The 226,579-nt window shown below is 46.6% G+C and overlaps 4 protein-coding genes and 3 long non-coding RNA genes across 29 annotated transcripts; 2 read left to right on the top strand and 5 right to left on the bottom strand.

Annotated features, from left to right (window-relative positions):
- Positions 1-18,888: 18,888 nt before the first annotated feature.
- On the top strand, positions 18,889-84,750 carry Eva1c (eva-1 homolog C). Of its 4 annotated transcripts, none has more exons than XM_040750514.1 (8): positions 18,889-20,095; positions 49,256-49,452; positions 52,453-52,576; positions 62,217-62,366; positions 72,640-72,783; positions 75,655-75,732; positions 77,938-78,027; positions 84,174-84,750. In XM_040750514.1, exons 1-8 carry the CDS (start codon positions 19,936-19,938, stop codon positions 84,545-84,547), a joined length of 1,317 nt encoding a protein of 438 aa, XP_040606448.1. In that variant the 5' UTR covers positions 18,889-19,935; the 3' UTR covers positions 84,548-84,750. The 4 variants fall into 4 exon arrangements, with proteins under 4 accessions (XP_040606448.1, XP_040606447.1, XP_040606446.1 ...); XM_040750513.1 differs by having other exon boundaries at positions 18,890-20,095; positions 52,456-52,576; positions 62,214-62,366; XM_040750512.1 differs by having other exon boundaries at positions 19,288-20,095; positions 62,214-62,366.
- On the bottom strand, positions 72,943-74,914 carry LOC121141900. Its single transcript, XR_005878841.1, has 2 exons — positions 74,779-74,914; positions 72,943-74,269 (listed from the first exon to the last, which is right to left on the bottom strand). It is a non-coding gene; the product is annotated as an uncharacterized LOC121141900 (long non-coding RNA).
- LOC110341605 lies at positions 77,528-103,017 on the bottom strand. Of its 3 annotated transcripts, none has more exons than XR_002383574.2 (7): positions 102,059-103,017; positions 90,680-90,783; positions 85,593-85,736; positions 85,273-85,454; positions 84,643-84,725; positions 79,111-79,168; positions 77,528-78,318 (listed from the first exon to the last, which is right to left on the bottom strand). It is a non-coding gene; the product is annotated as an uncharacterized LOC110341605 (long non-coding RNA). The 3 variants fall into 3 exon arrangements; XR_005878839.1 differs by lacking the exon at positions 102,059-103,017 and adding an exon at positions 90,965-91,400; XR_005878840.1 differs by lacking the exons at positions 85,273-85,454; positions 85,593-85,736; positions 102,059-103,017 and adding an exon at positions 90,965-91,398.
- An 18-nt stretch (positions 103,018-103,035) lies between these two features.
- On the top strand, positions 103,036-105,828 carry LOC110341606. Its single transcript, XR_002383575.2, has 2 exons — positions 103,036-103,513; positions 105,101-105,828. It is a non-coding gene; the product is annotated as an uncharacterized LOC110341606 (long non-coding RNA).
- Positions 105,829-109,544: 3,716 nt separating this feature from the next.
- Cfap298 (cilia and flagella associated protein 298) lies at positions 109,545-118,826 on the bottom strand. Its single transcript, XM_005073821.4, has 7 exons — positions 118,524-118,826; positions 116,115-116,282; positions 114,798-114,865; positions 111,237-111,395; positions 110,764-110,895; positions 110,146-110,241; positions 109,545-109,824 (listed from the first exon to the last, which is right to left on the bottom strand). Exons 1-7 carry the CDS (start codon positions 118,660-118,662, stop codon positions 109,714-109,716), a joined length of 873 nt encoding a protein of 290 aa, XP_005073878.1. The 5' UTR covers positions 118,663-118,826; the 3' UTR covers positions 109,545-109,713.
- Positions 118,827-119,925: 1,099 nt separating this feature from the next.
- On the bottom strand, positions 119,926-192,871 carry Synj1 (synaptojanin 1). Of its 18 annotated transcripts, none has more exons than XM_040750509.1 (33): positions 192,747-192,871; positions 191,748-191,893; positions 177,136-177,222; positions 174,751-175,018; positions 172,426-172,651; positions 171,679-171,762; positions 165,736-165,797; positions 164,764-164,860; positions 163,826-163,995; positions 162,838-162,919; positions 160,291-160,443; positions 157,865-158,030; positions 155,672-155,695; positions 152,842-153,033; positions 151,166-151,250; positions 145,674-145,814; positions 145,390-145,582; positions 144,982-145,140; positions 142,174-142,330; positions 141,569-141,686; positions 141,261-141,476; positions 139,047-139,125; positions 136,491-136,653; positions 133,677-133,886; positions 132,611-132,745; positions 131,919-131,957; positions 129,903-129,950; positions 128,842-128,880; positions 128,629-128,699; positions 127,088-127,196; positions 126,666-126,883; positions 124,335-124,358; positions 122,538-122,675 (listed from the first exon to the last, which is right to left on the bottom strand). In XM_040750509.1, the coding sequence occupies exons 1-32, from the start codon at positions 192,854-192,856 to the stop codon at positions 124,338-124,340; spliced, it is 4,068 nt and encodes a 1,355-aa protein (XP_040606443.1). In that variant the 5' UTR covers positions 192,857-192,871; the 3' UTR covers positions 122,538-122,675; positions 124,335-124,337. The 18 variants fall into 18 exon arrangements, with proteins under 18 accessions (XP_012971632.2, XP_005073874.1, XP_040606437.1 ...); XM_021229457.2 differs by having other exon boundaries at positions 124,335-124,355; XM_013116187.3 differs by having other exon boundaries at positions 157,865-158,021.
- Positions 192,872-197,652: 4,781 nt separating this feature from the next.
- Positions 197,653-226,021, bottom strand: Paxbp1 (PAX3 and PAX7 binding protein 1). Its single transcript, XM_040750502.1, is given in 19 exon segments — positions 197,653-198,557; positions 199,978-200,132; positions 202,143-202,289; positions 205,161-205,227; positions 205,837-205,913; positions 206,450-206,571; positions 207,070-207,214; positions 208,112-208,311; positions 209,602-209,717; positions 209,803-209,902; positions 212,976-213,099; positions 216,391-216,580; positions 217,089-217,306; positions 218,321-218,424; positions 218,878-219,099; positions 220,109-220,285; positions 223,964-224,092; positions 225,577-225,775; positions 225,777-226,021. Coding segments are annotated over 19 exon segments (2,760 nt in total). The 5' UTR covers positions 225,927-226,021; the 3' UTR covers positions 197,653-198,439.
- Between the last annotated feature and the right edge of the window lie 558 nt (positions 226,022-226,579).

Genomic DNA, 226,579 nt, shown 5'->3' with positions numbered 1-226,579 from the left:
AGTCAGGAGGACCCACACGAAAAAGCAGCAGCAGAAGAAAGAGTCAAAAACCCTGAGTTCAGTTTATGTGACACTGGGAGAAATTATCATCTCTCTGTACTGGAGTATGTTATAAGGAATTAGAGAGAGGGGCTGGTAAGACGACCTCAGTTCAATCCCCAGAACCCGCATGGTGGAAGGAGAGACTGTCTCCCACATATATGCATGCCGTCGCAAGTGCAAAAGACACACACGAACATATAGATAAACACACACGCAACACAATCACACCACACACACACAGAGTATTTTTTTAAACCACAAGCATTAGAGCGACTAAGGAACACTGCAGAATACCCAGCACGCTAGCGTTAGCTAAAGATGTCCTGGGTGGCAGTAATGACTCAGAATTACAGAGGGATGTTTAAGACGGGCTCAGAGCTATCCTCTCCATCACTAATGCCAGGTCTGTGTCTAATACCTACCTCACCAGTCAATAGAGCTAGATTTCCATGACAAGCCCTGTCATTTGTCCCTGTGTTAATAATTTTCCTGTGACAGTGACTGTTAAGAGAAGCTTTCCTTGAGAGGAGCCTTCCCGCCCGCCTGGTTCCAGATCCGCATCAGTCCCAAATAAACACACAGGAGGCTATATTAATTATGAAGCTGTTGGCCTTGCTTGTCTCTTACTGGCTAGCTCTGCTTTAAGTAATTACCCCATAACTGTTAATCTAAGTATGTCTCTTACCGGAGAATAGTTCCGGGCTCCTACCCCTTGGCATTACATGTTGACTCTCCTGTGTTTCTCCTTCCCAGAATCCTCCTGGACTCCTAGCCCCACCTATCTAGATTCCTATTGGCCAGCAGTAATTTATTGACATATACACAGGACTTCCCCAACATCTCCTCTTTTCTGTTTAAACAAAAAGAAAGGTCTTAACTTTAACATAGTCAAATTGTATATGACAGAACAGTTATCAAGTAAGAACACAGTTACAACATTTTGTCTATTAACATTTAGCAAGATCTAAAGAAAATATCATCCATCCCATCCTTGTGAGTCCAAAGTCCTATATGTAGCTTATCTTTTATCATAACTACAGAAAACTATAATTATAACTATCTGTCTTCAACTCCATCAAAGACCACAGAAGGATAATATATAAACACTAGGATTGACAGAGGTATCTTACTGCCTGGACAGTCACCCGAAGTTCCCCTGTAACGTTGGGGCATCCATCTTCAGCCCATAGGCCACAATGTGTCTGGAACACTTCTCAGCAAAGCAGGAAATTTCAAACTGTCCATCTGCATTGGCAGTCTGTCAGTCATTTTTCTGTGTCCTGCAGAATGTCCCGTAGACTCTTTCATGAAGCAGGAACCCTGTAAGACTGAGTTCAGCAGTCACTTTCCTGTGGGTCCTGCATGTCCAGATTATACAACAACAGTCAAACAGTCTAGGCAAGAGCAGTTTCTTGCCCAAATGGCTAATCTTGCCATGTTGAAAGCAAACTCCATAACAAGTTTCTTCGATGCCCATCTTCCTCTCAGACATAATTGGTGCTGCCAGGAGCAGACATTTCTCATTGTCAAGAAAAACCCTAGACCATTTTAAATGCCATTTTCTGAAGGTCTTTGAAAGGTTTGAAGACTATCTATCTCAAATATATTTCTGTATATCTAGAAAACCTAACTTACCTAACTATAAATTCTATTATAAGTAACTATCTATAGTCTGTATTCAATTATGTATTATGTTTTAAAAGAACAGTATAAGCACAATACTTAATCAAGAGGAGAAATATACACATCACAAAATTGACCTTGATTTTGTCTCAATAAATGAAAAACAATAACCATACCATAATTCCCCTTTTTACCATTAAAAAAGAGATTGGTTGTGATCATTAACCAATTATAAACAATCCCATTTAAGTGAAAACAAAGATTTATAAACAAGATGGGAATTGGGACGTTGCTCATTCCAAACTGCTTCCTGCTGGAAAGGGGCGCTGTTCACACCATGGGGATCATGACAAAACTCAGAAACCTGTATAAGTCCGTATTTTCGTGGTCTGTAAAGCTCCATCATCTTAGCTGTCCCAATTGTTGAAACACCTGATCCACTGCTTCCGGGGGGTCTTGGTTCGTCAAACCACAGAAGCCTGGAAGGATTCCTCATGACTGAATGCCTGGCAGAAAGGAGGGAAGGATTTCTTTTGGCTAAGAGCTTCAAACACTGTCAATCCGTTGTGTGTGGGAGGGAGGGTTCAGTATCTGGGGCAGCCCATGGAGGTGGGGGTTTCCTGTACAACTTTTGCATACACTGGAAGATCAGGAAATGGAAAGCATGGACCACACCCAGAAGTGGATGTCACCTTCAAGGCCTGCTCCCAGCAACTCACTTCTGCTAGCTAAGCTACAATCTCAAAGGTTCTACCTCCCCGGATAGGGCCAGCAGCTGAGGACCAAACACTCAGATACATGAAGAGGGTGTATTTCATACTCAAACAACAACAGTTTGTAAGGTTCCTCTAGTCTGTTGAAGGCTGAGAGCATCACTGCTCTAGGACATTCCAGGTTGGAATCCTCTTCGGAGCCTTTGAAACGTCAGCCTGACCTTTAGTGGCTGAAACTTTCCCTTCGCTTGGTCTCTTCTTGTCCATTCTTTTACCGTCCTCTGGTTTTTTGTTTGTCTGTTTCTCGTTTGTTTATTTGGAGGGAGGTTTTTTTTTGTCTTTATCACCTATTGGTAACATACAATATCCTTTGTTAATGTGCACTAAACATAATGACACAAGTCTAAGGCTCCATTTCCATTGCCTAGAACACATATAGGAGCAATAAATTCAATAAATACCTATACAGGTATAAATACGAATGAAATGTGTGAATCTGACTTGCAGGTAAAAGGAGATGCTCAGTCAGAACTCATGGCAAGTTCACACTAAACTCTGTTTATCACAGATGCAGGATGTGAGAATTAGAGCCTCATCATCCACGGGAGGGAGTTTTCGCGGCATTGTCATTATTGTTATTGAAGTGTAGGGACCCAAACCCAGAGGCTCAAGCACGTTGGTCCTCTACTCATGGATCCATGCCCATAGCTCTGAGGTGAATTTCTCATGATAGTTTGAATTGCATTCTTCCACCTTGATAAAAGCTTCTTGGCAGAGTTAGATTCTAGAAATCAGAAATCAGAGGTGTGGCATTCCTTTCTCCACTCTAATTCAAGGTCTTTCAGTTGATGTGTGTTGATACCTATTTTAGTGTAATATGTTCTGAGATCAAGGCAGTTCAATTACCTGCACGATAGGCAAAGAGGATGCTGTGTTATTTCAAAGACAGTGTCCACGAACTCTAGTGAAGAACACAGTATCCCTGGGCCAGAGGGGAAGCAAGCATCTGGATCCTCAGTTCAAGTCCACAAAAGACCATCGCCCACCAGCAGTAGCCATGGGCATTGCTTTTTCTAATCAACCAAAATAGATTCAAGAAAGTATAACACAGTCCACTTACCCCACCCAAGGGTCACTAACGATGTAACACATCTGATAAATTCGGTGAAAATAAACAGCTTATACCAAGAATCCAAGATGAGAAGTTAAGAGGTCACACAGCAATTAAATGAATTATCTGAGCAATGAAGGCTTCGTGGTCATAAACCCCAGGTTAATTTTATCATAGATATTTTACTGAAATAATCATTTAAAAAAAGAGAGAAAGCAGAAACATCAAGTTTGTTGATTTTTTTCCTTCTCTGAGGAAAATGAATCATAGAAAATATTCCTGTTATCCCATATACACTGAAGTAGCTGTGTGAAGTTGGTATTGATTTTAAAAGCATAGTACTGTAGGTGAAATCTGTCTTCTGGGATTCCCCCCAGCCTGCTGTCTACCTCATGTTTGCTTTCTGCTGCTGTGATAAAACATTCTAAACAAGAGCAGCAGGGAAACAAGGGTTTATGTGACTCACATTTCCAGGTCACAGTCCATCACTGAAGGAAGCAAAGGCAAGGACTCAAATGAGAACTTGAAGCAGAAACCATGGAGGAATGCTGTTTCCTGGCTCCACCACAGGCTCATGCTTACTTAGTTTTCCTGTGTAGCCCAGGGCCACCTTCCTAGAGATGGTGCCACCCACAGCAGGCTGGGCCATCCTCCATCAATTAATAATGAAGACAACCGCCCACAGACCTTCCTTCCAGGCCCAATCTGATCTAGGCAATTTCCCAATTGAGATTCTCCTCTCAGATGACCCGAGGCAGTGTCAAGCTGACAACTGAAGGTTACCAGGACACTGCTCACCCACCCAACTCTGCCCACAGACACACTGCATTTTCCTGATGCCCCAGTCACCTGTAGTCCCAAGGGACACAGCTTTCCCAGCACTGTTCTCCCTGGAGAATGTCTGCCATTGATTGCTCTTATGCATGTAGAGCGAGTGGGGGGTTTTAGTACTGTGTCACTGAGGGAGGTATAGGTAGGAATGAAGAACCAGGCCATAGGCAAAGAAGAAAAATAACTTCAGAACATTGATCTCAATCTGCCTGAGTTCTGGCCACATGCTACATTTTACAATCTTGAGACGCACACATTTTTAAAGATGGACTTTCAAATCCACTCAGAAAGTACATAAGTATCCTACTAAATCCGTGTTTCTGAGGGCCATGTCCTTAGTCAGCACTTAATGTGTTAAGGGCGTTGTCGTAGACAGGTATGTGCAGAAATGCTAGGTCATAGGGCTCATGGCCAGAACCTTTGAATGCCAAAACACAGCACAAAAGCTACAGTGAACTCAGAAATTAAAATACCAACTGCTAAACTCCACAGCTGCTATATAAACTGTGCTGGCATCTTAATCATTAGACAGAAATCCTAAAAGCATGAGAAACACATAAATAACAGTGTTTTAAAATTAATAGACTGTAAGAGAATTTGTCTACCCACAGAGAATACATGTTGTTTTTATATGAACAAGGAATGGTCATAAAAGCGGACCACTTTAGGCCACAGAGGAGGCTTCATAAATTCTGAAATAGCCACATGGTAACAGGCCATGTTCTCTGACCATCACCAGTAAAACTGGATCTTGATAATACAAGGTTTTCCCATTAGTCTTAGGTGAGGGATACAATTTCTACTAAGCATAAGCAAAATCGTGAGAGTTGGAACACACACACACACACACACACAAATGGAACTTTAGGTGGTGACATCTGCTGGACAGAGTGTACAGGAACGCTTTCTGCTTTGAAACACATCCATCAGAAGGCAGGGAAGACGGGACATAAGTGAACTAGTGATGAAGGGTTAAGTCAGAAGTGCGGGAAAAGCACACATGGAAATGAGAAGTAAAAAGAATACACGAGCGGGAAACAAACATCTTAGAAATGTTCAACTTTCGGGGAAGCTGGTTGCTTCTCTTTTTATAATAAATGTACAAACCTGCGGCAAGGTTACTTAGGAGAATAAAATGAAAGCATATACAAAAACCACAGGAGTAAAAGAAGAAATTAGCATACAGAAAACAGGTATTTACAAAGTATTATTATGTTTGTATGGGTGTGGATGTTTTGTCTGTCTGTATGTCAGTAGAACAACATGAGCAATCTGGGTTCCTACAGAAGCTAGAAGCAGCCTCAGCACCCCTGGAACTAGGGTTATAGATGCTTGTGAGACATTATGTGGGGGCTGGGAACTGAACCCTGGTCCTCTGCATGAGCAGCCGGTGCTGAAGAGTGTTTAAAACCACTGAGCCATCGCTCCAAAGCCAGTAAGTAATACAGGGAATAACACTCTTAAATAAATAACGACTTAACACTCTTAAAGCTAGAAGAAATGCATGGGCCCACAGAAAAGACAGAAGTCCCAAAGCTCACCCCAAACCAGACTAGAACAATTGGAAACATAAGCAGTCATTAAAACGATAAAATAAACCTTCCATGTGACACTGGTGACTTTTCAAAGTTCCAGCCATCTTTAGTGAAACCCACAATCCCACGTTCCCTCCGCTTGTTCCCCAAAAGCAGACAAGAAAGAAAGCATCTCAACATATTTTATGAGGCTAACACAGCCCTGAATACAAAACCAGAAGAGGGCTGGGATGGAGACCAGTTGTAGACATTTACACAGCAAGTGTTAGGACCCGAGTTTAATTCCCAGAAAACAACTATGAAACCAGCTAAGGCCGATTGCTTGGAGAGGAAAGTCACCAATAGTCTTACCCAGCTGTGAGCCCATGGACTGCCTTAATGACCAGCATGCCATGCGCCATGGGCACAGTAACGGCTCGTGTATTATGAGGGTAACCCATCACCTTCTGGTCGGGTTGAAGGTCTGCTTCACTCTCATGCCTTGTACTAGAACTTGACTAGAATCTAATTAAGAACCCGAGGCTGGGGAGCTCTTAGGCCCAAGGGCCATTTTGCTAAGTGGACACAATATCAGAACCTCTCAACTTATATCTCTATACCCACAGGTTAGTACAGCTCTCAGACCTTACCAGAGAAGTTTCTTCGTTCAGTGGGCAACAGTTAGGGCAGACACTCACTATTAGTCAACACACAGAGCGTACCTGTGGAGCTCAGTTGTAAATGGGATAACTTCATCATGCTCCCTTCCCTAAGGCTGAGGGACCATCAAAGAAGAGGGGCAGATTAAGAGGCAGAGGATGGGGAGGACCAAAGGGAAGCAGTACCTTCTGGGCGAGACAGGACCTCTGCCATCATCAACTCCCAGCAACAATGGTTCCCTGCCCAAGAGCGCCAGTTAACACTCTAGCGCGGAGTTGGGCTTCACGACACCCATACACACACACACACACACACACACACACACACACACACACACACACACACCTGAGAAACTATTGACATCTGATGGCTGCTTGGAAGATTTACTTTTTGTTCAGGGTGTGGCCCTTGATAGATCAGCCACATTCCAGCGAATAGCCCCACATTCACTGAACCCACGTTCATACGGGCAGCGCAGACTGAACTTAATGAGTTACTTAAAGAGGGAGAGCGAGAGGAAAAGAGAGGGGTAGTGGCAAATGCTCTAATACCAGCACTGGGAGTTAGAGGCAAGTGGGTATCTCTGAGTTAGAGGCCATCCTGGTCTACATAGTGAGTTCCAGGCTGGCTGAGTTTATTAGTGAGGCCCTATCTAGAACAAACAAACAGACAAAAAACCCAGAGGACATGAAGTTAGGAGGGGCTAAGGGCAGGGGTGGATCTAGGAGAAGTTAGGGAGAGGAGTGGGGGGTAATTTATCAAAATACACTGTATGCATTATGAAAGAATTAATCAAAACATTATATACATTTTTAAAAACCAGCTAAAGGAAATTCAAAGTAGGGAAATGATGTTCTTACTTCAATTACAGACATAGATTTATATGAATAAAACATTAGCTGAGTCCAATACTGTCTTTAGAAACAGAAGAATGATTTAATATCTTGTTTATATAATTTACCACATTAATGGATTAAAGAAAAACAACTATCTTGAGAGGCAATAAAAATGAGCCTTCAAAAAACTATTTGTGGTTGTTTTTAAAATTCACATAGAACTGGGGGCTAAAGGAACTTCCTTAGTTTGGATGTGATTACATATTCCCAAACATATAGCAATCATCATGAATGAAAATACTTTGAGTTATGACTGAGAAAAGCAGAAAAGTTAAAACTCTTCCCTGTCTATGCTATTGTCTAGTACTAGCACTCCTGACTAATGAGATTTAACACAAAGACATAAGGGACAAGAGCATGATCAGCTCCCAAATTTTAAGAGAAACACAAACCAACGACTCAGCTAAGTTGTCACATGTTAGGGTAAGTTTCCAGAATTAGTAGTAATGAAATTCAACATATACAAATCTATAGTAACGACTGCTGATTTAAAAGTGTAGTAGGAGGCTGGGGAGAGGCCAGGTGATGGAGAGCATGCGCTGCTCTTGCAGAGGACCCAAGTTCAGTTCTCAGCACCCATCTCAGGCTCCTGCAACTCCAGCTCCAGGGATCTGTCGCCCTCTTTTGTCCACCGTTGGTACTGTACTCATGTGCTTAGACACACACACACACACACACACACACACACACACACACACACACAAATGTAGAAATAATAGAAATGGAGGCTGGACACATGCTCAGTGGTTAGTGCTGCTCTTCCAGAGGTTCTCAGTTCAATACCCAATACCCACCATCATCTGTAACTCCAGTCTCATGCAAAAATAAAAATATTTTAAAAGTATAATAGAAAGCAAGATTGCATTTACAAAAGATGAAAGCTATAACTTACAAATTGACTCTACACTTATGAAGACTCCTTAGCACTCATAAACAGAAAATTGTATAAGAAACTCAGATTAGATAGACATAACCATGCTCACAGAAAATGTCTTCACATTATAAGCTCATAATTTCTTTCTAAATACAGCTATGAAGCTGAAATTATCCCTACCAAAATTGGGAAACAAACACATTGATTAACCTTATATGGAAAAAATAATGGTTTATGAATGGCTAAGTCAACTTCAAAAAAGCAAAAGACATCTTGCCTTATCATGCAAGAAGACATACATACCTTGGCATCATCGAGTGGTGAACAACAGAGAAATAGTTCAATAGAACAGAATGCAGATATGATGTCATGGAAATGTAGGCTCATGGCTTGGAAAACATGCTGTGTACTCTGGGATTAAAAAAACGAACTCAACATCTGGAGGGTGGCAAGGGCCACATTTCTCACTGCAGTTAGACCCACTGAGCTGCAGAGTGAGTATAGTGGCTGGGAAGCCATTGGCTCCCATAAGCTCACAGAGACTGGCACCGTTGGAGGTGTGGCCTTGTTGGGTGGAAATGTGTCATGGGGGGCCGGGCTTTGAGGCCTTCTACGCTCAGGCCACACTGAGGATCAAGATGTAGAACTCTCAGCTCCTTCTCCAGCACCGTGTCTGCCCGTAGGCCGCCACGTCGTGCCGTGATGATGATGGACTAAACGTCCAAAACTGTAAGCAAGCCACCCCCAATTAAATGATGACCATGCGTTCATCTCAACATAGCAAGAGATGTAAACACAGAAATAAATACAGACATGTCTCCTGCCTAGGTTCACGACTACATGCATGTTTTCTTTTTGTTTGGAAGACCTAGAAGCAGTGACATCCTAGCAGCCAATCATGGTCTCTGTTTTTACACTTTTGCATTCATTTATCTATTGTATGTACACGTGGAGGTATACACACATCACGGCTTAGGTGTGGAAGCCAGAGGACAGCTTGTAGGAATCATTTGTTCAGGTAGAAATGATATGTGGTAAATTGCACACAATGACCATATACAAACTAATGAGTTTGGGCATGAAACCCCCATCCCCACCAAGGTATCAGACATATCCATCACCTCCCAGTTTTCCTGTGTCCCTGGAGGGTGCTTAGGGCTGTGAGAGTTTTAGGGACTATCTTGTATAACAGCAACTTTCTATCAGTCGTATAACAAACTCCCATTTCTTTCTCTGCCTGTGAGCCAGGCTCACCAAGCAGCTCATACTTGAAACCCAGTGTGTATCGTAGGCTGACATCAAATTCATGGCAATTCTCCTGACTCAGCTCCTGTGTGCTAGCGTGTGTCACGACAGCCAGGCGTGAACTTAGTCTTGGTTTTGTGAGCTTTACTATTTAAATACTGCATGCAAGTATAATCCTAATACAATATCTGTCCCTTATTACACTCGGCATCAGGAATTGAAATTCGGATTGCGAAGTGCTATCCCTCCTTTTGGGCTCATGATAACAGCATCATTTACAATAACCGGCTTATGGAAGTCAATGTCCAGCTATAAAGACAATATGATAGATGCAGTCAGTGGAATATCATGCCAGATTTGACGACAGAGAGGACCCTGGAGGACTTTATGTCGATAGATGATAAAGACAGCACTCAAAATCGGCTGGAAGAGGTTGGAGACTGCAAAACGCAGCCATAAATTCCTCCCACCAGGGCGGCATATCTCTCTGTGTTTTAACCTTGGGGTTCCTCTCGGGGCGTGGCAACGTCTTTTCACTTGGAGGGAAGCAGCCTGGACTTGTGGGTCTCCAGGGGTACCTCAGCACCAGTCTCGACTGCCAGCGTCTCATTTGGCTTCTCTCGGTGCCCCTGGGTTGTTTATTTAAATTACTATGGTCCCGCGTATTTACATCATTTTCTGTGTTTACTTTGGTCTTTACCGTTCCGCTCCCTTTTTGTGCACTGGAATTTTAACGGCGTCGAGTTTTGTCTTGCTGTACCGGAGAAAGACATCTAAATCCAACTGTAACTGTGTTTTCAGATGGTGTTTGGGGGAAGGTGCGGGAAGGTTGATAGAACTGGTGGGCAGGTCAGTAGAAGAGCTCTGCAGACGGGGGGGGGGACTGGGCTGAGCAGGCCAGCAAACACCACAAGCTGGTTAGGGACAAGAGCCACGGCAACCCAGGTGGAAAGAGCGTTAGTTGTAGCATGGCGTTGAGACGGAACACGGTCAGAGTAGGGCAGCATCCAGAAGGCCAGCTTATACGTCGCTGAAACAAAACCCTATAAAGAGGTTTGCCTAGCTGGCTGTTTTGGAGACTGTCAGTCCAAGCAGCATGGCACAGATTCTGAGGGGCCTCCTAGACGGCAGGACACCACACAGGTAGCCCCGTGCAAGGGGCGCATGTAAGGTGAGAGCTCACACGCCGAGCCTGGCTGGCGAGAGAATCAGCCCGGGAAAGGCTCACACAGCATCTGTGGGACTAGACAAGGTCTTGGTAACGTTTGCATTATTTTGATGTGTGATTCCCCATCTGAGCACCACAGGGCCCAGAACCCAGGAAGAAATACAAATTTGTCTGGAAATATTGGTACCTATGCAAAGAGACGCTGCAGCTCTTGGCGTCTCTCCGTTCCCCTACACACCGCTAGTTCGAGCTGGCTGTCTCAACACCCTGGACTGCTTTCCTTTCCTGGGCTCACCAACCTGGGCTTCAGTGGTGGCTGTGATTGGAAAGGAAGGAGGAAGCAGACGGAAGTCAACATGGAACAGGAAATAGGAGGGTGGCATTGCCCCACAGGGCCGCAGCCGTGACACACCCAACAGGTACACACACCCCGTTAGTAAACAACTCGGTAACTTAAGAATAAAATAAATACCTTTCTCCTTCCAATTAATTATACGCTACTTCCTTTCAAACTGCTGCTCAGTTATTGTAACACAAATACTCAGTAAGCTCTGAGGATCTGTTTAATAAGCATAAAAAGGTTCAGTTTGCTGTTGGGTGTCTGTGTGTTTGGCTAGGGGCGCCAAGAAGAATTGTCAGAAATACAAAGCATACTGGGAACTGGGAAATTGGGAAACCTCCTGCTCTGTGCTCTTAACCGGCCAGAGATCACTGTTGTTTGACTCAGAGTTGTCTTTGCTGGGTTCTGACTGGCTTTGTTCTGAATAGTTTTAAATCTTCCATTGAAAGGGATCACTTATAATTGATTTTCTTTGGTACACCCAGTTCCATTGCAGGATTAGTCGCAATGATCAAAATGTACAAACCCAGTCTGCCAGTGAGGGATGAGCGGGAACACGGTGTGGTAGCCGATCCATGGGCTGTTTTTCAGATCACCTGTGTCATGGCTGTTTTCCACCTTAGAAACAGGAAATTCTGAAGACATTGCAACCGGCGGGGTCCAAAAAGTATCATCTTAAATTCGTAGAGACAGAACGTATTTACCAGAGGATGGGGCCAGGGGAGTGTGGAGCTATTATTTAATCACTTACCATGCTTTGAGTGTGAACGTGTCCCGCTGGCTCATTTGGATATTCAGCCTCCATTTTGGTGGCGCCGTCTCGGGATGCTATGGAACCCTTCCTGTTGGTGGGTCTTCCTGGCTGGAAGTGGGCCAGGACTGGAGAGTTACAGGCAGGCTCAGATTCCTGCTAAACTCTGTTTGTCCATCCCCAAAGATGTGAGCAAGCTGCTAGCCACGTGCCCTTGTCAGGACAGCCTGCACCGTGGATGGGGCCACGCCTTCTCCGTGAATCTGTGCGCTAAGACAAAGCTTTCTCCCCCCCCCCCTCGGAGCCACTTCTTGTCAGATGTCTGGTCACCAGGATGAGGAAGGCGGCTGAGACCACAGCTCTAGACGTGGGGGAAATGAAGGGCTGCGGGGGCGGACAGCACTGCACATGCTCCGTGTGCTTGGACCTAGCGAAGCATGCGCGCCAAAGCCGGGACGGATAATTTTACGTTATGTGTTTTGCCGTCTTGTATATTTGTAAAAATTCACGGGCCACTGTAAGCATCTGTAAGACAGAGAATGGATACTCCCACCTACAGAGAGTCCCACTGTGGTTCATTGCCGTCTTCAGGTTTTCAAGTCCCCCAAACCTAAAAATAATATAACACACATGGCATCTTCCTTTTTTAAAAAGGCGCATTTATCTTTAGTTCATGTGTTTCCCTGAATGGATGGGTGTACACCATGAGTGTGCCTGGTGCACTCAGAGACCAGAGGAGAGTGTTGGATGAGAGTGTCAGATGCCCAGGGACTGGAGCTTCTAACCACTGAGCCACCTCTCCAGCCCCTAAACCTTTAAAACGGTGTTTTAGTTTAACGTGTGTGTATCTGTATGTTGGAATATGTAAGTGTGAGTTCGGGGCAGGCACTCGCATCTCCAGGGAAAGGTGATGGATCCCCTGGACTGTAGTTAGAGGTGGTTACGAACCTCCTGACATAGGTGCTAGGAATTGAACTTGGGTCCTCTGCAAGAACAGTCTGTGTTCTTTACTGCTGAGCCATCCCTCCAGCTCCACAAATGGATTCTTACAATTTTTGAAAAGACGAGTCTGCTGTAGTCCAGGCTGGCCTCAGACACTTTGTACTTGAGGGTGACTTTTAACTTCTGTTGTTCCAAATTCACCTCCCAGCTGCTGGGTTACAGACACATGCAAATACTCCTGATTGTTTAGACAGTGCTGGGTATTGAATCCATACACGGGCAGGCACGGACTCTACCAACTGAACTACAACCTCAGCCCCAAACAGACTTTTCATGTTGTGCACTTAGAGACGTAAGGGCCAATGGCACCAGAGAAGCATCACTGGTGGTGGTCTCTCAGCAGAGCTGGGGCTGCACCGAGGGTCTCCAGAGTGGCTGTTGGAGAGTCAGTGGGTGCTACGCTTTGGGACACCATTCGTTTGGCGCTAGACAGACTGTAGGTACAGATATCAGTCACTGCATACATGTTCTTCCTTTTTCTCTCTTCATTTTACATGTCTGGGGGTTTTGTCTGCATGTATGTCTATGCACTAGGTGCATCCTGGTGCCCAGGGAGGTCAGAAGATCAGATCCCTTGGGAGTAGAATTAGAGATGTTTGTGAACTGTTGTGTGAATGCTGGGAACTGAACCCAGGTTCTCTGACAAAACAGCCAGAGTGCTCTTAACTGCTGATTTATCTCTCCAGGCCCACACATATGTTCTATTATTATTATTATTATTATGGTTTTTCGAGACAGAGTTTCTCTGTATTGTTTTGGAGGCTGTCCTGGAACTGGCTCTGTAGACCAGGCTGGTCTCGAACTCACAGAGCTCCACCTGCCTCTGCCTCCCGAGTGCTGGGATTAAAGGAGTGCCCTGTGACACATATGTTCTTTAAGACCTCCTTCAGTAGGCTTTTGGACTAAGCATCGTCTACACAGATTTTCTAGTACATTCTAGCTTCTGTAGCCCCCACTAGTCAGGACCTCTGCTATTGACGCGGCTCTGAGGTACAGCTCTAAAACAATCCGCTATTTGTCGCTTTCTAAAAATAGGCCCTTTTAGGCCTGGAGGATATGTGACCTCCCCTCTTGGACCGAAAGGTTGGTTTCTCTGAGGTTGACTTGAGACTGCTTCACAGAACGGCCACAGCCCATCTTCACTGAAAACCCGAAGTCTTGGTAGCCCTAGTGAAAAGGCACGGTTAGAACTGAAATCTAAGTTCACGGCCCTCAAACATTGTCTAAAACATACTTGGAAGCTGGGTGTTGGTGGCACACACCTTTAATTCCAGCACTCAGGAGGCAGAGGTAGGTGGAGCTCTGTGAGTTCGAGGCCAGCCTGGTCTACAGGGCGAGTTCCAGGGCAGCCTCCAAAGCCAAAGAGAAACTCTGTCTCGAAAAACCAAAAAACAAAACATGCTTAGATATGTGTGGAGGTGAGAGGCCAAGACTTCTAGGGAGAAGAGAAACAGGGCTACTATTTAGAGCTAGCAAAATGCACAGAGGTTAAAAAGGCAAAAGAAGAAAAGGAAGTGAGACATTCAGTTTACAGTGTCCCTCAGGGGAGCCTCTCCCACAAAAGATGATGTCGTGAATATAAAGAATCATCTCAGTGGCTCAGAGGTTAAGAGCACTGACTGCTCTTCCAGAGGTCCTGAGTTCAATTCCCAGCAAACACATGGTGGCTCACAACAATCTGTAATGAGATCTGGCGCCCTCTTCTGGCATGTGCAGACATACATGGAGTCAGGATGTTGTATTCATGATAAATAAATCGTAAAAAAAAAAAAAAAGAAGCATCTCATATTTACGCAGGGTGAGCAGAGCTTGTCCCACACAGCATACAGAGGGGGTGTTGTTACATCGGCATCTAGTCCTGATGACTATGCCTTCAATCCCGTGCAGAAAGCAGAGAGGGAAATCTAGAAGTGGGGCTAGGCTATGAGCTCTCAAAGCCCGCCCCTAGTGAAGTACTCCTCAGGCAAGGCTCCACTCCCTATATAACCTCCTCACACAGCGCCGCCTACTGGGCACCAAGGGTTCAAGGTGCGTGAATTGGCGGCATCCCGTACCCGAACCACCAAGAACAATCTTCTCTGTGGCTGAGTTTGACGTTGCAAACATCTACAAGGTCCCCTCACGCCTGAGCCACGCACCCCTCTCCACCCGGCTTTTGATTTCCGTCGTGTTTGGAGGTAAGGAAATGGGACAAGGTAGAATTTCCTTTCGGTTAGAGGTGCAAAGGTCCTGGGGGCGGCGGGGGTGTAGAGGAAGATGGGTGAGCTTAAATTTCTTCCGAGGGCGAACCTGGGTATCTAGGGAACCTAAGAGTGGGGAGAGTCTTGTGCAGGCCCAGACTGTGGCCCCTTCTTCTAAGGCAGTCGCTCACAGGCCACCCCAAGGGACTGGAGCGGAGAGCAGAGCCATTAACCGACAGTCGGGTCTGACCTCACCGGCGCCTTTTGACCCGTCTGGGAATCACGGAAGACTGCCTTCCCTGTCAAGTGAAGAGCCGCTGAACGCTGGTGCCTTTGGGACCTGCTGGGGCTACCCTGTAACAGACGCCCACCGCTCTCACGAGAAAAGTGACCGAGTGGGTAACAGCTCAGCCGCCAGGGCTCACATGGTGACGTGAGTCCTGGGGACTCACCCACGTTGTCCTCTGACTTCCATATATATGCACACACATACAAACAAGCAAGTAAATGATTTTAATTTTCCTGCAAGCCAAAAATCTTCTCTTAAAGAATTACTTTACTTTTAAAACAAATCCTGTGTGTGTGTTTGTTCCTGTGCAGGTGCTCACAGAGCCCAGAAAGAGGGTGTCGGATGCTTTGGCAGTCACTGGTCGTGAGTGCTGTGAACCGAACTCGGGCCCTCTGCAAGAGCCGTACGTGCTGTTGACTGCCTCCAGCCTCTTGAGAAATTCCTAAAGGAGGCAAGTTGGGAATGACATATTCCATTGTAAGAGAAAAGGCTAAGGGGCTATGCGAAGGAAGCCAGGGAGTCCCCTTCAGTCCCCTCCCTATGCCTCAACCGCCAGTTCCCACCGCATATCCTCCCTCCTGGTAAAGTCTTTCCAAGGCTGAGGAGGTAGTGCAGCTGATAAAGTACCTCTGGTAAATATGAAGACAGAGTCCCATCCCAGCAGCAGGGGATGAGACAGGAGGATCCCTGGGCTCACTGAGCAGCCAGGGGAATCATGAGCTGCAAGGTAATGCCAGAGCTTGTCTCAAAAATTAGAAATGTACATGGTACCCGAGGAACCACATTCAGGCTGATCTCTGGCCTCCCCATGTGTGCGCATGCACACGCACACACACACACCACACACTCACACAAACACACTCACACACACCACACACTCACACCACACATACTCACACACACACACCAGACACACACACTCACACCACACATACTCACACACACCACACACACATGCACACACTCACACACTCATACATACCACTCACATACACACCACACATACTCACACACACCACTCACACACACACCACAGACTCACACACGCACACACCCTCCTCAAACACACACAGTCCTTCCAACTCTTCTACTGCTCTCCTTCCCTCTGGGCTCTCTGTGCTTTCTTCATGACCGTCTGTCTACAGCCACTGTTACTGAATGTTCCTACAAACAGCTTCATTGAGCGACAGTTCACATACCATTAACTCACTTGTTTAAAATGTATAATCCAATGGCTTAGGGCATATTACATTATTAAGTTTCTAAAGCTACGGTGCACTTACACAAATAAAAAATTTTCCGTTTTAACTGTTTTCTATTGTACAACCCAGTGCCTGTAATTATGTGGTTACCGCAGATTCCAGAACTTAAAAAAAATCACCCCAGACAGAAGTTCGAGAACTCATTAAGCAATAACTCCTGACCCACCCTGCTCTGGCTGGCTCCGGCTCTACTCTGTGTTCTGCCCTGTGACCCTGCTGACTAAACACCTCCTGTAAGCCGACTCACGCATACTCCTTTTGTCTGGTTAATTTCTCTTAGCATGTCTTCAGGGTGCATCCATGTTGCAGCATGTGCCGGGCCCTCTCTCCTTCTTATCGCCAGATGATATTCTGCGTTTTGTTACCCCTCCAAGAGGCTCCCCTCCCCCTTTTATCCAAGACACGATATCGCTATGTGCGTAAGCTGACTCAAACTTGCAGTCCCCCTGCCTCAGCCTCCTGAGTGCTGGGATTGCAAGTGTGCACCATCATATCCAGCTGGACCAACTGCTGATGCCCCCAGTTTTTTTTTGTACTCATCGTCACAGAGTTCCTTTTCACCCCACAGTGTTGGGGAACAACCCAGGGACTTGAGCAGTCTAAGCAAATGCCACTGAGCTGACCCTTGGCCTTATCCAGAGGGACATCTGTACCAACACACGCCAGCCCACGCCACCTCTCTGCTCACAACCCTTTGTCAGCTGGACGTAAAGACGCCCCTTGTGGTCTGAGATGATTCTGTCCGTAAAGCATCTGAGCTTGAACCCCGGAACCCACATGATAAAAATCATGCTAGGAACCCTAGCCGAGTGATAAAGACAAGGAGATCCCGGTGCTCACAGGCCAGCCAACCTAGCCTTCTTGGGGAGTTCCAGGCTGGTGGGAGGCCCTGTCTCTAAAAGAAGAACAAATAGATGATGTATGACCCCCAAAGTTGTCCGCTGTCCTCCTCATGTCTGCACACATGTGTACCCGTTAAGCAAGGGCTTCAGATAGACAGGCAAGGGCGTAGCCAGGCCTTTAGAACCTGAGCTGGGTCTATCAGAGTCTCCAAAGTGCCAGACGCCCCTTTTCTCTATTCTAGACACCCCAGACTTTCCATCCTTCTCCAGGGATCAGCTCGGCTTCTTCCAGATTTCATCCTTTCTGACCCTCTTTCTTCCTTTAATATTTCTATTGTTATTTATTTACGTGTACATGTGTATGTATGCATATGAGTGAGACAGACAGAGGGATTTGGAATTACTGGAGTTTCAGAGAGTTGTGAGGGGCCAGATGTGGGTGCTGAGAGTCAAACTCAGGTCCTCTGCAAGAACAGTGTGTGCTCTTAACCCCTGAGCCGTCTCTCCAGCCGAAGTCCCTCTTTCTAAAACGTTCACACGCTTCCAGATGCCCAGGTCCTGCTAGCTCATATGTAGAAGCCAACTCGGGCTATGTTTCTCGTCTGTCTAATCACAGCGAGTTTCTCTGACGTCACACTCCCCACACCCTGGTCCTCCCATCACTCTGTCGTGTGAGCGCTTCAGCCCCAGTAGTCCCTGTGAGTTGAGAAACCTTACCTATTCTCCCAGCCTCAGTTTCCCCAGTGTAGGATATTCACGTTGAACTTACGTCCCACGACTAATGAGGTTGTGCTTTTAAAAAAGGTTTAGTGTGTATGTGTGAGTGTGTGTGAGTGTGTGATGAGTGAGGGCACCTGTGGAGGCCAGGGCTTGGTTCCCCTGGAGCAGAGAGATTCAGGTTGGTTGCAAGCTTCTGGCACTGGGATCTCTTAGACTCTGAGCCATCACTCCAGGCCCAGGCTGTGCTTTTGTTGTTGTTGTTGTTGTTTTTTGAGACAGGGTTTCTCTGTATTGTTTTGGAGGCTTGCTTTGTAGACAGGCTGGCCTCGAACTCACAGAGATCTGCCTGCCTCTGCCTCCCGAGTGCTGGGATTAAAGGCGTGCATCACCAACGCCCGGCCTGTGCTTTTTTTTTTTTTAAGTAGATTTTTTTTAAAGTTCGGTCTTGCAGACTGGCTCCCTCTATACAAACACCGATATTTAGCATTTTCTTCCCATCCTCAGGATCTCAGTTTGGTCGGCCTAGCCCCTGCCTCTTTGGATCTTAGTGGCCACCTCCGAGACAGTGCCACAGGGAGGCAGAGCGTCTGTCTGTCCACATGCTCTGTTGATCCGGCCTTGGCACTCCGTGCTCTGCTCCGGGAGTCGGGGCGGAGCTGTGAGCCTGGCCCCGCCCTTGGGCCTCGTTATCTACGTTTCTGCGTCAGGCGCTGGGTGAACTTGGCAAGCCCTCCTGGAGGCGGATGGGGAACACGTTGTGCCCTGCGCCCGCCCGCTGGGCCCTCCTCCTTCCCGCCGGCGCCGCAGGGCCTGGACGCCAGCGCTGTCCCTAGGTCTGGGGTCTTTGGAACCCGAGTACCTCGCACCTGGACCGCAGCTCCGAACTCCCACGCTTTGTCCCCAGCGTTGTCACTGATAGCTACAGGCGTGTGGACACCGCGCGTAGTCAAGCGGGTCATATAGATGCCCGTGCCCCATTTTAAAACAAAGCTCAATTATAAGCGCGCAGCGGCCTGTTTATCCCAGCCCAGCCTCAGATCCCCGAGGGCTGCCGTCAGATAGCACCCAGAGGAAGTTCCATCCCGACAGAAAGAGCCGGGTCCGGACCCAAGTGACCCGTTTGAGACCCTCGGCTCGTTCAGGTGCCGACAGCAAGAGCCTAGGCAGGCAGATGTGGAGAGTGGGGGGCGGAGGACTCAGTCTCCCATTCGGTGCAATGGGACGTACTGCGTGCTGGGTAACCAGACTGTACTTCGCGCGCTGACGGTGGGTGGCAGGGGTAGCAATGCCTCCGCCTCCGGGAACCCCATCTTCCCACGGTCCCCACTCCCCCCTGGCCAGGGCTGCACGCGCTGCGCTGCTTCTAAAGTGCGTCACGGACCGCACCGGCCGCGCAGCTCCACCGGCCTGGGTGAGGCTGGCTCCGGGCCAGCGCAGGCTGGGCCAGCAACGCCTGGGCCATCACCCCGCCTAGACACCCGGGCGTAGAAAGCGCTCAAGTTGCGCAGCACCGGGATCGCAGCCGGGGACACTCCGCTAGGGGCTCGGCGCCCCCCGGTCGGCCTCTGCAACCCCCGGGGGCACGAGGTGACAGCCCCCTCAGTTCCTTAGGCGCGCGGAGCCCCAGAGATTTCTTCAGGATCAACTACGCGGCGGCCTCCCCCGGCTCCTTGCCCCGCCCCGGGTCTCCGCCCCCTCCCCTTGGCTAGGGACCTGGACCCGGCGGCGACCGCCTAAGAAGCTCGGGCAGCCCGGACCGGGAGGCGGCTGGGGGCCGCGGAGCCGCTGGTCACCGACTCTCCCCGCCATGTGACTCGGTCCTCCTGCCCGCGACCCCAGTGCCAGCGCCCGCGCCCTGCCGCGCTGAGCATCATGCTCCTGCCGGGACACCCGCGCCCGCCGCCCGCGCCCCAACCCGCGCAGAATCCCGGCCTCCGCAGGCAGGTAGAGCCTCCCGGGCAGCTCCTGAGTCTCTTCTACTGCACGGTCCTGGTGTGCTCCAAAGAGACCTCGGCGCTCACCGATTTCTCTGGTAAGAGCTCCCTTGCTTGCCTGGAGCCCGCGTTCCCCTCGCTGTTGTCCAGGTGAGGCGTGGTCCGGGGGCTGACTCTGCACGGGGCACGACCTGGTTGGATTAAAGTTAAAGTGTGTGCACTCCCTAGCAATTTTCTTGCCTGGTGGGAGCCCTTGGTGTTTAGGTGATGGTATCGGGGGAACCATCTTTTCCTGACGATATTTCGAGTTGTTCGCGGTGTTCGGGACACCAGCAGCCCAGCCCCGACCTTCATGTGTTCTCTGGAGGATTCCTAAATTGAGAGCCGTACCACGCCCAGCGCTGGAAGACAACCGTGTTCTGGGCGAACAGAACAGTTGAGCTTGGCTGGCCACCCACACGATTAAGGGTGCGTCCCAGCTAGACTCCAGGGTACCCATGTAAGGAGACTAGACCAGGGCACGCTGGACCTGAAGTCCAAGGCGGACGGTCCCTAGGGAAGGAGCCTGGGAAGATGGGAGGTCTGGTAGAGATGCCTTGGGAGACGACGGCAGAAAATACTCAAAGGCATGACTTTACAGCCAAAGGTGCCAGCACGCCCCACGCGCCAAGCGCCCAACACACCTACACTTCCTACACACACACCCTGACTTCCTCCTGCCAAGTCAAAGGTCGATGCTTTTCTTTGGCGAACTCCTATCCAACCTCGGCAAAAGATCTCAGCAAGCTGTGGGGCGGCAGGTGGCAGGTGTGGCGGTGATGGCTTTTAGGAGGTGACAAATGTCTTTACAGCTGTAACAGCCCCATCTGGGCTCCATCTGCCCTACAGCTTTCTCCATCACTCCAGGACGCATCTCTGCGACTCTCTCTCCCCTTTCTCTCAGCACCTTCTGCCCAGCCCAGGCTGGGCACAGACTCTTAACAAGCCCCTTGCTACAGGGTTTTTGTTGTTTCCTTTTCAGTATAATCGTGGTAAACAGTCTCCCCTCCGTTCTGCCTGTGCGGCAGCCTACCAGGCAAAGAAACTGGGAGAGCAGACTTGAGCTGGGTTCCTGGTTTGCTTACAGAGAATGTCATTCATTGTGAGCTGAGAGCCCTGAGGTCAGAGGTTCTTTGCTTAGAATATTTAATATCAAGGCAGTGTTCCTGCCTGGCCAAGGAAGCCAAGATACGCCTGTTTGGCAAGCAAACCAAGGCCCTTAAAAACAAGGCAGCCACAGAGAATCAAAACTCTGGTAAATGTGCGGGGGAAATTCGTCGAGCTTTCTCGTTTGTTTGTTTGGCTTGTTTTGAACTTTCAAGTACTATTGACATTTTTCTTTTTTCTGCAACAGAACTTTCTTGACTTCCAGAAACTTTCTGTATCTGCTCATTTCAGCTATAGTGAGCAGCTCTGAGTTTTCAGCCACTGTCTTGCCCTGATTATTGGAAGGAAAGAATTAAAAGCTGGAAAGAAAGCTCCACCCCACTTTGGTGACATCACTGTAACTGAACAAATATTGCTTTAGGCGAATTGCAATGAAACTCCCCCCAGCCCCCAGATTACAGACTTTTAGAGTCTGTTTCAACTGTGTAGGTTATCACACACGTCTGGAAATTAACTGTGCATAGCAACGACGTACAGAAGACCTAAGCTGTAAACAGGGAGGCGACATCCTGTGGAGAGCAGGTGTGTGCATGATGGTTCTTGACTAACAAGATTGATGGATGGCTTTCCCTGCTGCCTTCCTCCAGATCCGGGGCTTCTAACTCCCAGAGCCAGCAGCAGGTGGTGGCATTGCCAAATCTCCTCATCCTCCCTCTTTGCTGTCTAGGGACTGGAAAGGAACACATGGTCCCGTCTTCCCAAGTTATAGGCACTCTCAGGTGTAAACCCAAGTTCTAAATATGTGGGATGGGAGAAACTCCAAAAGGTCTCAGAGAGAAAGGAAAGGTGAAGCCTTCCAGTGTTGAGAGGTTAGCATTAAGTTGAAGCAAACCCTCCAATCACATAATAGAGGGAAAAAAAACCCGGCTCCCAAATGGACAGTTTGAGCACCCAAATGAGTGTGTTGGCCTCACTGATTGATTTCCTGTGGCCGCAAAGGGTACCGCCTGCTTTCCTGGGGACAGGCAGGCCTGTTCGCTTTTATGAGTTTGGCAAGTGTGTAGGAGAGCAGAAATAGTGGGCTCTCCCCTGTGGAGCTGTACCACAAAAGCCCGGGGCCAGGGAGCTTGTTGGACAATGCAGACACTTGTTTTCTACAGAAGAGAAACATCAAAAAGGTGTGGAGGAGAGAGGGAGTTCAGGACCCCCTGGCCTTGTGAAGAAGACCAGAGGGTAGGTCCATGTGAAAGAAAGTCCCAGAATGCCGTGGGCCCCCGTGGGAGGGCCCCTGTCGGAGTCTTACAGTGCAGAACATCCCTGCAATCTGAGAACATTACTTAATGTCCCCCCCTGGCCCCCACACGCAGTGCTTTCCCAGGCTATTGCCCGAGGCCTTCAGCTGGTGCCATTTTTCCTGGGTCATTGATTTTTTTTTCTTTTTTCTTTTTGGCATGGAGATTCTAGCATTAGATCGCTTAATAATCCGGAGGCTGCATGGTGCCCCCCTCCTCCCCCTGCGCGTATGACTTGGGCTAATCGTCCCCAAGCCTGCTGAGGTCCAGGCTCCCTGATACTCTCTTCCCTCTGAAGACTGTGGGCTTCCAGGCTGTGGTGGCCACTGAAAAGCTACCAACACTGCGTTAAAAATGTATCCCGGGGCAGACACCATGGCTCAGTGGGTAAAGGCACTCGTCACCAAGCCTGATGACCCGAGTTCGTATCCAGACCCACACAGTTGAAGGAGAGCACACAGGCAGAAGCAGGCAGAGCTCTGAGTTCAAGGCCAGCCTGGACTACAGAGAAGAGTTCCCGGACAGCCAGTCTACACAAAGAAACTGTCTTGCAAAACAAAAACAAACAAGGAACAGTGGCTGTTCTTCCACAGGGCGAGGATCAGTTTCCAGCACCTGTATGTTGCAAGTCCCCTTCCAGGGCATCCAATGTACTCTTCTAGTCTCTAGCATCAGACATACATGTGGTACGTGTACATACAAGCAAGCAAACACATATACACATAACTTTTTAAAATTCTTTTTAAAGCTCTTAAATGTTCCCTCTCCCTCCCCTCCTCCCACACCCCCCACCATCCCCCCCAGCCTCCCACCCTATCCCTACTTCCTTCCACATAGAGGATATCCAGAGCCTGTCATTTCACTCAGGGCAGGGTCCAGGCCCTCCCCCTAAGAGTCCAGGCAGAGAGAGCATGGACACACAATGTCCGTTTGTATGCCAGGGATAAACACTGATCCACTGCTCAGGACCCCATAGGTTGCCCAGGCCTCCTCACTGACTCTCACATTCAGGGAGTCTGGATCAGTCCCATGCTGGCCTCCCAGCTGTTGGTCTGGGGTCCAAGAGCTCCCCCTTGTTCAGGTCAGCTGTCTCTATTGGTTTTGCCAGCCCATTCTTTACCCCTTTGCTCATCACTCCTCTCTCTCTGTCACTGGGTTCCGTAGATTCAGTTCAGTGTTTAACTGTGGGTGTTTGCCTCTGCTTCCGGCAGTCACTGGATGAAGGTTCTAGGATGGCATATAGGGTAGACGTCAAGTTCATTATCAGGAATGGGCATTCAAGGTGGTCTCTCCACTATTGCTTATCTTGCCCCCATCTGCATTTTATGATGCCTCAGTTATATTGCCCTTTAACCCGGGGGTTATTGTCACTTAAAAAGTCATGCTACCGCACGAAAAGCCAGCTTATGCCAGAAGACAAGCAAACTGAATGCTTGAAGTGCTGTGGCTGTTGCGGAAGAGCAAGGGTCTCGAGCTGCCTGTCTGTCTCCCTGGAAAGCAGCCGCATCTGAGAGATGCCAGCACCTCCGGCCCCTTCTGCGGCAAAGAGGTGTCTCAGCTCACAAGTGTGCCGTTATTGATGGCTGTGGTCTCCCGGGTGCTGGACAGGAAAGGGCAGCCCAGCAGCAGTTCCCCCGGGAAAAGACAGCAAGAGGAAAGGGATTAATTGAGTTCAGTGATTGATTTCAGCCCTGAAGCAGCCCCCGGGTGAGTATTAGTCTCATTTACAGACAAGAACTTGGCCTTGGGTAGGCTCAAAATACCCCAGCTAGTAGAACAAGAGCTACCCCAACATTGAGCTGGGGCTAGCCCAGGGGACTTGGCCTTTGATGGTGTTAAGGAACAGGACAACACTTTGCCTAGCCTTTCTAGATAATTCCTGGAGTGACCACTGCTGTCTCAGTGTCTACTGAGGAAACACAGCTTCCCATCATAGTGGTTAAGAAGAGGCTGTAGCTATGGGGGATGCATGTGATGGTTCTGGTCACCTCTCGGTATCTCCCGAGGAGTGATTCAAGGACCCCCGTGGGCCTCCCGAGTGCTGGGATGAAGGGCCTGCCCCACCACTGCCCAGTCAAATGCTCCTTTCTATAACGCCATATCGTCTGCATATAAACTACACAGCTTCTCTTGCGGACTTTCAGCCATTGTGTACCATCCCCCAAACAGCCCAAGCTCTACTCAGATAGCATTTATATTTCTAAGAGCATGGTCACAAGAAAAATGAATCTGTACCCATACAGAACAGGCACAAGCTGTGTGTGTGTGTGTGTGTGTGTGTGTGTGTGTGTGTGTGTGTTTGAGGAAGATTCTCATGTTGCTAACTTGCCTCCAACTTGATATGTAGCTAGCTGAGGATGTATGTCTTTGAACTCCTCATGTTCTATCTTTGCCTCCTGAGTGCCAGGATCCCCAGGAAACACCACCAGAATCAGCTTCAGGTGTGCACGTGTATAATCAAAGGTCAAAGGTCATGCGTTGTGGCGCATGCCATTAGTCCTAGCACTCAGAAGCAGAGACAGGCAGAACTCTTTGAGTTTGAAGTCAACCTGGTCTACGTAGTGAGTTCTAGGCCAGCCAGAGCTCTATTACAAATAAACAAGCAAATGTCTGACCTGCCGTGGGTTTGGATCCTTCAGTATTTCCCATGCACATATGGAGGGCAGGTCGTATTTGCTGCTCCATCCTGGAAAAATGACTTTTTTTTTGTTTATAATTGGCATTTACGTTGACAGTTGAACAGTGGATAACTTACAGATAAATATCCACATATTTGAGGTATGTTCTCAAAATGTTTTGATTGATAGGTGATGATTATGAAATGATTTCCCGCCCCCATCCTGTACTTAGTACGTTAGCGTCCTTGAAAAGGCGCCAGTTGAGGGCTAACAAGACATCTGCCCCCTGGCCCACCGCCCATCCCTTACTGCTTGCTTTGCCTGATTCTTCCCAGCAGTCTGGGTTTGAACCCAGAACTCATCTGGTTTCAGAAGTCCACACACTTATCATTTCGCTAAGGAATGGTTCAAGAAAGTAGGACTTTTGGGAGTGGCCGTGACTGTCTAAATGAGGCTGGTGTGTTTGTGTCCTTTGGTAAGGACATCATTTGCTTAAGAGCATAGATCATGGAATCGCTAAGATTGTTAAGGTTGTAGCACTACAAGGAGATGCTCCAGATGGGAGACACTGGCCCAGGGATCCTCCCCTCAGAAGGGGAGCCAGTTGCTGGTCCCTGGATGCAGCCATCTCCGGTTAAAACGCTGGCCTAGCCCAGGCAGTGGCCTAGCTCCCCTCTTGGCTTCCCTCAGCACAGGTGAGTTAACAGCACCATTGTTTATCAGATGAGAAGAAACCAGAAACCTCTATTTTGGATGCTGTTTCTAAGAGTTTCGTGTTCACGGCTCATTTACTCCTCATGGCTTTCAGTTTAAAATGAAGTTTATGTGTTAAGAGAAGCTTTTTCTTTTGCTAGCCGCTTTGGTTTATCCCCCGCCAGTCGCCTGGGCTCTGCCGCGCCAGCCTGGTTCTAGATCCGCATGAGTCCCAAATAAACACACAGGAGGCTATATTAATTATGAAGCTGTTGGCCTTGTTTGTCTCTTACTGGCTAGCTCTGCCTTAAGTAATTACCCCATAATTGTTAATCTAAGTATGTTTCTTACCGGAGAATAGTTCCCGGCGTCCTACCCCCATGGCGTCACATGTTGACTCTCTTGTGTTTCTCCTACCCAGAATCCTCCTGGATTCCTAGCCCCACCTATCTAGATTCCTATTGGCCAGACAGTGCTTTATTAGCATAAGAGTGATTAGGGATTTTAATCTAGGCAGTTTTCTAATATCAAGGGAAGAAAATAATGTAAATAAATTGCAAGTGGTTTAGAGTAATTACACCTTTGTGATGGTCATTGCTTATTTGCCTAATCTTTCCCAGGACTTACACATATTTCTTATTCCATGTCCTACCTGGAAAAAAATAAATACATAAATATTCACTATGGAGAAACACCAGCAACAGGTCACTCAAGCTTCATATGAACACACATGCACACTTTAATTTAAAAAGGATTCATATAAGTAGAGTTCTGCCGATTATGACTGTACAACTGAAAACATTATACAAGCATTACACAGCAGTAGCAACAGATCTCTTAAAAAAGAAATGAAAGAGGTATTTTTAAAAAAGAAATAAAAGAGTGACAAAATAACAAAGTCCACCATGAAAAAGAATGTCCAAGTGAAGGAAATCTACATGTAGCTAACGACATGGAGACTGCTTTGACTGAAATGAACATCTTTGTATTCAGGCCAGTGAGTAGATTAGACACAGCCAAAGACAGAAACAGTGGTGTGGAATACCAGAGAAATGATTCAGGAGAAAGGAGAAAGGCTTAGAAAAATCCATAGAAGATGGTAAGGAAATATACAGGTGATGCTGCAACGATAAACGGCACACTTACTGAAAGTAAAAGTATTTATTGTAGAAATTACCCACAAGAGACAAGTAACCCAGATGAGCCCAGTAGTTTTCCCCCGCCGAACTGGAAGCCTGAAAAGAGAGAGAGAGAGAGACTTCCGCTGTTCAGTCTTTTATACCTCCCCCCCCCCAACATCCCTAGCCATGCCCAAAAGTGGGCCTGGCTAGTGACGTAGTTCACCGCCTACGTACGTATACATCTTTAGTCATGCCTAAAGTGGGTGTGGTTAGCGGTGTGGTAAACCGCACTTTTATTACCTCATCTGTGTGCGCCTGTAATAAGTCACATGGTTAATGGTGCAGCACTGTTTCCTCCTACATATAGGCATACAGGATGGAAAGGAAACTTAACACACAGAGAGAGAGAGAGAGACAGACAGACAGACAGACAGACAGACAGACACAGACACAGAGACAGAGGTAAATTCTTCAGAGACAGAAAAATGAGAAAGAGGCAACATTCATCGTAGAATCACAGAGTTGGTTTTCAAGAGTTGTGGAAAGATTCTCTTTCAAGCATCTCAAGCAAGGTGATTCACAGACACATCAAACCTTTAAAATACTAAAGACAAGCAAACTGAGGGAAAATCTTATCCACAAAGTCTCTCCATCAACAGCACTGGGAGGCAGACTCAGGGAGATAAATCATTTTTTTTTTTATTTCTGAGGAAATGAAAGTCCAAACAGCCCTCAGCCAAGAGCTATGGATGTGTCAAACTATTTACAAGGATGAGTATGAAGGGAAGATACCTATACCAGTAATAAACCTTCACTGAAAGAACTACGACAGGCCATTCTTCCTGGAGGACTTGAAGTCTGGAATGCCTGAGAAAGAAAACACGATAACTTCCAACTCACTTCCCTCACACTTTGTCTCCACACTTGAGAGTGGCGTCTTGGTTACTGTGCCAGTGCTGAGAGGAGACACCATAGCCAAGGCAACCTATAGAAGGAAGCATTTGATTGGGGGCTCGCTCAGTTTCAGAGGGCTGGTCCATTATCATCGCGGTGGGGAGCATCGTGGCCCATTACCATCGCGGTGGGGAGCATCGTGGCCCATTACCATCGCGGTGGGGAGCATCGTGGCCCATTATCATCGCGGTGGGGAGCATCGTGGCCCATTATCATCACGGTGGGGAGCATCGTGGCCCATTACCATCGCGGTGGGGAGCATCGTGGCCCATTACCATCGCGGTGGGGAGCATCGTGGCCCATTATCATCGCGGTGGGGAGCATCGTGGCCCATTACCATCGCGGTGGGGAGCATCGTGGCAGGCAGCCGTGGCATGGTGCTTGAGAGCTTTCCATCCACAGGCAGCAGGCAGAAGGAGAGGGAGAGGGAGGCAGTGGGAGGGGGAGGGAGAGGAGGGAAGGGGAGATGGAGGGAGGGAGGGCATGTGCTTTTGATACCTCAAAGCCCACCTCACATTGTATATATATGTGGCTCTTCCAACAAGACCACACTTCCTAATCCTTCTCAAATAGTTTGTCACCTGGGGACTAAACATGTAAATGTGTGAGCCCACGGGGGCTGTTTTCATTCAAACCACAAGTGTCGTCTCTCCTCCTCCTCCTCTTCTTTGTCCTTCCTTTTCTTCTTCCCCGACAAAGTCCCACAAAATAGATCTGTTGGTCCGGAGCTCACTGTGCAGACTAGCCTGGCCTCCCGGAAATCTGCCTGCCTCAGTCTCCCAAGTCCTGGGGGTAAAACCCGGCCCCGCCATGCTGATCTGCGTATCTTTGTCTTAAGAGTGACGTTCTTTTCGGTGTCTTGTTTTCCTCCAAGTCCTGGACGTCATGCACGGCAGGCAGGTACCTTGCCACTGGGTTGTCCCCAGCCCAGATACCTTGTTCTTTTGTCTGAGTTCATACAGCGCGCTCTTGATCAGCTCGAGCTCCTCCACTGCCTACCAGCCTGAGACACCCCCATATCCTCCCCAGACGAGCCTCAGTCCCAAGGACATTCTGTGGGAGAGGAGGAGGCTTCCAAAGCCTCTCAGGTATCAGATGCTAGGTCCGATCAATGGCCACTGTGATGAGCTCCTCTAGTCTTGGTTTTAGTGGATTCATGGACATTCGAATCATAAGCGAGGACTCTGAAGGATACACAATAGAATTGCCAGGCCATAGACTCTAATAATCAAGCACAGATCTAGAACCAAGTGTTTATCATTGTGCCTACAGAGCTGGCAGATGACCATGTGCAGATTTTACGTTTTCATATGTGTCTGACTCACACTTCCTCTTAGAGGACTCAGGCCCCAACACTGAACTTTCTCTGCACTAACAAGTTAGACGTGTGCTTGGGCTGGTAGTTTCAACTCAATGGACAAGTTTTCCAAACACAGAGCAACGTAAGTCCAGGCAACCAGGCGGCATTGAAATTCACAACTCCCCGGGCTGCTGAATCTGAACCGTGTTTGCGAATGGTCTGATTTCATGAGTGCCTCGAATGTCCCATGAATACAAATAGCCTCATTTGGGGTTAGAGGAACAGGGAGGTAGACATGGAAGAAAGATCTCCAAAACAAATCTTGAATTCGGATGAGTATAATGGAGTGTAATCCCTTTTCGGGTCTGTCAGCATTCCTTTGATGATTACAAATGAGTCCCCTTCCCCCGGCAATGTGGAGAATAATCTGGATAAAATAACCCTTTTTGTCTGCAAAGGCCTGGGAGATGCTTACCCGTGACAGCTGTCAGAGTAGTGTTTCAGCGTCTAAGGGCGCTCACACCGTGCCACAGGCCCAGCTCCTTTCTTTCTCTTTACTTCGGAAACTTTTCGTGTTTGGCCACTTCTACAGTTCTCAGGCTTGAAATCATAAATCATTATACTGTCCTAAGGAACAAGAGACCCTGTCACTGAGCCCCCCACCCCCTCCCCACTCTTGCCAGTTGGACAGAAGACAAGTGGAATGAGAATGAATGATCTTATCTGGAAAGCTAATTTGTACAGCCACTGAGGGATCTACTATAAGAAACATAGATAATGTGGCAGCCCCTTCCCTTAGAAAAAAAAGAGGGGGGGGGACACATGCAAGTCCAGGCTCCTGTGTCTCTTCTGGTCTCTCTGGTTGTGAAAACGCCAGGGACGGCCACTGGTAACACTGCTTTCCGTTCTCTGAGGCTTAGATGACTAAACACTTCCTCCAAAGCGTATGATCAAAGTGACTCTTGGGCATGTCGGGCTGGAGCCGAAGCCCCCTCCCCAGCCTTGGAAGGAGGACAGGTGCCCTGCATCTTGTAGACTCTCTGATCTGTTTTTCCACTTCCATGGGCGAGTTCAGGCCCCCCCCGTTCCGATTTCGCCTTTTAGTTGAGTCAGCGCCCCACCGTTAATATGGTTCTTCCAGGTGGTTTAAATGAGAAATGTCTCCCATACGTTCATGTCTCTGAGCACCTGGTTCCAGTCGGTGGCGCTTGGGGAGGTTTAGGAAGCGCCGCCGCTGCCTAGCTAGAGGAAGTGCGTCACGGGGGCGGGCTTTGAGAGTCTATAACCTTGTCTCACTTCCAGTTCCTGCTCTGCTTCGAGTTGTGGCTGCAGATGTGAACCCCCAACCTCACGCTGCTGCCGCCACGTCTCCCTGCCGTAACGGAGTCTTATCTCTCTGGGGCCTGAAGTCACACTGAACGGTTTCTTCCATAAGTTGCGTTTGGTGATAGTGTCTCACCACAGCAGCAGGGAAAGCAACCAGTACACCCCTTAAAAGCATAAACCAATCTCATGAGGCTGAAGGGCTCCCCTTGTCCAGCGCCTACCTACCTGGGGAGAGTGTGGCTCCCTGGAAGGGTGAATGGAAACCAGGATGATTTTGATCTAAGTAACATTTGGCAATGTCTGGAGGCTACAATTCTGAAGGGTGCTGGCGGAACTGAGCCTGGACACCTGAGGATGCTGCTAATCGTCTTCCAGCGCACGAGGCGGCAAACGCCAGTCCCCTTGCTGAGGAGGAAGAACCTGGAGCAGGCCAGCAGAGGTGTCCCTGTCCCATTCCCACCCTGCTGGGGCTTGGAGAAATGCAAACACTTCAATTGTCCTCACACGGTAACTTACTTGTGTGTGCTCTGCATGAGAAGGTTGGAGGAGAGTTCATGCGATCTTTCTGCCGCGTGGGTCCTGGGGATTGAACTCAAGTACTCAGCAGACAGAGGTTCAGGCGCCTCTGTCTGCTGAGTAATTTTTCCAGCCCTTGAAACACTGGAACCAAGGGTTCCAAGACACTGACAGCTCACGTCCTAAAGCCCAGCTTGTCTTCTCAGACCAGGGTACTCTTCATTTCCTCCAAAGTGTGTGTGCGCGTGCGTGTGTGCGTGCGTGCGTGTGTGTGTGTGTGTGTGTGTGTGTGTGTGTGTGTGTGTGTGTGTGTGTGATGCAAACCCCTCTGTTAAGGTGCTTCTCCACTCTGTCCGGGGGTTTTACCTCCCCTCCATGCCCTTGCCTCTAAGGGACTGGCTTGTGAGTTTGGGCTCTTTTCCCTCATTTGAGCTCAGCCGTTTTCTGCCAGCTGGAACCAGTCACAGTGCTGCCCTGGAGAGGCGTCCAGGCTTGATGTCTCTGCTCTCTTGAAGCATGAGCAGGGACGAGCTTACAACACCCCTCGGTTATCTCGAAATCTCACAAACAATGGCATGCATGCAGGGTTCAGTCTGACCTGAATCTTACAAGGGAAGAGGGAGAGGAAGTCTTATAGACCAAATGCTTTCCCTGGAATCTCCTTGTGGGATCCCTCCCCCATTCCCAGCAGCCATCCCCCTGTCCCTCTGCTGGTCACCTCACCCAGCTCTGCACACCCACACGCAGACAGCCCTGGCACTCACCCAGACACATCGCTTTTAAGCAGCAGTGTCTTCCTCTGCTGCCTGTCACACACTCCCTAGGACACATGTGGACCTCGTGTGGCCTGGAGCTGAGTGAGGTCCCCGCCCCGAGGAGAGGTGAGCCCACCACCACCTCCCACCCAGAGGCTGCAAGACCTCAGGATGCTTCCCACTTCCAGACCATGCTCGCTCCTGTCACCTCGTTGGTAGACAAGTCACAACGCTACTCAAAGCGTTTCCTCCTCTCAGATGCGGAAAATCTGCTATTGTTTCCAGGAGAGCGAGTAGGGGCACTGGCAGGAATGGGTGTGCAGTATTTAAGCAGCTTCGTGACTCAGTCCATCTGAATTTCCAAGCATTTAAAGACCTTTGTCCAAAAAGAAAAAAAAAGGCCTATTGTATGGTTCTTGGCACAGAAGAAAATAGCAAGAACTCTGCTTCAGATGTGATTTTCAAGCGGGTGACGTAAGACCTCTGTCTAACGGTGAGGGCTTTGCTCATTTTCTCGTTCCTGCTCATTCAGGGGCCCTGAAGCTTAAGCTTTCAGAGCCAACTCGTGTTGACGCTGAAGCATCTCTTCTTGTGATTCCCTTTTAATAAAAAAGGCATCCTGTCCTTAGGCGAAGATTAGGGTGCCTTTTCGACGAGTGTGGCTTACTGAATAAAAAGAAAAACACATTTGAGTGCTATCCAGTATATATTTTATATATCGTATGCAGTGTAGTTCCTTCTCAGCTACCTCCTCAGACCCCGGACTCGCGGGTACTCACGCGCCCTCTGTAAGGTGCCACAGGGTTAGCATGTTCCCTGCCTACGCGTGCTCCCACGCATTTCCAGATTACTTAATATAGAGTACAATGGAACGCCATGCAAACAGCCGACACGCCGTATTATTTATGAGCTAATGACAAGAAAATCAGCCTGTAATGTGCAGTACAGACCCTGTTTTCCCTCAAGTGTTTTCAGCGCACAGTTGGTTGAGCCCACGGGTGTGGGATCCATGGTTACAGAGGTCGGCTGCAATTGTCCTCAGAGTGTGTCTTGTACAGATTTACTCTATTCCCCCTCTGTGCCGTTTGAGAAGGCAAACTCAGACTACACTGAGCTTCCCTGGCGCCTCATGTATTCAGGGCTCACTTCTGGGTACAGATGTCATAAAAACCAGCAAGGAAAACTCAGTGCCAAACGACCCTTCCTTCCTTTTCTTCCCTGGATTTGAATAGCGAATGGTGATTTTTCTTTTAACAACACAGACACATTTTATGAGTGCATCTGTGGCCTCCCTCTGTTTGGTCTTTTCCTGCTATTAGCTGTTATGTACAAAGAATGGAACATCACACTCAACCCCTGGGTCCTTCTGAACCACGATGACCCGGTGGCGCTCGGGCTGGGGCATCTTGTCACAGTGTGGCCAACAATCTGTCCTCGGAATGGGGGGAGTCTGTCTACACATTTCAGTTCCCCGTCCAGTGCCACACATCCCTAGCAAAACAACTTGCTTATATCCCCGGAGAAGGGTTTTGTTTAGTTTCTACAATAGGAAATGTGACATGGCGTAGTACAGAGAACCCATCACACAGCAAGGGCCGCTCTGGACCGACTCTCACATAAAATAAGGCCATGGACAAGATGCGCGCGTTTCTGCAAACAGACGCACACAACCCTCCTGGCCCAGGTTATACGCCCGGCCGTTAGAAATGCCTCGCTTCCTTACTCCCATGTGAGCAGACGGAAAAACGAGAGAGGAGCCTGTGTCTCTAGAACGTGTCAGCAGTATTCTCACAACCCAGCAACGTTCCCTGGGATTCCTGGGGCCTTGTGGAACTTTCTGGAATGTGACTCATCACTGCCAAGGAACCCGGTGAAAGCTCGCTCTGCACCCGCATCCCCTCACTACCACGTGTTTTTCTCTCTCTGAGAAGGTAAATTCTTAGGCAGGGCTCGGGCAGGCCAATGTACTAATTGATGGCCTTACTTTAAAGAATGTTAAGTGTTTGTGACTCAGTCTCACAGGGACGAAACTGCAGTGCTGGATGGTAGGTTGCCCATCGGTATGATTGCTGCTGTTACTATTATTATTATCATCATTATTATTCCAGCAAGTGGTGAGAATCGAGCCTTGGCTGACTCTCTCTGCGCCTGAGTGGACCGTGAGCAAGAGCGAGTCGTTAGGGGAGGGCTGAGAGCCACAGGGGAATTCCACAGAACAGCCAAAGCCTGGGCTTATTTCATCACCAACTGAACATTTCACCAGAGCTGAACTTCAGGAGAGCTGTCGCCAAGGAAACCACACGTTACAATGGAGCTGGCCAATACAATACAGCCTGCATATGGGAAATCAAACATTATAAGCAGCCACTTTAGGCGCAGGAAAAAGGGACGTGAGGTGAACGTCCACAGCGAATGTCATTTAACTCCGTATACGCATGGTGCTGTCATTTCAACATGAATTGTGCACCTGTTCTCGTACATGCCTATTCACAGGGCACACACGTGGGGGTCAGAGGGTAACCTCGATGGTGGCCCTTGCTTCCTACGGGGTCTCTCTAGTTGTTTGTGGCTCTGAACACCGGGCTAGTTGGCTCGTGAGCTCCTAGGAATTCTGTGTCTGTACTATAGGACTTCTCCCCACAGGACGGCTGGGGTCACAGGCATGTGCTACCACTCTGACTTTTACATGGCTTCTGGGGACCCAAACTCTGGTCTCTATGCTTCCCCGGCATTGAGCCATCGCTCTGGCTCCAGACCCGGTGTCTCTTTAGTCTAATTTTAAGCAAGAATGGTCTTTATCTTTCTTCGCCCTGGCTTTTGCCAGTGTCCCCTGGAGTCCCACGTAGTGATAGCTACTGATTCCCTATCACCCTGAAGGGAACAGTGTTTGATGAGGGTTGTAGGCCCAAGAAGCATCCCCAGCTATTTGGCCTCAGATTCTCACTTGTCTGGAACAGTCTTGATTTAGAATAGGTAAGATTTAAAGAAGTCAAGATGTGAAGAAAGTTCCAGAACCTGAAGCTTTGGGCTGGGGGAGAGAGGGCAAAGGAGTCAGCCTTTGATTCTGTGGCTCTGCTCAGGGCTGTACCGTACCCACAGAGTTCTCTGCTTACTGTAAATGACTTATTACTTAATTTGGTCATTATGCACGCTTGTATATGTGGCGGCCAGAGGCCAACTTTGGACACTGTTCCTCAAGAGACGTCCACTTTGTTTTTTGAGACAGTTTCTTTCACTGGGACCCAAGGCTTGCCAATTTAGTTTTTAGGATGCCTGGCCACAGAGCCTTCTGCCTCTGCTTCCCCAATGCTGGATGGAATTGTACCCACACGCCGCTTGACTGGCTACTCCAGTGTTTCATGTGGGTTCTAGAGAACAAACTCAGGTCCTCATGCTTGAGTGACAAGCCCTTCAGCCTCAGCCAGCTCCTCATCCTGCTCTGCCCAAATCCTGAACCCCCAAATCACCAAGAGGCCCATCTCGATGCAAAAGCAAAGAGTCTTTTATTGTAGGTGTTTAACGAGCTAACCCCACTAGCTCAGGCCCTTCACCCCGGCCACCATGGCAGATGGCTGGAGAAAGACCCCAAGATCCTCGAGGCAGGGATCTTAAAGGGTAGCCAGCATAAGGGGAGTGTCTAGGGGTAGGAAACAGTCTCAGGGTTGGTGTACTTCCAGGTTTGGGTGACCCGCCCTGTGTTGATTGGTCAACTGGTTGTTATGGCCCATAGGCCCTCCCAGGGTGGTTGCTATGTTCTGCAGGTCACTGTTGTGCACTGTCTGTAAAGCATACCCAGAGCCGTAAAGCACAGCACAGCCAGCTAACTTCTGATTGGTTCCTTGCCACCAGGAGGGCATCTGACCTTAGTGACCAGGACAGGAACGGCAAGGTCATGCAAGCACATGTTAGCCTGTCATGGCCGGTCACGTCAATCCCTCACTTTAAATGTCTCCAGTCCCCATCAGAACACAGCAGCTCCCTCTTTCTAAGCCTGGACTCACCTCACAGCCCCACCCACCTTATCCTCCGAGAATGATGGCTTCCTTCCGGTTTAGCCCCAGGGAAGTTAAGGCGCAGTCCAAATGGGCACATCTGGTAAATGGGCTTGTTACCACCTATTGCTCAGCCCCAGGTCAAATGCGGGCTCATGGCTTCCAAGAGCCCTTGAACTTGCCGACAGGAGGCGAAGAGGGTCACGCACAGTGCAGACTGACTTTGAAGAGTAACTGACAGACCTCAGCTCTCCTCTGTGTGCGGAGCCACGTGCCGGCACAGGCTGAGGAAGGTGCTGTTTGATTCTGCACACGTGCCATCTCAGGCCTCCTGCTGGCCCCGAGAGGCAGTGGAGGAGGACACGGGGCCGTGAGCCATCCATCTCCTTCTCTGCACATTGCTGTGGTGTGTCAGCCTGTAGCTGTCTTCCGCAGCTCACCGGAGTGTGTTTCTCTCCTCTTGGTGCTTCCTCGTCTTACTTCACCTGGGTCCCAGGTGCTCCTGGGAAAACACTGGCTGTTGCAAGATTGTGACCACAACAGATCAGGGCTCCTGGCCTCAGGCTGTCCTTTGCTTGACTCTCCCACACACCTGTGAAGAGAGCCATGGGGGGCGGGTAGCAGCAACAAAGAGGAACCTTCCACAGAGCTGAGGTGGGCAGGGAAGCCGTCAGGCACTGAACCCTGCCTCTACAAAGAGCCATGGGCTCCTAAGCCCCGGGACAGCAGAGTACGGCCTTATTTGGAGATGGAGCCTTGGCAAAGGTGATCAAGTTAGAATGAGGTCACCGGCTGTGCCTTCCTCACGACTGATGCCCTCACACAAGGGGAAACTTGGACACAGACACACATGCCGTGGGAAGGTTGGAATTATAGTACCATGAACCAAGAGCCTTCCAGTAGGTGGAAGAGAGGCCCAGAACTGACCCTTCCCTAGAGCCTTCAAAAGAACTGTGGTCCCAAAACACTGTCTTGGACTTCTGGTCTTTGGAAGTGAGAAAGAATTGGTTCCTAATGTCCTAAGCCACCCTGTTTCTGGTACCTCTTTACAGCAGTCATCTGGAGGGGGGATTTAAAACTGCAGAGGTCTGAGCACTTGCATATAGCTGCTCATTCTATCTCCGACCCACTAAGATACATGCCGTTCTTATTTGATTACCGACATCTGTGGGGGGAAGCTTGAACAGTTTGGTTGCGGTCACGTGATTCTGGTCAGCTTGGTAATGCTCCCTTATCTGCCTCTGCTGTCATCTTATTCCTCCACATTCCTCCTGTCACCCCTGCCCCCTGCACTTTCCTTCGCCGGAGCCTTCTTTACGGTCATCACTTTTGCCTTCCTAAGTGTCCCTACCCAAGTGCTCACAGTAGCCATCCCCAGGCTCAGCCATCACTAACATACCGGTGACGTGTGGACCCCTGTTTCATCATCCATCTCAGGGCTTGTGACCTGGGACCCCATGGAACATCCCACAGCCTCAGCCTAGGCAGCAAAGAATCGCAAAGCAGATGATATCACCAGCTTAAACTGGCAGCCACCCTGTCTGAAGTCTCTCTCTCTCTCTCTCTCTCTCTCTCTCTCTCTCTCTCTCTCTCTCTCTCTCTCTCTCTCTCTCTCTCTCATGCCCAGGTCCTCACCATCCCCTCCTGATTCTAGAGCTGAATTGCTATCTTTACACTCAGGAACAGCCATGGGACACAGTGCAAAATTAAAATGTAAACTCCACACTCCTAAACCAGAGAAAAGGGACTATTTGTATTTTATTTTGTCATAGACACACACACACACAGTTTCACTATGTAGACCAGGCTGGCCTTGAACCTACAGAAATCCACCTGCCTCTTCCTGGAGCTCACCGAGTAGATTAGGCTGGCTGGTCAGAGAGCCCCAGGGATACACCCGTCTCTGACACCCCAGTGCTGGGAACACATGTGCATGCTGTCCTGCCTGGCTTCTTTATGTGGGCTCTGAGGCTCGCACTCAAGCACTCACGTTTGTGAGACAAGCACTTTGCTCACCAAGCTGTCCCTTCAGTCTTCAATAAAGTTTCCTCCCTTTCAGCTTGATGGACTTGTGCATGGACATGGCCCCTACTCCGCTTTCTGTCTCTCTTCCTCTGCTGAGCGCTGGAGATAGCCCTGAGCATGCCATTGAAACAGTCATTTTTAAGGGCAGTGAGAGGTGATCAGTGATTCCTATTCAGAAATCCTGCTCCTGGGCCTAAGTGAGAGCCCTTTCAAGCTGGGCAGAGGCTGGACCAGATGCCAGAATTCATCAGAAGCCTTGTCTACGTGAGGCTCCTTGGACCTGCAGTCTCTGTCGGTCACTCCACTGTTTGTCTGATAGGAAGGCAGCATGGCCTTGTTGACACCATCTGGGAATTGGGCATCAGAAAGGTCAAAGTTGCCGCCTCTCTTCCTATGTCCAGAAAACCCCTGGGAAAATTGAGTGAGTGGGCAAGTTTGCCAATGCCAAATCCACAAACAGTGGGGCTCCCTGGGATGTGCATCGGCAAACAGGTCTGGTGTCCAACTTATCCAGCCTGAAGGTGCCCAGGAACCAAGACTTGAAACCGAATCCCCCGCCCGACGGTGGTGGACAGAGCCGACGTGGCAGGGGTATTGGTCGCTCACACAGCTAGGCAACAGGTGGAGAACAGTAGCGTAGATGAGGTCAGCCAAGGGAGCTGGGCTCCAAGCGAGATGAGGGACGTATAGGGCTCCGGGGCCACTCCCTGCCCCAGAGCTGGCTGCTGGAGGAGGTTAAGCCAGCTCCGGTGTGTGTGTGTGCCAGGGAATCAATTAAGGATGAATACAGAGCTCGAGGCCAGCCCGGCCTAATTACTGTGCAGGCGCCCGTATTTCTTTTCATTTGCTGACTACCCGTCCAGCCTCCCGGTGTCTATGAAACACAAGGGGGAGGGTGGGGGGAGGAATGCAGTGGGTTTTACCCAGGTTCTAGGATGAAGCCAAAGAACCAAAGGCTGGATGGTCTGCCCAAGCCTTCCCTTGAGCCCAGCGGTGGCTGTGTTAGACAGAGCCAACAGTCTAAGTTGTACTGAGGTCCCATCTTCCAGATGACATGGCTAGATCAGATTCAAGCCTTAGGGGTCATGGGCTTTGGGTTCTGTGATCTGCTTAGGAACGCCACCTGTTAGGTCAGGAGCTCCAGGAACCTGCCCTGCTGTCTGCATCTACATAGTATCCTCAGAGTAGCTCTCCAAGGCTGTTAATCCTGCTGTCTAAATGCCGTCACCCCCAACGTGCAAAGAGGAAAAAGAAATGCCTTCACTTACATGAGACGTGAGATTACTGTACAGTTTCCCAATTAACTGGATGAAGCACTAAGTACATGCCCTTAAGTCTTCCTTTCTGCCTTGATCGTCTTACCCATGCTGAGGGTGGGCAGAAGGGAGCTCTCAGAACTGAGGGCTGTTTAAGGGAGTGAGTGGGTGTGGAGACTGCATCTTCCTGTCCCCGTGTCTGGGTATTAGGGCCCTGCGGGTTCTGCTGATTGGTCGGTGACCCTGAGCCTGGTTTCTGAGAGCCTTTTGTTGAACACAGGGAAAGTAAGGCAGATTTGGCCAAGCCCAAGCAGAAAATGATCAAGGTAGATTTCATATCTGAGTTTTAAGTGCTGGTAAAAGTTGCATTAAGTTATCAAGTGCTCTGCAAACCCGGCTTCCCCCGCCAAGCGGCTCTGTAGTTTGGGGATTACTCTGCATCCTGAAGAAAAGAAAAAGTGTTTTGTTTAGATGCTGGGGGGAACTCAGGGATTGATCCAGTTTCTCTTAAACTAATCTAACCCAGATGGTGCTCACTGAATAACTTTCTGGGGTTGGTACCTGGTCACAAAACAAAGTGTTCATTTTCTAGGGACTGAAGCCTTTGGTTGGAGTGGCACAGATGGCCTCCTACCAGACCTGTTTGGAATCAAATAGTGAGTGTAATCTAAAGATGTTCATTTCAGACTAACAGAACAGGCAGGGCAATTGTTTGGGGCAATAATTTAATTGATTGATTCGTATCCTCTCCCCTGCAACTCATAGCCTTTCAGCTGGATTCATGGTTCCTGTGTCTTTGGGTTCAAATGATACTAGGTTGAAGAGACAAAACAAAAACAAAACAGCAACAAACCTGTGTGCACACTGAGCATGTTTGGCACCTCCTAAGTAACACAGTGAAAAGCCACATATAAGGCATTTTAGTTATGCATTATAGTCGGTGTCCCGAGGGATCAAGAGATGGGTTCACATAGATACACTGCATGGCTTACACGAAGACGGGTTCACATAGAACACAGCATGGCTTACATGAAGACATTATGTGTTTTTGTTTGTCGGTTTGGCTGTGGAGACAGGGTTTTGCTATGTCCTTCTAACTCACCGGCTTTAAACTCACGCTGGGGCTCTGACCATAGAAGCTATGGCCAGTCTTCCCCTCTCTCCACAGTCGCCTGCGGTTTTGTGTGAGGAGCCTGAGGTCTGAAGACTTTGGTATATGCAGACCTTTCTGGAACCATTCTCCTGTACACACCAGACATACATGCAGCATGCTGTAGAGAGAAATCTGCTAGTACTGAGGCTCACGAGGACTCACAGCCTGCCCTCACACAGCTCTGAGACTCACAGCCTGCCGCTCACACAGCTCTGAGGACTCACAGCCTGCCACTCACACAGCTCTGAGACTCACAGCCTGCTGCTCACCCAGCTCTGGCCCTGCTAGTCTTCCTCACCTGCTCCCTCACTCTCATTCAGAAGTAATTTACACACACACACACACACACACACACACACACACACACACACACGCACACTTCTAGGTACTACAGATACAGCCATAGATAAAACAAAAGCATTCCAAAGGGGGAAAAACTGACCGTATGTCCCCAGTAGTAATTACAGCAGAGCTGTGGCGGCGGCTAACACTGACCACGTGCAGTAGTAATTATGGCAGAGTTGGGGAGGTACTAACATAAGGGTCTGAACTCTACACAGGTGAACACAGTCACATTTTGCACAGCGACGTCAGTCAACAATGGCCCGCTGGTATGACTTGGTTCTGTAACCTTCTAACACAGCCTAGGTGTGTATAAGTATACTCTGTGATGTCTGGGTAACTCCAAAATTGCCAAATGGCATAACTCTCAGGATGTGTCCCTGCTTGTGGAGAGGCTTTACTTTAAAGAAGATTTGACTTGTGTGTATGTGTGGAGGGTAGGGTGGGTGTATGCACATCTGGCGCCGGGGCCTGAGGGGTTCGAAGAGGGCACCGGAGCCCCTGGGGCTGGGCCAGAGGCAGTGTGGGGCCACCCTGCTGGGTGCTGGGAACGGAACTCGAATCCTCTACGTGCTCTTAAGATGAGCCGCCTCTCCAGCCTGCATCCCGATTTTAAAGCGATGCATAATCGTGTATGTGTGGGTGTCCACGAAGAGGACATCTGGTTGAGACACATGTGACTGTATAGCGGGAAGTCTAGGGCTCAGTAAGTCAGGGTCCAGAGAGACGGAAGGAGAAAACGATGGAAGGATAAGAACCTTCACATCTGGGGAAGCGCGTGAAGGAGGTCGGTGCAGCTGAATGAGGCACGGCGCCCCCTCGGCGATGCGAATCACGCGTGGCTTACGGCAGGAAAGCCACAGAATGAAGAGTTCCCAGCATGTGAAAGCCAGTGATTGCTGGGGTTATTTTTTCCATATTGAGACATTTGGGAATACTTGATCTTGAGTGCGATTGAATAGCATATGGGGAAAGTTTATGTTTTATGCCTTTGGCAATAGGATTGTTTGGCTTTAAGACAACCAAGCAGTTTTATTGTCAAAGGGAATAGTTGTGTTGAGGAAGGGTGCCTGAGGACTGGACATCAGGCATTTGCAAAGCTCCTCTCTCTCTCTCTCTCTCTGTCTCTCTCTGTCTCTCTCTGTCTCTCTCTCTCTGTCTCTCTCTGTCTCTCTCTGTCTCTCTCTGTCTCTCTCTCTGTCTCTCTCTCTCTCTCTGTGTGTGTGTGTGTGTGTGTGCATCTTCTCAGCATACTAAAACTGGAGGCAAATGACCCACGTCATTGTTCCCTTGCGAAGCTGAACCTCTCCTCGTCCCCAAGACGCTGTAGTCCTGAGTCCATCCTAAGCCTGAAAGCAGTCCGTCTAGGGTGTTGGTTGCTCCTCCCCTCTTTGGGTCCCTCTTGATAGCAAATCTCTTTTTGCTTTCCGTCTCTGATGACATTCCCCAAGCTCGGCTACCAGCCTCTGAACACTGTAGTCTGATCAGGCGTCTAACCTCTTAATCCCTCCAGATAGTAATTAAGTTTCCACCCGAACCCATGGGTGACACACACCTACAAACCCTGTATAAACCATAGCCCTCATGCTCTCCCCAGGGAATGAAGTGGACACCCTCAGTCACTGAATATGATGCTCTGCCCAGCCTTCTTACCACCTGCATGCAGCTGTGAGGGAAACTCTGCCTGCTTTTGGGGGGGGGTGGGGACTTCTAACACCCATAAGAACGCCAACTCAGGGCTCTAGACACATCCAACAAACATGAAAGAAAACCACCTTTTTCAGTCATTCGGGGACACCTCAGGCGTGTGGGGGTGGAGGGTGTGGTCTCTTATCAGAAGCATTCAGTTGAGGAGGGTGCCACTTCAATTGTTTTCTTAAAGAGGAGGGCAAGGCTAGGACAATTGAATTCCATTCTCTTTCCCGAACAGTTGTGAAATTGTCCTCTGGTGATTCGGGGACTTCAGCACCTGGGTGTGGGGCCGATGGCTGATGGATTTTGCACACAGAGTGACTCGGGCAGCCTTAGCCCTGGGAAAACTCAGGAGAATCTCTGGCCTCAAAAGAGATAGAGGGAAGAAGAATTGATAGCCTGTTTGGTCTCTTCCAATATATTATGCGTGTGAGGCTCATTTTTCATTGTTAGTTTGCACAATCTGGAGTCACCTGGTGTCCTTGTTAGGCCTTCTGTTGCTGTGATGAAACATCCAGAACGAGCTGGGGAGGAAACTTACACTCACTTCCACATTGGAGTCCGTCATGGAGGACGTCTGGGCAGGAACTCAAGCAGGGCAGGCACCTGGAGGCAGGAGCTGATGCAGAGGCCGCGGAGGGAGCTGCTTACTGACCTGCTCTTCGTGGCTTGCTCAGCCTGCTTTCTTACAGATCCCAGGACCACCAGCCCAGGGATGGCCCCGCCCACAATAGGCTGGTCCCTCCCGCATGAATCACTAGTTAAGAACATGCCCTACAGCTGGATCTCATGGAGGTGTTTTTCTCAGCTGAGGCTCCCTCCTCTCAGATGACAAAGCCAGCCAGCACACCTGGGAGGAGAGTCCTAGTGAGGGACTGTCTGGTCAGGTCCCTCTGTGAGCTTGTGTGGGGTTTGTCTTGATGACATTAACTACTGGGGAAGATCCAGCTGAGAGTGGGGGCCCTGGACTAGAGGAGTAGAGACAAGCTGCTGAGTGCCTACGCAGGCTTTATGCAGACTGTAGATGCCAGGTGACCCGCGGCTTCGCGCTCCTGCTTCCTGTCTCTGCAGGTAAGGGACAGCAACCTGGAACCGCAAGCTGAAATAAATCCTTTCTCCCCAAGGCGGTGGCTGCTTCTTCTTCTTCTTCTTCTTCTTCTTCTTCTTCTTCTTCTTCTTCTTCTTCTTCTTCTTCTTCTTCTTCTTCTTCTTCTTCTTCTTCTTCTTCTTCTTCTTCCTCTTCCTCCTCCTCCTCCTCCTCCTCTTCCTCTTCCCCTTCTCCTCCTCCACTTCCTCCTCCTCTTCCTCTTCTCCTCCTCCTCTTTCTTTTTAAAAATTAGATTAATTTTTTACCATAGCAACAGAAAGGAAAGCCCAACAGTTAGGAGCATTTAGACGTAAAGGCTGCTGGCGAGAAGGGGGAAGTAGGAAGCAGAGGGAGAACAGAGGGAGGGCGTCTGACTCAGCAGCGGCCACGGTGACTCTGAACCGTGAGAGCAGCCAGTGGGCTGGCTGCTTATCTCTGAGTTGTCCGAAGACCAGAGGGGTAAGCAGAGATGCATGGGGAGAGAGGCTGTTCTGCATCCCACCAATGGGAACGCCATCTTAATTAGTGTTCTTCAAGACGGATGCTAACAGTGACACCTCAGAGTTGTACGGCAGCTTATGGTAAATACTGGATGCGTATGCCCACTGTATCACTTGATTCTCACAACAAATCCTGGGGCATCAGTCTTGAGAGGTGAGCATCTGTGGTGGTTTGAAAGGAAACGGCCCCCAAAGGGCGAGGCTCTAATGAGAGGTGTGGCCTTGTTGGAGCAGCTGTGTCACTGCAGGGTGGGCTTTGAGGTCACACGTATGCTCAAGATACAGGAAGTGTCTCAGTCCACTTCCTGTTACCTTATGATCAGGATGTAGCCAGCACCACGTCTCTCTGCATGCCGCCACGCTCCCCGCCATGACGATAATGGACTGAACCTCTGAACTGTAAGCCAGCCCCCAATTAGATGTTTTCCCTCATAAGAGTTGCCGTGGTCGTGGTGTCTCTTCACAGCAATAGGAGCCTTAGCTAAGACAGCCTCAGAGTCGAGCACCAATTGAACCTTGGACTTGCCCTAATCCTCTGCCTGCCTCCCACCTTCACTGGCTTGTTCCCGAGCATCCTGCAGCCTTATGGGACTCTGCAACCATGCCGGTTAGACGTGAGATTTCCTTCTCACCCTATGTAACACCTGCTGCTGTCGAGGGACACTTGTGTTTCTCTAGAAACCAGCCATTTTTCACGGTTCTGGTCTCTGGTCGCTGCACTGTTTGTATTGTGGTGAGTTTCGCTGTCAGTGTGATGAGCGTGCTCTCGAGAATGGCTTTCCGTAATTTAGTCCCGACTTCTTCAAACCCCCGCTTGAAACATTGTATCGCATTTATTTCCTTGTGGGTGAGGGGCACACAGGGGCTGGGGCACTTACGTGGGCCTCAGAGGACAGCGCGGAAGAGTTGGTAGTCGCCACCGCGTGGGCCCTGGGCACGGAACTGGGGTCGTTAGGCGTTAGGGTGGGCATGTTTACTGCCTGAGCCATCTTATCTCTTTCCTCTGCATCTTTCCAAAGATGGAAGGCAGCTCCCAGCTCCCACTGCTCTTTAGGGACCCATTCTTCCGCAAGCTCCTCATCTTTATTTATAAAAGGAAAACATAAAAATGCATCATCTAGTCTCCTCTGAGCTCTCCCCAGGCCCAGCCGTTTGATGTTCTTTTGAGGAAGATGTGGGCTGGGAAGATCCTGGAGTTCTGACAATTGAGTGTGGCCACTTGCCAGGGAAGAGAACATGGGCATAACCACAGGATGTGTCCCGGCACCTGAGCTGACAGGAAGGTCTTTACCCACCTCACGATTGCCCAGCAGTTTGACCAGCACAGTGTCTCAGGTAACACTGGACTTTGAGACAGATTTCCAAGAAGCACATGCAGCCTGCTCATGCTGGGCTTTGTGCCTCACACACATAAACCCAAGCTTTGGGTAACTGAGGCAGGAGAATTGCCATGAATTCCAGGTCAGCCCGGGCAATGTGGTAGATTATGGGGCAGGCTGCTGGGACACGGTGTAAGAGGCCCTGTCACAACACAAAAAAAATAATCAAATAAAATGATCAAAACAAGCAGTCATTCATTTCGGCAGCCCGCTGTGATGGGCACTTGCATCAGGAATTCAACATCTGTGTGGCCAGCCTGGGCTACTTGAGGAATTGTCTCAAGAACCAAAACTGAACAGTTGGCTTCGGTCTTATCCCGAGATGGTAAACAGGGTTAGATTGTGAAATTCCTGCCTAAGCATCTGACTCATCCAGTATGGCCCAGAGAGAGCTCACAACCAACGGTGGGGGTCGGGGGGAGGGGTTACGGATGCTTAGACAACACTGTCTTTGGAACCAGCAGGGCGTTGGGGGCTAGGAGTGGCGACCAGCACACTGGAAAGAGTGGGCTCGCCCCCACCCCAGAGAAGCGATGCCCTCAGGGACAGCCTTGGCAGCTGCTGCCCTACTACGCTTTCTTTTGAGGTGTGCTTGGTGCACAGGAGATCCCCAGAATAGTACAGAAACATCATCTTCTGTTTCTCTTCTGTGGCTGCTCAAGGATATTTCTTTTTCTATTAGCATTGCATTTCTCCAGTGTGTGTGTGTGTGTGTGTGTGTGTGTGTACCTGTGTAAGCATGTACCTGTGTGGGTGTGCATGTACCTGTGTGTGTGTGTGTGTACCTCTGTGTGTATGTGTGGTACCTGTGTGTGTGTGTGTACCTGTGTAAGCATGTACCTGTGTGTGTGCACATGTACCTGTGTATGTGTGTGTGTACCTGTGTGGGTGTGCATGTACCTGTGTGTGTGTGTGTGTACCTGTGTGTGTGTGGTACCTGTGTGTGTGTATATGTGTGTGCATACCTGTGTGTGTGCATACCTGTGTGTGTGTACCTGCATGTGTACCTCTGTGTGTGTACCTCTGTATGTGTGTGTGTGTACTTGTGTGTGTACCTCTGTGTGTGTGTGTGTGTGTGTACCTGTGTGGGTGCATTTTTGCTTTGGCCTTTGTGGAAATCAGAGGACAAGCTGTGGAATTGGTTTTCTCCTTCCACTATGTGGGTCCCAGGACTTGAACTCAGGTTGTCAGGGTTGGTGGCAAGTACCTGTGCACACTGAGCCCTATTCTTGTCCCTTCTGGGACATTTCATCGCTCTGCTCTCAAAGGACTTCTCCGCTCACGGGTGTGATTGCCCTCTGAGCTTCCGTCCTTCTCGGCAGGATCTCAACTGCCTGGATTATATCCCTCTCCTGCGCTCATTTCCTTTACTGTATCAACACTGGGACCCACGCGCCCTCATTTCAAGCAGTCTCTTGTCAATATTCCCTTTAAAATTTGTTGGCCACAACTCATAGTGAGAAATATAACTTACACATGATCTAGAACTCATTTGATATACATTGATATATACAAATACATACATGCATAGGCTTCTCCTGACTTTAATCCAAACATATTTTTTTAAAAAAATGTTTCCTTAAAAACGGTTCTTGAATCTATAATTCTGTGTCTCATGTGAACCAGGTCATCCCGACAGTCACGTGTAGAGACCAAATTGGCACAAACTCAGGGTCTCAAAACAGCAGAGGAGCTGAAAGCTACCTCAACCAGGGTGGTAGTGTGAATTCAATTGGTCCCTATAAGAGCACCCAGTGGCACTATTAGGAGGTGTGGCTTTGTTGGAGAGGGTGTGGCCTTGTTGAAGGAAGTGTGTCACTGTGGAGGCAGGCTTTGAGTCTCATGCACAAACCACTCCCAGTGAGACAGACCACTTCCTGTTGCCTTCAAGTCAAGATGTAGGATTCTCCAGCGCTGTGTCTGCCTGCACGCCACCATGTCCCGCCATGATGACAATGGACTGAACGTCTGAAACTGTGAGCCACCCCAATGAAATGCTTTCCTCTGTAAGAGTCGCCATGGTGTCTCCTCACAGCAACAGAAACCCTACCTGACACAGGCAGTAAGTGCATGCGTGATTCCCAGAACCCACATGAAGAAATTCTGAGCAGGCGTGGTAGAGACCCCTTGTAATTCCAGTGACGGAGAGATGGAGACAGGCAGATCGCCTGGACATCTCACTAGACTAGCTAACTTGGAGAGCTGTGGGCCATGGAGGCCCTTTTCTCAGTGAAAAAAAAAAAAGGACAGCACCCAAGAGGAGATTTCTGACCTCCATGTACATGTGAGCACACATGCATACATGTACATGCATTCATACACATGCATGTACATACACACACACACAGAAGACAGCAGAGGTTGATTTCTGGCCTCCATGTACATGTGAGCACACATGCATACATGTACATGCACTCATACACATGCATGTACACACACATACACAGAAAGAGAGAGAGAAGACAACAGAGGTTGATTTCTGGCCTCCATGTACATGTGAGCACACATACATGCACTCATACATGTGCGTTGCATATGCACACACACACAGAGGGAGGGAGAGAGAGACAGAGAGAGAGGGAGAGAGAGAGAGAGAGAGAGAGAGAGAGAGAAACAGAGAGAACATGCGCACATACGCCTCTGTGAGTTTCTTTATTGCTGTGGCCACCGATCAACTCAAGGAAGAAGAGTTTATTTGGGCTCATGGCTTGAAGGCAGCCTTCCTCAGAGCACTCATGTATGAAGGGGGTGACTCTAGGCCAAACTACCTCACTTCTTTGCCTGTGAGCTTCCAGAAAGCCCAGGTACCTTCCGTCAGGAATTATACTTCTGAGGGATTTTGAAACCGGGACGGGACTCACATAGGCGTGGATCGTCTGTGTGGGAATCAAACACTTCTGGGACTGCCCTCCTTCCCCTAACGTCTGCCCAGCGCATCCCACACACACCTCAACAAAAAGTCCCTGACTCTGCTCCCGGCAGCCCTGCTGTTGACCTCATGAGGTGTGAGAAGGAGGAAGAGAAATATACATTCTGGCCAGAACTTACTTCCTCATTTCTGAGAACTGGCCCATGCTCTAGACCTGCCAGCCTACGGGTCCTCAGACCTTCTCAGAGCCCTGGTCCAGCCTGGCTCTTATAACTGCTTGAGAAGTATTGGGGAGGCTGGGGTGCAGAGACCGGCATGTGGCTCCTGGGACGATTTCCAGACGGGGTGGCTGTGTACGTCAGAAATGCTACTCCTGTAGTCCCAGAGGTCTGACGTCCAGGCATAAGCAGAGCCCTCTAAGGCCTTCCCTGCACCCCTCGGTTTCCACTGGTGGCTTGCTGGCCTTGGTGGTCTTCACATCACTGTCTTCTGTCTTCTTTCTTTTTTCCTGGTGGGGATGCTAATCACACGGCATTGAGGAGTCTCCCCAGTTCAGTATGCCTTCCCTTCAACTAATTCTGCCTGCACTCCTGTTTTCAAACGAAGTAACTTCATGAGGCACAATAGGAATCTGAAGACACACTCACTACTCAGTCCACAACAAAGATCCGCCTTAGCGCCCTCCCCCACCACCTTGGTCACCCCTCCCCCCACCTTAAGCCCCCTCCCCCAGCATCTTCCAGGCAAGCCTTACCCTATGCAGGGAGCCCTCCCCGCTGCTTCCCTCTCTGGGGTGAGGCAGGCCCAGGAGTGGCTTCCTGAAGTTGGATTGGCACCTCTTACTTCAGGAAGTCCCGGAGACCAGAAAAGTCAATTCTTCCTCGGAACGGGTGTCCACATGCCCAGGGACACCCACTCAGCAGAGTCCCTGCTTTGCAGAAGCTCTCCCGGATTCCTTGGGCTCATGGCCAATCCCTTAGTGTGCTGCCTGGAGGGATGGAGCACCAGGCGATCAGGGACCAAGGAACCTGGTTCACACAGGAAAGCCAGCATCTGGCCCCACTGCCCCCGTGACCTCACTGGTCACCTGCCTCAGATCTGCCTCAGAAGCTGCACCCCTCACCTTCCTAACCCAGCTGGCCCTGCCTCAGGGATGCCAGCATCTCCTTGCTCCAGAATCTAAGCAGGAATGGGAAGGGGGGGCTTCCTGGCGCTCCCGTAACCCAGCTGAATATTTTCCAGGTTACTTAACCAAACTCCTGCAAAACCACACCGCCTATGCCTGTGACGGGGACTATTTGAATCTACAGTGCCCTCGGCATTCTACAATAAGTGTCCAGTCGGCATTTTATGGGCAAGATTACCAAATGTGTAGTTCCCAGGAGCCCACCTCCCAGAGGGAAGACAACTTGACCTGTGTGGCGCCCACCACTTTGCAGGTATTGCCTTTCGTGGACGTGATAAAAATCACGAAGTACTTTTTCCCTCTCTTTCCTCTCTCTCCCTTTCCCTCTCTTCCCCGCTCTTTTTCCGTGTTCATTTACGTGTGGTTCTGTGGTCCATTCAAAGCAAAATCCTGTGAAAACCCCCAATTGCTGTGGCATCACTAATTTTTATCGGTGAGTATTTCTTGCCTCTCAAAGGTCTCTGCCACGCGGTACAAACGGAACCGCTAAGAGATGAAGCATTCATTCCCTCAGTACTCTTCCATGTGGAGTGAGCCACAGGCACACTCCGCTGTGGTGAAGCAGAGCAGCTGTGTTGGACTGATAAATGCCCCAGGGGGAACCCTGTGACTCTGATGCCAGCCATGGCAGTCACGGTGGACTTCTTAGACCAGAGCCCGAGAGACTTAGCAACTGTTGTCTTCCATGTCCCGTGGCTTTGTTCCCTGCCTGTAGACAACCATCGTGTTCTCATTAGAGATATTTTGGGTGGTATTGGCAACTTCTGAATAGTACAACTTCTTCCTCCCCCCTCCTCTTCCTCCCCTCCTCCTCTTCCTCTTCTCTTCCTCTTCCTCTCTCTTCCTCTTTCCTCCCCACTCTCCTCCCCCCTACCTTCTTCTCTCTCCTTGGGCACACTTGGGGAAAGTTGGCACATACAGAGGTCAAATCACTGGTGGGTTTAGACTGAGGTTGTCAGTTATACACGCAGGCTTTTCCATTACTGGGGATTGGCTGAACCTAGGGCCTCCTGCATGCCGGGCAAGCAGCATGCCACTGGGCAAGCTATAGTCTCAGCCCTTTTCACTTTTGAGACGGTGTCTTCCTCAGTTTCCCTGGCTAGCTTTGGGCTTGCTTTGCAGCCCAGGTAGACATGAACCTTCCGTCCTGCTGTCTGTGTGCAGAGGCTGGGATTACGGGCCTGCGCCACTATAGCCAACCCTATCCAAGCAATCTATAATCTGTCATGTCAGCTACCTGGCCAACATTACCATATCGCTGGCCTGTGCTTTATGGTGACTTTTAACGCCTCTCACGTTCCTTACACCAAGTGGCTGTCATCAAGGTAGATGTCGGTTTGATTATGATCAGCATAGAATATGTAGATGAAGGTAAATTTTTCAGAGGGACTAAGGAGACTTCCGTACATTATTTTTGTGCCCACAGAGAAGCAAAACTATTAGATGGTGCAAAGATTTTTCTGTTCTTCATGTTACGTTTTCTGGAGGGTGGTTTGAGACAGGGATTCCCTGTGGCTTTGGAGGCTGCTGTCCTGAGATCACACTACTTTTCTTTCAGTCTAAAAAAACTATAGCGTGTGGGTAGTCATGTCATTAGTAAACAGCACAAAAGAATGCATTGGGCTGAATCCCCTTGACATGGCTTCCACCCTGTGATGAGCAACAACATGTCTCTTTGGAAGTCAAGCGTAGTGTCTTTGAGTACCCGCCCTGCCTCAGTTTCTCCCTTCGGGGGCCCCCCCTCTAAGAGTCATACTCCTGCTGGTCACCTGACTTCCTCCTCACCCAATCCAGGTGCCCAGGCTCTCCACTGCCCTCCAGGGCGCATAAAAAGTGTGCTGGCCTGCGGGCACCCAGAGGGCGGATCTATCTGGTGAAAGAATGGCCTGCCTGCTCCAGCCTGGTGCCCTGAGGGAAGAGGAAGTTCCACTTAGACTGTCATGTCAGCATCTGAGAACACAATTCTGATGCTGCTCAGAGGGTTAGCTCGCCAGAAGCATCCCTACACATGGCCCTGTCACTCAGCAGACAGGAGGTCCCTTCCCCTGGGACTTCACGCCACACTGGCTGCTGAGTCAGTCTGTGTCCTGAGGGGCAGTAGTATTTATGGTAGGAATGGGTTAACATCTGCCAAGGTAACTACCATGGCTCCTGTCTGCATTCTGCTGTTAGTAACATGGTTTGAGCCTGCCCTGAGGAGGTGATGGGAGGGCCTTAGAGTAACACCCAGAGGCTGTGTGGTTTACCAAGACCATTAGCCATGCCAGTGTGTGCCGTCATCTGAGAGCTGGGCTACGGGTGTAAAGGTTCCCCTGGGAATTCTTTCTGAGTGACAGATCCACATGGCAGGGTAGGTGACATGGTAGGACCAACATCCTTCATGGAAATAAATATTCCCTGAGCTGTTATAAGAGCACGGTAACTCAGAATAAAATAAAAGATCTGCATGGCAGGCAGTCCTAAAGTAAGAGTAGACTCTTGGGAACTTTCTCTCTTTTGGTCTCTGTCTCTCTTTCATCAGAACCAAGGCCAGCACCTGAGTTTACTCTGTGTAGAGTTTTCTCTGCCAGCCATAGGCCAGAGTGGTGTTCCACAAGCTTCCAGAGAGAGAGAGAGGGAGGGAGAGAGAGAGACAGAGAGAGAGAGAGAGAGACAGAGACAGAGACAGAGATAGAGACAGAGAGACAGAGACAGACAGACAGACAGACAGACAGACAGACAGTAATCACCAAGCAGCAAAGTCATAGGCCCATGCCCCCCGAGGTTGTCAAGTGTGGAAGTCAGCTTTAAATTATTTCATTTGGTAGAGAAAGTGTGGGTGTTTGAAGTCTTTCCCAAGTTCCTGGGGCCTGTGTGGGGCCATTCCTAAAGGTAAGGAGGTGTGGCCATAATTCCTGGCCATTGTGGCTCTCTCAGTTCTAAAGCTTGAAGCGCCCTCCAGCTGACCAATCAAAGGTGTCTTGATATCACTCATGTGCCCTAGAGCCTCTGAGGGATGGACCTTCTTAAGATGAGCTGTAGTGCCACTGCAGCTGGTTGACAGCAGCTCTCCCGTGGGCCTGGCTTTCTGGACCACAGTTCTTTCTTCTAAAAGTTATAGGGAGCCGCCTTCCATCCATAGCTGTTTCCATCCCAGATGCAACTCAGGCCAGACAGGGACGCCTCATGCCCCCAGAGTCCAGAACAACCAGGGCTTGGGGTCCAGAAGACACCGTGCGGTTTGCAAGCCTCTGCTTTTCTACCCTCCTTCCAGAAGGTGCTGGACGAGTGCCAGAACCAGCGGGCCTGCCACCTCCTGGTCAATAGCCGCGTCTTCGGACCTGACCTTTGTCCGGGAAGCAGTAAATACCTCCTGGTCTCCTTTAAATGCCAACCTAGTAAGTAACTTCCGAGGGTGGTGGGGGGGGACAGTGTGTTTGGGATTGGCCCCTAGTTTCAGGGACACAAGTCCATGGTGTTCACCTAACCTCAAATCCCTCAATAGAAACATCAGAGAGACGCATGTGTGTGCTCCTACATACAAATCCACACTCGTAGAAACCTTTCTCCACTGCACTGATGTTAAAAGTACCCACAGGGGGAGGAAATGCAAGGGGCGTCCCTCAAAGCAAGGGACAAATCCTGCTTTCCAAAGGGGGTCGCATTATGAGGCGTGGCCTCCCCCCAGGCTCAGCAGCATAGGCAGGCACCACCTCCCTAGTGTATGAACTCTTGTGGACCAGGGTGTGCTGAGCAATCTCCTCCATCCTGGTCCCTGTGCTTCCTCCGCTGACGTTTACCATCCATCCCTAATGCACACTGGCGCAAGCCCTAAGTGAGCCCTCTCCAAGGAACAGGCCTCATTTCTAGGCACCCGGGAAGCGCCTGCAACAGACTGCAGGGGATCGGGCACAACGGACATCCTTTTTCTTAGTTTGTCTTAAAACAGCACAGAAAGTAATGGCGTTTTCAGGCGTCGTTTTGGTTGATCCTATCCCAATTCTTCCCTCCCCATCCCTTGTCCCCCTCTCCCTTTCCACCCCCATCGGTCCCCTTGCCACCGTCATGTCACCTGGCTTCTGTCACTCATTTTCCTTCACTTCCTGAACCCCCCCACCTGTACACACACCCATGTACACACACCCATGTACACAAACCATGTACACAAACCCATGTACACACCCATGTACACAACCCATGTACACAATCCATGTATACACACCCATGTACACACACCCATGTACACACACCCATGTACACACACCCATGTACACACACCCATGTACACAAACCATGTACACACACCCATGTACACACACCCATGTACACACACCCATGTACACACACCCATGTACACAAACCATGTACACAAACCATGTACACAAACCATGTACACACACCCATGTACACACACCATGTACACAACCCATGTACACACACCCATGTACACAATCCATGTACACACACCCATGTACACACACCCATGTACACACCCATGTACACACACCATGTACACAACCCATGTACACACACCCATGTACACAATCCATGTACACACACCCATGTACACACACCCATGTACACACCCATGTACACATACCATGTACACAACCCATGTACACACACCCATGTACACAATCCATGTACACACACCCATGTACACACACCCATGTACACAAACCATGTACACACACCCATGTACACACACCCATGTACACACACCATGTACACAACCCATGTACACACACCCATGTACACACACCATGTACACAACCCATGTACACACACCCATGTACACAATCCATGTATACACACCCATGTACACACACCCATGTACACAACCCATGTACACACACCCATGTACACACACCCATGTACACACCCATGTACACATACCATGTACACAACCCATGTACACACACCCATGTACACAATCCATGTATACACACCCATGTACACACACCCATGTACACACACCCATGTACACACACCCATGTACACACCCATGTACACATACCATGTACACAACCCATGTACACACACCCATGTACACAATCCATGTATACACACCCATGTACACACACCCATGTACACACACCCATGTACACACACCCATGTACACAAACCATGTACACAAACCATGTACACACACCCATGTACACACACCATGTACACAACCCATGTACACAATCCATGTATACACACCCATGTACACACACCCATGTACACACACCCATGTACACACCCATGTACACATACCATGTACACAACCCATGTACACACACCCATGTACACAATCCATGTACACACACCCATGTACACACACCCATGTACACACACCCATGTACACACACCCATGTACACACACCCATGTACACAAACCATGTACACAAACCATGTACACACACCATGTACACACACCCATGTACACACACCATGTACACACACCCATGTACACACACCATGTACACACACCCATGTACACACACCCATGTACACACACCCATGTACACAATCCATGTATACACACCCATGTACACACACCCATGTACACACACCCATGTACACACACCCATGTACACACACCCATGTACACATACCCATGTACACAACCCATGCACACATACCCACGTACACACCCATGTACACACACCCATGTATACACACACACACAGAAATTAGCAGCTAGGGTTCTTGCACGCAGTGTTTGTCTCTCCAGCAGGCTTGCTCGAACAACTCGTTGAAAAGAAATTATAGCACTAGTACGTGGTCGCATGTCAGGATTTAATAGTTTTTACAACTTCCTCTGCCACCGCAACTCAACTGTTTTTCTTTCTGCATTTTGTGCTCTTGTCGGTTCTTGGACACTGGTAGTCTGGTGCTGGGGGTGAGGACATGGGACCCCAGGGGACACCCCTCTGCCCCACTGCATGTTGGGGAGGCAGTCCCCAGACCTCAGAGTTTTCTCCAACACCCTCCCCAGAGACAGCAGACACACGATAGAATTGCCCCTCGGTACTGCACCTGCCTCACACACACACACAAACGTAAATAGCCCAAAACAGGCCTAAACATTGAAGAGCAGCCGAACATCCCTCTATGCCCCCTCCCCCTCCCCCACCACATCCCAACAACCCCTGCCTGGGCCAACGGATCAGGACCCTGGCTTGGGGGTCTCTGCGTTCTTCACGGGCCTCCTGCCGCTGACACTGAAAAGCATGCCTGTGACTGTGCCCTTAGTGCCATTGGATTCGCTCTCTTTCTCTCGAGCCCCCCCCCCATGATGAAAGCAAACACTCCTTTCAGAATCAGTTGTTCAGACTGTAGCAACTGGAGGTGGTGAGAGCCTGACTACCGTGGCCTGGAGACAGAGGAAATGGGCATGCCCCCTCCCCGTTCTCCACCAACCTGGTCAACCTTTTCTAGTCCTAATCGCCTGAAAGTCCCATCTCTAAACACCAAAGTTAGGGAGAATTTCCACCCTCTTGACACTTACTGGTGGGGACTGGACAGCATGGGTTTGGAGGGGACAAACCAAGGCCGTGTTCACACAGGGTGGTGTGGTGTAGGCAAAGCCCTCCCTGGCTGCCCCAGGGAGAAATGGTGGAGAGCAGATGAGGCATCGAGTTGCTGTGTGACCCCCGTCCTAAGCAGTCAGAGTTGCGGCATTTTGGAAGGCGGAAGGGAGGTTTTCCTCTCGCTGACCCCTCCAATTGATCGTTTGACTACCAGGGGAAGCTATGATGTGTTTGTAGCTTAGGTGTGTTAAGTGCATTCAATCTAGTTTTTTTTTTTTTTAATTCATGTGAAAACCCGTATTTCCAACGAGACAGCTTTGCAACTCACCGTGGGTTTAATTGGACGTAGCTCTCTGCAGGTCAAGGACTCTGTGTGTACTGTTAGGAGAAAAGGGGAAACCCAGCAGGGCCCCGTACGCGGCAGAGATTCTCAGCTGCAGTCATGGCTGCTGCATCTCAGCAGAGTCCCGACTCCGCTCTCTCAGCAGAGGTGTTGTTGGTGACACCCTTGGGCAGCTCAGAGCGCTACCCCAGCTCCTACCGAGCTCTGCTCCTCCTAGAAAGCAACAGTTACGTTAGGAGTTCCCTCTCCTTTAGAACCCCCCAAAACACGCTCTTAGGTGACAGCACATTTTCAGGGAATCTAGGACTCAGCACAGCACAGCAGGAAGCAATGCGGTACACATCTGTGGTGGGGAGGGGGTCTGGAGGCCTTACACATGGTGTCCTGTCGTCTTAGGTGGGTTTTGCTGGCACTGGGTGGACGAGCTTTTGTTACTCAAAGAGAGATGGCTAGTACTCATTCCACGGTGTGCTTTAAAATATTATAATAACTTAGGTTGGAGAAATAGGTCAGCAATTAAGAGTGCTGGCTGCTCTTCTAGAGGACCTGGGTTCAATTGCCAGCACCCACATGGAGAGTCACAACTGTCTGTAAGTCCAGTACCACGGGATCCTCCTCTGGCCTCTGCGGGCACCAAGGACATATGTGGAACTCATACATACGTGCAGGTAAAACACTCACACATGCTGCTCATACATACATGCAGGCAAAGCACTCACGTACATTAAGTAAGCAAATAAACACTTTGTAATAATTTAAAATGCTGATTTAAGGAGAGAGAGAGAGACAGAGACAGAGACAGAGAGACAGAGACAGAGAGACAGAAAGAGAGAGCTAGTCCTGTTCTTACATGTTTCTAAATCTGGGTATGCTGACACAGACCCAAGATTTCAACACCTGGGAAGTTGAGGCAGAAAGATCTTCAGTTTGAGGCTAGCCTGGTCTACAGAGTAATTATCTCAAGCTATAGAGACCAAACTAACAAAAGAGTTCAAGTTTGCTGAGAAGTCTAGTTGACCCGGCTCCTGCCACCCCTGTTTGGAGGCGCTCTGCCCCAATAGGCATTCTGAACACGTAGGTGTTCTCCTGATTGCAAAGGCCACTGGTGTTTCTTTTGAGTCTGGTTTTATGCTGTTGTCACCTTGGGTCTTTGAAGTCGGGGGAACTGTCAGCGTTGATGAGACAGAGCATCTATTCAGACACAACACCAGGATTACAGACTTGGGTGGCCGAAAAACACAAGCACCCCAAAGTCACAAGCAGATTCAGCCATCTTTTTATGTAGAAAATGGCAACCTTTTCCTTGAATCTACCTGCAAGGGTCTTTTAAATAATTACTGCAACACCGGGTTCCTTTGTCCTGCTTCACCGGCTCTCCTGTATGTCAAATGACCAGAAGGGGCAAGGATCTTGTGAGCATTGACAGCCTGGCTTCTGCTCCATTGCATTTTGATCTCTCTCACAGGAGTGCCCAAGCCTTTAAGACTGCCGCATGACATTGTCATCTACAAAGGAAGTTGTGATTTTCTGTCGGCTGCATTCATAACTACCTATATCTGGCCCATAGCCCTAGAACGTTCATATATATATGCATATGCATATATAATAGATATAGATAGATATACATATAATCATCTGACCTTATCCAAAGGGAACATATTCCAAGAGGGCCTGTGGCTCCCTAAAGCCACAGGTACCATCAAACCCTAGCTATCCTATGACTTTTATATAGTTACACACCCATGATAAGGTTTAATTTGGGCACATAGTAAGAGATCTATAACAACAATAATAAAACAGAAGTTATAACCATGGTTATAATAAAATTGCCATCGTAATTAATATTCTTGTACTTTGGGCTGTCAGGAAGTAAAATCAGGGTTATTCGAGATGAATCCTTCGACAATGGCTCTGATAACTAAGACAGTGAACCAGGTGACTGACTAACAGGCTTCTGGCATACACAGGGTGCATCTGTAGGGCAAAGGAAGGCTCACGTCTGTGTGGACAGAACCCAGTTGCCGAAGAGAATGACACACTACTCAGAATAGGGACAGCTTAGAATTTAGGGATTGTTGACTTCTGGAATTTTCTATTTACTGTTCTCAAGCTGTGACTGGCTGTGGATTACCTAAAATCACAGAAACTGACCTGCAGGGGGAGCGTGGTTGACTATATTAAAAACCAGCGCCAGGGCTCACCGCTGCAGCCGGTGGGCATCCTGAGATCTGAGGTGTCTTCCTGCCTGTGCGCCCAGGCCGTGTCTTTCGGGTTTTTGGTGAAGACCCGTGGGAGCTCCCAAGTCATGGGAAGGTGGGGTTCATCGCTGGGTTTCTTCCCTTTCATGTTTTAACGAATTGTCGGTTCTGCCAAGGGTCACCCAGCTGTCCTAGCTCTGGTGTGTGTTGCATGTACTTTTCTGGAAGACTTACGGTGGGAGCTTCCAAACCACTTGGATTCCAACCCACAGTAAGAAAAACACTGTACGCGTTGGCCCAACGTGACGTACACTCACGTGAAGACCGCTGGAGGATGATCTTTGGAAGTCACAGCCCTGTTTATTCTCATGGAATTCCCTTTTATGCCTTTGATGATTTCTAGTCGTTCTTTTTTGTCTTCCTCTTCTTTTCTTCCTGGAGAGAAGGAAGAGATGGGACTCACTATGTAGCCAGACTGGCCTCAAACTGCCTGGGGCTGCCAGGGGGCTAGGGCTGTAGCTGTGTGCCACGACTCCCAGCTGGTCTGTATTTTTTAAATTTGCTGGTCACAATTCACTAACCTGGTTTCAAAGTCTCGGACCACATTTGAGAGAACCCAGCCTTGAGGCATATCAGGACACGGAATCAGGCAGTGTGGGAGATGAATGTGAGCTCAGGAAGTTAAAAGCAAGACTTTTCTTGGGAAAGCTGGTTCCCTCCAGCCAACCAGCCCAAGTCAGCCCAGGCCAGCCCAGGCCAGCCCAGGCCAGTCAAGGGAGCTTGCCATTAACTCTTGCTGCCTGGGCTTTGAGGAAGCTTCAAAAAGACAGCACATCAAAAGACTGCTTTGCGTGAAGTCCATTACTACACTTAATTTTCTTAGAACAGGACCACGTGGAGGGGAGCCCTCGGTACCAATTATCTCTAGTTCTAAAGTATGCTGAGGTATAATTAATAAGGCACGAAATCCTCCCACTTCAAGTGAACAGTTCTACAGCCTTTAGTAAGCCGACAGAGCCGTGTTCTCTCAACCACTGTCCAGCCTCTGAACATTCCTGTCTTCTGTTAGAGTTCCCTCCATCTTCTCCTGACCACACTCCCAATCTCAGTCAATCACCCATCCACATTCACCTGTAAACACTTGCCTTTTCTTGATGTCTCACATGTGGCCATGCAACGTAATGGCAGTTTTGTTCGGTGACACGCCAGATCCATGACAGTAGCCCTGAGAAGATTATAACCGAACTGAAAATACCAGTCATTTAACATTTGTACCGCACGTGTCCTGCGTTGCTCAGTGCTAAGTACACAGATACTTGGCATTGTGTTACAGTAGGCTTGGTCTTCAGGATGGCAGCATGCTATGCTGGCTTGCAGCCCAGGGCCTGGAGGCTGCACCATGCAGCACACGTGTGTAGATCTGTGAGTATAGCTCAGTCGTAGAGTGCACCTAGCATTCAAGAGGCCTTGGGATTACCCCTAGCACCACAGCAAACAACCCAAACGAGTAACGTAGGCATGCAATAGAGTGTACCATCTAGACTCACGCATGTGCTCTCCACAGCGTTCACTCAAGGACGCATTCTCAGAGCATATCCCACTATTGATATATGACATATATAATATACAGCTATACATAGGCATAGTTGTTCCTTTTTTTGTGTATGGTATTCATCCCAAGATCCTAGTGGATGTTCCAAACCAAAAAAGATGCATTCTTTTTTTATTTTTTAAAGATTTAACTTAAAAAAAATGACGTGTGTGTGTGTGTGTGTGTGTGTGTGTGTGTGTGTGTGTGTGTGTGTGTGTGTTGCGGGCAGGTGTGCTCTTGTGAATACAGTTGTACATGGAAGCCAGAGGTGTCGGATACCCCTGGAGAAATTGTGGATTGCCTGATGTGGCTGCTGGGAACCGGACGTGGGTCCTCTGTGTTCTTTACTTCAGATCCACATCCCCAGCCCGGCTATGTCTCTTCTCATACACGCGTGTTTACGGCCAAGCTTAGTCTATAAGTTAGACAATAATAAAGTAGAATAGCAGTATCAATAACTCTAATAAAAGTTGCATGCATGCAGTCTCCTGCAATTTTCTATTCAATGCTTTTAAATTGTGATTGATGGTAGATAACTCAAGTCCCGGAGAGGAACCTTGGATAAAAGGGAGAGGTGGTATAAGTAGGTTCACATGCTACCGTCTCCTGAGTCTGATTTGTCAGAAATTAATACTTTTCAAAAGAGATGCACGCCTTTAATCCCAGTGCTCGGGAGGCAGGTGAATATCTGTGAGTTCCAGGCCAGCCTGGTCTACAAAGGGAGTTCCAGACCAGCCAGGGCTATCTGTTTCCAAAAAGAAAGATATCTCTCCCTCCCTACCTCACTCACTCCCTCCCCCTTTCTCTGTCTCTCTCTCTCTCTGTCTCATAAACTTTGAATCAGCAATATGGTCAGTGGGTGAAGGCAGTTGCTGTCAAGCCTGATGACCCAGATTCAATTCCTGGTATTGCTGGAGTTTCTTTCTAACCTGGTCCGGCAGTTGATTTGCCCCAAATAAGCACACATAAACTGTTGGCCGCTAGTTAGGGCTTCTTACTGGCTAGCCCTCTTTTAATTATTAACCCATAACTAATTAAGTATTTCTACATGGCCTTATCTTACCAGAGAATGCCTGGCACATCCTATCTTCCCGGTCTTTACATGGTGTTTCCTCCCGGTGTCTCTCTCCAGCATTCTCCTCGTCTCCTAGCTCTGCCTGTCTTCCTGCCTCTACTGGCCAGTCAGTGATTTATTCATTAACCAATAAGAGAATCACATATACAGAAGGACGTCCCCCATCACCCTGGAACTCACATTGTGGAAAGAGAGAACGGTCACTCAGCTGGCCATAATGCATTGTGAAACTCATTCCCACGCACAATAAAACAAGTTTAAGTTGGATGGCTCTATTTTTTTTATACAAAGACTTTTTACCTTGGCAGTTGGTGAAAATATCAACCCTGTATAACATTTGTTTTTTTTTTTTGTTTGTTTGTTTGTTTTTTTGGGTTTTTCGAGACAGGGTTTCTCTGTGGCTTTGGAGGCTGTCCTGGAACTAGCTCTGTAGACCAGGCTGGTCTCGAACTCACAGAGATCCGCCTGCCTCTGCCTCCCAAGTGCTGGGATTAAAGGTGTGCGCCACCGACGCCCGGCACTGTATAACATTTGTAAAGAGAGATTTCATTGTGGTAGCACAGAGATCTTCCTGCCTCAGCCTCCTGAGTCGGGATTACAAGAAGGAACCACCACGCCCAGCTCCCCCAAACCCATGCTTTTGAGAACAGGGTCTCACATATCAAGTGGCTTGGAACTTGCTAGATAGCTGGGGGGGGTCTGGGAGTTATCTTGAGCTTCCTGTACTCCCAACTTCCCCTCCCCCAGGCTGAGATTACAGGCATGAGCCGTCTGGACTGATGTGTGTGCTGTTGGGGGTTCCATGCCAGGCTTCATGTATGCTAGGCAAGCAAACACTGAACTCCATGCTCCCCAGCCCCATTCTGCATTCTTTGTAAACAAAGTATACCAGACTCAGGTAGGCAGGGAGGTGGTTATGGAGGTGGTGGCAAGGGCTTGTGCTGTATGAGCCAGCATTTACCAGGGAGCTTCCTCCTATTAATGAATCTTTGCTCTAAAATGGAGCAAGGAAAACTTCCCAGGACCTGATTGCCTCTGTCCCCTGCCTTAAGCCTCCCCCCAACTCCCCCCTTCACATAAGTGTGACTCCAGGAGTCTTTGACCCATTCCCTGCTTGCTTCCAGCCTGCTTTCTGCAAGGGGTCTCCCTCCCCAACCCTCAGGGCCCAAAGCACCAGGCAGTCGGGGCCATCCTGCCATGCCCTTCTTGGGGTGCAGGCCCACAGAGGCTGAGCAGCTGTGACTTAGACGGTCCCCAGCCATTCCTTCTGAGCCCGGCCAATCTGTCACTGGTTTCTGCTTCTTCTACAGATGAATTGAAGAACAAGACCGTGTGTGAAGACCAGGAGCTGAAACTGCACTGCCATGAGTCCAAGTTCCTCAACATCTACTCGGCCACCTACGGCCGGAGGACACAGCAAAGAGACGTCTGTCCCTCGGAAGCAGAGCTGCTGCCCCCCTTTGGTAGGTGGCTTTTGGGGGGTGGGGCTATAATTAGCCTATCGTCTGAGTGGATTTTGGTCCTGGGTGAGCAGTGAAATGTGGTTGGTACCTCGGGAGAGGGGAAGTAAAGGACGGGGATCCCTCTCCCCCAGCCACCTCTCTGCCCCATAGTCCTGTTCTGTTGATGGTTCAGCCATGCTCCATGGAGGTAAGGAGTGAGCATTCGCTGTATGCGGGGCCCTGGTCTAGGCATTGGGTGCTCGTCAGTGACCAACGATCTACCCAGCCATTGGGCACCCTTCCAGCAGTGCATGAGGAGAAGACGGGAAAGGGACAGATACAGCAGGCTTCCATATGCACGGCCTCTGCCTTTGCGGGTTCACCCAAGCATGCATTGGAAGTGCTTGAGGGGGAGCGGGGGAGCTCCTATATTGAACACGTGTGAGGTTGTTGCCTTTGTTACCAGGAGCGTCCGCGGTGCTGCCCATCAGCCACATACACCCTAAGATAGCTGTGAACAAGGCCCCACACATTTCTAGATGCCAATGCCACATCACGATGTCAAAAGATTGTTTATAATACCTTCTATAATATAAACATAAACATTGGTTATGCTATCATCTTCCCAGGAGCACATGCCTTGAAGGGCCTTGTGATGTCTTCCAAGGTTCATGCACCAAAATTTCACTCCTGATGGGAGGTATTAAAGTGATAGATACTTAATGCCACTGAAGCATTTGGAGGTATGAACTTTGGAGGTGATGAGAGGCAGATAAGGTTGATTATCGGTGCGGAGGCCCCATGAGTGAATCCTTTGAAAGGACAGGGTGAGACCAGAGAGGAGACAGCTGCAGACTTTGTCCTGTCTCCTGTTATGTGGTACCATGTGCTGCCTGAGGCTTCGCCAGGAAGGTTATCATCAAATACAGACTCTTGACCTTGGACCAGAGCCATGAGCCAAAATAAGTCTGCTTTCTTTATAATGTTACTCAGCTCAGGTATCTTATTGTAGTGAAACAAACCCTAGAAAACGAATACTGACAGTTTGCTCTGGGAGTGTATGAGGTTATTAGTATATCTCTATCCTAGAATGTGGAAGCGACTTTGAAACTGAATAATGGGAAGAGGTCAGAAGAGTTTGGAGGAATAGGTTGGGAAAAATTTGTTTTGCCATAAGGCAAATATCATTGGCAAATTCTGACGAGGGCGAAGAAGAAGCCAGTGAGTTAGAGTTAGATGGAAGTGGGGAGCCTCTTAGAAAACGGGGAGGGGGTTATTCTTTTTTTTTTTTTTTTTTTTTTGGTTTTTCGAGACAGGGTTTCTCTATTGTATCGGAGGCTGTTGGTCCAGCCTGGCCTCGAACTCACAGAGATCCGCCTGCCTCTGCCTCCCGAATGCTGGGATTAAAGGCTGCGCCACCAACGCCCGGCTGGGGGTTATTCTTATATGATGGCAGCAAACAGCCCTGCTGCGTGGAGTCCATGCCCTAAACTCTTGTGGGACACCACGTGTAAAGATGATGGACTCATTTATTGGGTGTCTCAGTTAGGGGTTCAGCTGCGGTGAAGAGACACCACGACCATGGCATCTCTTACAAAGGGAAACGTCTAATCAGGGTGGCTCACAGTTCCAGAGGTTTAGTCCATTATCCTTACGATGGGGTGTGGTGATGTGCAGGCAGACGATGGAGAGGAGCTGAGACTTCTACGTCCTTATCTGCAGGCAACAGGAAAGTAACCTGTAACGCTAGGTGCAGCTTGAGCATAGGAGAACTCAAATCCCGCCTTCACAGTGACACACTTCCTCCAACAAGGCCACACCTCCTAAGAGTGCCGCTCCCTTTGGGAGCCGTTTTCTTTTAAACCGCCACACTGGGTAGATGAGATTTCAAATCCACAAAGAGTCTCACTGCCGCATGGCCGTTACTGGCTGCGTTTGGTCAGATTTACAGTAAAACTCAAGACCTAAGGGAAAGATTTGAAAAACTCTCAGTCTGGCCAAGGAGGAAGCAAAGGAATAGAATGTAAGGGTGTGGCTATGAAAGTACTTACTGGAGAGATTAGTGTGGACAGAAGCCAGTTTCTGTGATCAGAGCTACTGGAAAAAGGCCCACAGTCAAACAGGCCTGGGTGTAGTTTCTGTGGGTGCTAGCCCTTGGCATCAAGGCTAGAAGGCAGTCCTTGTGGTAGTATTGTGATTTCCTCTGAGGTCTCAAAGGGGAGTCTTGAGAAGCCTGGCAGGAGTTGACCATGGGTTGGAGCACCTGTGGAATGAGGTGAGGCATAGTGCGGTTGATATTGGTGGATGCAGAGGGCTGGTGGACACCTGCGGAGGCTCTCGGGCTCTTGTGTTTGGAACAAGGAATGAGATGTGGATAGCAGCAAGCAAAACGAGAGGATTTACTAGGGAAGAATGCACTCTCGAGAAAGGAAGCCAGAAGGAGCCTTAACTGTCCAAGCCATGTGGACTTTCACACCCCACCATTGAGGGCTCTTCGTTAATTTGCACAGTGCAGGCTTTCTCACAAACCGTTGTCAGAGGTAGCCTATAAAAAGCCACAGTTCACGTCAGACTTCCTGGAGTGCCTGCAGGCAACTGTAGCAGGCCTTCTCTCGTCGTCACAGCCCAAAGGCTTTCGTGTGCAGGTCTGGATTCACACGGGCTCCATTCTGTGTTTCTTCCCTTACACCATTTCTCTTTGAAACATGCTTTACATTTGTTTATTTGTTTATTTATTGTTTACACGTGCATGCATGAGAGTCAGAGGGCGACTTGGGGGAGTTGACTCTCTCCTTCTACCATGTAGGTCCCAAGGATCAACTCAGGCCACTAGGCTTTGGTGACAAGTGTCTTTGCTCCCCCTGCTACCCCAACATCATTTCTTAACGTGGGTGAAGGGTTCCCTGTCTCTCAGGCTTCCTAAATCTAATGTGTGTGCTTTAGGAACCCACAAGTGTCCCAGCTGTTCCTTTGAGTGCACAAAGATTCAGCCAAGTGGGCAGAGCCATCTGTGTTCCCCAGGTGGCTGTCAACACTGGGTGGGAGTCAGGCTTACATGGGAAAAGTAACCAACCAAGTGACAAGTTAGACACAGGTTTCCCCGGAGAGCTGGGGGAACCCTCAGGACGGCCCACTGGGGTAACACCATCGATAACCTGCAGATACAGGAAGACCTGTGCGGTGAAGACCCTGCCCTTGCATAGCGTTCCGGAGGGAAGAGTTTAAGCTCTGCACAAGGCAGCCTGCTGACCCTGTCCCCTCAGAGGCTGCTCTGAGCAGGGTCCCCAGAACACACAGTGATGAAGATGAAGCTCTTCGCTGCACTGATGACCCCCCCCCCCGTCAACGCGCTGTGCTCTGCAGTGGGAAGGGCTCACACGGGAAAGTCAAGGCTCTTGAGACCAAACGAGGAAATCTCAAGTCCACACGCGTTCCCCGGCTCAGAACCACGCGTGCAAAGACCCAGGCCTCTGGTTGGAGGGATGGCTTGGTGGGTAAAGTGCTTGCTAGGCAAGCATGAGGACTTGAGTTCTAATCACATAAAAAAATCTAATCACATCATTAAAAAGGTCAAGTGCGGGGTGCACTCCCGTAACCCCGTTGCGAGAAGGCAGACACAGGAAGGTACTTGGGCCTTTTGGGCCGGTCAATCTAGCTAATTGATGAGATCTAGAGTTAGTGTGGGGGCCTCTGTCAACAAATAAATAAATAAATGGACACACAAAATGGTGACCTCTGGTCTCTATGCAGACACACACACATGTACGCACGCGCGCGCGCACACACACACACACACACACACACACACACACACACACACACACACACCTGTAAAGCTACAAACTGGAGCTGGAGAGATTGCCCAGGGGCTAAGAGCACTGACTACTCTTGCAGAGATCCAGGTTTGGCTCCCAGCTCCCGCATGGTGGCTCATGACTGCGTAGGACTCCGCTCCAGAGGAGCACACACCATCTTCTGTCCGCCATGTGCTTTTCTGGTGCTCATGCACGTATGAATGTGAATACATCCGTAAATTAAAAATAGGTGAGTCTATAGAAGATGCAAACCTTTGCAGGCCAACACATTTCTTTGTCCTACTGGATGCTAAGAAGCCTTTGCTCTTTGGACAGCTAAGCTGTATCAAGGTTACTGACTACACCCAGCGAGAACTCCTCATAAATTCATCACTTTGTCCCTTCGGAGTAAATATACTTTAATGTCACCCAACTGACAAAGGACACTTCATGTCTCCCCAGGTGGCCCACATCCCCTCTCTGACCCTAGGGTCTCCCCCTGGTGGCAGCAATTTGGCTTCTTGGCTCCCAGCCTTCTCTGGGCATTTCTCATCTGGACCACAGGTCCCCTTCTTTCTCCACTGAGCAGCACCTGGAAATCTTCACTGAAGTTAAACAGACCATACTCCCTCTGTGTAAAATCCTGCACCCTGCCCATTGTAACCAGATTAGAAGCCGCTGTGGTCCTGTTTCTGCCCCCTTCCCTCATGACCCATACAGCATTCTGTGTCCCTTCAGACTCCCAAGCCTGTGCACAACTTCCTCTTTTGACTTGGGCTGTTCTGTCACCACACCTTAGTGTGGTCAGCTCTGTCATACTCGTTAGAAGTCACCTGGAATGCCATACTGGACAGGTTTCCCTACCACCTGGCAGAGCAGAGCCTCGTTGTTGCCAACTCCGTCTTCATGGCGGAAACCTCCATGCCACGAATGGGGGGCTCATCCTCCCAAAGGTTCAGCTCCGCAGCGGCTGTGTCTGAGGTATCAGAGTGGTGCCTGTCTCAGGATGGGTGCCCTGTGAATCCTTGGTGGCAAACGAATCAGAGCCCCTTGAGCTCATGGCGGAGTGCTCGTTCTTGACTCTGGGTTGTAGGCTGGGATGCGGGCCTGGTGAGGTCGCAGCCTCTGAGCTCTCCAGAGGTGCTGCTGCAAATCCAGGTTGTTGTTGTTTTTAAGTAAAATGTTCCAACTTTTAAAGCCCTGAACAAGCCAAAGAAAACATGCCTACAGGTCACATCCAGGCCACAGGCTGCCAGTGTATATGTGTATGTGTGTGATCTCCAGTCACTGTTCCAGCCATTCCTGCGGCCCAGGCACATGGCTTTGAAGAAGGGAAAGGCACATTTGGCCTTCACCCTAGCCCTGGCATGGGCTCAGATGAGTGAGCACATGAGAACGGAGGGCTGGTTCTCATCAGGGAGCTCTGAAGGGAGCCCTGTGGTTGGTGTCCCAGAGCATCTGGCTTTCGGGATTGATTTGTGTATTTTCCTATGCATATGAGCTGACGCCTGGGGAGTTCACATGCTTTAGATTCAGCACACCCCTCTGGAAGCCCATGCCTTGGTGGATATGAGATGGCCTGTCAGGCACATAGTGGCCAAGGACCATTCCGGCTGCCACAACAACTCAGCATGGTTTCAGCATTCAAAGGCTGGGAGGAAGGTATTTCTCGAAGTTTCTGAAACAATATCATTGCCTTTGGCACAAACACAATAACAACATCAAACAGTAATAATAATAATAAGATTCAACTATAAATTTCACCCATCAAATGACAGGATATTTATTTTCTGAATTTCTTCTAAGCCCTGATGTCTAAGAATAAATTTTGTAATTATCTTTTGGCCTCTTTTCATTTAGCTTTATAGCAGTGGTCTTTGACCGTGTGGCCAGGAAGACCCCAACACTGCCCACCATCTTGCTTGGATGATTCCCAACTGGGAGGGTTTTGTTGTTTCTGAGTTTCAGAATACATTTTGTAGACAGCGTGCTGGTAGACTTTTACAGGCTAGTTCTTTGGGATAAATTCCCACATGTTTTATATCAAAAGAGGGTGGGGTCTGTTTATATCATCGGAGCACTTCCTGACTTACATGTATAAGCTTATCAATAAGTACATACAAGCACATATGTACCAATTTGCATAAATAAACAGTGAGGTACAATTTTGGATTGCTCTGTAACCTTGGCTGTCCGGTGTTTGATTTTCCTAAAGGTCTCCAACCTAACCCTTCTAACTAGTCCTGTAATATTGCTCTAATTTGCCTTCCTTGGATGATGGATGATGGTGAACATGTCTCCATGCTTTGCACGGGCACACATTTTTCCTAGCCTTTCTCCCCCTTTCCTCCCTGCTGGAGTCTTGATCGATCGATCGATTGATTGATTGGCTGACCGAGTTCATAAATTGTTTCAAGTTCCTAGTCGAGCAGAGAATAACCCACACTCTAATATTTCTGAACTTGCAGCTTGGGTTTGCTACATGTGGCTGGCTACTGGTTTCTTGAAGTGACATTGTATTTGTCATTTGAAATTTTCATGCATGTATACGTTGTGTTTTGATCTTATCCAACCCCGACTACCTCCGTTCAACTCCCGCTAGACCTCCATCCTATCTCCCTCCCAACTTTCCTCTTTCTTTTAAACATACTATTACTAATAGCCCCCGAGTTCCGTTAGTGCTGATCACTCCTCATTCTGTCTGTGTTGTGTGTAGAACTGTTTCGAGAGGAGCTGACTGAGGGACTCTGAGCGGCCTTCCCCATGGTGGATGTCACTACATGTGTGTGCCACCCTTGAAGTCACAGGAGTGATGCCACTGTGCTGTGATGAGCAGTCCCACAGCCCGGGTGTCAATGAGACACGCTGTCTTACTGAGCACAGGCTATGAGAGTGCTTATACCGTGACTGTGTTCCGGAACCACAGAGAGCACAGTGTCCCCCCCCCCATCCCATCTGAAAGGCAGAAGGCCAGGCCAAGCATGGGAAGGCAGGTAGTGACATCACCTGTGTTGGTTGTACATCACAGCCTTGTCTAGGGCAGGACTACTGACAGCTATCTGTGTTTCCTGCAGGTAGATAGTTGTATTCATACAGCACAGCATAGAGAATGTTATCCAGGCAGCTTCATACCCAGATCAACGGCTGGGGCAGGCCAGGCACCTGGGGGGACACCTAGCCTGCTGTTCAGGGTTCAGCTGGGACAGTCGCACTGGAGCTTCTGTTGACTTTGGGGTACAAGGGTACTTGATGCTGGGATTTCCATCAAAACGCCAGAAATTTTCTCCAAAATTCTCTTCAGGATCCTCCTAACTCTTGCCCCCTCCCCTGTCGAAGAGCCGCCAATTCAGCCACGCATTCCTAAGTATCAACCTGTATGTTCACCTCCTTTTGCTGTGTAATAAAACACTCCACATTTTAATGGGCTCTGATAAAACACGTATCACCTTGCGGCTTCTGCGGGACAGGAATTCAGGGGCAGCCCAGAGCTGAGGCTCTCCACTTGGGTGTAAGGAGGTCTCCCGAGGTTACAATCTGCTTCAAGGTGGCCAACCGATACGGTGGGAAGTTGGCACTGGTTGCTGTAATAGGCTTCAGTTCCTCTCCTGGCAGGCCTGGGGTGTCTTCAGGAAGTGGCAGCCGGCTTCTGCTGGGAATGGGGTCATTTATTCCTCCTCTGCCATACTGCCTGGCCTAGTGCGTGCGGGAAGAGGGTATTCATGGACATAAATCCCTGGAGATATCTGCGGCTGTAAACCATCTTGAATACTGTCTGGTGCCCCACTAAAACTCACACACTGAAATCCTTGCTTCCAGGACCTGAGGATCTGCCTTAACTGAGGGAGAGGACCTTTAGAGGGGAGATTAAGTTGACGTGGGGTCATTTGAGTGGGCCCTGACCCGATCAGATCTGTGCCTCTGTAATGAGAGGAAGTCAGGAGACAGGCATGTGCAGTGTAAGACAGACAAGCCAGCCAGAGGCCCCAGGGAGCCAGCCTTGCTGACACCTCAGTCGAACTTGCAGAACTGTCCAGAAACAGCTTCCAGGGTTGAGTCTGAGAGGCACGGCTGCTGCCCTAGCAAGCGAGTATCAAAGAAGATGATTACAATTAATAAAGTGACAACAAAAGGTGGACGTCTCACAACCCTATGGGCCCAGCAAGTAAGGCCTGCGTTCTTTGCACTGAGGGTGGCCCAGCCAGAGGCATTTCTGAAAGGTCTCGCGGCGAGCCAGGGCTGTTACTGCGAAAGTTCATCTGGGAGAGGGGAAATGAAAGGCATGAGTTCAAGAGGCCGTGGCTGGTCCTGTGCGCACCAGTCAGAGCGGCCCTTCCCTGGGGCCAGGAGGGAGCCTTCCCAGAGAACCGGGCACCAGGGCGTGCCTCCACCACGGCGGTGTGTCATTTCCTGCTATGGTCACATTTTCTGGGTGGGCTCCAGGGATTCTGCTATTTCCTCAATAAGAGAATGAGAAACCACACAATGGGCCTCAAAGGCTGGGCTGAGGCTGTCCCAAGGCCAAGTGTGGGCAGGCCTGGGCTTTTCAGCCAAGATCAAGGTGCCAGGAACTCTCCACTGCCAAGACAGGGCCACTTAAGAGCAGCCAGCCCAATTATCTGAATAAACACTGGCTTGCAAGAGTGATTAACTTCAGTCACGGTGCTCAACAATTGCCAAAAAGTAAGAATTGAAATGGTCGAATATCTTGTTATCACATGTATCGGGGGAGAGGGAGCTTGGCAAGCAAAACCTGTGTGGGCAGGAAATCGCCACCTTTAAAGAAACAACACAATCCTGGGGATGGTTCAGGGCTCAGCCTCAATAAGGGCACAGCCAGCCCCGAGTCAGCCCTGAATTGCCTGGGTCAGCTTCCTGAAGTCACGGCTAAGATAAACTTTCTGGCGGTAAGACCAAAATCTTTGAGGCAAGGTAAGTTCTCTCACTAGCGTATGGTGTGCTCTCAGAGTGTGTCAGAGGCGCCCCCACATCTTAGGTGCTTTCCTCTATCGGTCTTTAAGACTGCCCAGGCTGGACTGAGGATGCAGCCCGGTCGGGAGAGCGGCCAGGCATGCACCAGCATTGCAGGAACTGGGCATGGCGATGCATGTCTACAGCGCAGGTCCTTGGGGGGGGTGGAGGGGGATGGTCAGGCATTTATTTCTCCGTAGCTCTAAGACAGCATAAGCTTTCTAGAACATTCCTTTCCATCAGCAGCACACAGTGGTACCATTTCCCTAAGTAATCGCTTGTCACGGTGTGTCACCGAGGTCGTGTCCTGGCACTCTTTGATGGAGAAATCCATGACAAGAATTCCCATGGAAAGTCCCCTATTTGCATAGGAATATTCTAGCTCTAAGCATGGCATTGCTTATTGTGTTAGAAAATGGCGCGGGGAGCATCTAAGGGTCCCGTGGGTCAGAGGTCAGCCTCGGGTGTTGTTCCTCGAAAGCCGGCTAGCTTGTTTCTTGAGGCGGGGTCTCTCCCTGGCCTGGAGCTCACTAAGTGTTGGGCAAGGCTGGGTGAGCAGAGAGGGACTCCCCTGCCTCCTCCCCCCAGGGCTTGCATGCTTTACCCTTGGAGGCCAGAAGGGGGCAGCAGATTCCCCCGGGTTTACAGGCAGCTGTGAGCCGTTCCGTGTGGGTGCTGGGGACAGTTCAGACGCCCTGGAGGAGCAGCCAGTGCTTTCAGCAGCTGAGCCGCCTCAGCCCCAACACACGAGCTTGTGTGGGGGACACCGAAACGGAGCCTAGCTAATGCGCCCATGCTACCGATGGAGGGGATAACAGCACTGTGCCTGCCTGCCCGCTCAGTCTTCCGTCCGTTTCTCAGTTGCTCGGCCGGGTCCTGCAGTGAGCTGGGGAGTGGGAGTAAGACGATGAACAAGACAGATGTATGTGGGGCTGGAGAGATGGCTCAGTGGTTAAGAGCACTGCCTGCTCTCCCAGAGGTCCTGAGTTCAATTCCCAGCAACCACATGGGGGCTCACAACCATCTGTAATGAGGTCTGGTGCCCTCTCCTGGGGCACATGCACTGTATGTATAATAAATAATTAAAAAAAGAGACGTATTTGCACATGGACCCTGTGCATTTAGAAGAAAGCCTTAAGCTAGGCAAATATTTCAAAGCCTAGGGGCCATGAGGTAAATAGGAGCCTCACTACAGGCTGCGGAGACCAGGGCAAGGCAAACATCCAGGCTTTGACAAAGAGGACATCACAATTTCAAGGTCGTGATGACAAGTCCTTAGGCCAAGCTCAGGGCTTCCCGAGGGCTGATGGCCAAGCTGGTGCAAAGCATCTTGGGTGATCAGCAGAGAACAGAGAAACGGCCTTTGTGTGACCGGAAGTTCATCTCAGCACATGTGCGTGTGCGCGCGCGCGTGTGTGTGTGTGTGTGTGTGTGTGTGTGTGTGTGTGTGTGTGTGTGTGTAGCAAGTGCTATAAGCTGCATGGTGACAGGTGCAGACCAGCCTGACGCTCCCCCTGCCCCTTCCCTTCCAGACTGCCTGTCTTACACGGCTTTGCAAGTCCTGTCCAGGCGGTGCTACGGGAAGCAGAGATGTAAGGTCCTCGTGGATAATTACCACTTCGGGAGCCCCTGTCTTCCAGGAGTGAAAAAATACCTCACTGTTGCCTACGCCTGTGGTAAGAATAAACCCTCAACCAGCTCCATGAACACATGCCTGTTAGGGAAGTGGTAGCCGCGTCCCGCAGGAGTGTGTGACCCTTGAATCGCGCACAGTAGGTGGCGCGTGGCCTGGCACATAGTAGGCGGTACGTGGCCTATAAGCACGACCGAAAGGATGGAAGAGTGGGGAGAGGTGTATTGCCTGAAGCATGTAAGGAGTACTCTGGAGTCACTCCAGCCTTGGAAAGCGCCGTGGGGGCGGTCTACGGAACTGAGCATGCTCAGTTCCGGAAAGACGGTTGAAACATTCCTAGGTTTAGTTCAATCATGGGGTAGACATTTGAAGGGTGAAAATGGTGGACAGCAGCAACGCCAGCTTTGGGGAGGCTGGGGATTCAAGGGCTGGTCTGGGCTACATAGAAATCCCTGTCTCAAAACAACAATAATGATGATGACGGACAGGAATACTTTTGGTGGTACCCAACATCTCTGTCCCGGAACTGTTTTAGCTGAAGTCAAAGGAACACACCTTTAGGGTCCTTAACATAGGCGCTAAGGGTGCCGTCCTGCTTGCCTGCCGTTGGAAGATCCCCACAGCTCAGCTGGTTACTGCTGAGTCGCCTCACACACCTTTCCTCTCGGTTATCCTGGTTCATGGCATTCACGTCAGATAAGCAATGGGGTTTTCTTCGGTTGAAAACTGTCTGGGGAGCACGTCAGGTCATCAGGTTGGCAGAGGACGAGCAAGTAAGTGGGGACAACTTTGAGGCCACTGAGGATGAACGAAGCCAGCAGCGATTTCTATCTTGGTTCTCAGGGAGCCCTTAAATGTCCTGGTGTTGTGCGAGTCCACACAAGTATCTTTTGGCTCCTCTTCAGGCTTCCAGTACCGTCTGGAGACCCTAACTGACCCTACCCCAGCAGCCATTTGTCCATCCTCTCTGAGCTTCTCTCTGCAGTTCCGAATCTCCACAGCCTCTGCCATTCACGCAGAAGCCTTGTCTCAATGCTTCTGGCATTCACAGAGAGCCAGGAGCCCAGAGACAGACTGAGAAAGAAATGACCCTTCTGGTAGGGAAAGTCAGCACACCCAGGGTTTTACTGCTGCCAGGGGATCGGGGAGAGTGTTCTTGGGACCCAGAGACAAGCAAGAGGCTAGTGGATTCGACCACACTTGTGGTGCTGCTGCTGTGTTCCTGGGGTCAGTGCTGCGCTCTGCAGCTGGCCGAGATTGTCTCCCCCAGCATCTCCCTGTGCCTCTCCAGAAACGGACACAGAGGCGCCAGGGTCTCCTGGATCGAGTGGTTCACGGCTTGGGGCTGTTGTCTGCTTGTTGGTCCTGAGGTGTCTCCAGAAGGATTGAGTTAAGCACCCAGAGAAGGAAATGGGGTTTCTCATAGCTGGAGATGACTACAGGGTCTCTGTGAAAGCAGTGCTGCGGATCTTGCCTGGTTTCTGTTGGCTTCACCTCTACTTCCTGTTGCCACTTCTCCCGGATATCATCTGGCCGGAGGGAAAAATGAAAATAAGCAATTTTCTGCAGCTAGAAAACTTGGCATCCTCTCCCTTCTCCCAGTTGGCAGCAGTGTGTTTTGCCTTTATAACTCCACTCTCTGTCTGTCTGTCTGTCTCTCTGTCTCTCTCTCTGTGTCTCTGTGTCTCTCTGTCTCTCTCTGTCTGTCTCTCTCTGTCTCTGTCTCCCTCCCTCCCTCCCTCCCTCCCTCCCTCCCTCCCTCTTCTGTCCCTCTGCCTCTCTCCCTGAATCTCAAGATAGTCCTGAACCCCCTACATAGCCGAGGATGACCTTGAACTTCTGATCCTTCTCCCAGAACCGTCCTTTCTTATATCTCGTCTACCATGTGACCCGGGTTGCTAGGCTCCTCCAGGTTTCTGACGAAGTGAGGAGAAAGTTCAGAGCGAAGGCAGAGGAGCAGGAGGGGTTTGATGGGGTCCTTACTGGTCACTTTGCTTTCGGGTATCTCGGATAGGTTTGGGTTCCCCTCAGCACCTACCTGAGGCATTCTTCCACCTACTGAGAGAGAGACACCTGGGTGGACTCCAGCACACTGCAGGCTGCGCAGCTGTCCCCACATTTCCGTGACCCCCTCCTGAAGTTTCCCACACTCTACACCCTGTCCACCTTAAGCAACCACCAGTCAACTTCTGCCCCAGATTTATCTTTTCTAGGCAGTTCATAGGAGCAGAGTTACGCAATGGATGGGTTCTGGTGACTGGCTTCTCGCACGGAGTAAGCTGTTTTCAGATTCACCCTTGTGTTCTTTTTATTACTAACATTTTCCGTTAGACGAGCACACTGTAGTTTATTTATTTTCTGCGTTTGTTTTGCTTGAGATGGGGGTCTTGCTGTGTAGCCCAAGCTAGCTTCAAACTTGAAGCCCTGCTCCCTCAGCTTTCCTGTCTCTAGGATCCGTTAAAGAGAGTATTTGTTTTCGTTAAATATATGTGCATATGTTTGTGCAGAGGGTGTGTGCGTGTAGGTGCCTGCAGAGACCAGAAAAGGGAGGTGGGTCCCTGGCTGCACTTACAGGCAGTGGTAAAACCACCCCCTGTGGTGCTGAGGACAAACTTGGGTCCCCTGCAACAGTAGATGCACTGTTAACCTCTGGGTCATCACTATAATGCCAGCTCCTCAGGAAAAAATACTGCAAATACATGCCTAAGATTTCATATTATGTCTTGGGCATTTGGTGGTCTCATATGTGCTATTTGTGTCAGTGTGTCAGTGTGTGTATGTGAGAGAGAGAGAGAGAGAAAGTGATCTGAAAAGTATTTTGCAAGTCTTTATCTACATTGTACCTTGAACATATATTAAATGCAAATGTGTTTTAATGTACCAGGTATTTAAAATGCTTCCTTTTGGTTTTTAGTTCCCAAGAACATACTCACAGCGATCGACCCAGCCATTGCTAATTTAAACCCTTCCCTGACGAAAGACGATGAATACGGTAATCTTTATGGCTTTTCCCAGCGTTTCCTTATAAGTGAAGTTAAGCAGCCGGTGAGGACAGCCAGGCACAGAGCTGGAGTGAAAGACCAGAGGTATCGGCTGCTCTGCTGATACCAATGGGGCGTGGCCGGCGCTCACACACAGCAGCCAGTGTTAGGCTTCAACAAAGAATTAAAATCACAAGTAGAATAAGTTTACCCCTACTCTCTCCCACTCCTCTTTTTCTTTCTGAAATAAAATGAAAATAAAATCACCTTGAACAGCAGATCATCTTAGAAACAGCTCAGGTTCTTGGTGATACCAGGAGCTTGCTGCAAAGCTGGGGCCGGAGCCAGCTGACCATGCCAGCCCCCAAAGGTCTTTGCTTCCCACCGAACTTACACAGATCGGGACAGAGCTATTTGATTTTGTTTTTTAACATTTGTTTACTTATGAGTGTGTATGTAAGTGCGTATGGACGCATGTGAGTATGGAGGTCAGAGGACAACTTTCAGGGGTCATCTCTCTCCCTCCACTCTGTGAGTCCCGGGGAGTGAAGTCACGCCATCAGGCTTAACAGCAAATACCCAACGAACCATCCCTGCCAGCCTGGATGTTTGTTTGTTTGGTTTTGGTTTTTTGAGAGAGGGTTTCTCTGTGTAGCCTTGGTTGTCCTGGAACCCACTCTGTAAACCAGGCTGGTCTTGAACTCATCTGAATTTTTTAATGACATATAGAACAAATTTAACCCGTTGAGTTCCTGGCAGTCCCATAGAATACATTATGATGCTATCTTTGGGTAGCAAGGGTTTTGCCTTGTGTTATTCTATTTTACTTATTATGCCTGCTCCCCGTTATGAAAGTAAAGTATAGGGGTCTATCTGTATCTTAGGGATTGATTCTAGAACTTTCCATACATGCACAAATCAGCAGGTGTTCAAGTTCCTTAAATATAACAGCCCGGTGTTTGCACAGAGCCCACACAACCCTCCTGTGGGCTTTAATCCCTTGATTGCCTATGATCCTTATCACAATGTCAATGCCATGTTGTGCTGCATTGTTTAAGAAATAATGACAAAAAGAAATCTGTACACGTTCACATTTCTTCTAAGTATCCTTTTTCTCGTCTGTGGCTGAATTCGTGGACGTGGTCCTCTCTGCCACAGAGGACTGGCCCTGTGGTTTGCTTCCTGCTAAAGAAAACACAACGCCAAGACACAGAACCCACCCTTAGCCCAAAGCTAGAGGTGACGGCTGGGAACATCTCTGCATTGTGGCTCCCTGCCACCCGTCTACCAGGCTCTGGATCTCAGCGCCCTTCCCTTCTCTGTCTCCCGCGGCTCCCGCCTGATCCTGCGGGGCCACCATCCCTCTGTAGTGCATCTGCCCCGTGTGATAGTCCCAGGACTCCCTGAGCTCCAATACTGGCCCATCAGCACTGGCCCATGCAGGCGGTTCCCTCGTGTCCAAAAGCAGGTCAGACAGACAGGCAGACAGACAGACAGACAGACACACACACACACACACACACACACACACACACACGCACGCGCGCGCGCTTCCTCCCAAGGCTTGTCATATCTCTGGCCCACAGAACAGACAGCCGTTCCAGGATGACATGAGGCATCATTCACTCGGCCTTCTAAAGGCACGATGGATGCCATTACCTTTGGCCTGGGATAGTGTGTTCTGTTCTGGAGGGGGTAATTGACACTCAGAAATGTTTTGGAGCCCTTTAACCACTTGACATTTTCAAAGACGGCTTCTGCATGAGCTGCTTGTCACTCAAACAAAACACCCAAAAGAAAGTAACATAAGAAAGGAAGGCTTTATGTTGGCTTTAGGAAAGGATGAAGTCCGTCATGGCTTCAGGACAGTGAGACAGTCCAGAACCAGAGGACACTCGGGAGCGGGGCCAGGTTACAGACCTCAAGGCCTGCCCCTGTGACCCGCTTCCTCCCGTGAGGATACATAACCTCTCTAAAGGTTCTGCAGCCTCCCAAACTGCAATGCCAGCCGGGACCACGTCTTCCCACACTCATGGGACATGTCACACAGAGGCCTCCACGCTAAGTGTCCCCAGTCTCCCACAGTTCAGCCAGAAGCCCAGTGGTTTGATGTCTGTGACTTTTAACTCTTCTGGCAGCCCTGGATGCAGGTCAACAGGGCTTATAGGACAGGCACACCCTGTATTGCTCTGACCGATGGCCTTTGCATTTTGCAGGTTTAAAATTCGACCCGAGTGGATCAAGGGTTGTAAGGAAAGATGGCGTTATCGTCAGCAACTCTCTGGCTGCGTTTGCTTACATTCGAGGTGGGTGAATGAATGGGAGCTTTTTGGGGGTGTGGAAGGGTTTGCTCGCCGCCTTCTCCCTGGCAGATACTCTGATGACGAAGGGACAGTGGCTTTCCGTTGTACCTGCGGTGTGGTGACATCCAGAAGCACAGGGCTGGGCTTCAAATAACAGCTGCAGCCACAAAACCAAGGGACCCGAAAGCATGCGGTTGAGTTGCTGAGGGCTTGGTTCCAAAGGAATTTCCCCCGTGAAGAGTAGAAATGCATCCCCCAGATTTGAGGATTAGGGTCATTGAATTCTACGCGCAACTGGAAGAAAAACAAAGCAGATCACGTTAAGAAGCAGAGCAGGTCCTGCCATGGGATGACACGGCCATCTCAGGAGGCCTGAGAATCACTATGGTTGCCAGGGCTTCCTTGTTAACACCCTCTGGGCTGAAGGCTCGCAGCAGGCCTGGCCATGTGCAGCCCTGTATGAGGAGGAATGCACACTCCTTGCTACCTCCCTGCATGTCCTGGGACAGACACTGGCTCCCTGCTCAAGGAAGGCTCTGGCGATCCACTTACACCACATTTTGCAATGCAAGACCCAGGACTCCCTAAGTAGAAGCAGGTATATTTTGGCTTATGGTTCTGGAGGTCAAGTTCAAGGCCAGGTGGCTCCCTTGGTTTGGGCTGTGGTAAGGGTGGGGCGTCATGAGTGATCACATTTTGCCCTCGAGGAGAGCAATCCCCTTTGGTGGACAGACCTAGTGACCTGAAGGCTTCCTGTAGACCCCACCTCCTAGAGGTTCCAAGGCCACCATGGGAACCAAACGTTTACAAATAGGCCCTAGGGGAACATTCATCAAAACTGTATAGAGGTCAGAAACTCTGAGGCCTTCTGTAAAAGGCCCAGTAACCGAATGAGTGAGTGTCTACTCAGGCCTGCTGGGGCTGGGGTTCTGCGGGGTAGAGCTTCCTCACAGGGAAATCAAGGCTTAGAGAAATGCCTCGGCACAGGAGCTAGTGAGCCTGGCCCCAGCCCCCCCATCAGTGCCCTGTTTCTCCTCCCAGGACTGCCCCCGTGGGCTTGCCACACACGCAGCGTGGTTTATTCACCTCTGTCTTTTCTTACGACTTCCGTCAGCATGCATGTGCTGGGGGCTGGTGGCGGTGACTGGAAGAGACAAAGGAGACAAGGAAAAAGGAGAGTTCACTTTCCTAAAACTGCCAGTCCTATCAGATGAGGACCCGCTGGGGAACTCGATTAACCTTAACTAGCTCAAGATAGTTCGGTCTACACAGTCCTATTAGGGCCTTGGGCAATCAGTATGCATTTGGGGAACGTGATCAGCCCAGAGCAACAGCTCTGAGGGATACGGTTCTGATCCTGAATTCTACACTTAAAGGAGCCAAGGGTCAAAGGAGTTGGGCCATTTGCCAAGGGGACCATGGACAGCGGCTGGGTCCAGCTTCACGCTGGGGGCGGGCAAGGCTGTCAATCAGAAGAGCTTTGTTGTCGGGCTTTGGAGGGCTGGGATCTCTTACCCAGTGCTATGCAAATATCATTCCCGCCATCCTTTCATGTGCTCGTCCTGCTACATCTTGGATGACGTGTTTGCCTGTCTAAGCTCCTTAAAGAGCAACGACTGACATCTGTCATATCTCCGTGTCTAGGACAGCTCTGGGGCAGACCAGGACACACTGAGTAGTCAACAAATGGCTAAATAAAAAACCCTGAGCCAATGCTATGGCCACCTTATACTCTTTGATCATCTATAACTTACAGGGTTTACCTATGGATCTGGAAAGATGGCTCAGTGATTAAGACTATTCCAATGCTATGGCCACCTTATACTCTTTGATCATCTATAACTTACAGGGTTTACCTATGGATCTGGAAAGATGGCTCAGTGATTAAGACTATTCCAATGCTATGGCCACCTTATACTCTTTGATCATCTACAGGGTTTACCTATGGATCTGGAAAGATGGCTCAGTGATTAAGACTATTCCAATGCTATGGCCACCTTATACTCTTTGATCATCTACAGGGTTTACCTATGGATCTGGAAAGATGGCTCAGTGATTAAGACTATTCCAATGCTATGGCCACCTTATACTCTTTGATCATCTACAGGGTTTACCTATGGATCTGGAAAGATGGCTCAGTGATTAAGACTATTCCAATGCTATGGCCACCTTATACTCTTTGATCATCTATAACTTACAGGGTTTACCTATGGATCTGGAAAGATGGCTCAGTGATTAAGACTATTTGCTGCTCTTGCAAGCTCATGTCCAGAGGTATACATACTATTGCCTGCAATTCTAGTTCAGGGGACCTGACACCTTCTGTGGGTTCTACACACACTTGGTGTACATTCACACAGATGTAAAATGTGTCTGGGGGTGCATGCATGCCACGGCATGCATGTGAATGTCAGAGGACAGCTTTGTGCACTTGGTTCTCTCCTACTGTTTACGTAGGTTTGGGGATCCAATCCAGACTGTCAGGTTTATGTGGCGAAAGCCTGTATCCACTGAGCCATCCTGCTGACAGTCCTACAACCCAGAATGATGCTCCAGCCTTTTAACAGGAGGACTGGATGGGACGTTGTTTGATTTTATTGAGAGATGTTTTAATATGCTCATCTTAGCAAGTCACAGCCAAGGCTAGGTGTGGATCCAAAAAAGCCTTGCATCAGGGCTAGGAACCAGAGGCTGCACACAGGCTCCTGGAATTGTTTGATAGTGAGGTTGAGGCCACTAGCTAGAACAGCTGGGGAACCAAGAGCTTGATCAGGGAAGATCCCCACAAACTGAGAGGAAACACGAGGGTGTTTCCTAATCAGGCCGCCAGGTAGCTTTGACATATGAATGTAGTCCTATAGATGGGGACAAGCAGACAGGCAACCACAGCCACATTAGCGTCTTATTGGCGTCTGGCTTTGTGTGTTTACCTCATCTGGGCCTTTTGTGACTCAGTATTCAGTCACTGTCCTTGCTGTTTGGGATTGTGGTGTGGATATTCGTGTTCAGCTTCAGGCAAACCTGCCGAGAACTTTGGGGGTGTCTTTGGGATCTAGGAGCAGGGCCAGGGCAACCTCATTGGTTGTAAGAAAGGAATTCTAGGGCATCAGAAGAGCTTTGTGAAGAAGTGATTTCATCACATATCCCAAGGTCGGTTACATGACCCCTCAGGGAGGACGATCAGAGAGAGCGCGCTGTCACACGGTGTGGGCTCTGAAGTGCTCCCTGGGTCTCCAACTCTGACACAAAGTCCCATGCCATCCCTGAGTGCTGTCAGTCCAGTCTGCAAACGCCTCAAGCTTCTTCCTCCTGCAGGACTCTGGCCACAGTCCCGCAAGAGATGGACCCTGGCTGGAGGCCTGCGGTGGCTTATCTGGGTGTGACTAAATTTGAACTGGAACTTGTGTTGGCCCCAGACCAGTATCTAACGAGCAAAGGGGGCCTAAAGATTCCGAGGCTCCCGGGATCATCCCCTGTAGCCTGTGATGAACTGGGACTAAATATAGAACACCAACAAAAGCACTGTGAAGATTCTATTTGACCACAACAAAAAAGAGATGCCAGAAGAGGGGGTCTCATCGCTGAAGCGGTCCAGCTGGTTCTGGAAAATGGAGGAAACGCCCTCTCTGCAACACCTGGGGCAGTAGGCAGAGCTCTGGTCCATGCCAGGTCCCAGCCAATGGCGGCTTTGGCAAGTGACTAGGCTACAGCATCGGGAGTCAGGCCAGCTCATCTCTGCTGTGCCATCTGCCTTCAGTCTGCTGACAGTGGTGACAGTCACATCGCAGGAAGTTCCATTCCCACGGGACTGCCGAGAGGCGCACATCTTCATCGGCCCCATCCTTGGCCACTGGATCTCAGTGACGCCGATGTGAACTTGGGATGCTGTGGTGAGAGGAACCCCTGAATCCCAGGAGTAGAACCCAGACCCTGCCACCTGGAAAGGAAGGAGGCTGGAGATGGTGACTTCGTGGTAGCGTGTGATGTGCCCTAAGGACTGACTCGCTCAATTCGATGAAATTCTCTTGAAATGGGGCTGGGGTGTGGCTCAGTGGTAGAGTACCAGCCCACATGCGTGGTGTCCTAAAGTTCAGACTTCATTGTGGAAAAAAAAGGCCTTAAGAATAAATAAAGGATTAGCCGGGCCTTTAAACCAAGCACTCGGGAGGCAGAGGCAGGAGGATCTCTGTGAGTTCAAGGCCAGCCTGGTCTACAGAGCAAGTTCCAGGACAGCCTCCAAAGCAATACAGAGAAACCCTGTCTCGAAAAAACAGCAACAACAACAAAAACAAAAAATAAAAAAAAGAAAAAAGAAGAAGAAATAAAGGATTATATCCACAAAAGGATATTAATGTTACCTAAGTAAACAGGAAGTGCATCGTAAGTGACTTCCAAACTCTAGAAGTGACAGAGATAACTGTTTTGTCATATGCAACTTTACAGTGTTAAAGTTAAAACTTCCTTTTTAATTAGACAGAAAAGGGGAAATGATGTGTTGCTTTTATTGGTCGGTGAATAAAGCTGTTTTGGCCTCTGGCAGGCAGAATATAGGTAGGCAAGAAATCCAAACAGAGATACAGGGAGAAAGAAGGCGGAGTTAGGGAGACACCATGGGGCCACTGGAGGAGAAAGATGCCGGAGCCAGGCCACGTAGTAATACATACATGAATAGAAATGGGATAATTTAAATGCAGAGCTGGCTGTAATAAGCCTGAACCATTAGCCAAACAATTATAATTTTAAGAAAAGAATAAATAAGTAGAGTAACAGGTCAACTTTGTGGCGGAGCAAGACCTTGACCTGCGTCCATGGAGCCTGAGACCTGGTCACCACTACATCTTTGCTTGGACAGGAGGGCAGGGGGTCTGTGAGTGACCTTGGCTCCTCAGAAACTTTCATAGGAGTACGTTTCTGCCTGGAGCTGGCTCTGTCCGACCCACAAGTGGCTAGAAAAGGGATTAAGGCTCTCCCCCTCTCAAACCTCGCGTCAGGCATCAACTCCAACACATAAAATCATGAGGGACACTCAAGCTGCATCTAAGCCATGTCAGGAGGCAAAGGTGGCTTTGGGAGAGGTGGGGCAGGCTCTGATCTGCAGGGGGCAGGAGGGAAGGTCTGACCTGATGCCCTCCCTGGTCTCTGCAGGGGGCAGGAGGGAAGGTCTGACCTGAACCTGATGCCCTCCCTGGTTTCGGCATCTTTCCAATTCAGTGACTTAGCTACGAGTGTCAGTGTCTCCAGGGAGGCCATCTGCCACCGCCACTCCCAGAAGCGAAAGCAGCCCTTCTCCCTGCCACAAAGGACACATGTCTCTATGAGACCAAACCCTTTATATGCTTCGACTCTTCAACACTGAACTGATAGCATGACAGACACGGTCTGTTGTCCCTTCCCCAGCCAAAATAGATGCTGTTTCCGACATCTGGGTCTTAAAGGGAGTGGAGAGTGAGTGTGAGGCACGGGTAGGGTCACAAAGTGTGGCACACATGGGTGGAGCCACTCTGGGGACAGCTTGGGCTGTGGGAAGGAAGCTGGCTGACTGGCTGGGGAGGCGTGGCTTCCAGGGAGATAAAGTGTCCCAGTTCCCCTCTCCGTTAGATCTCAGCTGTGAGATCCCTCGCTGCCAGGGAGTCTTAGCAGCCCTGGAGTTTTGACACTCCAGTCTGGGGAAGGATGGCACCTGTGAAGACAGCTGTCTTCATTGTTTTCCTGAAATAAAAGGGGGGGGGGACTCTGAGCAGTTTCGATGTACTGAGAAATTCTGGGGACACCAAAGCCCATCCCAGAAGGAGTGCGGGGTCCAGTCTTTCCTGAAGAGGCTGCGGCCTCTGTAGCCTTCCCTCTGGGCCGCAGCTTGAACAGTCATAAAAGTGTTCAGCCCATGGCCCCAGCTCAGGTCTATAAATAAAGTTTTACTGGGTCACGTTCGGGGCCAGTGCTTTACATATTGTCGGTGGCTGCTTGAATCTGAAATGTTCCCCACAAGGCCGTATTTTGGATGTTTGCTCCCCCGCAGAAGTGCCGTTTTGGGACGAGCCCTGGGCCCTGCCCCACGTTACCGCATGAGCCCGTTGCCTTTTCTGACACGATGGGTGGCGAGTCTTCAAAATGAACCCTTTCGGATTCTCACATGTCCCTTCTTCTCACAGCCCACCCGGAGAGAGCCGCCCTGCTGTTCGTGTCTAGTGTCTGCATTGGCCTGGTCCTCACACTGTGTACCCTGGTCATCAGAGTGTCCTGTACCAAGGACCTCCAGGAGCTGAGGCAGGGCAGGGAGCATCTGGTGCTAGGAAGCGACAAGGCTGAGGAGGACAGCGAGGAGGACGTGGAAGAGGAGTCCTCAGACTCCGAGTTCCCCGTGGAACTGTCCAGGCTTTGCAGGACTTCGTATCCAGCCTACAGCTCCATAGAGGCCGCTGAGTTGGCAGAAAGAATTGAGCGCAGGGAGCAAATCATTCAAGAGATATGGATGAACAGTGGCCTGGACCCCTCGATTCCGAGGAGCATGGGCCATTTCTACTGACGACCAGACGCATCTGGGGGAGACCACACTTTGTGAAGAGGGAAGGACCCAGGGTGCCCCGCCTCCCTACCCCTCGGGTTCTGGTTCACTTGTACCTTCTGTGAAGGAGAGTCTGTTGTGTCCTCCGAGACGGGTGAAGCCGGGTCAAAGGGACGCCGCGCACTGTTTACAGCACACCCTAGAATAAATTAGGAGGAAGGAGACTTGGTGTCTTGCACTTGCTTGAATTTGTGTCTCTGTGTTCATAATTCTACACGTAATTGAGATTCACATCCACCCAGCACTCACAACACCAGGTGCTGGTTCATACATGTTCGAGAGACAGTATGAGGATGAGTTAACCAGGGACCCACAGGTATTCACTAAAATATAGGATGATGGGAGTGGCGGAATGGCTGTGGGTAAAAGGTGACTGAGGCCAAGGCTGACGACCTGAGTTCAATCCCCAGAACCTACAGTCAGGAAGGAGAAAACCAACTCCTGCAAGTTGTTCTCTGATCTCCTTACATGTGCCATGATAGGCATGTATACTACAGGCATACACACACACACACACACACACTCACACACACACACACACACCCCACACACACTCACACACCCTACATGCACACACACACACACACAGTAAATAAAAACATAACAAAACTTTAATTATACTGATAGGGAGGAAAACAGGAGCCAACCAGGTATTTTATAACTGATACATTAACTAATTAATTTACCTTTGAGGCAGAATCACTCTGTGTATCCCAGGTTGGCTTTGACTTTGTGATCCAAGATCTGACTGCCTCAGCCTCTGGAGTTCTTTGAGGACAGTGAAGTTACAGTCATGTGCTTCCATGCCTGGCCCACAAATGACTTTAAATCTCAACGCTATTTGTTTAGAGCGGAGACTCAGGGTTTTCTTAAAGGAAAGACAAGAACCTGCTCAGGCACTGGGGGCCATGATTATCTTTGCCCCCTCTGTGCCTGAAAGAGGCCATGTGTGATGGCTTCGTTCAGATCACATGTCCTGGTGGACACTGAGGCTTGTGTTGCTTACTTTTGTACTGAATAGTCTCTCACAGCTCACTTTTTTTTTTGAGACAGGGTCCCACAGGTAGCTCAGGCTGGTTTCAAACTCATGGCAGTCTTCCTGTCTAATGATTGCTAGGGGTACAGGTGTGAGTCAGGACAACGCATTCACCTGATTTAAAACAAAACAAAACAAAAAACAACCATCTTGAGAACTTGGGAGATACCACAGTCCGTAGGGAGCTTACCCTGCAAGCTTTGATTTGAATTTGATGTCCAGAACACACATAAGAAAATCATGGGGCTGGAGAGATGGCTCAGCCATTAAAAGTTAGGCTCACAACCAAAAATGTAAGAAAATCAGAGTGCTCCTCCCTTCCCACCGCCAGCCTAATGTGGTGGCAAGTTCTAGGCTAATGAGAGACACCAGATTTAAAGGGGGGGGGTGAGTAAAGAGTGACACCCAAGGCTGACACTTTAACAATATAAAAGCCACCGTTAGCTCAAGGGCTACACAAATCTATGCAAGAGGCAGGATTTAACTCATGACCTGGTTTTGTTCCATACAGTAAAAGTTTGCGGACTCCCAGGTCTCAATTTAATTCCATTGTGCTCCTGGTGGTAAAAACCAGCGACCTGAGTCACCTATGGCATGTATAGGGAGCAAGTGGGGACAACGTTCGCATCATTGCAAAGCTTGGGTACTGCCAGCTGGGAGCAGGGGCCTGGAGCCCGTGAAGGGGAGGACAGGGGTACTTAGGGACAGAAGAGGCCACATGGCAGCAGAAAGCTGGGGAAAGCTGAGGACGTCAAACTCTCTCCACCATCGCCCGCTCTCGGGAGAACCAACCCGTTTTCAAGGCTTGGAATTGCATCAGTCTGCTACGGGATAGTCTTTTTGTACACTGTGAAAATGTGTCTCTGCCAAGGTACTTTCTGATTGGTTTAATAAAGAACCAAACAGCCAATAGCTAGGCAGGAGAGGCTAGGTGGGACTTCCAGGGAGAGAGAGGAACTCTGGGGAAGAATCGGAGAGGCAGGGAATTCACCAACAAGACACAGGGCTAGCTGGACATACGGTATGGAAGAGAGGTAAGGAGCCATGTGGTAGAATATAGAAGAATATAAATGGCTTGATTTAAGTTATAAGAGCTGGTTGGGGATAAGTCTAAGCTAAGGCCAAGCTTTTATAAACAATAAGAAGCCTCTGTGTCATTATTTGGAAGCTGGTGGTCCAAAGAAAGTCTGACGGACATCAATCCATTCAAGGAACCAACCATGCTAAAACCACAGCAGCAGCCTTCCTCTGCTTTCCCCAGGCTCGGCTCAGATGCTGCTTCCTGGCATGCTGCATGACCTACTGGGAGCTGCCACCCGACTCCTTCCTGCTCGTGCCAGATCCCCGGAAACTGACATCAGCCGGACCAGATTCTAACCCAGCCCTGACCACTGTCTCTGACCCCTGGTCTTCCAGCTATTGTTCTCACTTGCTTGCAGGTTGGTGTCGAGTGATCCAGCTGTGCCTCAGTTTCCCCCTCTGTAATAGTGTCTCCCTCCTGATGATGTTGAGAAGGAAGGGTTTTTTTGTTGTTGTTTTTTGTTTGTTTGTTTGTTTTTTCCGCAGCAGAGGAACAGGGTATACACTTCCTCCTGAGAGAGCATCAATTGACAAGGTTCAAGATGAGCCGTTTACGCTATGGGGGTGGGGGATGGTTAGAGAACACAGAGACAGCACACGCACAAGTCACTGAGGGGAAGGATACCATCGAGAGTTTGAGGAACAGGAAGAGCTTTGTCTGCAGAACTTGAGGCACGTGGGAAGGGGCTGAACGGCCTCGGGTCCTGTGGCAGAGCCCACTGTAAACTTCCCCACAAATGAACTTCGGAGGCCAATCCCAGGTTTGGCAAGTGTGGCAGTGTGAATGAAAACGGCCCCCATAGGTTCACAGGGAGGGGGACTATTAGGAGGCGTGGCCTAGATGGAGGGAGTGTGGCTTTGGGGTTGGGCTTTGAGATTCTCAGATGTTTCAGCCTGGCCAGTGTGTCGTCCTGTTGCCTGCGGATCAAGACGTAGAACTCTCAGCTCCCTCTCCAGCACCGTGCAGGCCTGCATGCTGCCATGCTTCCTGCCACGATAATAATGCATTAAACCCCCAAACTGTAATCCAACTCCAACTAAATGGTTTCCTTTATAAGAGTTGCCATGGTAACAGCATCTCCTTGCAGCTACAGAAGCCCCAACTAAGATAGCAAAGTAGTTATAACCCGGGCCTATGGCTGCCTGAGTTTACGAAGCTCATGTAAACCTGACCGTTGGAGTTGGCATAAGTCCACCCCAGGACTGTACCAGTAACCATGGAGATGAAGTCCCAAATACTCCAAGTACATGCCAGGAGTGACCCAGGTCCACAGCTGTAAAGTAGGCAAAGAGCCCGGTGCCTACCAAGTACACAAGAGAGAGCTGGGAAGCCAACTCCACAAGAGAGAGAGAGCTGGGAAGCCAACTCCACAAGAGAGAGCTGGGAAGCCAACTCCACAAGAGAGAGAGAGAGCTGGGAAGCCAACTCCACGAGAGAGAGAGAGCTGGGAAATCAACTCCACAAGAGAGAGAGAGAGAGCTGGGAAGTCAACTCCACAAGAGAGAGAGAGCTGGGAAGTCAACTCCACGAGAGAGAGAGAGAGAGCTGGGAAGTCAACTCCACAAGAGAGAGAGAGCTGGGAAGCCAACTCCACAAGAGAGAGAGAGAGCTGGGAAGTCAACTCCACAAGAGAGAGCTGGGAAGCCAACTCCACAAGAGAGAGAGAGAGCTGGGAAGCCAACTCCACAAGAGAGAGAGAGCTGGGAAGTCAACTCCACAAGAGAGAGAGAGAGCTGGGAAGCCAACTCCACAAGAGAGAGAGAGCTGGGAAGTCAACTCCACAAGAGAGAGCTGGGAAGTCAACTCCACAAGAGAGAGAGAGAGAGCTGGGAAGCCAACTCCACGAGAGAGAGAGAGCTGGGAAGTCAACTCCACAAGAGAGAGCTGGGAAGCCAACTCCACAAGAGAGAGAGAGAGCTGGGAAGCCAACTCCACAAGAGAGAGAGAGCTGGGAAGTCAACTCCACAAGAGAGAGAGAGAGCTGGGAAGCCAACTCCACAAGAGAGAGAGAGAGCTGGGAAGTCAACTCCACAAGAGAGAGAGAGCTGGGAAGCCAACTCCACAAGAGAGAGAGAGAGCTGGGAAGCCAACTCCACAAGAGAGAGAGAGCTGGGAAGTCAACTCCACAAGAGAGAGAGAGAGCTGGGAAGCCAACTCCACAAGAGAGAGAGAGCTGGGAAGCCAACTCCACAAGAGAGATCATGCTGGGAAGCCAACTACACAAGAGAGAGCTGGGAAGTCAACTAAGGATCCCGGGAGACACTGTCTCCCTTTTTTAAATCAACAGGCACATTTTCTGAACAGGATGCAATCCTAGGCTTCCTGGAGAAAGCACAAGAAACACATCTAAGCGCCTGTGTCGGCCATGTGGGGCTGTGATACGTACGTGCTGTGAGGCCCCCGGCCACAAGGTGATCTAAATCCGACTTTAGCGCATCGGTAGGACGTGGGTGTGGCTCAGCGGGAGAGAACTTTGTCTATCATTGTAAGGCCCTAGGTCCAGTCTCTGTAGTTCTTTGATGATGGCGGTGGTGCTGATGACAGTGACGACAGAACATTGGTCAGGGCTGGGGCTATCCAGTGGCGGTACTTGCCTAGTATGCATGAGGACTTGGGTTTAAACCCAAGTGAGTGCCAGAAAAAAAAAGTTGGGGCTGTAGAGCTAGCTTAGTTGGTAGACTGCTCACCCAAAGCCCAAGGTCACATTCCCAGCACCACATAAACTGGGTGTAATCCTGTCCCTCAGGAGGGAGGTGTCAGGACGGAGGCCACAGCTCCTAACTACACAGCAGTGTCGGAGGGTACCAATAGCTCCCCTGGGTAAAGCCATTCTGCTGTGTTAACTTAGACACAGACACCTGCCCATGGGCCACAGACGGCTCTCCAGCCTCAGCAACCGAGGGCGTGTGGTCAGGCATAAAATCCACAAAAGCACCCTTCGCGGGAGCACACTCTCCTGGCACCTGGCACGGTGATGCCACAGCCTCACCTACCTGGAAACTGCTCCCCGCAGAGCCATGGCCTCAGGAATTCGGTCCCTTCTCCTGTCCCAGCCATGTACTCTCTGCAGCCTTGGCTTCGGTTTAAATGACTTATCCTGTGGCAGCTGCTATGAACATTTTCTGGGCCACCGCTGTTGCTGTCACCTCCCTTCCTCTGTCCCCTGAGAAGACTGTGAAAACCTACAAGAACCTGGGGACAGGCCATAGAGACACACCATCTTCTGGGGATGAAAGAATGTTCTGGTAGCTTAAAATACCCAGAGCCAGATGGTGAGCTTGACCTCAGACACAGGCCTCTGACTATTTACTAATTTATTTTAAACTTGACGGACAATTTTAAGGAGTTTAAAAGAAAAACCGCAGGGAAGGCAAGCTGTGACTCTCTCTCTCTCTCTCTCTCTCTCTCTCTCTCTCTCTCTCTCTCTCTCTCTCTCTCTCTCTCTCTCTCTCTCGGCTGTTGAAGAGAGATTCAGAGGAGAGAGAACTCGCCGTTAGTAAGTAAGCAGCCACGTGGCAGAAGCTGGGCTTGGGGTGTAACTCGATAGAAAAACAGTGAGAAAGCCCAGAGTGTCCCAGAAAGCATGGCTAGGCTTTGGCGGGTATCTGAAAGAAGGAAAAAGAGACAGGATGAAGAGAAAGAAGAACGTACACTCTTCTGAATAAACAAGGAAAGTGAGTGGGCTTCGTGGCCCAGCTGCGTGGCTGTGGCTCCGGGGATAGTCATCCTGGCTAGTTTTAGGAAATAAACCAGTACACAAATATTATACTATCAATGTCGCTCTCAGACATGCTGGGAAGAGAAGGGAGGCTTATCAGAGAGGTCAGGGAGAATGAGAGGAGATGGGGAGGTTGGTATTAGTGGGAGCAGAACAAGCCGCAGGCTATGTCTCAAACGGCTAAAGGCTGCCCGGTGTTTGCACCGTGAGGCTGTCGTATTGGAGAAGGAAGTGTCTTGGTACTGCATCCATACGTACCATAGCTGCTGCTTCTGTCCTGTCGGGTAGAAACATTTCTTCTGCGGTCCAGGCTTCCAGAACGTGTAATCCCCCTGACAGAAGCCAGCACCATCATACCTGCCCTGGGGGGTTATTTAATAATTAATAGTAATAATAAAGATTGCCAGTCACTATTTGCTGAATCTTGACATCCTCAAAATTGCCGAATTGCTGCTCAATTCTGTGGGGGGAAACTGACGGTGACATTCTCAGAGAGAACTGTCTCGGGAATCTTGCCAGCGCTTTAAGACACTCTATTCTCACCTGTGCGAAGCCCATCAGGTCCTGACAAACTCTTTCTAGCAGAGACCCCTTTTTTAAAAAGGCCCAATCTTTTCTTGAAGGCTGCTCACAGCCTAATCACATTGCTTTCAAATTGCTTCAGCAGAAAATCCAATTGAGAATTTATCTGGAGGTAGAAATGCCGTCTTCCTGCTTTTAAGGGAACCACGTGTGCTATCAGGACTTAGACCTGGCAGAACAAAGACAGGAAGGCTGGTCACTTCCGATTGCACGGTACCCACGAAGTCACCGTGCTTTCCCTCCTCCGCACTCCTGACTCCACGAACTGCTTTCAAGAAAAGGAAAATAGAGGCTGTCATTTCCTTTTGTCTCAAAGACAGTCCGGCCCGGGAAAGATGAAGGCAGGTGAAAGGGGACGGCGTTCAGATGACTAAGCACGGATCTGACCTGGAAAAACCTGTGTCCCTTCTGCGATAGGAAGGGAGGGAGGGAGGGAGTCCAATTAGGGGCTTGTGTGAACAAATGTCATTACCTCACTGAAAGGAAAATGCTCTCTCCGCACTAACAATGAACTTGAGAGAAAATGTGTTCACTAATCTAGGAAGAATTTGCAAACCCGGTGAGTTGCCTCCCTACTCGAGCTCCCCAACTTCCTTCCTTGGAACTTGACCTCTGACCCAGTGCTGCGGGACCCTGGGAAATCAGGTGGGTGTTGGTCAGCTGAGGATGAGTCACGTGAGCCGACCAATTTTCCTCTGGGATCTCCTTTCTATCACCCAGTTTGTACACAGAGTGTCTCTCTCTCTCTCTCCCCCCCCCCCTTTAGTTAAGAAGTTATTCATCAAGTATTTGGTGTGTGCATGTGGAGGTCGGAGGTCAACTTGCAGGAGTCAGGTGTCTTCTTCCGTCAAGTGGGGCCTGGGGATTATCAACTGTCCATACCCACGGAGCCATCTCACTGGCCCTGGGGTAACTTATTAGATGTATTGGGAAGAAACAATTACAAAGTTCACTGTGTTGTGCTTCTATAGGAGGCAGAAGTAGAGGATGAAGTAATAATACACAGATCACGACCATTATGGGATAGCTCCCGAGTGGGTGCAGCCCAGGGCCTGTGCACAGGTTTCTGCCCCCTGGGGATGGATGAACTCCCTAGGGGCCCTTCTTAGCTGGCTCTTCCCATGATTCTCTGGGTTCTGGCGGGGCCACAGTTCCACTTGTCGCTCCTAGTATCTTGGAGTTGCTAGCCCTGGATCCCTTCATTATTCCATCGCCATGGTTCACGGGTGCCCTGAAGCACGCATTTTGCCAGGCTCTGTTCCAAATGAAATCAACCCCTCTCCAGCAGAACCAGCAGGGCTGCTTCTGTCTAGAGCAGAAGTTCTCTTCATGTCCAGGAGCAGAGACGGGCACCTCTCCCCGAGTGGCACTGTCCTGGGAGAGAGTCCTGGAGGGCTGGGAAGGCCGCCCTAGGCCTTTTCACTCCTGTGCTTCCCACGGAGCCAGCCCGAGGACGATGAAGGCCGCAGGAGCATAGCCCAAGGCCTGGAAGAGCTTGGGGGAAGGTTGGGGGTGAGGGGTGGGAGAGTCCCGGTCTCTCAGCTGTAATCATCCAATGTAGGATTTCTAGGACATGGAGCTATAAGGTTTCCAGTAGGATGAAACTATAGCCCTAGGCTGGGCCTGGGGGAGAGGGAATCCCGTCTTCCTGGTTGCAGCTGCCCAGGGTACAGCTCTAGTGACCCATGCCACAGGTTGGCCCTGTCCCTACTGAGACCACTGGGGGTTTTGTTGTTATTATTGTTGGTTTTGCTTTCTGTTTTTCTTGGAAATGTTTTTTTCCATTTACTATACACCCTCAGGGCAATTTCCAGTGACTTTTAAGTGATGTTTTGTGGTTTTGCATACATAGTTTTCAACACAAATAGTTGCTTCAGAGTCGGAGGGTGTGGGGAGCCCCCAAAGGCAGGGCCTATGCCATTCTGTGGAGCCCAGCACTGCCTACACTGACCTACTACAGAGGTAATGTGATACACCTTTGCAGTGTGTGTGTGTGTGTGTGTGTGTGTGTGTGTGTGTGTGTGTGTGTGTGTTTGCAACAGTGCCTGAACTCAGAATAGCTAAAGGTAATTTTGTTGTTGTTTTTTAATTTTTAAAAAGGCTATTTTATCGTATATCTAGGAGTCTTTTGCTTGCATGTGAAAGACCCCGGCCCAGCGCAAGCAGCTGAGGCTTATGGAAAACTCCTTTCCCCCACAGCTCAGCCATTTTTTATCAGGAGGGAGCTCAGCTCAAGGTCTTCGCAGCTGAATAGTCACTACTATCTCTGTCCAGATAGGGGCACAGGTGTCTATGGTCTGCATAGCCAGCCCAGAAAGATTGGGCAGGCACAGAAACCCTTTGTTCTTCAGATAGGGCCAAGGCCGAGAATTGAGTTCTGGGAGAAACCTTAATTGCCCTCGTTCTGAGCCCCAGCCTCATTTAAATTACCCAATCAGGGTCCCGTAACTAGGCTTCTCGCTTCTGTACTGCGCTTTTTGCTATAAAAGAACCCCTGAGTCCCCAGCTCGGGGCTCTCAGTTCCCGAGACTGAGATGCCCCGGGTACCCGTGTATTATCAATAAAGCCTCTTGCTGTTTGCATCCAAGGTCGTGGTCTCGGTGTTCCTTGGGTTCATGTCCCCCTCCCCGTGAAAGTCCCCCGCCTGGGGTCTTTCATTTGGTGCATTGGCCGGGAATTGAGACCCCGCCCAGGGACCACCGACCCACTTCTGGGAGGTAAGAATTGTCCGGACTAAATTTCTGTTGTTTCTGTTGTCTGCTGTCTGTCTGTCTATGCCTGTTGTTTTATTGCGCCTGCGTCTGTAATATACAGCTGTATACATCTGTATCTGGTGGCACCGACCGCAGCTCTAGGACACGATCTGCCTCGTCTGTTTGGGGCCCCGTCTGTTTGGGGCAGATGTCCATCTGCCCCGTCTGGAGTTCTTAGGGAACTCGTCTGTTTGGGGCCCCGTCTGTTTGGGGCAGATGTCCATCTGCCCCGTCTGGAGTTCTTAGGGAACTCGTCTGTTTGGGGCAGGTCTGTATCTGGAGCTGGAGTTCTTAGGGACTCGGTTGTTTGGGGTAGATGCCTAGGAATCTGCCCCGTCTGTTTGGGGAAGTCCCGCTGGCCGAGGGAGTTTCCATCCTGATAGGGGACAAGGACGGGAGCACAAGGCCCCCGTCCCCGATCTGAATTTGCTTTTGACTTTCGTCAAAGCCGCGCAGCGAAAATCTGTTTGTTTTTGTTTCTTATCTGTTCGTCCGTCTGAATGTCGTTTGTCATCGCTCTCGAGATGCTCGTAACCGGACTGTCAATGTGCGCAAGAAGCAAAGATCACCTTTTGCTCTTCTGAATGGCCAACTTTTGATGTTGGCTGGCCACGAGATGGCACCTTTAACCCTCAAATTATTTTCCAGGTGAAAGAGAAAGTCATGGATCCTGGACCCCAGGGCCACCCGGACCAAGTACCCTATATAGTTACCTGGGAAGTGCCGGTCTATGACCCTCCCTCCCCCTCCTCTTCCCTAACCCCCGCCGCCGCCGCTGCGGCACCGCTCGGGCTGCGGCCCATTTCCGGTTCGCGTTCAGCGTCCCGGCCGCTGCGCGAAGGGCGCCCTGAATGTGACGGCGGCGCGACCGGCGACAATGCGAGGGGAGCTGTGTCTGCCTCCCTGCGGCCCGCGATGGACCGGGTCAGAGAGCGGCCACCACGCCCCTCGGCCCCGCTCCCCGGCAGACGCTCAGGCCCTTCCGGGCGGCGCCGTAGCCTCAGCCCGCTCCGGATTAAACCGCCCTGCCTCCGGACGGGCCATGATGGCCAGTTGCAGTACTGGCCGTTCTCTGCCTCAGATCTTTATAACTGGAAAAATAATAACCCCTCCTTTTCAGCAGACCCCGTGAGACTGACTGATCTATTAGAATCGGTTCTCACTGCCCAACAGCTTTTTGCAAGTCCTCCTAACTTCGGAGGAGAGACAGCGGGTCCTTCTTGAAGCCCGGAAAATTTGTTCCTGGGGCAAATGGACAACCTACGCAGCTTCCAAATGAAATTGATGCTGCCCAGACTGGGACTTCACCACTGAGGCAGGTAGGACCCATCTAATGTCTTTAATGCCAGTTGCTTGTAGCGAGTCTCCGAGAGACGGATAAGCAATCTATAAATTTGGCCCAGGTAAGACAGATAGTTCAGAAGGCAGAGGAATCGCCAGCCGCATTTTTTTGAAAGACTTAAGGAAGCTTACAGAATGTATAACCCATATGACAGGGGTATACACTACCAGATGTATTGAGGGAGACAGAACGCATTTTTTTAATAAAAAAGAAGCTCAGAGAGAGAGAGAGAAAAGATGGAAACAGAATGTCAGAGACAGGATAGCAAGGGACAAGAAGCGTAACAGAGAAATGACTAAACTGTTGGCCACAGTAGTCGCAGAGACAGGATAGGTAGAGAGAGGGACGAAGGGGGCCTCACTTAGAAAGAAGGACCTTTCAGAGACCCAAACCCCCTGCCGGTCCCCCTGGAACACTCCCCTGTTGCCAGTCAAGAAGCCAGGAATCAATGACTATAGGCCGGTCCAGGACCTCCGGGAAGTCAATAAGCGGGTTGAGGACATACACCCCATGGTCCCCAATCCCTATAACCTCCTGGGTGGACTGCCACCTGACTATGTTTGATACTCAGTCCTGGATTTGAAGGATGCCTTCTTCTGCCTGCGGTTACACAAAGACAGTCAGCCACTGTTTGCCTTTGAATGGCAGGATGCAGACCTGGGAATCTTGGGACAACTTTGACTGAGGGGAGAGCCAGGAGAAAGCCTTCATGGACATCAAGAAGGCTCTGCTCAGCTCCCCAGCTCTGGGGTTACCTGATCTGACTGAACCCTTTGACAAATTGACGTTGGGGCAGCCTTTGACTATCTATGCTCAGGCAGCCACCGGGCCGCTGGCTCACCAATGCCAGGATGACCCATTACCAGACTCTGTTGCTGGACAAGGACCGAATTCACTCCGGGGCTCCGGTGACCCTAGACCCCGCCTCGCTACTCCCCCTCCCGGGGAAGCAGAGACTCATAACTGCTTGCAGGTCCTGGCTGAGGTCCATGGGACCAGAGCTGACCTCACGGATCAACCCCTTCCCAACCCCGACCATGTCTGGTTCACGGACGGAAGCAGCTTCGTACATCAAGGGGAGCGGAGAGCCGGTGCTGCATTGACAACTGAGTCAGAAACAATTTGGGCCGAGGCCTTGCCGCCAGGAACATCAGCCCAACGAGCAGAACTGATTGCCTTGACACAGGCCCTGAGACTGGCAGAAGGTAAGAAACTCACTGTCTACACAGACAGCCGCTATGCTTTTGCCACCGCTCACATCCATGGTGAAATTTATAGGCGAAGGGGGCTATTGACCTCAGAGGGCAAAGACATTAAAAACAAAAAGGAAATCCTGGCCCTCTTAGAGGCTCTGCACTTGCCAACCGCCCTCAGTATTATACATTGCCCAGGGCATCAGAAAGGTGACAGTCCAGTAGCCCGGGGAAACCGGAGGGCAGACCTGGCCGCCCGGGAGGCTGCCCTGGCTTTGGAAAGCAGCAGTCACCTCCTCCAGGCAGCTGTAGTCCCTGTAACTAATGAGGCTTCCGAGAAGACCTCCCCGTCATGGGACTATAAGATAAAAGACATCAAGGCCATGAAAAGACTGGGGACGACCCGAGTACATGATGGTCTCTGGACCTATCAAGGAAAAACTGTCCTTCCCCGCCTAATGACTAGATATCTGGTTAACAGCCTACACAAACTCACTCATTTGAGCTCCAGGAAAATGAGAGAACTGTTAGCCCGGGAAGAAAATACCCGCCACCTGTTGGGAATAGAAGAAATAATAAAACAAGTGACTGAGCAATGTGACGCCTGCGCCCACGTCAATATGACCAGGCTAAAGCTACCCAAGGGGACCCGAGCTCGGGGGCACTGGCCTGGGGTGCACTGGGAAATAGATTTCACAGATCTCCTGGTTTTTGTTAACACCAAGCACGAGACAACAAAGGTGGTCACCAAGAAACTTCTTGAAGAAATCTTCCCCCGTTACGGAATGCCACAGGTATTGGGGACAGACAACGGGCCTGCCTTTGTTTCTCAGGTAAGTCAGTCTGTGGCCACCTTGTTGGGGATTAATTGGAGATTACATTGTGCTTACTGACCCCAAAGCTCAGGACAGGTAGAACAAATAAATAGAACCATTAAGGAGACTATAACTAAATTATCGCTTGTAGCTGGCACTAAAGACTGGGTCCTCTTGCTCCCCCTTGCCCTCTATCGTGCCCGGAATACACCGAGCCCCCATGGCTTCACCCCTTTTGAGATTTTACATGGAACCACCATTCCCTTTGTTCAGTTCTTTGACCAAGATATTTCTGACTATGCCAATTCCTCCTCTCTTCAAGCTCACCTGCAGGCACTCCAGCTGGTCCAGCAGGAAGTCTGGAAGCCTCTGGCCCAAGCCTACCGAGAACAGCGTTTGGGTCCGGCGCCACCAGGCTAAGAACCTTGAACCCCGCTGGAAGGGACCATATACGGTCCTGTTAACCACCCCTACTGCTCTCAAGGTGGACGGGATTGCTGCTTGGATACATGCCTGGCACGTAAAAGCTGCCTTCCCTGAGGATCTGGACCCAGGATGAAAGGCTCAGCGCACTCAAAATCCTCTAAAAATAAAACTTACCCGCTCCTCTCCCTCCTGCTAATAGCCCTCCTCATAAAATCAGACACTGGTGTGGCCTCCAGTCCCCATACCGTTTATAAATTAACCTGGGAGGTTCTCTCCCAGATGGGGGAGGTCATTTATGCTGTCACGGAACCACATGCACTTGGGACATGGTGGCCTACTCTATGGCCTGAATTTTGTGATTTGGTAGCAGGGTTGAACACTTGGGACATTCCCCATTGCCACCCAAAGGCATGCACCAGTGGTTCCCACCTGTACAGAAGTCGACGTACATTCATATTCGTGGACTCCAGAGAAACCACCCCCGGGTGTGTTAGTCGCAGAGCCAGAGAGCAGCTAAATTCACTGGACTTCTATGTCTGCCCCCGAGATGGACATGCCTGGCAACAGGCCCAGAAATGTGGGGGATATGACTACTTTTTCTGTGCAGCTTGGGGGTGCGAGACTACAGGGGACGAATATTGGAGGCCATCCTCATCCTGGGATAAAATACAGGTACGCAGAGGCTGGGACAAAGGACAATCTGGAATGATAGGTAGGCCTCTTGCCATTTCCTTCACTGCGCAGGGAAAGCAAGCCCCAGACTGGCAGACTGGGTATACTTGGGGTTTGCGTTGGTATCTGTACGGGCCAGACAAGGGGGTAATCTTTACAATCAGATGTAAGGTGGCTCCTGTCAATTCACAGGCAATAGGCCCTAATCAGGTCCTTGCTGATCAAAAGCAGCCTAGCCTACTCTGCCCAAGGCTGATACCAGGCCCATGACCCTGCCTAAAACCACAGCCGCTCCCGCGCCTACAGAAAGCACTCCCAAACCCCCCTCCTCGGGTCCCCCCCTTGAAGGCACGGGAGATAGAATATTAGCCCTAATTAAAGGGACATATGCCACTCTGAATTTAACTCGCCCAGATAAGGCTAAGAAATGCTGGCTTTGTCTGACTCCGCAACCTCCCTATTATGAAGGCTTAGCGGTTATGGGCGAATATACAAATCAGGCCACAGCCGAGGCTCTTTGTGGGACAGCCATGCAACATAAATTAACCATCTCAGAAGTGTCTGGAAAGGGACTATATATAGGTAAAGTCCCCGCCACGCATCAAGGACTATGCAATGCCACTGAGCCTTTGCCCCAAAGTGGCCACTACTTGATAGCCCCCAATGGGACATATTGGGCATGCAACACTGGATTAACCCCTTGTGTCTCCACCACGGTACTTAATACCACCACTGACTATTGTGTTCTGATCGAATTATGGCCTAAGGTAATTTACCACCCCTCTGATTATGACTGACCTGATAAAGAACTGGCCGCAGTAAGAGGGAACCTATCTCCATCACCACTGCCATCCTACTAGGGGGATTAACCATGGGAGGCATAGCGGCAGGAATAGGAACCGGTACTGTCGCACTGCAGGAAACTAAACAGTTCCAACTCCTACAACAAGTAATGTGTGCAGATGTTCGGTCTTTAGAGGAATCTGTCGCTGCCCTGGCAGAAGTAGCCCTCCAAAATAGAAGGGGACTAGACCTCTTATTTTTACAGCAGGGGGGGAATTTGTGCGGCCCTTAAAGAAGAATGCTGCTTTTACGCAGACCATAACGGAGTGGTAAGAGACAACCTGGCCAAGATAAAAAAAAAAAAAAAAGGCTATCGGTTGTACAATCACTGGTCTTGACTCAGCAATACCAGCAGCTAAAGCAAAGGGATTTCGAGATGGCAGAAACCTCTGAATGAAAGATTTCATTCAGTTACAAGAGCAATGGGGGAATGAAAGACCCCGGCCCAGCGCAAGCAGCTGAGGCTTATGGAAAACTCCTTTCCCCCACAGCTCAGCCATTTTTTATCAGGAGGGAGCTCAGCTCAAGGTCTTCGCAGCTGAATAGTCACTACTATCTCTGTCCAGATAGGGGCACAGGTGTCTATGGTCTGCATAGCCAGCCCAGAAAGATTGGGCAGGCACAGAAACCCTTTGTTCTTCAGATAGGGCCAAGGCCGAGAATTGAGTTCTGGGAGAAACCTTAATTGCCCTCGTTCTGAGCCCCAGCCTCATTTAAATTACCCAATCAGGGTCCCGTAACTAGGCTTCTCGCTTCTGTACTGCGCTTTTTGCTATAAAAGAACCCCTGAGTCCCCAGCTCGGGGCTCTCAGTTCCCGAGACTGAGATGCCCCGGGTACCCGTGTATTATCAATAAAGCCTCTTGCTGTTTGCATCCAAGGTCGTGGTCTCGGTGTTCCTTGGGTTCGTGTCCCCCTCCCCGTGAAAGTCCCCCGCCTGGGGTCTTTCACATGTATGTCTATGTACCTGTGCCTGTGGAGGTCAGAAGGGGGTGTTGAGTGTCCCGGATCTGGAGCTACGAGTGGCTGTGAGCCACCACGTGGGTGTGAGGGCCCAAACACAGGAGCTGTGGAAGAGCAGCCAGTGCTCTTTACCACTTACCCATCTCTCTAGTCCTTTTTTTTTTTTTCAGACAGGCGCTCACTGCGTAGGTCTGACTGGCCTTGCGTCATAGAGACCTGCTTGCCTCTGCCACCTGGATCAAAGGTGTGAGCCGCCATGTCCGCCTGATTTTCTTGAGTGGGACTCGGGGCTTGAACACAGAGCCTTTTACACGTTTAGCAAGTGTTCTGCTGTGTTAACATTCCAGCCCCGATCACAGCCAATTCTTTGCTTACCAAGTACTTTTGAAACCCATGCATCCCCATGGCCCTGTTTTCCATCAACTTTTAATTTTTTTTTTTTTTATGCCTAGTACTTGGGCATTGTAGGAAGAGATCTAGGACTCTGCCATTAGCCACATGGCTCACTAGAGGCACATACAGATGTAGTAATAAAAGGGCAGTTTACCGCGCTGCTAACCACACCCGCTTTGGGCGTGACTAGAGACACATAAGGATGTAGGTGTTGAACTACGACGATAGCCAGGCCCACATTTGGGCGTGGCTAGAGGCGTGTACGGAGGTGGGGATAAAAGACTGCAGCAGAACTGAGATTGCTCTTTTTCGGCTTCCGGTTTGGTAGCAGAAAGACCTGACCCATCATGCCCGGTTTCTCTTGTGAGTAATTTCTACAATAAACAGTTACCTACACCCTCGACAAGTGTGCCGTTTATCGTTACAGCAACAGGGCTTCATGTGCTAACTCTGGTGAGCACTAACCCTACCGATGAACTCTTGGGTTAATGGTTCTTTCCCAACTCCTCCCTCCACACTTCAGACCTAGAGCAGGCTGCCGCTTCCTCTCCCCTTCATCCCTTGTCCACGTCAGTGTATCTCCTTGTTAGTCGCTGTTCATTCTGCTGATCACCAAGTTCTGTTCCTGTCAGGCAATGTGCTGAGGACCTAGACAGAGGGGGCACCGCAGGCAGGGTGCTGTAGGGACAGTAACACAGAGGGAGTCTGACTTCAGTTGCTGGTTGGAGGGAAAGAAGCTAGAAAAAAAAAAAAGACCATTCCACCTGGTCTCTGTGTTACCAGAACACCTCAGCATCACCCGGTCTCCATCTACTCCATTCTGATGACTCAGCATCACTCAGTCTCCATCTACTCCATTCTGATGACCTCAACATCACCTGTCTCCATCTACTCCATTCTGATGACCTCAACATCACCTGTCTCCATCTACTCCATTCTGATGACCCAGCATCACCTGTCTCCATCTACTCCATTCTGATGACCCAGCATCACCTGTCTCCATCTACTCCATTCTGATGACCTCAACATCACCTGTCTCCATCTACTCCATTCTGATGACCCAGCATCACCTGTCTCCATCTACTCCATTCTGATGACTCAGCATCACCTGTCTCCATCTACTCCATTCTGATGACTCAACATCACCTGTCTCCATCTACTCCATTCTGATGACTCAGCATCACCTGTCTCCATCTACTCCATTCTGATGACCCAGCATCACCTGTCTCCATCTACTCCATTCTGATGACCCAGCATCACCTGTCTCCATCTACTCCATTCTGATGACCTCAACATCACCTGTCTCCATCTACTCCATTCTGATGACCTCAACATCACCTGTCTCCATCTACTCCATTCTGATGACCTCAGCATCACCTGTCTCCATCTACTCCATTCTGATGACTCAGCATCACCTGTCTCCATCTACTCCATTCTGATGACTCAGCATCACCTGTCTCCATCTACTCCATTCTGATGACTCAGCATCACCTGTCTCCATCTACTCCATTCTGATGACTCAGCATCACCTGTCTCCATCTACTCCATTCTGATGACCCAGCATCACCCGGTCTCCATCTCGCCCTCACCCCAACCTCCCCAGCACCCCATCTCAGCATCGCTTATTCAGAATTGCCTGGTCTGTCTGTCACTTACCCACCGCAGCAACACCACGGGCAATAGCCCACCCCAAGTGGCTCCGTTCTGGATCCGCTTGTGTAGAGAAGGAAAGTCGTGGTCCTCCTTGGAGGTCGGAGTTGGCAGTGCTGTGAAGTTCTGTTCTCAGAACCGGGGCGTCGGGCTGAACACGGTTAGGATGGCAGGCAGCCTGCCCTCCGCACTGCCTTTAAACTTTCACATGGGAGCAGCGTTGACCAATCACTTCAGAGCAGAATCAATGAGAACACACGGGAGAAGGAGGCGAGGAGAGCGAGGGTTGCTGGTGTGCCTGCATTTCCGTCAGGAGGTGCGGCTGAGACGTCAGGCTACCCTGGGACTGTGGGACCCCTCTGTGATTTGAGAGCTGGCCCCCAGTCCCAGCACCTGACTCCTCCGTTTCACACTTTGGAAATCTGCGAGTCAGACAGCCAGCGTACCCTCAGCTCTCAGGAGCTCAAGAAGTCTGAGACTGAGCCTATGGTAGGGCTGTGGAAGCCACTTTGGAAGAGCACGGCTAGGGCTGGACAATGGCCGAGGCTGGCTGGGGAGAAGGGTAGGCGGGACCCAAGATGAGCTCCTCAGACACGGCTGCTCCTGGTTCGTTCTCCTGGCCTCTGGGTTCCTGTGGCTACAGCTGCTCCTGATTGGTTTGTTCTCTTGGCCGCTGGGTTCCTGTGGCTACAGCTGCTCCTGGTTTGTTCTCCTGGCCTCTGAGCTCCTGTCTTTTGCCCCCCTCCATGCCCGCCTCCCCAGCTGTGCGAGCAGACACCAGGGCCGTCTAGCTTATGGAGTCACGCCGGAAGAGGATGCAGCAAAAAGACAGCACACGGGCTTCTGGGACATGCCGAGGAGGGAACGGGCTCTGGAAGCGTCAAGCTCAGCCATCTCTGTGGGTTTGACTTTCTGTTCTCAGACTTCCCCTGGCCAAGCCCCACCTAGCCCTTGGTGGAGGCCACGTGCAGCCCCTTCCCGGGGCTTTCCAACCCTGGTTCCGGATGCCTGCTCAGATGGACTCCACAGCTCGTACCAGAGCCTCCAAGACTCCAGAGCACACGCTTGTGGTCCCAGCTGCTCGGGAGCTGAAGCAGGGGCAGACATCACATGGGTCCACCACAAGTTTGGAACCAACTGGGTAACATGGTTAGACATCATACAGGAAGATGCTGAGAGATACTTTGGGGCGTGGGTCCCACATCTTCAGCATTAGCCTTGGGTTGCCCCTGAACAGCAGCTGGAGCCCTGCCTGCCGCTCACCTGGGCTTCCAGGAGCCCAGCGCCACCTGCCCCTTATGTGGGCTTACTCTGCAGAGGGGTGTTTGACCCTGAGCAGCATCTTACAGGCCCTCCACTCCCGGCCACCTGCCACCCCCTCCCTGCCTCTGTCCCAGGTGGCTCCTCTGGGGACTGTGAACCGCACAGCTGCCTCTGGGCCCCTGAAGTTACAGGAAAGAGGTGAGTTCCTGTGACTTTCCTGTGGGCCGGGAATGAAGGTTCAGCGAAGTAAGCAAGGCTGTCTTTGGCAGGTGCTCCGTGCTCCACAGGGACAAGGCAGGCATCATTCTGCACACAGTCCGCCTGGCGGGAGTTGACATGTGTCAGCAGGGTCCTGGGAGCTTGGGTGGGAGCTGCATGTAAATGAGCTGTAGCTTGTAAGTCAGCCCTGAAGGTGACAAGGGAGAGACAGTGGTGAGCGTGCACATGGGAGATGAGCTGTCGCTGGAGAGTGAGGCCGTTGGTCCGTTGGTGGCACGGGAGGACCGGGGGGGGGAGCAGAGCAGCAACTCCAGGCACATGGACTGACTGCTGAGTAGAGCCGCTGTTTACCCACCTGCTAGCCAGACAAGCAGAGCAGGCATGCTCGCAGACACCTTGGCTCAGGGGTGCCAGACAGCCCTCTGCCCAAGCCCTTAGAGGGCAGTAAGGACTCGGCGGTGGGGGGATGGGCACCTCCCGGTCTGCCCAGAATGTGACCCTGGAAGATGCCTTGGTTTCATTTCTGATGCTGTGATAAGAACAGCTTAGAAGATAAAGGGGCTCCTTAGCTCACAATTCTAGGTCTGCCATAGCAGGGGTCAGGCACCTCCACAGCCAAGGAACAGGGAGAAATCTGCATGCATGGTTGTACGCTCCATCGGCTGAGTGGCCAAGGACATGTAGAGCTGCCAAAGTCTCCTTGGGCCGCACGGCTCAGTCCTGGTGCTAACTGCTCCTGTCTCACTCCTAAAGTGAGTTTGGAATTGGGGTGGGATCTCTCACATGTAAAGGGAAGCCTTCCCGCCAGCCTGTTTCCAGAGCCGCATCAGTCCCAAATAAACACACAGGAGGCTATATTAATTATGAAGCTGTTGGGCTTGCTTGTTTCTTACTGGCTAGCTCTGACTTAAGTATTTATCCCATAATTGTTAATCTAAGTATTTCTCTTACCGGAGAAATTTCCGGGCTTCCTACCCCATGGCAGTTACATCTCGACTTCCCGTGTTTCTCCTTCCCAGTGTCCTCCTAGACTCCTAGTCCCACCTATCTTGATTCCCTATTGGCCAGCAGTGCTTTATTAACATATACACAGGACTTCCCCAACACTCACGCCCTTGTACACTCCTGCATTTTGAACTTGATCCAGGGCACAGTGTAGACTCCATGTGAAGACAATTACTAGGGAATGTGGTCCCGGACCTGGCAGGTTTCGGTGGGACCTGGGGAGCACTTTCCCAGGCTATCACGGCCCCACTAGGGGACTGGGCTTCAAAGGTCGCTGGGGTGGGGGGCTTTTCTACAACCCCAGCTCTGAAGTGCTGAGGCTGAGGACCAGTCTTGGGAAGTCCCTGGTGTCTGGTCACCCTGACCCTTGCCAACCCCTGCCCGATCAAGCTTGAACAGGGAGACCCACAAGGACGTTGATGTCACATCGCAATAAATGGCCCCGGGCTCCAAATCACATTTTCCTTAAATCCATTTCCCTAAGAAATGCTATAGCATTTACCCCTTCCATTTTATAAGACATGGTGAATAACGCCATTCATTCTAAATCCCTCCTTTCAGCCACTCTTAATATTCTTTTAAAAGAAAGAAAGGAAAAGAAAAACCACTGTGGGGACCAAAACCTCACACACTTGGACTAAACCCAGAGGTGAACATTTATTTCAGCAAAATTCATTCAAGGTCTTGAAAGTCAAGTGTGAGATGTGACATACGCCTTGTCAGCGAGCATAATGCCCTTTTCTGTGCTTGGACGGCTGAAGATGATATGCTACGGTGACATGTTTGGTGTCCTAGGAATGTGACTCCAGAGAGATCAAGGGGAGTGTGCATGTGGGCTGTAGGGCCTCCTGGCCCGCTAGACCCTCCCAAGATGGCTGCCTTGGGCACTGGAAAGCTGCCCATCTGCTCCCACCTTATCACACCGAGGCTTTCCCGAAGCGAACCGCGGATTCCCGCCGACATCTTCTGGTCGGTACAGGGTGTGCTATACATGGCCCTTTCCAAGCGTGGCTGTCATTTGTCAGCTCCCCATAATCCCAGCCTCAGGTGGTGTCTGGATGTCTTGCTGTGGCGTGAGAGGGATCCGTCAGCACCTTCAAATTCTGGCCCTTCTCGTTGTCACGGAGACAGCGCCATCTGTTCCTCCCAGAGGGGATTTTGCCAGAGCTTCGTGAACAGGGCTTTCTTCCTCTCGTTGACTTTTCGTCAAGGTCCTGGAGCGATGGGGGTGAGGTCTAGATAGTAAACGCTACTCAGCTATTCATCCAATAAAACTGTTTCCACCCGAATAACTCCTTGGGTCATTTTTAAATGTGAGCTGTTTCTTATTGTTGCTGTTTTAAAGGTTCTTTATTTTGAGTACCACTCATATGTCCTCCGTCCCCATCCTCCGTCCCCATGTTCCCCCGTCCGTGTCCCCCCCTCCGGCTTTGGGCTGCCATACATGCTAGCCACGTGCTCTACCTCTGCTACAGTGCTAGTCTGTGGTGGTTGGTGTTGTCAGTAAAACCTACAGTCGTCTGAAAGGCGGGCCTCTGAGATTGTTCCTGGGTACAGGGCTTGACTGTGCTAATTAAGGTGGGGAGACACACCCACCGAGGGTGGCGCCATTCCCCAGGCAGGAGATCCTGGGCTGTGTAAACCGGGATGCATCGATTGCTCTTTCTCCGTTGAGTTGCTTATGTCGGAGTATTTTACCACATCTCTTGGTGTCGATGGTTCGGCTGTGCTTAGAGTAATGCCATCGCGACAGAACTGCCAGGTGAGAAACTGATCCTGGAGTGGTGAGCCCTCCCAGTGGTCAGCCTGACAACATGGCGCTGTGGAGAGGGCGTTTCCCAAGAGCTGCACTCTTCCCAAGTGTCCCTCTCTAGTCTTTCAGTGCTTGAGAACAACGTGGCAGGAACGGCCCATCTTCGTTTTCTGGAATCCTGCACAATTCTATCCAACCTGGCTTTGCTCCTTGCTAGGCTTGTCAGGGGTGGGCATAGCGAATGTCTGTCAGGGGTGGGCATAGCACATGTCTGTCAGGGGTGGGCATAGCGCATGTCAGGGGTGGGCTGCTTGCTATTCCAGGTAGGCTGGGTTTGTGTTCGCCCAGGTCAGCTCAAGACCACAGCTGGAGCTTCTGCCATTACGTATGTATCCTAGGCATTAGGAACTAGAAAAGAGGAAGCAACCATTTCAAATGCCTTGAAAATCTAAAAGCGTGTGTGTGCATGCATGCATGTGTCCATGCACTTGTGCATGAATGTGCACATGTGTAACATACATGTGCAGGTGCCCATGGAGGCCAGAGGTACCAGACATCCCTGGAATTGGAGTCCCGGTGATTGTGAGCTACTAGACATAAGTGTCGGGAATCAATCTCCCTGAGCCCTCCCTCTGCCACAAGGAAGGGTGCTAGAATCTCACCTCACTGTCTCTGGAAGGGCGGCTGCTTAGGCTCTGGATGAGGGGTCACGGGCTGAGACTCAAGTCATACGCCCTAAGCATGTGGCCTTAACTACAAGCTGGATGGCACATTTCCTGTAGCACAGTGGCCAAGGGACAAGGTGACCTTGTGACAGAACCCAGACTATATAGGTGCTAGCTGTCTTTTTTTTTTTTTTTTTTTTTTTTTGGTTTTACGAGACAGGGTTTCTCTGTATTGTTTTGGAGGCTGTGGGTCCAGCCTGACCTGGAACTCACAGAGATCCGCCTGCCTCTGCCTCCTGAGTGCTGGGATTAAAGGCGTGCACCACCAACGCCTGGCCGTGCTAGCTGTCTTAGGGTTTCAATTGCTGTGAGGAGACGCTATGGCAACCCTTATAAAGAAAACATTTAATTGCGGTGGCTCTCTTACTGTTTCAGAGGTTCAGTCCATTACGATCGTGGCAGGAAGCTGCCGGCAGATGTGGTGCTGGAGTAGTAACTGAGAATCCTACATCTCGCAGGCAACAGGAAGTTGACTGAGACATTGTACAGTATCCTGAGCGTAGGAAACCTCAAAGCTGGTCCCCAGTGACACACTTCCTCCAACAAGGCCACGCCTACTCCAGCAATGTCACACTTCCTAATAGTATGGTGACTGCCAGTGAGCCCCTCTGTGGGTGGCTATGGCGGGGCCACACACCTCTGGGGACTTCAGTGGGCTGCACCCCTGAGCATCTGGCTCTCAGCGGAGTGTGAAGCAGACAGGATGAGAGCGCACTGTGCCCAGTACCCCCGGGGGAGGGGGGGTGGGATGCTACCCCCGGGGAGGGATGCCAGGGACCCTGCATCAGCTGGCTATTCCCTCAGAGCGAGAAGTGGGGCTCAGGGGGGTGAGTTCCCCTGTTTGTGTGTCGCTGTCTGGACCAGGGACAGCACCCACATCTGGAGGCACTGACGTGGGTTCCTAGAGAGTTCTGCTGCGGCCACACGCCTTGACTCACTCTCCATGTAATTCTGAGCATGAATCTTCTACGCCAGATAAAATGGAGGCTCTAAGGACTAATGTCATCCAAGGCCAAAACATTTTAGGAAGAAACTTGAAATTATAATCAAAGTAAGGGGGAAACAAACAGTTTTCCTTTCTACAGAATTTGATCAGTCAAGCCAGCAGAAGCATAGGGCACGGGCAGCCACATCTGGCTTTAGGAAGCAGCACATCAGGGGCAGCTCTGAGTAGCTTGGTGATGGCAGGTGAGGAGGGCAGGAGGCCAGTGCCTCTGGGAGAAACATCAGGTTTGGGGCTCAGTTCAGGGCTCCTCCCAGAAGCCCAGGTCTCCCAGCTGGGGCCGGGGACGTCTGGCAGATGATGCTGTGTGAGCCGCTGCGTTCAGATGATGCTGTGTGAGCCGCTGTGTTCTGGTGATGCTGTGTGAGCCGCTGTGTTCTGGTGATGCAGCCAGGCAGGATAACAAGTGGTCAGTTCTCTCCGCAGATGAGGGATGCTGGCTCCATTGGCTCTCACAGCTCCTTCTGAAGATGTGGTAGGAAGCTTGGGCACTCAGGTGGGAGGGGCAGGGAACAGGAAGGCCAGGGCAGGGGACAGTAGTATGTTTCCTCTCCCTCCCAGGGAGCACGGAGAGTTTCCTCTTAACTGGGCCAGCATCCTGGAGGCCAAGGCCAAGGGTGAGTGTGTCTCTGGGACTCGTCCAGCTACAGAAGTCTGGGGTGGACTTCGTCTGTGGGTAGGGCCACGGTTGGGGGTGGGGTCAGTGGCTTAGGGAGGTGAGTTTAACAAAGGACCAGTGAACTGTATGTTCTGCAGGTGGTCACTGCGCCAACCCTGGTACCGTCAGTGCCGAGGGGGTGAACGGCAGCCCAGGGAGAGCGGCTCGCAGAGCCACGAGCTGGCCTGGCTGTGGGAGGAGAAGCACTCTTCCCCTGCCCGCTTTGGTGAAGGAGACCTCAAAGGTTAACTACAGCATCAAGATGTAGGTTAGCCTAGCCGGCCACCCCCCTGCATTCCAGGTGGCCTCTCCTACTGGCAGAAAAGACGGGGGTGGGGGGTGGGGGGTGGAGCACGGGCACCAACCATGAGTCAAGCTTAACCTTGGGCACTGGCACAGTCACATCTGTAAGTGGGTTCCCCAGACAAGCGGCTCTCAACTTTCCTAGGGCTGTGACCCCTTAATACACTTCTTCATGCTGAGGTAACCCCAACCATAAAATTATTTCATTGCTACTTCATACCTGCATTTTTGCTACTGTTATGAACAGTAATGTAAGCATCTGACATGCAGGGCATCTGGCACGTGACCCCTGTGAGGGCCAGGACCCACAAGTTCAAAGTCCCTGCCCTAGTGCCTTAAAGAGACTCCATCCCCACGGATCTCAAAGACAAGCCTGCAGCTGGCGGCCTCTAGTGGCCACCGCGGAATTCACCGTGCTATGGAAACCCAGGTCCTCTCCAACACAGGAAAACACACGACAAGAGAACTGAGCAGGACTCAGCTGCAAGTAATTCTATAAACCTCTGGTACACCTTCAGAGAAAACACTAGACGCCACACAGTTGTCCTAGAATAATTTGCACATTTTCTTTTGAGTATGTATTTATTAAGTTCTAAAACAATGACTTATTTCAAAAATTCAAACGAAAAGAAACCAGGAAAATAGAAACCTCCATGTCCTTCATAGTATTATAATTATTTTGCTCAGGGAAGGCTGGCTAGTGGCTCTGATGGCTTCATTAAGTGGCAGGCCTCATCTGGGCCGCCACTTTATGTCCTTTACCCCATGAAAATGCCTTTTCAACGCGGTGTTATCGGCCCATGGGGAGTTTAAGCAGGAGTCATCGTCATTTTCTTCCAGTTTCTGGAAACAGGCATGCTTTTCTCAGAACAGCATTTCAGGACAGTGGTTCATGTAGACCGAGGAAACAGTCAGGTCCTGCCACACCCCCAACACCAGCAGGAGCCTCCAGCGTCTAAAGCTGGCAACAGCCTTGGAGAGCCTGGGAAGCCCATCCCTAATATTGTGTGGTCCTTGAAGGACCCGGCCCGTGGTGAGCCTGGGATACAGGCTGTGGCCCTGGCTTTACTGCGCTCCCCCCAGACCTGCCGTCCGTCCGTCCCCCTGGCTCTAACGTGCATCCCCCGCCCCAGCTCTGCCGCCCCCCAGTCACCCAGCGGTTACCTTGAGCTCCTCCTGTCTTCTATGGTAGAACAGCATCAGCTGCTTGTGCTCCTCGCTGCTAATGATCGGTTCCCGGGCTGGTGCCCCCTGCCCCCTCTGAAAATGCAAAAGCAGAGTAAACCGGGGACTGAGGGATCCTTGCAGGGGACACGAGAAGGAACAGGCGCTTGTTTTATAACCGTCTCTGCCGACACAGGAGACAGCAAGCTGATGGGCCACAGCGGGGTCAGGGGAAGCACTGCCGGGGCCCAGGACCTGTACGGGGTGCCACCTCTCAAGTGACCTCAGGTGCACCTTGGGAGACAGACACAAGTCTACAGGCCTTGTTCCCACAATTACACAGGCGGGTGGCTCCCGCTCCCCCAACTCTCCTCAGCACAGAACGCCGGCAGCTGGAAGCGCCCTATAATCCGTCCTGGCTGAAGTTTTCATCGCTAGGAACGTTTTTTGCCTGTGGACCTGCTTTTTTGGTTGATATGATACAAAAAGGAAATTTCTACTTTAAATTGGGGCCAATAAGGGCTAAAAGTAGACAGGTTTTAAAATCGTCCGGGTTTTCTGCGAACTTCATCAAACCCAAGGTGGACAAACTCTCTTGCAGCAGGAGTGCTCACCCACCTGCTGGATCTTGACGATGATTTTGGTCTTCTCATTTCTCCCCACATAGTCGGAAAGCTTCTTCGTTCTTCTCAGCTCCTTGGCGGCCCACCACAGCTGCGCCTCTGACTCCTGAATGACTTCCAGCGCTGCCTGGGGTCAATCGTGCAACCACAGAACTGTAGGAGGCCACACCCATCCCCTCCCCAACCCCCAGTACCCGGAGCCTGGCTGCAGGGAGGCCACACGCACCCCCCCAGCACCCGGAGCCTGGCTGCAGGGAGGCCACACGCACCCCCCAGCACCCGGAGCCTGGCTGCAGGGAGGCCACACGCACCCCCCCCGCACCCGGAGCCTGGCTGCAGGGAGGCCACACGCACCCCCCCAGCACCCGGAGCCTGGCTGCAGGGAGGCCACACGCACCCCCCCCCCCAGCACCCGGAGCCTGGCTGCAGGGAGGCCCTGCCCTGCTCTCCCCACCCCTCTGTGCACACCTGAGTCCCTGACAGATCTTCTTTATTTTCAAACTCCATGCGGATGGGGTCGTACGGTGGCAGCCCCATGGGATAGACGATCATCACTGCACCTCGAAGCTGGTCCAGGGCATCTTTCACCATCTCCATGGTAACAAAGACTCCAGCTTCCACTTGTTTCTGAAATTGGCCCAGGCATCACTATCAAGCCAGTAAACATGGCAGGTTCCCATACAAACCCTCAGAGGCTCTGTCAGCACAGCCACAGGAGGGACCAGAGAGCTGCTGCTCTCCAGGTGGCTCATGTCCACCTTGGGGCTAAGCTGAGGACACCGGGCCCCAGGCCAGGCCCCTCTGAGTGGCGCCAGCGAGGTCTGCTCAGGGCAGACTCACACCCAGCAGCATAGCCGGGAGGAGGGAATGGAGGAGATGGAGAAGGCTGCCTCACACAGGTACAGTTCTGGGCAGTGGCACCAGAAATCCACAACCAGAGCCCACCAAGTGCTAGAAAATGGATCCAGGGTCTGCAGTGGATACGATACGGACTGAGTTGGAGGGACGTCAGCCAGGAGGCTCTGAAGAGAACAGAGAGGAGAGCCACGTAAAGACTGTATCTAACAGTTGGGTGTTGGTGGCGCACACCTTTAATCCCAGCACTCGGGAGGCAGAGGCAGGTGGATCTCTGTGAGTTCGAGACCAGCCAGGACTACCAAGCGAGTTCCAGGACAACCTCCAAAACAATACAGAGAAACCCTGTTTCGAAAAAACAACAACAACAAAAAGTCTATCTAATGTTTGTTCCCAGAAGCCCTTGGGATCACTAAGTGCCAGGAATGTCCTTTGTAACTATCAGAGAAGGCCTGTGGCACATGAGCTTTGCATGGGTTGTGTTGTGTGTGTGCCTGGTGCCTGCAGGGGACAGAGGCCCCTGGATCCTCTGGAGCTGGAGTTAAAGACTCTGAGCAGCCAGGTGGGTGCTGGAGTCAGACCTGGGCTCCGGAGCAGCAGGCGCTTTTACCCGTCAGCCACCTCTGCAGTTCCAGCAATCTGTCCCTGAGTCAGATCTTCATGCGTAACGCAGGCTGCTGGTGACTTGGGGATCCCGACCCCAGCACCCTGTGCACAGCTTCCTGTCTCCCGTCTGCCAGCAGCTCCTTTCGTTACAGCCGGGTCTGCACCAACAGTGTTAGGGCATGGCGGCACGGGAAACAGTCCATGCTAGCCAACGCCGACGGGCTGGAGTCGTTGGCAGTGAGGCCTAGTGGAAGGTGATTAGTCACAGAGCGTGACAGCTGCAAGGGACAGTTGGCACAGGACCCTGGTTATTTCTCCTCTGGGTTGTCATAAAGTAAGGTGATCCTACATGTGACAAAGATTGGGGACTTCACTGTAGGCTAAACAGATAGGATCACTTTATCTTGGACTTCTGGCCTCTACGCCGCTTTTCTTTATCAAGTGCCCAGTCATAGCAACAAAACAGACTAAAGAACGATAGTTTCTAGAAAAGGGCTGGCGGTGCCAGAAGACCAAAACACAACTAGAAGGTCGGAACAGCCAGAATCGACCTCACCTGTAACCTCCAGGGAGGACGGAGCAAATACAGACTGACCAGCCAGGAGGCCAGATCATGCCTATCTAACGAGAGCCTCGTGAAAGCCCTGGGCTTCGAGGCGAAACTGCGGGGGCTGAGCCAGGCGACCCCTGGGCTGCACGGGGATGGCCCTGGGCCCTGACCCTCCTTTCCCACGTCACGCCTTTTCTTTAGTGGGCTGTCAGAGTCCCTCCTAAGCTGCAGGTAGGGCTGCGGGTGCTCAGTGAGTTCCGGGGATTCAAATGAACCTGGGGTGGGGCACAGGAAGCCCCAGTCAGAGGGTGCGTGGGCAGAAGTGTGGACAACTTGGGGACCCCACGTGAAGCCAACTCTGACGTCTTGTTGGTGACCTTTGGCCATTAGTTGGGGGATCTGAACTGAGTGTTGACAGGCGTGGCTCCCAACTCATGGGCTAAGTGGGTGCTAACTGGGTCAGAGCTGAACTAAGCGTGTGATTCCCTGCTTTAAACAACACGGGGGCAGCGTGTGAAATGAGAGCAGGCGAGCTCAGGAGCAGAGGGTACAGGACCAGACACAGGCACATGCGTGACAGACAGGAAGCGCTGAGGTGACATAGGATTACACAGGCCTATGCAGCCGTGTGGCGGAGACACTGGTTCTGTGATAGGAACCTCCAGGGGACACTGACCCTGAGGTACGGAGTGCAGACAGAAGGGTGAGGGTAGCAGAATTCAGTTCTAGAACCCCGGGTTTCCAAGCTGGAGAGGCCCGTGGTCTGGGGGGAACTGCAGAGAGGGAAGTGCCATGCGGACAGGGAAAGACAGTGCTCAGAGAGGAAGCGCAGAGGCTCGGCTAACCAGGCCCCGAGGCCAGGGCTCGTCTCTCTTTACGGAGGCTCTCTGGTCAGACACAGCTCACAGACAACGATGAACTCGGGTCATGGTGCAACCTCAGGACATCACACACAACAGGCAGCTTTCTGGGGCTCCTCGGAGATGGCAGGAGGCAGAGGTGCATGCCTGTAATCCTAGCTCAGGAGACTGAGGCAGGAGGACCGCCATGAGCTCAAGGTCTGTTTGGGCTACGTAGTTGAGTATTAGGCTGGCCGAGGCTACACAGGAAAAGTCTTAGAAATTTAGAATATAGTGAATTAATAAAAAAGGTCAGCTCAGAGACTGAGGGATGTTTAGAAGCGCCCTCTGTGGGGTGAGTTTGGGAGGGTGGGAGGATAAGCAGGGATGCCAAGACGAGCAAATGTGGGAGACAGCCGCTGCTGTCCATGCAGACAAGCGTGCAAGAGAAAATAGCAGAGGTTTTACGCGAGTGTGTGCATGCATGCATGTGCATGTGTGCAGTGTGCGTGTGTGCAGTGTGCGTGCGTGTGTGCGTGTGGTGTGCTACAGCACACGTGCCGGAGGACAATTTGTGGGAGTCAGTTCTCTCCTACTACCAGGTGGGTGCTGAAATCAAGCTCAGGTCTTTCGATCTCAGGTCGCCAGGCTTAGCAGCAGGCACCTTTAGCCACAGAGCCAGCCCCCGGTACTTAATAATCCCCGAATTCTCTTCATTCAGGGGCGCATATCCGCCTTCCATGGCATTGTTCTCCTTCTGTGAACAGGTTTGTGTAAGCGCTGGAGATGATTACAGGACAGGCTGCTTCATAGTGAGCGTCTCTACCAATCCTGCATCTGTGGCTACACTAAACTCCCTGCTTAGCCTCCTGAGCTCTTCAGAAAACAAGAAAAGTCAGGACGGGCGAAGTCTACACTCTCGCAGACAACAGAAACTTTGCACAGCAGGAACTGGCAGGACTTTGGGTAACTGTCATCATCATGAAAAGGGAAAGCCAGGGCCCTCCTCAAATACACTTATTTGCTTTGCCACTGGAAGGCAGAGAAAGAAAAGAAAGGAAAAAAACAAACAAAAGAGCAACAGAAAGGTGGGGGGAGAGCAGAGGGGACGAGATGTGGGTGGCGGCTGACTGCCACCCCTTCAGAGACAGGAGAGCGCCCATCCTGCTGAGGGCTGACCTTAGACACTATCGCTTTGGCTTCTTCTACCGTCTTCTTCAGAACCTGCTTCATCTTCTCATTTGGAGCTATTGAGAAACAAAAGGACAGGAGACAGCGGTCAAACACACAGTCTTTTTAAAAATCCTGCTGAGCCAGGAGACTGAGTGTGGGAGTCTGGGATTGACAAAGGGACATGAGGGGATGTGGGAAGCCGGGCAGAGGTCCCTCGCCGGGGACAGGTCTACACAGGCTCTTGAGCAATTTGGTGAAGGCTGCAAAAACAGGCCGGAGAAGTCACTGAGAGGACAGCGCCAGCAACCAAGGAAAGGCATGCTAGGCCTCTCAGGCTACAAAGCTGTGACTCCGTGTCACAGTGCTCAAAAGCAGACACAGGCGGCGGCGACTGGAATGACTGAAGGCAACAGAACTTAACACATGTACACATGCCTGCGTGTTTAGAGCCAGGATCTCTCTGTGTACCTAGGCTGGCACATGCATGTACACATGCCTGCATGTTTGTTTAGAGTCAGGGTCTCTGTGTACCCAGGCTGGCACATGCATGTACATATGCACGCTCGTTTGTTTAGAGTCAGGTCTCTCTGTGTACCCAGGCTGGCACATGCATGTACGCATGCCTACGCATTTGAGTCAGGGTCTCTCTGTGTACCCAGGCTGGCACATGCATGTATGTATGCACGCACGTTTGTTTAGAGTCCGGGTCTCTGTGTACCCAGGCTGGCCTGGATGCCCGATCTTCTTGCCTTACACTCCCGAGTGCTAGGATTACATGTGTGTGCCCGCCTGACCCACACACCTTTACGTTACCTGACAACTGTCCAAATGTGCCACACGACAGCAAATCCTAACTCCCAAGCTTAAAACAAAGCACAGTGGAGACAGAGTCCCTGAAGTTAGGAGGCTGGTACAGTCCTCGTCCATTTCTGACCCACAGAACCGTCAGTCTGCATGGCTTGTCTACCCACGAAGGGGACAGCTGAGCCGGTACAAGCGGGCCTCTAGAGGGGCCTCTGCTTGGCTCGCCTTGGACTGGGGTTTTAGCATAGGAGTTTCACAGTGCAGTATGGGTAAGTTTGCAAAGGAACGATGAGATCACATTAAAAGGTTTCTCCTGTATGATGTGAGTGTGGGCGGGCTTGTGTGTGCCAGGCTGCATGTGTGCACTGTGTGGGGTTGGCTCTCCTTCCGTCATGGCGTCTGGGCATCAGACTCGGGTGGCTTACAGGCTAGCATTCCTATCTGCAGAGCCATTTGCTGGCCCAAAGAGCTCAACCTAAAGAACTGCCTTCATGCGCAGACGGGAGAGAGCGCCCTCACCTTGCCCATTCCTCCGCCCGATGTCGTCCTTCTTGAACACCGCGCCGCCGCTGGGCACACACTTTTCTCCCCACTCGTCCCTCAGTTTCAGCTCTTGGACCTGCTCGTCAGTCAGCCCTTGCATATTCGGGGGGAGGAACACACCGTGTTCTGCCAGATCTTCCATCTCTGAAAAATGGGAGGTGGGGGTCACACGCGAACTGTGACCACCCACACCTAGACTCCACAGGAGTGCGTGCCCCTCTGGCTCTTCCAGCTCACTCTTAAAGTACCGCACCACGAGCCATGTACCAGACCTTCACTCACCGACAGTCACCGACTACCCCAGTCAGTGGAAGCACAGCGAGCTTCAGGTGCCCCTCCCCCCAGTCTACACTCTGTGCTCCGGAGCTGTAAGAGTAATGCTCATTTAAAGACTGTGCCTACCCACACAGCCTACCCACATCCTACCCCACATCCCACCCTCGTGGCCTACCCACATAGTCTACCCACAGAGCCTTGCCATTTTCCAAGGAGAATCTCAGACGACCCCTCTTAACGTAACCTTGTGAGAGAGGCATGACAATTGCTTAAACTTCCCCACCTTCCTAGTTTACAACGCTGTGACCTGAGGCTTGAGAACACAATTGTGTTAGTGTCTGGAACTTTGTGCTGGAAAAGCAGCCACTGAGTGCTGAGCATGCAGATGATGGAGGTCTGGCTCGTGAAACGATAGAGGGAAACAAAGACTCTACCCGGTCATTCCCGGGATATTTTGTACTAAGAATCTGTGGTTCTGGCCGGCTGGAGCTGAGAAATGAGCTGTGATTAACGAGGGACCAGAACATTTTGCTGGACCTGAGAAATCCAACAGCTGTGGATGAGACAACACCATGGAGGCAAAAGGCTCTTCTGGGAAATGCACCTCCCACGCTGTCCTCGTTTTGGGGGCGCACACACACACACACACACACACACACACACACACACACACACACACACACACACACACACGAAGGGGTCCTGGAGAAAGGTGGAGGCCGGACGCAGTAAGAGGCCAGGAAAGGCTTTTGGTGAAGGTGCAGCTTCAGTTGCAGGGAAACTCCAGGACTGAAGGGATCATGGGGAGAGGCCAGGAGGCGACAGGTGCCATTGGTGAAGGTGCAGCCCGTGGATGGCCCAGCGACTCTGAAATGCCAGAGCCATGGGGTGACAAGCAACAAGAGCGGCAGCTGTGGAGTGGAGCAGCCTGGCCTATGAGATGGTCTCTGTGCTCCAGATGGCAGAGCCGAGGGAGCGAAGCACAGCCGAGGAAGCCTAGAAGAGCTCTACGGTGCTGGGCTTTGGCTTTGACTCGGATATGACTGTGCTCCAGCTCCTCCCTCTTAGAATGAGAAAACAGTTAACTTGTTCTTTTGATTATTTCAGGAACCCAGTCACCAGACATATTCTAGAGAGGTCTGAACATATTAAGTGCCTAAGGCAGCAACTATCCCTCAAAAGTGAGAAAACTCACGTCGTGTTTACTATTCAAATGCATGGTTTTCTATTATTGCTATCATAACTGTTCGAACCTACACCAGCATATACATTAAATATATATAAATATATATGCAACCCCCCCCACACGGGCGTGGGCCTTGCTGTACTACCTGCCTTCCTTTCTCCTTCCCCTTCCTATGAGGGAGACACTAAGAACTGCGGGTCTCTACAATGCCGGGAAGACAGCATGTGACCTGCAACCATACGACCCGATGACAGTGTAAGTGGATGGGATGTTTGCATCCTCTTTCCATTTCCACACTAAGCGCTTGGGAGAGGGGCTGGAGTGACTCAACCTCGTCGTCCTAAGGGTGGAGCACTGCTGCCTGCCCGAGTGTGGACTGACAACATCCGTGGGTTCTAAACTTACCCTCACAACTCTTACACTCTGCGCCACAGTTTCAACTCAGTGTTAAGGAAGACCGGGACTTTTCTCTCCCTAAATGCTTTACTTTTAAAACGTCATCTAACACAGAGCCTGTTTCGAAAGCCGTTGTTTAATTAGGGAAAGACACCACAGGTCTTTAGGCGTTCTCCACGATGCAAACCCAACACGTGTTTCCTAGGAGACAGGAAACAGCACCGAGGCTCTCCCAGCGCCTCTCACTTTTGATGGGCGGTCTCAAAGCCAGGACTTGGCTCTCTCAGGCTCAAACAGGGCAACCATTCACCTGTGAAGCTCCTCCCCGGGCTCCCGCTCCACCCCTCACCCCTGCCACCTTCCGCGTCCCTCTGGATCTTCGGGCCCCTTCCCACCGCCCTTCGAGCTGGACCGTTCGCGCTTCCTGGATCGCCAAATCCTGGCTCGGCCGCCTCCCCTCCCCGTCCCACCCCGGGCTACTGCAAACCTCCCCAGGCCCCCACAGCCCCGAGCTCTCCCTCCAGGACCTGCGCAGAGCCGCTGCACCTTCAGCCGCCCGTTGTAGACGCGGGTCACCTGAGCCGTGAGCGCCTCCAGCTCGGTGCTCCCGGGCGCCTGCAGCAAGAACTGGCTCTCGTCGCCTCTCTTCACGTGCAGTACCACCATGGTTGCGCCGCAGGCCCCGCCGAGGCGTCGGGGCGGCAGGCAGACAGGGGACACGCGGCCCGCGGGCCCGAGAGGCCGGCCCGACCCGCACGGCAGCGAGCCTAACTGCTGCCCGGCAGCGGAACCCCGGGACTCGGGCTCGCGCGTCCGCCGGGCGAAAAGACAGGACGGCGTGCGCTCGCGGAAGTGGCTGTTGCCCCGAGCAACAGCCAAACACTGAGCCTGCCGGGCCTCCGGCGCCCCGCCGGAACCTGCGCGGGGAAGGCTGCGACGCTGCACACCTGGCTGTCCTGTCGCCGCTGCCGGAAGTGGGTGTTGTCCGGGCAACTGAATCCCAAGCCAAGCTGCGAGTCCCCAAGCCCGGACTCGTTTCCGCGCTGGCACTGGTCGCTCCCGGAAATGCCTTCCGCTTCAGATCCAGGGAAGTCACTGTCCCGCCGCGTCTGGTCCCCGGTCTCCCAAAGGGCCAGCAGGCGCAGCGTTGTTCTTCAGGGGGCTCGGACACAGTTGAGGTGATGCTTTGAGTGTGGCAAAGAGGAAACAAAAACAAACGGACAGAGGAAATTCAGATAGAGGAATAAATAGAGCAGCTGCTGTGTAGCCTTGAAATGGTTCCAAACTCAGAGTTTTTTGTTTGTTTTTGCGGGGTTTGGTTCTGTTTTGCTGGCGCTTTAGAGTATCTACTTGTAGGTGGAAAACGGAAGCTGCTTCTGTAGCTGATGATACTGCACCGATGTGTAAACGATGGAATATAGCAGGTCCTGTCTTTGCGAGCCTTAGCGCCAGAACGGCTAGCCGTTGCCTCTCTTCCGGGTCAGAATAATATCCCCCAACCTTCGAAATCTATAACTAAGCTTCCACTAACCAAAAGTTAAGAATGTCATCACGTATCATCTGATGCGTACAGAAAAACACGCATCATTCTGTAGCTGCTTCTCTGACGTATCCATCAATGTATCTTAAACTTGCCATGCCTTATGGCTTTTGTTCTACAGACCCATAAAACGTCATGAATTTGCTTTCCATGGTAGAACATGGGAGTTTGGGTAACCTAAATCTGCCCTGGTCATTCAAATGACTCCAGAATAAACTACTTATTCATGCATGTATGATGTACACACACATACACACACACACACACACACACACACACACACGAAAGCACAAAACACTAACTTAGTTATGCCATGGAATTTGTGTATGTAAAATACAAAAAGTTGGCTGAGAAAAAACTTCCCTTTTGAGTAAAGAAGCAGCTAGTGGTAAAGACAGATATATTTATTTCATATGACAGCACATTTCACAGGATATGTACAGAATGTATATCACTGACTTTAATACTGTAATTCTATAAAGTATATAGTTATAAATATTGTGTGCCACATAAGCAATAAAACTCTTACATACATATAAACAGCAATCTACTATAGAGAACAGACATTCACAGAGATTCTTAGTGTCTTTTTTCTGCTCTGTTTTGACCAGAGCCAGTAAATGTTCACACACAATGTCCTGTTTTTTCTGTAGCAAACTTTCACTTCCTTTGTGCATTTTCAGCAGTGCGCTAGACCCACAAGGCTGAGCTGCTACTCTACAGACTCTAGAGTGGTTTACACCTGGGGGGCACACTGCTTTGGTTTCCTAAGGATGGATAAGCTTGCTAATGGGGAGTGGATATACACACTAGTCACAAAGATGTTACAGCAACAGTCTCAACAAGCTAAGTCACATTTTGAAGCACACTGCTATAGTAATACTGCGGTTTAAAAGCTACTACGGCTGAAATGATTAGAACCCAACAAGCACAATATAAAACTCCTGGGAGTTATTGCTTACAGCGACTCTGGCTGTAGCAGGGGATTACTTCTACACATACAGCGTTTGATAACACTGAGCATTTGCTGTCCTGACATCGCTCTACGTTAGAAGTGCAATGCAGTGTGCTGTGCTTTACATGGAGGTGACGGCAGCCATAAACGTTTTCTAGTCTCACAATACACATCTTTAAAGGTTCATATGGACATAAGAACTTGCATGTACGCATGTAACTTTTCTATATAAAAAGAACATTAAGTCTTAATGGGTAAGGATGATTTTAACTTCAACTGACAACCAACCCAACAACACCTTAGGGAGTTTTTCAACTGGCTTACTTAATATCAAAATACTATGTGTGTGTGTGTTTTGTTTTTTGTAAAAATTCTTTTACTTCACAAAATTACTAGAAGCAAGATGGGTTGCATACCGGCAGTGCAGCAGACAAAATCAACAGCAAATGTGAGGCATAGCCTCTAAAACCTTAAAGCAGCATCATAGATGTGTATGGCCTCTTACATGGGAGAGAACGCACAGGGACCCCCAATTCTAGCGCCCTCAACAGCTGCTTTCCCTGCTGCAAGCAGAGCTCCAGGGCAAAGCAGCAAACAGAGGGGAGAGAGGGGGCCGTGCAGTATAGCTCGACTTCACACATGACTTGGTGGCCTGCGCCTCCTGTTCTGAGTAGCTGTCTATGCTGCCAACTGTGAACCTCAGAGAAAGGCAGAGCAGAGGTACAGGGGAGGGAAGGACTCAGGGTGAATCTGAAGGGCTGGAGTACATAATAATAAAAAATGGCAGTTCTATAAAGCGGTTATTCTGCTCTGGGATTTTAAATTAGTGAAAGTGTGCAAAGCACACCTGGGTGGCAGCCATCCTTTTGATAACGAGATACTGAAAAAAAGGACATTGTCAGAACTGCTGGGTAAAACTTGATGTGATTGTATCTCAAGACTGAAGTTTTGTAAATGTGTACATGTATGTCTGTGTGCATACAAACATGTATATAATGTGTACACACAAAGACCTTTTTGCTAAAGTAGTGCCTTCAGAATTGTCCACCATGACTCTGGGAGCTCTTTGGTAAATATCCAAGAAGACCAATCACCAACAGCACAGCGGGCTGGCAGTAATGTAAGGACTATTGTTTAAAGTAGTTTTCAGCACTTTGTAGAATGGTTTCTGATCTCTCCTAGTCATCTGAAGAAAAAGATCTAGTTAATAAGAGGGTGTCTTTGCGATTTCCAGTATATACAAACTCCAGCTCTGTCCACACCCTCTAGTGGTGTTTTATATAGCTATCAGTGCACTCAACGATCACTTATTGCACATAAAGAATAACTAATGCCCCATCCTCTCTACTCTGCCTCAAGGGAACCAGCACGAGCCCCCTTCCCATCAGATAACTATCTCTCTGTGAAGTCCAGTGTGGGAGGCGCCTTAGATGCCAGGGTTGTGCAAGGGCCCACAGAGGATGAGCTCGCGCTGGGTGGGGGCAGAGGGGCAGGAGGAGGTGGTGGTCTTCTGGCTGGCAACACACTGAAAGAAACCCTTGCACCTTTATTCCAGTCATCATCGAATGAAGCTGGTGCATTAGCCAGCACGTTTGAGCACAGTGGCTTTGACTTCCCTGATGGAAGGAAGTCATCATCTTCCTCAAAGGTTACCCACCCTTTGGGGTTGCTTGTTTTTACTGTAGACTGGCTCTGTAGGTCAAAATTGTCCTCAAAACCACCCAGTGAAGTTGACGGCTTGCTCGTGTCCTGACTGAGAGGCGTGAGAAGAGGGAAAGAGCTGTCAGGAACAGGCTCTTCTTTGGACAGCCAAGCAGCTGCCTCCGATTCTTGAGATGGAACTCGAAATGGGTTTCCGGGGGCAGCAGTCCTGTCTGTAAAAGGGTTCCTGCTGGGCAGGCTGGGAAGCAGGTTCACAGAGCTCCCCACACTTCCCTGTGACTTGGTCCGTGCTGGGACGGGAGGCATGTCTGGCATGCAACTTACAGAACTCAAAGAGTTAACACTACTTTGCGATGCAGAAGGCAACTGAATCAACATCTTTGGGTCTGGGGTTAGAACAGGTGACGTCTGAGCGGATAGCTGAGCCTTTGATACAGCAAGCAGACTAAGTGAGAGGGCTTCAAATGGATCATTCTGCAACGCTGGCTCTTGTTTGACACCAGAAACTCCATTTGTCTTTACCTGGAAAAGAATGAACACTGAATGATTGGCTCTCATTTATTAGTACTTCTGTTCTTATTTTTTACTATTTCCCCTTTTCTTGAGCAACTATACAAATTTAGAAACTAAAAAGTAACTATAGGTTTTTACTTTGGTGGTTTAATAAATAGGGTGAAATAGGTAAAATTATGTTCTTGAAGAATTTATAACTAAATAAATCCTTTTATCAAATCCATGTTTTAAATCTCAAAGAAATGTGATGGAATAATTTCTTGCATTCAATTTTTGAAATGGTAAGAAAGAGAATTATATAATACAATGAGTTTGTTCATATCCTGTTCTTTTAATTTTTTTTTTTTTTTTTGGTTTTTCGAGGCAGGGTTTCTCTGTATTGTTTTGGAGGCTTTCCTGGAACTCGCTTTGTAGACCAGGATGGCCTCGAACTCACAGAGATCCGCCTGCCTCTGCCTCTCGAGTGCTGGGATTAAAGGCGTGCGCCACCAACGCCCGGCTCTGTTCTTTTAAATTTTAACACAAAACAAGCTTATATGGGAAGAGCATTTGGTAAATATACATAATAAACTTCCAACACCCATCTATGAGGCTATATTTTCACCTAAGTTCCCTACATAAATTTAGTTTTATGAATAAAAGCTAATTATGAACATATTCATAAATTCAAAAACTGTAGATGGAGTTTTTCCCTTTCTCTGTTGGGAAAAGTGAGTTTTTTTGTTTTTTAATGATAGCTGACCTTTGTAGACTTACTCACTGAATAATCACTTTTCCTTAATGGACCTTCCTCATCCTATCAAGCAAGACAGATAAAGGCAAGGGTTATTTAAAATGGAGGGGGGGCACTCCATGTTCTATGAACATTGAGTCTAAAAACTCTAAAATCCAAAAGAAGCCTTGCTCTGAGCAGCACTGGCCGTGAGCTGAGAGCGAGAAAAGAGTGATCAATGTTAACTTCACAGCCATAAAGACTGCATCCACTCCTAAGTCCCTTGTTCACCCAGAAGCTGGCTTGAGGAGCACAGCCATTGGACCCAGCAGGGCTCAGATGAGATCAGCTTGGAAACAACAGCGAGACCCACACTGCCATCCACCACATTGTAATTAACTTGTGATTTGTGCAGGACTTAGGAATTTGTAATGTCATCAGATGTGCTTTTACAGAGAAAGGTGTTGGAAGGGCTTTTTTAAATATTAATTTTAATCTAAATCACTAACTCTTTCTTACCAAAAAGAATCTGGCTCCTAAAATATCTGAAAAAAGACTTCCCAAAAAGAAACCTAAGGAAAAAACAATTGGATTTTGCATTTATATAATTATGCCATTGTTAAAACCAAGAGCCAAAGTGGGTTAGCCAAATAGGCTTTCACATAGAAATTGTTTGCCTTTTTGAAATTATACTTTTTAGTTTTGTTAATTTGCATAGAAACAAAGCAAAAAAATGGTAAGACATTAGCAAGAACTAAAACAGTTCCTAAAAATCCAAAATACTAAGGAAAAAAAAAAAAGCAGGTATGAGTTTATGGTATGGCAATAGAATTTATTAATGTGGAGGAGTGGATTTAAAAATGGGTGGAGCTTTAGATGTATGAAGGGAAACCTCATACATCTAGAGCTGGGGAGACAGATGGGCAGCACATGGAAGGTGATAAACACTCAGGTACCTGTTACCCTGACGGTTGCTCCTGCTTTGGGAAAGGAACACAAACATCAAAGAAAAGAGTTAGGACAGTTCCAGACCAGCCGCAGCCCCAACCAGTCAGTCCTCAGAAAGCTCGTGGCTCTAGGTCACAGGAGGGGCAAAAGAGCAGCACGTGCGGGTGACACACAGTTCACACACAGTTCTGGCCTCTCTGGACCCTTAGGATGTAAACTTAACAGTGCAGCACTAACAAGGTTGATATCACTATTTCAGAAGCCAAAGAGTCATCTAGCCAAACAGCAGGGCCGGTCTTGCTCATGCTGTTCTAATTTTCTAAAGGACTTAGAAAACTAACTCCCTTACGGTTTCCTAGTTTGAATGTACAACAAAGTGAGAAATCACAGTCTTTCAATAATCTGACTATATTTTTAAAAATCTGATATTCTTAAGACACTGGATCTCCTAACATGTAAACAGTGAAATGTACAAGAAGTAATAAACAAAATTTGGCAATTTAGAGATGCCATCCTAAATGTATTACATACCGTAGAGTCTCCGACTCCCTCACCCCGCCTCCTCCATATCCCCCAGTGCTGGGGAAGCCCAGGGATGTGCATGTGAGGCCAGGGTCCTGCCCTGACACACGAGTGTCATGTTCTGTAACTGGTGGTCATCATCTTGATGACTCTGCAGTCATCTGCACCAGTGCTGGCTCAGGACAGGAGGGTAAGGACAGGCTTACGTTAAAGGTCCAAGGCACTGTAATCAGCATGAAATAGTCCTGGGACACTAATATTACAAAGTGTGTGGAGTAAGGAGATTCTACTCTGAAATAGATGCCTTCAACCTGTATTGACAGTATTTAAATTGGCTACTTTCAAAGATTTCTGCATTCCGACTAATTTTCTAAATAATAGTAGGTAGTACAGAAATAAGTCTTTAAGGTTGGAGGTAGAGGGAAAAGAATAGTAGATATTTATTCTCTGAAGTTTCTATTAAGTATCTTCAGCACCTCCACTTTAACTAAAAAGCAGAGTAACTTTTAGTATTCATCCACTGAGAACACTTAAGTTTTTCGATTGCTTTCTTTAGTTTTCAGAAATGTAAACAGCAGCCTAGCAAATACCAGCCGCCAATAACTAATCTGAGTCTTAGCTGCTTTCCTGTCTGCTTTGCAATACTGACCTATGTTAGAAATGATCTGCCAAGTAGGTCAATATACCCATCTATCTGTAAAACAAGGGCAAGTTACTACTCATAAAATATGTTCAAAGGCTACTGACAATACACAGTATTTCAGATTAAATCAAATCATGGACTTATACTTTTTAACACTTCTTTATTCTTTCAGTTTTGTTAATTTTAAACAAAGTTTTATTAAATACATTTTCAAATAAGACATGTCACAAGAGTCAGTCCAGCATAAAGTGCCTTAGTTTTCATGTTTTAGCTAAGTGCTATGGTATTAAAATGTATTACAAGATTTCTTAAATCATGTGCATAAATCTACACATTATCACTGTCTCTCTACTGTCTAACCTTTGCAACAGTAAGGCAAGGTATATTTATGACGTCATACTTGAGGCTCAAATTGATTCTGTGGAACACACTCAATGGGAAGGCCTTGCACAAGTGCCTGTGGACTTCTGTATATTCTCATACAATAGCCTGTGCACGTCCCAGCAACAGCTGCACTGAAGAACTGCTGCTCCACATGTAGGGCCGGGTAAACAGTGCCAGTCTGGGACCTGCCCTGAGTCAGCAGTGTCGGGCTCAGTGAGAGCTCTCTCGGTCCTTGTGCTCTGCTTGCTCAGTAGCTCGCACCCGTGTGCTGCTGACATATTATTGCATTCAGCATGGTTGAGTTGTTTTATAGATGTCTTACATTCTGCTGTTTCAAGGAAACCACAGGGCCTTCTAAGTTTCTTAAACACTGAGCCAGGATCTACCTGGGGTCCACCTAGGTTTCAAAGACTGCATGCAGACCCTGATCCTCTTGCCTCACAATGTACTGGTCTGGGATTACATCAAAACCACTGATGCTGGAATTATATTGTTATTAACACTCATATAAGACAGGTTGCTCAATCATAAGTTCTCAAAATAATACACTTTATCGTTGCCAGTCATTAAGGTCAGTACAAGAGTAAATAAAGTGTCTTGTATAAGTGCACAAATACTGGTTCAAGGTCAGACCTCTTCTTTTTCCTAATCAGCTACCCAAGGATGTGCTGTAGGTATCATGCCATTTCACCTCTACAATGTCTTTGGAAACCCCACCACACATTCATCTTTAGAATGTGCTGTGTGCTCTACGCTATACAGAGACACTTTGCTCAGCAGTGACACTTACTTGCAGCTGTGGTGAGGAGTCTGCAGGCAAGCTATGCGATGACCTGCTCCGAGGTGGGGGCTGCGGTGGGGTTTCCAAATTCGGTTGGGGGCCAGAAGGAGGCATGGGTGCTGCCACGGGGACAAGAGGTTCCTGCAGCTTTTGAGCAGGTGGGGGCAGAGGAGGCTGCAGAGGAAACGCAGCCTGAGGCTTCAGTGGTTCCGGAAGGACGGCTGGACCTGCAACACCAAGGATTGTCACGTTAGCGATGTGCTGAAAGCCAGGCTGTCTTTCTTTAGGGAGGTGTGCAGGCATTCTCGTTTCCTTCTCCATGGCAACAGCCTCGTTTCCAGGGGCACAAGAGAGTAAGTTAGATTTTATATGGAGGGAGAGAAAGAGAAGAAGGTGAAGCCTGGGGCAGAGTGTGCTCCCAGCATGCCTACCTTTCGATGTCTCCGGGGGCTTGCTCTGGGCTTCAGGGGTTAGCCTTCCGGCAGATGCCCGGGCCTGGCTCTGAGGCGCACTGATCACTCCAGCCCGTGCCGGAATTGTCTAGAGATAGGAACATACTAGTGACATTAATTTCATTTGTGGCTGTATCACCTATATTTTCAATTCAGGTCAAGACATGCACAGGGGAAACAGTGCTAGGATAAAAATGTGTGCCTGGCGAGCTGCATGCAGGGCAAGGGCCTGACCACAAGCAGTGCTGACTTCATGAAGAGTGGTTCACTCTGGAAGCATACATGATGGAGACAAGCCTTACATACTATGAGACTTCAGAATCAACCGATCCCAGAGTTTTTTCCAGTGACTCCTTTTATTTTATGTGCACTGGCGTTTTGCCTGCATGGATGTCTGCATGACGGTGTCAGATCCCCTTCAGACAGTCGTGAGCTGTCATGTGGGTACTGAGAATTGAACCCAGGTTCTCTGGAAGAACAGCCCATGCTCTTAGCCACTGAGCCACCTCTGCCCTCCCTGGGTTTTGAAACCATGAAATAGCATTCTTAACTGTCTAAATAAGTCAGAAGACATATTGGTGGAAAATGTTTTCTATTCTTGTATTTTTGTTGAATGGTCTAAGCCTATAATAGTTATCTAAGGCCAAAGACACTGTTTTTTGTTGTTGTTGTTTGGGTCCGGGTTTTTTGAGCTAAGGTCTCACAATAGCACTTTTCTTGCCTCTGCCACCTAAATGCTGGGGGTACAGATGTAAGACACCAGGCGCCCAGATCATCAGGCCTGCATAGCAAGCCTGCTACCCACTGAGCCATCCCTATGGCCCTGTCTTTTTCTTTCCAAATAACTGTTACAGCTCATAGAAATTTCATTTGAGTGAATAATAGAAACGTATGAATATAACAGAACATATGTTAAACAGACAACCACAGATTTATAAAGTATCGAAAAAACCTTGTAAGCCATCTGCCTTCCTATTTTTATCTTTAGAACCAGTTTAAGTATGCTATTATAATTTTATAATTTAAGTCTTTAATACTTTTTTTTTTAATACAAGGTCTCTCTACATAGTCCTAACTCTTCTGAAACTTATTACATAGACCATGCTGGCCTTAGTCTCATAGAGATCCACTTACTCCTGAATCCTCAGTGCTGAGATTAAGGTTGTATGCCACCTTGGCTGGAAGGATATCTCTGTATTTCTATTGATTAAATAGGCTACATGATAAACAGCTATCCAAATACATTACTTCTTCATATTTTAAGAGACATCAAAATGTTTATTTAGTGACCATAATTAAGTACGTTATTTTTATTCAAATAAATTAGTGTAATCATTTGGAGTATGTGAGAAAGGTTGGAGTTGAGATATCGCTTGGAGAGCACCAGCTCCCTTATTTCAGAGGTGAAGAACTGAGGTCTGGGGGGTTTCTCCTGATTCTCTCCAATGTAACAAACAGATTATCTGTAAATCAGAACTTAGAACAAATACCTCTCAACTCCCAGGCCAGGGGTGACTTACCGGTCTGGCTACAGCATATCCGGCAGGTCCTGGGCCTGCAAGTCCTGCTTGAGGTGAAGGCTGACTACGCCCTGAAATAAAGACATCATATTGTGTGAATTTAAGAAAGTTAAAAAAAAGGTAAAAAGAAATAAGAAACCATATACTTCTATTCCAAGTGTCTACTGCATGGTCCAGTTTTAAGAGAAAGTAACTACATTCAAGTGTGTTTACCTATATTATCTTTCCGTGTTGTTCCTGGGCTTTTGGGTGCTTTGAAGCAGAAAGGAAAAAGAATCGGTCATAAGTAAACAATAAAACAACAGTGCGTGGCATCACCTGGCTGCGCTGTTCATTGCCAGCAGAGACAAAGGCACGAGATGGCAACAAAACAAGCACTTAGCTTTGGTAAAGACAGAAACTGGAGCATTCGAGAACCTGCACAGTTTCTAACGTGACAGTCTTCACAGACCTCTGTCCATGGACCTTGAAGACCTGGTTGCCTGCTCCTTAACAGCTTAGTTGTCAAAAGGCTCCTGAGCCACAGTTCCTAACAGGCTAAGTGTCATAGTATGGGCTGACTGTGGGTAGAATTATCTAAGAGTGAAGTCTTGCAAAATCTACAAGAAACTACCAGGATTAAGACAGAAGACAGGTCCAGACATACTTATATGAAGTTATAGTATGGCTCAAACTCAGGAAGGTGGCCTAAGGATGAAGTGAAAATTACTCTGGGGGATAGAAAGAGTAAAAGATGCTATCAAGCGTTATCTTAGATTTTCCATTTTGAGAAGAAATTCGATGGTTATACCAAATATGGTAGTCCATAAATAATTGTAGTCTTAACAAATGGCCCCAATTTTAGTGGTCTTTTAAGTAAATCTAGCTCAATACCAAAATATTTAGAAACATCTTTTATAGAAGAAACTATAAAACACTAGATTCTAGGACCTTACAGTTACTAGTTTATGAACCTTCAGGCTAATCAGGAGCATTGGTAAACAAGTGACTTATTCAGGAAAAGAAAATGAAGGTATGCTTCTTTCAACAGTGATCTCATAGTCCAGGTACACAGGACTAGGTATGAACAACACAGGAACCTCAGGGATAAGACATTAAATGGATATCCATTGGGAACTAAATATATGTACAACACAGAAGGGAAAGAGAAAAACACGAGGTGTGTATAAGGACAAGGAGAGGTGTGGATTTCGGTAGGATTTAGTGAGCCATGAAACACTGGAGGGTTGACACTTGGAACAAGAACCGTATCTATAATGCAAAAGTCTTGTTACCTTCCATCTCTCTCCTAGCTACCCCAGGACTGGGAGGGGCTCCAACACCTTTTTAGAGAAAGAACAAAAGCTATGTATTGTTCAGAGCCCAGAGCATAGGATGAAAGGCACACAATTATTCTCATGAAGGGTTTCTCACTGCTTTACATCTTTGGAAGTTATCAAAGCGACTTTAGCTCAGAACTGATTCCTCAAAAGCAGGAACACAGCTTCCTTTGCATATCTGAAATTACCAGCAGTAAGGAACCAAAAAGTCTAATGCAAAACTTTATAATCATCTCATTTCTTATACCTAGATTACTAATACATTATTCAATAGTCAAAAGGAAAATAATCATAAACAAAGTTTCAAGTCATCTTAAATGACTACAAAAGGGCATAAGTCTTAGGAGTTAGTTCCTGATGTATTCTCTGGGCTCACTGTCTCAGAGGATTACTAGTTGTAGAATAAAATAATCTGTAGAAGAATTATGAAGAGAAGCATTTTTAAAATGGAAACACATTTGTAAGTAAGCTACTTGTTTGCTAATGTTTTCACATGTTTATTTCAAAATTTATTTTCTACAGATTGGTTTCCTAGTAAAGTGGAATTCACCCTAAAAATAAATGATTTTTTTTTTTTTTTTTTTGGTTTTTACAATACAGGGTTTCTCTGTATTGTTTTGGAGGCTATCGGTCTAGCCCGGCCTCGAACTCACAGAGATCCGCCTGCCTCTGCCTCCCGAGTGCTGGGATTAAAGGCATGCGCCACCACCGCCCGGCCAAAATAAACGATTTTTGAAATTAAAAAATGTTTTCATAAAAGTTATACTGTTCAAATCATATACGTGTCTTTATTACACAGTCACCAAAGTAATCACCTGAGCAGTGTCAGCTGCTCACAGCTGGCTTGAGTCTCAGTTCACCAACAATGACAGTAGCTGAAGACATCAACTCTGTACAGCCAAGGGCTTTAGGAGCATTAATGCTGGAGCTGCTAAGCTCTGAGAACGGGGGCAATCTCCATCTCCATCTATCTCCCTCCATCCATCCATCCATCCATCCATCTCTCTCCCCATCATCTCTCCATCCACCCATCCATCTCTCCATCCACCCATCCATCCATCTCTCTCTCTCCATCCATCCATCCATCCATCCATCCATCCATCCATCCATCCATCCATCCTTCTCTCTCTCCATCCATCCATCCATCCATCCATCCATCCATCCATCCATCTCTCTCTCCATCAATCCTCTATGTCTATCTCTCTCCATCCATCCATCCATCCATCTCTATCCATCTATCCATCATCCATCTATCATCTACTTACTTATTTTCACAATCTCCATCTCTATTGAGAGTTAGAGGAAATGTACTCAGTGACAAATCCTTCGGAATGAGCTGCCAGTTTCACCTCTGTGTGTGTTTAAGTGCTATGGACTGAATCCATGACTTGCACATACCAGGTAAGCACACTTGGTACATTCCCGGCCCTACTTTAAGTTTTCATGTTAACTAAATAAACTATTATTGTTATTGTTATTATTTATTTATTTATTTGGTTTTTTCGAGACAGGGTTTCTCTGGGTAACAGTCTTGAAACTCGCTCTGTAGACCAGGCTGGCCTCGAACTCATAGAGATTCGCCTGTCTCTGCCGCCCAAGTGCTGGGATTATAGGTGTGTACCACCACTGCCCAGCCTGCATTACTTTGTAAATAATGCATCCAATACTGAATAAAGCTTACCTCACTGAAAAGAAAATCATAGTTTTACACAAACAAATGATGCAACAATTTAACAAAGTTACTCGAAATGCAAAATAAGACACAGTTTTATTAGTTCTATTCACAGATAAAACTAAGCTCTAGTATGTTAACAGGAATATATAAAGTTTGGAACTTTATAACATGGAGTATAAATGTCAATCATTCTGACCCTTACCAAACAGGCCTAAACTGTCTCCTGAGTTATAGAGTTCCAACTCCAGAACACCATAAGCCAGCATTCACACAGGATAGCAAATGTAAATGGTTACCTCCAAATTCTTTTCTAGCAGGTGCAGGACTCCTAGCCCCTTATAGTTCATAAGAAATTAGGCAGCAGAAAGGAAATGACATTAAATAAAGAGTTGAAATGTCAAGGTCTGCTCCAATAGTCATGATAGCACATATCATGTATGATTATGTAAAAATCTAGACAGTACACAAAGCTATCATTCAATGCATTTGCACACAGGAAGTGAACATTGTATGTAGCCAAGAGAACATTTAAAGACACATGTAAAACATATTAAAAGTATGTATGCTCTTCAGTTCTAAAATAAAATTTCCATAAATTAATAAATGCTAATTGTCTTTATAAAGCTACAGATGAGAAATTTAAAAAAATTAAACCCAGTTTTATTCAAGAACGTCATACATGCCTAAGCACATCAAATTAGTAAGACCCAGACAAGCTTTCCCAGTGCATAGGCAAAGAGGCAGGCAGACACATGCTTGAGAACTCTGCTGGACAGACACACTGTCCTGCTGTTCCTGAGTCCTTTGGAAAAGCTTAAGGAATAACAATGATCATACAAACCCAAACAAACCCAGTCTAAAAGTATGAAAACACCCACAATGCTTTTAGGAGAAGGAGGAGGAGGTGGAGGAGGAGGGAGGAGGAGGAGGAGGAGGAGGAGGACTTTTAGTTAGGCAGGCATCCTAAGAGTAACTGGTAACAGGTTACCTGAAGGTGGCGGAGGTCTCTGGGGCGGGGCAGGACGCGCTGGAGGAGCAACCGGGCGTGGAGGGGGTGGCCTCTTGGGCTCTAAGGTCTGGGAAGCATCCTTCTGGGCTGTTGGCTGGGTGTCAGCTGGAGAACCTAAAAAGTGAGGAGGTCAGATCAGGTTCCACCAGGGGCTAGTGGGGAGGAATGTGCATATGTAATGACTAATGCCCCAATTTTCTCCTCTAAAACTTGTGTGCACTAAAGAAAGAGTAAACCATATTCGGTGTGAATAAAGCAGCAGTCTACAGGAACCACCTTCTGGAACCATGGTGCTACCCCGTGCTGACTTCCTACGTGGCAAAGGTGCCGAATGCTGATTTGCTGAGGAGTTCCATTAAGGAACAAAATTTACTGTTTACACAACCTGCTGGCCTGCAAAGAAGGGGGAGGGGAGCCCACATAGTCAAGGGTTCTTATCCTAGAATAGAAAATCACAGGTTGTAAATAAAACAGACAACCTTAACCACATCAATAGGATTCTCATTAGTGATAGCAATGAGGAGTGTTACACTCACTAAGAGTTATTTATGGTCAGGGAAATATGCCTCCTGTCTACAGGGCACTCAGTGCATGGGCTGAAAAGCTAAACAATGTTTACTGGTTAGTTTTCGTCAACTTGATACGCGTTAGTCAGTGAGGAAGAAGTAAACTCAACTGAGAAATTAATTGCCTCCATCAGATAGGCCTGAGGGCCAATTTCCTTGATTAATGACTGGTGTGGGAAGGCCCAGACCATTGCGGGTGGCGCTAGCCTTGGGCAGGTGGTCCAGGTGGAATAGGACAGCGGGCTGAGCTGGCTACAGGGAGCAGGCCAGGAAGCAGTCTTCCACGGCCTCTGCATCAGCTGACCCCAGATTCTTCCTAGAGCTCCTGTCCTGGATTCCCTTAGTGAACCCTTTCTTCCCCAAGCTGGTTCTGGTCAGTGTTTTATCACAGCAACAGAAAGCAAACTAGGATACAGCAGTTCTCCAAAATTCAAACAAGCTGTCTAGACAGTCACAGACATTTAAAGTAAAGTGCACACCCTGTGAACTCGGAGGCCCTGGAGTTCTTGCTGGTGCCCGGGTTGGTCTGGTGGGAAGAGACGGTGCGGAGTACTCTGGCACTGTAGGTGACTGGCAGGGACTGGTCCGGGGCGAGGAGCTTGGAGAAGTGCCGAGGCCGGAGCCTGAGGACGGCTGCAGGTGCTGTGGAAGAAGCTCCTCTACTTCAGCACCGTCGTCATCGACGTCACCTGTCCAAAGCAAGGCCACGAGAGACACCAGCACCTTAACGTCTCACACATTAGGCTTTACAGGGCTAAAGATACCAAGGGGTCGTGACCACAGGTTGAGAACTGCGCTTTAACTTCAAGAGTTTTCACCCAACACGGATGCCGTTTCTCCTGTCAGGTCCCAACTGCAACTACCTAAGGGCTGGAAAGTGGGGTCAGGGTACCCTGTGCAACAGGACTCGCAGCCAGAGCATCGGTCTTCCTTCCAAGTCCTATGTTTAAGGAGGAGTCTATGGGACACCCTTTTCCCACTTCCTCAGAGATCTCCACCCTTCCCTCCCAGTGCAGAACTAAGGACTAGTCAGTCATCCAGGAATAAGCAGGAAGCACATGCTAAGTGGGCCTACCAGCTTTCTGCACAAAGCCCTATGGACAGCAAGCAGAACCACCCGAATGCCGCGGTGTTGCCCTCGCTGACAGGGTCGCTCCCACACTGGACAGCACACCCTTGGACTAGACACCCTCTGGGGCACTCACTGCTCTGCAACATTTCACGCTCTCAGTCCTTGCTCCTTTCTTCCCTTCCCCAGGTCCAGGGCGTGTGCCCTGGCATCTTTAGCCCCCCTGTGTGGCCTCCTTCACTTAAGCACCACAGCTGCATGATTCTCCCACTGCCCAGGGCCGACAAAGCCTCATGCGTCAGCCCCACTACGGGACCTCACAGCCCACTGCTCAGGGTGCCCTTCCTGAAGAAAACTGCACAAACCTCACCCTCAGAATAACAGCGTCTGTAGTTTCCAGTCTCCTTTGGGTCCCCCAGGTTGCCTGAAAATTTTCATTTCTTGTTTATTTCTCTCATTCCCTTTTGCCAGAAACACTGTCTCAAAGCATCTCAAGTTCCCTGAAACGGGATTGTCCCGTTCCTACAAACATTGTGAGTACTTCAAGTTCACAATGAAGAGGTCTGGGGACAGAGCCTCCTTCACCAAGGGCGTCCTGCGAGTGGCACTGTTGCCACACAGCTGATACTAAGGCATGGCTGGGTAGGATGGAGGGGTCCAGGGTACCCCACTTTCCTCAGAGGCCTTGCAGTTCCGTCAACGCTTTCACAGTATCAGTCTCCACTGCTGTGCCAGCCCCTTTTAGCAGTATTCTCAGGCTCCCTACTTCTTGACCTTCCACCCAGAGCAATTTCACCATCTTGTTTTACCATACCACAAAATTACTGTTACAAAGGTCACTAACAGCATCCTGTCCTTATTTTTTCACTCATCTCTCTGAGGGATGAGATATCATGGACCTGTTTATACTTTCTTTTCTTGACTTTAAAATGTTTTTATTTTTATGTGCATGAGAGTTCTGTTTGCATACGTATGTGTAACACAAGTGCAGTTCCTGAAGAGGCCACAAGAGGCATCAGACCCCATGGAACTGGAGTTACAGATTCACCCCATGGGTGCTGGGAAACAAACCTGGGTCCTCCAAACAGCAGCCAGTGCTCTTAACCACTCATTGATCCATTTCTCCAGTCCCTTAATTTTATTTTTCTTAAACTAAAAACTTTCTCATGAGGTACCACACTAACTAACATTCATTATTACACCATTATCACTATGATTGTGTAAAACACCTAGTAAACAGTGAGCTCTAGAAGGAGCTAATAGAAACCATGGTCATAGGATTTGCAGCTTGTCTGGGTCCATTTCCTGCCCTGGCCTCCTCTCATGTACACGCCCCCTTCTTTGCTTATCTGCTGAGAAGACCAGCTTCCACCATCCGATCCTGCCTCCAGGATGCTCCTCCAAGTGTATGGACCAATCAAACCAACCCAGGACTGAACCTCTGAAATCATGAGCCAAAATAAACACCTTCTCCTTAACTTGTTTCTGAAGATATTTTGCCACAACTAGAAAAGGATCCAACACAACTTGGTATCCAAAAACTACATATTTATGTGTGGATCAACTAATTGATCAATATAAAAGCTAGTGATTATCATAAAAGATGTTTAGCTTAGAAGTGTTATCTAGCAGTGTAGAGTCAGGTATGCATTTTTGGGGAGGCCAGTGATGGAACCCAGGGTCTTACACACATTAAACATTTACTCTATCACAAAATATATCCTAATGAAAACGATGCTCACACATATATAGTATTAGAAAGCAAACGTACTTTCAAATAATGTTTAAGAAAACTACAGTACCCAGATAATTTGTCTCAAAAGTTCAACTGAAGTAGATCCTTTATATGCATGGGTTCAGTTTCACATGGGTGTATTCCTAGTCACTTGGGAGCTCTCTGAATTCCTCTGGAACATTTCTTTTGTAGTAATTATTATGAAATTGTTTCGGCAGTAAGAAAAATCATTTGGAACTTCTGCTTAACTATAATTATTGGCACAAACTGGCACATACAAAACACCATTCTGTGCTTTTATCATACAGAAACTAAAATAGTCAAGTGTATTTACTATTAAATGATAAAATAGCATATAGGTTACCAAGTCTAAGGTAATCAGACAAACTGATTAATATTGTGTTCAGGAGAGAGGTGACTGGGATCCAAAGTTGTCAGTGCTGGGAGGGAGCAAACAACATGCAGAGTACGCCTGCTCAACATACGAACCTTCCATGTCGAAGTCGGCTGTCACCTCTGCATCCTCACCAAGCAGGGTGGAGCTTGTTGATGAGGGCAACGTGGCACCGATTTTCTCTAAACTCATCTCTTCTTCCAAATTCTTGATCCAGTCTGGACTTTTTAAAGTGATTGTTATAGTCCGATTTAGTAACTAGTTGATGTAAAAAAAGATACAGGAGAAAAATTTGTTACCACAGAAACTAAGGTCGGAGAAGGATGCCTATGTTACATTATGCAGGGCATCAACAGTGTAGTTGGATTCTAGTCTAAATAAATTCTTCCACACATACTGAAAAATTCCCATGTGCAGGATGTTCACCATTCTTCCTTTAAAAGCTGATGATGCTAAAACCGTTAGGATTCCTTTTCTCTGGCCAGTATCTCTACCCAACAAGTACAAACTACTGCTAGTCTGCTGTATAATTCCAATTTGGATCCATAGATTAAACAAGCGCTCCTACATCATAACAACTGCAGAAGACACAGACAGCCTTGCATATGCTTGCTGTCATTTCGACCTCTCTAATCTGGTCACTGCGTGCTGCTATGTGCTAACCTATGGTGTTAGCATCTCAAATGTCGGGAGAGTGTTGTGTGAAGATTATTTTAAATCTTACACAAAAGTTAACTGTTCTGTAAATAGAATGTCTGAAACTTATAAAGCAAGCCTTCAGTTTTCCTTATACATTTAAGTGACTTTTAGACCTAAATATGATTTACTAAAACCACCTATATGTTACAATCAAGTTATACTGTCTCTGCATTTTTAAGTTCTTTAAACTTTGTTGTTGGGCATTGGACTCTTTTGTCAAGGATATGGAGATGACATACAGGAGAAGCTCTCACTTACAGCCCATACCATACAACAGACCAGCTTCCTAGCCACAAGCTCTTTCACACAGTTTAACTTTCTTTGGTTTGAAGTGTTCCTTAGTCGGAAGAAGATTTAAACTTTTAAAATATTTATAAATGACCTGTGTAGCTATGGTCGAGAGTGTGCTGACAGCTGGCACACTGTGAACAGACTCGAGCTCCAAGTATTACTGCTCTCAGGACTCCTGAAGGCACAGAGGTCGGAAGCTACTCACTTGAACAGCGCGGCTTGTCTAACACCACCTAAGCTGTGAAGCCAGAGGCCTTAAATCTCTTACTTGCTTATCAGGCCCAAGTATTAAACTCAACTGAATTCATCATTTACCTACATATTTCACAAATCATTTTTTAAATCAACAAAAATCTTCTATAGTTAGCAAATATATTAAAAAACACTTGTATTTTTTATTATTTGTCTGCGTGTGTGAGATGCTTTTTATTTTTTGAGACACAGTCTCACTGTGTAGGCCAGGTTGGCCTAAAAATTCAGTGAGATCCCTGCCTTAGACTACCAAGAGCTGGGATCACCATGCCCAGATGCTTCAGATTTTTCTCTGAAAAAAATTAGGGTTAAATTAGTGGTTCTAACAAAGGCAACACATTAAAGGTTTAGAAATGTGTGACTTCTAAAAGGGTAAGCTAAATATTATCTTGCATTTTGGTTTTTTCTAATTCATTTTGATATGAATATATCAGTACTGCATTAAAAACAAAACAAAACAAAAAAACCAAACTCGATATATGCAGATATGTTTCTTCAAGAAAGCAACAGTAACATGATGACAAGAGAAAGCTGATCAGCTCTGGACTTCTCACTACTGGAGAAACAGTGCAGAATTTGGTCTCTACTGACCATACACTTAGCAATGCAGGATTTAGCTTCAAAAACAAAAAACAGCCGGTAGGTGGCGGGTGGTGAACGCCTTTCATCCCAGCACTCAGGAGGCAGGGGCAGGCAGATCTCTGAGTTTGGGGTCAGCCTGGTCTACATAGCCAGTTCAAAGATAGGCTCCAAAACAATACTGAGAAACCCTGTCACAAAAAGCCAAAAAACATAAAACAAAAGAAACAAACAAAAATGGACTCATAAAAATGGACAGATTTAACCTTTCACAGAAGCATAATTACTCCTGGTCACTGGTGTACTTCCGCACCAGTGACAAATCACAGGCTTAGGCCATCCCCAGCAGTTACATTTGAAAGTGCTACAATGTGACGTGGTTGCCATCTGTGGCAATTATGTATCCATGCTGGAAAAGGGAAGGGGATCAGAGCCTTTCCTTAGCAGCTTCCAGGTAACTCCCTGGAAATGATGGGGACCTTCTGCCGTGGTCTTGTAAACAGAAATGCCCTCCACTTGATAACATACAGAAGAGCTGGAATGTCGGTCCTTAATTAAAAATTGGTAATATTTTGCATTAAATATGGTAGAAATCAAATTAGGCAGTACACATGTGTTCCTTTCCATTTCTGTCAATGGTTAATATCTCTAAGGAGAAAATAAAATAACCCTAAATTAGGCAAACAACTAAATAAGAATATTAAGTAACCCACATGTAGTTCAGTCTTCTATTTTCCTTAACTGAAAATACATTTAGACACTCTCATAGCATGCTTGTAAACATATCTTCAGACATTTCAAATGGTTTAGAATCATCAAATCTACCTTACCTCTTTTCCATTTAGGCTCAGAACATTCAAGGCAGAGCTGCCCTCCAAAAATGTAACCCACATTTTATCTTCTACGAATCTTTAAGAAAAAGAAAGGGGATACATAAGAGAGCCCCTTTCAAGGTGACCCTTGGGTTAGAAGCTGCATCTCCTGGCTCCACAGTGGGGCACTTTCACCATTTCAGTGACTTTCCTGCAGGCCATTTCCTTCAATTAAGAAGGAAACTCCAAACAACCCAACTAATGGTCACAAGGAGCTTAGGGTTAGGTGTTTGTCTGCACAAGACACTTCTTCCTCTCTGGGAAATAGGAAACACCCCAAAAGGAGAAAATGAAACAAAGGACACATTTTGAAGAGTCACTGATTACTTCCAAAGGAAATTCTGCAAACCGGCTTTCCCCAGCTGTATGGAGAAAACCTTTTTGTCTCATGCTCAGAGTCTAAAAGATTGTGGATTTTAAGAAATAAAAGTGTACCAAACTATGCTACTTAAGTTAAGTGCACATGGACTATAACCACTCAGGCATGATCAAGATAACTGACTCGGCTTCTCTGGCATGAAATTTTAAGTTACAAGAATGTTGCCATTTGAAAGACACAGGGATGGTATTCTGACTTAAATGCTACCAAATGGTTGGTGGTGGAGGACAGCTGCCCGCCTGCAAGGCTGCTTTAGGTGTCCCAGCGTCACGAGCTCCAAGCACCGTCTGCTGTCTGCGGCTGCACCGAGACCCCAGCTGCATACCTCCACACCCACCTCTGCTCTGCTTTCACCCCACGCTCCTTTATCAGCACTCCATGCTTTTTTTTAATCACAGTGACACCCAGTTTCCTATCAACACTTTCCCTAATGTTGACAATGCTCAGAGGAAAGGTTTGAGCTTCAATTCTGAACTAGGAAGAAGCTAGGGAGTTAAAAAGACACAAGTTCCTGCTCCTTTACCAGTCTCTCTCTCTTGTACCATTTAGGGTCTTCCAGTCAATGCTGTATTTTACATTTGCTCATGAAGCTACTTGCTGCCCACTCACACGGTTCACAGATGTTTCCGGTGGTCTGACATTCTATACTTGGCAAGGCTTACTGTCATCTGTAAACCTGGGAGATTATACAGTGTACTTTCTAGAGCGGCTTGTTCGTTTCTAAGTCTTTTAGAAGCTGATGTATTCATTATTGCCCAGGCATGCCTGCGAAGGTCAGAGGACAACTCTGGGGACTTGGCTTTGTCTTCCCATCCTTACACGGAGCCCAGGGACGGCACTCACGTAGTGCCTTCGTTCATGGAGCCATCTCTCAGGCTCGGATTTCATAAGATTTTGAAGATTTAAAATACACTGTTCTCAAAGATGTGGGGGAAGGGTAAGAAAACTCAAAGCGTCTGAAGTCTGAACACAGTTTCTCTCCATTTGTCCCTCTGCTTCCAGAAAGGACCTCGTGTGTCTCAGGCTGAGCTCTACTCCACAGACTCCCCGTCTTCATTCTACAGACCTGGAGAAGCCACTGCAGTGACTTTTCCAAGTGGACTATAAGCACACGCCATGTCTTTCATGTCTCCACTGCTCCTCTGCAGTACCAGAAGCAAATGGACAACATGCAGAGGAATGAAAAGACACACATGACGGTCAACTGCTGCATGTGAGAGGCACGTGGTTGGTCAGCAGGGAGCTGGGACTGGGACAGATGCTCCTATAGTTCACATCTCTGCTGGCTGGCAATGGGACGTTTACCATTTGTAACAACCTTAAACGTCACCTTTCTTAAACTCAGGAGTAACAACAAATCCCTCCCGGTGATTTATTTTCTACAGGCAGTTATTTACATGCTCTCTATTTAGTCTGCTGGCTTTGACCTCACAATCCTCTTGCCTCAGCCTCTGAATCCGGGGGTACTAGTCCCTTTACTTTTCTCTGTCTTAAACACTAAAATAACTGACCACAGCTTCATTCTCACAGAGCTCACTACATTGCTCTATTCTAGAGGAATCTTGATGAGGTCATTCCTGAACTCAAACCCACCTTGTCTTCAATTGTTCATGTGAAAGTTTCACTATTCATTTTAAGTAGAGAACTTAATGCCAAAACCTAGGAGCTATTGAGCAACACCCCAAGTACAGTTCTTTGGTTTGGATTTGTACACACTAGCCAGTCCCTAGATTAGGATTTCCGGGGTAGAAACTACTGCCTCTGATACACTCTGGGTCGGACGCCTCACTCACCTGATGAGTATGACTTCACCAAAGTGTGCAAACTGCTGCAGGAGCTCATCGATCAAAGCATCATCAAAAAAATTATGTTCTTGTGCCGTGCTTTTGATTGAGACCAGCACTGTGCCATCTGGTGGGCCCTGGACTGCAATGACTTCCTTATAAATTTTCTGTCTCTCTTCAGCTTCAACTTCAAATATATCTATATCAATCAGGGCAACGACAGGCCTTAAGGCACAAAGGACATGCATTAGAAACGTTCCTAAGGGGTTTACTTCAAACAAACTTCAAGAATCATTAAAAACTGAGGCTGTTTAAACCTATGGTCAGACGTCTTCAGCTCGGCTCTCCCGTAGTGCAGCAAAGTGCCGGGGGTCCATGTGTAAAGGATTTTGCTTTCATCTTGGAAACTAGCATTCAGAAGATCCACATCTTCAGCTGCAATCAGAATAAAAGACAGTTCAAGAAAGGCCACATGAGTAGGAGAGGTCATATGATACAAATAGGTGCCACTTCCTTGTAGAGCCTCAGCAGTCTGAGGCTAACATGTTAAAACTCCGGAAGCAGACAGCCCAGAGATCTTATAGACATGTCTGCCACGCTATTTTCTTCTTCACTGGGGAGAACTGAAACGGTGCTCACTAAGATTACTGGGACCTGGGTAGCGCCAAACCCTGCTTCATAAAAGCCCAACAGCCAACTGTCATTTTCGCAGCTGCAATCAACAATTTCACAAAACAGTGCTTCCTCACTTCACTTTACATGAAATCATGTCACTGGAAAATAAGCACGGATTGTTTGAAAATGCTTGTTTTATGCTGATAGCCTTCGTATACAAAAAGCTCGTATTGTTGCTCAATGCTTACCATTCTCCCCCTCATAAAATCCACATTGACTTACCTAAATCAAAAAGTCCACTGCTCACCTGATCTGTCAAAAGGCCACTTCCTCCTTCTCCAGAGGACTCGGTCTGTCCATGCCGGGGTGCGGCACTTCTCACTGGTGTCATAGTCTTCAGAAAACAAGTCATATTTATAGGTTGGAGCAAATGTCACTTTTCCCTCTAAAAATCCTCTAAAAATCTAAAATAAACATACACAAAGTTATTCCAAAACACATAAAGGTTCATGTTTTTGCTTAAAAGTTTAAAGAGTGTCTTGGTTTTGGAGACTACGCATGCAATGAAACAGGCTCAAATATACACTCTACTTCTCCCTGAATTCTCCCTACCCCTCTCAGCATCACGTCTTCTTTTGGAAACTCATTAAGTCTAGTTAGGCTGTACACATGTGCACGGGTATGGGGCCATTACTAGAACAGCGGTTCTCAACCTTCCTAATGCCGCTACCCTTTAACATAGCTGTTCATGTTATGTATGGTTGGGTAACCCCAACCATAAATTGTTTTTGTAAATATATGTGTTTCCCAATGGTCTTAGGTGACCCCAGCAAAAAGGTCATGACCCACTGGTTGAGAACCATTGCACTAGAGCATGGGAAACCTATCAGTGGTCATACGACAGTCTCAGAAATATTAATGCCCCACCCCCAATAACTATCAACTGTCAATGGCTCTCCGTAAGGTGTGGGGCCCAGAGATCACCCACCCTTCTATGCTGCAATTCGGACTGGCTTGGTCCTAAGTTTTGTGTGGGCTCATGCCCGCGTCAGGTGTGTTGTCACAGCACTCCTTATCCTGGTGCCCTTGTTTTTCCTGAGATGCTCCCTGACCTTGATGGGGGGGAGGGGGTTAATATGGGTGTGTGGTTTAGGGCTGACCACTCAGGTGTCTTATTCTCAGACTCTGGCACTGACCTTGATGGTGGTGGTGGGTTAATATGGGTGTGTGGTTTAGGGCTGACCACTCAGGTGTCTTATTCTCAGACTCTGGCACTGACCTTGATGGTGGTGGTGGGGTAATATGGGTGTGTGGTTTAGGGCTGACCACTCAGGTGTCTTATTCTCAGACTCTGGCACTGACCTTGATGGTGGTGGTGGGGTAATATGGGTGTGTGGTTTAGGGCTGACCACTCAGGTGTCTTATTCTCAGACTCTGGCAGCTGGGCATCTCTCCACTCACTGCTGACACTACAAGAAGTAGCTTCTTAGATCAAGGCTGAGAGCAACCTACGTCTGTTGTGTGTGTGTGTGTGTGTGTGTGTGTATGAGCGCATATGCACGTGTGCAAACCCACCACCCACATCCATGGAGGCCAGAATTGGGTTTTGGATTCAGGGTCATCTGATAGGGCAGCAAGTGTTCCTGACCACTGAGCCATCTCTCTAGTCCTATACTTTTATTCTTAGGTGCTGGGTAGTCTCCTACAAAACCCCTACCTCTCCAGTGAACACTTCTAACAGAGCTGAGTAACAACAGCGCCACCCAAAGCTAGCATGTCACCTTTTCCTACCACTTACCTTTCCAGTAGTGAAACTTTAAAACATGAATAAAGGAAATCGCCCTGTCTATGAGACATTCAGAACTCTATGAAGCACTGGAATTGTGGCTCAGGAGTAGAGCACTTGCATGAGGACCTAGGTTCAATTCTCAGTCTAGCCCCCATCTTTAAAAAAAAGTAGAAGACAACGAAATTTTGGGAATCATCTAGTCTGATGTCACCCTCAAATAACAGAGCTGATGTCTAAAAGGGACATGACAATCCCGGGTAGTATACACCAGTGGCATCCAACCACTTCAAATTAATCTGAGACTCCACACTACTTATCATCCCCTAAAATTACAAACCTTCTGTTTCAAAGTACAGCTTATAGACACATTAATGTATACTTTTTCATTCTGTCTTCCCATTTCTTTCTTATTTTTAATCTTTCATTCTTTCAAGAAAAAAAAAACAATTCTGTATGTTTAGCCACAGGTATGTAAAACAGCTCCCAGTGCAGTATAAGAAAACATGGTATTGTCAAAATTCATACCCTCCTTTTACAATTTTAATTTATTGCATGCTTGTTATTTTATGTGTAAGTATGTATATGACCCAGGGCACATGTGGAGGTCAGAGGACAACTTCTGTGAGTTGGTTCTCACCCTCCACTCAGTGAGGCAGGGTTTGTCTTCATTCTCCAGTGCAGCATACCCTGGCTGGCTGTCCCACAACCTCGGCAGCTGGATGATTCTCATCTCTCTGTCTATCTACCTAATTATCTATCTGTCTGTCTGTCTGTCTGTCTGTCTATCTGTCTATCTATCTATCTCCTATCTACCTGTCTCATCTGTCTGTCTGTCTATCTCCTATCTACCTGTCTCATCTATCTGTCTGTCTATCTCCTACCTACCTGCAAATTACAGGTGCATGCCCCTGAACAAGGATTTTCATCTGGGGCTTTTTGTGTAGGTTCTGGAGATCAAATTTAGAACTTCAAAATTGCATGGAAAGTGATTTAAATCCCCTCCCCATCTCCCTGGCCCCCAAATCCTCTTATTTTCTCTCTTTTTTGCTTAGGAAGAAAAACCTTATATTTCTTCTTAACTTTGTGCACCTGTTTATGCCTGCTTGGCTGTATGTGTACTGTGTAATGTGCAGGAATATGCAAAGGCCAGAAGGGGAACTGGACCCCTGGAACTGGAGTTATGGGCAGTTGTGAGCTGCTCAATGACTGGGCACTGGGTATCAAACTTGGGTCTCTGCGAGAGCGAGTGCACTTACTGCTGAGCAGTCCCTCTAGCCCTCCAAAAGCCCCCTTTGTAACACAACTATCTTTCCAGTGTGCACTTACCTGCCCCGCATTCTTCTGATTGATGAGTTGATCCCCAGCTATAAGAGAATCCCAATTTTGCTGCCTTATGAGCTCTTTAACTTCTTCATTAGGAAGATCAATTCGATAGTTGAAATCACCACACCAAAATACATAGTCATGGGAAAACAGCATCCTTCCCTGGAAACATGAGATGGCATCTGAAGTTCACAACAATAGTTATGTACTGCGCATGACTGTTCAAGCTTCAGATGTGCCTGCCGCTATCAACACTGTTTCTTGAACCAATAGCAGCAAGACAAAGTCGATAGGTATCGTTGATGTTTCTAAGAACTGCTTTAACTCTTCCAAACTGGCTGACATAAAATGCAGGGTACATTAAAATACAATCCAAAGGTTTATCTTACAGCATAAACAGCAGAAGCTTACCATGGGAAAACTCAACTTCCGTGCTATCTCCACAAAATCTTCATTTCTCTCTTTGATTTGTGACTGCCCCGCAGCAAAGTGGCTGCAGACAAAGCAGAGGCTGGTGGTGTGGAAGAGCATGCGGATGGCAACTGCTCCCTTATTTCCAGTCGCGCCTCCCATGCCGGTCTTCACGGTGTCGACAGCAACATCCCTTTAACACAGTCACAAACGGCAGAGATGACGCTGCGCGCGCCAGGACTTTGTCATTGAGCGGGAGGAGCACAGGAGTGTCTGCTACTGACCTGATAAAAGGGGCATGCTGCGGTCTGATGAAAACAAACAGGCAGACGCCCACCAACTGCTCGGAGGCCAGCAGGACATACTTGTTGTCCCTGGAGATGGTCTTCTGCAGCTCCGCGGCCCACAGCTTCTGGTTTGTTGTGCTACCAAAGCAGCAGAGAGGGTCTTTAGGAAGGGACCACACGCTTACACACCTGATTACTTAAAGGGAAGACAACGTCATACAACCTGTTTTTTGTTTCCAATAAAAAGAAAAACCTACCTGCAGCTTAACCAAAGTAATACAGCATTTCAAAATCTACTGTACAACTCCTCTATGAGTGGCTGCCAAGCCTGACGACCTGAGTTCAGTCCCTATGACCCTTGGGGAAGGAGAACTGACCCTGAAGACGTTATCCTCTGCATGCACAACACTGCACATGTGTGCCTACACACACACACACACACACACACACACACACACACTGCTAAAAATAAAAAAAAAAACACCAAGAAATAAAACAAAGCAGATAGGAAATGACTTAATAAATGACATTAAGTGAGTGACTGGGCCTAGCTTTACACTTTAGTCTCAAGTATTATTTGGCTTGTGGAGAAACATATACTTCTACATATCATCTTATCCCTAGCCCCGTTTTCTTATTTTCATGAATTTATATTTATTTGTTTTAAAACTCTGTGTGTGTGTGTGTGTGCGCGTAAGTATATGCCATGTATGTGTAGGTGCCTGAGGAGGCCAGAGAAAAGATCAGAATCCCTGGAGACAGAGTTACAGGCTGCTGTGAGCCACTCTATGTGGGTGCTGGGAACTGACTGGTCCTCTGGAGGAATAGCTAGAGATCTTAACTACTATGTTATCTTTGCAGTCCCCTAAAATTTTATACTTTAAAAATTTTATTTAAAAAAACTTCTTTTAAATAATTTATTGTGGAAAACTATTTTAAAAGCCTGGTAACTATAAAGTATACCCAATTATTTAGCTTTAAAATCTCTCTCCCTCCCTCTTTCTTACAAGCCTGGGATATTTTAGACCAAATCTAAGACATATACCATTTCACTCATAATTACTTTTGTATCTTTAACACAACAAACATTTTTATCTTTACATAACCATAATACAGTCACCAACTTAAATAGTAACACTTCCTTAATATCACCTAACACTCAATTAGTATTCAAACTTCCCTTATTTTCTAAAAAATGAAACTCTCCTTGCCATTCTTTGTTTCTCAGGATAGGCCAAGTATGGCTTTTACATTGCATTACTGGCCACGCCTCTTCACTCTCTCTTAGTCCTAATGGTTCCTCTACTGTCCTTGTCACTTGGCTTTTATAATGGCAACTGAAAAAACAACCAACCACCGTGTCTGTGAAATGTCAGCAGTCTACATGTGGCTGATGCGCTCTTGTGACATCTCGCCTTGTCCCGCTACAGCTCATTTTCCTCCATGCTCACCGGCAGAGAAACTTGATTAAGCAACAAGCTCACTTTATTTGTGTATTTCTTTTGGCAAAAATGGGGCTAACACACTCTACCAAGTTGTCCGTTGCTGTTCTTCAAGGATTTATCACTGTCATCTAGCGATGATCATCTTACAGATCTATTACTTCACAAGGAGAAACAAAATGTTCACTTTGCAACAGTACAACACAGACTGTTGTGATTAAGCTTCAGAAAGAAGTGGCATCAACTGTTCAATTATTCTGCAGTATAGATGGGGTAAATCTTTCTTTCCCTGTCAGCTTTCAGAGTAGAGAGTTTGAGCCTCAGAGCCTCCAATTGAGAAGGAAATGTTTCTTTGTTCTCATTATTCCAGGTCACATAAACATTAAACAGGAATATGAGCTCACATCCATCTATCTTAGAGGTCCTGTCTCCAAACAGAACTCATGGCCGCCATAATGCCAATACTGCGGGGAAAATTCTGGAAGAAAATGACATTATTATGACTTTCTTTAGGGCACTCCCCAAGTCACCTCTACAATGAGCCCTACCCTGCTTCAAGTCCTCCCACCTCCACAGACCCTTCCCTTCTTGTTAACCACTGTCCACAGCATATGTCTAACATGTGCTCCTATTTACTTATTGAATTTACTGGCACTTTCTGTGTCTTCTCAGTAGAAGACAATCTTCATGCACACTAGGGTGTTTATCCTTCTCATTCATTCAGATGAATCTTTAGCATTCAGAGTAACATGATCAATAGATACTTGTTAAACAAATGAAAAAAATCATTACTTTATTAAAGAAAAAACTTTAGGAAAGAGTTCCTTTAGGAATAATGAATGTAAGGCCTTCCACAATGAACAGTTCACTTTATTCTCTGAATTTTCTACATGAACTCTTTTGAGATGTTATAAAAACTGTTCCCCTTTCTCCATATCCTCTCTAGCATAAACTGTCATTGGTGTTTTTGATTTTAGCCATTCTGACAGGAGTAAGATGGTATCTCAGAGTTGTTTTGATTTGCATTTCCCTGATGGCTAAGGATGTTAAGTACTTTCTTAAGTGTCTTTCAGCCATTTTAGATTCCTCTATTGAGAATTCTCTATTTAGTTCTGTAGCCCACTTTTTAATTGGATTGTTTGGTGTTTTGATGACTAGCTTCTTGAGTTCTTTGCATATTTTGGAAATCAGCTGAGATTTGGGGTTGGTGAAGATCTTTTCCTATTCTGTGGGCCGCCATTTTGCCTTGTTGACTGTGTCCTTTGCCTTACAGAAGCTTCCCAGTTTCAGGAGGTCCCATTTATTAGTTGTTGATCTCAGTGTCTGTGCTACTGGTGGTATGTTCAGGAAGTTGTCTCCTGTACCAATTCCTTCAAGGGTATCTCCCACTTTCTCTTCTAAGAGGTTCAGTGTGGCTGGATTTACGTTGAGGTCTTTGATACATTTGGACTTAAGTTTTGTGCATGGTGTTAAATACGGATCTATCTGCAATCTTCTACATGTCAGCGCCAGCACCATTTGTTGAAGATGCTTTCTTTTTTCTACTGTATAATTTTGGCTTCTTTGTCAAAAAATCAGTGTTCATAGGTGTAGGTTAATATCGATTCCATTGGTCTACCAGACTGTTTTTGTGCCAATACCAAGCTGTTTTCAGGACTATACCTCTATAGTAGAGCTTGAAGTCAGGGATGGTGACGCCTCTGGAAGTTCCTTTACTATACAGGGTTGTTTTGGCTATGCTGCCTTTTTTGTTTGCTGGTGGAGTGCAAACTTGTGCAGCCACTTTGGAAATCAGTATGGCGGTTTCTCAGGAAAATGGGAATCAGCCTACCTCAAGATCCAGCAATTCCACTCTTGGGCATATACCAAAAGGATGCACATTCATATAACAAGGACATATGTTCAACTATGTTCATTTGCATTATTAGTAAAAGCCAGAATCTGGAAGCAACTTAGATGCTCCTCAACTGAAGAATGGATAAAGAAAATTTACACAATGAAGTATTACTCAGTGGGGAAAAAATGGAATCTTGAAATTTGAAGGTAAATGGATGTAATTGGAAATAACCATCTTGACCTAGTGAGAGCATGGAGATCCTAGTCGTAAAATTGGGGAACCAGCATTGGACCGAATCAAGTCCTCTGAATGTGGGTGCCAGTTAGGAGGCCTGGGAAATCTATAAGACCTCTAACAGTGGAACCAGTATTTATCCCTAGTGCACAAATGGATATAGAAGTTATACACAAGGGGCTGGAGAGATGGCTCAGAGGCTAAGAGCACTGACTGCTCTTCCAGAGGTCCTGAGTTCAATTCCCAGCAACCACATGGTGGCTCACAACCATCCCTAATGAGATCTGGTATCCTCTTCTGGCGTGCAGATATACATAGAGGCAGGATGTTGTATTCACAATAAATAAATAAAATCTTTAAAAAAAAAAGAAGTTATACACAAATAACAAAAGTTATTTGTTTACATAGGTGCAGTGTGTGTGTGTGTGTGTGTGTGTGTGTGTATGTGTGTGTGTCTGTATATGTGTGTGTAAAGAAGACAACTTGAGGAGCTGCTGTTAAATTCTACCATGTAGGTTCCAAGGATCAAACTAGGGTTATCAGGCTTGGTAGGAAATAACTTTACTTGTTGAGCAATTTTTTTGGCTTATATTTTCAAGCAAAAGCTAGAATTTTGTACAATCTATATTAGCTACTGTTATCTTTGCAATTTCCCAATATTTAAAGATTTTGATGATTCCAACCAAAACAGTACATTCACACTGAACCGGAAGACCTACAAAGTCAGTGCACTTTTCTAACTGACCAGGACACAGTATTGTAAGATCCCACCAGGGTAAAAGACCTGCAGGTGCCAGTGCAGTGACAGCACAGGAAGCTCACTCACCAGTGCCGGAGCGGTGGCTCATGGTTAAGAAGCTTACTCACCAGTGCCGGAGTGGTGGCTCACGGGTAAGAGCACTGGCTGCTCTAGCAAGGCACCCACATGCAGTTCCCAGCACCCACAGGGTGGCTCGCAACCATCTCTAACTCCAGTTTTATGAGAATCTGACGCCTTCTTCTGACCTCTTGCAGGCAGAAGGCAGTGCCTATATGTGGGACACTTACCTACATGCAAGCAAAACACTCACACACATACAAAAATCTTTTTTTAAAGTTCACAACAAGGTTTCAGATTGCCAGTTAATCTTTAAAAGGTACCACCACTTGTTGAGTTTTGGTGTATTAAAGTGTTTTTTCCAACTATATACACAAGGTTTTTCTTCACATACTTCACTCAAAACAACACTGCAGCACAATACGAAAATACATGAAGTATATGTAATAATAATCCAACTAACTTGATGCGGACATTAAGCAATTAGCAAAAACCATAAAACACTGCCATGATTACTATAGACTTCAGATTTAGAAATGTTAAGAAAGAAGAAAACAAAGACATTTATGTTAATCGTAAAGGGTCTCTGTTATTACTGTTCTCACTTAATAACTTATTAAGTTATTTCTTTGCATGTGCACGTGCACAGGCATGCACACATGCTCTGGTGCACACATGGGGGTCACAAGACAACTTTATAGAGCTGGTCTCTCCTTCTACTTTTTTTTTTAAATATTTTATTTATTTATTGTGTATACAGTCTTCTGCCTGCATGCCAGCAAAGGGCACCAGATCTCATTCAAGGTGGTTGTGAGCCACCATGTGGTTGCCGGGAATTGAACTCAGGACCTCCGGAAGAACAGTCAGTGCTCTTAACCTCTGAGCCATCTCTCCAGCCCTCCTTCTACTTTTTATATTGGTCCCAAGGATCAAACTCAGGTTATCAGGTTTGGAGAAAAGCCATCTTGCTTGTTCCTATTATTTTTAAATAAACATCTATAATTTTCAGTCTTAATTTCTAATATAGTATTAGTTTAAGTTTAGAAAGATACTCATACTATTTACAGTTTAAAAGGTCCTTTCTACATATTTCCTCAATATCAACACTGTAGTGACAACTCATTACCTGTCTTCCAATGCTGTTATCAAGCTAGCTTACCTTGCATTCACAATGTTTCCAGCATTCAATTCCACCATTTCTTCAAAGCCAATTGCAAATATATCAGTTGGTTTACTTCTTTTATCTATAATTAAGCATCCAAAAATATCTTTAAATATAGCATTCGTCAAATGGCAACCTCACCCAATAAAACATAACCTCAGATCACATAAAGAAATTTGTGTTTTCAATTTAACCAAATATATATTAAAAGTAAAACTTCAGTGATCTATATTACTTTAAATTTACTTTCTATTAAAATATCTTAAGTCTGTTTAAGATTCCTCTGAAGATCCTTAGGAACTACTAAAATCACTTAAAAACAGCTGCAGATGTGCACCGGTGAGAACAGGAACGGTCACCCTCAGAGGAAGAGTGAGTCACACCTGCGGTTAAAGGGATCACTCTCACACTGACTGAGGACTGGGAAGTGTTTACTGGCTGGGATTATGTTCAAGACTCAAACCCTCGTCTTCTCGTCATCACACAACACGTGGTAAAACAGAGTTCTTGCGCTTTGTTTACAGACAGGAGGCTGGAGCTCGTAACAGATGCTGGAATACAAATGACAGAGCTCTCAGCGCCTGCCTCGGCCACGCCGGCTGCAGGACCTTTCTCTGCTTTAGGCTCTTCCTCTATGAAACTTCCTAAATGCGACAGGTCTGCTATGAGAACAGTATGTGAAAAATACAACTATCACCATGTTTTTATTATTATTCATCATTCTATTATTATTTCTATTTCCAACTTGGATTAATGTAACTGAAAAGGGCCCAATTTTAGTAAAATTGGGGGAAATTCCAAAAGTTAAGACACGAGTGGTTAAAATTACTTAAAAGGCAAATTGGTATATCATACAATTTCCTATACACAGGCCCTTCATATTGGTAATTATATACCATTTTTAAAAGACGTTTGCGCTGATTCTTAAGTCCCCGATTCTGATAATGTTGGATGGCTGTTGTGAGTACCGTGGTGGCAGAGTATGCACAGTAACAACCTTGCACTTCTTTTATTTACTTTTTTATGTGCTGTATGGGGCTGATGCGCACCGCATCTGTGCAGATTCCCCAGGCTGGAAGAGCAGTAATCCCTTTTCTCTCTGAACCACCTTTCCAGGTCCTTGTAGCCAAGTTATTACAACTCCTATAAAACTGCTCATGACCCATCCTGGAAAACAAAACATTCTGGGCTTGAAAAGTAAAACACAAGTGATCAACTACAAAATAATCTTGGCTCTTGTCTATTCAAATGGAAACAGAAGCAATTTCTCTTGTATGTGTGGCTGCCTTCAAAGATGTCTATTTATACGGGTATTCTGAGCAACAAATGGCCAAAAAAATTCAAATTTTTCTATTACTGTTGTTTTTGTTCGTTTTGTTTTAGGAGTCAAAGTTTTACTGTGTAGTCCAGGCTTGCCTAGAACTTAGAGCAATCCTCCTGACTCAGTCTCTGGAGAACTAGATTATAGATATAAGTTACCAAACCCAGCTCCACCATTGTTTTGTTGCTAAGTAGAAAATGTCTATAAATAAAAAGTGAGGTAAGATTTTATCAGACTTAACCTAAGATGTTGGCTTTCAAACTAACAATAGAAGCCCAAGTTTCTTTTCTAAATTGGTAAAGTGTCACACTGCAGTCAGGACTTAATTAAATTCCTGATGTAAGAATCCAACCTTGGAACTCCTGGATGCCAGCTAACTTGGGAGCATCCAGAAGCCAGTCCGTGAGCGTCTGGTTCTTAAATGCAATGCTGCGGAACTGCTTCCCGCCATTCACATTCCAGGTTCCAACACACACGCGAATCTTCTTGGGTTTTGAGTACTTGTAGAAGTTCTCACACATATTCTTTAAGACTTTGGAAGACGCTAATCGAACAGAAGAAGCAAGAGAACATTAGCTGCAGTAAACCATTTGCAAAAGTGATTTTCCCTAACAGACGGCACAAGCACAAGTAAAGGGCATGCGCAGGCACAAGGAAGAAACCAGCTTTGAATGCCAAGCCCAGCCGGAGGCATTAGCCACACTGAATCAATGAAATTAAAGACAGAACATAAAGACTACTACAGAATGACTGTGGTGACATAAAAGCATGCAGGAGGAACAGCACACATAAAACCAAAAAGCCATTTTGTTTAGGAATCCAGCAATTGATTTACAGACAACTTTATTAAGAGTATAGTGAAAATAGAAATTTTCTTTCTCCCTAAGCAAAGATACTTAAAAGCATCTCCATTTAAGATTCAAATATTGACAGATGACTTGGTGAACAATGGCTCCTTACACAAATGAGCATTAGGGAAGGAAATGAGATGCTGACAGGAAATCACAGCCAAATATTTCCCTCCTCACCCAGGGGAGTTCAGGTGTGTATAGCAACCTGCAGGGCTCTCTGTCTCTCTGCCCTCGTTTTTGGCCCCTCTGCTCACTCATCACTCAACTAGGCTCGCTTCTATGACAAAGCTGTCAGACTGCTCTCCCCACAGCCTGAACCTTGGCCTCGTCTCCGTCAGCTCTTCACTCTTCAACAAGGCTCCTCTGGTCCCTGCCCTATGCCTTTAAGGACCACTGTCCTCGCTGGCTTATTTTCACGTAATCTTTCACATTTTATCAAGTAGTATCACTTCACTATGTTATTTTATGATATCCCAACCTAGTAGTATTCTGAGAAACTGGGATTGGGAAAGGTAAAACATTAGCATCATGAATGTAGTTTTGACTTCTGAGCCCCTTGAAGGAAGCCAAGATTTATTTGGATAATAATCATGTCCCCACTATTATGGGATATTTGTACACTGGGAAGATATTTGCTGAGGTTGGTTTACTGAAGATCTGAATGTACAGCAGGTAGGCAGAAGGTATAGGCAGGGCTTCCAGGCAGAAAGAGAAAGAAGAGAAGGACTCCAGGCACTTGGGAGAAGCGAGAGGCATGGAGGAAGCCAGATGGGCCGTATGGAGATAGGATACAAAGCCACAAGGTAAAACTAGATTAATATAAATGATCTAATTTCAGTTATAAGAGCTAGTGAACAAGCATGGGCTAACCCTGATTTTCATAATTAACAATAAGTCTCTGTGCCATTACTTGGGAGATGGCTGGCAGGACAGAGAAAGACCCATTACATCCCATTATCTTGAGAGCAGATGTGTACATTTCTAAACCTCTTCCAATCTGATTTGATTATTTATAGAGATGACTGGGTGATAACAAAAGCAGACCATTTATTCTGTCCTGTCAATACAGCTACCATTCTCTATTATTATGGATATCACTAAACTTTAAACCGAAAGCATCATCACTATGCAAACACCATTTAAAATCCACTCAGCTCTGTGCCTGTACAGCCTAAAGAACAGAACAAAACAGGAACACCACATGAACAAAACCAGGCTGCCATCTTGCTTGAATTAATAAGGTCAAATCACTTTATAAATAGAATAAGAAGGTAAAGTATAATCCTAGTTTATTCTTAACATGTTTTGGCACCTTAATGTGCTTAACGAAATGAGTCTGCTAAACCCTCAGATGTCTGTCTCTAAACATCACCACTCCCTTACAGAAATTATGCTCATTACATAACCCAGAGCCCGTGCTCCCTCCCACTTTCCTTTAAAACAAAAAGGTAATAGCTCCTCAGAGGAGTCACATGCTAACGAGGCAGGCGAAACACCCTAGCAAGGGGAAGTCCACGCTAATGAGGCAAAACATCCCAGCGAGGGGAAGAGAAGATAGTATCTTCGGCTAAATTTCTGGAAAGGCTTTTGCTTTGTCCTGTTTGCTACAGATTCACCTTAAAGACAAGACCACAGCCCACAGAGAATGAAGAGATGACCTTCCTATGAGTGCACAGGCAAGAGAAAGAGAGAGTGTTAACAAGAACTTCCAGTGCCCCTGCTCTGACGTGGTGACCAACCCTGATGCTGCTCGAAGTGAATGGCTGTTGTTCTAATGCAGCCCATCCGCAAAGTAAGAGAATGAGTGCCGAGTTTATAAACAGATGGACACCTCTATCAATGAAAAATGGTCCTGTTAGACCTCTCCCGGCAGTCGATGGAGAGCAGGGGCTAACTGATGATGTTCAAGGAAATATAAAGTGAAATTTAATCTAACTGAATTATCTTTGATTGCCATATGCCTGTGATGCAGAAAGACAAAGAATCATGTACATTTCTTCCCTGAATAAAGTACTTAATTTCTGCAAACTTTAAATTTTTATTCAGAGTAAAACAAAATATAATTTATCCTGTAATATCAAGAAGATAAAATTATATCTGGCTGGGCGGTGGTGGCGCACGCCTTTAATCCCAGCACTCGGGAGGCAGAGGCAGGCGGATCTCTGTGAGTTCGAGGCCAGGCTGGACCGATAGCCTCCGAAACAATGCAGAGAAACCCTGTCTCGTAAAAACCAAAAAAAAAAAAATTATATCTATATGTGCACAATATCAGCTTTAGGAAAATAAAGAAAAGGTTGCTTTTATTTATAGATTGATTTTTCTATACTGTACCTGACTGTAATGTCTGTTCAGAAACTATGGATGCATCAAGAAGAAAACAAAGAATCATTAGTAAAACAATAAGTTACATTTAAAGCCTGGTGTGCCATCTGAAGAACATCTGAGATGGCCTCAACGCATTTCCTGTATGTTGACAACTTGAGTTTGTTTTATGAAGCTACAACACCAAAGACAATAAATAACCATAACGGATACAAACCCATGTGTCTGCACTGACTCAGTGATGTCCACTGTGTCATATTGTGAAGGTCCTCCTCTTCCAGATACTGTGTGTATGTGTGTGTGAAAAACTAAGAGAAGACATGGAAATATATGTCTGAACACATAACTTCTAATACTCTTTTTCTGGGACTCACCAGTTGTTAAGTACCATCAGTTCAGCTAAAACAAGAAAGCCCATTCTAAAGCCATCAACTACACTATAGAAAACTGCAAAGTCCTGTGGCTGGAAAGGCTTATGGGGAAAATGGGGTCGGAGCATCACACATAAAAATGTCAAAAGTGACCCACCAAAGAAAAAAGGAACCTAAATTTAAAAGCAGCATAGTATTATGTATGCTAAATGGTTATGAAATGCGTGACTATACAATATAAGGCACTGTTCTTTTAAACATATGAAGTTGGCTTGTAGAAACGGGCATCAGAATGACATAGCAATTGTAAATGGTAACAGAGGGTTACTGGAAATGGGTAGGAAGTAGAAACATCAGATGGGGGCGGGCATGACTCAAAACACATGTTGAACTGTGTAAGGGAAGATGTTTGAGGTGTGTGCTTATGGCTATGTGTGTTTTATATGTCTGTTTCCATACTGGCTCTGTTGGGGAGTTTTCTGCATTTGTCTAATGTTGCTTGCCAGCGAAATCACGCATAAGCTCATGCAAAATCAGCATCATGTTCACGTCATTACCTAACGTATCACCACACTGGACCAAGTCCTCAGTCTGAAACGAGCATGGCAGTGGCGCCGACTGCTTTTGAGAGGCATTGAACACATGGTGAGGTACATAGGAAGCTAGACACCTGACGCTTACTTAGCCTGGGGAGCTACTGAGGTTCTGCTGTGCCTCGTCCTTGACACGCTTTTGACACGCTTACTTTCAACTGCTGCTTATTAATGCCTCCACATCAGAGCGGCACAGGTGGGAAGAGGGGACAGAATGGATCAGTCAGTCTCTACTTTCAGAAGCCAGGAAGAAGCCTGAATTTCCAAGACCTAGTAAGCATCAGACTTTTTAGTTTTTTTTTTTTTTTTTTTTTAAGTTTGAGTAGGTCCTAGCCCCCACGCCTGGTGATCTGTTCCTGAGAGGCTGCTTGTAATGAAATCTGACAGTCTACAATGACCTGTAGGGCCAGTCTCAAGAGGACATGATCAGAATTCCATGGAAATTTTCTGTGTGGAGAGCATGCATTGGAAGGTTTGGGGCTAACAGGAAAAGAAATCCACAGTGCTCTAAAGTTCTAAGGAGGAAAGAATGGAACTAGAAATCTAATTGAACCTGCAATAAAGCTGGGGAGGGGCAGGAGTCTAACCTATTCCATGTACAAAGAACGCTAAACTTCCTCATGATATTGCTTTAGGTACTCATTAGTATGAAAAGTTCTATTTTTTTGACATTAATAACGGATATACAAAAAGGTAAAAAGCTACCTTGGGGGAAAAGGCTAGTTTGAAAGCTATGTATTTATGCCAAATATTAAAAACAGAAAATAGCGGTTAGTGGTCAATAATAAACACTGCTTTATACTGTTACTATGACTTAAACTGTTTCAAACAATAACACCCGAAGTTAAGGCATCGTTACAGATAAATGGTGTCCTCAACAAAGCACGCTACATAACTGATTATTAATGCTCCAAGTACTACTTTAGTCTCTAGAAACCTGCCTTATATCGTTATCAGCACGTATAGCCTCCAGTCACAATTTTCAGAAGAAAGTACACACAGTGTTCAGAAAAAAACCCAGTCAGTTTGTGGCTAAGTACCACTCATAGCATTGACACTTGACAAGAGAAAAAAATGGGATACTACTTCAAAAAAACTACATCTACAGAAATTCCTTCCAAAACGATTTAAACCAATAACAGCCTAAAAATTACTCATACCAGTGAGTTCAGACTTACTTTTTTGGACTTTTTAGGACTATAAACAAGTGGAGTTAATACAGTATTAAATGTGCATACCACGCAAACTTCCAGTGGTTAGAAGTGCTCGGGCTTTGTCAGCTAAGTCACTGTTGAGAGTATTTCCTAGGAGCAGAACATCAATGGCTTCTTGCTTGGAGCTGTCGAAGAAGTTGTTCTGAATGGTTCTGGTGACAGAACGGGCACCATCTTTTAACTTCCCGGCCTGTTGTGAGAGAAACATAGGCCCTGCTCAAAATACTGTTGATTTTACTTACTGTACATTTGCAATTTTAAATCCATTTCATAAAGACTTTAAAATGTAGTATTCCCTTATAGTCTGCACAAAGAAAATAATAAACTAAACGCCACAACTCCATCTACTAATATATTGAGCAGTAAATATTTCATCATATATTTATTTGAATCATGATTCCTTTCTACATCCTAACTTTTAAATGTGGGGATGGGCTGGATGAGGAAGAGCAGTAGAAATAAAGAAAGATACACTGAACTTATAACTCCTAGAAAACCTTCCAAGTACTTTGACAGTATAAAAGTGAAGTTGCTCCCCAATAATTTAATGCTAGTTAAAAACAAAACTGAACCTAAAATCAAAGGTCTAGTGAAAAAATTAATTTGCAATTACAACTCATAAATATAAATACATAAATTTTAGTTTACATACTAAAGACATTTTGTTGCCCGAACAAATATAAATCTAAAAAATAAATACCTATTCCAATACTGAGAGGGTTGATTATAACTTTTAAAGAACAGGTATTTCACTTAGGCGTATTATCAGACAGTTTTTATTTTGATCCTATAGACTTTTGACTGTCAAAAATAACTTTGGTTTGGAATGTATAATTTTCTTTCATCCCTTTGAAAAATAACAGTAATTACAGGCTTATTTTTGGAATAAGGAGCCAATTTTCTTACATGCCACTAATTGTAATATGGCACTGAATCATATTTTTGTCATGTAATAAAGAAAATATTGTTATTGAAAAAAGAACACTCACCATTCACATTATCGGGCAATTAATCAAAAGGAGCCGAGAGAAAGGAAAAGAAAGAGCAGTTCAGGTGTTAGATTTTAGCTCAATTCAGACTAGTATATTTAATATTAATATATAAAGATTTTGTGTCTATACCTTAGGTTAAAGATAAAAATACTGAAAATATATGCAATTTCTGTACATATATTGTCTTAGTCACAGCAGAAACAAAAGGCAGAAGGAATATTTTAAAGCAACAGTTGGAGAATCAAATTTTAATAACAAGAATTATGCTACTTAAAAGGAATAAATGAAAGCCAAGCAATTTCAGTTTTTCAAAAGAAAGCAGTGTTTAGGGAGTGAGGGTTTGTAACACTCCTAAGGGATGGACGAAGGCTCTGTGCAGGTGAGGCCATGCCTGTGGCAGAGGAGGAGGACTGAGCATCGTCTTGAGTTGATGAGTGATCTTCACAGAGCATCAGCTGCTTGCTGCTGCCAATGAGGCCCCTGTAATGGCCAATGTCTTCTCTTTCTGTTGACTGTTTTGGTGGTTTGTTTTGTTTTGTTTTAAACTGGGTTTATCAGCCCTTGTAGTCAATACACAGCCTAGACTGAACTTGTTTCAATCCTCCTGTCTCAACCTCTCCAATGCTGGGATCATAGGTATGAACCACCATGCCTAGCTAAGTGTTCTCACCTTTATCCAGAAATAATTTGAGGAACTGTAGAGGTTTTGGATAAATTAAGATCAGAGCCCCTTAAAGAGTTAACTAATATTTAAGTACACAGAATCATAAAACATTCCAAATATAGACCCAAATCCCACAACAAGGCCCAAGTACCAAACAGGGAATCTGAGGATAACACAAGCAGCTGCAAGTCCTGATAGGACCTCAGCATAGTAACTAAGTCCAACCCCACCCTTTACTGCATTGGCAGCTCTCTTCTGGAACCGAAGCAGACAGAAGGCACCAAGTTAACTACCAAGCCCTATAATATGGGTTCATTGCGCTGCTCGCATCTATTGGAGATAGACTGTCCGTCTGTTCACTACTTGTGACATACATCCCAAGTAGAGGCACTGTGTCAAGTGCAGGGGACACAAAGGTCAAAGAGACAGGATACTTTATCAGGACTGTGGACTTTTTTAAAAGTCAATATAAACAATGTAAAAAGAGAGATGCACAATATTAAGCCATATAAAACAATATACACACACACACGTACGTATGTATATATGTATGTAAATATGCAATGAATTATCTCCAAAAGCACACTTAACCCTTAGGACTAAAGAATTACCTATGTAGAATCTAATCATTAGAATCTACTACTGTGGGAAGATGTGTCAGAGAGGACATGAAAGCATAAGAAAGCAATCCTAAGAAATGTCTGCTAACTTGAAAACCTATTATTTAAAAAGTCATTCAAAGCTTTCTAGAGAGGAGAGAGGTGAAGATTATGTTATGACAGCTACAGCTCTACCTTGGCCTTCCCTTCAAGGGCTCCGGTGCCTGCATATATCTTACTGATGGAGTCGCCATTCACAGACCACATGGACCGGAAGACTTCCTGGAAGCGAGTCACCAGCTGAGGCTTTTCTGCCAAGCCCAGAGCATCCAGCTGTTTAGTTAGCATCTGAAGGGACAAGTGATGATATTTAAGGTAAATATACATTTAAATATACTTATACACAAATAAAGTACTTAAACGTATATTCACTGTAATGTGACTTTTTACAACTATTAGGAATTAAACAAAACTTATATAGACCCTGAAAGTAGTAATGCTTTATTGGGCTATGTTTACCACCATTCTAATTTTTAAGGTAAAACTTGTGGTTTCTTTTAAGGTGTATCATTTCAGTAGATTCAAAAGAGACGTGAATTTGGAAATCCAAGAAGTAATGTCCCTCACTTAACTGTGTAGCCACCCCTGCGTCAGACCAGCTTGTCTCCCCTTGAGAACCGAGCTCAGCCACAGTCTGCATGAGAGCAGGGAAGTATGTACGGAGCTCACCCAGGCCTTCTGGAAACTTGGTGATTAGTGTTGGGGAGCAAGAGAAGAAGCCACGGCAGCTTTTCTTGGATGGAGTCTACACTGATGGCATGTAAAACAGAACTGTGGGGAGCCAAGTGCACAATTTCAGGGGCCTTTGGGCAACAAGCCCTCCACCCAGAAGGCAATAAAAGCACCCCCAAGCTACTGATCTGTATGGACTCCAGCAGCATGGAAACAATGTCTTCTCCCGTTACTGACTCATGCGCTTTTACTGAACTCCTTCCTATCTGTTTCCTGCGCATCTGTTAGGTGTAGAATTGTCTATAATTACAAAATATAGAACTATATAAAAGGCCTTCAGTAGGCTCATTTTATTACTCAGGGGGCTTATGCTAGAACTCTGTGCTCATATGGGCATAGAATAGGCCCCAGGGTCTCCTTTCAATCTTTGAAGAAGTGAGAAAAACAAATTTCACTTCATTATTAATTTGCCTAACTGCAATTTAGCAACAAATTGTGTAAGCGGTTAATGACAGAAGGGCATACTCTCACATCACACTTCCAATAGTGAGAGTCAGCTAGGACAAGTGGACACAAACATCTGATAACTTAAGTGTAAGAACTTCACTACGGCGGGCTGGAGAGATGGCTCAGAGGTTAAGAGCACTGACTGCTCTTCCAGAGGTCCTGAGTTCAATTCTCAGCAACTACATGGTGGCTCACAACCATCTACAATTCAATCTGGTGCCCTCTTCTGGCTTCTAGGGAGAACACAGTATACTAAATAAATAAATAAACAAATAAATAAATCTGTAAAAAAAAAAAAAAAGACCTTCACTACGCTTGGGCAGATCCAGTAAACATGCCCAGTCCCCGAAAGCCAGGGCTCCAAACAGACCTGAGCCATATGAACTCATCTAATCACCACCTGCCTGCTTTCGCATCTCATGTGTCAGATTTTAAGAAAAATAAGATAAATATCAATGATAGGTTTCAAAAAAGCCAGAACAGTAAAATTTATTGATTTATATATATAATATCTGTGCCCCAGAGAACTTTATACAACTGGACTTTGACTTGAGACAGAAGCTGAGTTTCTGTAATTAATTAACTAATGCACAAGCCAAATTTAAGATCATTAACTAGAGACTCTTTAGAGTGCTTGAAAACTAAGTCCTACCTAATGCAAAGCGAATCCATGACCTCCTTATGACCCTGACTTAGTGGGCCAGGAGACCCAGGAAAGCTTGGTGGTGCCCAGATTACTGAGAAGCTGAGACTGTGTCTGTACTAGACTGAGCTTGGTGATTAACAGTAAAATAAACCTAATAAATAAACAAGTTTTTTTTTTTTTTTTTTTTTTTTTAGTTTTTGGAGACAGGGTTTCTCTGTATTGTTTTGGAGGCTGTCCTGGAACTCTCTCTGTAGACTAGGCTGGCCTCGAACTCACAGAGATCCACCTGCCTCTGCCTCCCGAGTGCTGGGATTAAAGGCATGTGCATAAACAAGCTTTTAAAAACCTTAAAGGAAACCCTGGTCATTTCTTACTTTGGCTAGCTACAGCATTTTCATCTGATTCCTAATTGATTAATTAGACTTTGAAGCTACTGACTTCATAATGCCCACTTGGATTGAGTTACAAACTATCAAAAATATAACCCTATAGGAAGGAATGTACATGTAAAAACAGATTCTCAACATCCTAAAATAAAATCTTGAAAATGTCAACATAAAGTTCAGGTCCACGCATACTGTCTCAAGAGAAAGGCCAAAACAGCAATGGTCGCTCCAATACACATGCAGGTGTCTGTCTACAAGGAGTGTCAGAAACAGCAGAAGGAAGCAGGTGGCAGCTATCAGAACATAGGAGGAGAGTGAAGGGAACAGTAAAATCACGAGGGGCTTGAGAGGGGGAAGACAAGAAGTGGAAAACAAAGTCTCCAGAAGGCCTAGCTTCCCCCCTTTATGCGACTAAGAAACGAGTTTGCGAACGTGCTCAGGACGCATACGGCACAGGTATGATTGTTTTACCTCTAAGCCAAGGAACGCCTGCACACTGTTTGTTCTATCAAGACAATCCAAGCAGTTTGTTCGAACTGTACCACTCTGGCACCTGCAACAATTTCAGTAAAGTTACATGGCTAGTTAACAACACAAATAAAGCATAAATGAACTACAGCAACAGAGATCATTAAAATTGACAACCTTTCTAGTTCCAACTTTATATCATCACCGAATAGGCACAAAATAATAATGAAAGTATTAAACTGAAAGCACCTACACACACACACACACCCCTAGATTCTACGCCTGTTAGTGTTTGTCATGCATTTTCATCACTTATCTACTAGAGATTCATTTTTATTAGGCCTGTAGTTAGCAGCCAAATATACATCCAGGGTTATAATCCTATAGCTCTTTCTACAAAACAGTAAGAATTTTGGGAATGCTTATTTATAAAACAACAATAACAAGTCAGTAACTTTGAGCTTTGTTCATAAGTTAACTTCAATTTATAATCTGAACTCAAACCTTTTCATTTATTTTTTTCTTGTTCCATATGCAAAAACTACGGGTTTAAGTTACAGTGATGCAGGCAATAAGCAGGTTCCTTTTCTTTGCATGTCCTGGTCTTTACTGTGGTGAAGAGCTGCTAGAACTTCAGCTTTACCGACAGCATGGAGTCTAGAAGCCAGGTGAACAGCAGCTCTCATGTGTCCAATTACGTGACCTGGAGCATGCCCATGCCTTACTTTCCTCAAATGCAAAAGGAACAGTCATAGATCCTATCCCCCGACCGTTACTGATGCAAAGGCACACACACAGTATGTCCTAGATAATGTAACTTATTATTATTTGTTGAAATTTAGGAAAAAAAAACAAGCGTAACAAATTATTAAAAACACTTAAAATTGTAAACTTCAATATAAAAAGAAAATGTTAAAGTTTAATGTTGAGAATGATTTTTAAGTTATAGCAAAATTCCAATTTAAAGAAAAGAGCAATAGAACCATCAAACCTTTGAACTTCACTGCCATCGAAATAAAAAAATCCATAATCTAGAAACTTCTGGACTTGAGGTTTGAGGACACTGTGTAATTTTTCTGCCTTCCCTCCTTTAACCATTTGATGGTAGTCAAAAGACACCATGTGGACATCAGCAGCATGCTCAGAAGCTTTCAGGTGGCTCTGAAAGTGAAAGGGCAAACACTCGTGTGGGTTAGCTACATGGCCTGTCCTGCAGCACCGCAGGCGCACACTTGCTCTCCAAGCTGCAATTTTACCAAGCCCCAAAAGCGTTCAACACTGGAAGCAAAAGGGACAATTATTGTTTGATACCTAATGGCAATTACTGTCTAAAATCCCATATACTATCCTTGAGAGACTGAGTGGCATAATTAACCTAAGACTTCAGTTTGGTTTAGAAAATGTAATAGTTTCCAATCACCAGTGTTTTATTGTTAGGATACAAATTTAGTAAATACTTTTACCTATTACAGAATCTAAAATAAAGCAGCTTAATTTGTAACACAAAGTCTAATCAGAGACTAAAAGACTCATCTTTTATGCCTTCATTCAATGCATATGTATATTTCTAAATTTACAGTTAAAATATCACTCTCAGAAACACAATGTTTAGTTAACATTAATCTTCTCCCAATCTTAAAAAATAGCAAATTGGGCCATCTTCCCACTTAACCAGACTTCCTAATTTAAACCTTAGGAAATGGTTTCTAGTTATTCTACATCTTCTATAACAAAATTTACATTGATCCGTCATTGATTGATTAAGCATTTTGCTCATGCTATTTTCTGACAGCCTCGGAGAGTTGAAGACATCACTGTACCTAACTTTTGTCTAGGAGTGCTTCTCTTGTGGTGGAGTCTGATCACTTATTTTTATTTCCATTCTAGGTAACCATGGGCCAGAACAGAAGATAAGGCAGCCACACTCACCTGGAAAGCCTTACTTAGCATATGTTCACCTTCCTTAGATCCAAGCAAGTTTACTACTATTTGTTTACCATATAAATCCTTAAGTGTACGGAAATGCCTATTGACAAAAGACAAGAAACAGCATAGCAAAATTACAGCCTTTCGTCCAGTAAACAAGAAACTGATAAAATTTTCTAAATCTATTATTCTATATGTCTTCAAACCCCTGAATTTGTGAAATTCAGTAAGTACAATTTCCCCTCTGACTTATGGATGCCAAGACTCTGATCTTGGCTAGAACCCTGGAGCTGGTCAGTCTTCCCATTGTGCATCTGACAACAGTCACGGCAAGACACAGCCAGCAGACCCTTCTGATGACCACACACTTGAGGAATATTTATAGGGCTGCCTGACTAGCTCTGGCCTTTGACAGTTGCCTTTATCTGTGGCTTTGCTTCCCACAGTTTGTTACCTTGAGCTCAATCAGGATCCAAAAATGCTAACATCTGCACTTAATCTTTCCAGATAGGGCTACATGGTGCATTCATTTTAGTATCGTATACTGCTATAATTCTCTTTTTTAGTTTTTATTTATTGACAATTTCATAAATGCATATAATATGATTAGTTCTTATTAATCTCTCACATTGTGTCTAATCTACATATTAAACTTTAACATATTTATGTATGTTCAAGAAACACTTCAGTGTAAGGGGGTGCAGTAATGCACATCTGTGTATCCTTGAGAATAAAAAAATGCCTTTAATCCTAGCACTTGGGAGGCAGAGGCAGGTGGATTTCTGTGAGTTTGAGGCCAGCCTGGTCTATGGAGCAAGTTCCAGGACAGCCTCCAAAGCTACAGAAAAACCCCATCTCAAGAAAAAAGAAAGAAAGAAAAGATAATAAAAAGGTTCTACTATATACAGCAACACCACACAAAGCAGATATAGCATGAGCCTCATTATAGTCCTACACAAGTATCATCATTTCTACCTGTCAAAAGCAGGCGCATTCGCTTCAAATCCCCTCGACATCCGGACACGATGGGATCCCACCTTAGGCAAGAAAAAGATTTAATCACTACCCGAACCACTATCAGGACAAAAGAAACATCACCACTGCAATCCAAGTGATTCATCTAGTGAGCACAGTACCAAAAGGCCTGGGCTCCACTCATGATAATTCGTTTAGAGTTCTAGGGGTTCCCTACTCCTACTTTTAAGATGAAACTCATGTAAAAAGAACAATGGCCATGCGTGCTGACACATAATACCAACACTCTACTGACTGAAAAATAAACTTAAATCTAAAAAATATTATCAGAGCTTGGCTATTCTTTGTTGTGTGAACCATTGAAATTTATCATATTAGCAGAGGTTTTTCTAAGTTTTCTAACTTATAAGGCCTAATAAAGATAAAAAGAAAAATACATAAACTGAAACAGCCAACATGCAAAATTCCTTTTATTTCTATGACATAACAGGAAGCTGGGCATAGTGGTACCCCTGTCAATTCCAGCAGTCTGGACCCAGAGACAGGAAGAATGCCATTGGATTCAAGAATAGACTAGTCTACACAACAAGATCTGGTCCAGGGCTACAAAATAGGTGTGCACAAGGCACACTTTTGATTCTAGTTCTTGAGAAGCAGAGGCAGACAGATCTCTGTGAGTTTGAGGCTAGCCTGGTCTACATAGTGAGTTCTAGGACAGCTAGGACTATGTAAAGAGACCCTGTCTCACTAAAATAGAAACAAAAACAATGCTAATAAATAATAAAACCAAAATAACTAACAAAAAGTAACAAAGATGATTTACTTAACAAATCTTGAGACATTATTTAATCACTGGATAGGTAGTGTGTTTCAGCAGACACACAATATTTTCTGTGGGAGTAAAGATTTCCAGTCATTAAAGATTTCATACATTAGTGAAACATGTCTGAGAATTTTAGCTTCCTGAAATAACTTTCTGCCATTATCATGTGTGTGTGTGAATGATGTATGTGGGGGAACAACACAACCCATGCCACAGTCCATGGATGGAGTCAGAGGAACTGTGAAGTTGGTTTCCTCCTTCTATCCCTATGTGGGTTCTGCGAGCTTAGACTTCAGGCCTTCAGGCTGTACAGCAAGCATCATTACCTGCTAAGCTATCTTGCTGGTCCAAAGAATCATTACATGTTTTAGAATCATTACATGTTTTATGTGTGTGTGTCTGAGAGAGAGAGAGAGAGAGAGAGAGAGAGAGAGAGAGAGAGAGAGAGAGAGAGAGAGAGAGAGAGAGAGAGAGAGAGAGAGAGAGCAACGGTGTGCATGTATGTGCAGCATGTGCATGAGGTCAGGAGCGAGCATCACACCCAGGAACTGGAGTGAGAGGCAGAACCACCAAGTGGGTGTTGGGTCCTCTACAATAGGAAGTGCTCTTAACCTCTAGACAGTCTCTCCAGTCCAACAGTCTGACTTCTGAAATGAAGGGCATTTTATCAAGGAAAACAGAAGGCAAAGAACCTGGGAGACAGGAAGAATTCTGTGATAAGCATTGATTGACATCACAAACCATGCAAGTAATTTATCAAATCAAATGGAGTACTTTGTTCAAAAGCTAAAATCGTATATACTTTTAGGCCCTTAGAATTCATACCTTTATGATTTGGTAGTTAAGTTAATCACGTATGAAGCAAACTTGAAACAATATTGAAAAGGAATGATCTTTACAAAGACTTCTTTAATGTGCCCTACTTCTCAAATGGTCAGGACACGCAGTGCACAGTTAAGTAACGTATAAAGGAGTAGTGACACAACTCTAGTGTCACACAAGCTGTAAATGACAAGGAAGGGAAGAAAGAACAAGCTACGCCCACTAAGAAACACTCATTAAGAGCAACTTTTTGAAGGAGAGGATTTTTGAGTGCTTTCAAACACATTGTCTGTCCTATTTCAAACAAAAATATACCCTGTTTCAGTTCATAGATATGCAACTAATTTTAAAAAAGGTATTCAGATGAGATATTTATTTTTCCTGACCAAAATTTCTGCTTTCCCAAGCAGCCGTACTACTACAATGCTCACATGTCTTTTTTCTCTATTATGGTAAAGACTCCAAAGGCACTAAAAGTCAAACCAAGCCAAAGTAAATCCTTCCTTCCCAGAGCTGGAGCGAGCTCAGTGCTTCCACAGGTCCTGCGCTCAGCTCCTAGTGCCCCTGACTGCTGGCTCCCCAGTGCCTGCAGCTGCAGTCTCAGAGAGGGGATCTGGATTCGCATGATGCACAAACCAAGTCAGTCCTTCCTACAGTCACATCCTCCAGCTGACCTCACTGCCCATAGTAATAGCACAGTTTGCAGAATTAAAAATGTTGTGCTAGCCAGGCAGTGGTGGTGCACACCTTTAATCCCAGCACCCGGGAGGCAGAGGCAGAGGCAGGTGGATCTCTGTAAGTTCGAGGCCAGCCTGGTCTAGAGAGCGAGTTCCAGGACACCCTCCAAAGCCACAGAGAAACCCTGTCTGGAAAAACCAAAAATCAAAACAAAACCAAAACAAAAATGTTATGCTAGGAGAAAAAAACAAGATGGGATTACCTATCTAGCATGGCTTATATTTCTTTTTTTCAGACAGGCGAGAGGGGGGACTGGAAAGACCTAACATATGACAGACATTTGCTTGTGAGCATTTCTCTGAGGCTGGAACTCTTTCCTGCTAATGTATGAACAAAGTGACTTGTTAAAGAGAGTCAAGGAAGAGAGCTGCTGTATCATTATGTAGTCTGACAAGGAAACAAGACAAACAGAACATAAATTCTGCTATGCTTGTTCAATTAACAGTACTAGCATTGTAAACCCAGTGCTCAGGAGATAAGACAAGAACACTGCAAGCAACAGACCAAATTCTAGATAGCAAATTACCATAAACAAATGAACAAATTGGGTCCTAAAATAAATGGTTGTCCTGAGAATACTTGAAACATGTAACAACTATTCACAACACTCCTAGAGCAAGAGTCCTAGTTTGGTTCCACAGAATAGTTAATCCTTGACACGGTATTTTTATTTTTGAAAATCAATTACCTACTTTTATACATTCTTAAAAATAAGTATTTTCATTCCTTTATTACCAGTTTTACAACAGTGGAGGAAATTTTTTAGTACAAAACATATTCACATAAAAAATCCATTCTCACAAGGCAGTAGTGACTCATGCCTTTAATTCTAGCACTTAGGAGGCAGAGGCAGGTGGATCTCTGTGAGTTCAAGGCCAGCCTGGTCTACAGAGTTCCATGACAGTCATGTAGAGGAACACTGTTTCAAAAAGAAGAAAAAAAAAAAAAAAAAGGAAGCAGGAAGGAAGGAAGGAAGGAAGGAAGGAAGGAAGGAAGGAAGGAAGGAAGGAAGGAAGGACAGACGAACCCATTCTCAGGTCAGCCTGGGTATATAGCAAGGCCTCCATTGCAAGACCCTTTCTCAAAACAAAAGCAAAGATCAATCTACTCTTATGCAAAGGAAGGTTGATTTTTAGAAACTATTAACTAAATAACTGTAAAACACAGACTCGGGCACCCCCTCTCCTGACGGGTGGACAACAGACCAGCTAAGTGATGATTTGGTAGACTTCTTAGACTATCTTTATGAAGAAATGAGAATGGCTTACAACACCTGAGTTTTCAGCCTATAGCTAGAGAACATTAGCCTGCAAAATTCCCCGTGGTGAGGACACACAGGAAGCGGATGAAGGGAAGTCCAATCCAAGGAGGACCCTTTAATGGAGCTAGCCATTCTGGACCCAAGCGTACCAAGTTCCTGTGACTGGGAATCCATGGTAAAGCGGCACAGAATGAGTCCAACGCAGGCCAGCAAAGCAACTACTGCAGCCTCTTCAGCCTGTCCCCACACACGAGCTTCACTTTGCATCAGGCTGGGGTCAGGGCTGTCCTTTCTTTTTCTCCTGATTTTTATTGCATGTGCATTGGTATTTTGCCTGCATGTGTGTCTGTGTGAGGGTGTTGGGTCACCTGGAAATGGAGTTATAGACAGTTGTGGGCTGTCATGTGGGTTCTGGGAATTGAACCCAGGGCCTCTGCAACAACCACCAGAGCTCTTAACCAGTAAGCCATCTCACCAGCCCCTGTAAGGCTGTTTTTCTTGTTTGCTTGTTTTTGTTTTTTGAGACAGGGTTTCTCTGCATTGTTTTGGAGGCTGTTCTGGAACTCGAACTGTAGACCAGGCTGGTCTCTAACTCACAGAGATCTGCCGACCTCTGCCTCCCCAGTGCTGGGATTAAAGGCGTGTGCAACCAACGCCCAGCTCAACGTTGTTGTTAAAGCAAATACTCTGACTCCCCAGCAAAGATCACAAAAGCTTAAGAAAGTGAGGCTGGGTCAGGTTTTTCTCAGAGTCAAGCTGCCCTGTGCCTAAAACAAGAAGTATTCACCTGGGAGGCAGAGGTAGGTGGATCTCTGTTGAGTTCCAAACCAGCTTAGACTACATACAGAGATCCAGGCCAGCCAGTACCACACTAACTCAGAAACAAAAAAAACAAAAACAAAAAAAACCAATGCCCTCCAAAAAGAGCCCACACCAATCTGACCAGTCTTGACAAGAACTAAGAATTTTATAAGCACAAGTATTCATCCTCTTGTTAGTCACTGACCTGCCTTAAATAGACCATAACACTGAAAAAATTCAGAGGCCCCCAGTTTCTCCCCACAGCGACCCCACTGAGAACGTAAGAAAGATCTAGCAGCAAAAGGGGAAGCAAGACTTCTTTTTCTGTATTGTTTCACAACACTAACTGAGACATACTCTACCAGATTACCCATACTAGAGGCCTACAAAACAGCACTTTAGGGCCTCAGCACTTATCACCACAGCTAATGTAAGATTATACTTCTGGAAATAATATCATAACCTTATATTTTAAAAACATTTTGTAAGGATGAAGCAATGACATTTTTACAAATAAAATTAGAAATTATCAGGAATATCCTCAAGATCATAGGACATCACAGATTGCAAAGCCAAAGGTCAGTCACACAGTGTCACTAAAGTCAGGAATGGCTACCCTGATGTGTGGCTCTGTGCCAGGCACTGTTTCAAGTGGTTTTCATTCAGTCCTCCTAACAACCCATGAGGGAGACACTACATTCTCATTCTACAGATGAGAAGACTAAGACACAAAGAGGAATTCAATCACTTGTCCCAGATCACCTGTCTAGTAACGGTACAATAAGGGTGTAAATAAAGTCTGGGAACAGGTTGTTTTTGTTGTTGTTTTAAGTTATTTTACACTAAAATAATGAAAACACTTTAAAAAAAAATCCTTGAAATTTAACAACCAGACAGGCTCCTGAGTTGCTACAGCTACGTTACATGGTTTGAAAATGGTCTGTCCGTTAAGCATTATGCTATGGCAGTTTGGTACCGTTGGTGGCAGTGTTAGTGATGGTGTGGAACTGTGGATCTGCAGCCTTGTGGGAGTCCTTAGATTACTGGGAGAGTCACCCTGTGGAGGGACTGCTGGTTTCCTGTTGGGTACTCTTAAGAAATCCAAGTAGTTACGGAAGCCTGAGCTGAACACATCTCGCTCTTTCTTAGGCTTCTGTTTAAAGACGTGTTCTCTTCCTTCCACATAAACCCCCACGCTAATGTCACCCAGTGTCACACTGCTACCCCAGTTGCCAAACCCATGTGCCTGTCCAATCTTGATTTCCAACCTCTAAAATTATGAACCAAAATAAAACTTTTCTTTATAAAATTTGGATAACTACAGTGAGTCACTGTAATAATATAAAAGCAACAGAACCGAAGGGAAGCTGTCTAAGATGAGACTCTAGTATTACACAACAGACTGACCAATAAGACTGAAGAACGATGTGGGAAATTTGGACAATATGGAAATCTCCCAAGAGGGAAACCAAACAAGCAAACTGGATGTCAGACATACTTGCAAGCCCGGCTGCTCCCAGAAGAGTGGGACAGATCCACGGATTTGTATGAAGGAGGAAACACAGTCATCTAAGTATATGACCTGCAAAAAAGAGAGACCCAAGGGGAAAGCCTGTTAGCTCTGTGTTAGGAAAGCGGCTGCTGAGAGCTGCCGCCCAAGCTGAGGTGACTGCTCATGTGCAGACTGTCCTGTCCAAGTCACCACACACGGGGCGCTAGGTTTCACTGATGACAGGACCCACCAAGAAAACAGTCTCCTTTAGTTTGCTCCTCAGTTTTCTATAGTTTCTAAAACCTAATTTGAAGAGTTGAGTTGGGCTGTCTTACAGCCTGAAATTTTATAATTACATAGTTTCATAGCCAAATGTTATAACTTGAAAATTTTAGGTAGTGCATATCTGTCATTAAGAGTTGGGGCTTATAAAATATATTATGAAGCCATCTATAATTGAAGATTTTAAAATTCATTGTCAAATGTATAGCACTGACTCTATCACATTACTTAATTAGTATTACATAACTGTTTGTTTGTTCTAGGGACGCCTTTCTTCAGGCCAATAAGTAGCCACGAATATCAACATTATACATGCCAAAATATATTTGCCTTCAGGTAAAACTATTACCTAGTATTTCCTGCATCTCTCTCACAAGTCTGTTATGCTAGTATTTCCCATGTGTCTCTCACAAGTCTATTACTCTAGTATTTCCTGTATCTCTCTCACAACATGTAGTAACAAATATGTACCTGCTCTGTTTCTACAAAATTGGCAACATGACCATCATCATTTGTTCCTCGGACATTAAACCTTGTCCCTGCTCGTTCACAGCTTAGTCTTGAGATGAGGCAAGCCTTTGCCTGTTTATGGGCAGCATAAATCGTTCTGATTTCTACTCCTCCACACATGAGGCGTAATAACCAGTCATCACAATTCACACCGTAGTGCTTGAGATGCAAGTGCAAAGACTGATTCCTAAGGGAAAAAGAAAACATTTTAAAACATGAATGCAGTATTATTAAAAGGCTTCTGAAGTACTGCATTTTATTTACATTTGCTACACTAAAGCCAAGGCTATAAAATGAAATGCAGATTCTTAATCAAGTGACCTATTGTACTAAAAACTTGTGGTTTTAGTATTTTTAAAACATTTCTAGTCTACCTTCAGGGAGCATGCACATAACTTAATTTGTTCTAAAAGGGGTTATACAAACACATCCTACCTTAAAGAGATTTACATATAAGACTTATGTAAGTTTAAAGAGCCAGCATAGCCAGTGGCTATGCAGCACACAATATACGGCATAGTGCTGTCTACGTCTCCAAAATTTTTTTTTTCAGTTTTGGTCACGGAATCCAGGGCTTCACTCATTGTAGGTAAGTGCTTTATCACTAAGTATACCCATGGGTTTGCCTAAGTACTGTAGTACTGTAGATATCTGACAGGGCCTGGCTTACAAACTTGAAGGAAAAATATTTTATTCAAGCAAACACACAGACCAACGATGAAGAAACAAAAGATAAAGGTACTGAGAGTCGCAATGACCAAATTGTGAGCAGGGGAGCACACAGTTTCCTCACCCTGCTGACTACTCTTCAGGGTCTACACTGGAACCTTAGTCTTCCTCAGAACACTCGGAAGACTCTGTGGAATCTTCTTGCAAACCTACTAAAAAACATGCCATTTGGCAAATGACTCCATCAGTTCAAAAGTTACTTTTCAGTATTATTGTTTAAGACTTTGACCATTCCCAGTGGGCTTCAAGTGTTCTTCACTACCCTGGTATCTTAACAAAAAGGAAACAGAGATGTAACAGTGCCCCCTTGGACACCCAGGGTCATTAACAACAGAAACAAGGAGCAAAGCTGCTAAGTGCGTGAGTCTTCGACTCTCTGCCCTGCAGGTAACAGGCGGCTGCAGACCCACTGCGGGGTGGCCATGCACAGTCCCAGCAGACCCACCCACCATCCTAACCCTCTTACCTAGTCACAAAGCACATGCAATGCAACTGAGTGATGAGACCCCTGGGGTCATGTGAGATCCAACGGCCATCACTCACCCAGCTGCCACCATGACTCATGGTCTCATACTTTACTGTTATTTACCCTGGCCTGAGGCAAACCTCAACAGATTGCAACACAATATGTCCAAAGAGTACAGTAGAGGGCTATGTCATGCAGCAGACATGTGATGTCCGCATTTGAATGGAGCTTGGGTCTGAGGTTTTGTGCAGCAGGTAGAGCTCTTGTTACGCTGTCAGCTCACACTGTCCTTTATTGTGGACGCATTGCTGGGTTAGTCTATGTACATTCATGCCAAGTCTTGAGTAGTAGCAGTGCTACTTAAAATCTCCAATGGAACAAAACTATAATTTTTGAGAGTTATTTCACAGTCTGGCTACAAAGCTTACTATATCTTTAAAAAAAAAAGGACAAAGCTACAAGGATGTGAATTTTAAAAACTTCCATTTTTCTAGATAAAACTAAACTCAAGTATTTCAATCTTTAGCAAAACACAAGTTCAACCTATCAACCACTGGACAAACCAAACCCCCTCAGGTTGTGATATAAACATGTCCTGATCTCCACCTTTAATTTAAAAAAAAGAAAAAAGAAAGGATTAGTCCTACTAATTAAACTTTGCAACACAATGGCCCCTGCTTGGATTTCCAATGTGTTGGGAAAGTTTTTCTCTGTACGTCTACTATTGCCATACTCTGTTGTGGACTCAGGGCAGGAAAAAAGTGCCCACTCAGGCTGGAGAGACGGCTCAGCGGTTAAGAACACTGACTGTTTTACCAGAGGTCCTGAGTTCAATTCCCGGCAACCACATGGTGGATCACAACCACCTTGAATAAAATCGGGTGCCCTCTGCTGGCATGCAGGAAAAGACTGTATACACAATAAATAAAATAAAAATTTTTTAAAAATTAAAAAAAAGAAATTATCTTTAAAAAAAAAGTGCCCACTCAATCAACCACGTCCATCCTTTGCTTTCTCCAAAGACAGCCACTGTTTGCAATTTCTGCGCTATCACCCAGTGCATAATTACAGAAGAAGAGGACAAAACTCACCAGAAGAATCTGTTGTCCGTTGTGTGCTCTTGCACGCTGCGATGTGCATTCAGACTCAGATCCAAGCTGACTCCAGACGCAGACCACGCAAAATAGAAGTTTCCCGAGTTCAGAACCTTTCGGACTTCTGAAATGCGGTCCTCATCTGAAGCATCAACTCGGAGTGATATAAACTCAGTGGAAATAACTCGGAAAACTTCAGATTCCTGAATTCTCCCAACAGACATACATCCAGTAACTAGGACCAGATAATGTAACATGGTATCACCTGTAAAAACCAAACATTTTATGGGATAGAACACCAACATTTTCAATCTCTATAGTTTCTTCTGACTTCTTCTTGTGTTTTCATCTTTAAAATCTTACATTGTAAGTTTTGTTTTGCCTCAGCCTACCGAATGCAGGGATTAGAGATGTGTATCACCATGTCTGACAATTGTGATTATCCTAAACTTACCCTGAGCATGATTAAATTTACAACTAGAGATATTTTTCAGGGAAAAAAATATGCTCCTATAAATACACTCAGTATGTCAAGTACTAAACCATTAATAAGATAATGTCACATTTACAAAGTTATTTCCATACAATCTGAGGCTACAAAACTCATCAAAACCTTACCATGGACAGGAAGCTAGGATAAGATAGTCAATGTCCAGTATCTTTGTAGAAGGTATAATTTAAAGTGGCATATAAATCTGAGAGCTAAAGATGGCAGCACATGAGAACAAGGCCTTCGTGACAATTTACAAAGCAATCTGGTTCATGAGAACTTTCAGACTTCCTGACGTTTCTTTTTACAGCAAAGGGGATGGTACTGGGGTTCACACTGTGATCCCAGCTCCTGAACAACAGGGATTTAAAAATTTTTTCTTGTTATTACAACAAAAATCTTATGATATTAGAGTCCATGGCACAGGTACTGACACAAGCAGAAATAGCTCTGAATCAGGGCTACTTACTATTATCCAGACAAAACTTAGTATGTTAGCATGACCAACCTATGATATAATCACTTATGAAAGGAGATGAAAACATTTATCTCATGATTACTTTAGACAACGATAACAAACAATCCTGCACAATGATAAATCTCCATTTTATAGTCCACCAGCTCTTGGCAGCGCACAGTAACACAGGTGCCTGAATCATAATAAATCTACTATATAGCCAAATCCACCCTCTAGTTTCCTTTCCTTTCCTTTCGTTTCAGGGTTAGACTTCATCGAGGAAGAAAGCCATGTGCTGGATGTGCATGATAGTTCAAGCTTACTCTCTCACAAAGACCAGTAAAAGCATGGATCAGGTCTCTGGACCACACCTCAAGGCATATCTTTATAGACAAACTGCTCATTCTAAAAGTTATCCTGAAGATCATGGTTAATACCAAGTAAGGGCTGGAGAGATGACTCGGTAGTTAAGATCTTCCAGAGGACCCAAGTTCGATTCCTAGCACCCACATGGTGTGGTTCACAGCCAACTGTCTGAACTCCAGGTCTAGGGAATCTGACACCCTGTTTTTGATTTAGCAGGCTACGTGAACATCGTTCACAGGCATACATGACATCATCAATACTTGCTCACATAAAAACAATGATTTTAAGTTACAAAAGAACATTAAATAGCAGACATTTCTGCACCTAAAACAATATACTAGGGCAATCAGTGTGTTTCCCACACAGACACCTATTCCTTAATGTGCTGAAAGAAGAAAAAGACACATTGTTCTGCTAATGTGCTTCAACAGGACACTGTCCTTTGATCTTAAAACTGTTGCATGTCATTCTAGGAAAGAAACATAAGATTAGCCTAATTATTTGTATTGTGTGTGTAGGAGTGTTTTCTCTGCATGTACCTATGTGCACCACATGTAACCCTGGAGTTAATATGGCTGTGTGCTGCTATGTGGGTGCTGGGAAGCAAACATGGGTATTCTGGGAGAGCAGTAAGTGCTCTTAGCCACTGAGGCGGCACAGTCCATTCTCCTTAATGGTGTGGCCTCTGGTGTACTGACCACACTCCAAGGCAGATCCCACATCCAAGAGTAGTTAACCAACACAAACCGGACTTCCTAAGTTTGAGAGAGGGAGGGGGAGGGGAGGGGCGGGGGAGGGAGGGACACAGAGACAGACAAACAGAAAGGTAGTTGGGTGGGGATGTGGGGGTAGATTTGGAAGGAGTTGGGGGCTGAATATGATCAAAATACATTACCTGAAATTCTCATAGTTAATAAAAATGTCAAAAGGTTAATTTAATTAGGGTTTAAAAGGTATAACACTTAAAGCTCAGACACTTTGTCTGAAATAACACACAGGTAGTCTCTGAAATCTTCAGAATTATAAAAGAGAAATGAAAAGCAGATGAGCCACACTGAATAACACTTACCAAGATTTAATCGTAAAACTCCCAACAGTCCATATGCATCCAGTACTTTGGTATATGTACCTTTAATTGCCTCTTTTTCTGCAGATGCTGTTAAAGTAACAATTGAAAACATCAGAACGTATTTAATTATAAAGCCAGAATTTGAAACAAAAATTCCAAAATATATTTTTTAATTTTTTTCCTCTTTTCCCTCTTCTTTTAAAAGCCAGTATTACTTGGCTTTCCCTGTGTCCCTGAGTATCTATCTAGTCACCCGAGAAGTGTCGGGGCGAGACTGTGTCTCGTGGATGAACCTCAGGTCCAATCAGCAATTGGCTGGTGGCTCCCACAAGCTTTGTGCCACCATTACGTAGCCTTTCTTGCAGCCAGACATCACTGTGGCTAGCCTGGCACTTACACTGACTACTCTTTTGATAATGTGTGGAGTATCTTTCTGTCTTGAAGATGCTGAAACATAGGAATGAAGGCTCTGGGTAGGCACCAGCTCGACATCTCCATGTTCAATACAGGTGCTGTCTTCAGCAATGGGATCTTAACACCAGCGTATTACATTAGGTATTTTCTCCAACCAGTAATACAGCGTTCTTGCTGGAGTTAAATAATTCTAACCATCTAATTAATCCATTTTTTCTACTTATGACCTGTCTTTTTTTTCTGTATTGTTTTGGAGGCCTTATGACCTGTCTTATTCGCCCTCTTATCCTTAATACTTAGAGCAGTGCCTGAACACAGAAACTGAATAAGCAGGTACAATGCTGCCAGCCACTGCCCAACCACAGGAGTGGGCAGTCCCTACTGACCTTTGCCTCACGTGCTATGAGCAAGCTGATGTCATCTTGTTAACAGTACAATTCAGACACTAATTTCCCTAGAGCAGGCTATTATGGTTAGTCTACCACAAGAAAAATGAACAACAAATATTCCCAGAGTTTAAAGGAAAAACTTTCCTAGCACTTAGCAGATACACACTTACAATGTATCAAAGAAACAATGAAAAACAAACCACATCTAGTATTTCAAAAAATTCCAAGTACCACATTCTAAAGTGTGAAATTCCTAAAGAAATGGATCCAGGTTCCTGTCCCACCCACTGCCCTCCTCTCCTACTCCCACCTCTCAGCAGCTCGCCCAGCCCCGCCTGCCCGCTTCTTTTCGGACTATCCACTCAGCATCTCCCGGGCCACCTCACTCTTGCCCTCTCTGAGTTGTGCTCAGCTGGTGGCAGCACAGGCTAAGGCTAAATGACTCAGTTAACTAATATCACCACATTGTCTGGTGTGTCCCATCTCTAACCAGTGTGACCTGGGGTGGGGAGGAGCCTTAGTATGCCACTATGTGACAGGGGGATGTTCTGGCATTATAGCGCTCCACGTGCTTACAGAAGCTACATCTGACTTCTTCTAATGTTCAATACAAACATAAAGAATTTTTACAACATAAATCGAATTCTGTCTTCTAAAGGAAACCAGATTTGTCTCCTTAAATACTATACTTCCTTATTCAGGGTACCATGGGTGGGGCTGGGAATTTTTCTCAGTGGCAGAGCACTTACCTAACACTGTAGACCAGGCTGGCCTCAAACTCAGAGATCCACCTGCCTCTGCCTCCTAAGTGCTGAGGTTAAAGGTATGCACCACCACTGCCTGATTTTTTTTAAGTATGTATACTACATACACAAAAGCAAATGTTCAAAACACTTGCTCCATTTCTCATGGCAGAATCTGTGGCTTCTAGGTCAGATAGCTCGACAGAGTTCCATAGGCACATGCTGTGTGAATTTAAAACACCACTGCTGAGACGGTAATGTAGGAATTACTGATGTGTCAGTGTCAGCAGCAATCATCATTTGGCTCAGTGACAGCAGTCAGCAAGAGTCAGAAAGAAATTTGATATTAAGTCATTCCTTCCCATATGAATAGTCTTTCTGTTACTTAAATTATCATGAAACACTCTCTAAAATAATTACTCTTTTCTCCTCAATTGCACACCAAATAAGTATCTCAGACCCAACGACAATCCTTCTATTACAATGCCATCTAACTCAAACATGGAAGCAAGTGCCAAGCTGTTTAGTTATCTGTACTGTGGAATTATCGTCTCAGAGTGCCCATGTGCAAACACACACACACACACACACACACACAAACACACACACACACACACACACACAAACACACACACACACACCACACACGGAAAGGAATAGACACAATTGTATTTTTCCTGCCAGGGGTTTTGTTTTCCATTAAGTTATTGTCAGCAACTTTAAAATGGTATTGCAGCTGAAGTACTTGTTTATTATCTCTAATTATTATGACAATAACAGCAGGCCAGGTGTTTATATGCCTTATTTAATTTTCACAATAACCCAAAGAACAAAGCTACAATTTTACAATTTCCGTTTGACCTATGAGGAAACCGGGTTAAATTGGCTACTAACTTGTCGAGCCTGAGGAGCCAGCATTAGAGAGAAAGGAGCTTTACCAGGCAAGCACAGTGACTCATACTTTAATCCCTGCACTGGGGAGGCAGAGGCAGGTCACCCTGGTTTCTAGAGTCCCAGGCTAGCCAGGGCTACATTATAGGACCCTCAAAGAACTACCTACTCCTGCCCTTGGACTTAGAAAGAGTTCCATTGCTACATGTTCAATGGTATGGAAAAAATGTAGACTACAAGCAACAACGGGAACAATAGTATGCTATTATTCCCAAACAGGCTTATAGACTAGATGTTCCACAAGGAAATGGGTATTTTATAGTTTCAAAGTCCTCAAAATAATCATAAAGGAAGGGAAAGGCCTGCAAAACATGCTTGGCAGACCATTGCCTTTACCAGTTATCAAAGTGAATGCCCAAAGTAATGACATTTGAAAATTGTCATTAAAAACAGTATCATTTCTGTAGCAGCACTGGCAAAGGTGTAGGACAGCGGTAGCACCAAACAGCAAGGAGGGCATCCGTCACCTTTGGAGTGCGTAAGGTCCTCAGTGTCAGAGACACCAAGCTCTTCTGGAGTTGAGGAGGCTGAGACCTGACTACTGTACCTGTCTGAATTGGACCTTTCCGTCTTTGCTGGAACCTGTAAAAGTGGAACAGGGCCTGAGCATTAGCAATGGCCAGTACCACTGGACACCTTTAAGCAGGAGGACGTCTAGGAAATACAGAGTGAAGTATCTGGGAAAACAGGGTATCATGTCAGCAACCCACTCTCAAACGGGTAAGAAAATAGCCTTTTATACTGAACTTCAACTTTTCTGTCTAAAGTTGCTTCATTTTCCTAAATTTAGATAAATACCTCTAAATGGCATCAATAAGATAAATTCTTACAACCCCGTTCTTCCCTTTGTAACGTTTGTTTTCAGAGACAGTCTCACTGTGTAGCCCAGAACAGTCTTGATTTCCTCGTCACCTGCCTCGCCTACTGAGAGCTGGGGTGCCACCATGGTCATACACTGTTTCTGAGAGGGGAGAAGACTTCCTTACTCTGTGAGACCTCCCAAACAGAGGAGCCAGGGTGGTCGTATCCGTGCCCCCTTCCCTGGCAGGGTCCTCAGCCACGAAGAGACCATCTGAAGTGCGAGCACTCACGCTCGTTAGGAACCTGTGCACGGATGGCCTTGAGCTAAAGCACGGCACTTGAAACACCACGCACAGTTCTTCCCGTCTTCCTTCCTTCTCACCACCCGATACCAGGCTTCAGCCGAATGACTCATCTGCTGTCCACTCGCCCTGCATTCTCTTCTCTTCCTCTGTTGAGGGTTCTCTCCATCGGGAACAGCCTCCAGTGGTCTTCCTATTTTCAGATATCACCATCCTTTATTCTCCAAGCAACACGCACGCCACTTCCTGGGGTTTGCCCTTATCGCTCTATGAAAAGGAAATCTTTCCTTTTCTTCTGTATTTCAGAGACTTGTATACTAATAGCAACGGAGCCAGTTTGATTTTCTCATTCCTCAGTGTGATGCCAACCTAACAGACACTGAGCATCACAGCTGCACTGACACTCACTTCCCAGGCAAAGCAAACCGAGAGGCTAAGACACAAAAGGACATGCTTTGCTAACTTTAAAACAATACATTCTACAAAAAGTTTTCCCTCCCAGGAAAGAATCCCGCCGTCTTCACTGCAGAAGATCACATTGAACCATCCTCATGAGTCTAGAAAGTCTCCAGTGTGATAAGGGAGGGTGGGCGCAGGAAGGTGGGTGTGGAGAACACAGCACTGCTTCACGTAGCTCAGAGAGGAAACGACAGGAAGGCATGGAAAGCAAGGCTGGGGAGATAGGTGATGCAGAAGCACGCTGGCTTCCCTGTCTCGGGATCTGCTGTGCCTGCACCGAGAGGAGGAAATGTCTTCTGTGCACAAGTTCGTACTTCCCCTTCTACTGATGGTGGTTACTAAACAAACAAAACGCTGGGAAAAACAAACCTTTCTTTTATGAGTTATAAATTCTAACCACAGTCAGTCTGAATGTCCAAGAAGCCATTGTTTCAGAGTCACTCTGAGTGACCAAGATTTTCAGCAGTTCAGCTAAGGTAACCAGGCTTCTGCTTTGTAGTTCACGTGTTTAAAAAACACTTAAGCAAAAGCAAGTCTTGGCTTCTAAGCTATGGCTGCCACCATATACCAGGGATAGACAGCAACTAAATCCCACAGGACTTATTCAAAGGGAACAACTCTTTCCTAAGCCGCGATTAGCTCTAGTATTCATTTGGGTTACATCTTTTTCTTAGGATTCAAGCACTTAGAGCCACCTTATGAATAAATCTAGCTCCTCTGTATTTCATTACTTTTTACCTCTATATTTCAAATGTATCATCATATCACTAACACTAGTAAATATCTGAAGGCTTTCTCCCTTGCTAGAGAACATGTCTTATCAATAAGGTCACAGAACAGAATTTTTAACAAGATAAGTGCAATAAACACTTATTCTCATGAAAATAGCTTTGAAACACCTGGGCAATCTGAATGCTGATTACACATTTGATAGTTTTAGAGCCATTGTTAAATTTTCAGATGTCTTGATGATGATATAATTAGGTTTAATAAATGAACAGAGAGCTCATGGTGCACCTGTGCACCCCCAGTCTTAAGAGGCTGAGGCAGGAGGCTCATAGACAGTTCAAGACAAGTAAGGCTTTACCTCAGAAAAGCCACTAATACCAAAAACACAGTCCATATCTTTTAAAAACACTGAAACATTTATTATGATGCATAAAATTCATACCTTCAATGCAACTTTATTATCTAAACAGCAAATAACAAAACTGGTATGTTACCTTAGACCAAACTGTTAAGTTACTTGTATTACATTAAAAGGCATTTGAAGGACTGAATTAAATGTAAACTTCTCTACCCTTCAGTAAATTACAACAATTCAAACTAGACAATATAGGTACTCAAGAAGGTTCTGCTAACCAGTGTAAACATTCTTGTGGTTCAAACTTTTCAGACTGGGACAAGAGTGTACTTCCCCAATTAGCCAGAAGATCAAGCAACAGACTGTGGATCAATAAAGCACAGAGCATGGCATGGAGCACCAGTACTTCTAGCATCCCTGAAGTCTGAGAGAAGAGGACTGTGAGTTCCAGACCAGCAGGGCTACTTAGAAAGTTCCATGCTACATGCCTCATACTGGGTACATACCAAGATTCACTCAAAAAGGCAGGGCATGGGAGTTGCAAATTAGAATGCTGCTCCTAGAATCACAATTTGCCTGTGGTTGCGTGGGTGGCAGTCCGTGGTTAGCCTATTGCATGCAAACAGCACTTTAGCACAGCGCATCTAGAGGTACTAGCGATCATGTAGTTCAAACCCCTCATCTTCAGAAGGATCAGCAATTATCGAATTCACCCAAGATCACGTGCCTGGCTAGCACAAGAGCCCACTGGCATTTTATCCCACACAAAACAAAACAAAACAAAAATTGAAGGTAAAGACATCTTTAACTAAATTTTTAAAAAATCAAAATTAAGTTAAAATTAAAAAAAACAAAACTACAAATGAAAGACATGAAACAAATCACTGTTCTATATAAGCTATACATACAAATGTTGGCAACACTTTAAAACATTATCTTTATTCACTCAAAGTATTCAGCGAGTGTCTACTATGTAGCGGGCCCTTGGCAAAAGTCTAGGTTCCTAATAGGACAGATAAGGAAGGCAGGCGTTATATAGCCAAGCAAATGTTAAATCCCAGCAGACTGCTAGGCATGGTAGCAACGCCTGCCAACCCAGTTTCTTCAACAGCAGGCTAAGACCGAAGGATCACAAGTGCAAGGCAGGTGTGGGCAATTTAGCAAGAACCTGTTTCTGGGTAAAAATGCTGGATGTATCTCAATAGTAGATACCCATGGCTCTGGGCTCAGTGCCCACAACAACACACCAGTCCTAAGGGAATTCTAATCCCCTACTGAAGTATTAACATCCTGGACCAGACAGTGTCATGTTTGTTAGGTCACCTGAAGCTGTCCCACAACTCATCCATGCAACTTATTTATACTGGTCTTTTTCCTCTGTGCACTTCCTCTGGATACCTTCTATTTCTGGGTCTTTAAGCTTACCAACTATTCCTTCTGTAGTGTTAAATACATGGTTCCTATCAGTATATAATGCCATTAGATACTATTATTTTCTTTTTTAAATAATTTAACTATTTTTATGTAAATTGGTGTTCTGCCTGCATACATGTCTGTGTAAAGCTTCAGATCTCCTAGAACTAGAATTACAGACAGTTGTGAGCTTCCATGTGGGTGTTGGGAATTGAACCTGGGTCCTCTGGAAGAACAGGCAGTGCTCTTAGCTGCTGAGCCATCTTTCCAACCCCAGATATGGTTATTTTCACTTTGAATAACTGATGTGAGTCATGCTTTTCATGTCTTTAATAGGCTCATACTCTACTTCTTGAACATATGGAATATATTTTTCAAAGCTGTTTCAATGTCCCTTACTAACATTAACATCTGTTTCTACAGATTGACTTTTCTGCTCATTATGAAGTATATTTTCTACTTCTTTGCATATATATTAGCTTTCAATGTGAGATGAGTTGAATGATACACATGTATCATGTAACACGTTTTGTTTTATATGTGTATATGTGTGCATCTCATGCACACACACACACTTGTATTTCTTAACCCTCTGAGAACAGTTATTTGAAACTTAAATTACTAGAAACAGTAATTTGGGAGACAAAAGCAGACCCTTTGGGGTCTTAAGCTTTGCTAGGGAGGCCCAAAGAAGGATTTGGTCTAGAACTGCTTTGCCCCATTAATGAAATAATGCCCTCTTTAGTATTCGGTCTGACTTAGTTTTCCGTAGCTGAAAGCATTTTGTGCATTCCCTTCAGGTTGCTGTTGCTATTCTCAGAGAGGAGGCAAACTCCAGGTCCTACTATTCCAGCACAGTCAAAAGCGAAAGTCGTTTTTGTATTTCTGGGCTATTTGTGTTTCAGGCCAAGTTAGAATATCTGATAGACCCAAGATGGTGTAACAAATGCCACGTGATGGGGCTCTACTGCTCAGGGGAGAGGCTCTGTCTTCCTTCTTTGTTTGCCCACAGCACAGTTAAGGAGGAAATGAAGGCACGCGGGAACCGCTGACTTGTCCTCCACTTGTACACTCTTCCTGCTACTGCTTCAGACTCAGGGCCCGGGCTGACTTTGTTTAGTTGATGTTGAAGCTACTTTTTACTTTCTCCTAACCATGGACATTCCATTTTTTATAAAAAGAAATAAACTTCACAATTCTAACATAAGATAGCAAGTCTAAATTTCATCTTATACTTAAAAAGTCAACTCTAAGTCACTTTTTCCCTCGTGTGCTTTAAAAAAATAGAATACTGCAACTTATCTAAAGGGCAACCATGCTGACTGACAGCATTTGGCAATTTAAAAACATGCACTGCTTGTCATTGCTGCTTATTACACTTGGCACCCAAAATTCTACAAGCTGACATTCTATTTGGCCCAGCAAAACAATTGTGTTCTTAATGGCCATACTTTAAAATCTAACCACACTTCTATATACTAACAGAGCAATAGTTTATAGGCAAAAATGGAAATAATTAATTCTCACACTAGAAAACACTGCCAGCTTCCCTTTTAACTGAGAGCTTTTCTATGGGTTTGCCTTTCTTTTCTGAGAAGGGACACTTAATTTTTTTTATTTTATTTTTATGCGTTTGAGTGCTGCATCTACATAAATGTCTGGGCACTGTGTGCATGCGTGGTGTCGTGGAGGACAGAAGGTATCAGATCCCTGAACTGTAGTTGCAGCCGGTTGTAATCTGCCATGTGGGTGCTGGGAATTGAAGCCAGGTCCTCTGGAGAGGCAGCCAGCGCTCTTAACTTCGGACAGAGCCCCTTGCCTCTCTCTAGTCCCCTGCCCTCCTTTTGCCCCTCATTTCCTACGTAGGAAACTAAGCCATCACCCTTCAACAGCAGAAACAATTACAGCGAAAAGGTGAAAAACAATCAAATGGAAAGGATTCTCTGGAATTGTTCAAGGCAGGCTTTCTCTGTGTAGCCCTGGCTGTCCTAGAACTTGCTCTGTAGACCAGGCTGACCTTGTACTCAGAGACCCCCCTGCCTCTGCCTCCTGCCGGAGTGGGGGGCTTAAAGGCACATGCTACCACCTTCCTGGGAGATTTGTTTTTTTAAACTCACACTTTCCGCATATGGAAAACACAGACAAAGCATAACTCACAGAATTGTGAACACAGCATGTGACTGCCGCATCTCTTGAATTGTATAAACAGATACCTCAGGGAACTGCAGTCAACTCCGAGATGCAAGGATATTTTAAATTGGAGAAAACACCAAAGGTTTCCACACAAGCTGGCTATCAAGTAAACTATTAGCCTGAGGGGGTTCAGAGCTTAACATATGACTACAGTGTATCTATTCCATGAGCCCTGTCTTTGGGAAGCTAGGTTTCTGGTAGTTCCTGTGGTGAATGACAAATTCTTCTGAAAGTCACTATGAACCAGGAATGAGAACAGCATCACTTCAATGGCTTCCAAGGTGTGAAGGCTGTGTAGAACTCAAAAGCATGCACGCCCCATGAGTAACTGTGGCTATTTATTAAGAGAATAAATTATTTTCACTTGGTTGCATTATTTTGTTTGACCAGCTGCTAAAGTTATTGGGATTTAAATGTTTATTGTAATCTTGGCACTTGGAGGACTGTTATGAGTTTGAGGCCAACCTGAGATACAAAAAGAGTCAAGCTAGTTGGGGTACAGAGAGACTCCTTTACAAAAAGTTTTACTGCCAGGGTCTATTTAATAAACAGATTCCTCAGACATTCTACAGGCTTTCTACAATACAGTAAGACATGAAGGTATCATGGAACAACCAAGTTTACAAATCTAGAGCTTAATATTTTGATGGCAGAGTAAACTTCTAGTAAATAAACCGTTTTTGCACTATTATTTTTCCTTAGTCTGCAGTTCCATAGAATTAGAACAGTTTGCATTCTGTAAAGATATATAGAATATACTAGTGGTTTGAAGTGTTATGATTCACACTTCTATAATATGAAGAATTAGGTAGAAAGAAAACTCAGATGCATATCTTGGAGTAAAACTAGGTCCAGAATTAAGTATATGGCTTTGCTATCTATTAAGCACATGGCTTGAGCCTGGAAATGACCCAAATTATGCTATTTTAAAGGGCTGAAAATTATACCATTGAAAACATAAGAAGTGATTTATCTTTATCATTAAACTAGCATGTGAAATCAAAAAGAGCAAAGGCTTTTCTTTTAAGAGTTACAATGTATATCACCACACTGGGTTGTTTGCTTGCTTTGTATTTAGTGTTTATGTTTTACAATGTTGGGAATTGAATCTAAGACCTCATATAAACTAAGTGACCTTTGTCCTTCATATTCCATTTAAGATACAGTTGTGATTATTTATTTACTGAAGCAAGAGATGGACTATAAACCACAAGCTGTAAATTTAAGGCATGTCTATCTGACAGCTTGTCCTATGAAGTTCTGTTTTTTGGGGGGTGACACTCGCACACACTAAAAACACTGAACCACACAAAAAGCACTGGTTTTTTTATTCTTAAAGAATTCATTTCTAGAAAAGAGTGTACTGCTGTAACAGACCAACCACCCATACTTGCTACTTACAGTATCCAAGGCATCTTCCCAGATGACTACATTGTGCGGCCTAGGCACAGAAAGCTACTGACTAGACTAGGACACACTGGCTTAGCACTTAGGGGACCAGAAGTCCCAGATCATCTTCAGCTGCACAGTAAGTCTGAGACTAGTCTAAGCCATGAGAGACCCTGTCAGAAAAAACCTACAATGACAAACAACCCACAACAGCTATGACTGATTAAGTTGGTACAAGCCTAAGAGAACACAATGAAGAATGGTTAAGTCCTATTGCTTGGGAGAACACCGACACCATCTCCTGGAGGAGATCATCACGTAACAGAAAGACAGGAGTGAGGTTAAGGAAGATCTTAACAAACACGTTGAGGAGTTGGAATTTTATCTGAGGAAAACAGGGCCACTCTTTGATGTACTATAAAAATGACTTTAGAAGACATTTCTTGCAGATTGATAGGCAGGATGCCCTGAAATCCAGAGGCTGGAAACAGTAAGGGTGAAGAGAACACACTCAGATCTTTGGGATAGTTCCCTGGATGCAGCAGGCATTCAAAATTCTGCAGGTTGTTCCAAAAGCCAAATGTTATACAGGACAACATCTATCTTGGTACTACCAAATGCCAAACTAAACTTGTTGTGTAACAAGTTATCACTATGTAGCCTAGGAGAATCTCATATACAAAATCTTTCTGCTTCTGCTTCCTGAGTGCTGGAGTTACAGATATGTAACATTAACACAAGCACCTAACTAATTTTATATGGCAATTTATATAAAAAGAGAAAAGTTAGCTCTTAAAGATTAGTATTTATTATTGCACAGTAAGGTACCAACAGGTAACAATGTTTTATAAGAATTAGAAGAAAGGGTTTTACATGTTTTCACCATAAATGGCAAATGTCCAACATTATACAATGTATAAATGTGTTGAAACATCATGTGTTGTAACTGCATGTGTAATTTTTATGTTTCTATATATCAATTAAAACTCAAAATATATTTTAACTGTTACTGTAGAGTTTATAGAAAAGAAAGTATGTAGCTTTATAGAGAGAAGTATTCACACTTTTCTGTCTTCTTACAATTTCTTACATAGCTTAAATCCAATGAAGACAAAATTAAGAAACAATTAAGCTACAGATGGTAGAGCACTTGCTTAATATGCAGTACTTAGTTTCAATTCCCAGCAGTGAAAATAAGTACAAAGTTAAGATAATACTTTAATATTATTCCACCTCATAACTACCACCCCAAATGGATGTTTTAGACCCTTTTAAAACCCATTATTTGGCATAAAAGGTAACTACTAGAGGTTTTAGAAGTATGATTATTTTTAGAATTTCTAATCTTAACATATAGCAATAACTCTGAAAACTACAGATAATTCATAATTTATAAGCTCCACAGTGACTTCTCATTGTAATTATGAGTAACCAATTTTAAAAAAATATTCTAGAATTAAGACATTAATAAATCAGGTAATGTCAGCCAAAACACAAGCAGTTGAAAAACATTTTATATTACTAACCTGTGATGGTACATTGTTTATATCTAATAAAGCGTGCCTGAAGATCAGAATGCAAAGCTAGCCACAGCCATAGAGGCCAGGCAGTGGTGGTGCACGCCTTTAATCCCTGCATTAGAGAGGCATAGAAGACAGGAGCTCAGGGTCTCATTCGGGTATTCAGTATTTAGTCTTCAGCATTCTGTCTCCAGCCACACTGAGGACTACTCGTGGAGACAGGATCGCCCTTTCAGTCTGAGGTAAGAGCTAGTGGCTGGCTGTTTTGTTTTCCTGATCTTCACCTTGAAGCTTGAGCCCAGAATCTGTCTCTGGGTTTTTATTATTCATACTACACTAACGAGTGCTCCATTACCACATTTTTATTTCAGCCTTCATTAGTGTAAATACATCTATAGTATGAGAAAGTATGCTGCGTGGGTTAACACTGGAGCACGACACTGGAGCATGGCATTTTCATTTTATTAAATCATAAAAACCACCAGGCGATACTGGAGCATGCCTTTAATCCCAGCACTTAGGAGGCAGAGGCAGGTGGATCTCTGTGAGTTCAATGCCAGCTTGGTCTACAGAACTAGTTCCAGAACAGCTAAGGCTATTACACAGACAAACCCTGTCTCAAAACACCAAAAACCAAAAAACAGAACCATCAAAACCAATTTTGAGCACTGATGTTCATATGAGTATTACTTAACCTTTTTCTTGGGATGTATCTTGCCCCTTGCTTCTCCCTGCAAGCCATGGTACTATATGCACCAGAAATGTGTGTGTGTGTTATATTGACTTTTGCTTAAGAGTTGTTCATTATGTCACTATTATTTTCCCTACCAGGATAAAAATTTTACTATTTTAGTCAGGTTATCCCTGAACCAATATGAAAATATTTTATGCATAGGTTAGGACATTATGTTCTTTACATACTAAGTCTAAAGAAAGAGCTATAGGTAAAATATTTATGGCTTACAATAATAAATGTTTTTCAAACATTATTGTGTGTACACACGTGTGTTTATATATACACAGTAATATATAATAAACATTATATAATACACAAACATATATACACACATACATACACACACACACACACACACATATGTATGTATGCATGTGAGTATGCATGGAGACCAGAGGTTGACATCTGGCATTTTCCTTTATTGCTCTCCATATTACTTTTGAGACAGACACTGCCTGGAAACTGACAGACAGCTGACCAGAAAGTTCCAGCTCTAGGAATGCTCATGTTTTAGTTAGTGTTCGAGTATTGCACACCAGGCTTTCATCAGGGCTCTGGGGACCCACAAGGTCCCCGTGCTTACAGGGCAGGCGTTTGTCAACTGAGCATCTCCAGCCCAGACAACAGTTTTACCTTATAAAAGTATGATCAATAAACAGTCTGAGAAAAATGGAGCCAAGAAGGCTAGGGATGCAGCTCCGTTAGCAGAGTGATTACCTAAGATGCATGGTGCCCTGGGTTCCATCCCCAGCACTGCATAAACCTAGCACTGCATAAACCTAGCACTGCATAAACCTAGCACGACAGAGGGCGCCTGTATCCCATCCCATCCTCCCCCCCCCACTCCGGATATGGGGGCAGGGAATCTGGTGTTCAGTGGCTTTGGCTATAACATGAGGGAGGGGTCAGGTTATTACAGACTGCTTTTAAAAAATGAAGAACAAATAGTTATCATTAGAAAATCTGTTTTAAGGGGGCTGGAGAGGTGGCTCAGAGGTTAAGAGTACTAACTGCTCTTCCGGAGGTCTTGAGTTCAATTCCCAGCAACCACATGGTGGCTCACAACCATATACAACTCAGTCTGGTGTATATGTAATAAATAAATAAATCTTAAAAAAAAAAAGAAAATCTGTTTTAAAAAGTCATACCTGAGACAACCCCAAACTGGGGTTATCTGCCCCAATGAATGAATGAAGCACACACAGGGTACATCGAGATGTCTCAGCAGGTAAATGAATGACTGAAGCATAGGCACATCCAGATGTCTCAGCAGGTAAAAGGCATTTACCACCAGGCCTAAAGCCCTGAGTTCCACCCCTGGAACACATATAGTAGGAGGGGAGAACCTTCCCCCCCAAGCTTTTTTTTGCATGTGTGTGTGTGTGTGTGTGTGTGTGTGTGTGTGTGTGTGTGTGTGTACAATAAGAGGTACTGTAAGTAGACCTTTTCTTTAAAAATCAGTCATTTTTATATGATATTAAACCAATTACATATCCTATATGAAATTTTTAGAAATTGTTTGTAATTTTTATCGAAAAATATAAACTCGTAGGCTGAAGAAGTTCATCAGTAAAGGAGCACCAATTATCATACATGCACACTCCAGCAAATCGATCAGTAACAGAGTCCGGGTCTGATCTGAATCTGACCACTAATATCACACATGCGCACGAGGCACAATTACAGATAACCAGCAAACTGTCTCATTGGGTTAATGTGGTAAAGACATAACTGCAACAATATTCTACAAAAAGATACACTTCTAGAAGCAGGACACAGGGAAAACAGGATCCTATCAGCAAAATCGGCACCTCCCCGAACCACGGTTCCTCCAAGAACATAAGTCTGAGTTTACAGGACATAAGGGTTCATTCAAACTAAGTGAAAGAATAAATCCATCAGATAAAATTCAGTCTCGGGGCTGGAGAGATGGCTCAGTGGTTAAGAGCACAGACTGCTCTTCCAGAGAGTCCAGGTTTAATTCCCAGCACCCACACGGCAGCTCCCAACTGTCTGCAATTCCAGTTCCAGGGGACCCAACACCCATGGCAAAACATCAATGGATATAATAAATAAATAACCGGTAAATTAAAAACAAATCAGTCTGAAGGCTTCCAAGGATTTTCTTTCTTTCTTTTTATAAAATAAACTGTTGAACTCTGAGGGTTAGGAACCAAAACAGCGATCACAATCAGGCAGGTTAAAGCGCGTGACTTACAGAGCACGGCCACAGCCCCGGACTCGAACATGAGACATTCTTCCTTGTGCCGAGTTTCCACCATGAGGCTGAAGGGCGGGGGGTCCAGCTTGTGGTAGACTCGGAACCCTTTGCTGAACGCCATTCTCCTTTCCTGGGAGGCAGCCCTGTGGAAGCCGAGCCGAGTCAAGCAGGGGGACGGCTAGGACAAGCCCCGTGGTCCCTCCCCGCCGAGCCTGACCTGACCGGGGTGTGGGTGGGGGTGGAGGCAGAGACGGGGACACCCGGGGCGCGCCACCACGTTTCTTAACCCAAAGGGCAAAAGGAAACGGCTCCCAAGGCTCAAGCCACGGCCCGGCCGGGCAGGGTTTGTGAGCTCTGCCGGCCCCGGTGCGGGCGGAGGTGGAAGTCCCCGTTTGCGTGCGCCCGCGGGGAGACCCGGGCGCGAGTCTCCCGTTGGGGCTGCGCAGCGGCTTCCTGCCCCACGGGCGGCCACGGCGGGGAGGCTGCGGGCTCCTCGGTCTCTCTCCGTCTCTATCTCTCTCCGTCTCTATCTCTCTCTCTCTCCCTCTGCCTTGGGGGTCGGGGCCGGGCGGCGGCGGAGGGCAGGGGCAGCCCCACCGCGCAGGTGACCTCCGCCTCCCGCCGCGGCGACGAACCGACCGATCGCTCCCCCCCGCGGCGGCGGCGGCAGGGGTCCCGGGGTAGCCGGGGAAACGGAGGCAGCGGGCAGCCCGGCGCCTCCATTAGGCGCCTGGAGAGACGGCCCGCAGCCTGTGCTGACTGGGCTCTTTCCCGCCCGCGGGGTGACAGCCGCTGTCACCGCGGCGCCCGCCGCCCGCGGTCTCCTCACCGCCCGCCGCCCGCGCCCCGCGGCCGCCGCCTCTCACCGCTCGCGTCCCCGCTGCGACCCCCGCCGCCGCTGCCGCCGCCGCCGCCGCCGATGAGGAAGCGTCCACCCGCCCGGCCGGCCGGCTGCGGCAGGATCTAGCCGCGGCCGCTCCCCGCCGGCCGCCTCACCTCTTCCTCCGGCTCCTCCTCCTCCTCCTCCTCCGCCTCCCGCAGCCGCCGCCGCCGCCACAGCCACCCCAAGCGTCACTTCCGCTCCAGCAGGCCCAGCTCTTCCGCATTGCGCTGCGGCCCGGGGGGCGGAAGCACCGCCCCTTGGGGGAGGGGAAGGGGCGGGGCTGTCTCCGCCCACGCGGGGGCCGTTCGGCCCGGCCCGGAGCCTGCGAAGCCACCTCGGTCCAGCAGCCAGCGCCACCGGGTCCGTGACGCCTTAGCCAACGCGGGAGCGGACGGATCGCACGGCCGGGGGCTGCCGGCACAGAGAGGGTCGGGCCTCCGCGCGTGGAGTGCCCGAGTCGGGATCGGGACCTCCCCCCGCCGCCTCCGCGGACCCAGCGGGAGGGCGGGGGGAGGAGGGCCGCGCACTGCTGCCAGCCGCTCGGGGTGCCCGGAGAGCTGTCCATGGTGCCTGGCGTCGGGGAGGCAGCGGGAGGCTGTCCCCGTGGTGCGTCCTTGCAGCTCCAGGGGCTCCGCTCCCTGCAGCGAGGGGATCAGCAGCCAGGAGCTCCAGCCGGTTCAACAAAACATGGCTGTCACCGTGGGGTTCTATAAGTAAGGGCAAGGGCGTCACACTGTTTCATACCATTTTTTTTTATTTTTTATTTCTCAACGCAACGTGCCTATGATTTGTGTCCGGCAGAATTATTCTGCTTCTATTTAAGAGACCAAAATGGAAGAAAGAAGTAGTTAATAGGGCCTTTAAAAGGAACTGAAAACCCGAGGAACTCAGCATTCATATTTCCACTTACTTTTTCCTAGCCTCTTCCCCTTTTTGCAACCCCCTTCCCCCCAAGCACATTACGATGCGTTGCACAAAATCATTTCCTCTAACAGGCTCTATCATATGACTCATTATTTCTTCATTTTATCGACAGATTCACCCTGGTTTCAGAATACTAATTAACAAACTAAGCATAAGCCACCTCTAGTAAAGGAAAAACACTTGGATTTAGTTCTGAGATCTTTTCACTTAGTAGTTTCCTTAGAAAAACTTTTGCTGTGGTTACAGTAACCACAAGCTTACACTGATAGTTAAAGTGCTTAGGTGAACTGTGGTTAGTCATTTTCCTTTCAAGAAGTGTCCATTTAAGTTGGGGGACATCTGAAAAGTGGAGCAAGTGAGAACGAGGTGCCTGTAAATGATATGCACCAACAAAAACGGGCTCAGAAGAGTTACTGTAGTACCTTGGAGGTGACATTTGTTTTTTGAGATGGAGCCCAGGCTGGTGTGCCGCCATGCCTGGCCAATGTGATAAGGGTTAGAGTTAGAGTTAGGGTGATAAGGACTGAACCCAGGACATCATGCATACCTCACAGGCATTCTACAGAGTGAGGGCATTCTGGGCCCCCAGGAGTGCATGGTTTTTGACACCTGAAATTACAGTTCAGGTTGAGACTTTCTGCCTCAAGGATCTTGTCAGGTCTACCACAGCCCTTTCTCGAGGTGGGAATCATGGTGCTAGGCTCTTTCTTTTTATTATTATTATTTAAATAGAAACAAGCTTGCTTCACATGTCAATCCCAGCTCCCTCTCCCTCCCCCACCCCTACCAGCCCCACCAACCCCCCCACCCAATCCCACTCTGCTCCCCAGGGAGGGTGAGGTCCTCCATGGAGGATCTCCAAAGTCTGTCATATCATCTGGGGCAGGGCCTAGGCCCTCCCCCATGTGTCCAGGTTGAGAGAGCATCCCTCCACGTGGAATGGGCTCCCAAAGTGCATTTGTATGCCAAGCATAAATACTGATCTACTACCTGAGGACTCCTTACTGACACCCAGATTTAGGGGCTCTGGGTAAGTTCCATGGTGGCCTCTCAGCCATCAGTCTGGGGTCCATGAGCGCCTCCTTATTCAGGTCAGCTGTTTCTCTGGGTTTCACCAGCCCAGTCTTGACCCCTTTGCTCATTATCCCTGTCACTGGGTTCCAGTTCAGCTCAGTGTTTAGCTGTGGGTGTCTGCCTCTGCTTCCATCAGCCACTGGATGAAGACTCTAGGATGGCATATAAGGTAGTCATCATTCTCATTATCCGGGAAGGGCATTTAAGGTAGCCTCTCCACTATTGCTTAGATTGCCAGTTGGTGTCATCCTTGTAGATGTCTGGAAATCTCACTAGTGGTTAGTAGTCTCCTCAAACCTATAATGACTACCTCTATTATGGTATCTCCCATCCTGCTCTCTATTTTTCCCCTGACTCAACTTTCCTAGTCCCCCAAGTCCTCTTCTCCCCTTTTCTGTAAGGCAAAAGACAGTCAGCAAGACAAAAAGGCAGCCCACAGAATGGGAAAATATACTCACTAACCCCACATCTGACAGAGGGCTGTTCTCCAAAATTTACAAAGAATCCAAGAAGCAAGTCTCCAAAACACCAAAGGATCCAATTAAAAAGTGGGGTACAGAACTAAATAGAGAATTCTCAATAGAATAGTCCAAAATGGGGGAAAGACACTTTAAAAAGTGCACAGCATCCTGCCAGGTGGTGGTGGCGCACGCCTTTAATCCCAGCACTTGGGAGGCAGAGGCAGGCGGATCTCTGTGAGTTCGAGGCCGGGCTGGACAGACAGCCTCCAAAACAATACAGAGAAACCCTGTCTCATAAAACAAAAAAAACAAAAATGCACAGCATCCTTAGTCATCAGGGAAATGCAAATCAAAACAACTCTGAGATACCACCTTATACCAGTTAGAATAGCTAAAATCAAAAACACGAATGACAGTTTATGCTGGAGAGGATGTGGAGAAAGGGGAACACTCCTCCACTGCTGGTGGGAGTGCCAACTCATACAGCCACTTTGGAAATCAGTATGGAGATTCCTCAGAAAAATGGGAATCAGTCCACCACAATTCCACTTAGGCATATACCCAAAAGATTCACATTCATACAAGGGCATCTGTTCCACTATGCTCATAACAGCATTACTTGTAATAGCCAGAACCTGGAAGCAACCTAGATGATGCCCCTCAAGTTAAGATTGGATAGAGAAAATGTGGTACATTTACACAATGGAGTACTACTCAGTGGAAAAAAAACAATGGAATCTTGAAATTCACAGGCAAATGGATGGAACTGGAAGAAACCATATATGGATTTTAGACATGGAGTAAGGGAGTGCCAGCCTACAATCCCACCATCAGAGAGTCTGGGAAATGGGGAGAACCCTAAAAGAAATATGCATGGTACCCCAGAGAAGGGGAATGGGACAGGATCTCCTAAGAAGATTGGGAGCATGGAGGGGGGGGAGGAAGGAGGGCACTAGGCTCTTCCTAAAGCAAGCTTTCCTTCTATGTGTTCAAAATCTAGGCTACAATTTCTTTCTCAGATTAAACTGGAAAGCTTTCCCAAATCCTTTCAATTTTTTTTTTTGGTTTTTCGAGACAGGGTTTCTCCGGAGCTTTGGAGGCTGTCCTGGAACTCTCTCTGTAGACCAGGCCTGCCTCTGCCTCCCGAGTGCTGGGATTAAAGGCGTGCGCCACCAACGCCGGCCTCAAAATATTTTTAATCACAAAATAAGCCCAGGATTTGAAAAATGTTAACTAGTGACCTTTAAACAGTCACTCTTATGGTCCCTTTCCTATTACTGTTACAGCATTCCCAAACAGTTGTACACATTTTTAGTGAACTGTGTCTTTATGGTAGGCTATCTTAAAATGCTTCGTTGGTATAGACATAGTCTCAAGGTTTGCAGAGAAGCCAATGCTTTCACTTTGAAAATGAGCAATGAGTGAGGCTTGCGACAATGTCAAAATATTCACCCCGATACTTGAAGCCAGCAAATGGCAGATGACTGGGGCAAAGAAGTAGTCCGAGGTTTTGGATATTTAGTAGATCACTGAGGATATGCAGGAGTCCTACATGAAATCACAAGTACCCTTACAAAGGAGGCAGAAGTAGTCCGAGGTTTTGGATATTCAGTAGATCACTGAGGGTATGCAGGAATCCTACATGAAATCACAAGTACCCTTACAAAGGGGCAGAAGAGAATCAGATATTCATGAAATGACATAAGGACAAACGGCAGACTGGAAAATGGACAAGCCAAGGGTGAGAAGCTTCCTAGGACACATGGTCCTGGTGACACTTCCAATTTCTGACCTCCAGCACTCAAGAGGGCAGTTGTATTAAGGCACTCAGCTAGTGCTGACACTGTTACAGCAACTGAGGATTCCTATTTAGTGTCCTCTCCTCATTCAGGAGTGACGAACTGCTTGAGACATAAAGACTATTGCTTTACACGCAGTTCTGTCTACGTTCACCTCACTAAAGAGTCCCTGGAGAGGGCTCAAGCCTATTCCAAAAAGCTGGATACAAAGTCTCAGGGCTCATCTAAGAGTTACTAAAAACATACAAGAATGGCTTGTCTGACAGCTTGGAGACAAGTAGTTTTAAGGCCCAAATACCTATGTGTTTGTTTTAATTCACTGACATTGAGAATGAGTGTTATAAATTTTAATTCCATTCAGGAGCCCACATAGGCATAAGAAAAAATTCGCTCAGAGTGACTATGTGGAGCTAAGACATGCTCCTGCAAACGACAGTATTGATGGAGAAAGGGCTTGACACTGTACTATGCAACTATCTGGCTTTAAGAGTACGCACTGGCCTGCTAACAGCCTCATGTATGAATCATCTGAAATACTCTCAACTTCGTCACCAGCAAAATACAACCAAGGATGTATTTAAAAATTAATTTAATGCTTGGCTAAAGCTTAATTACACATAATTATCAAACAATAGTCCTTAATTTCTGAAAAGTTCCTCTTTTGAAAACCAGAATCAGAAAGCATTAACTTTAAAACAAGTTTGAGTATTTACAAAGTGGTATAAACATTACAGAAGACCACCAAGAGTAAACTGCCTGGGTGCGTCTAGACAGCAAGGCATATTCTTTATTGCATATATAACTCACATGAGGGATTTAAAATATGATGGACGACAGAAACTCATGTATCTGTAAGCTGGGCAGAGAGTAAAATCATGAATGAGAAAGGACAGTCAGCTAAACCATGCAGTAAGTTTGTGGGCTTATTGCCAAAAATGAACTGATGTCCCACCCCAAACTCTACTGTACGCATCATCTAGAGCTCATATTAAAGCCACACTGGCTCCAAAGCTGATGCACAGACGTCCCACTCACTCAGTAACAAAGCCCATCACTCCGCTCTCACTGTAAGGCAGCACAGCACACGGGACAGAAATGCTAGCCACGCCCCTCTGCTGCAGCAGGGCAGCTTTCCCAGACGACTGCTACTGGGTCATTTCTGTTGTTAAAAAGCTTCCTCTGTAGAAAAACACTGCAAATTTCCAGCATGAAAACCCATGGTGGTAGAAATATATACATATAGATGTGCATAATTACACAATTTACACTGCACACACATCATTAATAGAGGACACTTAAACCAAGTTAATTTAATGACGATACAAAATATTTCCATAAACAAAATATGACAGGCAGTAAGGATAACATTCATAGACTCCTAGAAATAATCTGAATTCCTTTCCTTCTGAAGAAATCACATTTAAGGACACAGTATTAATATAATATTTTTGTATTTAAACAATCAGTTATCTTACAGTTTAAGAAACTTTACATATATACAAAATTTACACATTGGGAATGCAAAGCAAACATTTTTCGGTCTCAGATCTACTTTCCTTCAATCAGAGACTTAAGTTCTTTCACATTGTGGTCACTTGCAACAGACACAGCATGATCCAAAGCCCGGACACTTGCAAGAAGTTTCACTATCTGTTTTATGTTTTCTCTAAAAGAGGAAAAACAGAAAATCATGTTATATTGAGATAAAATTTGTTCTTGAAATTACAACTACCTTAGTGAATCTGTAAAACAACTTTTTCCCAGGCATACATTTTTTAAGTACTGAGAACAAGAAAAGCAGCTACAACATGTTTGAAAACATCTGCAGGGCTGGGAAGATGGCTCACAGTATAAAGAGGCTTGCCACCAGACCTAATGTGGAGCTCGTCTCCAGATTCCACACAGGTAAAGAAAGAGCCAAACCCTGGAAGCCATCCTCTGCCCTCCATACATGCACCATGGCAGAATGCACACCACTCTCAAAACAAAACAAATAGGGAAAAAATTATCTGTTATTTATCCAAATAACACATGTTTAAATGACTGGCCCCCAAACAGGAAATTCATTCTAAACAGAAACAGTTTTATTTTGACAAATGATTTTCATTAATATCTAGGAAGAAAAGCAGTAAGATACCAAACCCCTTTGGAATTCTGTCTCTCTGTTTCCCAAGCAGAGAACCCCCGCTCTTGTGAAGTACTACTTACTTAAACAGAAAACCTTAAGTCTTCATTATCAGCCTACAAGAGACAAACTTCAACTCCTTTAAAATTGACTCAATAAAGCCTAGTCCTGCTTTCCTTATCGGTCCTGCCTTAAGTCAATCCACCTTATTATGAAGAAACTCAGAGATAGAGGATGGGAAAATACACATCTCCAAGTCTCCCTCCAGGGTTACTCAGTTCAGAGAAAACAACGTCTCCCAAGCTCCAGTCACACCTATGTTTACAAAATGCTTAGGCTTCCCTGAGCCCACTCTGAAGCCCAGCAGGCCTTGAACTGACATTCTCCTGTCTCAGCCTCCTAACAAGAAAGCTGAGGTTCACACTTGTGTCCAGGCTGGGTTCTGTCCTAGAAATGTTTCATGAAAATTAGAAACAAGCTGTTCCCAAACAACGAGGAAATGGCCTTTAGTCCCTGATACAACTCAAGAGAGGTGAAGGCTCGAAGCCTCACTTTACCACAGCCCAAACATCAGTGGCTGCTCTCTCCAGGCTTCACAGACAAGGGTCTCTGTATCCTAAACTCTCAATCTACTCCATTCTTCATGGCACACAAAAATACAAGTTTATCCACTGCCCCAGGATGGCCCTTACTGTAAGCTTTCTCTACAAGCATCAAGATTTAATGTAATGGAAAAAAAGACAGAAATTGTACAGACAAAAAATTGTGTATTTTGGTAGGTTTGCAACAGTAAATAAATGTACAATTTAAAAGAATATGATCAGTGTACATCATATATACATATATAATGTAATGAATTTGTTTAAACAATAAAAGGAAACAAATTAAAATGACTATTTGATTTAATATTAAATCTGACTACTAAAGAAACTATCATTTTATTAACTGAAAAATAAATTACCTTGCATTTCTTTTTTCCACATCAGAGCACCCAATACTATTTCTGTAAATTGTATCTGCTAAATGTACAAGATATCGGCAAAAATTTTCTAGCTGAGAAATAGTTCTTTCTCCTTTCAGGTTCACAAACCACTGCTTGGGGAAACAGTTGATTACCTATGTAAAAGATGCAAATAAAATAGTTAAAACAGAATGAAATATCAAAAAGCTAAAGCTAAAGGTACGTAATGGCTATTATTTACTACTACACAAGGTATCTTTTTAAAACCCTGACTTTCTACATTAACCCATGTCTGATTTTTTACAATGCATCATTCAAAACAAGATAATGTTCCAAGTATTTAAATAGACATAAAATTGATAACTGGTTGCCTTTTTTTCTTCCAGTTATCAATGTGACTTAAGCAAACCAAGCTCCCCCGCATAAAAACACACGTATAAACTTTCTTCCTTCACGAAAACTTTGGTGAGCAGCAGCCACGTTGGCTGCAAGAACCGTTAGTCCAAAGTAAGACTAAGACTACACCAGAGATACAATACACAGCAAGATCTTAACCCAGTGGACAGGGGATTGCAACATTTTGGCCTTTGTGCCCAGGCTTATGCAGCACGAGACCGGTTCCCTCAAGAGGACAGTCTTCTTTGGGCAGCTGTTATCCAAACAGGTAAGAAGGCTGCCTCTATTAAGAAGCAAGGGCTACTGAAGAAATGACTTATCCCAGGGACACAGCAGGTATAAAAGAAGCCAAAACATCTCATTCCAGAAAGAAAGCTCACTCTTAGAAAGATGGGACATGTTCATTAGTAAGAACCATTGGTGTGGTTTGAGGTCCCTGGTCTCTGCTACATCATGGGCACTCACTGGGACCCTTCCTGGACATCCCATTGCTGCCCTGTATCAGGGCCCTGGATTTGCAGGAATGACACCCCCCATCCCTGCGTGTAAAAATGTATGGATACAGGGTTTACTGGATGACTCACTGTGTCACAGCTTCCATGATGACATTCCCCCTTTCTTTTCTTCCCCCTAAATCTCATTTTGTTTTATTGGGGGAAGGCATGATGGGAAAGTAAAAAGATAAAAACAGGGGAGGACGAGCTCTATGATTGCAGGCTGCAGAGGTCTGCTTCTAAAGTTAGCCACATTCAGGGTTAAGGAACAACCGTTAGCAGAGATGCAGAACCTGATAATCTAAAGGAGCAATCTTAGATGAGCTCACACTAAATCACATTACAAATAACTGCCTGTCACCTTCAGAGATGCCAAAGTTGTCAAGGTCAAGAGAGAATGAAGCATTCCACCTGACTAAAGAACACTAAAAAGACTGGTTATAAAGAGGGATATTTTTTAGCCAGGCGGTGGTGGTGCACACCTTTAATCCCAGCACTCGGGGCAGAGGCAGGCAGATCTCTGTGAGTTCGAGGCCAGCCTGGTCTACAGAGCGAGTTCCAGGACAGGCTCCAAAGCAATACAGAGAAACCCTGCCTCAAAAAAACCAAAAAAAAAAAAAAGTATTTCTTCTGTCAGTGAAGATGTTTTTACATTACTGGAAGGCACTGGAATAAGTCACTAAGACTAGCCAACAATAAAATATCAGTGTGAATGCCCTGATACTAATGGCTCTGGTCTAGCTATGAGGAGTAACATTCAGCTTTGCAAGAAATGTACACAAATATTTTCAAGGTAGTAAGGCTACATATCAGAGATTTAGCTAATTTATATTAATTTAATAACTGTTGTAAGTGTTGATGATTATCACAAATACATGTTTTTTAAACCATCAAATTATATGACCTATGGCTGTAAGTAGAAAACCCAACAATATTAAAATTAAGTGAGAGAGAATTATTTTGAACTGCTCAAACCAACCACCAGCCCTGAAATTACTCCTAAAACAAAAATTTAATTGATATCTACAAAAACACTCACAAATCCATATATAGACAGATACACTTTTATATATCATTTCTTAGTTAAGACCAATTGTCTTATTTTGGGGAGGGGGGTTAAAAAATGTAACATGTTTGCTCCCTGGGTAGTTTAACTGTTAACTTTATAGCAAGTCCAATTGTCAACAGGAGTTTTATAACAATCCCGTTCTTCACACACAGAAAGCGGAACCTGCTTTGATATATATGCTTGACAGTGTGTGTCATCCAACTCACGTTTTGGGCTTTTTTGATGCTGTCATCTCCATATTCTGAATTCTGAAAAGCCATGAGAATGTATCTATTTAACAAGCCATCGATTGACAACTCCTGAAGAGTTTTGTTTGAGAAAATGCCATACCACTGGAGGAAATTTCCCAACAGCTAAAAAGAAAGAAAGCGTTATTGAGAGGCAATATAAGGCAATTATTAAGTACAAGGTAAATTAGTTACATACTAAAACACCAAATAAAATAAGATGGATGGATGCCTTGACAAGTATTAGTAAACACTTATGAGGTATTTAAATGTTTCCTGCAGTAAAAAAAATCTTCAATTTCAAACTTTTGTTAGCTAAAACATGAAAGGCAGCATGTAGCTAATGGGAGTCACACTGAACACCATACTGAGAACAGTGTAGAAAGTACTCTCAGGCATGCTATTTCCCAGATCTCTGACTCTTAACCTCCCCATCTTTACTGAGTCACACTCTCTGGACAGAGAATAATGAAGGTCGCCATCATGAAATGAGAGCTCATCCCATCCCACCACATGTCTAGTTTCCCAGTACTTCTTAGTTTAGTAAATGGTAGCATTATGCAGCTAACTACTCAGGCCAGAAGCCTCTTTGTCAAGTAATTCAACTCCACCTCCGTGCAACCTGTCAGCGTCTCCAACTCCTCTTTCTTCATTCCAGCTATCCCAGTGATTACAGCCAGCACACTAGTGTACCTTTCCTCAGGCAGAGTTCCAGAACAGAAACAAAGCTAGTCCCCTTTAAGAGAACAGTCATTACACACAATGGAGGCTCGAGGGTATTCAGAATTCTCTTGGAGAGCCCTGAAGACAGGCTATGCAGGCAGAATGGCCTCAATTAGACTCACATCTTGTCTTACCGATGGAACAAGACTGTAGGTAAGTCACACTGTGCCTCCCTGACCTACTACAAAAGAATGACAGACATTCTGAGGCTTCCATATGAAGGGTGCAGCACAACTAACATAACAAGAGTTCCAATTTTCATTATCACCGTTCTCAACCTACTTCAACACATTAGCTCTATACAACAGAAAGTCATCTTAAAAGTGGCCACTTGGTTGTCCTTTCCACACTAAAAACCAGGACTCTCACACCTACACTCAACCAACTTTCATCTAAAGTAAAGCAATTCAATGAAGAGGACTGTCTTCACAACAAATAGCACTGGAACAAAGGGATCTAATGCAGGCCCTACATCTAAAATAAAAACCATTTTTATTTTACTTAATTTTGTGTATTTGATGTTCTGCCTGCATGTGTCTGTGCACATGCGTGCAGTGCCCGAGAAGACTGGAAGAGGAAGTTCCTTCCCCTTCAACAGGAGTTACATATGGCTGTGAACCACCAGAAGAGTACCTGGGTCCTTAGTACTCTTAACCACTGAGCCATCTCTCCAGCCCCGAAAATAGAAATGCAAACAGATGGCACAGCTAAGGTAAACCCCAAGACTATGAAATTTCAGGGTGCAGGAAAGAGATTTCATGGCTCACTGTTAGGACAAGATTTCTAAGCATGACTTCTAAAACACAGACAACCTTAACAGGAGGAGGAGACAAATTAGAACCGTGGTGCTGAGAATTTAGCTCAGCTGGCAGGCAGCTGCATCCGAGGCCCAGAGAGTGCAGCATCATCTTAAGTGGTGCAGCTGCAACTCCAGCACTGAGTGAGAGGACAGAGTTCAAGGTCATCCTTAGCTACACACTAAGTCTGCGATAGGCCCAATTCAGCAACAACAAAAACCCACCAAATCATCTACATTTGGAATACTTGAATGAAAAGTTAACACAAACCAGAGACAAAGGTCCAAAACTCATCTCCCATGGCCCCTTCAGAACAGAACTCTAAGCTCAACAAGAAGAAAAGAGTCAACTTAAAATAAGAGGAAAATACCGAAGAACACACAGCAGGCAAGTACTTGAAACCAGGCGCAACACTACTCTGCAATGCGGAAAATGGAGAGGAAGGGGCCAGCAGAACCTCTTCCCCTGCAGCTGCTGTGAGCACAACACAGAGGGGCCCGCCTGCTTTCCACTCCAGTGAAATGAAGTGAGCACACACATCCATCTATCTCCACTTACTCCAACTGGAAACCATTTAAACTCCTCCTAGTTAGGAATGAACTGAACAGAAACAAGAACTCAAGAATTCAACTCTTAAACCGCACACCACACCTCACAGAATCCAACTCAGCAGTAAAATACAGCAACTACTGATAACGCACAATGCAAATGATTCTCAAACACTCACGGAGAGCCAGACTCACTTAGATGGTCCCTATTGTAGACTTCCACTGACAAGACATTCTTGCAAAGAAGACCACACAACACAAACCAATTAGGTGGTAGTCAGAAGTGGGCTAAACTACAAAGGGGAGTTTGGGAGAGATGAGTGTTTCATCTTGGTAGTGGTGACAACTGTACAACTGTACTTTATGAAAACTCGTGGAGCTATATACTGAAGAGCAAATGTGTGTAAATTCCTCCCCAAGGAGAAATGGAGAGAGACAGAATTTGATGGCTTCCTATAAGCTTCAGGATAAGGACAGTTTTTACATGACCCTACTGCTTCCCTAACCCTGGCCATCCTCAAGGCCACCAGAGGTGCCCATCTGAATTCCGTCAACACCACAGCTGGAAACATCGCCATCCACCTGCATAGTACTCTTCAACTCTACTGGAAACACTTCCTTCCGTCTTGGCCACTGCTATACCCTGAAACTCAGGAGAGAGTTGCTGTTCTAGCTGCTGAACACAATTCTCTGTGTTCAGTGCTGTGGCCTAGTTAAGTAGCCTATGGGATGGCCTGGGCCTTACTTTCAAATTTTCCTGTGAGATCATCAAACTCAAATAAACTTTTGGAATAATATTTGGTTATAAGATAAAGGGGTGCTGTGTGTCTTACAACAATACAAGCCTAAAGAGTTAAACAAAAATTCTTTCAAAACATAGACTAAAGTCCAAAAAATTATGTATTTTTAGATGGTCTATGAATACATACCTTGACAGAAGACCAAAACTGTCGTTGAAAAAATAAGTAAGGACCAGAATTTTTATTTTCTAAGACACTAAAAGAGAAATAAAACACAATCAATATCGTGTAAATAAATGCTATTTCATTCCTATCAACAAGAATGTCTACAAAGAATCAAGAACAGAACTCGGGAGTCTGCAGCTCGGGTGAGGCTCAGGACAGAGTGTACACTTAACATTCATCCCAAAAGCAACACATGGCAGGGGAAATAGAGACAGAGATAGGCTGGAGACAGAGAGAGAGAGAGAGAGAGAGAGAGAGAGGGAGAGAGAGAGAGAGAGAGAGAGAGAGAGAGAGAGAGGGAGGGAGGGAGGGAGGGAGGGAGGGAGGGAGGGAGGGAGGGAGAGACAGAGAGAGAGAGAGAGAGAGAGGGAGGGAGGGAGGGAGGGAGGGAGGGAGAGCGCGCAAAAGGAGAGAAATGGCAGAGGGACAGAGAGAAGACAAGGTCGAGAGAGGAGACAGGTAGATTTAAACAAAACGACAAAGCTGACTTCTGAGATGCTAAGAAACCATTTCCTCCAGTCTCTCTGAGGGACTGTTTTACTACACAGGTAAAGTTCCTGTGTCGAGCTACATTTCCTTTTCTAGACTATGAAAGCAACCATGGAGTATGCTGTGCTTCATGTCTGCGTGAATTACTTACTTTTTGGGATATAAGGGCATGAAAACATCATCATCTAAAGTTCTTCTCATCCTCAATAAAAGTGCTTTAAGATACACCTACGGAGTTAAAAAAGCAAATTATGTTACATCACTTTCATACTTACAACTCTACCAGATAACCTCTCAACAGCTACTAATCAACACAGCTATTTACAAATAAAGATTTAAAACCAACACACATCATTTTCAAAATAAGGTTAGTTGAAATCAACAACGATAAAAGGCTTTTTCAGTGAGCTCAGTGAGAGCAGTTTCCCATTTGGGGGTTAATATAAGAGTGTCTGGCCATTTAAACTCCAATCATCAGTATGGCTCTAATGGTTCCCTTTCTGTTCCCCCTCACAGCACAGTTTGACAGGGATCTCTGACCAGTCAAATTAGAAGGGGTTATGCTGGTGATAGACTGTCTCCCGCAGAGATTGTAAACTGAAAACTAGCATCTTAATTGTATATACTCCAGACTTTAATAGCCCAGATCACCCAACTGGGAGAATCAGATCTCTGGTTGGTTCAAAATAACCATTCATTCTCTTAAACTCTGGCCCATTTTCAAAAGAAGATAAAAAACTTCCCAAGCATAGCAACTAAAGTACCTGTGTATTTTTATTTTCGGCATTGACTACTGAAGGATAGCCGTTTATTAACTTTAGTGTGATTCCAACCATTCTTGAAGTCTGCGTTGTAGAAAAGGGATCCCACATGTGTTCAGCTATCACTGTTGCAAAACAAGAGACAAGATGTTAAAAACTGCAACTTATGTTTAATGCCAGATAGTGCTTTGGTTATAAATACCAGCATTGACATTTGTGCTCCCTTGTATCCCAAAAGATCTTATTTAGACAACCAAAATTTCTAATTAAATTCTAACTTTATTTTTAATTATTTTTTACAACACTACCAGATAATCTCCCAACAATTAAATAGGTTTCTGAAACAGTAATTTCTAATCTTACAAGAAAATGAACAAAACAGATATGTATGACTCCCCAAAGTATCTATTCAGTTTGCAATCAATCTTGAGTCTCTGAAAGCTACCTATTGATCAATTATTACTCTCAAGCCTCAGGCTAAGAATTTCCTCCTTTAACATCCCTGGGCCATGCAGGCGGTAAGGAGCATGGATTATATAAGGTCAATGATGAGATGGTCACGGGACTAAGAACCCTAGGCCTCTGAGAAGCCCAGGAGAACGAGGCCCCTGACGGATATCTACCTGTCAGTTTGGGAAGAATCACCTTCTCCACAATGGTGGGCAACAGAGCAACGTCCACGTCATCCTTCTCCTGTTCCCGCTCTTCACAACCATAGAACAGCAGAGACTCAAACCACAGCATGTATTCAAAGTCAGGGCACTTTGCCTACAACACATTAACAAGGTGATTCAAAATGTAAAGCAATATCTGCTTCTAACTTCAGTCATGCTAGAGTCACCTGCAGCTGAAACAAGCAAGCACGGGACAAAACAAAGCAGTATCAGCTGAGGCAGCAGAGGCGCAGGACCATGAGCGTTAAGAGGGGATGCAGATGACGCACACTGCTGGGTTGGATCCCACGTGGGACACAGCCTTTCTGTGAAGCTGGGACAGCAACGGGTGCTCCCGAAGTCCAAGAAAGCCGAAAGCTGTGGCTGAGGGACAAGCTAAGGAAGACTTCCAGTGACACAGCTGAGTCTCTGCAGTCACAGAAACAAGCACACAGCACGAAACGCTACGGATCGGGCACCCCCCCGAGTCCAAATTCCTTTAGCTTGTTAAGAGACGTCATCAAAAGCCCCCTTTTCCTTATTGCCTGCTCATCTCATTCAGTAACCATCAATCAGGATTGAAACTCTGTCAGTAACTTAAAAAGACACAATCATAACTGTTACAACCAGGGGCAAAATAGCTCTGCTCTTCAAACTCACACACCAGGAGAACGGGCTCTCTGACGTCTCCGTACTTCCTAGTTTGTTCACCCTTTGTTTTTCACGGTCACGTGGCTCAAGTCCTCATTTCACAACTGCCCTACTGTACTTTCCCATCAGAGTCCAAGTTCTCCCAGGATAAAAAGACTAACTTCTTGCTCTTTCTTCATGCTCATAACCCAGTGTTAATAAACACAATTTTGATAAGAATCAAATTTTATATAAACTGCAAGCAAAGAAAGCTTTTGGAGGAGTGATGAAAAAACTTTATTTAAAAACAGATTAACCTCAGATAGAGTCTATCTTAAATGATTATAGAGGTGCTCTTCCGAACCTGGTAGAAACCACCCACCTCAAGAGGGGTCCAGGTGAGGAGCTGCAGTCTGACGAGAGGGTTGAACAATTTCGGCAAACAAAGACCAATATAAGCGTCCTTATAGGACGTGTAGTATTTTGAACGCCATGCTTCAAACTGTGCTTTAATGCAGTCAATTGAATAGAAACTCTCAAGGACGTCTTCAAAAACTTTGCTGGATTCTTTCAAAATTCGATCTGGAACGAAAAGTTTGAAAGCAGCACAACACCACTTAGTGTTCGCAGCACACAGGATTACGGTCTTCACAGGTGAGGTGACTCAGCAGGCATGGAGCTTGTTCTCAATCAAGCCCCACAACCTGGGGACAGTCCTCAGAAGCCAGGACAACTGAAGCATGTTCCCAATTCTTTTCAAGTGACATGCCATGATGCTTACAGTGAGCCATTTCCAAAAGGCAATGGCACACATGACACAGAGAGATAAAGCACAGCAGTGAATGCCAGCATCTTCCAGTAGTGCTGCACCAACGTGGGCTATCAGCATTCTTTCACATTTCCCACGCCCAGAAATGCTCACTCCAAAAATATCCAAGTTAGTTGTGGTGATGCACCCGGTGACCCCAGCATTTAGGAAGTGGAGGCAGGAAGACCAGGAGGAGTTCAAGAACATCCCTGACCAGGTAACAAGTAGAAACTCAGAGTGGGCACACGCTATGAGACCCTGTTTCAAAAACCACAAGTGAGAGAAACTGGGCCATGTGACACTAGGGCACCAAGGCAAGAGGATCACAAGGTCAAGGCCAGTCTGAATAACTTGGTGAGATCATCTTACCATCTATTTGTAAGGGCTGAGATGACAGCTCAGTGGAAGATGGTTTGCCTAGCAAGTGTGAGATCTTAACTTCAATCCCCAGTACCCCAATGGAGGGGAGAAAAAGTCATGGCTGACAAGGTTCGCTAATGGCCCACAGTCAATACAATCCCCAATGATTACAGCCAATGGTGGGAAGAGAAGTTACTACTTAGGAGTGTGCTAGAAATGCCTAGCACACAGCAGTACTGACTGCTACTCTTGGTTGAAGTAACAGATTACTCTCCAGCCTTAACTTTCAGAGCAGACAGCTTCAGTATACTGAACCATGGGCTCTGACACATGTTTCTGTATACAAGTATTAATGACATCTCCTAACACTGTTAATTCTTATCACTGAGAACTGTAACATTCAATATAAAGAAAATGCCTATAAAACAGCACCTCACTTATTACAGAAGACACAAAAATTCTATCCATTTCATGATCAAAAACCACAAGGGTCATCAAGATAGCTTCAGTGAGCCACCAAGCCTGGTAGCCTGAGTCCCACCCAAGACTCACAACTTGCCCTGGCCTCCACAAGCCAATGCTGGAACGCAGACATACACACAAATAAATAAGTTTTTTTTTGTTTCAGTAAAAAGAAAAAATAATTTAAAGCACAACCAAGCAGAAAAAATTTGATGAGTCTCATTTCCAAATAAAAGTCTAACCTTTCTCCAGATTGAAATTTGTAATATCTGTAGATGTCTCCTCATCATCACTGGAAAGGCCTTCAAGGTGATCCGCCATCTTACCAGTTTGCTCTCTGGCTTGCCTTCGGCGAGTCCTAGATAACAAACATTAATATCTGAATTTAGCTAAAAGAAATTCCAGCTTACTTAACAATGCACAGGGAGTATTTTCACAATCACCTCCTGGCCTCCCGCTCTGCTATCCGACGTTTTGCATGTTCTTGATATAGTGCACGATCACGTCCAAAGGAGTCAAGATTTGGTGCCATCAAAGCCTTATCTGTAAAACAACAAAGGGTTAAAATTAACAGTCTTCCTTCAACAATCATGAGGAAAGAAATTGCACAGAACAAGCCATTATGTTAAGACTGCTTGCTAACCCCAACAGCAAGATTCTGCAATGACTAGATGGGTCTTTTAATATAGAACTAGATAGGTTTTTTAGTATAGGACAAATCTTGGAATTATTGAGTTTCCATGAGAAAAAGTAGAAGATTTAAAACTGATTTCTAAGAGCCAACTGCTGCTGGGCTTACTCACTATTTCTGTCTAAATAACAGGACTAGCTTATCCTATTACAATGAACGAACAAAAAAAAAATCTACATTATCCATGCAAATGAAAAAGAAATAGTACCTTTAAGAAAGATGCTGAATGATATAAAATGACAGCAAAGAAACATGTAGAAAGACGTGATAGATTTGTAGCCAAGGTTTAATAACTTGTGCTCTCTTAGCCCACGGGAGTTTACTTAACACTACTCTTGGGAAAGCCACACTGTAGGCTGACACTGGAACAAGGAGCCGGCTCACCCAGTGCTCTTTGCACACCAAGCATCCCTTGTCACTTTGTAACTCCTCCATGGGACTGTTCTCCTGTAGTTTCCAGCTCTTATGCTTACACTTAGATCCCAGCAGCATCACTCTGTCTCTTTCCTTCACAGCATCCCACCCTTTGTTAAGGTTTCCTAGGCCAACGACACAGGCCAGCTGGTAGGCAGCTTGCCTGCAGGTAGGAAGTCCTAGATTCAACTGCCAGCACCACATCTAAAAAGTAATGTCCCCGAAGCTGTAAAGCTCTCTGAGATCCGTTACTAGCACTGGCCCTTCTGGTGACGGTGCCCGTGCATGCAGAAGACAGACTGGAGCAGGAGAGATGGCCCAGCAATCATTAAGAGAGCACACCGCTCTTGCAGAGGACCCAAGTTTGGCTCTACTCCCCACCTGGGAGCTCACAGCAGCCTAGCTCCAGCTACGGAGCTCTATGCTTCTGGCCTCCACGGGCACCAACACTCAGTGCACATACCCATGTACACACATACAAATCCACAAACTTAAACCAAATCCTTTTAAAAAGAAAAGCCAGAATGGAAGCTCTATGTGAGAACTAAGGTGCTTCCGATAGATCACTGATGCAATCACAACTCTGTCAGTGGCTCTACAAACTTGATAGAGCACGAGGTGAAAGGAAAATGTCTTCTGCACTTCCCTCATTTCTACTTAAGACATTCTGGAAAATACACAATAGTTATTGAGAAGCAAAACAAACAAACAAAAACAACAAGGGATCAGTGGGCAGACAGACACACATACAATGAATGGCATCATTTAAAGCTCATGCAGATTTTTCATGTAGATTTTTGCTACTAAATGAGCAACAGGAAACAAACCCTAAATACTGCTCTTTAATGTCTCCAAACTTTTCTAGAGCTCAGTATTTTCAAAAGTTGACTTTTTAAAACTGCATTTTTTGTTCTTCCTTCAAAAGAGCAGATATTGGGAAGTATTCTCTAGAGCTTACAAGTTAGTTGAGAAATCAAAGACTCATGATTTGTCTTCATTTCTGTACAAACTACATAAAGTAACTACAGGTAAAGGCTTATAATCTAAACAGATAAACCTGACCTGATGCTGTTCTTTTTAAAAGGGACAATGGATTGATTCCTTAGTATCTCATGTAATTTTTGTCAATTATACCCCTCAAGTATAGTGTTTTCACGTTTCCATTTTCTTAAAATACTTTCTGTTTTTCAGTCTAATTAGCATGCATCTCATAACTCTCACTTCAAATCCCAGGTAGCTATACAGCCTTGTAGTATAGTGAATGTGATACATAGCTCACATCAATTTAACCTAGGAGGAAATTGTTTCCTTTAGATGTACAATGGTTACCTGTAGTCTGCCCCCGAAATCTGGCTCTCTAGATCAAAAGTAATCTGGGAGGGACACATTAGTTATTTAGGTGCCCAATGTCAATGATGTAATTTAAACTTTTACAGCAAAACCAGGCCAAAGTCATTCAAATGGCTCACAGCTAAATCTGCGTGGGTCAGATCTGAGAGCCACTCTATCTTCGTTTTACAGGAGGACGCTTCCCATGGATCCAAGGCCTGACTGGGAGGATGGATGGACTATTGTTCTAAAAAAAGCACTAGGCTCCTTCCTTCATGAGTCATTTGGAGCAGTTGTTTAACATGCAGATCTCTGGAAGGGAAGGACCTAGGAAGAATCCTCAGGCAGGGGACCGGAAGATCTGCATTTTAAATGAGCATGTCAGGTAACTGATACGCACAGACTGTTAGCACAGGTACAAAGAAACCATGAGGAAGCTACACTAAGGGAACTCTCACCAAACCACCCAAGAGTATGGAGTGCAATGGGAGAAACGGAATTAAAAGGTTTTCGAAGGCACCCGGCTAAAGAATCTTAACTTTAGGAATTTAAAAAGGGTTCCAATTTTTTTATACTTCATGTCATATGTAATATAATTCAATTTCTACATTTTCCACAAATTTCAAGAATTGTAGATGTTGGCTGACTAAAAAAGGAAATACACAATCTTGTACACACAGTTAACTGGAAAAAAGCACATTTTAAGAGAAATACCCAGAGGGTCGGCACTTCCTCTGCTCCTGAAGCTATCATGTGCCACACAACACGGCTCCTCCCTCTTCCTCCCCCAGAGCTCACCAAGTCCCTGAACTCAGCATTTCTTACTAGGATCAGAGCCAGCATTTGTATCAGAGTTATGAAAGAAAGAATTGAGGTAGGGGTGGGCTGTCTGCTGGGGCAGAGATAGTAATTTAAGGTAAACACTGATCATGTATTTGTAGGCTCTAAAGGTGACTGGAAAGGATGTCCAGGAAAGAATAGACTGATAGTGTTAGTATATTTTTCAGATCCTTGGTTAGGTCACACAGAGTCAAACATAATCCAAGTCCATGCATCACAACCTCTGCTCTATCTAATGATGAACAAGGAAGCTCTCTAAAGAAAAAGGTCTCATTTCAATTAGGCTGCACTAAGTAAACAAGGTTGTTTAATGAAAAATAAAAACCTTCAAGATGGACTGACTTGAATGGCTTGAAAACTCCGAAGATTCATCTTTAATATCATCTTGTCGTCTTTGGACAAGGCGGGAAGCTCGCTGTTTGTACAGCTGATGTATTGCTGATTCAAGGTCATTAATCAGTGGCACCTGTAAAAATACAACACACTCCGTAACACCAAACTCTCAGCTGCTTACTCATCTGAGGGTTCCATGCTATTTCCGGTTTTCTGAACAAGTACTCTCTCTATGGACAAAACAAGCAGGACTCCCCAACAAGAGCAGACAGCAAGTCGCTGTGTGAGTGAAGAAGCAGCACCTCTTAAAACTACATGGCCAGTGCCTGGTACCACAGCAAAGGCAACTTAAACCCAACGTCTCTGCTAACAGAGCATGTAAGGCAATGTCAAACTTTCAGTGCTTTAGCTTCAGAAACAAATGTGTGTATTTACAAGCATAGGTTTCATTTTTAGTTTCCAGCAATGTGATCTACACAGCAATTGTGTAGGTTTCTTTTTCTGTTTTTGTTTATTTCTGAAGATGAAGTCTCCCTCTCTCCATGTAGCTTCAGCTGGTCTAGAACTCGATGAGCCCAAGCTGTCCCCATTTCATCCTCCTGAATTGAATGCTGCAGTTACAGGCACACATTTGGTCAACTCTCTGGTTAAATGATTGCTGTGTGTGCTACAAGGGCTCCATCTACAGTAGATAACAAGTCTGTTTCACTGTCAAATTTTATACAAAGTATCCTATAAAAATATGAAGCTAGTCTGTAGCTTTATTGTACATTGTACAATCACACCAAAAGGGTAAATAAAATTTCTAGCTATTACTAACCAATCTGAAAAAACTCTTTGAAATGTCTCTCTTCCTAGCAAATAATAAGTTTTCTTTATTTTGCAATAAAATCTTTACATAAATTACCAACTTTCAAAGTCAAATGCTTTGAAACTTTCACAAAACACTAAGGACCACTATGAATACTTAAGGAACCCAGAAATTCTATGGTTGTTAGTACAATTGGAAAACAATATTTAAAGTTCCAGCATCTTCCTGAACTGAACAGACTATAAATGGAGAATAAAACCGGCAGGTGGAATACAGAGATGTCTATAATAAAGCATTCTATATTCTTGCTGGATTCCACTGTCAAAGTGGCAATGTTCACACAAACGTCAAAGTGACTGAGGCATTCTCTTTTTTAATATGCCGTACCATAGGAACAATGTCCCCATGTCAGCAATTATTATACAGCAGCTTAAAGTCACTATTGAAATTTGTATTTCCCAATTCCTGCCTACGATGCATCCTTTCATTCTTAGATAAGACATCCCCTACTATGAGAGCCCAAGCATCATAAAGAGTTATCTGACTTAGGTACTTGGAATGTCTCTTTTTAAACTGGGAAGACAATTCTGGGAACTAAAGCTTAAAACTGGCTTTTAATCTCTTCTGAAGTCTACAACATCAACTTATCTTAAGAGTCTGCACCATGACAGCTTCTTTATCCTCTCCAAACTAAAAGCTATCATTATTACTATATTTAGGAACAAATTTAAGATGAAAAATGTAACAAGATAACTGGAGGGGAAACTAAGCTATGGAAGTTAAGATGACTTACAGATAACTTAAATTTAAAAATCACTTTTTCATAAAAAGCAACAAAAGAAATATTTAACTTTTATCCAACTGTCCCTTTTTTAAACTTTTATCTTCAAATATTTTAAGGGTGACGACTCATGACATCTCGTTCAGCTGGATGCATGCATACATAGATGTGAAAACGAAGGTCAGGGCCATCTGCTCCTTTTACTGTAAACGTACTCCCTGTAAGGCTTCAGGTCTGCGACAAAACATCTAAATGACTCGATGGCCACCCAGCACTACCTCAAGTAGACTTCTCCAGGACATGGTAATCCAGGAGAGGACACCCTAATCAATCAGTAACAGACACTATGTCCTACTAATTCTTCCTGATCCAGGGATAATAGAATCGAACTTTATATATGTTAGCATTACGTCTGCAATTCTGAGTGCTTAAGTCTGTAAGTTTTCTAAAGCAAGAGCCAAGCCAGGTCCCAGCGACCACTCCCACACACGCAGCACTGCTTTGGGCAAAGGGCCTTTCTAGCTGGCTCTGCCACCTAGGTCCCACTTTCAGGCTTACTGCAAGCCCTGCTCAGCAGACAGCTGAGCTCAGGCGTCCTTCCTGGTCCCACAACTGGCCTGTCACAAGGATCATCACAACTGTAGGCGCTTCTCCAAAAACTCAGCAAACCTTGCTAAGTGCTATAGAGGATATGATGAGTGCTACCATCCCAGATCTGACCACACATAAATGAACCACTAAGACCCATCAGCCTGACAAGTCCAAGTGTTCTTTTGAAAGCCCTTGGTTTTATTGTAAAGAAGCAAACATTTAAAAAAATCATCCAACTACACTTTATGCTTAAGAGACCCTAGAGAAAATCTAGTTAGCAATAAATGAAATTGTGCCTTCCTATCCAAGATTCTGAGAAACAATATTTAAGGACCATGGTTTTAGTATTTTTCAAAGATAAGGGGAAGTACACGAACACTTACAAGTCAGACGTCTATTTTCCCTTCAGTTTTATTCATTACTGTGTACGCATGCGTGTGTATGTGGGGTGGGTGCTTCCGCCACTGTGCATGTGAGGAGGTGAGGGACAGCTCTGTGGTGTCAACTCTGTCCCGCCATTCTCACAGGTGCTTCTTCAACAGGAAGCACCTTAGCCTGCTGAGCCGGCCGGCTCACCCTCTCCTTCCCACCTTACATCTCTACATTACTACACGCTCTGTGCATGACATGTGTGGAGCACATTTACCTTAAAACACACGAAAACACACACACACAGGAACTTACTTGAGAAGTTAGCATATACACTATTTAAATGTATTCAAAAGATTCTATCAATTATCATACTAAAGCAATGAATCCAGAAGAAATGAGAAATGTTCAATGAATAAAAACTTATGATAATGAATGGCTTCTGGAATGAATGAAGCATTGGTTTAGTTAGGTGAAAACTACTAACAGAAATAGCACCAAAATATCCAGTATAAAAAGGTTAAACTAGCAAAAATCTGCCATGTATTGCGCTACTAATAGTTTTAACTGTTTACAGTTACTGAAAACCAGGATAAAAATACTTAGACACTGTTAGGTGAAGCCTTTACTCTGTCAATCATGGCAGGCCAGGAGTCTAACATGGTGTTGAGACAAAGGTGCCCTCCTTTCATCTGCGCAAGGCGCTGTGCTGCCCTCTACTGACGGAGCAAAGGAAATGAAGCGTGGCTTCAGCACTTCTAAGGTGGAGTGGATGCATTCTTTTCTAAGAATTACAAGATGCTCTACAGAAAGTCAATTAGGCCTCCCTATTTTTGCTTTATTCAAAGAGATTAGTAATTTTGCATTCTTACCTTTTCACTGAAACACTCAAGCAAGTCTTGGACATACCCTCGCATTTCTTGCAAAAATTTATACCGTTCACCAATACCCCCAGAAGACCCTTCTAATCTCTCAATAGCCCTGGTGGAGTCCACTCGGCTTTGCAGGTGTTTCTCATGCTGCTGTCGATTGGTTTTGTGCAATTCTTTCATGGAGTCCAACCTTAAGAACACAAAAGGATAAATATGACACATTTACATCTAGAATCCAATGTTGTCAGGACTCTTGCAATATTATAATGCATTTTAGTTCCACTATTAGAACATGAGAATACTGGGAATGCATCTTTCCGTCTGCACTGCTTTTCTTATAAAAAGAAGTTTAAACGGCAGTTTAGACTTCACATAGTTATTTGGAGGGCTAACCAATGTACCCTGCTTTGTGTCTCCCCCCATCTCTTGACTACACTTTCATTTCAAAGTCCAAAAGGTGCAAACTCAGCTCTGTCTTCAACAAGCTCATGGAGTGGCATTTTAATAACTTTGAGGCTTCCACAGAAGTAATCCGAGAAAGTAGCAGAGCAAAGCGTGAAGTCATCTTCTGTTTAGCTTTTGAAGGTGGGCCAGTGAGTCTTCTTTGCCGGCATTCTGTATCTGCTACCCCAGACTACAAGTGGCCTGAGGGACCAGAAAGCAAGCGGACAGGTCTTTAAGAAGTTGATCTGCCCTACCTGTCTTTAAGCTGTTTCTTTACCAAATCAATAGTAACGGGAGCCATCTCATTACTGGGAGTTTTGAAAGGGACTGTGTTATCTGGTTTTTGAGACTTGGCATCTGATGATCCGTAGGCTGTGTAACTATACGGTACGCCATAGGATGCACCATAAGGCATTGTCTGGTAAGTGCTCTGGTAGTACACATTCACTTCGGCGGGCTGACTTGCTTGAACCTGAAAAGAAATGGATAAATATAAAATCCCTTTAGAGTTACGAACAAAAGCAAAATTATACTCAGTTCCCAAATAGGAATTAAAATTAAATGCAGAATTTTTTCAAAATCAAATGAAGAGTTGTGTAAGTTCTAAGATCTAAATAAAAATCACCAGCTCTATTTCTAATGATTTCAGAAAAACAGACCCTGAGAGTTTAAAGATGGAATGATACAGGAAACAGTTTCTTAGGATGAGTGACTTGCCTAAGGTCAGAAAACAGACAGGCAATGAGAGCTTATGACTAAGATTCCTGCAAACTACTCCAAGGCTTCTGTATACTCTGCTCTCAACACTACCCAATACTACTACCAGTTATGCAACTGTCTCCACACTGCTACAAAACAAATTACTGGAACTGCTTTGGAAGATATTTCTGGTCAGTCTCATTAGTTTGCATATCTGGGAAACTATCTTTGAAATTAAAACAGCAACAGCAACAACAACAAAAATCCCAATACTTGGTATAAGGCAGTATTCTCAAACTTTAGCATTTGTCAGAACTTACTAAATGAGTGCTGGGCCACAACCCCCACCATCTGACCCTAGACTGTGCCTTTGTAATGGGCTTCCAGAAGCTGCTGCTGCTGCTGAAGGACTAGTTGGAGAAACTGGACATTCGCCCACCATTCTGACTACAAAAGGCAACATTTAAAGCCAATTCTTCAAAAGGCATCACAAGGCTGAGCGGTGTTGCTGCACGCCTTTTATCCCAGCACTTGGGAGGCAGAGGCAGGCGGATCTCTGTGAGTTCGAGGCCGGGCTGGTCTACAGAGCGAGTTCCAGACAGCCTCCAAAACAATACAGAGAAACCCTGTCTCGAAAGAAAAAAAAAAACAAAACCCAAAAGAAAAAAGGCAACACGACGACACTGTTGACTATGCTATGCAAATGAGCAGCGAAGACTTTCTACGGCAATGCTTGCACTTTAAACCCCAGATCTACTTCTCATTTCCAGGGTTTACGTCTTCTTACCTGAGGGATATTGATTCCTTTTCTAATCTGCTCCTGCTCCCACCGGCTGAGCTCTTCGTCTTGTTCCCCAGTCACTAATGCGTCATCGTCACTCCCCTCAATACCTGCACCCACAACACAGGAGATCAATATCCAACAGCAGGGAAAAGGTCCTGTCCTGTTCACAACAACTGGGCACAAGTCCTCATCTTGCCAATTCGCCCATTTTGATGTATTTGACACTCTGACCTTGCATGCTTTAAGGCAGCACCCTTCTTTAAAGCTAAAGCAGTATTTAACATCATGCTTGCAATTTCTGATTTCTTAATTTAAGCTTGACACCAATTCTACAAAGGGAAACACAAAACCAATGGCTTAAGAATACTTCAGAGAATTATATAAACTTATGCAATACTGGTTACCCAAGAAATGCTGAACAACTATCAGCTATGGAACACATTTGAACCAGAGCAGGAACAGTCAGCCCTCCAAGGCAAAGCAGTTAAAAATGTAAATGTTAGTTTCAGATCACATTTAAAAGCAATGCCTGTGACTGCAACCAAGTTTCATCAAGTTACCAATTTCTTCAGCTATCTTTTGTCTCTGTGACTTCTCCTTTACAGAAAAAACTATCCGTCGTTTCTCATCATCGTCTTCATCATCACTGGCATCATTCTCGTCCTCTCTGACAAGGCGGCCTTTACCAGGCTCGTTATCGTGAGGAGTGAAATCACCCAGTTCCCGGGCCATCTGGCGCTTTTTCCTTGCAGCATGTATAAAAGCTGCATCTGGAATTTCTCCTGCAAACAAATGTTAAGAATTATAAACCATGGAAGTGCCTGGATACTGAAGCTTACTTTCATAAATAGGGAAGAGTAAAATAATCCCACACAGTCCTGTCAGTACTATAGTTAACACAGCTACTAGTGCCTCTTCCTGAACTCTACACAAATCCAGCTGATAAACTGGGGAACAGACTGAGTCACAATGTCCCCAGCCCAGCAGAGGCATCCTTAATTATCTATAAATACAAGCAGTGTTACTTCATAGTTTAATAATTTGGCTACTTAAAGCACTGATTTTAAAACCGACCAGCCAGTGTATAGACTTGCAAATTATTTCCTATAGGAAACTAAACATAACAACGGCAATTAGCTGTGTTTTTGTAGCAGCTGTAAAGAGTTAAGGTCTTAGCCAGGCATTGGTGGTGCACGCCTTTAATCCCAGCACTCGGGAGGCAGAGCAGGAGGATCTCTGTGAGTTCGAGACCAGCCTGGTCTACAGAGCGAGTTCCAGGACAGGCTCCAAAACAATACAGAGAAACCCTGTCTCGAAAAGAAAAGAAAACAGAGTTAAGGTCTTTACCTGGTAGAGGGTGGGGGAGAACCCACCTGAGATAAAGAAACCCTTTAACACCATCTGGCATCTGCCTAAGCCCACTTGTTTCACTTGAAGAGGAAGGAGCTGAGAAGCTGGTGCTCTCAGAGGCCCTCAGTTTGGTTCCTGTCACCCACATCAGGTGGCTTGTAACCATCGGTAACTCCAGCGCCAAGGGAACCTAACACCCTGATCTGGCCTCCTCAGCTACCTGTACTCATGTGTACAGACCCATACATAGATTCACACATACTTTTTAAAGTATTTCTTTAAGTAATAGTAAACTCGGGGAAACTTGTTTTTACTTTCTACATTTGCAAACACAGAGACAGCCTGCCTTAAAAAGATGTCCTAATTAGAAACACACTTACTCAACTCTTCCACCAGGGTAGTTACCCTGAAGGCAGAGCTAAGCGTTACTTAGACACACACCTGGACGAAGAACATTCAAAGATGACAGAGCGTTTGAGAAGGCGCCACCAGCCTTGGGCTTCTCCTCCTCCTTCTCACTCTCCATGTCCATTTCATCTTCACCATGCTCACTGATGACAACGCCATCTTCTTGATTCGAGTCCTTAACATGGCACGCTTTGTCCAGAGGCTGCTCATCTGAAGTTTTGAAAAGAGCAATTGAAATTTATTTAAAATAGTAACTAAAAAACTATCACTATCAAGGCACTTTCTATTAAATCACGAGCTCAATCCACTAAAACTTACATTATCTCTAGTATTTAAAAAACTCAAGCATGAATATGAAATAGCACAGCAGACATGGGGGTAAGGGTAATACAATATAGAGGAACTAGGGACAATAGAAAGACATTTTAGTTAATTTTGAGAGAAATTTATCTAAACTTGTATCTTACTCTAAAGCCTCACTGGTAATGGTATTATTGTTTAATTTAAATTTATTCTTAACTATGTAATTATGTGCGGATCTGTGTGTCTGCATGTGGGAATGGACACACATACAGGGGCATCAGAGGTCAGAAGCATCAAATCCCTGGAGCTGAAGTACCCGCTATTGTAAGTGGCCCCATGGAGACTAGCGCTGAACTCAGTCCCTCTGCAAGAGCAGTCTCTAACCCCTGAGCCATCGTCTCTCCTGGCCCATTCACGTTTACCATTTCCCACTCCACACCGGTTCCTCACTGAACACGGTACCCATTCAAGACAGTTTCTGTTGAGAACAAAACATTTGTGGTTGAGAGTGACCATATACGCCTGACTGATCATCTAGAAGAGACGATTACATTTACATGACATAAGCCTGAGCCAACCGTCACAACTCAATGCACACACCATGAAACACAGAGGGCCTGACAGCTCTAAGAGCCCAGACTAGAACAGAGCCCAGACTAGAACCCGCATGGCACTAGGAACAGTGGCACGTAAACAGGGAGGGGCCCTGGGGTGCAGACAGCCGTCAGCTCTAGTCTAGGCTGATTAACACTACTCCCCACTTTATGAATGCATCTTTATCATCAAATCAACTGTCTTGGTTTATAACACTTAGAACTAACGGAATCTCTACTACCACTTGGATATATACAGTATGCACGTATGTATTTTTCCTTCCAGTACTACACCTCAAACTTATGTATACATTGAGTTCTCTGAAGGGCAATTGCTTGTGGAAAGAGGAGAAAAATAAATGGCAAATAAAACTTAACAAGTGAAATCTGTTAACATAGAGATCATCTCCAAACAAAAAAGTCAAAATTTGTCTTCAGGGAATTTCTGTACATTTCAAGATTCCACTAAGTTCACATGTACTAGGTTATGACTGAGCAAATTACAAGGGCAAAGCATGGTGACAACACTTTTGTTAGCGGCTATGTTGTCCTTTTAGCAATCCTTTCCGCATAGCAATGCTAAATTAACATTGTTGAGGACGCCACCTAAAAAGCTAAGGGGACAGATCAGTTATTACTTGAGCGCATGAAGCCCTAGGTTTGACACCCAGGGTTGCATGAACTGGGGCATGGCGGCCCACATCTGAAAGGAAGTAGAAGCAAGATGATCACAACTCCTGATGAGATCTGAACACAGTGAGAGCAGAAGACAGATTGCAACAGATGGTCTTAAAAACTTCATATTCACTACAACTCTGGACCCGACAGTTAGGTGGACACACCACCATGCCTTTCTTAGTGTCTACTCTGTCACCTTCTGAGCAGTTTGACCATACATGATGGGCTCTCAACAGCTCTGAGGAAAATGGAGCAGCTTCCAAGATGCAAAACAGTAAGTTCTCCTAAAATCCTCTTTCTCCACCCGCCTTCCTAACCCAGTACTCAACAGCTCCCATTCACCTCCTAACCCAGAGCACAGTACTCAACAGCTCCCATTCACCTCCTAACCCAGAGCACAGCACTCAACAGCTCCCATTCACCTCCTAACCCAGAGCACAGTACTCAACAGCTCCCATTCACCTCCTAACCCAGAGCACAGTACTCAACAGCTCCCATTCACCTGGCACAAAGCCGTCATGTGGGTGCTCTTCTAACAGCAAAAGCATACAGAAGTGTTAATACTTTTTCCTAGGAATGTTTCTCAAATAAGCCAGTTTCCACATCACCCAGACCCACAGCAACCACTTTTTTGTTTGCTTGTTTTTTGGTTTTGGTTTTCCAAGGCAGGGTTTTTCTGTGTAGCCCTGGCTGTCCTGGAACTCACTCTGTAGACCAGGCTGTCCTCAAACTCAGGAGATCCACCTGCCTCTGCCTCCCAAGTCGCTGGGATCCAAAGGTATGCGCCACCACGGACAAAACCACCACCTCCACCACCACCCAGCAACAGCAACCACTTTTAACCCATCCACAATTTCCCAGATCAAAGTTGGCTGATGGGGAAGTCCTGTGTACATGTCAATAAAACACTGTTGGCCAATAAGGAAGCAAGATAGGTGGGGCTAGGAGTTGAGAAGGGTTCTGGGAAAGAGAGACACAGGCAGAGACAATTATGGGTTAAATACTTAAGTCAGAGCTAGCCAGTAAGAAACAAGCAAATGGTCAACAGCTTCATAATTAATATAGCGTCCTGTGTGTTATTTGGAGACTGCAACTGTGGCAGAGCCTAGGCAGATGGCAAGGAAAAAACTACACTCTACAGTTGACCACTGAGTTTAAACTGTTTTAGGCCTCTAATCTCTCCTTGTACCAATCCATGATGCCTGGTAATACCAGGTTATGGTTTCAAAAGCTATGTATCATGTCATATCTTTTTTTTTTTTTTTTTGGTTTTTCGAGACAGAGTTTCTCTGTATTATTTTGGAGGCTGTTTGTCCAGCCCAGCCTCGAACTCACAGAGATCCGCCTGCCTCTGCCTCCCGAGTGCTGGGATTAAAGGTGTGCGCCACCACCGCCTGGCTCATGTCATATCTTGGCAAGCCACTAAATACTGCAACTCTAAACCCCTTCATGCATTTCAGCCATTCTTTACAGTCTATCAACAACTTGTCTTTCACATTCTAACACTAAAATATTCACAGATGACCAGTCAAATGTATTTGCTCTTAATCCTTGGTGATATTCAGATGCTTTCTCCTATTCGGGGAATTCTACCATCAATTATCCAGCTTCATGTCTGACTTTTCTATGAAGGTATCATCCTTTACCCTGCGTCCCCCCAAAAAAGTAGTTATCCTTTGGCTGATCCATTGGCCATTGGCTAACACTTCTGTTAACTACATTGCAAATTTGAGATCCTGTAGCATTCTAATTCATGTCATACATGTAGCGAGGATCTGGGAACATTCCCTTTAACTCTGCAGAATAAAGCCTTCTCTGAAACATTTGCAGAGTATCTTAGATCATAATGACTACACACATTAATCGTGTAAAACAACTACATCAAATATCTGGAGCTTTGGGCCTGGCTTACTGATGTTTGTCTCCAGCAAGAGAGAAAGAGAAAAGAGAGGTGAGGGAAAGCAGATTTAAACGTGGGCATCTGAGAGGACGATGTCCCTGGTCTCGTGTCAGACAAGGCTGCTGAGTGCTGACGTTATCCCATTAACCTATGCAACTCCAAAAAGTGCTGAAGAGAGTTAAATCTACAATGGAAACACTACCAAATGGATATAAAGTTTGTGTCTGCAAAATAGCAGCACTGGACTTTCAATAGAGTAAGTCTGTTCTCCATACAACAGTCTGCCTTCTTTTTAAAAAATGTGTGAAAAGTTATAGAACAGGTAGTCAGAATGAATTCACAAAACGCACTGCAGAGCCCTGTGGAAAAGAGCTCTGATTTGCCAGTCATTTGAAAGGGTTATATAGTACTTACTGTCAGCTGTTGTGTTGAGTTCTGTCTTGATCTTTGATTTCTCAAGATCTTCTTTATATTCTTTCTTAAGCAACTTGACTATCTTTTTGCTGTAACTTGACTTCTTTACTTTAAAAACTTCTTCATTTTCTTAAAAAATAAAAATGAAATGAAACAAAGTCTGTAGCAAGCAAACTCAGAAAATGTTTTTCCTCCCGTTTTCCTGCTGCGTGAATTCTCCCAAATACATCCTCACATGCAAAAATCACTTAAAATTTTAAAATTTATTTCAATCTATCACAGCCTCAAACACTGATAATGTCAGTCTCAGGGGTGCACGCCTTTAATCCCAGCACTGGGGAGGCAGAGGCTGTGGGTCTCTTGAGTTTGAGGCTAGCCTGAACTACAAAGTGGGTTCCATGGTAGTCAGAGCTATAGCATGATATCTTGTCTCAGAAAAATTGATACCAATCCCAGAAACTAAATGAAAATTTGAAAAATTTAATGGGTGCAAGGAACTTCACAAAAATGTTAATTGTTGGCGTATTTCACCTATCCCAGGAGAAAAAAAATATGCAGAATGTTTCCTTAAAATATTAAATCAAGGAAGCTGAAACAACATACCCCAAATGACAAGTCTTGAGTAACTCACCACAGTGAGTTATTCCAAGAATATGCCTCAGGTGCATCCCTTTGCAAACCTGAGTTCATGTGACTTATTCCGCATCTTTGATTTGAAAATTTAAGTCAAGAACAAAACACTTCACCAAGCCTCCCTCCTACCATCAAAGCCAAAACCCGGCCTGCACCTCCTCCTCAAGCAGAAGAGCAGCGGGGCCAAAGATAAACCATGCATCTTCGTAAAACCGCGGAAGCGTTTTGGAACCACGACTCAATCAAGACTCTCGAGATTCATCTCGTTTTTCCTAGCACGACACTGGGGTGCAAGGGAAACGACGTAACTAACGCTCAGAAGTCTAAACGCCCCGCAGAGAGGGAGAGAGGAGAGCGAGGAGAGAGGAGAGAGGAGAGACAGAGAGAGGAGAGGAGAGACAGAGAGGAGAGAACGAGGAGAGACAGAGAGAGGAGAGGAAGGGAGAGGAGGAGAGACAGAGACAGAGACAGACAGACAGACAGACAGAGAGAGCGCGCCAGCCAACGCTAGAGCGGACGTCTGCTCCGCCCATTTACTTCTGCGGAGACCGCGCTGAACGACGCGGGACTGCTTCGGCTCAAGGTCACTGGGAGCCGGGGCCGCAGCTCCACGCTGGTTCCCGGCCCCCGTCCTGGTCCTCCTCTTTCTCCCACAAGCCGGCCTTCCGGGCCAAGGATGCCTAAACCGGGGGGAGGCCACCCAGCTGCAGGAACGGAGGGAGGCCTGCAGAGCCCCGGGAGCAGGCGACAACCGCGGGGCTCGCGAGGCAGGAGAGAGGCGGGCCGGGGGCCGCGGGGCCTCCGCCTCCACCCAGGGTGGCCGACAGCGATGCCTCGGGCGGGATCGCACGGGTCCTGCGCAGCCCCGGCCGACGGCAGCGCGGGAACGCAGCCCCGGGCCCCGGGCAGGAGGCGGGGAAAGGGGCGCGGCGGGCGGGCGGGCGGGCCCGGGGGCCCGCGTGGGCCGGGCGGGGGCTCACCTTCGTCCTCGTCCTGGAAGCTCAGCAGGCTGGCCCTGGGCACCTCTTTGTTCTCGCGAGGCCTCTTGCGCGGCTTCAACCCGTTGCCGGGCTCCGCGCCGCCGGGGATGCCGCCTCCGGCCTCGGCGCCGAGGCCTGGGGTGTGAGCGGAGGGCGGCGGCGGCGGCGGCCCGGGGCCCAGCAGCGACTCCCCCGCGGGGGGCCCGGTCGCCACCGCCAGGGCCCGGCTCTTCGCCTGAGGCCGGCGGCGGCAGCAACGGCGGCGGCTCCTGCTCCTCGTCGCGCTCCCGCTCCTCCTCCTCCGAGTCGTTCCGCTTGCGCACGTTCACCCGCCGGGCCTTGCGGAACATCCCAGCCGCCGGCTCCGCGCCTCCGCACCCGCCCGCTCGCTCGCAGCCACGGAGGACGGGAGAGCGCGGACACCGCCACGGCGCACGCGCGCTCGCCGGGGCACCAGCCGGGGCGTCGCGGCGCTCGCCGGCAAGCACGCACGGCCGAGTGCGCGTGCGCCGCCCTCGCGCCGCCCGCAGCCGGGCGGGGCCTCTCGGCGCTGCCCTCTGGCGGCCCGGAGGACTGTTGGCGCGGAACCCTCCGACTCCCGCGCTGTTCCAAGGGTCACAAAGAGGACCATCGAGATGAGCGGGAGAGAGCGTAGCCTGTCGTCTCCCGGGTGGTTGCTGCAGTGCGTCGGCCGCGCTTCCACGAAGCCTTTACGCGTGGGAACCTCCCACGCGGCCAGCGGGGCCAACAGAGGCGGGAGGCCCGGGCCGGGAGGACGCGGGTCGGGGAGGGCGGTTTGTCTGGGCTGGGGAAGGGAAAGCGCGTTCCCATGGCTACCGTTCCTCCCGCTAACGGGAGGCGAGGCTAGTGTCGTCCCCCGTTTCGACAGCTTTGCCCGCAACGTCGTATTTTCAAAGACCGGGGCTCTCTTCCGTGACACCCATCCCCTCCCCCCGGGGCGAGCCCCACAAGTCCAAACCCAGAACAGAAAAAGAAGCAAAAG

Source organism: Mesocricetus auratus, unplaced genomic scaffold (assembly GCF_017639785.1).
Source record: "Mesocricetus auratus isolate SY011 unplaced genomic scaffold, BCM_Maur_2.0 Super-Scaffold_100008, whole genome shotgun sequence".
NCBI classification, from domain to species: domain Eukaryota; kingdom Metazoa; phylum Chordata; class Mammalia; order Rodentia; family Cricetidae; genus Mesocricetus; species Mesocricetus auratus.
The sequence above is the reverse complement of the archived record's forward strand: the minus strand, read 5'-3'. Positions and strand labels throughout refer to the sequence as shown.

Excerpts from the sequence above, each read along its gene's own strand:
- Eva1c (XM_040750512.1), top strand. The coding sequence starts at position 19,936 with ATGCTCCTGCCGGGACACCCGCGCCCGCCGCCCGCGCCCCAACCCGCG. Across the intron at positions 20,096-49,255 it reads GGCGCTCACCGATTTCTCTG|GTTACTTAACCAAACTCCTG; the intron begins GTAAGAGCTCCC and ends AATATTTTCCAG. Across the intron at positions 52,577-62,213 it reads CTCCTTTAAATGCCAACCTA|ATGAATTGAAGAACAAGACC; the intron begins GTAAGTAACTTC and ends CTTCTTCTACAG.
- Cfap298 (XM_005073821.4), bottom strand. The coding sequence starts at position 118,662 with ATGGTGGTACTGCACGTGAAGAGAGGCGACGAGAGCCAGTTCTTGCTG. Across the intron at positions 114,866-116,114 it reads CGGGCGGAGGAATGGGCAAG|CTCCAAATGAGAAGATGAAG; the intron begins GTGAGGGCGCTC and ends GTTTCTCAATAG. Across the intron at positions 111,396-114,797 it reads CCAAAGCGATAGTGTCTAAG|AAACAAGTGGAAGCTGGAGT; the intron begins GTCAGCCCTCAG and ends GGCCAATTTCAG.
- Synj1 (XM_013116178.3), bottom strand. The coding sequence starts at position 192,856 with ATGCGGAAGAGCTGGGCCTGCTGGAGCGGAAGTGACGCTTGGGGTGGC. Across the intron at positions 136,654-139,046 it reads TGAGCCTAAATGGAAAAGAG|TTACTAAATCGGACTATAAC; the intron begins GTAAGGTAGATT and ends TACATCAACTAG. Across the intron at positions 128,881-129,902 it reads AGCTAGGAGAGAGATGGAAG|CACCCAAAAGCCCAGGAACA; the intron begins GTAACAAGACTT and ends TCTGCTTCAAAG.